At 33.7% G+C, this 251,337-nt stretch overlaps 22 protein-coding genes and 1 long non-coding RNA gene across 65 annotated transcripts; 11 read left to right on the top strand and 12 right to left on the bottom strand.

Moving 5' to 3' along the window:
* The first annotated feature begins 245 nt into the window (after positions 1–245).
* Positions 246–14,800, top strand: LOC111595877 (nuclear pore complex protein DDB_G0274915). Its single transcript, XM_030225851.1, has 5 exons — positions 246–296; positions 1,006–1,368; positions 6,418–6,471; positions 7,044–14,243; positions 14,305–14,800. Exons 2-5 carry the CDS (start codon positions 1,095–1,097, stop codon positions 14,340–14,342), a joined length of 7,566 nt encoding a protein of 2,521 aa, XP_030081711.1. The 5' UTR covers positions 246–296; positions 1,006–1,094; the 3' UTR covers positions 14,343–14,800.
* Positions 14,801–16,735: 1,935 nt separating this feature from the next.
* Positions 16,736–18,359, top strand: LOC111595886 (the record flags this gene model as incomplete). The annotated part of the gene is made up of 3 exons (XM_023309814.1): positions 16,736–17,013; positions 17,067–17,267; positions 17,859–18,359. Coding segments are annotated over exons 1-3 (936 nt in total), but the record flags the coding sequence as incomplete, so codon positions are not given.
* Positions 18,360–18,362: 3 nt separating this feature from the next.
* On the top strand, positions 18,363–22,055 carry LOC111595878 (putative uncharacterized protein DDB_G0277255). The gene is made up of 2 exons (XM_023309803.2): positions 18,363–21,938; positions 22,003–22,055. Exons 1-2 carry the CDS (start codon positions 18,414–18,416, stop codon positions 22,045–22,047), a joined length of 3,570 nt encoding a protein of 1,189 aa, XP_023165571.2. The 5' UTR covers positions 18,363–18,413; the 3' UTR covers positions 22,048–22,055.
* A 1,001-nt stretch (positions 22,056–23,056) lies between these two features.
* On the top strand, positions 23,057–26,043 carry LOC111595879. The gene is made up of 8 exons (XM_023309805.1): positions 23,057–23,322; positions 23,389–23,518; positions 23,986–24,536; positions 24,595–24,962; positions 25,022–25,072; positions 25,628–25,724; positions 25,806–25,883; positions 25,961–26,043. The coding sequence occupies exons 1-8, from the start codon at positions 23,065–23,067 to the stop codon at positions 25,994–25,996; spliced, it is 1,569 nt and encodes a 522-aa protein (XP_023165573.1). The 5' UTR covers positions 23,057–23,064; the 3' UTR covers positions 25,997–26,043.
* Positions 26,044–29,522: 3,479 nt separating this feature from the next.
* LOC111595880 (hepatocyte nuclear factor 3-beta) lies at positions 29,523–35,165 on the top strand. Its single transcript, XM_023309806.2, has 5 exons — positions 29,523–29,639; positions 31,207–31,633; positions 31,687–31,870; positions 34,193–34,777; positions 34,885–35,165. The coding sequence occupies exons 2-5, from the start codon at positions 31,221–31,223 to the stop codon at positions 35,158–35,160; spliced, it is 1,458 nt and encodes a 485-aa protein (XP_023165574.2). The 5' UTR covers positions 29,523–29,639; positions 31,207–31,220; the 3' UTR covers positions 35,161–35,165.
* A 4,721-nt stretch (positions 35,166–39,886) lies between these two features.
* LOC111595881 lies at positions 39,887–43,028 on the bottom strand. The gene is made up of 2 exons (XM_023309807.2): positions 41,618–43,028; positions 39,887–41,238 (listed from the first exon to the last, which is right to left on the bottom strand). The coding sequence occupies exons 1-2, from the start codon at positions 42,599–42,601 to the stop codon at positions 39,973–39,975; spliced, it is 2,250 nt and encodes a 749-aa protein (XP_023165575.2). The 5' UTR covers positions 42,602–43,028; the 3' UTR covers positions 39,887–39,972.
* Positions 43,029–47,019: 3,991 nt separating this feature from the next.
* LOC111595887 (plexin-B) lies at positions 47,020–55,594 on the bottom strand. Its single transcript, XM_023309815.2, has 5 exons — positions 54,675–55,594; positions 48,998–53,740; positions 47,728–48,317; positions 47,397–47,579; positions 47,020–47,336 (listed from the first exon to the last, which is right to left on the bottom strand). Exons 1-5 carry the CDS (start codon positions 55,309–55,311, stop codon positions 47,229–47,231), a joined length of 6,261 nt encoding a protein of 2,086 aa, XP_023165583.2. The 5' UTR covers positions 55,312–55,594; the 3' UTR covers positions 47,020–47,228.
* A 1,198-nt stretch (positions 55,595–56,792) lies between these two features.
* On the bottom strand, positions 56,793–66,897 carry LOC111595888 (transcriptional activator cubitus interruptus). The gene is made up of 7 exons (XM_023309817.2): positions 66,820–66,897; positions 66,123–66,276; positions 62,263–62,651; positions 61,510–62,189; positions 60,569–61,051; positions 60,071–60,235; positions 56,793–59,970 (listed from the first exon to the last, which is right to left on the bottom strand). The coding sequence occupies exons 2-7, from the start codon at positions 66,158–66,160 to the stop codon at positions 57,316–57,318; spliced, it is 4,410 nt and encodes a 1,469-aa protein (XP_023165585.2). The 5' UTR covers positions 66,161–66,276; positions 66,820–66,897; the 3' UTR covers positions 56,793–57,315.
* Positions 66,898–76,690: 9,793 nt separating this feature from the next.
* LOC111595885 lies at positions 76,691–77,824 on the bottom strand. Its single transcript, XM_023309813.2, has 3 exons — positions 77,509–77,824; positions 77,072–77,192; positions 76,691–77,003 (listed from the first exon to the last, which is right to left on the bottom strand). Exons 1-3 carry the CDS (start codon positions 77,666–77,668, stop codon positions 76,817–76,819), a joined length of 468 nt encoding a protein of 155 aa, XP_023165581.1. The 5' UTR covers positions 77,669–77,824; the 3' UTR covers positions 76,691–76,816.
* Positions 77,825–79,151: 1,327 nt separating this feature from the next.
* On the top strand, positions 79,152–80,319 carry LOC111595892 (ADP-ribosylation factor 2). The gene is made up of 4 exons (XM_023309826.1): positions 79,152–79,315; positions 79,626–79,888; positions 79,961–80,086; positions 80,154–80,319. Exons 1-4 carry the CDS (start codon positions 79,249–79,251, stop codon positions 80,238–80,240), a joined length of 543 nt encoding a protein of 180 aa, XP_023165594.1. The 5' UTR covers positions 79,152–79,248; the 3' UTR covers positions 80,241–80,319.
* Positions 80,320–80,882: 563 nt separating this feature from the next.
* Positions 80,883–95,182, bottom strand: LOC111595890 (microphthalmia-associated transcription factor). Of its 7 annotated transcripts, none has more exons than XM_023309821.2 (10): positions 92,868–93,354; positions 92,367–92,754; positions 91,688–91,807; positions 91,205–91,624; positions 85,472–85,492; positions 82,316–82,463; positions 82,009–82,250; positions 81,764–81,934; positions 81,479–81,677; positions 80,883–81,415 (listed from the first exon to the last, which is right to left on the bottom strand). In XM_023309821.2, the coding sequence occupies exons 1-10, from the start codon at positions 93,287–93,289 to the stop codon at positions 81,114–81,116; spliced, it is 2,433 nt and encodes an 810-aa protein (XP_023165589.2). In that variant the 5' UTR covers positions 93,290–93,354; the 3' UTR covers positions 80,883–81,113. The 7 variants fall into 7 exon arrangements, with proteins under 7 accessions (XP_023165589.2, XP_023165590.2, XP_023165587.2 ...); XM_023309822.2 differs by having other exon boundaries at positions 80,883–81,677; positions 91,205–91,335; positions 91,447–91,624; positions 92,868–93,349; XM_023309819.2 differs by having other exon boundaries at positions 80,883–81,677; positions 92,868–93,350.
* A 520-nt stretch (positions 95,183–95,702) lies between these two features.
* On the top strand, positions 95,703–98,753 carry LOC111595882 (phosphatidylinositol 5-phosphate 4-kinase type-2 beta). Of its 2 annotated transcripts, none has more exons than XM_023309808.1 (10): positions 95,703–95,879; positions 96,311–96,471; positions 96,553–96,650; positions 96,719–96,968; positions 97,039–97,169; positions 97,233–97,401; positions 98,080–98,231; positions 98,308–98,402; positions 98,474–98,538; positions 98,604–98,753. In XM_023309808.1, exons 2-10 carry the CDS (start codon positions 96,334–96,336, stop codon positions 98,718–98,720), a joined length of 1,215 nt encoding a protein of 404 aa, XP_023165576.1. In that variant the 5' UTR covers positions 95,703–95,879; positions 96,311–96,333; the 3' UTR covers positions 98,721–98,753. The 2 variants fall into 2 exon arrangements, with proteins under 2 accessions (XP_023165576.1, XP_023165577.1); XM_023309809.2 differs by lacking the exon at positions 95,703–95,879 and adding an exon at positions 95,993–96,161.
* Positions 98,754–98,989: 236 nt separating this feature from the next.
* On the bottom strand, positions 98,990–106,734 carry LOC111595883 (F-actin-monooxygenase MICAL3). 3 transcript variants are annotated; one of them, XM_023309811.2, is made up of 13 exons: positions 106,596–106,734; positions 105,971–105,994; positions 104,569–104,913; positions 102,894–102,986; positions 102,606–102,751; positions 102,075–102,131; positions 101,900–102,009; positions 100,603–101,247; positions 100,342–100,481; positions 99,786–100,286; positions 99,229–99,374; positions 99,089–99,170; positions 98,990–99,022 (listed from the first exon to the last, which is right to left on the bottom strand). In XM_023309811.2, exons 3-13 carry the CDS (start codon positions 104,911–104,913, stop codon positions 99,020–99,022), a joined length of 2,268 nt encoding a protein of 755 aa, XP_023165579.2. In that variant the 5' UTR covers positions 105,971–105,994; positions 106,596–106,734; the 3' UTR covers positions 98,990–99,019. The 3 variants fall into 3 exon arrangements, with proteins under 3 accessions (XP_023165579.2, XP_023165580.2, XP_023165578.2); XM_023309812.2 differs by lacking the exon at positions 105,971–105,994 and having other exon boundaries at positions 102,936–102,986; XM_023309810.2 differs by lacking the exon at positions 105,971–105,994.
* Positions 106,735–108,102: 1,368 nt separating this feature from the next.
* LOC111595874 (putative dual specificity tyrosine-phosphorylation-regulated kinase 3 homolog) lies at positions 108,103–114,202 on the bottom strand. 4 transcript variants are annotated; one of them, XM_023309798.2, is made up of 6 exons: positions 114,033–114,199; positions 112,062–113,975; positions 109,721–110,580; positions 109,023–109,665; positions 108,522–108,842; positions 108,103–108,451 (listed from the first exon to the last, which is right to left on the bottom strand). In XM_023309798.2, the coding sequence occupies exons 2-6, from the start codon at positions 113,911–113,913 to the stop codon at positions 108,210–108,212; spliced, it is 3,918 nt and encodes a 1,305-aa protein (XP_023165566.2). In that variant the 5' UTR covers positions 113,914–113,975; positions 114,033–114,199; the 3' UTR covers positions 108,103–108,209. The 4 variants fall into 4 exon arrangements, with proteins under 4 accessions (XP_023165566.2, XP_023165567.2, XP_023165565.2 ...); XM_023309799.2 differs by having other exon boundaries at positions 112,062–112,476; positions 112,552–114,199; XM_023309797.2 differs by having other exon boundaries at positions 112,062–114,199.
* Positions 114,203–114,616: 414 nt separating this feature from the next.
* Positions 114,617–147,077, top strand: LOC111595873 (calcium-dependent secretion activator). 10 transcript variants are annotated; one of them, XM_023309788.2, is made up of 25 exons: positions 114,617–115,082; positions 116,195–116,588; positions 117,752–117,875; positions 117,941–118,108; positions 118,384–118,559; positions 118,623–118,854; positions 120,887–121,137; positions 121,216–121,230; positions 121,296–121,526; positions 121,602–121,746; positions 122,356–122,462; positions 122,545–122,720; positions 123,385–123,591; positions 123,746–123,882; positions 123,947–124,134; positions 124,207–124,496; positions 124,563–124,675; positions 125,965–126,216; positions 128,852–129,008; positions 129,639–129,780; positions 130,554–130,739; positions 132,595–132,904; positions 132,974–133,354; positions 134,902–135,041; positions 135,114–135,607. In XM_023309788.2, exons 2-25 carry the CDS (start codon positions 116,242–116,244, stop codon positions 135,322–135,324), a joined length of 4,686 nt encoding a protein of 1,561 aa, XP_023165556.1. In that variant the 5' UTR covers positions 114,617–115,082; positions 116,195–116,241; the 3' UTR covers positions 135,325–135,607. The 10 variants fall into 10 exon arrangements, with proteins under 10 accessions (XP_023165556.1, XP_023165558.1, XP_023165559.1 ...); XM_023309790.2 differs by having other exon boundaries at positions 116,212–116,588; XM_023309791.2 differs by having other exon boundaries at positions 114,617–115,036; positions 116,209–116,588.
* Positions 142,495–196,934, bottom strand: LOC111597895 (protein pangolin, isoforms A/H/I/S). Of its 10 annotated transcripts, none has more exons than XM_030225864.1 (12): positions 196,599–196,924; positions 193,489–193,803; positions 193,296–193,344; positions 185,985–186,079; positions 171,427–171,538; positions 164,143–164,230; positions 163,272–163,352; positions 163,052–163,201; positions 156,608–156,800; positions 155,977–156,142; positions 151,609–151,678; positions 142,495–144,379 (listed from the first exon to the last, which is right to left on the bottom strand). In XM_030225864.1, exons 2-12 carry the CDS (start codon positions 193,651–193,653, stop codon positions 143,023–143,025), a joined length of 2,526 nt encoding a protein of 841 aa, XP_030081724.1. In that variant the 5' UTR covers positions 193,654–193,803; positions 196,599–196,924; the 3' UTR covers positions 142,495–143,022. The 10 variants fall into 10 exon arrangements, with proteins under 10 accessions (XP_030081724.1, XP_030081721.1, XP_030081723.1 ...); XM_030225861.1 differs by having other exon boundaries at positions 193,489–193,858; positions 196,591–196,924; XM_030225863.1 differs by having other exon boundaries at positions 193,489–193,858; positions 196,587–196,924.
* An 864-nt stretch (positions 196,935–197,798) lies between these two features.
* LOC115483720 lies at positions 197,799–200,432 on the bottom strand. Of its 2 annotated transcripts, none has more exons than XR_003944581.1 (11): positions 200,273–200,432; positions 200,028–200,086; positions 199,792–199,834; positions 199,534–199,589; positions 199,268–199,310; positions 199,010–199,065; positions 198,744–198,786; positions 198,486–198,541; positions 198,220–198,262; positions 198,095–198,107; positions 197,799–197,813 (listed from the first exon to the last, which is right to left on the bottom strand). It is a non-coding gene; the product is annotated as an uncharacterized LOC115483720 (long non-coding RNA). The 2 variants fall into 2 exon arrangements; XR_003944580.1 differs by lacking the exon at positions 197,799–197,813 and adding an exon at positions 197,858–197,872 and having other exon boundaries at positions 198,068–198,107.
* A 368-nt stretch (positions 200,433–200,800) lies between these two features.
* LOC111597707 (40S ribosomal protein S3a) lies at positions 200,801–201,855 on the bottom strand. The gene is made up of 2 exons (XM_023312548.1): positions 201,487–201,855; positions 200,801–201,392 (listed from the first exon to the last, which is right to left on the bottom strand). The coding sequence occupies exons 1-2, from the start codon at positions 201,825–201,827 to the stop codon at positions 200,927–200,929; spliced, it is 807 nt and encodes a 268-aa protein (XP_023168316.1). The 5' UTR covers positions 201,828–201,855; the 3' UTR covers positions 200,801–200,926.
* Positions 201,856–202,397: 542 nt separating this feature from the next.
* LOC111597757 (polycomb protein PHO) lies at positions 202,398–204,991 on the top strand. Of its 3 annotated transcripts, XM_023312623.2 has the most exons (7): positions 202,401–202,589; positions 202,785–202,999; positions 203,242–203,377; positions 203,455–204,116; positions 204,185–204,563; positions 204,627–204,746; positions 204,802–204,991. In XM_023312623.2, the coding sequence occupies exons 2-7, from the start codon at positions 202,897–202,899 to the stop codon at positions 204,950–204,952; spliced, it is 1,551 nt and encodes a 516-aa protein (XP_023168391.1). In that variant the 5' UTR covers positions 202,401–202,589; positions 202,785–202,896; the 3' UTR covers positions 204,953–204,991. The 3 variants fall into 3 exon arrangements, with proteins under 3 accessions (XP_030081714.1, XP_023168391.1, XP_023168383.1); XM_030225854.1 differs by lacking the exon at positions 204,802–204,991 and having other exon boundaries at positions 202,398–202,589; positions 204,627–204,750; XM_023312615.2 differs by lacking the exon at positions 202,401–202,589 and having other exon boundaries at positions 202,743–202,999.
* Positions 204,992–205,371: 380 nt separating this feature from the next.
* LOC111597743 (osmotic avoidance abnormal protein 3) lies at positions 205,372–210,549 on the bottom strand. 2 transcript variants are annotated; one of them, XM_023312603.2, is made up of 8 exons: positions 210,521–210,549; positions 210,240–210,448; positions 208,150–208,374; positions 207,170–207,793; positions 206,085–206,878; positions 205,822–206,032; positions 205,645–205,768; positions 205,372–205,587 (listed from the first exon to the last, which is right to left on the bottom strand). In XM_023312603.2, the coding sequence occupies exons 2-8, from the start codon at positions 210,309–210,311 to the stop codon at positions 205,445–205,447; spliced, it is 2,193 nt and encodes a 730-aa protein (XP_023168371.2). In that variant the 5' UTR covers positions 210,312–210,448; positions 210,521–210,549; the 3' UTR covers positions 205,372–205,444. The 2 variants fall into 2 exon arrangements, with proteins under 2 accessions (XP_023168371.2, XP_023168363.2); XM_023312595.2 differs by having other exon boundaries at positions 210,240–210,535.
* Positions 210,550–210,992: 443 nt separating this feature from the next.
* LOC111597716 (glutamate receptor ionotropic, kainate 2) lies at positions 210,993–222,452 on the top strand. Of its 5 annotated transcripts, XM_023312575.2 has the most exons (14): positions 210,993–211,318; positions 212,655–212,684; positions 212,759–213,068; positions 214,236–214,411; positions 214,949–215,002; positions 215,074–215,238; positions 216,859–217,011; positions 217,767–217,970; positions 218,035–218,238; positions 218,305–218,409; positions 219,615–220,058; positions 220,755–220,952; positions 221,212–221,602; positions 222,123–222,452. In XM_023312575.2, exons 2-14 carry the CDS (start codon positions 212,673–212,675, stop codon positions 222,401–222,403), a joined length of 2,697 nt encoding a protein of 898 aa, XP_023168343.1. In that variant the 5' UTR covers positions 210,993–211,318; positions 212,655–212,672; the 3' UTR covers positions 222,404–222,452. The 5 variants fall into 5 exon arrangements, with proteins under 5 accessions (XP_023168343.1, XP_023168335.1, XP_023168327.1 ...); XM_023312567.2 differs by lacking the exon at positions 219,615–220,058 and adding an exon at positions 219,157–219,414 and having other exon boundaries at positions 212,655–213,068; XM_023312559.2 differs by having other exon boundaries at positions 212,655–213,068.
* A 4,805-nt stretch (positions 222,453–227,257) lies between these two features.
* On the bottom strand, positions 227,258–228,675 carry LOC111597851 (ADP-ribosylation factor-like protein 4C). Its single transcript, XM_023312765.1, has 5 exons — positions 228,535–228,675; positions 228,356–228,475; positions 228,196–228,293; positions 227,934–228,036; positions 227,258–227,857 (listed from the first exon to the last, which is right to left on the bottom strand). Exons 1-5 carry the CDS (start codon positions 228,586–228,588, stop codon positions 227,351–227,353), a joined length of 882 nt encoding a protein of 293 aa, XP_023168533.1. The 5' UTR covers positions 228,589–228,675; the 3' UTR covers positions 227,258–227,350.
* A 1,341-nt stretch (positions 228,676–230,016) lies between these two features.
* On the top strand, positions 230,017–242,399 carry LOC111597814 (RNA polymerase II degradation factor 1). 5 transcript variants are annotated; one of them, XM_030225847.1, is made up of 12 exons: positions 230,017–230,029; positions 230,976–231,019; positions 231,619–232,290; positions 232,681–232,776; positions 233,414–233,752; positions 235,161–235,245; positions 235,932–236,120; positions 238,554–238,790; positions 239,516–239,952; positions 240,235–240,352; positions 240,515–241,057; positions 241,483–242,399. In XM_030225847.1, the coding sequence occupies exons 2-12, from the start codon at positions 231,002–231,004 to the stop codon at positions 242,103–242,105; spliced, it is 3,357 nt and encodes a 1,118-aa protein (XP_030081707.1). In that variant the 5' UTR covers positions 230,017–230,029; positions 230,976–231,001; the 3' UTR covers positions 242,106–242,399. The 5 variants fall into 5 exon arrangements, with proteins under 5 accessions (XP_030081707.1, XP_030081710.1, XP_030081708.1 ...); XM_030225850.1 differs by lacking the exon at positions 240,515–241,057; XM_030225848.1 differs by lacking the exon at positions 238,554–238,790 and having other exon boundaries at positions 239,609–239,952.
* The last annotated feature ends 8,938 nt before the right edge of the window (positions 242,400–251,337 follow it).

Consider the following 251,337-nt stretch of genomic DNA (forward strand, 5'->3'; position numbering starts at 1 on the left):
TGCTCCGCTTTCCCACAAAACCAATAACAATCGCCGTCAAACGAGCTGTTGGCTAGTATCTCGTTTTTCGGCCCACCTGAACCAGCCAAACAGCTTTTGCACATGCGCACTACGACAAAGGCAACAAAGCTCGGACACGACAAACGTCTTCATGGAGTTTCGGATTCGAGCTCGGGATTCGACTTGGCGGTTCGGGTTTGGCCCAACAACTTGTCGCCTTTGCGTAGACCAAGTCAGTTCTGTGGGTTTCGTCTGCATTGCATGATCGAGTGCGCATCACCAAAGAGTTCAAAGATGTACGTATATTATGAATGGTGTATGTATATAGTATATGCAAATATATAGATAAACATATATATAAGATCTCTTGTGTCCGTTTACCACATCAATAACCAGATGTATGTATGCTAAAAGTCTTTACAATCGTAAGAAATGCGCACAGAAAACAATACTTTATATGCCAGTTAAGTGAAAATAGTTAAGCCCCACTATATATATGGGCGTGTGTGCATGTGTATGCGTGTGTGTTTCTCTGTGTGTAAAAGCATTGTATATGTATGCAGATCATATACATATGTACATACCACAGTGCTGCGAAAATTTATGCAACATTTAAATTAGCATAACTATACGTAAAAAATAAATGCATATATTTATTTGAGCAGACTTCACAGTTTATAAAAAAAAGCTACGATACAGTCGAATACAACCAACGGTGTGATAAACTCTTTACATAAAGATCATAAAATACTCGTATTTGCACTTGAAATGGAATTGAGAATACGTGAGACGTGATTAACTGCGAAGGTATCCGAAATATAATGCACACTTCTGATTCCAATATACAAAAATTCCAGTTTTGAAACACCCATCGCTGTTGTACAATACAATGAATTATTAAATAACAAGAGTGGACTGAAAATGTTGATCACAGAGCAGCAAGCCAGTATTATAATATAAAAAATAAGAAAACTATGAACTTTATGTATATTTATTCAAATTCAGATCTTGGATGAAAATCGATCAATCATCATCACATACATATGGTCAATAAATAATATATGGATAGATATTTTTACATATTATATGCATGAATGCAGAAATATATAATGTGTATAGGTCCGATATCTAATCGATTGAAGGAGGTGCCAAATATGCCACAATCCCTTATGCTAACAGCGATACACAATTTCCACTCTCCATCCATTGAAAACGGAGACGTTTGCATTATCTGTTGTTCGAGAGGTCAACGGTTGAGTTCTATTTCATCCAAAATGTCTAATACGAGACTGTACCGAAAACTTTGTCAATTGCTATTAGTTATCGCACTAATGGGGGCACCACAACTTGGATCTGCACAATCATTTGGTAAGTAAATCTCATTGTTATTAGTAAGTATATCAAATATACCTTTATATTATATATATAACAACAGTAGCTCAGAGAGGACTTTAAACTTAGGACTCTGATCCGGATTCGGTTTCTTATTATTCGAATTACTTAATCTAACTAATAGTTATATATATATAATCAGTCTAACCTATATTTTTTTAATTCGCATCGGATATGACCAACAGCTAAAATGTATCTAAGAAACAGGGAGAGATTACCAAACGAAAATATTTTTTTGTGTGACGGGGATTAAATTGGCATATGTATGTATCAATTGATTATTGAATGAAAATTGTGAATATGGTTTTCTTATTACCTGACTCTATCTGCCGATTGCTCAATATTTTATCATAATCAATTTACAAAAGACTGAAGCGAAAGTTGTCAGCTTTATGTTGTTTATCTTCGACAACGTTTATTCGTACGCTATTGCATTTTGGACTGAAAAATGTAACAAATGCTCATATAATAAGATTAATGACAACTTAATTCCTTTCATAAAACAAGACGGATATAATATTGAAAGAAGAATTAACTCTTTTTGCAAAGCTTGAAAATTTGTTCTCCATCACCGACAATAGATTAAATATACTGATCACTCCCTTTTCTTCTCTGCGTATCACTTATTCCTTTCTTTCTGCAAGTTTTTCTCATTTCAGTTTCATATCCGGATTTAGCACGTAAAAACATAGATACCGCAAGTGCTTGAGTTAGTTTGAAACTTATAAATTCGATTTTACAATTAGTGTTGTCTAATCTGTTTCAGAATTATATAATTTGATCATGCATTATCCTTAGCGCATGGAAATACTTCGAAAGTAGTTTCAGTAGGATTTTAACTTTAGATAATAAGGAACCACACATTGTAATACGCTATTTTTTTATGTTGTATAATAATTTTTTATAATGTATATATGTAATGAAAGAGAGTTCTATTAAAATTATTGGCCGTGAGATACCCTAGAGACTACCGAGTTAGTGGCAGGGAAATGTCATTGGACTAACTAAGAGATAACTTTGTGTTGATTCCTCCAGCCAGCATTGTCGACGTCCTCTTTTACGTCCGCTTTACTGTTAAGGCGAATGTCTGATCAGTAAGCCGCTTGGCTGGGCCAGTTACCAGCTCACTACCACATATATACATAACAACATACATATTTAGTTTGATCGTAGCGGAGACACGAGGCGCAAGCTCCGCCAAAACAAGAATAAAAGCTGCTTTCACAATGCAACCGAAGAAAAACTCACAATTTGAACTCGAAGTAAACAGGCACAGCCATAGTTATATAGTCACATCATTATCGGCATTATCATGAAAGGCGGACTGAGACTGAACTGAAAGCAATACCAAAATGTGGGTTAACGATGAATAAACAAGAAGAGAAAGAAGAAAAAGAAGAAGGCCTTTAATATAATAATAACAAATGATCATATCGTACTAGATCATATTCTGTTAGACTCAACGTCATCAATATTTTATTTACCTACAGATGCTGAATGTATTTCTCAATTCAAAAATCAAATTCAACAAATTCATTGAATCAAACTACAATGAGATAAGCAAATTAAAATATGATACAAATTTATCAACAGTTAAAAAGTAACTAAACGTGGGATTTTATTAAGAAGTATATATATATTGTTTTAGGTTTTTTCACGCATAGCTAAATTGCTACATGAATCACCAGCCCAATTTCATGTTTCCATATTAAAGAATGCGGAATTTTTATAATTTGTGATAAATGTAAAAGGCAAATATGTCTTCAAAGGAACATATATATATATATATATATATATAATATATATATATATATATATATATATATATATATATATATATATATATATATATATATATATATATATATATATATATATATATGTATATATTATAATATATAATAAATATGTAAATTATAAAAGGTACATCAACATGAAACACACTTTAGCCAAAGATAGATAGGTGTGAACTTTGTGTAGTGTCCAACTTTGGTTTACGAATATTCGCGTAGTCAACTTTCTTCTTCTTGATGACGGTTTAACGATCATCATTGTTACCAGCATCAACAGCAGATGTTGGGTCCAAATAAAAACATTTATAGCTATGTAAGTAGCTTGGGGAAACTTAACAATTCCAGATTCGAAATTTTTAAGTGGCGTTCAACCCATTGCCAATATCTCTTGATGCTGCGTGGCAACAGGTGAAAGAGTACCTTTCCCTTTTCTTTTCATGTTAGATAATCTGATCATTTTCATTGTAAAATTAAGTATAGTACTTTTATATACATATGTATGTATATAATATGTACTCATATGCATAATATATGTTATATGTTATATTATGTACTCATATAAATTATATATGTTATATGTTATATGTTATATGTTATATGCTATATGTTATATGTTATATGTTATATGTTATATGTTATATGTTATATGTTATATGTTATATGTTATATGTTATATGTTATATGTTATATGTTATATGTTATATGTTATATGTTATATGTTATATGTTATATGTTATATGTTATATGTTATATGTTATATGTTATATGTTATATGTTATATGTTATATGTTATATGTTATATGTTATATGTTATATGTTATATGTTATATGTTATATATTATATGTTATATGTTATATGTTATATGTTATATGTTATATGTTATATGTTATATGTTATATGTTATATGTTATATGTTATATGTTATATGTTATATGTTATATGTTATATGTTATATGTTATATGTTATATGTTATATGTTATATGTTATATGTTATATGTTATATGTTATATGTTATATGTTATATGTTATATGTTATATGTTATATGTTATATGTTATATGTTATATGTTATATGTTATATGTTATATGTTATATGTTATATGTTATATGTTATATGTTATATGTTATATGTTATATGTTATATGTTATATGTTATATGTTATATGTTATATGTTATATGTTATATGTTATATGTTATATGTTATATGTTATATGTTATATGTTATATGTTATATGTTATATGTTATATGTTATATGTTATATGTTATATGTTATATGTTATATGTTATATGTTATATGTTATATGTTATATGTTATATGTTATATGTTATATGTTATATGTTATATGTTATATGTTATATGTTATATGTTATATGTTATATGTTATATGTTATATGTTATATGTTATATGTTATATGTTATATGTTATATGTTATATGTTATATGTTATATGTTATATGTTATATGTTATATGTTATATGTTATATGTTATATGTTATATGTTATATGTTATATGTTATATGTTATATGTTATATGTTATATGTTATATGTTATATGTTATATGTTATATGTTATATGTTATATGTTATATGTTATATGTTATATGTTATATGTTATATGTTATATGTTATATGTTATATGTTATATGTTATATGTTATATGTTATATGTTATATGTTATATGTTATATGTTATATGTTATATGTTATATGTTATATGTTATATGTTATATGTTATATGTTATATGTTATATGTTATATGTTATATGTTATATGTTATATGTTATATGTTATATGTTATATGTTATATGTTATATGTTATATGTTATATGTTATATGTTATATGTTATATGTTATATGTTATATGTTATATGTTATATGTTATATGTTATATGTTATATGTTATATGTTATATGTTATATGTTATATGTTATATGTTATATGTTATATGTTATATGTTATATGTTATATGTTATATGTTATATGTTATATGTTATATGTTATATGTTATATGTTATATGTTATATGTTATATGTTATATGTTATATGTTATATGTTATATGTTATATGTTATATGTTATATGTTATATGTTATATGTTATATGTTATATGTTATATGTTATATGTTATATGTTATATGTTATATGTTATATGTTATATGTTATATGTTATATGTTATATGTTATATGTTATATGTTATATGTTATATGTTATATGTTATATGTTATATGTTATATGTTATATGTTATATGTTATATGTTATATGTTATATGTTATATGTTATATGTTATATGTTATATGTTATATGTTATATGTTATATGTTATATGTTATATGTTATATGTTATATGTTATATGTTATATGTTATATGTTATATGTTATATGTTATATGTTATATGTTATATGTTATATGTTATATGTTATATGTTATATGTTATATGTTATATGTTATATGTTATATGTTATATGTTATATGTTATATGTTATATGTTATATGTTATATGTTATATGTTATATGTTATATGTTATATGTTATATGTTATATGTTATATGTTATATGTTATATGTTATATGTTATATGTTATATGTTATATGTTATATGTTATATGTTATATGTTATATGTTATATGTTATATGTTATATGTTATATGTTATATGTTATATGTTATATGTTATATGTTATATGTTATATGTTATATGTTATATGTTATATGTTATATGTTATATGTTATATGTTATATGTTATATGTTATATGTTATATGTTATATGTTATATGTTATATGTTATATGTTATATGTTATATGTTATATGTTATATGTTATATGTTATATGTTATATGTTATATGTTATATGTTATATGTTATATATGTTATATGTTATATGTTATATGTTATATGTTATATGTTATATGTTATATGTTATATGTTATATGTTATATGTTATATGTTATAGTTATATGTTATATGTTATATGTTATATGTTATATGTTATATGTTATATGTTATATGTTATATGTTATATGTTATATGTTATATGTTATATGTTATATGTTATATGTTATATGTTATGTCGCCTAATAAAATAATAAAGCGAACATGGGTAGTCGGAATAACTATATATCTATGAGCATTCTATCTAAATTAAGAAAATTTGCTGGTGGATGACATTCACCACCTAAAAGTTATTGACACTACTGTTTTTTGTTACTTATTTATATTTTCTCATTTTCAGATGTCCCGTACATTGTGAAACCAACACCAATTTTCCGTGGGGCGGCTGCTGAGGGTAAGCAGTATATATACTACATTTGATAAAGAGGATTCTATATATATATGTTTACATAACCATGTTGAAATTTCTATGTATGTGTATAGGTTAATATGTATGTATAATTCTTGTTAATCGCACTGTTATTACATTTATTTCAAATATACGAGACAAAGCAATGTACATAATATAAAGAAATGCATACATAAATCGAAAGAGATATACATACATATATATACATATATTTTAAAGTAAATAAAAACATGTTTAGTATTTTTATTCTATTATGTATGAACCTCTTTTGTCCATTCTTTTCTTTATTTCTTTTTATGTAAATGATTTCTCCATCTCTCTCTCTCTCTGCTGTACATTCCGGACATTCTGATATAATCTTTAATAACTTTTCTTTTATTTATATGTATATGTATTTATATGTGTATATGACTATGTAAATATTGGTACCACACATCTCTCATTTTCTATTATCCATCAACATTATGTATATTCTATATTCAAATCTTTATTCGAAACTCTCTCTCAATTAATGTTTCTCTGTGCGTGTGTGAATGTACAATTATTAATCATATTAGATTTAACTACTGTATTGTTGGTTAACAACGATGGAGTGGGACGTTTAGGCGATAGTCACGGACGATTTCTGTCCGTACGTCCAGAAGTTGGACTCTTAACCTCAACAGCTCGAACATTCATTCAAGAAGGTGTTACAACTGAATATGCCACCCAAGTTGTGGGTACTACCTTAAATAATGGAAGATTATATGCACAGTATCTGAAGAAAAGCTCGCGAGTACTATTTGAAAATGGCCCCAATATGTTACCATCGGTCGTCACCAGTTGGGTAGGCGATAGTGTTCAGCCCTCGCAAACGCGATCCTACCTGCAAAGCCACAACGATCTACTGAATGCTGAATCTCCAGATTGGCAGGACATAGATGATAGACTAGTTCTTGGGCGTGTTGCGGTCAATGGCCACGAGTTTGTTGGTAATACGGACTTTATCATGTTTAAACAGGCCAGTCAGTTTGCTCCAGTACCCGTTGTATCATCTTCAATTATTAAAAATATAAAAAATAATACGGCTATTAAGTTTGTGAGTCGTTCCAGACATACAGAGGACAATGCTCGTAAATTAGCTGCTCATAAAGTGTTGCCAATTGGTGATTTGCCGACGTTTACGGTCAAAAATAATTTTGAACCGAGTGGATACCACCTAAGTGAAAGTCAAGATACACAAATCACTGCTGATTTATTTGATCATACGAATGAAGAGGGACGCTCCGCTAAGATTTATCAACAGGACTTAGGGCAGAATAAACAAGAAGAGAAAACGTTTCATCATGAACCATTTAATGTACTGAAGAGACCCCTGTCAACTGTCACCTATTATGGATTCGCTGACTTTACAACACTTGTAGGCGATAGCTTAATCGTTTTCCTACCAAAAACATCGCAGCCTACCTCTACCATTAGCCATGTAACATCAATAAAAGGAATGGCTACGCTACGAACCAGTAATGTTTATTTAGATTTGACGACCAGAAAAACTTTAATTCAGTCTACAAAAATCTCGGAAGTGGTCGAAAGTGCTAGGACACCAATAAATGAGTGGGCTAGTTTTGTAGATGCTATAGAGCCATCAATAAGCGATATGGGAGAGATCCCAACTCTAATAACTTCAGAATTGATCATGTCCAAAGTTAGCATGCTTTCAAGTGCAACACCCACTCTTGATTCTATAGCAGTTACTAATGCTATGTCACAAGATATCAGCACAACTGAAAGTAAGTCCATGTTTTCATTACCTACTGATCAAGAAATTTTGAAAATCTATGAATCATTAGCCAAAGCACAATCCCATCCAGCCGCTTTATCAACCTCTTCTAGCGAAATTATTGAAGAGAATAGTATTTCTAGAGTCCAACTAGCTGAATCAAGTCAAGTACATGAAGGAGCCACAACCATATTCATTGATGATGATCCCTTTGCCAACTTTGTTGAGCCTACTTCTGTGAAAACTAATCAGCCTTTATTAGCAACAGCAACAGTAGCGATGGAAGTGGAAGAAAATACAACGGATGTCAATTCGAAGGAGTCTGAAGGGTCCACTATAAGCTTAGAGGATGAAGAAAAGGCCTCCACCCTTAGTTCCCAGATCAGCGAAGATACAACCGAACCTGCATCTGTAACAGAACTTTCGCCATCATCTCCTCCGAATTTTAAGGAAATAAGTAGCCCGCTCGACGGAAACTGTGCACATATAAGGTCACAAGTCTTTTTGACTCAAGTTTCCAAGTCAGACATGATTTTAAGCACACAAAATCACGAAAGCAACAAAAACGAACAAATTCCATTTGATATAAAAGAGACAACTAAATTCTATTGTATTGAGCCAACACAAGTAATTGAATCACCTCAATTAGAAAAGCCCACATCAGTTATTCAAGAGTCGCCTGATCAGTCGAGTACGTCATCTAATAGTGAAGCAATAAGCACAGAGGATATCTTGACAGAGAGGCAAGCAGAGGTTGTGGTCACAGTTTCTACAGTTGAGGAAGAAAGCTCCACAGAAATTGAGACGGAAGCTCCAGCAGGGGCTGTTAATAATGAAGGCGTTACCGAAACTGTAAATGAAAATGATAATAGTAATACAAATGATAACGAAAATGATGATTATGATGGTGATAACGGTTCGGAGGAAATAGATCTTATATACAAAACGCTATACACAACTTATACCTATTTAACTACATTCTTTCAAGGTCAGTCCACAACTGTATCTAGCCATACAGAGATTATTACAAACGTCGTTACCTCTACATTGAACGTCGGTAAAGACGCTGAAATGATCAATGATATTGAAATATCAGCTACACAAACTCAAACTATGGATGTGAAGATTACAGCTTCCCCCAACATAAAGACAATACTATCCCGTTATATGATACCTGATGAGCTTGAAAGCTTATTGCACGCTACTGCAAACAGCGTACCTTCCAATTCGAAGGAGGTTAACCAACAAAACACCTTCCTGGATGATACTAAACATACAAAAACATTCTATACAACTTATACATATTACACAACAATTTTCGCTGATACTGAAACGGAGATAATGTCAAGAACTGAAGTCTTCAGCAATTATGTTACTGAATTGGAAGGGCCGACTAAAACAATTGTTGATAACATCCTACCAACAACCACGTCTTCAGATTTTGATAGTGCTGTAACCCTATCCGTGTCTGAGTTTCAAACCCAGTCGAATACTCCAAATGTTGCAGTTAAGAAAGCAACTGAAAAGTCTCAAGAAGAAGAAAAGCATTTAACATTGGTAACCGATATCCGATCAAGCAGTTCGAATGGTGAACAACAAGTTATTGAAAAAATCCGCGACGATGATCAAGTTAGTTCAGAGAGCAATACCGAAGAGATAATACCATCAGCAACGTTGCTACTACAGACAAGCTTTACAACATTCACATTCTACACAACGATGTACGTTTCGGATAGCACGAATGTGGTTAGTCGGCTCGAAACTGTAACGAATATTGCCACAGAAACGTGGCAGCCAACCAAGATGCTAAGCCACGATGAGGCCACTCTTCCTATTACTTATTTCACCACATTTACATATTGGACTAAGTTAGCCAAAGACGGAGAGATCACAACAATTAGCAGAGAGGAAACCATATCGAATGTGATAGAGCCTACAAGTCGTTTAGTCTTGGACACTACGTTCAATTCGAAGGCAGCTTCTACTTCCGAGATTACATCGGTGTCAAACGAAAGCAGCCAACTAAATAACGGCAGCAATAATAATTTTGAATACATTCAACTTGAACCAAGTATTGATGTCACTAAATCAATTAATTTTAGCGCAAGTGAAGTCTCGGATCTAACAACCTTTTATACGACCTATACATATTATACAACTTCATACGATTCTAATAAAACTGTCACAGATTCCCGCTTCGAGACCGTTACAAATGTGGTAACACCCATAGGCGATATGAGTTCAACAGCTTTGACATTAAATATTGAACCTACAATATCAGTAACACAGCCACAACCAATATATATGTCAGAAAATAATGAGGCGGATAAAAATAAAGATATAATTTTCTACGACTATAAGCATATAATTGATGCAGATGGGATAAGTACCCTGTATTTTACAACTCAAATTCAATCAACAGTTAACAATGAAGGTATTTCCATTGAGATTACCAGCAGTACATCGAGCCTTTATATCGATGAAGTAAAGAAATCCAATTTGGCTACAACCGAACACTCAGCAGAATCAGGATCAGCCCGACAATACAAAACTGGCTTGGCTAGACTAATAGAGGGCACACGAATTGGGAATAGTACAACAACATTGTATCAGTCGAAAGTTATTGGCACCATTATAGATAATCGTTATGCGCAGATCATTGAGAGTACCTCAAGTTTTCTCTTCGAAAAAGCAATAGCAACAGACACAGTACAGCCAACTCTAACATTTGACGATATTACCACCACTCAGGTGGTAAATCTTCTATCTTCAGTGGGAGAAGTTGAAGGTAGCATTAATAGCGATCCGACCGAACAATCAATTTCTAGTGATAATAGTGACGATAATGATGATGAGAATTTTAATGGTAGCATATCGTTCCAAACGAAGAAACGAACATTTGCGCCTGTGATTAGACCGTTTGCTTCGCGCAATAGACCAACGTTTGCGCCAAAGCAAAAAACTTTAAATCCAAGTAGTGCAACTATTATCACCAGATCTGACATAACACCAACAATAACAGCAACTCCGGCACTCAAGTCCGTGGGCCGATTTAGTTCATCCCGTAGGGTGGCTATTTCAAATGCGCCAATAAATCCTCTGGACGGTGGTTCCGCATCAACATCTTCTAGGCGTCTGTTTGGACGCCCAATAAAGCCGTCGATCAGTGCTGTCAGTGCTGGTGGAAGTCAATTAGGCGCTAATAGTAGTTTAGCAAGTACAGGCTTTGCTCCATCTAGAAATCGTTTTGTGTCTTCTACGCGTACTGCATCCGTATCCAGTTCAAGACGTCTAAGCATAAATGCTTCATATCGACCATCCAGCAGCCTCAATTTTCGAGCTTCTGCACTAAATGTTGCCAGCTCTAGACAACGCATCAGGCCAACGTCAGTCATTTCGCAGGCTAACAGTGCGACTACATCCACGGTTAAGCAACTGAGTCCAGAAAATATCAATGCTGAAGAAGAGACTTCCACTGAGGATCAAATTGAAGCCAATGCCGAAGAAGAGAAAAACGATCAAAACTCTAGACGTAATCAGAACCCCTTATTGCGTTTCCGTCGACCGCTCGGTCGACCCAGTGGATTTACACCGGTTCCACGCCCAATTGCAAATCCAGCTAATATTTCGCCTAGAATAAATACATTAGCGGGACGTGCGAAAGCATCAACAACAACAACAACAACAACGACAACAGCTAGGCCACGAGCAAGAAGCTTTCAACGACCTACAATTTCCAGTCTTCAAGCTCGAGCTAGACCTCAAAACGCTCTCTTCCCACCACGCGGACTTTTCCAGCAGCAAAAGGATCAAACACAGGCAGATAATAAGGAAGGCAACCAGAATATTAATGATGCGGAGAATGATTCTGAGTATGATGATGATGAAAGCGAAGATGACGATGCTGATGGCGAAGTACAAAATGAGGCCAGGCGGCGTCGGCGTTCCAATAAAAAACTCAGCAGTGAAACCCAGCTTTCACGTAGACGTCGTGAGGCAGATACCTTAAATAGGAACAGATTTCGATTTCGCCGTCCAAAAACTGTCACAACAGAAGATCCAATTCTTTCAAGTGTTGATGAGCGGACAGAAACCACATCACACACCACAAATGCAGTATACCCAAAAATTAATTCGCGTTTCGGATCTAGATACCCAGTGACGCATAAGCCACAAACAAGTACAAGTGCATCAAGTACATCAAGCCAACGGTCGATACGTCCAACCAGGCCCACATCGCCGCGGACACAGTTTACATTGAGAGAGAAGGATGCTCCTATAAAGAGCAGACAGAGTGCCGCATCCACAAATTTCCGTCGCCAACAACCGAGTAGACGCAACCCGACGATTTCCAGTTCAACCAGCCCATCGCGTCGTCTGAAGAGTTACAGCAAGCATAATAACAATAAAAATAATGCGGACAATTCTGGTCATCGCTCCTTAAGCACAACACGATCGCGTAATGGAAATGCAAATGTATCAGCAAGAGGGCGCAGTACGATGCGTGGACGGATTCGCAATGAATATAACTCTGACTCCACATCCACAGAGTTAGGAAGCGTTACAATCACGGTTACGCATTTGATCCCAGCGGAAGTAACGGTACCCGTTATTAATGGTCAGGTGACTGAATACAAAAATATTGTGACTGGCAAGACAAGTCTCGAGGTACTAGGACCACATCAATATACTCAAGTTTTGGGAAACAATGGTCAACTATCGTTATTCCTAACTCGTGAGGAATCCAGCATTAATGCTGCTGGAGCCACAGAGCTAACACGTTATCTGTTGCACGACTCCTTAACATCGACCGTTACATTTACGCCGACAACGATTCGAGGCCGCAAAACATCGTTTTCACACGTTCTGCCCTCGACAGTGTATTCTGTAGAGAACGTGGTGTCCACGGTGCAGCCTCAAATAGCAGCTAATGCACCATTGGCCAATATTTTGCTATCTCAGCTCTTATTAGGTAACATTAACTTGCCAAGCAATCCACTCTTGGGGGCGCTGGGTCAGCCCCAGGTAACGAGCGCAATCGGAGTTGTCGAGCCGTCTGTGCCTGTCACGGAATATCGTACACATACCTCTACATATGTTACAACTATATACGATGGCAAATCGACAATTTTGCCAATTACTTTTCAGGGCAAAAAGATCTTAACAACCGTTTTTGATACAACTGCCCAGACAATAACAGCAACTGAATATAGTGTTGATACAATAGTTAACACGCCCAGTCCACAGAGTCAAGTGGTGCAAGCATCGAGTCAGGTGGCTCAAGTAAATAACCTGTTGTTGCAGCAGTTGCTTTTACAGCAGCAACAACAGCAACAGCAACAGCAACTGCAAGCTCAGGTTGCTCAGATAACGCAAACAGCATCGCCCCTAATTCTGCTAAGTGAGAATTTACAGGACTTGGAAGATGGGGCTCGATTTGACGGTGATTCTGTAAATGCACGCGATAATATCGATGATATCATAGCCATCGATGATCAACAGGCGCACACCAGTAAGAATCGTAAAAAATCAAGAAAATCGACAAAAAGTCATAAACGCAACAAACAGCAACAGATAAGATCTGAGGAAGAGAGCAGCGTAGTCACGCTATATGTCTCTGGACGTAGACCTGGAGAATTTAGCACTATTCTATCCACTGTTTACAGTAGCTATGATCACTTTGCGCCATCCAGCTTGCACAAAAGGCACGTCAATGAGCAGGAGGAGACAGTTTCTTTATATAGCCCCGAGGACATATATGCATTTGGAGAGAGTGAACGGGTGCTGTCATATTTGCAACCAGATCAACTACATGAAAACGTAGTAAACTTCGGTTCGAATGAGCATGAGTGCGAGCCGGTTAATGGCTGTGCGTGGAAAGACCGTACAGCTACCTTAGAGAGCATCATTGGGGATGTCGAGCTGTGGTATGCCAAGGTAACAAAGCAGAACGTTCAGCCAGTTTCTTCGAATACAAAGGAGCCCTCCAACAGCAGTAGTAATTCAAATTCAATAAATTTTTTAGCCTAAATGACCTCACTGAGTTGTTCCCACTACAGATGAAGGTCACCAACACACATTTGTACATTCATCATAGACAATGTCCTCCCAGCATTAACGGCATATCCAAGCGTGAAATAATGGGCTTTCAGAAGCCACTAGTGCGTAAGGTAATTGTGCGCCGTAAGCCTCTTAATTCAACACGCCCATCACTAGTCAAGAATATCAATAACACAAAGGAAACAAAAGGCAGTTTAGTAGTGCGATCAGAGACAATGCAGACAACGCAACCAAAGAAACAACGTGTTGTAATTTTCAAATATAGGTTAACAAATAGAAACCATACAGATAATACATTTAAATCACAATCAACAACTTCTTCAATAACTGAATCTAGAAACGATACTTACGAGCATTCGGAACGTTTGCTGATCTTACCAACACAAACATTTTCGTCAAAGTTAACGTCGTCATCATCAATATCAATGCGACCTAGGAGCCGTAAGCAAAAGAAACTTAGAATCAATGCACATGAATTAACAATGTTGTCTACGGCGGCTAACGAAGAGACATTGCATCTGACTACAACAACAACAGTGTTATATACACGCACCTATACCTATATCGTAGAGCGTGTGCACAACGATCAGACCGAGCAATTGCAATCCATTTCCACGTTTATTCGAGTGAATACTCGCCATCTGCCTGTCACACTGAGCATAACGCGTACTGACTTTAATAATTTGACAGTAAAACCCACTCAAAAAGATCCCAAATAATACGGTGGTAGGCAATATTGATTTTATAGCCAGGAGAACAAAATGTACATCTACAAACAAACATTAAATCATATATTTTCTATTACATAGATTTATTTTTTTTAGTGTGGGCACATAAGTCAATTTATGTTACCAGCCTGATGTTTTGCTATTATGCGATCCATAATAACAAGAAAAAAATATATATAAATATATACTAGTACTATATATATATATATATATTCGCACATGTTAACTGAAATTTAAGTTTTTCATCGTAAGTTACACATATTTCATATTTCATAACAATAGTCAAGTAATAAGGTTATCAACATTTTCTTAAGAATGTGTGTACGGTGGGCTTATTAATGTACCTTATAATTTCTATGTATAATAAATGTGAATATATATTGAATGTAAAAAATGTTACTTAATCTTAACATATAAATTAATCGCACATCATTTTTACGTTACTCTGTAATTTGTATATGTCTTTGTTAATAAACTGATTGACTTTAACAATATTATTTAATACATATATTCTACTTTCCATCGAACACCAACAAAATGAGGAAGTTACTACATCTGACCTGAACCAAGGTACTTTTATTTATTCTAAATAATTTGCCATGCTTGAATTTTAAATAATTTGTTATGCCGATAGGCATAGAGAATATCAATAATGAACTACCCAAGTTTAAGGACGAGCTACCCAAGTTTAAAAATGTGGAACGTACAGTTTTTGATAATATCCCACGTTCCCAATCGGCATAGCTATGTAAGCTATATGAAATGGCAGATGGTTTCGGTTTGAATATACTGTTTTGACACCACATGAATAAGTATACAATTAAATATAACATTTATCTCTTTGTAAACAGAGTTTAAAGCTTAAAGTCGGGAATCCCGACTTGGAGATACCTTGAACTTCGGTTGATCTTCGACTTACATAGACTTCGTCATTTACCTGGCTTAGCAATGAAATTTTAGTGCATTATTCTGACATTCTAACACGTATATGATATATCTAAAAAAAGACAGACCATTTTTTTCATGTTAAGTAAATTTACAATTGATCTTAGTTTTACGGAAATTATGATGTGAAATTTGCAGCTGTTTACCAACATATTAATATACATGAAATTCATGCAAATTTGGCAAGTGTAGCTGCAAAGATGTGAGAGATATCCTTGATTTCATGGATACAGGAAAATGTATAGTTTATTAGTATACTATTATTTTAAATTAATTTGATTCTTCGCATGGTTTTGGAAAATCTATGTCTGAAATTTCTGGCTCTTATAGATTGTGAGACACATCTATACATACGGACTGATAGACGGACAGATCTAGATCGACTCGGCTTTTACGCTGATTAACAACATGAATACTTTAACATCATTTGGAGAGATTTTCCTGTTCGAATTTCCTAAAATGTAATGGATTAAAACAAATTTTTCTATAAAATGAATTTAAAGTAACATTAGCTGTAAATTTGAATTATCATATAGTTATATATTTCATGTAAATACACATTTGAAAAATATTTAATAAATAAGAAGGAAAATGAAAAGGGCAGTTCTTTTGCATTTTGCGCCGGACACTAAAAACCTACATACAATTTTTGTAATTGATGCAGGATACAATAAAAGACACGTTAAACACGATACAACACATAGTAGTAAAAGTGAGCCAACAGCTGATACAATGTCCCGCCTTCAGAATACCCGAATGCTCACTGACACTAAACTTTTATTTGGGGTCATTTCCAATGATATGTCGAATAAGAGCTTGGATCAGGCTAGATTTAATTTAGCTACACATGTTATGTCAAATGGAGTAGAACTAATCATTGCAAGCGACAAAATCAAGCATATTGATAAACAAGCGCCATCAACTCGCAGCCCGTCGATTAGTCTGTCATCGAGGCATGCTCAACAGAAACCTGTCACTTTTGCACCCAGTACACTTAAGAATCATATGATCTTGGCACTGCCTACTATAAGACAGGTAAAAATTTATATATATTATGATCATTCATTACTACTCGTTGTTTTTCTTAGGAGAAATTCTCAATTCCAATTGAAGAGAATCAATTCATTACAAAGACCTGTCTAACCACCTATACATATCATACAACATACCTAAATAAGGGAAGCACCACAGTGGAGAGTAGAGAGAAGGTTGTATCAAATCGCCAAACGGAGGAACGAAAATTTTTACGTACAACCAGCCAATCGTCCCTAGGCGTAACTCTCTCAAATGTGAGTATGTGCGGTTACAAAAACCATTATGCGTAGACTACCGATGAAAAAACAAAACCCATAATATGTTGTATATCTAAATGTGAGTATGCAGAAGATACTACAGCTTCGAATTTTAGGTAATTCCGATTTCAGAAGGTAGCCAGAGTCCAGTTCACAGACACATAAATGCTCAACAAGGGCTATATGGATATTTTATGTTTAGTGTGAAGTTACTGTAAGCTTCCATAGCTTTGTTAATCAATCCTGAAAGAAAGGGTGCTGTTTAAGTCAGCTTATAATAATTACTAGTCTGTTCCGTAAGAAACAGAATTGACAGCGCTAGTAACATTGCCATTTCGAATTCAACCGCTAGTCATTTTATATTTCAAGCTTTTGTGCATTACAAGATCGGTTCGGATGAACAAGACTATATTGTCCAAGCTTGTCGCCTTGATAAAAAGTAAACTTGAAGCGGACTGTTACCCCGCTTTCTGCTTTCTGCGTGTTCTATACAATTTCACAAAACTATTATTTCCACAAAACATTGACCCTATGGGTTCAGGGTAAAATGAACTTGCTAATAGATTTCTAATCATTTATTCCATTTAGACGCCCGAACTAGTGGTGGGAATATTTCCAACCACATACCACTACTATAATTCGATTAAAAACAACGACTTTGTTATCAGATCGAGCTACACGATAATTAACACAATAACTGGGCCAGACGATTACATTTCGTTCTTGCAGCCCTCAGAAGATGCAACTCCTCTATTAGATACCAATACATACTACAGTCCACTGAATGTAATGAGAACGCAGCAAGAAGGATTGGAGTCCACGAAAGTTTTAACCGATGAAAATATTTTGACGCAAGTCGTCATCACGGAATCCATTCCACCACGAGGTGCATCAAAGGTCAAATATCAAGCACCTCTTAAAGCAGCTAGCCAAACCGATCAAGATGTTCAAATCTATGCAACAAAAACATATTTGACAACAGTCACATATCATCTGGCTACAGCTTTAGCCTTACATTCGGAAGCATTGTCATCAATATCCAAAAACGAAAAAGCAAATCAAATGAATCTACAAACAAAGGTGATTGTGAATATTAGGACGGATATTTTGCCTAATTCACTGCTGCGGCCGGAGCTTGTGTCCATGTTCCGAACTGAGCTATTACAAAAGAAGGGCAAAAATAATCGGAACATTCTTGTTACTCTAGCTACCCTGGTAAGCGGAGAAACTTTGCAAGTAACTGCAGTCAATATACAAAAAAAATCACTTACTGCAACACCCACAGCTGCGCAATATGATCAAGTGTCTGTCAGTAAAATACCATTAGCTCCGAGTCCCATTGATGTCCATTTTATAAACCCAACTACAGTTGAAAGTAATATTGATGGAATTGAGACCAAAAAAAGTCGTACCAAATTAAAAAAAGATACTGAATCCGATCAAAGCCTATCCGAATCGGAATACAATGATGTATACATTAAGCCGTTGAAGAAGTTACCTGCACAGTCTCTATTAATGCCAGCATCACCGACCGTAGATCAGCTAATTGGGTCTTTAAATTTAGAACGCTTTCGACCAGTATTTAACGTAATGGCTGAGTTGTTACAAAAAAATATTGTTAATCGACAAACAGAAACAAAACAGAATATGAATGACCTCTCTCTGGTCAGGAAAACTCCAAACACCAATTTCTCAACTCAAAATAAATTGGACGGCCAGCCAGTTTATATTCCACTACAAATACCTGACCCGCATACTAATATACAACACAATAATAATAAACTAAATTCAAATTCACTAAGCAACTTTAAGTTAGATCTAAATAATTCAAATATCAATCTCAATAGATTAACATCATACAGTCTTCACATCAATCCACCGGAATCGGAAGCACAACCTGATTTTCCAGATGGAGCAATTGACTATAGCTGGCAACGACAGCAAAATAGTAACAGCTCTCAACCTTACATCGAAGAAGCAAGACCCCATTTAGAATATGGAAACTCTTTGCTGAATAATGGAATACCAATACGACCGGGAGAGATAATAAATGCAAATGCTGATGTCATCTTTGGTCGGCCGAACGGAATAGGCGTTCAGTATTTGCGACAAAATGCAGTGTTTAACAGTCAGAGCGATAGTGATTTATCGATTGAGTATACAAATCAGTCATCCACAAATTACAACGTACCACCATTCAAAAAGAAAACCTGGATACCACCACAAATACCACTCTCTCTAACCCCACCACGTATCATACCAGTCGGTGTAGGATCTATGGACTATAATCGTGATCAACTGAAAGCAAGTCGTAATCAGCATCGAGTGCTAGTCAACGATTATGACAATATACTTCGGCCACCAACACGTCAAGCTCCTCAAATATATCCAGAATTCAGTACACCACCATCTTACCCAGGAGGCAAGTCTAGATTACCAGGCATCTACAACAGTCCGAACAATAATGGCAATGGCCATCTCTATGGGTCGCAGCAACTAATTGCTAATTTAAATTCGGAGTTGAACAATAATGAAATTTTGGAACTCAAACAAATTCCTCAAATATTTAGTACTCAATTACCAACGATGACAACATATCCAATATCTGACAGTAAGTACTACAAGCAAATATCACCAAAGATATCAGCCCATCATCATATAAACCTGAAGACTGATGTTCTCAATCATAATGTGAATATAAATGTCCCACCGTTAACCTTCAAGAGTGACAGCGATAACTTTCCATTTGCAACTGCACTTCGGGGTCACATTGCTGCACCACACATGCCCCTTATTAAAATACCATTGAATAAAGCTAATGTCGAGGTTCGACTGACTCCTCAAAATACGAAACTCGCTGTCAAAGTAGCTGAGACAGCTTATGAGCACATGCATGATTCGAATATCATTAAACAAACTGGTAATATATTTAAGCAACGCAATCAGAATTTTTTTAAAAATACTGAAAGTTCGACTATTAGTGGTCCAAATGCAAGCTTTAATAGCAAAACTATAAGTTCGAACATACCCACTACAAATTTGTTATTCTCATCCAACCCAGAAATATTAAGTCCAGCTCAAATCAAACCACAAAACGTCAATAATAAATGGAATTTTAGTGAAACGTTTACAAAGTGGAACGCACAATCGGATACTACTCAGGTTGCTTCAAATTCAATTATATCAGATAACAATAAACATGACAAGGGTACCCTTAATGATAGTGGAGAACCGAATTTACAAGATCAAAATGCGGAATATACTACCTACAACTCGAACTACAATTTGCCTAACGAAAATATTTCTTTAGGAGACAGCGTCTTCCTTTCTGAGCCTGAGAACTTAACTAAACAAAATATTCATTTACAATCCACAAACAATGCTAAATTGGCAAACGCGTCCTCAGTAAGTGCATGGCTATCATTTGCACCGTTCCAGACTATCAGCTTGGGTCAACCGTTTATCAAATCAAAACAGACCCAAAACCAGACAAAGAAAGTACCAAATGATTTGCCCAAAAAGGTGTTTGTGGCAGCTGGTGAACAATTCAATTTAAGGGCACAGTTGCAGCCCAAGCAGGAATATAGTTTGCCATTACTAACATCACCGAATCCTATGGAAGATACCGTAATGGAAACTAAAATATTTCCCACAATATTGTTGCCTCCACCTTTGGCAACACTTTTAAAAACAACAATTTCAACATTTATTTATGGAACGGGAGCTGAGCAAAGTGTAGTTGGATTGCAGCCACCCCCAATTCTGGCATCACAACCTACCCCATCAACATTAACAGCACAAGATATATTCGATAGATATACACCATCAAGAGTTAAGAGTCAAAAGAATATAGAAGTTTCATCAATATTCAATGAACCCATTACACATAAACCAACAACAACGAAACTAACGATAAGAGCCACAAAACTTTCATCTAGAGTTACGAGTCTAAAAGATATTGACGTATCATCAATACTTCAAGAACCAATTACAAATAAGCCAACAACAACGCAACTAACGACAAAAGCCACAAGGCTGTCATCAACAGCTACTAGTCCAAAAGATATAGAAGTATCATCAACATTTAAGGAGCCCAGTAGGTATATCACATTAGTAACGAAAGGGAAGGCTGTCCCAACTACTGTTACAAAATCCAATCAAACACCCGTATCATCAATATTTAATGAATCGAAAAATGTTGAAAATTTCAAGCCTTTTCCATCGGTCACAAAAAGAATTAATGTTGTACAACCCCAGATACCAAATACTTTCCATATAATTAACTTATATACAACGCAAGCGTTATCACATATGACGGAACCTCCAACCGTAACCGAATCGGTATTGACAACTTATTCGATATTAAAAAAAATAAAACAAACAATTACCAATTCTAGCCTAGATTCATTACTCAAGTCAACAAATACTTTTCATAATTATGATGATGCTAAATATAATTCAGACCTAATTACTTATAACAATAGTAAAAATTCTTTATTTTTATTGGAATCGTCGGAACCAGTTTTTTCTTCATCAACGAAAATTGCTATTGAGAACATGAATAGCAACACATTTTCGAATAAAATAACAGATATTCTCAACAATGAAATCGTAATGAAAACCACGAGCATCTTTTCGAAATTCTTTAAATCCACTTCATCGCGAGCCGTTAGTATCAAGGAAAGATTTACAGAATTACCAAATAGTTCTCTAAATATCCCAACTTTGACAGATACTAAAACGATTTTTACGGGTACAACTAAAAATGAAATATTAGATTATATGCGATCGAAATCTAATAATTATACAATAATACCTGCTTCAACAATGAATATCCGACCCGATATGTCCAACATTTTAATTGTGATGACAAAAGATACTGGCAATGACAATAGTAAAATTATTGACCCAGACGTACCTTTGGATTATGATACGAATATATATTTTGATATACCCACCCGAGATGAAGAAATCCTGCCACCTATCAACTCTAATAGTGTTCTGCTAAGTGGTATCCTGATAGCTACGCCTCCGAAAACTCTACTGGCCCCAATTACATCATCGCAGACTTGCAACCCAGCTTGTAAGTCGAACAAAAATGAGATATGTACCAGTATCTCTGAATATGTCAGTCACTGTGAATGCCGGCTGGGATTTGCTCGAATGTTTCCGGATCGACCATGTAAACGTAAGTAAAACTTAAAAAATCAATAATTTTTAATCAGAATCCAAAATACAATTTCAGTTTTCACATATTTTATTAATTCTTCATAAAAATGAATACAGAGTTCAGGAGAATATTCCGATTGCATAATACTCACTCAAGGTATATAAATAAAATATATATAATCAATATCCTTTTAGATTTGAGCTATATTCACAAATATGTATTCCAATTCACGAGAACTAAAAGTCTTCAAAATATAACAGAAAAGCGCCTAGTGTAGTGAGATATAATATATAAGTTTTGGGGATCGAGCTCTAAAACTGTAGATGACAGAGTTTTATTTGATTTGCCACGTCTCCAATGGGCATAGATATCTTTATCATATCGATATCTTTTTGATCTTGGATGTTCCGCGCAAGTGTACGTTCCAAATTTCAAATCTCTAGCACCTTAACTATAGCATCGCTGATCTCGTCCCTAATGAAGATATTCATTAGCAAGAATAACATATATTAGAATCAAAGAACGTAGTTGAAACTATTTTCGAATCATGTAATATTATATATATTATATCAGATTAGAAAAGATCGAAATTGTAGATGGAAATGTGTAATATTGAGTTTTTTTATGTTTTTACAATCCAAATCTACAGCGACATATACGTTCGAGCTGCGTATACCAATCGCCAGAATCGGAAGCTACTTACTTAACGATGAACTTTTAAGTAATTCGTCAAATCAAAATCAATATATAAGATCAATAATCCTTGATGCTATCGATCGTATGGTTATGCAATCCGATTTTCGTGATGTATACTATGGAGTCCAGTCAAGGGAATTCAACTCTCGAAAGGATGTAACTGTATTGGGAAACGTCTTGCTACAGGTTGAATATCTTAAACTGATTAATTCGTGCATATGTATATAAAAAAAAATTATTATATAATTTCAGTTGTCAGAAAATAGTGATGTGAAACGCTTAGAAACTGTTTTTAAGAAATATCTTCGACAGAGTAACTATAGTGTTGGAGGAACCGAATTATATACATCGAAGGAGGATATAAATTCGTTGACAGTGAAAGGTAAATTGAACTAACGACATAAATTTACTCAAAAATCAATATTTTCCAATTTACGTCGCCCCGATAGGCGAATATAATAAAATAACAGGTTATCTTTCCAGGCGGTGATCCACTTGCGAAATTTGGTAATTTCAGCTCAAATGCCACTAGTGGGCTTGCAAAACTTTGGAAGACAACTTCTTCCGCTTTACATCCGTGGGGCATATGTTAATATATACAACAATAGCACTTAATTATACAAAGATGTAGTATTTTCTGAACTGTCACTCTGCTAGTGGACATATCAAATATCACTTTACAATTTATTAAATGAGGATACCAAAGAGGATATATTACAAATTTTCTTATAGACTGACGAACTGACAATAAATGCCGTAGCCTAAGGCATAACATTTATTTATTTATGTTATATATATTTATAAATTAACTTATATATATATATATATACATTTTTTTTATATGTTTAGATTTTGATGAATGTGCCCACGATGACTTCAACGATTGTTTCATCCACGCCCACTGTTTCAATTTGGTAGGGAGTTATACCTGCAGCTGCCCAGATGGCTATGTGGACACATCCGATAATCCCATTTATCCTGGTCGCCATTGTTCAGATGGGGTAATTGGATGCATTAAGTGCCACTACCATGGCCATTGTGTGACATCGCATACAATCTTGAATGGAACCTCAGTATGTGAATGCTTTGCTTGGTATGCGGGAGCAACCTGTCAATTGAATTTGAAGATATTGTTGATTAGTCTGATTGCAATTAGCACAGTTTTTATCTTGTTGTTGGTCTGTATGCTACTAGTATATACGAAGCGCAAAACGCACAGAGCAAGGCCTATATTTATCAAGGCATCCAATTATCATCCAAGTATGTTAACTTTATCTAGCAACAAGTCGGGAGTGTCATCTGCAGCTCTTATACCCAAGTCCAGCACAGACAAGTGTAACATTTTAAATGATTCAAATAGTGAATCGAGTCACAATACTGAACAATATTCAACATTCAAGGTAACATTTAACTTATTTTGCTCTTAACTTACTGACCAATATTATTGTCTCCCGTTAGGAGTCAGCTAATGCATTCGAACCAGTACAATCGGATCGATCACTTACTGTAATGATTCCACGAGCCAAATACTACCATCCATCAGTCTTGCCACATACACAAAAATTAAAGCAACAAGAACTTACGTTAAACGAAATTGATGAAAAAGGTAAAATTAAAGCTGGTAAACACACACCTACAAAGCCCTCTAGTAAAGAATGTGGCTCATTAGTCTCTGCCGGCTTTGAGGTCTCTGCAATTGTCAGTGACCAACCAGTTCAATTAAATAGCAAAACAGTCGACTGGAAGGAAAATACTACTGATTGTGCATCATCTCACGGAGAACCAATAACTAGAGAAAACTTAAACGCCCTTTCAAATTCAAACGAGTAAGCTTATAACACATTATTCACTAAAATGTTGCCCTAATTTAATTTGTTAATTTCAGGGACTTTCATAGAATGAGCTCTTGGATGAAAAATATTCCTAACACTGAAATGTAAGTGATATCAAGACAAATGCATTTCACGTGTTTTTGCAAGTTGGCCAATTTCATTTAAATCCATTTTGTAATTTTGGCTTTTGCATTGAATTTTAATGAAACTTTCAGCATATGATCTACATATTCGATTGGCTCTAGCTCTTAAGCCGTACGAGTTAAAGGCCGTACGATATACAAGGACATACAAGTCACGATCATGAATATATATATATATATACGTCGTGTCATATAGATATATGTATAGTTATATATATAGTTATATATATAATATATAGTTATATATATAAATATGTATTTTATTTATATTTTCTTTATTTTAACAATGGCATCAGGGCATAAAAAATAAGAAAGTCCTGAATACTCGTGGGTGCAACCCACATCTAAAAAGATAATTATTATATATCTATGACTATTTGGGGAGAATATGTATATCAGCTACTAAGTAGATACTTCCTAGTCCTGCACTGTCAACTAGAGCCAACTTAATGGTTCACTTTGTGATTGCGTTTATGTAAAAAAGAATGTATGTAAACTTCTATTGCTTATTTGCAGATCGGCTGATATACGCTCATTCGATGAAACAACAGTTCAGGTTACTAAATCACGACATCTATGTTTTAAAAAGCAGATGCCTATTAATACAATCGAGGTAATGTGAGATCGGGTGGCATCTGGTCGACCGACACTATATTATAAATAACAAAAGTAATAACTAATCAAATTTGTACAGGAGGCAAATACAATGGCTGAGCGAGATCTGGGCTCCACATTTTTATTGCCACATACACATCTTTACAAGCCAGAGAAGGTTTGATATTTTCAATAAAAATTAAATATATATTACCAATGCATAAAACTAATAAAAATACGATTGATTCATTATAGCTCGAGAGTGACCTGTCCGGCTTTGATTCTTTATAAAATGCATATGATCAATCGAACGTTAATCTAATATTATTACTAAGCAACTTTGTTAGAATATTTTAATATTGACTATCAGCGCTATCACATCACATTTTATTTATTTATTTAATTTGTTGCATTTTTCTCAAACAGCTGAATTTAGGTAATCAATGGGTCAAAGATTTATAATCAATCTTCTTTAACATAATCGATAGTATCTCTATGAAATTGATCTTTTGGTCGTTATCGAACTTTTGATTTATGCACCGCCATTCAGCGCTAATTTCTTGAGTCAATTTTCTTATGTCGACTATTTTTGGGACTCTGTCCATGTTCTGCAAAGTTGTACGCAGATTAGCGCCTATTCCAATTATTAAAGTACAAAATATAAAATTCCTTTGTCTGATGATTACATAAATAAAACACATAATCTTAACCATGTTGAAGAAACACATTTTCAAGTTCATTTTAAAGTAGTTTGGATGGTTACGAGGTGTCTCTACATGTCGTGCACTTTTAACTAAAGCCACCCAACTTATTTTATTAATTTATAATGGAACTAGTTACTGAATATACATGCCCATATAAGCAAAATATATAATTTAAAAATTGCATTTACATATTTATTATATAAAATATAAATATCAAAGGTCAGTTGTACAATTTATTTGCATTTATTTATTATTAGTTTATTGTATAAAATATATTAATATGTAAGTTGAGTGCCAGTTAAATGTTAAAATTAAGTTTATAAATTAATGCAGTAGAATGTGAAAGAAATGAAATAAAATAGAATTTTAGCAAAGTTAAAAAGAGTTTTTCTTTCTTCTTCGAATTTGTGTCTACATTTTTACACCCTGATCCCATTGTAAATAACAAATTAGGATATAATGTTTTTATTTCATATATGTGACAGACCCCATATTCTTGATCAGCGAGCCGAGCCTATCAAGCAATGTCCGTCTGTTTGTTCGTCTGTCTGTAATAGCTAGGTTCGTGCACGCGCATATCAATTTTGTTTCACGTTTATTGTTATCGATTAAAAATAAGATTAAAATGTAGTTATTAAAATAGATCTCGTACGGATTAAGAGCTATTTCGCATTTAATTGTTATTCAATAAAAACGTGATTGAAATGCAGTTAAAAAATTATATCTCGGACGTCTTAAGATCTAGAGCCTTCAAATTTTGTATTTATGCATATTTTATGAAATTTTGATTTTTGTTGTATTTCGGTTACCGGCTCCAAATTTCCCCAAATTCTTTAAATTTAAGTTCGGTTGGAAAAAGGGCCATTATGTGAAGGCGTTTACATCTTTACCAAGCAAATAGAATATGTAGATCATATGCTGAAAATTTAATTAAAATCCAATAACTAAAACGGAAGTTATTAAACAAAACGTTTGCCCAATTTTCAAAAGCACATGTCAGCAGCGCCACGCGCACGTATTTTTCCTATGCGTGTGTACGCATACATTCAAATGCGTCTATTGTTTTCTTTTCGAACAATCGAAATTGCGATTGAATTGTTCTGAATTATTAGCTGCTACTTAACTTCAAATTTTCAACTTCTTACAAGAGCAGTGCAGTGGCTGCGTTGGTAGAGAAGGCATCCGTTAGCAGTTAGTCCCGGGGGCATCCGATAGCAGTTAGTCCCGGGGGTTATGAAGTAGCGGTGTTGGTAGAGTTGGTGCACGTTGCGCAAACATTTCGGGTTCGAATCTTGGTCTCGTAATGTCGTTTTTTTTTTTTTTTTTTTTGAATGCTTGATACAAACTATGTAAAATATTAATAAACGCAGATGGGACTGGGATCAGGGTATCTCCTAGTCGGGCACCCCGACTAGAGCTTTCTTACTTGTTTCCTATACGTGTGCACTCATGCATTCAAATGTGTGTATTCTTTTCTATTAGAAGAATCGAAATTGCGATGTATTCAATCGCTTGAATTATCAGTAGCTACTCAAATTAAAATTTGCAACTCTTCTTGCAAGTGGTGCTGTGGCTGCGTTGGTAGACGCGGCGCCTGGAATCAGTTAGTCCCTGGAGTCGAGCCCGGTGGAGAAATATTATTTTTTATTGTTTTATTTTATAATTATGAACTGGCGGTCGTTATTATTAATTATGTCGATTTTTATTTGTTTTTTAATACTCCATACAACCTACGGAAAATATTTAAAAACGCAGATAGGACTGGGATCTGAGTATCTCCTAATCGGGCACTAACTAGAGCTTTCTTACTTGTTATAATTTATTTTTTATATATTGTTGATACCGGCTTGTATTTTTACTAAGCTGACAATTACTCCAATCGAATATGTAGATCATACGCCGAAAATTTCATTATATTCCATAAGGTAAAACAGAAGTTATTAAACCAAACGTTTGGCCAATTTTATATATAATATTATTAGCCGAATCGGGCCTGTTTTCAACATATTTAAAACAATTAATCATCTACTTTTCTTTGTCTCATGGATATGGAGTAATAAAAAAAATCGTGTCCTAACTGTACTGTACCTGTATTCAATTTTATAGGTTATTTTACAGTTCCCACCCTTTAGAGTGTTAGAGAGCGCTCAAAACAGTATATATATTAGTGAGGGTGCAAGAAATATACAAAAACCAGAACGGGCTCTAAACATGCTACCAGGTGCCCTGTATCCACTTATAGAGATTAATTATGCTGAATAGGATTGATTTGCTTTTATTTATTTTGTATACTTGATGCCCTCAGAGATTAAAAAAGAGTAATAATATCTTACAGATATTTTATAGCCATTTTAAAACTCTAGCAATTACCTGCTAGGTTAGTGGAAATATGAAACTGATGAAGAATGTGGCAAATACGAAAAAAATACAAGGCTCCTAACAAACGACCCATTTAAAGCAGGGTATACGAATAGGGGTTGATATAGGGTTGTATCCGAAGCTTTTGTCCCTTCGCAAATGGACGGTGGTCGATGTCAGTTCGTTGTTTGTCGGCTCTGTCCACGAACAGGTATACAAGTATATATATATGTATATATTATATATATATACATAAAGTAGTATGTTAAGCGTTTCGGCTGACGCGTGTTAGTAAGTAGAGCAGTGGCGTCCTCAAAAGGGTATATTCATTAGTTGCCCGTTCGGAAAAAAATACGCTGGGTCACTGAACTTTTCTGACCACTTGCGTGTAACCAAGAGTGTACCTGTCCACCCGTTTACACAACACATTAAGCCCTCCTATATGACCAATTTTCCCAGCTAGGAATCTTACTCAATATATATATATATATATATATATATACATACATGTATATACATACATACAGATATATATATATATATATATATATATATATATATATATATATATATATATATATATATATATACAACTAGGGGTAGCAATAACCCGCTGACCAGAGAGGCAGAAGGGTATACAGGTGTATTCGAACTGGTCGAACTGCAGTGTAATTCAAACCGCTCGTCTGAAACAGTAAAGTCGAAGTTCTCTAATATAAATAATATCATTAACCTAAACTAGAGCAAGGAGTAAAATGTCAAATTGAGTGAATGTCAAAAAGTTTTATTAAGTAATATATACCTGCGTACATAGTGTAAAATTGTGTTTCTGTATATAAGACTACTAAAACATCTCAAACTATCTGTACAATGTATGTAATACATTTTAAGTAAAACCCTGTATTGAGTACAAAAAGTTAAAAGTTGTTACCTACGAATAAATAATTTAAGTCTGTTGTTTCTTAAATGAACTATCTTACTTAATTGTTAAACAATATAAATGACCATCTGAATGACTCATAACAGTTTGACTTGTGAAATACATAAATCTGAAACATATTAGAGCACAAAATGCTTACAACTCAACTCATTTGTAAAGTGATCAATAAGCAATAATCAAAAAATAATTGTACTGAGAAGGCTGTCCAAATTAATATCGCATACTCGAATAGTCGGTATAACATATTATTGAAAAAATTATAAGGCAATTTTTGTAATTGAATTACATATATAGCTTTTGGGCATAAAAATATAATTCGAAGTCAGAGTTTTTGCGACTCTAAGTATGAAAATAATTACTAAACAGATATTTACGTATATTTTCATGGCAATTTCCCATTTTTGTTTTAAATTTATGTTCGGCTCATACTACTCTCAATTGTCAAAGTAGATTAAATAGACGTTGTTACAACTATTTTATTCAACATTGTGATATTTAATTATTTTTTGTTTCGTTATTTACACATTGACAATTCTAAAACTATATTGTGGCCAAATATATAAGTTTTGTATAGTCCAATTTAGTTAATTTTTTTTAAGAAGCACAATGTTGCCTAATTTAACAACGTTGAATCCAAATACATAATATTATCGTTAACATAGGTGTGCATACATATGTATGGCAGAGTTCCCTGAAAGTTTAATAGTCATCTTTCAAAATGGCGTCCACATACTTTTTCGCATTCGGCGCCCAATCAGTCGCAATTACTATGCTACCCTTTGGCGGTATCGACGCATCGTTTGTCTCGCCAGCCAATCACGTCATCAGCTTTCGATGGTCTCTGGACTCCAAAAAAGAGCCAATGGGAGCATTAGTCAAGCGCCGACGAACAGATAACCAGTATCCAACGCGCACACACACATTCATACGTTTACAAAGTTGTTCACTGTGTGCCACTTCGGTTCATCCCTCAGGAGCATAGTCTGAAGAAAAGAGCAAAAACAGGAATTGTTCATTCCACTGTGTTACATGTAATAAAAACTGCTATGAACGTCGTCAGAATTCAAAGTAAAAGGTAGTGTTATAGTTTTTGGAGGCTTCGCGTGGATAAATAAGTTATAAATATTTAAAATTGATAATCAGAGATGTTCTCATAATTTTCGTTCAAATTAAACTTGAATTTTTGCTCATTTACCTTTTTATCAAATTTAGGAGTCTTGATTTCTCCAAAATGTAAAACAGCTTCAAAAATGAAGAAATAATAAATCTTTAATAAAATCGATTTGAAGGAAAAAACAGCGCAAGTCATTAAGCCATTTTCCACAATTTCAGCTAGAGTTTTTCTAAGTGGTATCATAAACGTTAATAAGTAACTCTAAAAAGATCAGTTATTTAGTGAATCAGTCAGGATATAGAGATTATGGAGTGCTTATTAGAATAAGAATAAATGAAGTGTACTCCAGCTATCGTCAACTTAGTTATTAAACATTATTTGACAGACACATAAGGAAACATGATTAGCTCAACAAATAAACTTAGAGGAAATGATGAGCAAATCTCTGGGTACTTGCGTATCGTTAAATCTCCCGAAATAGATGATTCTGACGAGGAGCGTGAGCTAACAAATTTAAATTGGTTACTACGTAATCAAAATCTGACGTGGTCAAAAACAATTGATGCCAACTCTGAGGATGATATCAATATCCAAACTGGACACCGGTACCTGGATACTGAGGTCGAACGTATCAATATCCAAAAAAAACTAAAGCCGTCAGAACAAGGCTCTTCGAAGAATACGGCAAATAAATCCCTTATCCGAAACGTTATGAGCTACCCCGACTCCGGAAAACTAAACTCAACATCAGCCCTGCTAAAACGTCCAACTCCAGCGGAAAGATACGATATTTTCATTAACAAAATTAAACGGTAAGAATCGAGTTATTTTAACACACTATTGTAACAGTCATTTACCATTACAGCGATTTGGTAGAGTATGAAAAGTCGGCCAACAAATATAAGACAGATGTAACACATAAGCCGCCGTTTAATTACTCTAATATAATTGGGATGGCTATGCTCGAAAATGGACGTGTTACACTTCAACAAATTTGTGCATGGATTGAGTCGAAATTCGCATTCTTTCGAGTTCGTAAAAAATGGAATGTGAGTCATAACCTAAACGTATTAACAATGGCAATTAATTTTTGGTATAATATTTTGTTTTCAATTATTATATAGCAGCCAAACGAGGTGTAGGTCGGATTATTTTATTGATCAGGACGATTAGCTGAGTCTATCTTCTTTTCTTCAATTTATAATATATATTCTTAAGTACCATACCATATTGTAGATAAATATTGACCATAAATGCTAGAGACTTTAATTTAATATGTATGCTCACAAGAGTGAAGCACATATAGATTATGAATATAAACAAGTAACAAAGCTCTAGTCGGGGTGCTCGACTAGCAGATACCCTCATCCCAGTCCTATTTGCGTTTTTTAATATTTTCCGTAGTTTCTATCAAGTATTCAAAATAAAAAAACCAGTAAGAAAGCTCAAGTCGGGGCTCCCGACTAGGAGATACCCTGATCCCAGTCCCACCTGCGTTTTTTATACCCTGATCCCATTGAAAATGGGAAATCAGTGTATAATGGTTATGTGCAAATATATGTAACAGGCAGAAGGAGGCGTGGCAGACCCCATAAAGTATATATATTCTTGATCAGGACGACAAGCCGAGTCGATTGAGCCCTGTCCGTCTGTCTGTCTGTCCGTCCGTCCGTCTGGCCATCTGCCCGTATGTGTGAACGCGTGGATCTCAGCATCTATAAGAGCTAGAGACTTGCAATTTTTTGTAGGTCCGTGTATAGCACGCGCATATCGAGTTTGTTTCAAATATTCGATAACTATTCGCAATTAATTGTTATCGAATAAAAGCATGATTGAAATGCAGTTCATAAATTATATCTCGGGCGTCTTAAGGGCTAGAGCCACCGCCACTTTATAACCCCCGGGACTAACTGCTAACGGATGCCTTCTCTACCAACGCAGCCACTGCACTGCTCTTGTAAGAAGTTGCAAATTTGAAGTTAAGTAGCAGCTAATAATTCAGAACAATTCAATCGCAATTTCGATTGTTCGAAAAGAAAACAATAGACGCATTTGAATGTATGCGTACACACGCATAGGAAAAATACGTGCGCGTGGCGCTGCTGACATGTGCTTTTGAAAATTGGGCAAACGTTTTGTTTAATAACTTCCGTTTTAGTTATTGGATTTTAATTAAATTTTCAGCATATGATCTACATATTCTATTTGCTTGGTAAAGATGTAAACGCCTTCACATAATGGCCCTTTTTCCAACCGAACTTAAATTTAAAGAATTTGGGGAAATTTGGAGCCGGTAACCGAAATACAACAAAAATCAAAATTTCATAAAATATACATAAAACTAAATATACACAGACGGACAGGGCTCAATCGACTCGGCTTGTCGTCTTGATCAAGAGTATATACTTTATGTTTGATTTCCCGTTTTCAATGGGGTATAAAAACAAAAAGATTTCTCTGCTCGCATAAAAATTGGCTAATCCCAACTAATGTAATAAATGATGATTCAATCGCAATTTCGACTTATCGAATAGAAAAGAATTGAATATATGTGTTCACATGTACAGGAAAAATGCGTATATTTGGCGCTGCTTATCACGTGCTTGTGCTAATTAGCCAAACGTTTCAGCAAATGATCTACATATTCTATTGGAGTACTTGTCGGCCTAGTAAAATAGCGAACTCCTTCACAAATTGGCCCTATTTCCACTTGAGCTTAATGCCGGCCACTTGAACCGGGCTCCAAAATATAATAAAAATTAAAGTTTTGTAATATATATGTTGCAGCGTCACTCATATTATTATTGTTCGGCATTGCTCTAGCGCAGCGAGTTTCGATTACACTTAGATATCAAATACAACTAAACTCTGTCAGTCTCTTATTCCTTGTGCCTTCCATCGAACCACACTCGGCGACAGCTTCTGTGGCTGTCGCCTCGCTAAAACGGGACTTAACCAAACTACAAAACACAGGCAACTAATCACATAATGTTGCAATTGTGTTTCTACGAAAATGCTCGAAGACGCACCAAGGCATATGTAGTGTGACCTTCAAACATATTACCAGCACGCACCAGCAAGGCGCCTGTACATTTCGACTACCTACTCTCCGACATATGTATACAAAAAACTAAATATAAAATTTGGAGACTAGAACTTAAGCCTTACAATATTAATTAATAATCGATAACAATAAAACGAGAATAGTTATCGATTGTGCTAAGATCGACGCGTTCACACAAACGAACAGACGGGTAGATGGACGGATGCCACTGTATCAGGCGGGGGTGCCCACGAGTATATATGTATATTATGTATATAATTGTGAGTTAGTTACTAACAATATTTTCTATAAATGTTTTTTACTTTAGAATTCCATTAGGCACAATCTGTCACTGCATCATTGCTTTCGAAATCGTAAACGTGAGGAAAAAGGCAAAGGAGGTTATTGGGAATTAGGAGTGGATCCTAAGAAATGTAATAGAAAACGCATACGTAATCGCAAATCAACCAATTCAAAGTCAAACCAATCTTCGCAAGAGGCTAAAGCCCATCAAAGTCTATTGGCAAAATATCAGAATGCCAATTCGATAAATGACGAGTGCTCTCGAGACAATTTTCCAAATTTGTCGTCATTATATATGCAGAATGAAAAGCCACACTTATCTAGTCCTGACAATAGCATTGCTGTGCATGACGTGCAATTGGATTCCTTGACCTTAACTGAAGTAGAAGTTGGCCTAGGTGATGGTCTGACTTTACCAAATGGTCCACACGATAGTGACCCAACATTTCTATACCCAGATACATCTTTCCAATCTTCTACAAACAACGAAGCCCTTCATCTGGAGCAGCAATATGAACTGGGCACCATTATAATTAGCACAACGGGCATCATCGATGACCCTTCTTGCCTAAATAGTATAATCAGCAATAAGTTCGGTTGCTCTAATATGGTAAGATGCCAATTTTGAATGGTGCAAGCTTAATATTATTAATAATAATCTCATTTTAATTGCTAATATGATACAATTATTATTTATATTATTAATGTTTGCTTTAGATCTATACTGAGGATGAGATTCCAACAGCTAGTGAGAATATTATCATATCGTCACATAAAATGGATTCCAATAAAGAAACTAATCTGGCATTGATAACACCGATCCCCTCCAATACTGAGATCCCGAGCAGCTTTACCATTAATTGCGACTACCCTAACTTTCGACCATACATGGACTGCATTGATGAGCCGTATAATTATCTACATAGCAATGAGTTAAATCGCAATGAAGATATTTTAGATAACCTTCTTGACGTCTGTGTTAGAGATTATTGAATATCGCCAAATAAAACTGTAAACTTCAATGTATAATGCAGCGCTCAATTGATTTCATTTCACTTATTAATTAGTTAGTTGCAATAGTTGGATGTGTGCAAGTTAACACATCCCACTAGCAACTAGCTTAACATATGAACCTTTTGGTATTTCAGATTCTAGATAGTCACAGCCGTCAGTGCTCTGACATATAAAATAAAAATATGAACTTATGTCTGATCCGAACAATAAAACGGAACAGAACTTAAAATTCGTTTGTCTTTATTCTGAAATACAAAACAAGTAAAGGCTATTATCCTGAACATATATAGGAAAAATGCGTAAGCTTGGCATTGCTTGCCACGTGCTATTTCAAAGTGGCCAAACGTTTTGTTTAATAACTTATGTTTTAGTTATTGGATTTTAATTAAATTTTCAGCATATGATCTACATATTCTATTTGCTTGGTAGAGATGTAAACGCCTTCACATAATCGCCCTATTTCCAACTGAACTTAAAATTAAAGAATTTGGAAATTTTGGAAATTTGGAACCGGAATCCAAAATATAAAAAAAATCCAAATTGTACAAAAGATACAAACTAAATACAAAATGAGGTGGTTCTAGCTCTTAAGCCGTACATATATTTATATACTCGTGCTATACACGAACCTAGCTATTATAGATGCTGAGATCGACGCGTTCACACATACAGACAGACGGACAGGGTTCAATCAACTCGGCTTGTCGTCCCGATGAAGAATATGCTATGATATTAAAATGCACAGATTAAGTAAATAAATCATATAAATGTCTAAGAAACATGTAGAAATTTTACTATAAACTATATAAAATGTACTCTGCGGGCATATGAAATTCTAATAATTTTTTCGCTTTAATTAATCAATTACAAAAAACACAGGCAAACGCACGTGCACATGCACGCGCCTACATCTTACAGCTTACAGCTACTCACCTTGGTCTGCAGCATGCGCTTCGCTATTGGATTTTGATTGTTAAATAATTTTAAGTCTCCATCTTTTGTGGTATTCAATCCACACTTAAAAACGAAATCAATCATTAATTATATTATCGATATTGAAATGGAATGAGTTATCGAAATTACAAGATCGTGCTGCGTATACATGAATATATTAGATATATTTTATATTTATATATATATTTATATGATATATTGAAGATTGCAAGTCTTTGGCTTTTTGGTTTACGTGATCCATATAGAAGTTACGTTTATATATGTCGTGTCATCGCCTGTTCAAGTATTTGGATCAGCAACGGTGGCGTTGCTGTGTTATAGTTTCTCTTTTGGTATCATTTTTGTAGCTAGACAAAGAACCGTTACGGCGCTGCGGCAAAGAAGTTGTCGCCGAGCGTAGTTCGGTTCGAGGTAGAGAAATGAAAAAGAGCGAGAGTCCGTCTTAATTTGAGTTGCCTATCAACGCATCGAAATTTACTGCGTTTCTGAAATGGAAAATGACCGTTTGTTAACATCAGAAATGGGATCGGCACCACATCCTGCATTCTCAGAGGATCAGTGGCTCATAATTTTACAAATGCAAAACCAAAATCTGCTGGAGCTTGTAAAAACTGTGCAAGCGCAAACACGTGAACAACAGCAGACTCGTGCCGTCACTTTGCCGAAATTTTTTTCTGATACTGCAGGTGTAGATGCCTCGAAGTGGTGTATAATAGCTGGCATTATATTAACGGAGCAGTCCCTAGAAGGAAGCAAGCTGATCATGGCGCTAAGTGAAGCTATAGAGGGCAGTGCTTCACATTGGCATACCCAAATTTCATATCCCGGCATTAAGTGGAATGAAAACTGGGAGATGCCATCGGAAATGTTTTTTAAATTTGCTAAACGGCGAGTGCCTTTCGGTTAATGATAGCCAACTTTAACTTCGAATTGGCAAAACAAAGACATTGAAGAAATTGCCCATTCAATTGTGCTCGCGCATTTAACTAATGTGGATAGCCGCTTACAACGAGTTGTTTTTGCGTCAAAAGTTCAAATCAGAAGTGATTTGCAATCCGAACTAGGTGCATTCACCTTTCAAAAACATAGAAATGACTACTGCGATGACGAATCTGAACCTGGACCTGACGCCAAGAAGAGTAAGTTAGCTGGTAAGCATCTTAATAGCATTGTCATGTTAAAAGGCATAGGCGATTCTGGCATATAAGCTATGTAATCTGTCCTGTCCAGGGGTCCTCGTTAGATGATACTGTTGGCCAGATCCTGAGTGGTTAGATGCTTAGGTTGATTAGGGGGAATACAATTAGGTATTTAGATTACTGGCCTTGTGACTCAGCAATGTAATAATTAAAACATCAAATGTCGTACAAAACTGAACTAATAAACTATGGCCTAAACTAAAGATCATTGTCATGAGCTGCAAAGCTACAGTCGGCAAGCCGCGACATAGTCAAGTACCGCGTTACGGCTGCCGATCGTTGCGGTCGGGGGACTAAATTTATCTGCCATCGAAATAGGTCGGTAGCAAATGGCAATGTTTGAAAGAAATGCTTATTCAATACCTTAAGACAATTTTTATGTGTTAACTTATATAGCACACCTTACAAATATTAAGCCAGGTTATTATAAACGAGAACGCACTTAAAATATTATTTCATGTAGTGCAATTTGAAAACCGACATTGTTATTGGTTGCGAAATTCTAAGATCCCTGAAGAAAAGGACATTGTTCGAGAAAAGTTAAGTGAGTCACTTAAACGTAATATCATTCGACCCAGCTGTTCAGCTTTTGCCAAAAATAATGGAAAAACACGCTGCTTGACAGTTGTGCCCCGAATTTTCAGATGGTTAGTTAATCAAGTACATGGGGCAATCATGCACCTTGATTGGAAAAAAGAAAACACTTGACAAGACTTACCAATTTTATTGGTTTGAGAAAATGAACAAATGTGTCCGTAAATTTGTTAACAATTGTATAATCTGTAGGACAGCAAAGTGACATTCTGGTTCTTTCTTATTCCGTGTATCAACGCACATTATAGCTGACCAGGGTAGATGTTTTGAAACTATATAAATATTGTCATGAGGACATAAGATAACTTCCAGAGGGAAATGTACCCTATGAGCTGGAAATTGATAATGAGGTTCCAGGCTCGTCAAATGGTCTGGTGGAAGCTGAATTTAAGCCGTCTAGGTGGGACGATGATGAGCCGTCCAGGTGGGACGATGATGAGCCGACCAGGTGGGACGATGATGAGCCGTCCAGGTGATCATGAGCCGTCCAAGTGAGACGATGATTGCTTTTCTGAGTGAAATGATGACTTGAGTTTTGAATTTTGGTCAAACGAAATGTAAAATCGGCATATCGGCATATTGGCATATTTGGTGAAAACGATTATGCTTTATTTTAGTAGCCAGCATAAGTGAATTACTTGAGTTGAGCTGTACTAAAGAAGATATGTTCTCATATGGTTTTGTTGAGAAACTTTAGCAGTTGTATGAAGGAGGAGTTGAATGGAATGAATAATCAAAGGTTGAGTACACGAGGACGTGTAAATGTCAGGATGGCCGTGTCGTATCATCGCTTGTTCAAGTATTTGGATCAGCTTTGCTGTGTTATAGTTTAGCTTTTGATAGCAATTTTGCAGCTAGACAAATAACCGTTAAAGCACGGCGACGAAGAAGTTGTGGTTTCGCAATAATCAGAAATATAGAATCATCTTTAATGATGATCCTTTGGTAGCGTTTTTGAAGCTAGACAATGAACCGTAACGGCGCGGCTGCAAAGAAGTTGTCGCAGAGTGTAGCTCGGTTCGAGGTAGAGAAATGAAAAAGAGCGAGAGTCAGTCTTAATTTGAGTTGCCTTCCTAACGCATAGAAATTCACTGCGCTTTCAAAAAGGCAAATGACCGTTCGTTAACATACATAAGATCTACTCATAAATATCAGATATACTTATACATTTCATATCTTATAAACCCAAAGACAAATAACAAAGTCATTTCAAAAATTACAAAAAATTTTATTATTCTTAATAAATTAAAGAACTAAAAATGTACTTGTATCTTTTATATGTTTTATAAATATTCAAACACTTGTGTGGTATTCCTAAATTTTGTAATTGAACTAAATGACTCAGATGCATCTTTGCATCAATATTTAATACTGCTAAAAATTCAGATTGATAAAAAAGGCAAAAGCAAATAACATTGGAATTAATCTTAGTTTTAGGGGTGAAATTTGAAAAATATCAGTATCAACATTAAAGTGTGCGAGGTAGGCTTTCTTATTAATTAACTTTAAAAAAAAAAACAAATATAATTATAAATATATACATATATCTATATTGAATATATAAGTAAATATATTTTGCGGTTCAAATAAGGAAAACATTTAAAAGGAAGATCGACGCGATCCCGCAGACTATGTATATTTCGAAACCCAGAGAAAAAATATTAGCACTGCAGTCTAGTGACAAGAACGTTTTCGTATAGTAGAAATGTTAATGTTAATGTATATATATGCCTACATACATACATACATACAAACACACACACACATATATATATATATATATATATATATATATATATATATATATATATATATATATATATATATATATATATATATATACATATATATATATATGAAAGTGTGTGTGTGTATGTATGTATGTAGGTATATATATTTTGGTATCTGCCAATTGTATTGCTAGTCATTTCTAAAAGGTTAACAATTGTTTTATGAGCATGCGAATTCGGAAACGTGCCTATTGCTCCATGTTGATATCTTAAGCTTATCACTGTGCTCCTCATCTAAAATGTTAACAATTGTTTTATGAGCATGCGCACTCGGAAACTTGCATATTGCTCCATGTTGATATCTTAAGTTTATCACTGTGCTCCTCATCCACGTGCAATATCTCCAGTTCCGTGAGCTTCGATGGGGCACAACAAGGTCGGGGTACACGATTATGATCCTGTTGCCATATGAGGCTTTGGAGTAATGCGTGGTGATGGGCGGGATTGTGTCTGGGAGGACAACGACCAAGGCAATAACCAGCATCGAAAATTTTTGGCTGTATAATAAACTCGAATCCTTTAATGTCCTTAAAGGCCACATTCAATTGATGACGGCAGCAACGTTGATGCGGTTTGTAGCAGCTATTGGGCCACATTTTAGACTTATTTGGATTACGATGATGATAATTGCTGTGATTAAACGATTGTATACCCTTTTCACGATGGGTACGACCTATGTGCCCAATAATATTCAAAACTGGTGACAGGTGAAATCGATCATCATCCTCATCATTTTTCTGATCTAATCGTGAGCTGGAAACACCGCTGAGTATGCGAGCGCCAATGCGGCGACATTTATCACATTGAATCTCTATGCCAAGGTTCTCGCGGCTTTTGTTTAACCATCCACGCACCGCATCGGTTACATCGAATTCCAGCCACTGGCTGCGGGTTTCATCATCACCCATTGAATTCTCAAACTCGATTTGACGTGCATCCAACTGCTTGCGTTTCTGCATTGGAAGCAACTGATAAACGCTCAGTTTTAATATGTGACTACGATTTTTGGGTCTACGAATTTGTTGGTGATTTGCGGGAATTGTGCTATCCGTACTGCAATTCCCTTTGTGATTCATCGAATTATTATATTTTTTTTTAACTCCTTGCTCTATTCGTGTTCTATGACGATGTGATTGTGCTGCCAATGCTGGATTGTACAACATCATTAGCCTCACATTTGCCTCATCTAGTTTCTTGTAGTGAAATTTATCAGCTTCGTTAATGGCTAATGGAAAATGTAAGAGAATATTTGTCTTATCGCTAAAAGATTTTTTGGATTCTCGGTTCCCTCTTTTCGTTCCTCTTGGTGTCCGACGTTCACGTTGACGGCCGAATCGATTTTCTGTTATATCGCTAAAACTATTTGTTACAATGGTTAAAATACGAAGTGTTGTTGAGGGTGGATCTCCGCCTGAAGAATAAGGGTTGCCGTCCTTGCCGCTTCCAACTCCCCGATTATTTCTTACACGCTCTAAATATTGTAAGTATTTGCTTGAATATTCTAATTGGCTAATGTTTGCCTGTAATTAAGATAATGTAAAAATATGATTAACCGGCAAATATTATATTTATTATATTTTAATTATCTATAGGGACAAGAATTTACTCAATGAATTTATTCAAAGGAAGTATCCAAGAAAATTGTTTATCTTGAAAAAATGAGAAAAGAGAAGAGAAAAAAGCGAATTTCGGGGAATAGAAGCGAAGACTTCGAAAATACGAAGATTATCATCTAAAGCTAAGGCAGCAAATTTCAGGGAATATTCTATATAAGTATATAATACATCTATTTTTTTTTTAAATGCTGTTTTTATTTGCAATCTGTCTTATACTAGACAATAAAAAAATTTGTTATATATAATATATAATAAAATTTTTTTCGTAATGTGATCATTTTACCTTTTTCATGTCTGGCAATTTCTTTAATCCAAGTCCGTTCATAATTAGTTCCGTTACCTTCTGTGTATTTATAATTCTATTATGTGTTTGATGATATTTTTTGTGCTTCTCAAACACATCTAATTTTTGACTGCCAGTTTCATGTTTGCGTTTAGTTTTAGGTGGTTGCGACTTATGTGGAGTTGAATCAATACTTCGTTTAGGGCGTATATTATTGGAACCGGAACCGGAGTCGGTACCGGAACTTGGCTTTGTCCCGTGTAATATGGTGTGCGCTTTTGAATGTAGGTTTGCTTTGTTTTTACTATACAATTGACTTAGAGTTATTATCAGACTATATTCATTTAAGCTGTGATTAGATGGATAAATGAGGCTGATGCCTTTTGTTATGCTATGGCTATGGCTATTCATGATATCATTTTGGTTATCATTTTTATTATAGTTATTATGGTTTGTGTAGTTGTTGAACATTAGTTTGAAATTCCATTTATTTTGGCAATTGCTTTTTGCTTTTGGCCCTTTCTGTCCATAGTGCATATAGGTGGAGCTGGCCCAAAATAACCTTGATTCTGATGAAATAGTTGGGATTGGCTTAACATCTTCGCCAGTAGCTTCCTGTATTAATGTATTACAGGTGAGTAACAATGGTAACAACAAAATAAACACAAAACAAAATTGCGTTAATTTTTGCAATATTGAATATAAGCGCCGACGTTGTACCGATCCTTTCGCTTCTTTTCGAATTCGCTTCGCATCATTGTGATAGCAATAACAAACATCGCAAAAAGGTAATACACTGTAGCTGTATTTGACATAAAAAATATTTTGCCTCCAACTACCGCGTAACTTCTTTCCGTTCTCGTTATATTCGAAAAAGTTATTTTTTTGTACGTTGGCTTTATTCGTTGCTATTTTAATATCATTCCAGTTGAAAATACTTTGGAATGTAGCTGCAAAGTATTCAGATTCGATACGTATTTTCATTTTTATACCACATGGCCTCTATAGATCGCAAGATGACACAGAAATAACTTGAACTAACTATCAGGGTGTGTTGTTCGATGTCTCGATCTTTAAGGGGATTTTCTCACACTCTTAACTTATTTGCATGCTCATTTTAAACCCAGCAAGCTATCCATCTTTAACACGCATACATATGTGTGTGCGTATGTTGAAATTCGAATAGTACTGATTTGTGTGATGAGATTAAATTAAATTAACACAAAATACTGTTTAGCTTTATGTTATAAACTTTAGTGTATAGTTAAAAATCACAGTTTCATTTCTGAGGCTGCTTATAAACAATATGCCGAATATTATATTTATATTTTTTATTTAACATCCGCGATCAACAGCCGTGCCGTATTCATTGATTTTAATATACAGCGAGTACAGACGAAAACCTGTTCGTTCAGCACTTCACATGCGACTAAAATACCAGAAAGAAAATGCTTACTCAACAGCCAACCACAATATAAGCAATCTCTTGCTTATACCCACATACGCACACACCCACCTAATTGATATGTTAACAGTGCGTGCCATATGATTAGAGACACTGTTATAAATACACACTTTATTTACTTAATAATGGCAAAGTTGTTTGTATTAATTTGTTTCACTTTAATTAAATATTATATAAAATATATATAGTTTTTTTCTGCATTTTTATTTATTTATTTATTTTTTTTTTTTGCAATATGCTGGCAGTAGTATAATGCTTTACTTCATTAGCATTAAAAAATACTGAAAAAATTAGCAATTATAAAAAATTATTTAAAAAATTATTTTAAATTATTATTATGTTCAAATATTACAAAAATCAGCCATATTCATTTTACTCTATAAAAATATTGAAGCATCTCCATATAAATGTGGTGAAAACTACCCCCACGCATCCACTGAATCAATAGATTTGATTTGAATAGTTTTTTTTTGATAAATGCCAGAACAAAGTACCGCTGAAGTAGGATAACAGTCTTTTGGACATTCGTTTGTACCACGGGCGGCAATCGTGATCTACAGATGCGCTTAGTACAGAGCGAGCAACCCCATAAAATATGAATAAATCCGTTATCTTAAAACAAACAAAAATGAGAAAAAACAGCTCATATAAATGTGTGTATGCGTGAGCTGGTGCATACTGCATATGTGTATAATTGTATGCATGTGCATTAGTAAGCATGTGCATTGGTGTGTATACCTTTTTATGTTACAACGTTTAGCGCTTTGTGATAAATGAAAGGCATCCAAGCAGCTGCAGTATTTTATTGATAACAAGAAACCTTTAGTCGAGGTGCCCGAATAGGAGATACCCTGACCAAAATCCAATCTGCGTTTAAAAAAAAAAATTGCTTGGCGCTGCTTGCCACGTGCTTTTGCAAATTGGCCATAATAATTGCTTAATAACTTCTGGAGCCGTTATCCAAAATGTGGCAAAACCCCAAATTGTACAAAATATACATTACACGAAATACTATAGCTCTTAAGCCGCTCGAAATATAATTAAAAATCTGCATTTCGATCATGTTTTTAAATGATTACAATGATACGGAAAAATTTATCGATTATTTGAAACTTCATATTAGTGTGCCATATCCCATACCAACTTACACACATACGAAATGGCGGACGGACAGACGGATATTGTTCAACCGACTCACCTTGTCCTGATCAAAAATATATACTTTATGGGATATGCCTGTTACATACATTTGCACAAAACCATTATACCCTGATTTCCCATTTTTAATGGGAACAAGGTATAAAAGCGACTCATCTGTGGAAGTGGATAGAAGAGCGTAAACATTCTTTGTGAGAGATAATTAGTTGCACACATATGTACGTGTATTCATGCATGTATGTATATATAATCTTACAAAAACCTGTGTGTGTAAATACACATACTTATTTACATGCAATGTATGTATGTCTGCTTATGAGATGATTCAGATCTTCATTTAACTATGGCATATGAGGATACAAGTAAACAAAAAGCAATTTTAACAAAAAATTATTTGGAAAAACAATATTATTATAGGTGGGACAACTCAACTAGAATATACTAATCGGTGTAGCTGTTTTAAACATAAGCTTAAACAAGTAAGAGTGCTCTAATCGACATATTCATAACATTCTTATCCTCTTATCCCCACATGCACACGGGCGCGTAAGCGGGCGCTCTGCTTACTACGGATTTTGGGTAGCGCTTGGACTGCAGTATTGCCCATACTATTGTTGAATTACTTTTTTACTAAATGGATTCCTAATCAGACTAATCATAATAATCACATTAATATATGTTTATTTGCTAAAGCGCAAGTCTTCATCTTTTACGGTATTGAAACTGCGATTTAAGAACCAAACCGAAATATCGGTTGTCATCGTTTATAAAACAAAATGCGATAACTTGAATACCACTCCAATTTGTATGATACGTTCCCAGAGACTTGCACTTCAACAAGTACACTCATCTAGATGTCATTATCAGGATCTACAATTTTATCGAGAAAGTCCATGTAGAGCAAAAGCTATTCAACAATTAAATGTTACTAAAAAACCCATACTGCAGCCCTGGCAAAGTCGCGAGCGGTTGTATTTGTGCATATGATTGCAATATCAGGATATCTCCTAGGCGGATACTCTCGACTGGAACACTCTTGCACTTTGTTTTTTAAACTTTTGAAGAAAGCATTAAAAAACATATTTCACGAGAACAGAAAATAATACCGAAGATTTTAAACTTATATAAGCGCGAGTTACGTTAAAAATTTAAAGTCTATGTCTAGAGATCAACTATTCCACAAATTGTGGGAAATTATTTCACATTTTCAATAGATTCAAAATTAAAATAATATTGAATTAAATAATGATTAATTTGTTTAATTAAGTATCAAAGGATTTAATTTCCAAAAACATTTTTGTATTGAGTATCACCACTGCAAATGGTTCATTTTGAATTTCTGTTGCACTGAAAGGATTTTAATCAAACTATTGCAGAAAGTAAATTATAATTAAATTTCAAGCTTATGTTACATTATATGGTTATCTTGAAGAACCTAATAAACTTTATTGAAAATAGAATAGCAATACATTCATTCATAATTACATTGACTTACAAATTAATGATCATTATGTACGCATGGTATCTACAAAATGTATGTACTATTTCGTGTATATATAACTTATCTTTTCTGTATTCATACGTTTCTTTATATAAACAGTAGCCAATAAAAGTAAAGGTAAAAAATACATATACAATTAAAAAATATAAAATTGAATTATATATTGTAGGTTAATTTTCTACTGTAAATTACGAATACTAAACTAAAACTATGTATTTCGCATGGCAGAATTAAACTTAGTTCAGAAAGTATGTAATCGAACACAACTTCAAAGATAAACTTCGGATATTATTCTATAGTAAAAATTATATAGTTTGAAGCTGTTTGCAATTTTACTACAAGTAGGTGGCTAGTCTTATAGATATTAAAAGTCATTCCATATGCATCTTCGCTTCTTAAACTGTACGCATAATTAATACAATATATATCACATTTTCTAAAGTACTAAGCTCTTTATTGAGCCGAATGAAGAGGGCATTATGTGAACTCATTTACAAAACATATTTTAAGTAAGGCCATGAAGGCAAGTTACATAAGAATAAAAAACCCATTAGCTTGCTGTCCAATTAATAATTTTTGGTACATTATTAAATCAATTTAAATGAAGCTCCCTTGAAGAATACGGTAACTGCAATTTCAAATACAATTAAGTTATACAATACTTGTTAATATTAAAAATGATCTGTTTATATACATATGGATCTTAACATTACTGTACTATAAAATATAATTCGAATAAAATAGATTTTTTTCGAAATAAATTTTTGTGCAATAACTAGCAGACTTTACATTTTTAAGATTCTTTTACAATTCAGTCATAGCATATGTCGATGTAATGCATACTATTGTACGTTATAACTAATATGAAATCATACAACACGAAGATGTCAGAGTATAATTAAATTTTTAGATGTACATGTTAGCTCGTCGTACATTTATTTTACTTAATAATAACTCCATGAGAATCCCGGAAATATCTTAAAGAGCTACATTTCATTTATATCTACACGCGTGCTGTTACTTATTTAACTTAGTATGAGACAAATGGTAGATTTTCAATCTGTGGAATTCAAAGCAACCCAATAGACCCATAAAACGGTATAAATAGGCATTTTTGAGAATAAAATGGTGGAATTTAAAAAACGATCAAACTTTTTTTAAGTATTGTAATTTAGTATACATTGTGTTATAAGATATTTGTTGTTTTTTCGCGCTTATTTTGGTTTTCATATATAGAAAAGTAACCAATTTTTTACTTAACTTTTATCAAATACAAATACAATATCCAGTGTATGTATATACATGAAAAATACGGTTAAATTATATAGTGTCATGGGTTGTTTCTGGAGTTGGCACTTGATAGAGTATATTTATATGGTACGTAAATTTTCTCTGCCACAATTTTATTAACTTAAAATTGGGTTGCTTGAAATGATAAAAATCAGGTCGGCAGCGTCATAAATCACATAATAAAACACACATTCTTGTCAGCAGTTTAATGTATCCTCGCCGTCGAGTGTGCAGGCAACACTTTCCAGTTTACTGGACAAATGCATTTTTTTACAATTGGGATCGGTGTCCAGCGCATCCATAATCTAAAAAAAGTTAAATTCTAGCAATATCTTTTTTGAAATTAAATCAATTCTTTTGCAAACCTGCTCTCTGTACTTAGTTATATAAATGTACAACTCTTTTAAAGCAGAAATTGTGTCAAATTCTGCATTCTGTTGAACTGACAATTGCTGCATAGCTGTGCTCATTTCTTGATCACTAATTTGAGGAAGCCTTGCCACGTCTCGATAAAAGTCCTTTACCATCCTTCTATAGTTCGGAATATCCTGTTCAAATAAAACGAATGATAAATAAAGAATACACCATTTTCCAGATAACAAATGTTTTGAGGATAAGTAATTAATTACATTCCCTTTCTACTTTTAAAAGCTTTTTTTTCAAAGACACAAATTATTATTAACTCAACATAATTACCTTGGCAAATAAAAGTTTATTAGATGGTGAATCTTTGCCCAATCTATGTTCCGTTGTTGAACATGCATCCATAAAAGTCTGTGCTATGACACTTAAGCAGAAGTCGACAGAATATGTTTTGTTTACGTCAAATATAAAGTCGGGATTCTTAATAAAATTAACCCAAAATCTAAGTGGCAAACTATTCGATTTCCATGCGTGTAAAATATCTGTATCGGCAATATTATGACGCCTAGCCGCCTCATCGAGCAGATCAAAGAGCCATTTAACTGCAGGCGGCAGCTCTTCATTTACGGTCAATATAATGGAAAAGAAGTCATCAACAAACTTCTGTATAGTACCCTTCGTAGCAAGCAAGCGGGTTAAATACACTTCTGGTATAGTTTTATTAGCTCGTTCGTTCCCAGTTCCAATGCAGTGCGCACTGCCCTGCGCTGGTGTCAATACTCCAGAAATCGCTGAGTTTTTGATATTCATATAGTGATCGGGTATTATTGGCTTAACTAGGTGATAAAGCCTCGGTTGCTGAAGACCCGATTCAATATCGTTGTTGATTATTATATGACTCTGCGAATTATTTATATAATAAACTGCAAAAAAAAAAGAAAACAAAAATATAATGAATTATGACAACTAATATATTGTATAAGCAAGTAAGAGTGATTTAGTCTGGTGTGCACGACTAGAAGGCAAACAACACATTCACATAAGCACATGTTCTGCTTACTGAGCAGCTTGCCCAACGCTAGGCGCGCTTATGGGCTAAAATATATATAAATCAATTATTGAATAAATTTTGTTCTGTTGATGCTCTAAAAAATATATACATTATATCTACGCGCGCTATAAGACGGGTACAATTTCAAGTTTCTATAGCTCCTAAAGGTGGCGGAAACAACACATTCATACGTATTAAAAAACCAGTAAAAAAGCTCTAGTCGGGGTGCCCGCTAAGAGATACCCTGATAACGTCCGATGTGCGTTTTTAATATTTTCCATATTTTGTATCGTTAAAAAAAGCAATTAAAAAGCGACATTACGACCCCAAGATTCGAAACAACACTGCATACGCAACGCAAAAAAACCCTAAATTTTCCTACGCCGAATCTCCCAACACCGATATGATCTACAGATTATAATGGCTTCTTAGAAATGCATATTGGCCGTATTTCCAACTAATATAAATTTAAAGAATTCGGATTTGATTTCCCATTTTCCCATTTCCCTTAAATTTTCATTTTAAATAAGTTCAGGGCATAAAAATACTTACAATTGTGATAGGGAGCCTGCTGTTTACTATAAGGCATATTATAACTCTCATTCTGTCTAGCTATAAGAGACATTACGGCGGACTCTTTGACACCGTAATGGAATAATGTATTCAAGCGCTTCCAGCCGTTAATCGTCTTTGTGGTGAGATCCTCATCTTGGAGGGTTAAATGACCACCGCGACCGTGACGCCACTCAAGGTCCACTTCGTGTACTGATGGCCGCATCGAGAATGGTGTATTTTTGAAAATGGCATCAAGAATCTTTAGTTTGACTTGAGATATGGTATCCCAGTCATTGACGCGACACTGAACCTTCTCGTCCAGGTCGTCCTGTAGTATATGCAAAATGACAACGGAATGTGTGACCTGTTCATGCAATAGACGTTCCTCGGATAGAGAATATCGTGCATCATGCGTTATAGCATCGACAAGACCTTTCTCTACTTGATGCTTAATAGCCTTGAACAACAGGAATAAACTTGATCCGGCATATTCTTTCAGATAGTCGTACATACAAATTGCTAAATAGTTTGTTAACATCTTCTCTACGACACTCTCGGTGCGGCGCAACATCAACTGCGGATGTTTGCTGGCCAATGATTTGTCGATGAGACGCAATAAAAGCGACTTTAAAATCTCCGTGGCATACTCCATTTTGTTCATAAGAACGATCATTAGAAGTGAGGCAACATTTACACGATCGCGTATTGAAAATGAAGATCGTTGCGTCTCCAAAGTTTCAATGAACGTTAAAAGGAAGTACTTATTGCTGACCAACTGCTCGAATTGCATCATAGCCGTATCGTAATTGGTGTGCTGGCCATTGCCTTGAATTTTTGGCGAATTTAATATTGGATGATCCGACACGCCCGGAAAAAAAACTTTCATAATATAATTGACATGATCAAGTGTTGGTATACCACTGCTCTCAAGATCCGCCGTCAGGTCGGTCATGTCAGTTTGGAGTTCCGCAAATGCCTGTTTGCATTCGGATCGCACATTACTCTCCAATGTGATCATTTGGATTTGTATACGTTTATATTCACGTTCCGCTTGGGTTGACTTTCGCCTAAATATTATCAGTACAATTACAAGGATAATAATCAATGCGGCCACAGTCAATATGATGCCTAGCATTGCATGTGAGATCGAATACGGCTTATTCAAATCATATTTTAGATAACCAATTACAAAGCGCAAATTGCGACCAACTTTAACGACAACCAGCGGTAGATCGGCTGACTGATCAATTCCATTTTCATCTGTCGAGGCCGGCTGCTGCTCGGGCGGTATGCATAACAGTTGTGTGAGAGCTAGGCTCGTTATGTTGCACTGCACAGTTCCGATGGTTACATTCACATCATACTCATCGGCCGCCAAATTAAGCAGTTCACCCTCAATGACCAAGCTGTCACCTTTATAAAGTTTGATGCCATCATTCGGGAATGGCAAATATTTTGGATCGTTCAAGTATACAATAGTGCTGCGAATTTCATGAAAATATTTGTTCAAGTCTCGCACTAACTGCACATTGTCCATGACAAAACTAAGCTGCAAATTTAATTGAGTCTCATGTATCTTCACAAAGGCTGTTACATCCATGCTATTGCTAGAAAAGTAGCTGGATACTGTTGAACCTGTTGCATAAATATTGAAACTATCATTGAATAGTACATTGCGCTTTCGCTTACGTTCGAATTTGTGAACCGATTTCATTTCAACAGCATTTTTCAACAATTGAAACTTTAGATTTACGGGCGGTGATGGGCACTCCATTTGGCTGGAATTAATGACAGTGCAAGAAGTTTTGTTTACACGCTCATTATCCAGAAAAACCTCAAGCTCAGGATTTTGTATTGAGTCTAAGTACATGCCATGTACGGTTAAAATACGTCCACCACTAGCAAAGCTGCGCAATGGCTTTATTTGCATTATGCGCGGATCCTGTGTATAGTTGAATATCGAACACGGCGGCGGGGGCATATTGTAATGATATGTTCCATAATAGCTTCTAGAAGTGCTTATCAGCTGCTGCTGCTGTCCCAATTCTGAATTTTTGCAAGTGAATGTGCGATTAGCTCCGTCGACAACCAACCGTAGGGAGCGAATTGGCTCTGGTTGCGTTGCCTCCGATGTTATGCAGGATAGGCGTGAGGATGAAGCTTGTGTTACATTTATGTGACATTCGTATTCATCGAGAAACGCCCGAATGCTTGAGCCAATATTCAGATACTTTCCCAATAGTGATAATTGTGTACCACCTGATTTGGGTCCAACAGTGGGATACAAACCGGTAAGTTGTACATCTTTAAAATGAAATTGAACACTTGATTCCGTAAATCCAGCATCATTGGCCACCTTAATTGGCGCCGACATCTCATGCAATGCTGCTCCCGTACGGCACTCAATCTTAACAGAGATTTGATAATTCACCAGTATACATGGCACTGTTCCAATTGATATTTTTCCTCTAACATCTTCCTCGCGAATACCCAAATTGCTGCCCTCGATTGTAACCAGAGTTCCCCCCTCCACAGGACCCGACAATGGTTTTATGATATCAATCCGGGGTCGTGGACATTCATTTTGCAGCAGAACATTATTTGAAACAGCGTCCACATCGAACCCATGACCATGAATTGTTATTGGTGATCGGCAAGTCTCATTGTAAACACAAGTACTGCCACACCAAGCACATTGGTATTTGGGGTCACGTGTGACACATAAACTGCAATCGGCGTGTTCTCGATGGGAGCCAAGCACATCGCACTTGTACAATATGACCATAGCGGTATCTATATAATGCTGGCGATTCCAAGTTATCTCAACCTTAGCTTCGTATTCGTGAGTATTCGTCTCATAAAAGTACGGCGTCTTTTCGCACACAACAATCTTGTTGGACTCAATGTGAGCTGGTAAAAGCATTTGAGCTGCTTCAATTTGTATCGTACACAAATATCCAGCATGCGCACTTTTTGGCTTTGGCAAATTCTCAATCTCTAAACGTATTTCTTTTGGCACACGCACTGGCAGCAAAATTGGTTGACGATTGCGCTTTAAGTGCGGACACTGACCCTCTCCACTGATCGCATTTTCCATGTTACGACACTGTTCCGATTTGTGTACGCACTTGTTATCAAAAATGCACCAATTGCAACCCCACGAGCTTCGCACACACGACTGACAATTGCCATGATGCGAGCAATCAAAAAATGCAAAGGACCGCGACACAAAATCCTTATTTGTCTCGGAGCTCCGCACGGACAGTGGTACGAGCACATGATCCATATTAGCAGCAATGATTGGTCTTTGATCAATTGGCGGCGTATCACAAGCCAAACCATGCTCAAGTATTTCGGCATCAATTGGCGTCGAATTCCCAAATACACAACGATACTTGGCATTAAATGGTTCCGGCAATGTACGTATAACAAGCTGCACTCGTGTTAATTCCGCAATGGGAATTTTGTCGGGTACAATTGATTCGAAATCAATGCATTGTTGACCACTACCCAGTGAGAGCCAGCGCGAAGCTGACGTATCCCGTTGACATGTCGAACGGACAGTGCAGCGCTTTTCCAAGGAACACCAGCCACAGAATGGGTCCCTTGATTCCAGACAGGCTGAGCAGTTTGAATATACGGAACAATGTTCAATACGCAACTTTGTTATTTTACGCAATGACAAGACGTAAAGAAAATCCTTTTTTGGTGACATCATTGTATTGGGAAGAATACGATTGCCGGCATCTACGACAATTTCCTCATATTCTCCAGGTTTCTGACCAGACAACAGGACTTTTTTTATGGTGCCGGCCTCTGTGCCAAGAAACGCAAGTGAATGCTGGTGATCAGTTGTTGTTGTTGCCGTCACCGAAGTAACCGAAACATTATCAAAATGGAATAACGCATGTGCCAATATTGGGGCAACGCCGCTAATTTTAAGACCCACACTGCAAAAATTATAAATGTTGCCCAAAGAGCCAGCATTTGGGCATTTACCATCATTGATCGTACCAGAGATATAGCCTAGATTGCGATCCTTATTAGTGCCATTGAAGCACATGTGTATATTCTCAATGAACACATCCTCAATATCCTTCAAGCTATAAATGCACATAGCTGACTTATTCTCTGGCTCATCGCTAATCTCTTTTGATGGCGAGAACACAGTCACCAGCACATGATCATCTCGCTTAATGCCCATTTGATGGGCTAACTTTTGGCTTGCGTGCGTTATCTTTGCATCTCGCAATATATTATAATCGATTTGCTCCTCCGTAGCGGTGCACTGAATGGTTATCTCTGTGTAGCTATCATAATTTGGATCTGTAATGCAGATACGTGCCAAACGCGTGACATAGCCTGCCTCTTCAGCCAGATGTGATTTCTTTTGGACAAGCACAAAGTATGCATACTCAGATGAATTGAATCCGTAAACGTAATCAACTAGAAAATGATCACGATATTTCACATCGATGTTAATAATTGACTGCTGTATGGAAAACTCAGCATAATTTAAGTCTTCCAAGCGTCGAGATGATATCGCTGGCACATCGTGCCGATAATCGCCGACGTTAGTAAATGTCGTCCCCACATAGAGTATATCCTCCTCTTTCCAAGAATAACGTGACGGACCCACAAATGCATAAGTGGAGGCATATTCATCATTAGCAGCTAATGGCACTGCCACAAATTGAGGTGCGGAAGGAAATCGCAAAAGATTGTAAATCTCACAGGCACCTGCGAAGAAAAAACCACAAAACACATTTAGAAAAAAAATATTCAAATAATCAAAGCTACAATTCTTATGCATATATTAACAACTATGAGTGCTCTAATCAGGAGTGGACTATGAGATACCTTGATCCACAAACTTGATATATCTATCTATACATATAGCGCCTTGACGACGTCTTACTATCAGAAATTAATTGCTGAATAACTTTTCTTCTAGTCGAACTAGAAATGTTCCAAGTATGCTAATCATCTCCAAATGTATGTATTTGCTAATGCTTATCAATCTTTTTAAACATCAAAATGAAGAAAGAATGTAATGCCACATGTATAAATAAATCTATTTATATTTGATTGTATATCATCACAAATTCATTGTTTTGGGCAGCCTACTTGTGTTACCGTTTGAAAATAACATGTTTTTCTATTTCACAATTGCATGATTAATTCATCTAATTTTAAGAACTGTAAACTAGCCTGAATAATTTAGGAAATGCCATTCTTAAAGTGTTTAAAACTACAACAGGCAACTGTAATTGTAAATAGGAAAAAATAAAAAGTATGTCCATGTTCAAAATAATTCCTTGACTTCTAAAGAAATATACAAAATTTATAATTATATTTTGCTAGATATTAAAATTCAAATTCAAATTCAAATTCAAATTTTAAATATCAAAACATCTAATGTAGTTTTCTATAATTGTATATAATGGCTTAAATATCTTAAACATCTGTTAAACCTATTTAAAATTAACTTAAAATCCAGCAATGTAAAGTATTCTTACAATATTTATATTGTCGCTATGAATAATATATTACAATTTGTATAATTATAAATTTTCGTTAAGATGAATATTTAAAACAAAAAGTTTTTGGTTTAAGAAATTTAGCTCGGTCATCAAATTAAGATTCAAAATAATTATAAAAAAATTTTTCGTACCTTGCCGTATACTACCACAAGAGATGAGGATGCCGTCGTTGTGAGCATAGCTAACTACCAATATCTTATTATAGTTGTTGACCAGCGACGTTTCCACATCCTCCGGACAGCCACCGGCATGGCACTGCGGTGCATCGGGCTTGGGCCCGGTGACAGCCTCCGAGAGAACTCGTAGATTTTCATTTAACTTTAGTATTTTGTTTGTGGCACCCGCATAGAGGACGTCGTGGATATAATCGAAGGTAAGATGAGTGAAATAGTTTTTTGATTGGGTATTTAAACTGCCAACATTTAAACCATTGGCAGCATTTGTACGATTGCCAAAGTTTGCTTCCGTCGATGTTGATGTGGAGATACCAATATCAATTTGTCCACTAGCCACGCCTCCATTGTTAATGGGTGGTAGAACAAACTGGGCGACAATGTCAGTTGAAGAGAATGGCTTCAACAGCGGAGATTCAACATTGCTTAAATCTAGATACGAACGTGATTGCGCGTGTCCATGCTCAACTTTGACGCAATGCACTGCACTACGCATTTGCAAAGTTAAAAAGATAAATGCATTCAACATACAAACGGCGTTATGCTGACGGAAGAATTGTCGCAACATTCTATCTATGGCAAATCCTTTGACCATTAATTTCTATGTATGTAAATTCAAAATGGTGCTTCTTTATAGGAGTGGAGGGGCGGAGCAAGAACGCTGTGCAATTTGAACGATGATACAGCCAGCTTAGCCAATGATTTTTTATCACATTATGAATTACACCATTTGTTGCACTTAGTTGAGAGTTACATTTCGGTTAAACGACTGCAATATTTGTCAAGCAACAAAAAATATCTACCGTATAGTCTTTCAAACACGAACACACATATACATATTGTGGAAAAAAGTGTATACTTTCATAATAAAGCTGTCAAACTATCGATGACAAACACGATGTGACGCGATACTTTAATATTTGTCAGGTTAACTATCGATATAAAAATAATTGTGTAGGTAAGTTAACGTAGAAAAGAACTTCCTAATGTATCGAATATATAAATAAACGAATGTAGTTTTATTGGAAAGGTTGTGAATATCATAGCTACAGAAATTGGTGCAAAGGCTTCCAACGCAAATGGAATTCAAATTCATGCAGGTGAAACGAAATAAATATTTGTTCACTTCTCTGATGTATTCATATATAGATTTATTCACTAAAATATACTGCGAAAAAAAAAATTTAATAAAATATAATATTACATTTTAGTATTTATAAAATGAACATTTATTATGTTTGATTTTTAACTTGATTGCAATCTTTAACATGATTTTAATGCACGATATATATCAGGATGTGTAATCAATAGGTAAAGCAAATATCACCACATCTTAAAATTTGGAGAACACTTACTGATTCTTTTAATAAATTACTCATTTGGCACTGTTAATATTTATTGGTCAAAACCTTACATATATATATAGGATAATACTTGCGCCCGCCAGCAGTAATGGAATCACTGTGCAAGACTATACTATATTTGACTAAAATAAAGACTTTTTTGAGGTTCTTTATATACGGGGACTAAACTCAACAATTCGTAAATATCTGGAAATATAGTTGTTAATGCCCACGCCGACAGAATGTTTATTTTATAGTCTTCTTTGAAAATTGGGCAAATTTGGTTTAAAGGCAGTAAACAAATGAAAAAGAAAGTTCACTTAATTTATAGCTATGATTAAATTTTTAAAATTTCTATGTAGTTATTGCTCATGTAATTCACGTAAGTAAATCTAACTTTCTTTTCCTAAAAGTATTTGTTTCCCATTGATAAGCACCATTGTATGATCCTGGCAAATTATAACTCTTTTTTACGAAGTCTAAGTCAAAAATTATTTTCCCTGCTGGATTGTGCTGTATACATTCATACACAGATATATATATATTAAATATACTTGGTAAACAATTGTTTATATCCATATGTGTATGAATGTATATATGTATGCGTAAAGCCTTATGCATGAATGCATCCAAATCATACACAAATGATGCGAAAATGAACACCAATCGAAATCGACGAGCAATTGACAATGTTGGATTGATCTTGAAAAAAGTAATATTATTTTGTTCACATGCATAGTATACATTATATAAATGTTTATTTTTGATGTTTTGAAGTTGATGAGATATTAAAAACTATTCATTTAAAATTGGGAAGACACATAATAGTTGTTTTGTTTGATTACAGCTACCTTACAAAAGAAATGCATCTCCTTGAATGGCTTAAGGATTATGAAGCTTTCCGCTTGTATTACAATTACAGGAGTACACGTCAAAGCGATATGTAGCTTTTTAAATAAAAATATAAATAATTCTTAATAAGACACAATACTCGAAAATATCAATTAACTGAGGCTAAATAAGTACATGTGTGTGTATATGTGTATTAAAAATGATAATATGTATGTATGTCGCAGATTTGGTTATGGAATCGATAAATTCAAATAATTTATGACAAATAGTAAACTTAGATCTTTTTAAAGGTAAACATGCAATCCTCACTTCTGCAGGTATCAATTCTACTTTAATATTATGTCCGTACAGCATGGCAGGCTTAATCGCTGGCACCTCCGAAATCGATTATGTTGTAATAAATGCTACTGCATCATTTGCAGATATCGATTCTCCTCCAGCAGAGAGCTCAAGGATGTCGTCATATCGTTGATAATCAAATTTGTACTTGGATGTGGGTGCGTCGAGCTACTAACGTCGGGCCAAATGGGTTGATGGTTGTTGTGCGTGGCTGGCGTATTTAGTGAAACATTACCCATCGAGGTACTACTATTCGACTCCATCCAGTTTTGACAGCTTTGTACATATTCTAGGGTACGCTGATAAGTATCGGAATGCATCGATGCCATATTGTTTGTCTGGTAGTCCGTCAGGATTTTATGTTGTGCTTGTCCGCTAATGGGCTTCGCTGCACCTGGGTTCTGATTCTGATTCTGATTCTGAATTCTGATGGGACAATTGACATTCGTATTTCCATTCCCTGTGATATTTGCTGTTGGCGACAGCTGCGATTGGCTGACGACCCCGCATTGTATTTCGCTGACATTATTAAGCTTTTGATCAACTGGAATAACAGTAACAACATTTGATAGTTCAGGCAGACTGGTCATCGATGAATCAATAATTTGATTTTGATGCGATGCAATTTGTTGCTGTTGCTCGCAACTAAGCGAGCCGAATGGTAGAAGTGAATGTGCCTGACTGGGGGCTGGAGCAGGAAGTGGAACTGCACCTGCAATCGGAGCTGGGCCTGGCGCATATGGATACTGTGAGGATGATTCAGTATTCAATCGTTGCTGTTGACGGTACGCACTATTGTTACCGCCCTCTAGCTCGTAGTTTCGCTGGGAGTATGGACTTCCAAGCGCTGACATCGTATGACCCGATTGAGGCGACATCAACTGTTGCATAAATGGCGATGGACAGTTGGGCACGTGTGTGGGCGAATTGCCAGCATTCGCTACCAAATCGAGATATTGCGAACTGTTCGTAAACGAAGCCTTGTCATTAACATCAGTTAATGGTTTCGCCTTGGGCTTCTCCGTTTCCTTCACCAAATTAAGATACTGCAGCATCTCGTCGGGTAAAATAAGCTCTTCAACTTCATCCAAATTAATTTTTTCATTAGGATGATGATCTCGTGAATTGGTTATAGCGGTTGTTTTTGTCTTTATTTCGCCAGGGCAATCCTTATGGCCAGTGTTAGTGGTGGAGGAAGAGGCACGATTTATGTTGTTATGGAAGACTTGAGGATTGAAAGTAGGTGAACTTCTCATTCGCTCTATGCTCAGCTGCGCCATAATCGGCTCTGACTGACGTCTGTGATGATGATGAACTCCAATTAGCTCGTCATAGAGATACTTTGAGTTAAGCGGCGGCGACTGCAAAACGTTTGGTGTAGAAAAGCGTCCTCCACTTTGACCAACTGTTAACTGACTTTGACTTGGATTCGCATTGTTATTATGGTAATGGCCATTCGTATCGTTCGATTGAAAGCGCTGCAAATGTGTGGCAATCAAATGAGAGGATGGCGGAGGTGGCAGGCTGGTGCTGTTGCGAGATCCATTTGCTGCGATATATTGCTGGCCTGCATTAGTCGATGTGGCGTGTGCCGATGATGAGTTATCGTTCATAATGCTGGCTGGGATTTGTGGAAGCTGCGCTGTAACCACATTCGAAATTTGGCTGGAACGACGAGAGCACCCTGGAGATATGGGATCGTACAGGGACGGCGTGCCTGATGCCGTATTATATACTGGACACGCCCTCATTGTTGACATCGATGAAAGCTGTGAGGATTGGCTGCTACGTCGACTCTGCATACTACAGTAATATGTGCTAGCATTCGAGTTTTGGCTATCTCGGCGCTGTTGCGCCTGAGTGTAACCCTGCTGAAGAAGATGGTTCGTGCCCTGTCCCTGTGCTCGATTATGACCTTGCATTGGCTGGTTGTGCAGCTCGGTTAGTTGTAGTCCGTTGCAGTTGCCCGTGGACAGCCGGCCCGATTGCATTGGCTGTGGAGTAACGGTCGATGTGCCCGGTTCCATTTTTAACTCGGTAATGCGCTGATTTAGCTCTATTATGCCAATGGCCCGATGATGATGATTACTCTCCGGTATGTTAGACAGCATTGAATTACTCGAGTTGATAACCTTAGTTTGTAGACGACTACGAAAACGTTGACGTGCTAGATTGGCACATGGTGCTCCATTTCCATTACCCATATTAACCATAGCACGCAGCACGATTGGAAGATCAACTGCATCCACATCATCGTCATAGGGCCAACACTCGTCGAGAGTCGGCACCGAAGGACTGTTTAGGTCGTCCTGTCTGTATATGTGCATTAAACAATCGGAAACTGACGCTGTGGAGGATCCCGCTTGCGCAGTCATTCGCCCAGGTGAATTCGGATCGGACTCCGACTTAATGGTCGGGCTGGACACACTGACTGGCTTGCCACCTTGCAGATCATCACTGCATGGACTGGAGTCAATATGCTGCTCTTGCAGTTGCTGATGTTGCTGATGTTCCTGCTGTTGCTGATGTTGCTGATTACCATCCCGACCGTCTCTGCGCCTCTCCCTATCCAATCCGGAATTCGCATCATGGAGAGGCAAACCCTTATGCTTCTTATTTGCATAGAACTCGGCACCATGCACGGTCTTCACATGCTTCCGCAGAGAGCTGGGGTCTGTGTAACGCTTTGTGCAGCCAGGTGCCTTACAGATATACGGTTTCTACAAATATATGTGCATATATATATTCATTCACAAGTTATATTTCATGGATATATGTATATCTACGATATAAAATGAATGCATTATTTAATATTATTACCTCATTACTGTGGGTTCGATTTTGATGCTTTGCACGATCGCTCGCATTGCTAAAAGCCTTGCTGCAGCCCGGATACTCGCATGTGTACGGCTTCTCACCTGTATGGGAGCGTAAGTGGGTTTTCAAATTCTCCAAACGAGAGTACGCCTTATAGCATCCTTCAAACTATAAAAGAAATTCGAAAATGTTACAACTGAACAACTCAAAATTCATAGACTGTATGTAAACCATGAAACTATTGAAACACATTTCTAAAAGTTGTCTAATTTCTTATTGATATATTAAGGGAGTGTTCCAAAAATGTACGTTTGCCAAAGCCTCTAAAAAATGCATATACATATACATGCATATTATAAATGAATATAGGAAAATATATATAAAGATATGATTATTGCTACACATGGAAACCATGTCGGATTATCTGCTATGAAAACTAGGCACTGACTTGAGCATACTTTAAAGCTATTGACTTTTTTATTGACTGTACTTTTCACTTACCGTGCATTTGTGAGGTTTTTCTCCCGTATGGCGACGCATGTGGACAACAAGCATGTATTGTGCCTTGAATGGCTTTTCTCCACGCGAGCAATCTACCCAGCGACATACGAATGCCTTCTTATTGCTTTGGATGTGATCATTGTTAATGTGCTTAACAAGTTCGTCCTGGGTGATGAACTCAACGCTGCAGTTGCGCCAATGGCAATTTGTCTCAATGAAGTCGCCCGGCTCATCCTTAATGTCCGTTGTATCCGCCGTAGCGCAGTCGTATTCGTTAAATGGATGCTCTGGATTTTCATCGTGGATGTGCGCCCGATGATCCATACATAATGTCTTATTACGATGTCGTCGCTCCAACAAATTTGCAGACGCGCTATCTGCCTCAACTTGAGCAACACTCTCCGATGTAGATGATGGTTGTTCAAGAAGCTTGTTGCTGCTATTGTTGTTTTTTTTCCGATCCATGCTGTCTTCGTCACAGTTCTTTAATTGCATTAAGAAATTTTTTCTTTACTAATTTAAGTAACATGATATAAAGTATATATATTCTTGATCCGACATCTGCCCATCCGCATGAACGCAGATAACTAGAAAACCACACGAGCTAGCCACGAGCTTAAAAGCTTACGCGCTTATTCCCGTATGCCATATACAGTAAGAAATTATCATTAGTTTTCGATAACTCGTCCCTTTTTCTTAGTTTCGGTAATAATTGTTAATTTATTGTAGTTTTTTTCGCGTAACTTGAAAACTACAAAAACTGCAACTACTGTTTTGTGTAGGTATAGTAATGCATATACAGACTGGCAAAAAAGTAAGTTTCTTGAATTTGTAATTTACAAGATCGCTACACTTTTACGGACGGACAGGAGAATAGCTCAGCTTGTCATCCTGATTAATGGTTTTTATGGGACATGCAAGCCCAAACTTTATCAGCTTACCTTAATCGAACTGATTGTCTTGATCGCGGATTCATCTGCTACCGCTGCACTTGTCGGAGTCGAGGTTGGCGTTGTGGGTTGGCTGGCCAGCTCCTTGGATTTAATGGAGACCTCGGTCAAGCCAAGCGCCGCAGCGCTAGCGGCATGAGTCATGGAATAGCTGGCAGCTGCTGCTGCCGCAGCCTGCTGGGGGGTCATGGGGTGCAGAAGACCGGCACTAGCGCGTAGTAGATGGGCCTGCAGCTGTTGTAGATGAGGCGTATGAGCTATGGGGCCGATGGCACTGGCAGATAGATGGCCATAGGAGCCACTGGCCGCGCTGCTCGCCCGCGAACCATTCATAACCATCGTGGCCAAAGAGTTAGGCGAGAAGCGTATCATTGAATTGATATCGAATGAATCCGAGTATGGCGATGAGGATAGCGCACGCTTACGGCTAACACTAGCGCGCATACTGCCACCGCCCGGTGGACGTGGACTGCTTAAACGCCCATTGCCATCCAGACTAAAATGAAAATCGGTACTGGCCAAAGAGCCCGCCGCTGCAGCAGCCGCTGCTGCTGCGACAGCCGCGTGATGCAGCTCGCTTAAGGAACCCATTCCTCGTGCACTTAAATACTCGCCGGAGCCCAAGCCCAATCCGGCTAAGTGAAATGCTGGCGGACAGTTGGCATATGGATCTATTTTTTTTTTTTTTGGACGAGTAGTAGTTGCATTAACTTGACTAACTTATCAACAAACCAAATAATTTACCATGATAGGAGGCGGTGGGGCTGCTTCTTTGCAACGAATAGAACTGTTCCATGTAGCTAGGGATTCTATACGCCGGATGAAAATCATGCTGCTGACCTACACTGTGACCCTGAACATGATGATGATGATGATGATGATGGTGACCGCTGGGGGCAGCGCCGCCGAGACTTTGACCGTTCGCAGTCGGTGCTAAAGTAGAGGCCAGGCTGGAGTCTGCCAGCGGCGCAGGCATTCCAGGAGACACAGCAACTGGCACCGAGCTGCTGCTTACATCAGTTGTGGGTACCTGGTTGCTGTGGTTGCTGACAGGTGAGCTACATGGTAGTACAGATGCTGCCGCAGCTGCAGCAGCTGCCCGCCTCGATGCTAAGAACTGTAGCTCCGTATATCTGTAATGTCAAATGGTAAATATATACAGAGGATTAATATTAATAATATTTGAAATTTTAAGTTTCAAAAAGTTGTAAAAATAAAACAAAACAAATAGAAATTGATGTAGGGTAAAAGATGGCCGGAGTTGCGCGGAAGCATGAAGCCGCTTAACTATTCAACACTTTTAATCCTATCTCCGAATTCGACTAATATTATTTTAAATAAATGTATGTAAAAAACATGGCAGACCTGAGCATATTAAGAATATATAGATTGCAATATCCAAATTGTAATCTGTTATATAATGTCTATACCCTGGACACATTGAAAATGGGATTTGATGGCTTAATGGTTTCGCGAAATGGTTTCGCAAGCAGAATCAGTCGTAAATAACTCTAATAAGTAATATATATTTACTACCAGGTAGTACAATAGTCCGTCTATCCGTCCGTATGAATGGCACGGTCTTGTAAACCACAAAAGGTATATTTCTCTATATAACGTACGATATTAACACTTTTTCGATAACTCAGCCAATCTCCTTTTTATAGTGAATAATCGATCATTTGATTTAGCTGAGAATGTAGTGTAGGTAGTACATAGATTTCGGATTTCAGATAATGTCCCCTCGCACAATTTTGAAAAACCTATTTCAAGCACTAAGGACGTGTGCTTTTTATAAAAGATGTGCTCCGATCTACAATTAAGCTTATGCAATAAATTGAATGCAGCACGAACGCAGCCGCTGCGTAATCTAGGCAATGTGCTGCATGTGTTGTGTTCTATACATGTATAAAAGAGGCGAATTGGAATACCATCTTTGCGAAGGGTTCGTTTATCTTGAATACCTCCTATTATACCTCCCATTAATAAAACTGAGCAAACAAAAGCATATTATATAGAACTCAAGTTGTGTCATATTTACATATATATGTACATACTCATACACGTTGAAGCTGAATCCCTGTTGATTTTAAGTTGCTTTTATTACAGAGAGTTATGAACACATATGTATATACACAGAGTGGATCTTGTCATCTCTGTAAATAGATCAAAAAGGACAACGCACTGTTTGCGTGTGTGTGTGAGAGAGAAAGAAAGATACACCGAGACTTAATCACGTTTAACGGAAGCAGCGTAAATTTCATCCCTAAAAACTTATTGTTACTAAAAACTTATTGTTTATTATATAAATAACTTATACACAGCTATTAAATTATCGATATATTGAACTCAAAATTGTGGGATTTATCAATTCTTACATACATACATATATTTATAAAATTTGCCCAATGGGGAAACATTTAACCTTCTAAATCTTAAACTGTGGAAGATACAGCATTAATCGATTTGTGACTACTATATATTTAGTACAAAGTTTTATATATAAGATATATATTTTAAATACCTAGTCTCTAGCTTCATATTTGTCACGATCTCAGAGGACGTATCGAAGAAACCTTTTTTATATATTGCAAGTGAACAGCTACAAAATGTTATAGATACTGATTTCCCGATTCACCTCTCAGATTCGCCTCGCTCTATTGGCAGTGTACATTAAACGTTTTTATACACTGGACCATTTTCCCTTTGAATATGGGAAAATATTCCTCTGTACGCGTCGATATTAGAACTTATAAAGACTAGAGACTTTAAACTTTATCCAAAGGTTATCAATTATATACTTTGGATACTAGTTCCAAATTTCACCTTAATAAAATTTTAATTTACTTACCCTTTCATTGAATTCATTGAAAATGGGGGTATTAAGTTTTTTGTGAAAATATCTGTAACAGGCATAAGGAGAGGTGGCATAGCCCATATATATTATATATAAAGTATGTATTTTATTGAGCAGGATGATTTTGCTGAGTAGATCTAACCATATTTGTCTGTCCATTCGATTTCGCAAACCATACGCATTGCGAAGTTATCCATAGCTCAACCCTATCTAAGTCTCAATACTATCATTATCATCGATACAGATCAATAATTCGTTTTCGTTCTTTAAATGTTTTTTCTTCACTTCACTTCACATTTGTCGTATAGGTTCGTGTAATGATACAAAGATTTCATACATCTGAGATTTTGGATATATTTTAGATATATACGCCCTTACTCTAAAATATGCAATAGTTAAAATACTTTAAATGGGTTGGGTGGTATCAAAAAAAAATTTTTTTTAAGTCTATTTTTTGAGCGATAAGAAATCGACGGAGGCAGGCACAGATAGACGGATACGGTTAGTTCAACTGGGCTCTTTGTCCTGATTAAGAATATATGCTTTATGGGGTATACCACGCCCTTTCTGAATCTCTAGTATTTATTTCAAATTGATTAGTCAGGCATTCAATTTGTGTATGCAAATACAAACGTGTATATATATATATATATATATATATATATATATATATATATATATATATATATATATATATATATATATATATATATATATGTATGTATGTATATATATATATATATTTATATATATATATGTATGTGTATGTATATAGTAAGCTATTAAATAGAAATAGAAGATTCGGCAATTACTGTGAGCATCAAATGAGTTTTTTAGTCAAGCATACAGAATATATATGGCATCATTTTCGCTTTAGCTATTAGCGATTCATACGTTAACTTGGTCGAGCAAAAAGTAAAAATTCGAAACAATTAAACGGGGAAATCGCTTACGAATTTAAATGAAACAGCTGTGTAAATTGTAAGTGAATAAGAAATAAGTAAAAGTCCGTAGGTGACTTTTATTCATTTTTGATATAGAAAAGAATCTGAAGAGCAAATCAACTGGGTACTTTGGTTAACAAATTGGAAATGCTTAAGACATAATATTTTGTGTCTCAAAATATCTATTTAATATAAAAATAGTTTTGTAAATATATTTCGTAGCTTGGGAATTCTGCAAATAATCAGTTAGCTATCTTAAAAAACTATATTAAAATCAATTAAAACCAAAAGATCTAGAAAACAAGATCAAGAAAGTGAAACGGATAATGCCGGAATTGACTCCTTTATTACTGCTTGGTAATTCAGACCATTATTACTTTTTGTATACAAAATATATATACATATATATGTACGACTAAAGGCCAGCAATACTGATCTACATAGTTGGGAATGTCCCACTAGGAGGTATTTGATCTCTAAATGATCAAAGTAATTTTCTATTTTTAAGAACACATTCAGACACACGTCTGTGTTTATTTATTAAATAATTTCTGCTTTAAATTTTGTTACTTTTGTTACAGGTTGACTGTTTATTTCGATGGCTTCCTAGTCTAGGTGATTAGGTTTTTGTGTATGACTTGATTACGTACATAATTGTATATAGCTATTACATATACATTACTCTATTTTTATTCAAAATTAAAATGTTTAAGCTATCTCTGACTTAATAATAACATATTAATAAAATAGCAAATAAAGAAATAAGCTTTAACAAATTAATAATAATGCATTTAAATACTTACGCTAGGGGAAAGTATGTTGGTAATGTATATGCATCCATTTTAAATATATTTAATAGACGATTAGACTTGAGATTATATCTGTGAACCACTTATAGGTCTTCTTCTTATTTACTGCATTTCTTCTTATAGATGTTGTTCACATTTGCCGTCGGCACTACACAAAAATTTTCAAAAATGAATTGATCAATTGCGAGCTATGTGCATATGTATGGATGTATAATATGGCATCGGTTTAATCACACACATATACACACACGCAACACATAGTTATACATTCATGCATATGTGTGCATGTATACACTATAAATTGATCTTAACACACGCATACACACAGAAGAAACTAGCGTAGAAAGTACAATTGACAACGAACTGGCAGCAACTTCATTAGAATTTAATTATTTTTAGCATTTTTATTTCTCTTGTCTAGGTTTTTGTTGCTTCAAACGAGGATGTGCCTCATATGGTGGCACCTGCGAGTCGATATGTACACACATATATATGTATGTGTACATATATTATATAGATGCATATATGAAGCTCACAATCTCTTAATGGGCATTTAGCATAACTATTTTTTATTTCAGTTTTTTTGGGTATAGAAACATATTAACATGCACAGGCACACATGCGCACACACACTAACTGACGCACTGTGTATTGCTCACGGGCATCATTAAACCACTTAATTTGTACTAACTTTAGAGGCAGAAAAAATAAATTAAGTGTGACAAAGTCAATAACGGGCGTGTACACGGCGCGTCTTACTGCCGTGTTTATTCCGAGCGGACTGAGCGGCAACAGCTCTTGCAATGCCTCGCTTGCTTTAGCTGGAGCAACGCACGCTGCTTACGCACACTCATATACTAGAAACAACCACATATATATATATATATATATATATATATATATATATATATATATATGTATGTAAATATATATATATATATATGTATACTGCTACAGATTGAGACACAGACACACCAACGCTTACAAACGCACAAACACACAGACAGAGAGAGAGAGAGAGAGAGAGAGAGAGACGACGCCATGAAGACACAAGTGTACACAGCCACAGGTCACGATCTGCTCTATGCCTTTGCCTTTGCCTTTGTTTGCTCAAAGCCCTAAATTGAGAGAAGGCGGGCAGATTGAAGATGGCCATGCCAAATTTGGTACTCTCTCTTGCGCTGGATGGACTCTCGTATGCCAGTGTTGGCATATGCTCAATAGAACCGGCCATTGAAAAGGAACTTAATTAGTGATCAGTGAACGAACAGCTTAGACGCTCATGAACGTTACTCTTTGCTCACAGTTATTCGTTCGGTCATGAACAAATCACTTTGTTTATTGTTTCTTTAACGATTCAAGTTAGGTTACTAACCGTTTATAATAGTATGGTAACTCTATATAACTAGTGAATTATTTAAAAAAATATAATAATCAGTCTTTAATTTTCCTTCTTTTAATTTTTCCCATTATGTTAAATATTATTATATATATATTATTATATATATATTATTATATATATATTATTTAATTAAATATTATTTAAAATTAAAAACTTTTTTCTATCTCTAAGCCCTGCTAGCACTGACAAAGATTAAGCTGTCTCCCTTTCTTGATTTTCAAACCATAGCAGGTACAATATCAACACACACATACATACGAGCACACATGCACACATATGTATATATATCTCGGCGTCGCCGAACTCGACTTTAACAACTTGCTACTTGTTATGCAGCAGACGTGCACAGACCATCTTTTAGGCGCACCCACATTGTATCTGCACTGCGCTCTCTTCAATGTTGGCTTCTCTTCCTATATCGCTATCTCTGTTTAGCTCTCTCAATGCTTGCATCTTTCTCTCACACGTATCTAAAAATCGATCCTCTCATTTACTCCTTCACTTTTGATCACACTAAAGTAGTAGTCGACGGTGTGTGTGCATGCATGAATGTAGGAGTGTGTGTATATGTGCTCAATTACTGCAACGAGATGCTCTTTTTATAAAGAAATTACCCGCCTGTATCCGGGTTTGAATGCTCAGTCGGCATCATTTGAGCAAATGACCAACGATGCTTGTTTAGGGCTGGATTTCAGAATATAGAAATATTAAAAAATATCTTCCTGCACAAATAACAGTATTTCGGTGTAGGTAGATTGAAATTAAAATACAGCCCCTTCTTCATATAACATTGCATAAATATCACAAAAATCTCCTTCTTCTTACAAATATTCATACAAATATTTCTATATATTTATAGGAATATTCCTTCTCTCTTTCCTAAGCAGTCCATATTTTACACAAATTAGCGAAGTATTAAAGAACATCCATGATTTTGTAAGTGAGCCTTTGTATATGATGTGTTTGTTCATAAAACAGATATTTGAAGTCAACATTTACACACTATTGCCACCGAATATGTTCATATAAGTGTGTGTATGTCTGGTCATAAATACATGTGGACAAATGCTCTTGGCAGTCAGAATGACTTCAAGTTTTTCACATAAACCTTCCGGCTTATTACTGTTATTATTATTTAATTATTATTTTGCAATTTTGTATTAATTTGTATATATTTATAAATCGAACTTTCTAATATAATACTTCACAGTGTGTGACATTGATGGGGTGCTTACCTAACATAGACTTAAGACTAAGAATTCGAGCATTACGACCATTATCATTTTATTTCAATTATGGTATTACCTTAATATTGAGATAAATAGTGTTACATTCTTATGGAATTAAAACACTGAGGTGATTGATTACCTTTCTTGGTGAGAGTATTATTGTCAGCATGAGCCAAGTAGTTTAATAACTTAATTTAACTGCACCGTTAACTTTAAATAGTAAAATATTAATTTAAATTGTACTTTTATTTTATTTCATTTAATTAATGTTTGTTTTTTCTCTTTTGTATCAAATTAAATGGATAGTAAGGTGTTCCTTTTTTATACATATTTTGTACGTGGAAATAGTCTGAAAGTTTTTATATCCTGATTCCATTAAATAATTTAATGGTTTTGTGCAAATGTAAAGTATGTAACAAGCAGAAGGTAAAGGTAAAGTATATATATTCTTGATCAGAACGACAAACCGATAGAGACCTGCCCTTCTGTCTGCACGTCTGTCTGTCCATGTGTCTGAACACGACTTGACATGTCTTGAAATGTTTTTGTAGGTTCGTGTATATTACGCACATATCAAAATATTTTTTTTATTCAATCATTTTTCCTGTTTTATTGTTAACAATTAAAAACATGATAAAAATGCAAAAATGGTATGGCCTTAAAGCTACAGCATCCAAATATTGTATTTAGTTTAATGTATGTATACTTTATATAATTTTGATAGTTGTATTTTTTACACTGGTCACAAATTTCCCCAAATTATTTAAATTTAAGTTCAGTTGGAAAGAGATAAGCTGGCAATTACTCCAATCGAATATGTAGATCATATGATGAAAATTTCATTGAATTCCATTAAGTAAGCCGGAAGTTATTAAAGATAACGTTTGGTCAATTTGCAAAAGCACGTGCAGATCAGCGCCAAGAGTACGCATTTTCCTATATACATATGTGCGAAGGATGGGTAGAGTTGATGCGCGTTGCGTAGGCAATCTTGGTTCGAATCTTCGCCGGTTTTTATTTGTGTTTTTTTTTAATATTCGACACAAACTATTAAAAATATTAAAATGCGCAGATAAGACTAGGGCTTTCTTACTTGTTTTACCTTGATCCTATTGAAAATGAGAAATCAGGGTATAATAGTTTTGTGCAAATATATGTAACAGGCAGAAGAAAGCGTGGGAGACCCCATAAAGTTTCAGGACGACAAGCCGAGTCGATTGAGCCCTGCCCGTCTGTCTGTCCGTCCGTCTGTCCGTATGTGTGAACGCTTCGCTCTCAGCATCCATAAGAGCTAGATACTTGAATTTTTTGTAGGTTCTTGTATAGCACGCGCATATCGAGTTTGTTTCAAATATTCAATAACTGTTTCCATTTAATTGTTATCAAATAAAAATATGGTCGAAATGCAGTTAATAAATTATATATCGTACGTCTTAAGAGCTAGAGCCTCCAAATTTTGTATTTAGTTTTATGTATATTTTATGTAATTTTGATTTTTATTGGATTTTGGCTACCGGCTCCTAATTTCCCCAAATTAAAATTTAAGTTCAGTGGGAAACAGGGCCATTTTGTGAAGGCGTTTGCATCTCAACCAAACTAAAAGAATATGTAGATCATATGCTGAAAATTTCATCAAAATTCATTAAGTAAAACACAAGTTATTAAACCAAACGTTTGGCCAATTTGCAAAGCACATGTCAGCAGCGCCAAGCACATTCATTTTTCCTCTGCGTGAGCACTCATGCATTTAAATGCGTGTATTCTTTTCTATTCGAAGAATCGAAATTGCGATTGAATACTGCTTGAATTATCAGCTGCTATTCAACTTCAAATTTGCAACTCCTCCTGCAAGTGGTGCAGTGGCTGGGTTAGTAGAGGCGGTGCTCGTAAGCAGTTAGTCCCTGGTTTCTAAATTCGTGGTGATAATAATAAATAAATAAACAAGAATATAATATAACATTTCAAGTCGTACATTGTATAATTGGCAAATCAAAGCAAGCAAATCAGACAACCAAATCATAGCTTAGCAAGCAAGAGTTCTCCATGTATTTTATAATTTGTGTATATAATATATATGTCTTACTTATTAAATTGGCTATCTGGATAGTTGGCTTTGATTTGGAAATTAAAAAATATACGACCAGCAATTTTAGGAAAAGGACAGTCCAGGTTTTCCTTAGTTAGGACATACGTAGTTGTGGTCAATGTACCTGAAGAGAACCGCGGACATTTGTCAAAGCATAGGTATAGGTAGCCAGAGAAGAAATGACAAACCTTCCAACCTTCAGGAACCTGCATTGTTGCACACTATTTTTTTTGTTTAAGTCGCAAACAACGAGAATCTTTGAAACTTCGGATACAAATTTCTACTGTGTAGAGAGGGAGGAAAGGCAGACAACACAGCGGGACTGGAACGAACCTTTAAAATGCGCTTGCTGTGCGCTCAACGTTCTCATTATATGTTTTCCTTTTGTAATTTAACGTCTTATTCAAGTCATTCCAAGATCTTTTTTCTCTATGAAGAACGCGAGAGATACGAGCTCAGTTCCGAGCTAAGTTGAGCCTGTCTGCCTGCCTGCCTGTCTGGCTGCCTGCCTGTGATTATAAATCAGTGCTGCACATTTAGCGGTTTTTCAATAACATATGCGATGGGGTTTTAAGTGTCCGAGATAAATATATTTTAAAAATAATATTTAACAATCGTATAATATGCAAAAGTCAGTTTTTTTAAAAGTTAATATTGATTGCAAATGCAAATAAATGTATTTATATATGAGTAAATAACTTAAGGTACGTATTACAAGACAAATAAATAATTGTGTTGTGGCGTTTTATGGTCTGTTTTCTTTTTCCGCTAGTTGCTTGGCAGTACTGTCAAGAACACAAAACATTCACAATCACGTTCGCACTCACACACTTGCACGTATTCGTCTTATTTAACGAGGAAACTTCGTCGGTTCTCGGAAACGACATAAAACCAGATATGCATGTCTTTATATATACAAATATACATATATATATATATATATATATACATATGGCTTAATGTAGGAGTGTACGTATGTTAGTTTTTAAGTTTTGCATCAGCATTTAAGTCTCCATACAGCATCTCTCATCTGCAGTCGCCGATTGCAAGATACAACATAAATGAAAACGTCGCGATCTTTAGAGCATCGACAACTCAAGCGGCTCCTGTGCCAACATATTTATACATACATGTATGCATGCGTATGTACATACAAATAGATTTATGTGGCTATACGTATGTATATATGTAAGTAAACATAAACATTAATATTTAATAATATGATTGCCTATGTACACACACAAGCACAATATATTCTGCGCACAATTCTAGTTGATCCGTATTGGACTTCTGACTAGTTGAAGAGAATAAATCGTTCACGAACTGCTAAGCAACTGAAAACCCAGATTGAACTGCATCGTTTGCTATTCATTGAAAGAAGTTAGCTTAATGAGTCTTTCAATCGACACAGCTCTAGTTGGTATACAGGGAAGAAAATACTTTTCTGTCTGCATAATAATCAGTATATGTCTATATATGTCTATACATACATGTGCTTATAATTGATGTAAATATGCTTGGCATCCAGTAACTCTTTCGAAGTTTTTTCTTATTATTAAGGCTGACAACTGCACGCGTCCGAATGACTTTATTTTCAATGTGACTGGAGTCGAGCCTGGGCCCGGTCTCGATTTTAAGGGCTTAATTAGCCAGCAAATCGAAATCCCAAACCAAGAGTCAACGGTGTGGGGATATTAACTCTCGCTCTCAAATCCAGTTTTGTTTTTCATTAAAGCGGCAATGTACACACAGCAACCCATATATACATACATACATATTTATATAGATACATACAAACGCACTGCACTTCCACGTGTTTCTACACATCCATACATATGAATATTTCTACAAATGTATACATATACACATACACACTGTGTATATGCACACATACATACATACATACATATTGTGTATCGAATTCAGCATCAGAACCGCCAGAAAAATGTTCATACTTTAGAGGAGAACAATTATGTTGTATGTTTGTAAGGTGAATGTCTGTCATACAAGCATACGTATATATACATATATTTTTTTCTTATATATATATATATATAGGAATGAGCACCTATGTGGATGCTTGCAAAGGCAAAAGAGTTTAAAAAAGTTGACAAGAACAGCTACAACAAAAATATCAAGTAAATTGTTGCTTTCGTCGAGTTTTTTCATGGGCTGCTCATTAAGTATCTCAAATAAACTCAATTTTTAGTTAAATAATAATAAACAAATTATATCAATACACATTAGTATTCAATTCGTTAATAATTTTTGTAGGGAAAACTTTACGCCTGGAGAATTAACAATTATTATTTTGTAGATTAATTAAATAAATAATAATTAATGATGGTCGCGAAACCCGGCTTCGTTCCTTTCGACTTCCAGTTTGAAAACTTCTTTCATGCAATGACAATAATTCTTGTAATAAACTCATTTTTATATAACAAAGCTAAGCAATTTTAAGTTATAAAATTTACTTTTTAGTGTTGAATTTTGATAAGACAAACTATTCGATTAACCCTTGCCGGTGAGCTTGGAGAGTAACGCCGTGAGCTCCAGTTAAGCTCCATCCGATGCAATCGCTTGTATCGCGACCTTTCTTTCTCTCTACTCCATCTCGCCCTATTCACAATTCAACATCCAACAGCCCCATCTCTCGCATCGTGCTGCTGTCGCTTGCTGATGAAGACATTATTATTTATAAGGCCAACCGCAGCGAATGTTGCGTGGCCGTCCCTCTGTCTATCGCTGTGTGTGTGTGTATTATTGAGTAATTGTGTTTGTGTTTGTTTCGGGGTCTGTGCGTGTGCCATTGAGCACAACACAGTTCTGTGATCGTATCATCATCTTCATGAATTCCCCATGTTATATTCACACACGCATATATAATATAATATATTCATATACCGATTCAAAAATATTTCACTTATTCATAGGGGGCTACAAATCGACATTAAAATCGATCTCGAAATCGCTCATTTCCAAAATTCTGATGGAACACTACTGTTCAGATTTCTAAAGTCGGATACCGAGTCGGGTTCAACACGAAAAGGTATAGTGGATTGAGAAGCAAATCCTGTTCGCCTATGCTATTATCATTAACCGTGTAAAATATTGTTTCAATCGCTTTATAGGTCCTGAAATTCCGGCAAGCTATTGATTATTTAAAAAAAAAGTAATACGAATCTTAATTCTTGTGGTCTCTCACATAATGAGTATTCGGATCAATTTCTTCTACCTAATAGCTTAACTGGAAATATTTCAGATCATATGTAAATCGGTACAACTCTTGATGTAAAACGTGGTGACGACACCGCAAGTGTGCGTACTTTTAGCATTTTTTTCGCAAAGCCAACCGCAAGGTCTTCAAGTTTAAAGAAATCGTTTAGTTGAGGTAAATACGAGAAATATGAGCTTCAATACCGTAGGACGAGTTGCGTCAATTTAATTTTGTCTTCATGAAATTCACATACTTAGAAAAACAATGTACATATACATGCACACAAACACACACATATATATATATGTGTATAAAGAGCTTTAATAGGGTATTAAATAATTATTTGAATCCAAACACCTGAATATTCGGTTAGGGTATTAAGAGACTAACCTCAGCCAAGCCAAACAAGCCAAGCAACATTATACCCGACTAATGAAGACATTCCATTCTGATGGCTTATGCTCGATGAAGTATTCAACTAAAGAAAAAACCCAAAAACCGGTCCTTTCAAACTTTATTTTAGACACGACGTGCCTGTATAAGTATATATATATATATATATATATATATATATATATACATATATATATATATATATATATATATAAGCATGCATGTGTGCATGCATCTAAAAGCATACATATGTATATGAATGTGTGTTTAGGCATCAGCTTTTGTGTATGTGTTTGTGTGTGTCTTCTTATGTGTGCGTGTAAAGCTGCATGACACGTGCTAAATGTTTCGAAAATAATGTTTGTTTCTTCAAATTAATGTAAATACATAATAATTAAATAAATTTATGTTTGAATATTATAAATTGTATAGGTAATATATAATACTAGCATATTAATTATAAACACACATATATATATATATATATATATATATATAAGCATGCATGTGTGCATGCTTCTAAAAGCATACATATGTATATGAATGTGTGTGTGTGTATGTTTATAATTAATACATATATATATATTAAATTTAATATATTAAACACACTTATACAAATGCATATAATGCATTGCAGTTCAGGGATATATTTAATCTTTTTAGGCTAATCTATAGATCTAAGTTGAAAATTAGTTACGATATAAACACTAGATTTCTATTTGATTTAAATGTATATATAATATCTAATAATAATATAATATATTTAATACCTGGTTGTATAAATGTATATCAGACAAGAAAAAAGAGTTATGGTTACTCTTACAAAGTCAAACCAACCCATCTCAAAAAGCCGCTAAGCTAAAAGAGATGAGCAGGCATGTGTGTGTGTGTGTGTGTGTGTCTGCGACGCTCTCTTCAGTTTTTGTATGTGTTTGTAGATACGTTCAATACATCTGTGAAGTCAATCTACTTATTTATAAAGCAGACAATAAGTGAAACAGGTTGCATAGGAGGAGTTTCATGGTACAAACAAAATGGTGAATCCGAAATATCGCATCACTCACACAACAGGTATTTTAGTTTATCAATACAGTTTGTAATCAAGAGTTTCAACTTAATAGCATATACATATAATAAAATATATACTTATATGTTTATAAATTATTTCAACAACTATTGCATTTAAGATTATTGTTCGGTTGGTAACCGGCTAATACAATCTTAACTGTAATAGTAGTTCAAATAATTTTTAAGATTTGGATAATAAACGAACCTTTGAAATTATTATAAGACAATTATAGAAGGAAAATATCGCATCACTCACACAAGTATTTTAGTTTATCAATGCAGCTTGTAATCAAGAATTTCAACTTAATAGCAAATACACATATATAAACTGTATGCATATATGTTTATAAATTATTTCAACAACTATTGCATTTAAGATTATTGTTCGGTCTCAACTGTAATAATTGAAACAATTTTTAAGATTTCGATAATAAGGAAGGAACCTTTGAAATTATTATAAGAAAATTATAGAAGGTAAAGAGTAAAGTATTCCGAAACTATTTCTTTACATATTTAACAAAATGCCTCTTGTTATTGAGATCTTTAATATTTATATAATATCGTATTCCTACAAAATACTTAGTCATATGAAATTGTTATTTTCTAGAGAGTATTTGGCATCTAAAACTTTCGGGTAACACTAAACTAGGAGTAAAATATAGTCTGCTCCGTTGACAAGTTAAGGAAAGTTGTTAAGAAAAGGATATGTCGAAATACTTGATAGAAATGTTACTCTCTTTTAATAAATTTTGAACGCTGAATCCTAAAATTACCGTTATACATATAACTTGGGTCTTAAGTATAAAATTCAAATAATATGCATATGTTTTATGTTAACCAAAACTAAGGACCCGCAGCTGCTGTTGAGGCTACTTGGCTATTGACTATTTACATTATGATCGATAGTTACGATTGCGATAACAAATCTTAATGCTGCTTGGCGTTTCGTTTTAGCAATGTGGCAGCACTGTCGTTAAGTTTTCAGTGCAACTCTGAATTAGTTCACAGCTCGTGCTGTTTATGTTGCCACACTGCATTAATTTACGCGCCAAACTCATAAACTTATAAAAATGCAAAAATTACTATGAAAATAATCAACATGATATCAAAGAGCCTTATAGACTTGTCGAAATTTCTCTAAAGTTTTACCAATTAACAGTATTAATACATTTGAATTCAAAATATTGTAAAGTTTATTCATTTTCTGCCAGGTTTATAAACTATGATTCATATAAATCAGAAATTACAGATATTCCAAAATAATATTAATAGAAAATAACCAAAATCTCTAGATTAGTTCTTCTTCTCCTCTTCCTTTTCAACATCAGGATACTCCAGCTTTACACCTGGCTCACATGTAAAGATGGGACAGCAATAAGGAAATGGTGCTGTCTTGTTGGTCTTCTCTGTGTCCAACTTGCACTTATTGTTTGCTAACGACAGAGGCAAAGGACCGCAATCTTCTACAAGCTCCAATAGCCTGTAAGTATTGTTGTTATTTGTTAAATACATATACATATATACGAATATCTCCCTTAGGATTCTTACTTTGCCGTGTTCTCTTCATTCTGCACACACGTAGAACGACCGCAGAATGGCGTTAATTCCCATGACTTTCCGGGTTCCACCGTGGCGCACCGAGTCGATGCAAAGCACATTCCAGGAAAATCTAACAAAATATTAATAAATCAATTATTTAATTTATTTGAACAAGGATTGCAATGCCTATTTTAATAATCTGAGCTGAGGTTATACACATACACATATATGTATATATATATATATTACCAACCATTGCAAGCCGTTACGCTTCGGCACTCAAGCCACTCAAGCAAATGGAAGGTAGATTCTAACTTTTGTACAATACTGCAGCAATTGTCTTGTTCAAACAAGTTTTTATAGCATATATATATATATAGATACATATATATACAAGCATATATATAAATAAATTTAGATTATATAGATAAAAATATATGACTCACCTCTAAGCACATCGGCCGGAATAAGACGTTTATAAATTTTGATTTCACCATCTTTTTGCCCATCATTCGATGCGACTTTTTCGGTATCCGCCAAGGCAATGGAAGGGACCAGTAGAAAGGCCATGGCGAAACCAGCTAAAACTGTTATTAATTTATTCATTTTTCGTTCTGTTTTTACCCCTTTTCGTTAACGACAAGTAAGAAAAGCAACAACAACAATGAATACGAAAATCAGTTCAGATCGACGATTCCGAACGCCGACCAATTCCGAAACCAGTCCGGTATAAGCGAAAGTAAACACCGAATTGAAACTAACCGACCAGTATCACAACTATTTATAGGCGAAATCGAGCTTGTGGATTTTCGAGTTTCTTTAGTTGTTGTTGTCGCTTTTGTGGTTGTTGATGTTGATGTGGATATGACTCGTGGGTAACTGACAAAGCGGAGCTTTGTCAACTAGGTGTTGAACATCGATATTAGCGTATGTATGCCATGCACATATCTACATACACACATATATATTATTATATATATATGTATATGAGGCTGTGTGTGGGTCTTGACATATATGTACATATATATACACGCCAGTTCACATATATTGACAGTATAAATGTATATATGAATGCGTGTGTGTATGGGTATGTATAACTGCAACTTATGGAAAGTATTTTTTTCTTAAAAGCTTGAACACATACTTATGGACCAATCTATATGAATATACACATGTGCATAGATACGGAAAGACCATTAGTTAAGCCGGTCCTGCAGTCAAGCGATCAAATTTGGTACCTCCACACATCTTGGTTAAATAAAGTTGGAGCTTTTATTTCATAGCAAACGCATCTCAGTTGAATTGAATTCAATATGAGTCCTTACACTCTTCGAATAAAACATTTCTTATATTTTAAAAATAATATACATATATGTAAGCTAATATATAGGATGTGAAATCAATCAGGCAAAAACACAATGTTAACAATAAACAAATTGTGGGCTTACTTTTATGAATTTTGGTAAATCAAATTTTGAAATTAAGCAAACTACTCACAACAATTTCCCTTTATAAGGAGTTTTCAATAATTAGGTAAGGATTTTTAAAATTTCGATTTTGAAAAAACTGAACCATACATTACATTTTAACTTTGGAGTTAAATCGATTTCTAATACTATTTAAAACTGCTGTAAGCAATGATTTTAGAAACAATTTTCCAGTTTTTTTTATCACATATTAAAACATACTTAAAATTTGTTATTCAGGGTTATCAAATAAGAAATAAATAAAGAGATATTTACACTCTTATCTTTTGATTAGTAAAATAATTGGTATTAAAGTAAATTCTAAAATATATTAATTATTTAATTTGTAAAAAAATGATTTCTAGCTTAGGGACTTAAGTGGGTTTATTAAATTTATTTTTAGTTTTTATTCGGTCAATTTTAGTGCCAAATAAAATAGTTCCAGCTAAAACTTTTGTAATTTGGTGAAATACTAAAGTTATTTTACGTTAATACTGTTATTAAAAAATATTACTTACACATCATTATTATTTTAAAAAAATAAAACGAAAAAACTTTATTTAAAAAACAACCGATAGTCAAATCAATAATACATTGTTGGGAGCTAAGACTAAAACTATCGATAACAATTTATCTCCAATCGTTACACGTCAATTTTTTGTCACAAAATTTGTGTGAAAATCTAGATTTTATTTATTTGAGCAGAAAGCGGACGAGGAAATGGGATTGACAATATCCAGTTTACTAACACGACTATTTGGCAAAAAACAAATGCGTATTTTAATGGGTAGGTTATGGATGAATCTGTGAATTGCAATGTCAGGCGTTGGTGGCAGCGCAAAGCGGCTAGCCACGCCAATACGTAATGATACTACACCTTAAATTGACGGTAAAGTTCTAGCCACGCAGTCAAAAAGCACCATTCTAAGCTAATTTCATACAAGAATTCATATACTTCCAAGCACATCAATATATATAAATATATTTCTACACAAACATACGTATACAAAGCAAATTTGAATGCATATGTATTTACAGACATATACATATGTAAATATACTCATACTTATATGTTAACCTCTTTGTGTTCTACTCAGTTGGCCTGGACGCTGCCGGAAAAACAACCATATTGTACAAATTGAAATTAGGTGAAATTGTAACAACCATTCCTACCATCGGTTTTAATGTGGAAACTGTAGAATACAAAAATATATGCTTTACTGTTTGGGACGTCGGCGGCCAGGACAAAATTCGTCCGCTTTGGCGTCATTATTTCCAAAACACACAAGGCTTAATTTTTGTTGTCGACTCGAACGATCGCGATCGGATTGCCGAGGCTGAAAAGGAACTACAAAATATGGTACACAGCATTAGATCTCTGCATTGTAAAAAATGCAAATGCTAATGTTTTTTTTTTTTATTAACAATTAAGCTTCAAGAGGATGAACTTAGGGACGCCGTTCTTTTGGTATTTGCAAACAAACAGGACCTGCCCAATGCGATGAGTGCTGCCGAACTGACTGACAAGTTGCATTTGAATCAATTGAGAAACCGTCATGTAAGTTATATTTAATTACCTCATTCTCTTTCTGTACTTGTTGACTTATTTAACTTATATATTCTAGTGGTTTATTCAATCCACTTGCGCTACCCAGGGGCACGGTTTATATGAGGGCCTAGATTGGCTGTCAGCAGAATTAGCCAAAAAATGATTATTGAATCAAACTGCAATATTTTCCAATCGAGCGCTAAGATTTTCTTTTCTCTTCAACTATAAAAACACAATTATTATTGAATAGATTCTTAATAAATAAATGTATGTGTATCATAAGTCAAATTTACCAGAACTTATTTAATAATCGAACTCCCAGGGGATGAAAACGGAAAGAGGCTATTTTTTTTATATATGTATTTAACATTTTTTAATCAACAATTTTAAATTACTCATACAAACAAAAACAATAAGACTCGCAGCCATCAACATTAAAAATGTATGTACAATGTGGGCATAGGTGTTTGTGATAAAGAACACAAATATACGTAAATATCAATCAAATTATTAATACTCGTTATCAGAAAATAAAAACTGTATAAGCGAGAACGAAGGTTACTAGTTGGGTGACGACACAAACAATTAAAAATATATTGCCTTAAATAAAATAATATATATATATAGATATATATATTGAATGTCTGCGAGAATAAGTACATGAAAAATGAAAATTTAAAATTGATTACAAATGAGTTAACTGGAAAATTGGAATGCATTTGTATGGATGTATATACATATACGCAACAGACACAAATACATGAATACAAATAAAGTTAAATACAAATCTCGAATCTAATTTGAATATTTAGACACATTGTACACACATATGTTTGATTGCGTTGTGACTTACGACATATATAACAATTGCTTTACTGTAATAAAATTTTCATTAATACTTCTTATTTCAATATATGGTCAAGCATTTTACAATGCAAGCAATAATACTAAGCTACTCCTTGAAATTTTTGAACTTTGCTGATGCGTTTGCTGTACTTGGTAATGATTGGTAATGATGCATAGCGATTGCATTCTCTCAAAGGTCAATATCTAGCGAATCGGGTGCCAAAAGCATGGGCTCACCATGGGATTCATCTACTAAAGAGGATAATGAATGGTCATTTATCATCACTGCAGAGAGGTCCACCGACTGATGGTCATCAACATCAACAAGGCCATGCGATTGCTGCGATGAAGAAAGTAGCGGATCATGCCCAGAGCCATCGCAATCGTTTAGCATGCCAAATGCCGTATTTTGTTCATTATGACCTCTGTGATGCTGATGTGAATGTGATTGCTGATGCCCTTGTCTTCTGTGAGAATGCGAATGCGAGTGATCTGATTGGGTACAGCAGTTACTGTTGTTATCACCACGGCTGCTGCGCTGCATATCTACAGTACCCATATGATGAACACCAGCTGTTGTGGCAATGTAAATGGCAGCCTCTCTATTGCACTGAAGTTGCGTTGCAACTGGTGAATGGCTGCTATGTGAGGACAACATCGGATCACCTCCCTGGACCGGATGCTTACAGTCTTCCATGAGCTCATCAATTTGATTGAGACTAATACCAGGAGCATCATTGTTGATCAACGGAAGCTGTAAAAAAAAGAAAAAAACAAATTTTGAATTTGTATTATAAATGGTTATCTGATACTATAATATATATATATATATATATATACCTTGGCCTCAATAACTTCCTCCATTAGGGATGTCGCTGTATGCCGATTATGGCCAACAGATGACGGGCTGGAGCACTTAAGATACGAGTTGGCAGGCGTGGGTGCTGATACTGATGTCAGATTGTAATCAGAGAGGGAAATACCATGCGATTTTGCCTGCAATTCCAATTCCTGTTATGAGAGAGTGGGTTTGAAATTTTTATAACAATATATATGTATATAGATGTGGATGAAAATTTGCTTACCCGTATGCGAGATATGAGCTTTCTGTTCTGTAGTTCCATTTGGCGTTGGCGGCTTTCGTTTTGTCTTAAGCGTGAGACTTCATGCTTTAAGCATTTGATATAATCCACAGATGACTTCAGAATTGTCCCCTTATTGGGGCGTATGTCGCGTACAACTTCATAGAACGCTTCACTGCCTTTTGGCAATAGAGTGCCAAGCTCCTTGATTCTATCATTTATGTTAAAACGGCGCCGACGCTCAACTGTTGAAGAGTGAGCAAAAACATATTGTTTATAATAAAATTGTTATTTTGAAAGAACATCTTACTCATATTATGATTATCCTTCTTCTGTCGATCCTTTATTTCCGCATCAGTCAAATTTTGTGGTTCCTGCTTAATAGAAAGCTCTGAACTAAAATTTTTATCGAAATTAAAGGAATCGTTTTGAAGTATGTCATCAAAGAGATCTTCTGCCTGCAAATACAGAAATATCGGAGTTATTGCACAAATATATCTGTAAAATTATTCGAAATAAGTTTTATACTCATTCTCGAAGTGAAAGGTATATTGGTTTATGATGTTCGAATAAACACAAGCTATTTCCCCACTATTGAAGCTAGAGACTTAAAATTTGGAATATAATCTCAGTGGTACCCCGTCTATAGATATTATATTAGTGAAAGTGCTAAAGGCTTGACAATTGAAGCATATACTCCTCGTGTTTATCTAACATTTATAGTGAAAAAATCGGGGTAAACTTTATCTTCTCGTTTTAGGGCTAGACAACTGAAATTTAAAGACTAAGTTACTCTTGACCTATCCTATCGATTCACCAAAAATTATTAGCATATGCCTCTTGAGCGCGTGGCAAATCGAAATGAAACATATATTTCAAAGTATTGGAGCTGGTAGCGTTTAGACCTTGACTTTTATTAATTTGGGTCCGACCGACTGCAACATTCTGACTTGTTTCACTTTACATTTTTTTATAATCTTGGAAACTACGAATTGTTGCTGTTGAAAAAACTTCATTGGTATTAACAGGTGAGACAGACTACTACTACTACTTGTGTGTACGAACCAAAAGTTAACTTTAACTTCGATTTTCTGTCCTTTCAGGAGTTACTTGAGGATATGATCAGGCATTTCCAGCGTGACAATGGCCCAATCCCCACTGCTATATCGTCAAATCGTGGATTCAGACCTAAAATGACGGCCTAAATATTATTGGCGAATTTTGGGAATGGCTGGAGGTATATGAGTCCAGAAAACAATATAATACAATAATAACGTTAACAGAAGCATCAAAAGAGCTATGATCCCCACTACTAATATCCTTTAAAATGTGTCATATGTTAAATAAGCATTAAACAATTTTATTTAAACCCAAATTTATTAAATTTTCTGTGATGACGATATCCCGATGACCAAATTTTCAGTATGATTTTGTTATACTTTATACAATAATAACGTTAACAGAAGCATCAAAAGATCCCCACTGCTAATATCCTTTAAAATGTGTCATATGTCGCATGTGCTTTTGCAAATTGGCCAAACGTTTTGCTTAATAACTTCTGTTTTACTTAATGGATTTTAATGAAGTTTTCAGCAAATGATTTACATATTCTATTATTTGCACATTTTTAATGGGATCAGTGTATAAACAGTTCAGTTATGATAATTAACAAATTCGGACATAAGCAAGCCTCATAAACGAAAGCCGAAACGAACAACTTTACGATCTTCCTTTAAAGCCCCAGACTTATAGCTCTTTCTTTCTCTCTCACTATGAATTCCTCAGTCTGTTAATCATACTCGGTTTAATGTTTGTTTGTTATTTTTTTGCTATTTTTATTTTGTTATTTAATGAATGTGTTTATATATAATATATATGTTTCAAGGTAGAACTTAATATGATTTTAGTTTAACCAAATTTTTAGGTAATAGTGATTATTAAGCAGTCGTGCTCTGCTGGTTAGGAACCTATACAGATATCCCACCCTCCAAACACGATCAACAAAAAAACCAGCTGGTTGCGTAAATAATTTAAAATAATTTAAAAAAATCTAAAAACAAGTAAGAAAGCTCTAGTCGGGGTGCCCGAATAGGAGATACCCTGATCCCAATCCTCTGAGTTTTTTAATATTTTCCGTAGTTTGTATCGAGTATTCAAAAAAAAAGAAAACATAAAAATCGACATTGCAAGACCAGGTTTCGAACCCCCACTTTTTACGTGCACCAACTCTACCAACACCGCCACTTCATAATTAAAAAAAAAAATAAATCAATAAAGAATGCCTCTTCGCCCGAGGATTGAACCCGAGACTAAACGCTAACGAGCGCCGCCTCTACCAACGCAGCCACTGCACTCCCTGCAGGAGGGGTTGCAAATTTGAAGTTGAATAGCAGCGGATAATTCAAGCAGCATTCAATCGCAATTTCGATTCGTGGAATAGAAAAGAATTCACGCATTTGAATGCATGAGTGCACACGCATAGGAAAAATGCGTGGGCGTGGCGCTGCTGACATGTGCTTTGCAAATTAGCCAAATGTTTTGTTTAATAACTTGTGTTTTACTTAATGGATTATATTGAAATTTTTGGCATATGATCTACATATTCTTTTGGCTTGGTAGAGGTGCAAACGCCTTCACATTATGGCCCTGTTTCCCACTGAACTTAAATTTTAATTTGGGGAAATTAGGAGCCGGTATCCAAACTCCAATAAAAATCAAAATTGCATAAAATATACATAAAACTAAATACAACATTTGGAGGCTGTAGCTCTTGGGAAGTTCGAGGTATAATTTATTTACTTCATTTTAATCATGTTTTTATTAGATAACAATTAAATGCGAATAGTTGTCGAATATTTTAAACAAACTTAATATGCGCGAGCTATACACGGACCTAAAAACAACATTTTTCTAGCTCTTATAGATGCTGAGATCGACGCGTTCACACTTACGGACAGACAGACGGACAGGGCTCAATCGACTCGGCTTGTCGTCCTGATCAAGAATATATATACTTTATGGGGTCTACCGCCTCCTTCTGCCTGTTACATACATTTGCACAAAAACATTATACCCAGATTTACCATTTTCAATGGAATTATCACAGTATAAAAAGCGGAGAATATTTGTGCCTCTTGAGGGAAAGGCAAATTAGAGTATGTACATCTCTTCTTTTTGAGCTGGGGCTCCAGGTTAGTTATTGAGCTGACTCCTGTACTAAAAACAGCTACAATGTTTCATATAATCACTATCTAAACTAAATCATATTCTAATTCACCCTGGGAAAAGAGTACATTGGTTTTTGCACAGTTCGACTTGCTGTCAGACAGAAACTGGCGACATCCTCATTTTATGAGCTTCCATTTTTGGATAAGAAGATTGGCAATTATTGAATTACCATACATTCATTCAAGTATTAAAAAATTTATGTATATTAAATTTAAAATAAATTTTAGAAATTACTTACATCGCTGTCAAATGAAGGGAGCTGAAAGCATATTAATAGTGATATTTTAGTGATTTTTATATACCCAGTGAAATTTAAAATGTAACATTATATTTAATTAGATTCGGTGCACCTTGGTATAAGAAAATCAATAATTGGCTCAGATCTGAACTATATGTTTATTGAAACCGATAAAAGATATCGATTATATTTAATCGATACTTTGAAAAAAATATTGTGAATTATAATTATATAAATTTACATAGAAGACTTTTTGTTAAATATAAATATATTCAATATATTATTAACCACTTTCATAACAATTCAAAATAAACAATTAATAAATCATACATCCATTGACAACATGAATATATGTAGTTAAACGATGAAATCTTTCAATCTTTCTATTATTTATATTAAAGACAATATAGATATACAAATTATATAATATATAATATGAATATCTCAAGTCATGAATGTGGATTCCCCTTAATATTAATATTATTAAAAAAAATATTAGCTTCTTGCTTACGAGATTCAATAAATAAGATATGTACGTAAGATATAATTTAATCTATTTCTATTTTTTGCAAAGTATTTTTAGGGAAGATAATAATTTTTAATTATTAGAGTTAGGGTATCGGCTAGTCAATCTAAATCAGCACAAGCTTGTTGGGATACGTGACATATTATTTAAGCCCATTGAAACAGCAACAATAAACATTTTTTTAATGTGGAACGCGTCGTTCAGTAACTTAAATTGATATATGTATAAATACATATGTACATATGTATCGATAAAAATACATATATGTATACATACGTTGCGAAACATTACGAACATAGGCTTAAAAATCAATTAATGTACTTCAACCATGAAAAATAATAAATAAATAACTCAAATGAGCGGGGTCGCTTACTCGCAATCATTCAGGGAATAGCTCCCTTCAATTAGAGGCAACATTAACCACTCAATAAAGTTGACATTATCATTAAAAATAATTCTTCAGCCGTGATTTATGCGTGCATTAGAATGATTGAGCTTATATATGTAGAACGGGACCGACACTCCCTTTTCATCAATTTTTTCATGTAACTCATTATAATTGAGGTGTTTGTTATTAAACAATCTATTGTTATAATTCATATATTGCATATGCTATATGAAAATACATCAGCGTTTTTGAATACTTTCAATAGTTTGCATCATGTATGAAAAGAAAAAAAAAACAAATAAAAACCGACATTACGACATATATTTAACGCCGCCATTTAATAATGAAAAAATAAAAAGATGAGAATCCAGCCGCCAAATGCAAAAAATGGATGCGTGGGGCGCTGCTGACATGTGCTTTTGCGAATTAGGCAAATGTTATGTTAGTAACTTCTGTTTTACTTAATGAATTTTAGTGAAATTTTCAGCATATGATCTACATATTCAATTGGGTTGATAGCGAGGCAAACACATAATGGCCCTATTTCCAACTGAACTTAAGCTTGAAGAGTTTAAGGAAATTGGAAACAAGTATCCAAAATCCAACAAAAATGAAAATTGCATAAAATATGCATAAAACAAAATACAAAAAAAGGGGGGGGGGGGGGGGCTAATCTAATGCAGAGCAGTGTTTATTCTTAAGCAGGACTGGATTAGTCCAACTTAATCTTTGTTTTTTAATAAGTCATTGATTTAATTTTTGAAGCCTAGCTTGAATTCCGAAAATGTTGGCGACTTGAGATTTACTGTTTAGGGTCCTGTAATGAATACATATATAATTTAGATATTGCATTTTGGATACTATCCCATTCACATCGAATTCACAAAAAAACGTACTTCAAATACGAGAGAAGACTTATTGGTGTACAAAGAGATTATTGGTACGCTGTAAACCCAATAGGTGATAGTCGATTTAATTATATAATGTAAGAAAACAAGCTTTCCATAAAAGGGAGTTACATTAATACTTAGCTCTAAATATTACCAACAATATATATATACACAGATATATATGTATTTCAGTATACACACATGCAATCACAATTAGATCAGTTAGTTTGCAATGACATAAATTCTACTCCTTCTCACAGTAATATCTATATGCATACAAACATGCTTGCGTAAGCACACACATACAACTGGACAAAGAGCGTGCTGTGCTGTGCTGTGTTGCGTTGTGTTGTGTTGTGTTGCGCTGTCATACATGGCGATGGCATTTGCGATAATAAAAAAGAGAACTTAAATTGTTTACGTTATCTAAGCAACAAAAATCTTATTGTCTACGCACAGACAAACAAAATAAATAACTTGTTAACACATACATACAGACATACGCACACACATCACATATGCATGAAAAGCCTACATATACATATACATATACGAAATTCTGAACTGAATTCAAAAGAGAGATAGAGCGCGAGCGAGAGAGAGTAATAATCCAGCAGTATTTCTTTCTACACACACAACTACTACAAATGAAGATCACATATTGCCTTTATATTTGTTTGTATTAATTATTAACATATTTTAATACTACTACCCTACTGATCGAAAATGTTTTAATAGGATATGATAGACGTCAATTCTAATTCAAAGTATGTATTATTTATAATATAATGTACATTATAATAATAAATATCAATAATTTATTAATTATTTCCCGTTTATCTTTACCCGTTTAATAGTAAGCGGTCGTTGTGACTATTGCATGCGTACATGCGTTTGCTCCTTACATGGTTAAAACAAGCTGTTGAAGCTCTTTCCTACGAATATTGCCTTGATTCACAACTTATCACATTTTTATTTAACTTATTTCTGATACACACACATATACATATATATATATATATATATATATATATATAAATATATATATATTTATATATATATATATATATATATATATATGTATACATTACATTAGCTGTTCTGTATTGTTTCTTCTTTTTAAGTTAATAATATTTAATATTTGACTGACATTTATTGTACACACATACATTCATATACATCGCAAATGTGCAAAACAAATAAAAGACTGTAAGCATATTATCAATTAGCATTGTACAAATATTTGTTAATTATAATTAATTGTAAATATTCGCAATCGCTTGCCTGCCAACCAAACGCACATTCGCTCACATGTAGGTATATCCATACATACATACTACCCATATATATATATATATATATATATATATATATATATATATATATATATATATATATATATATATATATATATATATATATATATATATATATATAAAATACAAATATAACAAAAAAACAATACGTAAAATTAAAACAAGTTTCACGATCGGCTACTATGTCACTGTATATACATATATATATACATAATATATATATATATATATACCAACAAATGTATTGAATATATATATATAATTAGTATGCCCAACGTATACTTTCACGTATGTAATTACATACATATGTACGTGCATTGCCATTTACACATGTGTAGACGCATATACATAACCAAAGTTAAACACTTTAATAGAATAAATGTTTTCTCAAATTAAACTTGAATTAATATTAGTGTCAAACGAGGCCAAAGATGTGTGTATATGTTTGTGTATACGTATTAGTGTATGTAAGAGATTTTTTCTCAGCCGCCAATTTGCAGTCAGCGTCTCCATCTCTGCGTCTCTTTTTCCTTTTCTCCTTTACCCTTTGCAATTTCTGTTTTTTACTAAGTACTCAAGTTACATTTAACTTAAAGTTTCATTTACTGTTACTCAGATTTGTTCAAAGTGATAAAAACAACCATACCTTGGTATGTCTGCGAGTTATAACGCTGAGTACCGGCATTTTGAATCGTCGCCTTGTTCTCTCAACCCCGTTTTCGCTCACTATTTCCCTTTTCGTCCTGAACATAGGCGATACCGGCCTACGGCCAATTCTATGAGAAACCGGTGTCGCCAAGTAACGTTTGCTGCGCCTCTCCGACAGACTGGCGGCCGATATCCAAGGTAGCACGTGCATTAGACCTCGCTCTTTCCAACTGGTTATTATGGTGTGTGGCCGTAACGCTTATGAAATTTCGGCTTCGCTACTATCATTAAGGTCTAAATGATTTGTTATCAATTTTGGCTCTTTTGGGATGCTTAGGTAATGCATTTATTGCCGTTAATCAGTTAGTCATGGCTTAATACATTTCACCTTCTAAAAATATCCTTAATTCATATCCGTACAAACGGATCCACAACATTTTGTTAATTTGCCAATTTAGTTTAAATAAATAGCGGCATGATTATTTTAGGTTGAGCGCGTTAATTTTGATTTACTAGACTTACGCGAACAATTTTTATAAATTTGCGATTAGTTGCTGTTACTAACAAACTACGATATCCAAAGAAATACGCGCACAAACGTTTTCCAATAAATTCAATGTAAGTCAACCTGTTGGATTGACAGATTCATGTCGTCAGGGCAATGCAAAAACTCCATTATATTTATTTACATTCGCCGATGATTGTGATTAAGTGTTCCCGTGCACAAAACCGCAAATAAATCCCATACAAAAATCACCATAAAAATACTAAATGAAAGCATAACGACAAAAGCTGATTTGCGTGGCAGGTACAACATACAGATACATTAATATGTCGAAAATCTATTGTCAACGTCATATTTTAGATTTGGTATAGTCATCTCACTGTTCACGAAGGTTATCCATTCGTCTGTGTACTGCTAATAGATTGCTTTCTGTGTGAACGCGGTTGAACCCAGAGATTTAACATTGGCCAAGGTATTCTCAATTTTTAAAGAGCTAAGAATTTTGTTGTCTACTTCTGAAGACACCTTAGTTTGCAAAACTTTCAAATTTGGAAATAAATTGCTTGTGATGGAAACATGTGGCTAGAGATGATAACGCTACATCGATTAAATGCAACTATCGATTGGAAAGAATGCAATGTTATACCATTTTGTATTTTGTCTGTAGTCTTGTCAAAGCAAAAATGCACGCCCCTAAAATAGCTAAAAATCCTGAGAACTGTTATTTTCTTTTACTTTTTTTGCTGCATTTCTCCAAACTCTATAACTTGAAAGAACCAAGCTATTTTTTGTGGGTGTGGCCAATGAGAGTTTCAATATTTTCTCTTAAATTATGAAAGTTAGCTATGCGCTCAAAGCACACTTTAGGTTCGTGGTTTTCCTGACAATCCTAGGGGTTTTAATACTAGGTTGATAGGAACATAGAATATGGCTAGAATTGTAAAATAGAGATAATATGTAGAATTTTATAAGAACAGAAGTTTTCACTATGTACATGGGAAAATTGATCAACAATACCCTCGAGTATTTCTCACAAAAACTCAACGTGTTCGAGTATTTTAAAAAGTTCACCTCAAAGTAAATGGACTTCTTATAAGAGATATGTCGAGTATGTCAAAAATTTCGGCCCAAAGTACAAGGTACAAGGTATATAAGAAACCTATAAGCGATATGCTCGGGTAAACTTCAGTTCAGGGAGAAATTTATCAACAATATCGGGTATTTCCTAAATTTAACTCAAGCTACAAGATACCAGGGAAGGTAAATTGAACATGGCATGCTCGAGTTTTTTTCTTCTAAAATTTCAGCTCAAATTCTCAGTAGTTTATGAAGCGTTTTAAAGTCCATCTTAATACTTTCATTTATACAGATGTGCTTTTCATTTTTCTGACGTGCACCGGCATATATAGTGTATACAACAATAATTACTATATATTAATAATAATAATAATAAAACTCACCTCTGATGCACTTGTTGCCACAGAGCTTAGACTGGGCGACATTGGAGCTGACGTTGATTGCAGAGGGCTCGCTGTACCTGCGCCCGAAAAATTGGAGCTACGCATAGTATTAATAATGGCAGACGTTCGTCCTGTCATAGACGAGTTAAGATTTAAGTTGGTTTTGTTAAATAACCCTTTTGACTGATCCCCAATATTCTGGCCATCCAAATCGTTTCCAAAAAAACTGGAGCTACAATTACCTCCAAACGGCGACAAAAGCGATGAGTCCTCGGAATGCATTAGGTGTTTTCCAATAATATTCGAAGCAGTATCACCACCTCCGAAACTGTTTGACCTTTCGTTCTGAACATTTCTGTTGTTCATCTCTGAAGCACATTGTAAATTGCCAGTTGAAGCTGAGTTAGTAGCAGTTTTATTCTGTTCATATAGAGATTATGAAGTATTAAATGTATTTTTATTCATATATTTCATAATACTCACTTTGAAATTGTTGCATTCCCATACAGATGGCTTGAGCGATTCACTGAGATACTGTCTTACTTGATTCTTTTGCTTCTGAATGACGTGATATCTGGTAGGATTTTCCAGAACGGTGCTTACCTGTTTATAAGAAAAAATTATTGAACATTATTATTATTAAAGTTCTACATCTCGTTCCTTCTTTTTCCATGAAAACAATTCAAATCTATACGATTTGTTAAGATTTTTGTATAATAGAAATGTCTTTACTTAGGATGCTCGAGTTTTTAAATTTTGAATACATATTCGTGGAGACTACCTAAGAAAATTATATAGCAGATAAATGTACGCATATTAGGACGTGGCAATTCGGGTAACTGTATTTTCCACAGTTTTAAAGCTAGCATTATTTGTAGATGTGAGTGACTATTATGATTCTCTGCAGATCTACGAAAGAAGTATACTCTACGCCCACCAGGAACGGGCGAGATCGAGACAGTCTGTATAGGTGGACCTAGAAACTTGATACTCCATGGGAGGCATTGCAAATTAAAACAAAAGTATATCTTCTTTATAGATAGAAAATATATATAGATTGCGTTTGGAGGGGTGTAAAAAATCTCCCTCTGGATATTATATCATGAACGAATATTATGGAGTCGTCTGTGCAAGTGAAGAAGCGAATAACATTTGCCTTTACCTGTAGCACTTGAGGTGGCACATCCACACCTATGCTCTGCAAAGGTACTTTAAGCGCAACAGGACTAGATGCTGGTAGCCTATCCTTTTGGCCAAGCTGAGTTATTGACTGCTGCTGCTGCTGCTGAGAATGCTGATGTTGATTCAGGCTGCAAGAGCTGCCACTACCACAGTCGCTGGTTCGATTACTGCTTTCAATTGTGTTATATTGAAAGCCAGCAGTTTGCATTCCGAATGCATTAAGCATTGTTTGATCCTGCGTATGTAGCAGCTGCTGTTGCTGTTGCTGCTGCATTAGTATTTGCTGCTGTTCCTGCTGTTGCTGCTCGCGCTGCAGTTGAAGCTTCAATTGTGTACGCGATGTTGGCATTGCAGTTTTAAATGTTGGGCTAAAGAAACGAAAGCGTTTTTTATGATAATAATACATACAAAAGATAGCTTAAATAAGAATGTAGTCAACCTTAGCAGTACACTATATATATATATATATACATATACCTACCCACCCGCTAGTGGAGGCAGACCAAAAACGCGCGTATCTGTAGTTTCTTTAAGGGTAATATCACCCAAATCAACGATGCTTGGATCCATTTCAAGTATCATTTCCAAATCTTTATCGATGCCAACAGTAACACGAATGTTCGTTGTCGACTTATTGTTGACCCTACTTTGAAGGCTAGTTGAAACAGCATTTAGCTCATCCAGTTCCATTAAAGTCGTTGGCTCCACACCAACCTCAATATCAGCCACTAATGGTGACATCTGTTCTTGTTGTTGCTGTTGTTGTGACTGGCTTGGAGACATTTGCAACGTTTGGACACGTTTTAAAAACTCTTGAAACTCCAACAAGCGTTCCTCCGATAAAGTTTCCTTCATATCATCATTAGGTATTGGCCTAGTCTCCAATATTTCATCATTTATCATTTGATCAACAACACCACTGGAACCATTATTATTTTTATTGTGTCTCTTATTTGACGTTTTTTTAGCCCAATAGGAAAACATTTTCGTATTTAAAATATTCTGTTCTTTTTTTAATTCGACATCTAAAAGGGCCTTGATCTTGTCGATTGTTTAAATATGAATGCGGAATAAGTGAGAGAATTCTTTAACGCGAGACTATATATATATATATAAATATATATATATATATATATATATATACTGAGAGAAATATATATATATTTCTCTCAGTGTTTGTATAAAAATACCCAGTATTATATAGTGCTTATGCGCAAATATATACATAAACAATATGTATTTTTATACACACGGTAAAAATGCGTCTCTGGTCTATTATATTGGCTATTATAAAGACTTGCGCCTTATTGAAAATGCTCTTTCAATTTCTCTTAGTTCATCTAAACACACGTAACCGGTTCGAAAGCAAAGATATGAGCGCCATTTTCGAATATTTCATATGGGAATATATTTTTCAAAAAGCTGGAGTTTTAGTTGTAAATTATACTTGTTATCTGTGGTTTATTATATGTGTTTTTATACCCTGAATCTATTGAAAATGAAATCGACTAAAAACGTAATTGAACTGTTGAATTGTTCTTAAATCATGGATCTTACGTCTTACGAGCTCGAATCTCAACATTTTTCATTTAGTTTATTGAATATTTTTGTTTTTTTTTTCTTGGTTGGATACTTACCAGTATTTGAAAATGTTTTTTTATAGGGATAGGGGTGATACGTGTGGTAAGGGGACATTTTATTCAGTAATGACAAGGGCAAAATGTCCTCTACATCAAACATATTTGATTGTGAGGATGCGCGCAAATACGCTTGGATACCTATAAATATATGTACTTTACATCATTTTTGAAGTTTAATGTTCTTTACCGTACTATTTATCATTTTCCTATTGTGTTCCATTCATGTATAATGTACGTATGATTGTCTAAATATGTATTTATGTTCCTTTGAACATATATCGAACTTGGAGTAAGGAACCATTGTGATTGACCAACTCTTCGTTTAAATTGGAAACGGTAAATATCACATATTCGTCATAAATAATAAATATATATAATCGGCATTCATTTGTATGTATGTGTATATATATTTAAATAACCTTTTAAATGATACGGCTTTTAAAAGGAAAAATACAACGTTCCATTACAGATACTTACACACACACAGGTATATGACTGCTACACGGACGGAAGTACGCATGTGAGCATACACATACGTACATATGTAGGTAGGTTTGTACAAATCCCGATAAGATAAAGAAAAGAGTGCTAATCATGTAGAAAAATACAAATTGTATACATGCATATATGTATATCTTGTATATGTGCACATATATATATATATATATATATATGTATAAATATGTGTTTTGAGTGCTTAAGCGTGCTTATTCATAATTTATACTTTTAACTTTAGATATGTTTGTCGTGCTAGCCATGCTTGCGTTGTTACTTACATTTCGTCTGTTCGCAGGGACCGCGTAGACTTCAATTCATAGAACTCGACATTATCCATATTTGGCAAAAAGTCCATATTTGAGTCGTTATCGTTAAGTAAATTAAGATTTAAGTCGTACTCCAAGTCAAAGCCCAAGTCAATCCCGGATTCCGCCATGTCTGGGCACAGAACGATAACAGCTTCAGGAGATCTGATTGGATCACAAAATACTGTTGATCGTTTAATTAAAATCATTTATCATGAGTCTAATTGGATACGTTTTCCCATTTTCGCACAAATTTACACGCGTCTTATAGAACCCAGACAGACGCAAGAGAGTAATCATTAATCGATCGACATATAACTCTCAATATAACCTGTTGTCCATTGTGTGCGTGAGGGAGGGAGAGAGAAAGAGACACTGAGAGTTGAATTTTTGTTTTATATAAAAAATCACTTTAAATATTTCAGGGTTGAATTTAAATTGGTCGAGGCAATACGAAGTTTAAGTTAACATCGATTAATAATGATCAAATGACTTAATGATAGTTTATTTCTATAGATTTTTACGAAAATTAAATTTCCAGTGGCTGAGCTTAACATTCATAATTAAATTAATAAATGAATGCATCTAAAGAATGTCAATTACAAAAAGTTGTGAAACATCGATATTCCTTGAAGTTGAATGTTTAATTACAATAGATAATCACTTAGTGATGTAAAAATTCTTCATCCGATAACAAGTACTTAAAATATCGTATTTTAAGTTGCCGCAGTATTTTTAGTTTCCACAGTTTTGTGGAAATGGCTCCACCAGGGACGAATAAAATGTAAGAATTAAAATAATATAAAATATCGATAGCTTACATGATACATAAATCGAATTTTGTGTGGGTATCGTGTGTATTCTCCCGATTGAATGCTTATCAAAACTCAACCGTGGCTGCCGATAAAAATTTTTGAGCAAGAACAAACTAATATATTTTTTCGTTTGAAGTGCAATTTACAATAAACATTAATGCCATTGTGATTTGGATATATCGTTAAGTCCATATCCAAACCAAAAAGGATTGCAGTAGCAACTTGAATTGTTTTTGTACGTGTTGCATACAGGCAAACGTGTATATACATGCATGCATGCATACAAACATAAGTACACACATGATTACTTAGTATATGCATATATCCATACATATAGGCTTGTGCGTATGTGTGCAGTTTTTATTTGTCGTTGCAACACAATCATACACAAATATTTTTTTTGCCTAAAATTTGTGTAAAATAAAATATTCGCAATTTAAATACATCCGTCTGTAGGGCAAAAGTTTCGAATTATATTAAATGTTATAGTGGCCCCGTTCTTAAACGATTTCGTTGTGTATGTACCGTAAATTGCATTTTATTCATGATTGTATTTGTGTATATGTATCAAAAGGTGTACTTGCGCATTCACGCATTTAGACTCGACTAAGTATTTATGCAGTAATTATTAATGAATTATATGATATACAATACATATAAATACAGCCATACTGACTCGAGTGGGAAAAATGGATAAAAAAATCTCGTTAACATCGCAGCCGCGTATTTTAAAGAAGAAGCATTTCAGAGTAAAGCATCAAAAAGTAAAGCTATTCCGTGCTAATGAGCCAATTCTTAGCGTATTTATGTGGGGCATTAACCATACAGTAAGTTTCGTTGCAAATATACTATATATATAAGCATATGTAGGTAGAATGATATTCTTTCATTTCATTACTAATTTCTAGATAAACGAGTTAAGTCATGTCAACATACCTGTCATGTTGCTGCCAGACGATTTTCGTGCATATTCGAAAATAAAAGTCGACAACCATTTATTCAACAAGTAAGAAACACAGTCGGAGAACAAATATGCCACCTCCAAAATTATTATTGCCTCTATTATTTTTTTAGAGAAAATATGCCGTCACATTTTAAGGTGAAGGAATACTGTCCCCTTGTATTTCGCAATTTACGTGAGCGATTTGGAGTGGATGATGTTGATTATCGCGAATCTTTAACTAGGTCGCAGCCATTGGGCATCGACTCATCGGGAAAGTCGGGTGCACAGTTTTATGAGAGCTACGATAAATTCTTTATAATTAAAAGTCTTACATCTGAGGAAATTGAACGCATGCATGCTTTCCTCAAACATTATCATCCAGTGAGTCAAAATACTTTTAAATTCAACTTAATTACATATAATTCACATTCTCCTCTAATCTTTTTCTTAGTATGTTGTAGAAAGACATGGAAAAACACTTTTGCCGCAATATTTGGGCATGTACCGGATTACTGTAGAGAGCGTCCAGTATTATTTTGTTGTAATGAGAAATGTTTTCAGTTCTCAGTTGACCATACATAAGTATGAATCGAAGTGTCGAAATAATTATTAATTCTCCTTTAATAATAATTTGTTATTCTGTAGAAAATTTGATTTGAAAGGCAGTACTGTAGATCGCGAGGCTTCAGAGAAAGAGCTTGAAAAGCTTTTACCTACGTATAAGGACAACGACTTTATAAAGCAGAAAGTCAAATTGGAGATTGGAGAGGAACCTAAGAAAAAATTGTTGGATACTTTAAACAATGACATTGATGTAAGAAACATTTACATACATTTTAAATATATTTGAATGGTGTATATCTATATATACCTAACTTGAAGCTCTATATTTAAAATGTATGAATTTGAAGTTGAATACCCTCAGTTAAATTTAATTTTAACTAACAGTTCTAGTTCGGAATACTGACTAAGCAGTAGAGGGATTAGATCTGATTTATCTTGAGTAGTCTGCCAAAGTTGGTACATTGCAGTTGCAGTTGATAAAGTGCACTTTAAAAATATACTTTCATAGAGATTCTCCCAGCTGGCATAACAATAGTCAATAGTTTCCAATGCAAACCAAATTATTGTCAGCTTTCCGTATCTTTTGGATAATTATCCAGGTGAAACACGTTTGGTAGCATAATATTAGATTAACATATCAATTTAAATCAATTTTTTATCGAGGAATACCACAATTTTCAAGCTTTCTGCATAGAGAGACTAACTGTAATTTTGATACTGATACTGATACTGATCACTGATAGATTTCTGATCTCCACAAAGCAATAACCCTCTACTGAATAAAACTTAGAATTGATCAACATTACTTACTTACTTACTTATTTATTCTAAGAATTAAAAAAAATAAATTTTCTGTCGTTTTTATTATTGAATATATAGTAACGGAATTTCAATATTATTGTATAAAATTTATATTTACTGTAAACAGCTGTTAACCAAGTTACATATAATGGACTACTCTTTGTTGGTTGGCATCCATGATTGTGTGCGGGCCGAAGAGGAGGCTCTGCAAGGAGATAGCGCACTAGCAACAGGACGCAGCGAAAACAGTGAGAGCGAAGAATGCGATAGTGGTGAACGGTAAATCATGAAGAACATAAATTAAAAAAAAAAAGTTAAGAAAATTTAAAAAAATGGCCATACAAACTATTTAAAGCTGGACGTATAATACACCACCCGATTCCCCGAGAGGAGCACAATATAAGGAAGTTGTTTATGAAGTTGACATTTACGCCATTCCAAGTATTGAAGGTAAGTTTATAAAAAAAAATTTGAAAATATTTGAAAAAAATATATAAAGGAACATATACATTTCATTTTAGAGAGACGAGAAATCTACTTTATAGCTATTATCGATGTTCTAACGCAATACGGAGTCAAAAAACAGGTATATATCTATATAGTTATATAAACTTATATAATAAAGTTAAATTAATTATTATGCTTATTTAGGCCGCGAAAGCGGCGAAAACAGTTAAATATGGTAGTAATGTTGATGGAATATCAACTTGTGATCCTGAACAATATGCCAAAAGATTCCTGGAATTTATGGATAAAGCTATAGAATAAGATATTTAATTGTATTTGTCATAATATATTAAAAATAAATCCATGTATACATATAAAATAGTTATTGAATATGTGCCCTTTGATTCTCTGCCATTCAATATTGAGCTTATGAATAAGTTTATATGTTCTGAAATAGTTTAGAATACGTTAAAGTATCTTTTATGAAAAAAAAACGGTGTTATGCTTTTTCCATAAAAGATATTTACTTCTATTATTGCTATAATTAAATGTATGAATATAATATAGGTTATTTTATTAAATTCCAAATATTTATGTGCTTCCAGTTGCCAAAAAAAACATTACTAAAATTTAAATGGAAATTGAAATGTTATCAATATGTAAAGCCAAATCTATTAGGTGATACTTACTACAAAACGATTAACTTGATGCCGGGGTCGAACAGTTGACTTGCATTCAACGTTTTTCATATTTTCAAAACGCTCGCGTATTCTGTAATTGTTTGAAGTGCCAATTTAAATGATTTTGATAAGTGATAATTGAATCTTACGCCTTTGCGCTTTCTATTGTTGAATCATCAGAGACTTGTTCTGAATAGATATCCACATAGCCCTGCATTATGTCACGCTTGATCTCGTTTGCCTGCCATTTTTCGAATTTGGCGCGCAGTTGCTTAGCCCGAGCTGCGTTCTGTGCCTTGATGAATATAATTAATTATTATTTGTGTATTTGAAAATTGAAGTTAGAAGTTTTTAAGAATACAATATATATTAGCATACGATCCTTGGATTAAAAATGTCATGTCCAAAAGAGCAAAGTTATATCTTCAACAATTTTAAAGCTGGTAATCTCCATTAATGTGTGTGACTATAAAAAAACTTCGAATACATATAAAAAAAAATTTGCTTTACATTTGTTTTGTTTACAGATCATCTATCATCTATCAAACGTTTTTTATATATACTTTTTTGATGTTTAGCGAATTAAAAGAAACTATCTCTAATATTTTTAGTGCAACGATCGTTAGGTTTAAATTAACTGCAGCCATTGTGCAATAATTGTAGTTGTTTTTCAACCGGTAACAAGTATTTTTAAAGATCTCCTTACCTCTCTGAGCGCTTCATCTCCATTATCTGAATTTAAGTTTACAATTTCTTTATCGATTTCGTCATCATAATCGGAATCATTCTCCTCATCGTCGTCATCGTCGTCCTCCTCCTCTTCGCTATTTGATTTATCATAAAAGTTCCGTCTATCTCCCGCTGGTGGAGGCGTGAAACATTTAAGAGGTCTGGGGCTGTTGCAGGTAGCATTCAACGATTTGTTCTGCTCCATTTCACGAAACTTATTCAACATTGTTGACGTGGTCTGCGTTTTCTGGAGCACATTATCGTGAAAGTTCTGTTTAACCAACTCAATATCAGATTCGGAATCGGGTGATGGCATTTTAACAACACCTTCACGAGGCGGCGTAATACGGAATTGACGCTTGTCTCCATCTTTTGGACGATACGTTTCGAAAAATTTAAACTTTTGACTTAGCTCGGCTGTGGCGACTTTGATATCCTCCGCTTTTGTGTCACATTTTATCACATCCATGGCGGAGCTCTATATATATGTAAATATACGTATATAATTAATAATTAAACGCATTCATACTTACATCGGAAAGCAGATGACTTTGACTCGAACATTTGTTCAGAGAGATAGACGGACTTCTTTGAAAATCACATTTGACATTCGTATTTGATGCCATGTTTGCATCTAACTCTATAAAGATGCTGCGCGACTTTTTACTTATAGCTTAAATGAAATATATAGATATATATTCTATGTGATATACATTTCCTATGTTATAATATTTAGTTGGTCCTATTTTATTTATCTTTTATTGTCTTTGTCAACATCTTCATTCTACTCTTACCAGATTCAAAGACATCCGCATCCTCCGACAGCCCTGTCCCATGGCCGTTATAGCCATTCAATGCTCTAGACTCATTGTCCTTGTCGTTGAACATTTGTCCTTTTTCGAAACGCTCCTTAATGGAACGAGCTGCTCCGCCAATTTCAACATCCGGCTGTTTGCCGATAGATGTGATAGCCTGCTCGGATTCTGCGACTGCCTGTTGATACATTTCCTTGATTTTGGCCTGCTTGCCCATGAAGAGTCTAGAGCGTATATTTTGGATTTCTTGTTTTCGTTCTTCGCGGCGTTCTTCTTTAGACTGCATGCTGCCCTTTTCGAATCTAGTCTTAATATCGATCATGGCATCGCCAAGACCTACAGGCCGCTCCTTTTGAGTGTTTTTTTTCGAGCGTATCAAGTCAGCATCCTCATCTTCTTCACCTGGCTCATCATCGTTCTCGTTCAATGCTCTATTTTCATAATCGACATCATTTGGTCGATACTTCGTTAGAACGGACTTGGTGCGCTTAATCACTGGACGTTGCTCCAATAGCAACTGTTCCTCTTTAAGCTTATTTTGTTCCACATTCTCAAATAGTTCAAATCTTGAACGAACGTTCAATTGATGAAGTTCATCAAGTCCTAGGTCTGGCTTATCCGATGCTTGCATGCATAAATAAATAAAAAATTAATAACATGGGAGTTCCACATTTTTTCTAATGACCGATTAATCCGATTGAATGGCTGAGCCTGCTGGCTGGCAAATACTTTTAATGTCATATCGATATTCTTTAAATTTAATTTTTTAAAAAACCTACTACTACTCTTATAGGGGTTTCGCTGAGATATTAATAGTTTATATTCAATGAAGTATATATATATCCTTGATCTATACGGAATGGTGAGGTGAGTCTATCTACTCATCGGCTCCACATGTGTTGACTACAAAAGCTACTGACTTGATATTTTAAATGTATACTTCTGTATAGACTGTGAATTTGCACTGAATTTGTAATTTTCTTCGATTCCTTATCCCATTTCTTTGTTATCGATCATGTTACTTTGGATCTTAGGATACCTAGATGATGAATACCTAGATTTCGACAATTTCGGTCTTTGTATACCTCCTCCGTTCCTACCAAAGTACAGCAAAAACGTAATTATTGTGCTTTGACCAATGCTTACATCTGAGTGTCATTATTTCATTTATAAAAAAGTTAAAATTAATTTCCCATAGTAAACAACAAATGATTTGCATTCCTTCACGAACAGAAGCTTTAACAAGTATAAAAATAGTTACATCTGCTTAACTTACCACGAACTACATCCGGAGGTAGCTCAACTGGTTGGCTCTCACGTATAATAAGCTCCGTTTTGCGTTGCTTCGGCTCTTCGGCCTGTTCAACGACCTTGGGAGCAAAGAGTCTGAAGAATATGAGTATGAGTTTTGCATATACATATAAATAAAAGAGCATCTGGTAAGTACTTACAACTTAAAATGTACATTGCAGTAGAGATCACCTTCGTGACTCTGGTAATTGTCGAACCTAAGGAGGTGAGTATGTAAATAAAAATTGCAATTGTTGAGGCAAATATATGTTTTTTGCTCCTACTGACACACAAAATGAATGTTGTACACCCTTATCGGATTGAAAATCTGAATTCAGAATATAAAGGTTTCGAGAAAATGTTTGTAACATTCAGAAAGAAGGTTAACCGATTCCTAAGTCCACTTGGCTATCTTCGTCTATCCGTCTGGCTGTGTGTCCGGCCGTTTTATCGATAATATTCGATCTTTGCCTTTATTTTTAAGCGTTGATTGATTGAATCGCTACAAATCTAGAGACTCTAAACTTAATGTTTTCATCGTCTTTGACCAGAGATTGCTAAGTGAATCTTCTATTTAATAGTGAATCTTAATGGACCTATAAACTATGTGTTCCAATGATTGTTTTGACGAATTTAGCTTATGAGTTACTTGTTTATATTAAGATAACACATAGCCGGTTTCAGGTACGTACTTTAATTGTTTGGAGCAGCCTTTGCATCGCAAGCAGGATTTATGGTAGATAGCTTTGTCAGATTTGAACTGAACAATGACTTCTTCCATTTTATAGACCGGTTTTGAGCAAAGTTTGCAATTGGTTTGCTGCTCATCTTGCAGGTTCTAAAGACAAAACATAATATTTAACATTAATAGGCAATATATTTATATATATATTTAATTCTGCCCGTTTAAGCGCGTGTGAATTGATTAAATTTTAATCATGGTTCAGTAAAATGTTTGGATTAATAAATGATTTGCTTACACTGAAGATTTGTTGAGCTTTACTTGAATCACTTGAACGTACATGGATAAGGTTTCGCTTTTGAAGGGCATCAAATTTGTTGAAACTGCTTTTCTATAAAATATTTAAAAAGTATAATTTGAATTGGGAATTATCAGTATAGATATTCTGTAAAAATACTTAAAAGTACTTAAACAAGTAAAAAATCTCTAGTCGGGGTGCCCGACTAGGAGACATCCTGATCCCAGTCCAATATTATTTTTAATATATTCCATAGTTTGTATCGAGTATTAAAAAAACCAACATTACGACACCAAGATTCGAACCCACTTTTTCTACGCAATGCTCATCAAGACTACCAACACTGCCGCTTCATAATTTAAAAATAAAAAAAATTTCCCTTTGCCGCCAGGCTCGAATCCATAGATTATTTCTTCTCCTCTACCATCAAAGCCACTGCTTGAGCAAAGAATTGCAAATCTCAACTTAGGTAGCAGCTGAAAATTCAAGCACGATGCAATCGCTATTTCGATTTGTATAATAAAACAGAATGCAGGCATTTGAATGTATATGAAAAATGCGTACGATTGGTGATGCTTGATATGTGCTTTGCAAATTGACCGAACGTTGTGTTTAATAACTTATGTTTTACTTGATATGCGCCTACTATACATGGACCTACAAAAATCAAGTCTTTAGTTCACACATATGAATAGACAAACAGGGCTCAATCGACTCGGCTTGTCATCCTGATCAAGAATACATATACTTTTGGGGTCTACCACGTGCTATTTTCCCTGTTACATACACTTGCACAAAAGCATTATACCCTGATTGCCCATGGGATCAGGATCAGGGTTCAAGGAAAAATATACGAAAAAATACATCGGGCCACTTCACACTTTATGTACGATATGTTGGCGAACTGACAAATTCAAAACGAAAGCGCCAGCAATTCAATCACAATTGCTATGCTATAAATAGAATTTGATAAAGAATGCACGCCTTTTCATGTGTGTGTGCACATGCTTATAGCAAATGCGTGCGCTTTTTCTAAGTGCCACCCGATTTTGCGAATTACCCTCTTTCTTCAATAGCTTTAATGTTACTTAACGGATTTACATGAATGTGTTAACATATGAACTACATAGTTTATTGAATATGCAGCTTTTTGAATAATTTCATTCATATACTCCAATTGAAGCCTGTATCCAGAATATAAGAAAACCTTAAATTGTACAAATAACACATATAGGTTTAAAAATCTTCAGCTCGATAATAATTTGATGCGATTTCATGGAAACGGCTAAGGCTATTTTTTATGTTAGCTTAATCCGTGTAGGCTTTAGGTGAAACTATAAAAGTTTTAAGTATATAAAGTGCAGCCAGATACGAGATATATATATATATATATATATATATATATATATATATGCAGCCAGATACGAGATATATATATATATATATATATATATATATATATATATATATATATATATATATATATATATATATATAATATAATAATAAATATATGACAAAAATTATAAATAAATATTTATGCGTATACAATTAAAAAAGAAATATATATATATATATATATATATATATATATATATATATATATATATATATATATATATATTAATATATTAATTGGGGTTTCACCGTTTTATTCCGATCAATTTGAACTTACCACAGATATATTTTGATTATCGTGTACGCATTTCTTCGATTTTTTCGACTTTGATTTTTTTTTTTCAACTGTAACATTTGAATCATTTGCATTATTAACTGATAATTTATCGCTATTTGGCGAATTTGGCGATTTTGGTTTGGCGGATGCGTCGCCTTCCGAAACGTTCTCTAAAATTAAATTTGTTGTCGATTCCAAATCCAAGACTTTCGTATCCACTAGTGTCTCCATTTTCGAATTAGTTTTCGTTTTCCTTGATGTTGCTGTTGCTGTTGCTGTTGCTGTTCTTGTTTTTACTGACTTTGAAACCAAATGCTCTTCCTCGGCGTTAATAACAGTCTTCATCTATATATAATATTCAAAATATCAGCGTAATTTAAAAACTCTGGAAACAAGGTTTCTATAAATCTATTTCAAGAACAACAAATTTAAAGACTTAAAGAGAGTAATTACGATTTGTCTATTGTACAACATTCGCGATATAAAGAAATTACGTTGTAAGAAATGTAGGACTTATATATATATATATATATATATATATATATATATATATATAAATATTTATACTTTGACTCAGTAAGTCGTCCCAAGATACCATGTGCACATATGTACATATTTACTTAATAGCCTGTATTATACATAGAAGTAACTATATTAAGAAATCTCCAATATCGGCAATATTCATCATATGTGCAATCATTAGAATATTATAACACATATTAATTATTTTGTTGTCTGTAGTAGTAGTTGTATGGCTTAAAACTAATGCAAAACTTAAAAGAATATATATTTCCATTTTATATAATATATTTTCCCATTTTTAATCGGTTCATACAATAAAGATGCATGTGTGAAATTTAATTTTAACTGTTCATTCATTGGTCGATTCGTCAACCCGATCATATATAATTATATATACATATAAATATATATATATATATATATATATATATATATACTTTATGGGGTCAGTCTGCCAATCCAATTGTGGCTCTCTATATTCAAACATTGGCCCCAAACCATTACATACTAAAATTATATTTTCTATAGGTTCGGGGTATAAGAAATAAGAATGTTGCAGTCGGGTTACGTCGACAGAATAATACTACTCGATACATCTTAAGGGGGAGCTTGCATTGACTTAACTGCCAAATTTGAAGAAATATATAAGCCACATATTTTGCGGGCATTGTACAAATGAGCTTATGTTCAAAATTCTAGTGTGTAGCCTCAATAGTGGCGGAAATAATTGGGTTCATTCGGACAGAGTGATATATGGACGGACATCAAAACGGACATTGTACAAAGACATTTCGTGAAAGAGTTAATTTACAATATGTGCATGTAAACAGAAAAGGATTATGTTGTGAACTAAATCAAATTTTACTATACATATAAATACCTATTCAGAACAGACGAGATATTTCTGAAAATAAACAAGCGAATATTATTTACATATTATATTTGTGTGAATATCTATGTTTACCTGAGACCTAAATGCACTTTTAAATATGTATATAAAAATCTGTCCGTGTGTGCTTGTGTGTATACACACTTGTGCCTATATAAAAATACGATTTCGTCCGGAATTTGGACACACAATATGTACATACACACGTGTGTGGCTACATTAATGGTATACACTTGTGTCCGAATACCGCAGATAATAATGCAGAAAGATAGAGAGAGAGGGCTAGACAAAGGTGTGATTGAGATTTAGTGTGCTAGTAGAACGACAGATGCATCCGCTCAAAAAAAAAAACACGATGCAATTTTAACATGGTTTATCACTTTTGCAGAATAAAAAGTTTATAACGGGTGGTTTTTTAGCTCCCAAAGCATTATAAAAATATAATTTGTTTACATAAGTTAAAGTCAATTTTTGGGCTGTATATCTTAAGTATTATAGAAAAATGTTATCTATACTTGTACACATTTAGTATGTTTATATTATTGGAATTGTTGTATAACTTAAAATGATCTATATTGCATTTATTCGAATATATGTATATGCACGATTGGCTAACCTTAGTTGAAGTTTCGAAATCTAAGGAACTCTTCCTTCTATAATAAAATTTAAGTTCTTTATATTTAACTTTTTTGCTGATCCAAACTTTCTTCTTGCAAATTCCACAAAAGACTGACGCATCAGATTTTCAAAATGATGAACGCAGAATTCAATGGTAGCACAGAGCGTATTTTTAAAGCTTTGCCACTGCTCTATATAAATACTTATATAGATATAGTATATATATATATATATATATATATATATATATATATGGGAGCTTTTAATATTGTTTCTATATATACCGGCAAAAAGTTCAGAAAAGAAAATTAAAAATATTTTGACTTTTTAGAACCGAAAATTGTATACCTTTATTGTATTAGGTTTTGTTATAGTAGAGTATATTAAAGCTAAATGTTGTAAATCTTTATTATTGATCCAAAACTAATATTTTCAAAACTCTTTAAATAATTTTTAAAACTCAACATAAACTGTAAATTTTGCATAGTTCGAACATATTCGTATGCGTTCCATATGTGAAAATTGGATTATATAGTACTTACCAGTTGCCACCTATATATACAGTTAGAAAAAACTGAATAAAAATTTTTTTTTGTTAATTTTAACACTTTATTTAAACGGTGAAATATTCCAGGTTTGTCTTTTATTTTCAATATTTTATATTTATGCGCGTATAAACATTTTCATAATGCAAACTTAGAAGTAAAAGAAGTTAACTGAAATATGCGACAAATAAAGGAAACTAGTAATCAAAAATTTTAGTTTTAAAATAAATAAATAAATAGATTCAAAAGTAATCAAAGTTTAAAATAAAATGCTACTCATAATTCGATTGTTAAATTATGTAATTCTAATTTTTTTTACCATCATAATTTCTATAATTCACTTTGAAATATTAATGACCATATTGTTATTGTAGTGTTCAAGAACTAATCATTAGATAGATTTTTAATTTACAAGGTTCTTACTCTCCTTTATAAAAAGTCATTGTCAGATGAGAAATAAAGATCTTAGCATATAGATAATTAAGCTGATTGGGAATTCCCAAATCGAGTATTATTTTATGCTTGAAATACTGATAAAAAAAAAAAAACAATAAGGTAACATGGAAGATATACATATACACAAACACACACGCATATATATATATATATATATATATATATATATATATATATATATATGATGAATTTATTTCATTAATATATATATATATATATATATATTAATGAAATAAATTCATCAAATGCCTGACTATATATAGTTGGTACGATTTTAAGTATGAATATAAGTTTATGGAAATAACGCTTACACACACAACTGCACAATGTCTCGTAAGTAATAATGATTAAAAGCAATTATAATGGTTTAGTAATTTCTGTAATGCCACTAGTTTTTATTTAATTTAGCCTGCTTGAGATCTTTGCCTCCTCCTGTGCATGTGTATGAGTGTTTATATATATATATATATATATATATATAACAAATAGGAGTTTATGATTAAAGTCTATCACTTGTAATGGCAGTGTGTTGTTAATTTTATATAGACTAACAACAAACAAACACCGCCCTAAGCCTTTCGATGCATGTCAATAAATTTTTCCATATTCTGTTAAATATCCTTGGATGGTGCTTTTATCATTTGTGCGTGTGGGAGCAAATTGGCATTTGATGGCCTATTATTGGTTGCCTTATCAATTGTATTAGCATTATATGCTTTATAGCAATCCATATCGAAGTTAATTGTAGTAAGTGTCGAATCAGCTGTTAAAGTGGGCGTTGAGATTGTAGTTGCTTCTGACAAGCGCGTCAAGGATTTGGTGGCCCCTATTAATGAATTGATTGTGGATAAACCTGTATTTAAATAAATACATTATTAAATAGTTAATTTAACGGAGTGATTAAAAACTTTATTTTACATTACATTCAGATCCGTTGACAGAAGTATGATTTAAGAACGAAGATGGATATCCACGGCTATCCAAGGAATCATCTAATGGTGACTTATCTAATGTAGAAGACTTTACGCTCGTTTTGCTTATGATGTCTGCCAATAGATCAACTGGCAGTGACGCATTACTAACTGGAGATGACGTTGCAACAGCTAGATGGTTGCTGCCATATTTTAAATCTGGAATGCCAAATCCAACATGATTAACGCGTCCACTGCAATTGCTATTCTCTCTTTCGGAGGCGGCCGATCCTCCTGTTGAGACAGTTTCATTACCGCAACTCGTTTTTATACCTAAAAGCAGAGTAAATTATTAACAATCAGAAATTTACATATACGGACAGGACGAGATTGACACGGCTATTAATCCTGATCAAAAGTACATATATATTATGAGGCAACGATTTTTTCAGCGTATTAATACAACTTAAGGTTTATGGAAAAAAAACAGTAAAAGTAGTTTTAAAAATGTACCCGTCACTGGTGATTGGTCACCACTAATACTTCCTCGCCCACCACCTCCTCCAGTATTTCCTCCTCCTGCGCTACTGGAACCATCCCCTGCCCCGCCGCTGGTGCTGCTTGGAGGTCTAGGCAAACGACGACGTAACCATGGATGCTTCAGGGCTTCAGAGGGCGTTAATCTTTTTTCTGTATCCCATTCCAAACAGCCACGAATAAAGTTTAGAAATAGTGGATCCTTGCAACCGTCTAGTGCCTTTGACAGGCTCTTCGAGCATGGCGGCCCACGTGGTTTTCCCCGCCGCGACTGCCCACCAACTAAAACGACCATTCCATCGGGCATGGTGCGGACAGTACAGTAACGTGGATACCCCTTTGGACTGAAGAATGTCTTCGCTCGCTTTGAGTTCACCAATAACGTTTTGCTTGGCATACCAAGCACTTCGATGATGCACGCCAACTGATCGCTCTCATTTTCTCCAGGGAATAGTGCGTGCCCAGATAGAAGCTCAGCAAGAATGCAACCGAGAGACCACATATCAATAGCTCTACCATATTTTGCGCCCAAAATAACTTCTGGTGCGCGATAAAATCTTGACTGTATATATGTGTAAACACGCTGGCTTTCAAAGCACGACGATCCAAAATCGATAACCTAAAAAAAACATATTTGTATGTATATATTACTCGAAAAACAGTTTACTTATTACCTTAATACCCGAACGACCTTGTTGCTTAAGTAATACGTTCTCTGGCTTCATATCGCAATGAATTATCTCATTCTTGTAAAGTGCATCCAGGCATTGAAGCAGAGAGTGAGCAAATTTACGCACCAATTGCAAACTGAAACCCTTAAAGCCATTTTTTTTAATCAGTTCATACAGATTAATGCTAAGCAACTCGAATGTGATGCATGTGTGATTTCGAAAGGCAAAATAATCATACATGTGTATAATATTCATTGTGTTGTACTTGTCGTGGCGCCGCAAATGATGTAATATACGTATTTCCTCTTGTGCCTGTCGATGAAAACGCTTCTCGTTGCGCACTATCTTTAATGCAACATGTTCGTGTGTCTTATGATCATATGCCTTAATTACTTGACCAAAGCTACCTTTGCCAATTATTTTCAGCATTTCATAGCGATAGGCAACATGATCATGTGGAATATGTATATAGGCGCCCTGTTCATTGTCATAATCTGAATTGTTTGGTCCATAAATACCCGGGCGTTTTTTTGCATTGGCGCCAATAAAATAAATCTGCGGATAGGCTAAGATTTCGGTTCGTTCATATGGGGTCAATTTGTGCATATACAGAATCATAACTTGCTGCGGCGATACAACCAATGCCTTTGGCTTATCCTGCAATGCACTCTTCTGCTGACCCGACATTATGATTTGCTCGTGAAATGTATAATGTTCGTTGGCCGATGGTATGACAGACTTCTGATGCTGCGATACCAAAGCGAGCGAATCAACAGCCGCTGCATTCAACGACAATTCTTTCCGCGGCAATATTGGCGATGCTTCCAATTTCGGCCTGACAATTGAATTCGGCAGAGAACTCGCTAAAAACAAAAAAAAAATTAAAACGATTATTTATTTAAAACGAATATTTATATTTATATTTATTTATATTGTTTGTAGGATTTGAAACTATAAATTACAATTTTCAGTATCAGGTAGGAAAGCCTTATTAGGGAGTGCCCGACTAGGAGATAAACTGAACCCTGGGGAGAGCTATTACACTCATTCTACTCATCTTTCATAATAAACAACACATGTACGTAAGAATGCGAATACTAACTGGTCCCTTTTTATACCCAGATCCCATTTTACAGGCAGAAGGAGGCGTGGCAGACCCCAAAAAGTATACTCTTGATCAGGACAAGCCGAGTCGACTGAGCCCTATCCGTCCGTCTGTCCGTATGTGTGAACGCATCGATCTCAGCATATATAAGAGCTAGCGGCTTGAAATATTCGATAGCTATTTCCATTTAATTGTTATCGAATAAAAACATGACCGAAATGCAGTTCATAAATTTTATCTCTTACGTCTTAAGAGCTACAGCCTTCAAATTTTGATACCGGCTCCAAATTTCCCCAAATTCTTTTAATTTAAGTTCAGTTGGAAATAGGGCCATTTTGTGAAGGCGTTTGCATCTCTACCAAGCCAATAAAATCAATTGGAGATCATATGGTGGAGAGCATTTGCTTTTCATCAAAATCCATTAATTAAAACAGAAGTAATTAAACAAAAGGTTTGGCCAATTTGCAAAGCACATGTCAGCAACGCCAAGCGCATTCATTTTTCCTATGCGTGAGCACACATGCATTCAAATGCGTGTATTCTTTTCTATTCGAAGAATCGAAATTGCAATTAAACTGTGCTTGAATTATCAAAATGGCAACTGCATTCGCAAGCAGAGCAGTGGCTGCGTTGGTAGAGGCAGTGCTCGTAAGCGGTTAATCTATGGGTTCGAGCCTATCGGCGGAGGAACATTTTTTATTGTTTGTTTTTTTTTTTTTATTATATTGTGGCGGTATTAGTAGATTTAATGCACGTTGCGTAGAAATGGTGGGTTCGAATCTTGCTATCGTAATATCGTTTTATATGTTTTATTTTGAATACTCGATACAAACTACGGAAAATATGAAAAAAAAAAAATGCAGATAGAACTGGGATCAGGGTATCACCTATTCGAGCACCCCGACTAGAGCTTTCTTACTTGTTTTTTTTTTTTAAGAAAATGTAATTGTTGAAAAACTTTTGTTCAAGTTGAGATTTCTTAATTAAACTAGCTTTTGTAGTATACGACATCACTGGACAAGCAAAAATTGCTATTGACTAAGCTCTTCGCCCTTATCAGATTATAACTATTTATAGCCAGTGCATTCGATATTCCTAATACAAAGAAAAAAATTTGGTTTATTATCCATTATTGATATTTCTGTTTATTTGCCTTTAAGTAAATCTTCGAAAAGCCGAAAACTATCATTATAAATAGCATGGAATTCATGTATTAAGTAAATAAGGTCAGACTCTTACCTTGAATAGATTTTGAGACTCCAGAAGCATCTTGAGTTGAGCTATCGCCAATATAAGTGCTTATTTCATGTGGAATTGGCAGTTGTTTCGCATGTTGTTGTTTACGCTCCTGAAGTATTACTGCCGATCCATAACTACTATTGAAATTGAATGGAACTACTGTACAGGAGTGAAGTGATAAGCTATTTGGATTCATTTGACCACTGCCACTTCCATCTATTCCACAGGCGGTTTGCTGATTTTGTGACATACTAATTTTTAGCATGGCGGGTGAAACGGATTTTTCGATTTGGATATCAATGGAAGCTGCCTCCAAGTTACTTGTAAAAGTGCTCGCATCTCGGATTGCGTTCGTTGCCGCCAATTGAGAATTATGTTTAGTCTGTTGCTGTGAGCCAACCATATTATTGTTTAGCTGTATATTATAATCGAAATGATTTAACGTCCTGTTATTATTATTACTCGTGTTATTATTATTTCGACAATTTACCCTTGTTACGCTTTGGTTATTGTTTGCAGTTCCAATAATTGCCGTTTCTTCAGTGACTATTTCACTATTACTTAAGAATTTTTGGCTTTTATTTTCATCAACATTGTTTAAACTGGAGCCGAGTTGCAGCGTGGAGTATGGGGCTTTTGTTGGTGGTGTAGGTAGTTGTGATAGGCGGCCGAGGTTCTGCTGCGAATTAGTAAAATTGTTCAACGGTTGCTGCGCTTGCTGCGATCTATATGATGACAATGACATTACTAAACGAACTGAGCTCGCTGGCAACAAATTTGAATTAGATTGGTATTCTTGACTTAAAATATTCTCAAAATCGTGAGCAGTTATGTCCTCCAATGTTTCAAATGCCGTACCATAACGTTCGCTATGTGGTGACGAATCATCAATGGATGATAGTTGGCTTTGTATTGAAGCTTGACGAGTTAGTTGCCTACGAGCTTTATTCGATACATTTGACTGTAAATGAGTGCAGCTTTCGCTATTGTGGTCTACATCCTCGTCAGATTCGAGATTTAGTTCAGATTCATATGAGTCAGGTTTTGTATCTGATGGAAATAAGTTTTGTATTTCAAAGTTTCGCTCCGAATCTCCATTTCTTTCGTCCAGTAGTCCCGCAGTATCGATTTCTAACGAAGATTTATGTCTGGCAACAGCATCAATTAGCACCGATGGTGTTGTTAGGCAAAATAAATTGTTTTCCAAAGGCGATGGCCAACATATGTTCCGTTCGTTTCGTGGCCAAATGCACTTCTTTATAGAACTAGCTTGTATATGATTTTGATTTTTCACCGATTTAGCGGTTCGCGTCACAGGTGGATTTCGTCGTCGCCTAGCATATTCTCGATCGTCACTAAATGAGGTCTTAGTCAATTTATGAGTTCTGTTCTCTAATTGTTCTTTCTCATTGTTAAAGTAAATGCTCAAATTTTTATAATTTTGATCAATCGTACATTCGGTTAGGGTCGGTGTTTCGCATCTTCGATGAACAGGTCCGAATTCAGACTGTGGATTGCGATAGTTCAGATAATTGGATGCATCTGCAACATTCGATCTACCCAAAATCTGGCTTTTTCGTGCGTATTTTAAATGCACATCCGTTGAAAACCTTTTAGTTGAGTTGGCAACGTCCTTATTATTCGACGACCCAGGGCGAATTTTCAGATAATTCTTTATTTCTTCGGATTCCGTGTCCCTATTGATTTGCCGCCCGCAAAGCCCGCTTAAAATATTAAAACTGAATACATTTTTAAGCGAACTTCGGTCTTTGCTTTGAAATGTGCTCTCTTCTAGGCTTTTACTTCTCTTTGTTGCACTTAAATTATTTTGGCAATTACTTTGTTCCCACATCCAACAATAATAAAACTCTGTGCGTGTTGTGTGATACTTTGTTGCTACTACAGTTGCTGGGCCTGTTACTCATTGTGGTTAGCACTATAAATTAATTGATATATTTGCATTATGCTCACATATTATTGACGATTCGAAAGAAGTCTATGATATACAATTATGCTTTTATGTAGTTCTGAATTAATTCCAAGCGGCATTTGACACAAAATACGTCTACACGTACTCATGCAACTTTTCGCTACAATAAAATACTACTAATTCACTTTTGAGTATTTGTGTATCGATATATCGACATATCAACATCGATAATACACATATATATGTGCATACAATTTTATAAAACGTAAAGTGCGAAAACTAGAATACATACATATGGCATGCACGTATACATGCCATAACAAATGTATTAAAGTGGAGCTTTTGCGCCGAATATTACGGTGTATCTGTCACATACAAACGATTTATTTTCTCAAATATATCTATACTTCTGTGAGCCTAACATTTATAATTTAATACAATATCAACTTAAAACTGACTGACCAAATTTCATTAATAGGATACGGTGTGGAAAGTACACATTTTTATATGGTCACACACGGTTCTATAGTAGCGTTGCCACTGCTCCAAAATTAGTGTTGTCGTCTGCACTTATCGATGAGTTAAATCGACAATTATTAATATTGTATTATATTTCCTAAATTAAATAAAGCAAAATCAGTATTGTCAAAATCGAATAGGTCTCATATTAAATATATCAAAATTGCGTATTTCGACGATTTTGGAACCCCATTTCCCAAAATTATTGTAAAATATATTTTATCAGAAACTTATTTATCGAAAAGTCGGTAGTGACAGTTAAGCTTAGAAAGTACACACCATGAATAATCGGAAATTGCAAAAAGTTTTTAAATAGTTCTTATACAAATTGTTCAATCCTTTGGCAAAATATTGTAAAGTCCGAAAGTAGCTGAGAAAAAAATGTATTTAAAATTTTAAGATAATAGAAATTAGGCAACCATGCTCCATTAACTTGTATATGACTGTTGTCGACATCGATAAAAACCACCCCAAACCATTTCCTTCGAATCTGGTTAAGCTGGGACTGCGAAATTTTAATATAATGATAAGTAAACTAGTTTTAAAATAATTAAGATAGTGATTCTAAAAATGTAAGTGTATGATGTATAGTTCTTAAAAATACTCGTTGAAATTAGTTCTAACATTATGTACTGACTTTAGAACTTACATTTAGAGAAAGTGGAACAAACACGTATACATATATACTATATATCATATATATATATATATATATATGTGTGTGTGTGCGATGGTTAATCTCCTACCACTAAGAGGGTTGTAAGTGTGTGAATTGATTGTTTTACTGTCAGTACAAGATATGTGTTGTGTTAATGTGAAGAAAAAACAGTTAATAGCATAAATTATTAACAAATTGTACGTAAATATACAAATTGTACGCACTGCTTCAGCAAAAGGGTTGACCAATTAGCAGTCTCCAAGCTCTCTACATGTTCCACCCTTATTAGTAACACATGGTTGGAACTGGTTCAAGGTGAGATGAGGTTGGGGTTTTTTGAACACTCTGGCATAGTCAACTTTTTTTGCGAGCCCACATAACAGACTTATATGACAGAATCCACGTTAGTATATCTGTATACATAGATTTATATACAAATATATGTCAGCTGTATATACATATATAAAGATTTTTATACCTTTAACATCGAAAATTGGTAATTTGGTCTATTATATTTTTATGATAATGTAACAAGCAAGAAGACTATAGAATATATATGCATATTCGTACTCAGAATCACATATGCCAAATCTTAAAAACTTTCAATTTTAAATATATATATTCTAACATTTATTATTATTTTACATTTTTGATTATGTGGAGGCTTTTATGAAGGAATATAATTATTTTCGTTTCAACTTTCTCCATAAATAACATAAAGAACAAAAGTTATTCGAACTAATCTTTTATAATAAATTCAAACGCAGTCACATAGACTGTACAGTAAGTGGAGTGCGTGTTTATACGTGCGTATTAATCAGTCGCAGACTCCCGACTAGAACATGCATTTTAGTTAATTCATGTCATAGAAAACCGGACATAATCAACAAACATCAAACTTTCAAGTGGTCGATGAATTTAAAATTTTATATTATTTTGATTAAAAAAGCGGCTGTACTAAATCGTCTACACACCATAAAATACGTTTCAAATATGCCTTTATAAACGCGACTAACTATTTTATAGCCTCCCAATCTCAAAAGGTTTAAGTGAGGATCGCTTTCTAACAGGCCATGATAGACCCAAGTTCTAGTGAAGAAGAAGGAGACGAAGAAACCGTTGTTAACTTACCTAATAAAGGCCGTATTGGAACTGCACATAAAACAGTCACACCAGCTGGCGGGGCTTCAGCATCGGGCCAATCGGCCATAGCTACAAATTCTGGACCAAATAATGTCCAAAATGGTGAATTTCAAGCGAGTCAAAGACCAGCAGCCTTTGTGGCTGGCAATACTCGATTTGACAGCACAAACGGAGGTGGCGGAGCTGGAGGAGTAGGGGCAGTTCTATCTAAAAATGATCAACCCCAACATGGCATAGATGGGGGTAGCCTTGAGGTACCCAACAATGGAATTCCAAGGTGTGTATATCACAAAATTCTAATTGATATTTCATATAATATTTAAATAGTAAAGAACCTTGCAGTCGGCCGCAACCGACAGAATAATATGTGTACACGGTCCAAAATAAAATGGAAAGTAAATATTTAAGAAAGGTCAACAAATTCCCCTGTCCATTAGGTATGACTATCTACCTTATCTGGGGTTGTGGCATTCAAGAGTATATATATTTTAAGCTGCAAGTATCTAGTTCTCGGCAAGTTGTAGACCTTTCACTTGCATCTCCCTTAGTGGACGGTCAGGCATAAAGACGGATACAGAGTCTTAACTAAATGTGGATCGATCTTCTAGATAAGTTATTTGGCTTGCCTTGTAGAAAATCGAGAAAACTGCTATTTCGGTTGTAGTCCGATAGTTATTTATATATTATATATATATATATTCCCGACAAGGCAGTTGAAAATCAGCTTTTGATAAACTCTAAAGATAAAAGATTAAAAGGATTAAGGTTATTATGAGCATATTATTATTTTTTTACATTAAACTTACCTTTTCTTATTGGGAAAACTAACATTTTTTAATATATATATATATATATATATATATATATATATATATATATATATACTTTTTTTGGCTCTGCTTTATCAATACAAATAAACCTATTTAAATTGGCACAAAATAAAAAAAAACCATTCCAAAAATGGATTGCAATTATCAATATATGTATATTTATTTATATATTTGATTTGAATTTGGGACTTAATTGGCTACTACTACATAACATATACAAATATAAATACATATATAATAATGTTGGGGCGCATAGAGCGAGACCAGGCCATAAGATTATTGTACAGCAACTAAGCCCGGCAGCTCATTATCATCATCAACAGCATCATAATAAATATCAAAATTAACTCTCATCATACCCGCATACAAATTTCCTTGGCCAAAAGTCTGTTGCTGTTGCTGGTGCAATCAATATATCAATAATTAAAGCTTCTGCGCACCTTCTAAGTACCAGCACGAACACCAACAACACCAACAATAACACCAACAGCAACAGCAACAGCAATAACAGCAGCAAAATCAGCAACAGTTGCTCAACAAATGAGCGACCATTTCAGACGGTAAATCCGCAAAAAAATAATAATAATCAAACGTTGCTATCGTCGTCTAGTGGCATTTCGCAAGAGACTCTCAATCAAAGTGTTGGTGGATCATCGCGCGCAAATTCTCTGCCACGCCCACTTTCGCCATCGCCATCAATTGCCAGCGATAAACATGACTGTGGCGAACTACATGTAAGTAACATTCTAACTATAATCATCAGATAAATTTATTTCGGTTATTCTTGGTCCATGTACAGGAAAAACACGAGCGCGAAGAAGAGGAACGGAAGCGACGTATTCAATTGTATGTGTTTATATCCAGATGCATATCATACCCGTTTAATGCTAAACAACCCACGGATATGACGAAAAGACAACCGAAAATAACAAAGCAGCAACTAGAGATAATCACACAACGATTTCAAGTAACATCAAACTATCTATTATTACAACTAAATTAACAATTATAATTGGAGTTATATAGAGATGTGCGATATTGCTTAGTTCGTTTTCTTACATTTTTAACTAATTTTGAGTTCAGAGGTTCATAATTTGCAAAAAAAAAATACTGTAAATAGTAGCTTATTTTTGCAATTCAATTTCAATATTTATTGCTTTGTAAAATTTGGAGAAAGTATCTTAAATATAAAATTAAATAAAACTGGATAAATTATTAACTTACGAAATTATCTTTTTTCAGGCGTTTCTAAAGGGCGAAACACAGATAATGGCTGATGAAGCTTTTCAAAATGCTGTGCAAAGCTATCACGATGTATTTCTAAAATCGGAACGGGTTTTGAAAATGGTTCAGTCCGGAGCATGCTCGCAACATGACTTCCGAGAAGTTTTTCGTAATAATATTGAAAAACGTGTCAGGTGAATGATTTAAAAAAACCGTTAATATTGTATTTTGAAATTTATTATTTATATATCATTTAGATCCCTACCAGAGATTGATGGATTGAGTAAGGAGACGGTGTTGACTTCTTGGATGGCAAAGTTCGACATTATTCTTAAGGGCAGTGGAGAAGAGGATACTAAACGTCCTTCGCGCATGCAACAATCATTGAATAGTGAACTGATTCTATCTAAAGAACAACTCTATGATATGTTTCAACAGATTTTATCTGTGAAAAAATTCGAGCATCAAATTCTTTTTAACGCCTTAATGGTAAGATACAAATATTATTATTTATTTAATTTTAATAATGTTATTTATGAGATATTATTCACACGTGCCTGACTAGAGTTTCATATAAAGTTGATTAGATGACATATATTGATTGTTAGCTATATTTAACTGCTTTTGGACTGGTAACGAGTAGCAGTAGTTCATGGCGTCAGAATGCAATAGTGCATCGAGCATACTCGATCTAACCAAGTCCGTCATTTAATTTTTAGTGAAAGCTGGAAAAAGCAGTCATTTTCTATTTATGAAACAATTTGGTGTTATATGCAAATAGTCCTACATCTATAATGAAAATCCAAAAACTTCCTCATACAATAGATTTGAATTTCTATATTCTATATTCTATTCTATTCTATTTGTTTAAACAACTAAAAACCAAAACTTTGGCAATTATATTATGCCTCTATTTACTTTTGTGGGTCGTGACAAAAAATATTATTTTCCACGGGCTTAGATCTAACAGTTAAGTAGTTAGCTTAACGCAGGCGGCCTCGAGCGTCTTTTTTTATACCCTGAGTTTGTTTCAAATATTCGATAACTATTCGCATTTAATTGTTATCGAATAAAAACATGATTGAAATGCAGTTAATAAATTATATCTCGGACGTCTTAAGAGCTAGAGCCTATATAGAGCTATTTTATGCAGTTTTGATTTTTGTTGGATTTTGGATACTGGCTCCAAATTTCCCCAAAATTTTAAAAATTTAAGTTTAGTTGGAACTGGGGCCATTATGTGAAAGCGTTTGCATTTCAACCAAGCCAATAGGATATGTAGATCATATGCTGAAAATTTCATTAAAATCCATTTAGTAAAACAGAAGTTATTAAACAAAACGTTTGCCCAATTTTCAAAAGCACATGTCAGCAATGTATTTTTCCTATGCGTGTGTACGCATACATTCAAATGCGTGTATTGTTTTCTTTTCGAACAATCGAAATTGCGATTGAATTGTTCTGAATTATTAGCTGCTACTTCTGTTCAAATTTGCAACCGCTCGCATAAGCAGTGCAGTGGCCGAGCTGGTAGAGGCGGGCTCGTATGCAGTACGGTCCGGGGTTCGAGACCAGTGGAGATGAGACGTTTTTTATTGTTTTATTTTTTTTTTTAATTATGAAGTTGCGGTGTTGGTAGAGTTGGTGCACGTTGCGCAAATAATCCGGGTTCGAAACCTGGTTATGCAATGTCGATTTTTATATGTTTTCTTTTTTTTTTTGAATACTCGATACAAACTACGGAAAATATTTAAAAACTCAGAGGATTGGGATCAGGGTATCTCCTAGTCGGGCACCCCGACTAGAGCTTTCTTACATGTTTTTAGAAAATTAAGTGTAGAGATGTTGGTTCGAGTCCTGCTTTATCTTCCTTTAGTTTTTCTTCCTTTTTCTGTGATAGAAAAAGCTATCGAAATAATATAGAACCGCGGATTGGACGGGTTCATTAATATATTTTATATTTCCCGAGGTGAGCTATTTGTAATTTTAAAGCAACAAAAGCTTTGACTTATTTATATTTTGTAATTCACAAGTCGTTCCCCGGAACGGGTTTTCGTTATGCTTCCTACATTTCGCTTTTCGTCCTGTTGGATTCTGCTGCTTATGTTTCGAAGGACGTCTACCTTACTATGTCCTTGAGACTTTAATAGGGTTCTATTTGGGGAATCTGCTGCACTTTTAGCATTTTTCCGGGATTTTGTACAAAGTCAATGACTATCCAGTAGTTCGTCCAGTTTCAACACCTTCAGCCATAGTTGTTCGTCATGTTTCTTCTACATTTTGGATACAGGTGCTACTGAGATTCTTTGAAACTTCGAGTTTTTGCTTGCTTTGCTTGCCCAGTTAACCGTGGATCAATATCATCTTGTGCGTTTGTTGGGTGTTTCACATCTTATTTTTCCCCGTTATTCGGAGCTTTATTTTGCTATTATTATTATTATGGTATTATCATTACGACATTTGTGTTATTATGATATTATTTATATAACAATATGTTATATTTCTGTTTCATTTTTATTAGCTCGATTCTGCTGATGAGCAGGCTGCAGCCATTCGTCGAGAATTGGATGGACGCATGCAGCGTGTTGGAGAAATGGAAAAGAATCGAAAGCTGATGCCAAAGTTTGTGCTTAAAGAAATGGAGTCTTTATACATTGAGGAATTGAAATCATCTATTAATCTACTGATGGCTAATCTGGAATCTCTTCCCGTATCAAAAGGAAATATGGACAGTAAATATGGGTTACAGAAATTGAAACGTTATAACCATAGGTAAAATCTCTTCATTTATAAACAATGTCTAACTTCCTATTTTATTAACTCTCTTTTCCTATCCACCGAAAACCGCAGCACACCATCATTTTTGTAAGTTATATTAAAAAAGTATTGATAATTTTATTTATAAATATTAATGTTATTTTCACAACTAGAAAAATGATTTTGCGCTCTCATGGATCCCTGTCCAAGCTAGAAGGTGATTCGGAAGATGGTACTACACAGCTGACCAAATTAGATGTTGTACTTACATTTCAATTGGAAGTAATTGTAATGGAAGTAAAAGGCCTCAAGTCGTTAGCTCCTAATAGGATTGTTTACTGTACAATGGAAGTTGAAAATGGGGAAAAATTGCAAACTGATCAAGCCGAGGCATCGAAACCAATGTAAGAGAGATCTCGCTCGTTTTTTAATGTTAATATCAACATAATAATAACAATTTGATTACAAATCTTTTGCAGGTGGGATACTCAGGGCGATTTTACTACAACTCATCCGTTGCCTGTCGTTAAAGTGAAGCTCTATACAGAAAATCCTGGAATGCTCGCACTGGAGGATAAAGAGTTGGGAAAAGTCACCATAAAGCCTACACCTCTTTCTTCCAAAGTTAGCAACTATTTCACATATTTGTATAGTTATTCACGAAGTGAAACAGTATGTTGGTTTTGCACAATGTCCATCTTGCTGTCTGTCTGTCTGTCTCGTAAGTAGCATCCTGATTAAGTGTTAAGATTTTCACGATACAGACACTTGGGGCGTGTAAATCGGAAAATACTCTTTCTGGTATGTCTCAAACTTAATTAGTTGAAGTGCTAGAAATTTGGCACATAACATCGCGTTGACAACCCAAGATAAAAATATAGCTTATATTTACGCACATTGGGGCGTGAAAAGTCGGGTAATACTGTATCATCCATAGCTTTAGAGAAATTCTTTTTATTTAATTATTGTTGACCTCCTCGTTCGATATGGCAAAAAATTGAATGCCCCTTAGGACATGACACTAAAAATACCCGGCAATTTCACCACCTTTGGAACGATTTGAAGACCCAGTCTAAGAATGATGCGTCCACGCCTAGTGGGGCATTTCAAATTTTGAAAAACTATATAACTTAGGCCGTAAATGAGTAATATGCAATCGGCCAGACTGCAACTTTTTTAATGATATTAATTCAAAATATTTTTTCTATTCAATTATTTTGTCTTCTAATTAAGTCTCCTGAATGGCATCGCATGATCGTACCCAAAAATTTACCCGACCAGGATGTACGGATCAAGATAGCATGCAGGCTCGACAAACCGTTGAATATGAAGCATTGTGGGTATGTAAACGATAATGTTATATATCAGATCTATATATTTAAAATAATATTATATTTGTTATATGCATATGCATATTCTTAGACATCTGTTTGCAATTGGAAAATCAGTATGGAAAAAATGGAAACGACGGTATTTTGTGTTAGTTCAAGTATCTCAATACACATTTGCAATGTGTAGCTATAAGGAGAAGAAATCGGAGCCGTCCGAGATGATGCAGCTTGATGGATATACAGTTGATTATATTGAAGCTGCCAGTGGTATGTTTATATATATATATATATATATCTATTTTTTTTTTATGACATGTTATACCTTTTTACAGTGGTATGCTCCTTGTTTTATATACCCTGATCCCACTAAAAATGGGAAACCAGGGTATAATGGTTTTGTGCAAATGTGTGTAACAGGCAGAAGGAGGCGTAGCAGACCGAAATTGTGGGTTCGAATCTTGGTGTCGTAATGTCGTTTTTTATTTGCTTTTTATTTTTGCAATACTTGATACAAGCTGTTGTAAATTTTTAAAAATCGTAGATAGGACTGGGATTAGGGTATCTTTCTTACTTGTTTTTATCTTCCATTGTTAGTAGAACAATCCTTGCAATTGTATGCATTCCATCGATGAAAATGCTATCAAGCTTCAGCTATTAAAATAAATCTCGTCTTTGGAGCTAGTGTTATATATAATTTGTGACGTCGGTGTGCTCATTGAGACAATCGAACGGAAAGGGTTAAATTGATTCAGTTCGTCGTCATAATCAAGAATATATATGGGGCCTGTCACCCTTCCTTCTGACTGTTGCATACATTTTCATAAAACCATTATACCCGACATTCCCATTTTTAATGTGTTGAGAGTAAAACAATAAATATAGTATACAGAATCCATTCTTGTTAAATATTGAATAAAATTTGTGTTTACAGCCAATCTTATGTTCGGAATCGATTTAAACGGTGGCAGATTTTTCTTTAATGCGGTTCGCGAAGGCGACAGCATAGCTTTTGCATGTGACGATGAAAACGAATGCAGTCTCTGGGTTATGGCTATGTATAGAGCAACTGGTCAGTCTCATAAGCCTACGCCACCAATAACTCAGGACAAAAATTCGGCCATGTCTAAAATTCAAGGAGGTAACTAAACTTAGTTAATAATCTAGCAAAACTGATCTGAATAACAAATATAAATTTATTACAAATAAGTTATCTATGACTTGCTTTATAAACCCTGTATTTCGATTAATTTCATTCAATTGAATTTAAAATATGTAATAAATAATTTATTTAGATGCGGATAAAGCACGAAAGCATGGCATGGAGGATTATATAAGTGCGGATCCATGCACATTTGATCATGCAAGCCTATTTAAGACATTACAAAATCTAACACTTGAGTACCGATTGAATGATCCATATGCCTCTTTGGTAAGTCATATCAAAATAGTCTATAAATCATTTGATGCGTATATTATATTTGCTTTCATAATAGGGGTGGTTTAGTCCAGGGCAAGTCTTTGTTTTGGACGAGTACTGCGCGCGATATGGTGTGCGTGGATGCTATCGACATTTGTGTTATCTTTCCGATCTTTTGGATCGTGCTGAAAAACAGCATATGATTGATCCCACATTGATCCATTATTCGTTTGCATTCTGCGCAAGTCATGTTCACGGCAATAGGTAACGTACCATCATATATACAAAGACAGAGTGATTATACGTAATTATTATGTATGACTATTATTTTTGTAGACCGGATGGAGTGGGTAGTATAACTCATGAGGAAAAGGAGAAGTTTTCGGAAATTAAAGAACGTTTGCGTCAGCTACTTGAGTATCAAATAACCAATTTTAGATATTGTTTTCCATTCGGTCGGCCCGAAGGGGCTTTGAAAGCAACACTATCCCTACTCGAAAGGGTTCTAATGAAAGATATCGTTACCCCAGTACCACCGGAAGAAGTGCGACAAATGATAAAAAAAAGCTTAGAGACTGCTGCGCTTGTAAACTACACAAGGCTATCAGCAGAAGCTAAAATCGAAGGTAAATCAGCACTGGGATCCACTTTAGTTATTAAAAAATGTAATTTTGTTGATCAACTCTCCACAGAGGACTTACGTGGTGAACTGATTGTACCACCACCCAAAAAACTCGAGGATTTAATACATTTGGCTGAGCTTTGTGTTGATCTACTGCAGCAAAATGAGGAACACTATGGCGAAGTAAGTTGTCGTTGTCAAGAAAATAGATAATAATAAGAGTGAAATGAATGTACCCAAACACAAACAGGTATGTATGTTAGATATATACATACATATGTGTGTTATGTATAAGTTTCACGACGATATACAGTCAAATGTCAAATGTAAGTATAATGCAAGAAGTTATTCTTATACTCTTATAAACTGTACTGCGTCCACACTTGTGCTTCGAATGAGCCAATTTCTTTTAGGTGTGTTGTTTAAATGTGTGTAGGCAATTAAATGTACCGACTATCTGTACTACGCTATGAGCAAAAGCGTGTGTGTTGCATATCTAATATATCTTTATGTATATTGGAAAGTACACCCAGTTGTTGCAGCAGCACTCTTTATGTATTATGTAAAACTCTAATCAGCTTTTGGTATATCAATTAATTTATATGTAATCTTCTACACAATATACTAAATTTATTAACTAAAGTTATTATTATAGTTTGACTCATTCTTTGAACCTTACCACCTGTGTGTATGTATACGAGTGTAACCCCATCTCTTTGTATGTATATGTATATGTTGTATGTTTACTCCACCTCCCAAAATTCCAGCACCCTCCGATTACAATATTCAAGCACCACGTTACTCTATTTTGCAACGCGATCGAATATAAGCAATATTGACCGAGAAGAACGTTTTAAACCATGGCTAGTCAACCATATAATAACATGCAATTTTATACAGATTGAATATTTATAAACTTCGAATAGATCTGAACACACTTTTGCAATCTTGGAAACACTTAGAGTTTGGGGAAAAACTTTTTTGTAATATTAAAAATACATACATGCATAAAGTAGAAAAGATAATACAGACCGTTGAAATGAGAACATTGAACATGTGTTACAGTTTTGCTCGTCAGTGTATATAGATTCAATATATAAAAATAGAATACAAATCGGTATGGAGAAAAATAAAAATAAAACCAGAGTAAGAAAAAATGACATTAATTAGATCAACTTATCGATCTTTAAATGATTATTATTTTTATAAGAGCTTAAGTATAGCTTAAACAATATATGCATAGTTTCCGTAGAACAAAAACTTAATTCTGTCGCTCAAACGCTTAAGCACTCGATAAACAAATTATGATTAGTGATCTCAAAATAAATTATCGTAGTATTTAAATAATATCGACACTGAATGCAATCAAGATGATCTTGATCGTGTTTAACACAAACTTAAGTACTCTGTACATATATAACTTGTTTTTGGTACGTACATCTGTATTTGTATACTCGGTTTACACAATTTAGCTGCGCAAACAAGACAACAAAAAGGATAAAATTAAGACAATAAAGGAAGGCAGCGGAGATGGGACTGGACTGCCCAGTGATGGTCGATTTGATGGTGGTTCCACTGTCGCCGGGGCTTCGTCTAGTCTGGGTAACACTAGCATGGATCAAGGCACTTTGGATGTTACTACAGCTGCCACTAACACTGACGGAGCGCCCCCATTTCGTTACTGTATGCCCACACATGCGGTATACACATCGCCAGTACCAACGGCATGTACTATTCTCTCTCTCTCTTTCGCTCTCTCTCTCTCTCTATCTATCTCTCTTTCTTTATACACATATACAAAACAAATTCTCATTTAGATAATAGACCAACATAACTATAAATGAGTATAGATAACACATATTTCTTTTAGCTATATAAACATATACACACATAGTATATTCATACTTATATGACATCACAATTCGTACACCCATTCTCTTAATTATATAAACATGTATATCTCTGGGCATCACTACAACATATTAACACATATTAGTTTTTGAATTTAAATTTCAAATTCAAGAGCTTATTTCAAATAATAAACATAAGAAATAACATATTGACTTCTTTACAAAATATATCGTATGCACATAAAGAATTAAAAACGATCTTTTCAATAGATACTTTATATATATATATATATATATATATATATATATATATATATATATATATATATATATATATATATATATATATCATATATATATATATATATATATATATATATATATATATATATGATGTGTATTATAAGTAAATTAAAATGAAAGTTTAATTCCTTGCAATCATTTTAATTCTCGCAATGTAGTTCATTTTAAATGAAAATAAATACATTAATTAAAATTAAAACTGAACTGTTTGACAGTCGATATGTATGTAAAAAATAAAAAAATAAAAAAATAAAATAAAAATAAGTATGTGCAAAAAGGAAAAGGTAACAGTAAATATTGATATGTAGATAGGAAGGTAGGGTAAATAGTGATTAAATAGGGAGAGAGAAACAGAAATTGTTAGGCGTGTCACTGACTTCGACTCGTAATTCGAAAACATGAAGTGAATATGATGTTTGATCCTGATTCTGATCACGACTTTCCTTACTTACATTAGACTGAAAGTAACTGGTGCATAAAGGATTCACCCATAAGGGATACCATAAAAATTTATTCTGGTTTCTCATTTGTCTATTATCTTTCTCTCTCATTCTATCCCTCTCTATCCCTCTCTATCTATCTATCTCTCTCTCTATCTATATCTCTCTCTCTCTCTCTGTATCTCTCTCACCCTTTCTCTGTCTAACGATCTAACTTAACCTGTCTAGCGTGTCCCTCTTTTCCAACATGAAGTTCCAACTTAAATAAAAATAAGTGGAGAAAAGTTTTTTTAGTAATAAAAGCATTTATCATTTATTATTTTACTATTTATTCCGAAAAAAATTAGATTTGTTTTCAATGAGTGATTTTGTAAATATTGATATTATATTATACTTTCCATCTTTACAGTTGCCTTTTTGTTCTCCATCCTCTATATTATACATTATGTTAACATATAATATCACTATATTTTTAGTTGATTCCCTTTTTTATGTTTTATTCTTAATAAATGTATCAAAATATAAAAAACCAAAATTTTTATTTATTTTTTAATATTTAATATTTATAATTTGTAATATTTATATAACAAGTTACAATATATATATATATATATATATATATATATATAAATGAGATATATCAGAACTTTTGTAAACGCTCGTCATCAATAGATAAAAATTGTAAAATTAAGGTGAAAGCTTAGTTTTAGGTTATATATATTTTTTCATCTTAATCCAAAGTCTGACTGTATATTAAATCTGTTTTAGTATTGAAAAAAAAAAAATTCATATACTTAATGTAAATATTGGAGTTAGTTAAACAAACAATGCATGTCTGTCGTACGTTGCTGATAATAATATGATCTACATACCCATTTAAATAATAAGTCATACATATGAAAGTTGAATACTATCAATAACTATTTTATAAAAAATATATTTCAATATATTTCTATACTATAAATCCATACATGTAAACTACTTATACACTTATATATGTGAGCTTAATGCACGACATTCATGCTATATTTGCACCTAAAGAATATCTAAATCTTAAAAAGGCTTACCATTTTCATCAACTGTAATTTATAGGTAACTTGCAGAAAATGGATTTGCTTATTGTTCTGATCCTCAACTAGCTTTGATTTTAGATTTGATGGTTTTTAAAAAAAAATTGTATATATTATTTATGCACTAAATCTGTAATATATAATAAATTAAACCTAGTTAAATGAAAATAAATGATAAATTTATATAGGATAGAAGATACCGTATAGAAAAGTAATCTCTCTATAAATATGTACACATGAGTACATGGTCTATTTAAAAATGAATTTCTATACATTTTCCGGTTATTTGTGTTTAATTAAAAGACTTAAAGATTAATTAAATAAATAAATAAATTAAATTAACAAACAGTTTCTGCAGGTGTGCATTTCGGCTGGCCGAATATATCTCATAGTATTCCTGAATACCTCATAGTATTGAAGATTTTCTGACTGAGAAAATTAATCGAACTATATTTTTTATTGCTTATAAATATAATTAATTTATATACTTATAAGAAAAACTAAATGCATAAATATATATAGATATCTTTTAAAATTATGATCGCTTGACTTTCGTTATCATCTAAACTTTCAATTTAGATAAAACATGTCTGTAGATTTCTTTTGTTTTTAACAATAAAAGTGTTTCTATATAAATGAATATATCATTCGTATAAATAGGTTATCTCATTTAATATTCGTATTATCGTTCTATAGGCGTTTGCTTGGTTCAGCGATCTACTGGTTGAGCATGCGGAAATATTCTGGTCTCTATTTGCAGTTGACATGGATCGAGTTTTGTCCGAGCAGGCACCAGATACATGGGACTCGTTTCCATTGTTTCAAATACTTAATGATTATTTAAGATCTGATGGTAAGTCCACAAACATTAATATATATGTACTATTCACTCTTGTCTAATAAAGTATTAAAACTTGTTCGATAATGAATTGGAACTGACTATAAATGCCATTATTTTTGAACCCTATTAAGGTTAAAAAGGTTTGAAGTAGACCACTGACTTTTCGTGATAAATTTGTAAAAAATATATTATTTTCAGAGTTTTTGAGCTTGGCAACAACCCAGCTTTAAGTTTTGAACCACTACAAATAGAACCATGAATCAAATTGTTCATGTTTTTGAACGAGACGCAGTATTTTACAGCCAGCTATACACTATTTACATTTTAAAAATTTGTTATAAGATGAATTCATTAAAAATAGGGATGGGAATAGGATAGAAATTACTCAGGTCGATCAATAGATTTTGGGTGAAATGGTTAGTGGTCACTCAGACAGACGGTCACACAAACAGGCGCGAGGACATCAAGACGGAAATTTTACAAAACCAATATTATCTTCTACTTTGTGAATAAACATAAGACAAATGGACGTAGATAAAAAATGCCTTATTGGTTTAAATTGAATGGTCATAATATATGTACAAATAAAGTCAGAACTTAAAGTATGTGTTAACATTATTTCATGGCTGTGAATATTTTCAGATAACTTACGAAACGGAAGATTCCATCAGCACTTGCGTGACACATTTGCCCCATTGGTGGTGAGATACGTGGATCTAATGGAATCCTCGATAGCTCAATCCATACACAAAGGCTTTGAAAAAGAACGTTGGGAGACCAAAGGGTAAGTGATACTTATATTCGATTCAACGAAATTTCATTTAAAATCCACATTATCGGGCTGGGCCATTTTATGAACATATACATATTTTTATATAAATATGTATATATATTAAAAAGTGCTTGTTCTGACTGACTAATGATTAATCATTTGAGTTTGAAAGCCATAGTATTACACTAGTTATAGAGCATAAAGAGGGTTGAGTTATTATTTTTAGGAATACCCTGGTATAAAAACTGTTGAAAAAATAGTCTAAAAATAACGAAAGGGTGCCTTTCTTTGTGAAATTTCATTGGAAGTTTTCTTAGAAAATCTATTTCCTATAGTAGGAATTTTGTCCGATCGAATGTAAGCTTGATTTTATCAATATTTTTTGAGTTGTAAGTATATATATATTTTTTTTCATATACTTACAACTCTAAAAATATATGTATATACATAATACATAACTAAATACAAAGGGGAATATTATAGAGAACTGATTTTTTAACATTAATAAAAATATATTTATGGAATAATAAGTCTTGACAGACAATGTTAAATAAGAGAGCGCAAATGATTCTGATAATATGACATCGCGAGTATTGCAATAGTCTCACCCAATCTGTAGTCACCCACTCTCTCTGTATATCTTTCTTTCTATTCATCTATCTCCGCTCATTTGTACCCCGTCCTATCTCTCTCTCATAAACTCTTGACTGTCCTATCATTATTAAGCAATTCAAATGTTTGCCGTTCATATTATCTATTTTCATATTTCTGTGCTGAAAATTTAGGATTAACGCCGCCTTGAATCCAGCTGCATTAAACAATGCCGCCCAGGCTTTAAACACGGCAGCTCTTAATCCGGCGGCCCTGCTGAGCGGCAAGAAAGATCAAGTCAATTTTTATGTGCCGAAGCTACCGAAACGCACAGCTGCTGCTGCTGCTGGTGCTGCAGCGGGTTGCGTTGACGAAATGAGGTTTTTAACACTAATGCCTCTATCTAAGATACTCTCTTTGCATTTTGTTCTGTTTTTGCTGCCTCGAGAATTGATTTAACTAGAACACGATTCAGATTTAGCTAATATTCATATATTAATACATTTTTCACTATTAACATTCGACAATACATGCAAATGTTGATTAATGTACATTTTATATATACATAATATGTATGCTAACTAAATTAGAAAATTTACAGTAAACAATATAATCCATAACTACTGCTACTACCTAACTTCACAACTCAGTCACCTGCAAGATATATATATAATAGATATATATACAATATATACATATGCGATGTATATCTGTGCATCCAAACACTTTTGTAGGTGTGCATATAGAAAACATACTTATGTATATATACGACTATATTTTATGTTTGTTTGTTGTTTAGTTTTTTCTGCTAAGCTACCAAATTACAAAACTTACGCTAGAACTAACTTGTAGGCAAAATACTAAATGTAGTTTCAGTGCTATTTTCGAACAGACAAAGACGAACAAATAACAAGTAAAAAAGGTACCTGAGTACAAAAGCCGCTACATTAATTACAAGATGATATTTCACGGCCCAATCTTCAATCGCTCCCTAAATGTGTCAAAACATATAGTTATTGCTCATTGCTTTTTAAAATTTTAAAAAATAATAATATTAAATAGCCCCAATAACTTCTCTCTTTGAGTCCATGACGGATCCTATATAAAAATACCTACATCATGTCCGTCAACATTGGAAGTTATAAATGTCAGTGTTAAAATTATAGTATATAGTATTGTATTCTATGTATATATCTATATATATATATATATAGTAATCTATATATTATATGTGATCAATTATATTATAATTCCATGTGATCTGATAGATATCTCTTATATCTCCATTTAGATTTTATAAGAAATCTACTCAATTGAATCCAAGAATTGAAGTTCCAAACAATCAAAATATAAAATAAAATAATTAAATTCAATATATACATACTTTAAGCTAGTATAGTATAGCTCTTCACATGTAACTCTCATTATGCGTGCGCTTCTTAACTATAATATATTTCGTTCAATCAATCAATTAACTACTATGTCAATACAACACCTTTACATTAGTATTACCAATTAAATGTAGATTAAGCATCCCTTTTAAAGTTTTTGTAGTTGCATTTGCTTGCTTGCAATTGAAGTTACTCGCCAATATTTGTAATTATATTATATATATATATTATTATTATAATCATATTATATATATATATATTATTATAATAATTATACATTCGGATAGTATGTGAGAATTTAAAAAATCCCAAATTTTGATATTTGTAAATTTCGAATTTGGAAAAATTGATATACAAGTATATATAAAACTAGGCTGCAGCTCTTCTAAATGGTTTTTGGTATTTTATTTTTCAGAACGAGATAGGAATATAAAATTGGTGATTAAAATTGAGTTTATAAAGTTTGGGAACTAGTGGGTCAGTTTATTATTTATTATTAGATAAAAAATAAAAATTTCAAGTGATAGATGATGTGATAGATGGTTATTTTAGTAAGCGATTCGATTGTATTGTGATGTGTATTATGTGTTCCAATTACCAAAAACAAAAATTTGTGGAACAATCACGATCGTAAATATTTGAAATTTAAGATTGTAGTGGAGTAAAGAACTGTAGAACGGATCATTGATTGAATTCCCAATATTATATATAATTAATGATTATTTAATATATGTATGCATAAAATATATAGCGAAATCTTTTGTCTACTCTATCTACACTTACAAAATATCTGATAGCATTGTATTAATATTCTTATCAATAATTTGCTTATTTGATTGCACAGAAATGGTTGTGCAACATCGGAAGACTTATTCTGGAAATTGGATGCATTGCAATCGTTTATTAGAGATCTGCATTGGCCAGATGCAGAGTTTCGACAGCATTTGGAGCAGCGATTAAAGATGATGGCCGTTGATATGATCGAACAGTGTATACAGCGAACGGATACGTCATTTCAGTCATGGTTAAAGAAAAATGTTGCCTTCATATCGACCGATTATATAATACCAACAGAGATGTGCGCTATGGTAAATGTGATATTAGATGCTAAAAATCAAAGCTTTAAATTAACTACCATTGATGGTATTGATCTGGTAAGTAAGACACTCACACTCGCGTCCACCCACACACTTTATCATTATGATTATTATTCTAATTTTTAGTACAAATTCCATGCAAGAATCGATGATCAAATCGACAAAGCGAATGTAGCCATGACACAAGGTTTGAGTGGAAAACTTATGTCAGTGCTAGAGTCGACTTTGTCGAAGCTAGGGCGTTACGATGAGGGCAGTCTCATCGGATCAATCCTTAGCTTTACCAATGTCTCGAGCTCTGGCAAGGATCTGGGACAAGGATATGTGAATTTCTTTCGCAATAATATGGATCAAATACGCGGTAAAATCGGCGATGATCTATGGACATTAAACTTCTTTGACCAGTGGTACTCTCAGCAAATAAATATGCTCTCCACTTGGCTATCAGAACGTTTGGATCACTCCCTACACTATGCTCAGGTCACGTCCATCTCTCACATTATTAAGGTAATGCGGAATCAAATACATATATAATAAGTATGAAAGCTCTAGTCGGGGTATTATTTAATAAAAAACAAATATAAACGGACGTTATGACACCGAGACTCGAATCAACATTGTTTACGAGCATCGACTCGACCTTCATAAATAAACAAAAAAAAAACGTCTCATCGCCGCCTGGTATCAAGAACCCAGAACTTGCCGGTGAGGAGCACCGCCACCGAGAAATTGCAAATCTCAACTTAAGTATCAGCTGATAAATCAAACACAATTCAATCTCATTTTCGATTCTTCGAATAGAAAAGAATACACCCATTTGAATAGGAAAAATGCTTTCGATGGGCACTATTCGCTACGTGCTTTTCAGATTAACCAAACGTTTAATAACTTCTGTTTTATTTAATGGATTATAATCAAATTCAGAATATGATCTATGCGATTGAAGTCATTGTCAGCTCAGTAAAAAGGCAAACTCCTTCAAGTATTCATTAGGTTTTTAATTCGAAAACGATAAAACAAAAATAGTTTGCGATTATTATAAACACACCTACAACAAATTTCAAGTCTCTAGCACTTATAGATGCTGAGATCGACGCGTTCACACTTACGGACAGACAGACGAACAAGGATCAATTAACACGTATTGTCGTCTTGATCAAGAATATATGTTCTTAATACGGTCTGACACGCCTTTTTTTGCCTTTTACATACAATTGCAAAAAACCATTATACCCTGACTTCCTATTATCAATGTATATAACAATTCTTAAAACAGGAAAACGTTTATTAGACTCAAAATCCGTCCCTTGTAAGAAGAAAAAATAAGAAATCTAGGGGCTCGGAATTTAGAATATGCAACTTAAATTCAAATTTGCAACTTCTTAGGTAAGCAGTGCAGTGGCTGCGTTGGTAGAGGCGGCGCTGGTAAGCAGATTGCCCCCTGGGCTCGATCCTCCTTTGCCTTGCTTTATTTTTTAAATTATGAAGTGGAGGTTCGAATCTTGGTGTCGTAATGCCGATTTTTACTTGTTTTTTTTTTTGAATACTCGATACAAACTACGGAAAATATTAAAATACGCAGATAGGACTGGGATCAGGGAATCTACTATTCGGGCAGCCCGACCAGAGCCTTCTTACATGTTATAGCTTGTCTCTGAACATTTGCACACTCATGCACACATACAATATATATAGATGTTTTAAAGAAAATTTTAAAACTAAAAGTATTGCAATTCGAGATTCGAGCTTACGTATCTATACTCATATACTATGTTATATAAGAAAGCAAGTGGACGTCTATCAGAACTGGAACCCTGATCTTAATAACCAGGTTTTTTAGGTACCACCGTAACAAATAATATTTTAGCAGTTGACAATTCAATTTTACAATGCAATAAGCACACATTTAAAATGGGAATTGAGAGAATAATAATTTCGTGAAAATGCAGAGCGAGGGGAAAGTAATCAGCTGATGTTTTGTTTCTCTATTTAGATATATATATATATACTTTACCACACTATATTATATGTACTATATTATATATATGAACCAGAAAATTTATTCGGACTTTGAGTTGCAAGGCGTGCTTGAGGACAAGTTAAATTCAAAAGCATATCAGACAGTTATACAACGAATGACTGCTGAAGAGGCCACCTGTGCGCTGACTATGCCGGATGTAGCCGACGGAGATCTGTAAGTATCCCCGTAGTCAAAGCCCAAACGAATCCTCTAAACTTAAGATTCTGTTGTGCTCAAAACTTACAGCAATTGTGACGATATGCGCAATGGTGACGAAGAGGATGGAGGAGAGGGTGGAGAATCTGGTGCCCATGCGTCACGCAGCATGCCGAAGCCAAAGATTGGGGCCGCTCAAGCAGCGGCTGTTACCAATGTGGTAGCTGGTCGTGTTGGCAATCTGCTCGGCAAAGGCATTGGTGGACTTAGCTCAAAGCTAGGAAGTGGCGGCTGGTTTTGAAGCGACGACAGAATCCAAAACCGAATGTCAATCCATCAACAACGGCTTTGCAAATTATATATATTTATATATTTCGAAATAGATACAGTGTAGCTTCTGCATATATAACTACATATATATATTTTTACGTCCAGCTTCTGATGGCAACTTCGTAGCTTTGCTGAGAACCAAGTCCACAGTTGCATGATTCAATTTACATTCTTTGAAACCAGAAAATAATGGATACAATAAATATAGCTCCGTTTATGTATATAATTCCACAATAACAAAGGATATATAATAAACCCACATACATATATATATATATATATATATATATATATACATCTGTATATGTATATTATATTATATAAATGTATAAAAATCAATCGTGGGTATTATCATTTAAAAAACAGTTCTTTCTGGTATCCAATAACTGTACAATAATTTGTGCTTAATTGAAAACAAAAACTTACGTAACAAACATAATTACCTCTTGGATAATATTATACACAATTATATATACATAATAAATACAATGATAAATCAAATATTATGGGATAGCAAGTATGTTAAGTAATACTCCACATGCATATTTCTTCATCAGCTATAGAAGTAAACTAACTTATAACAAATTATACTCAATATATATATATATATATATATATATATATGTGTTTGTGTTATATATATATATATAATATATAATGTTTCTCGCTTCCATTTAATAACAACCAATATTTAAACTATGTACAATGTAATATGTACTCCACTGATATAAGGCTCTATAGACAATTTAATTGAAGTGGAAATCCTTACACCAAAATATTTTATGTTAAACCATGGCATTTAAATATATACATATAATAATTGATTTATAAATGGTATGTCTGCGTATTCCGATTCCGATTTCAATTGATTATTATAAAACATTGCAATCGACCTATATTATCAAACTGCCATTCGAAATTTCAACTATAAACAAAATAAAAATCATCAAATTTAAGCAGTAATATTGTAAATATCTGCCGAGGTATAAAATCTTCGAAACTCCGACTATAAGTTAATACCATTCAGTTTAATTAAAAAAAAGGACACAAACTAATTTCTATGATAAATTTGCATCTAGTAAATTTTTCAAATATGCTAAAAAGAGCTAGTAAAAATTTAAAAAAAAATCTTATAGTTAAATCTACTAATTAAATACTTCAATGTACATATACATAAGAATATTCTACATTTGGCCTTTATTACAAAATATTATTGAAAAAGCAAAAAAAAAATTGCGCTACTAATTGGAAAGTTGATCATTTAATTAACAATTTAATAATTAATAATTTAACTACAATATATGTTTCACAATATACACAATAAATTCTAGGCTACATATCTATTACATATATTTATATAATTTTAATATTTTAATTCAATTTTTTCCAATTTAAATCTAATCCCTTATCAAATGTATATTATATAAGACCATATATATATACATATTGATTATTCAAAAGAGATATGTAAAATATAAATGAGTGTGTATTCAATACTTGATTTATGAGGGTTCAAGCTGAAAATAATTCCGAGGAACACTAGCATACACATTTTTAGTTAGACGAAATAAAATAGAAAACTTTCATTTGGAATTGTCAACAAATATCACAAACAATGCAATTGCTTTATTTAACTTGCTTTTGTTTTGTTATTTTTTCCTTATAGGGTGCGAAACAAACAGGTTGCATAAATTATAAATATTAGCTGACCTTAAAGATATGTATAAATGTATTTATTTACCATTTTTTGGATCCATAATCCAGCATTCTAATCATAATTTATTGTGCATAATCACTTTTAATCCGTCTGTTACTTACAGAGGAATCCCTTCTTACCACCTATGAGCCCTCATCTCATCTCATGTCCTCTCTTATAATCATCGTCTACCATGTTCTCTTCCCTTTTTTCCTTATCTGTTCTCTTTTAATCATCTATTTGTGTCTACGACTTAAGAGTTACATTATTTATTTTATACAATTGATAGTTCTATTTTGGATACTGGTTCCAAATTTCCCAAATTCTTTAAATTTAAGTTCAGCTGGAAATAGGACCCATATGTGAAGGAGTTTGCATTTTTACTGAGCTGACAATTACTTCAATCGAATATGTAGATCATATTCTGAAAATTTTATTATAATCCATTAAGTAAAACAGAAGTTATTAAACGTTTGGCCAATTTGAAAAGCATGTAGCGAGGAGCGCCAAGCGACCGCATTTTTCCTATGCAAATGGGTGTATTATTTTCTATTCGAAGAATCGAAATTGCGATTGAATTGAGGTTGAGATTTGCAATTTCTCGGACAAGCAGTGCAGTAACGGTGATGTTAGAGGCGGCGCTCGATGCCGAGAATACACGCATTTGAATGTATGCGTACACACGCATAGGAAAAATGCATGCGCGTGGCGCTGCTGACGTGCTTTTGCAAATTGGGCAAACGTTTTGTTTAATAACTTCTGTTTTACTTAATGGATTTTAATGAAATTTTGAGCATATGATTTACATATTCTATTGGCTCCTCCTTCACATAATGGCCATATTTTCAACTAAAATTAAATTTAAAAAATTTGGGGAAATTTGGAGCAGGTATCAAAAAAATCAAAATTGCAGAAAATATATATAAAACCAGCTCTAGTTCTTAAGACGTCCGAGATATAAATTATGAACTGCATTTCAATCATGTTTTTATTCGATAACCATTAAAAGCGAATAGGTATCGAATATTTGAAACAAACTTAAAATGCGCGTGCTATAGACCTACAAAAAAATTTTCTTTAGCTCTTGTAGAAGCTGAGATCAACGCGTTCTCACACATATGGACAGACGAACAGACAGACAGACAGACAGGGTTCATCATTATAATTTATGGAGTCTGCCACGCCTCCTTCTACCTGCATACATTTGCACAAAACCATTATATCTTGTTCCCATTTTCAATGGGATCAGGGTTTTCTTTTTAAATTGGGGCATTAATTTTGTGAAGACCATGATAGCCTAGTCAGTCCAAGACTTCTGTTCTTAATATGTATCCCACATAAGGCACACGATAACAACAGAAAGGTTACAAAACTATTGAAATAACAATTTGATCGACGTATAACGTTCCAGGTCCATCTACTAAGCTTCGGCTCGTTTGCTTGATGGGTGAGCAGCTACCTCGACTGGTTGATCTTCGAATGATGCCGTTCGCCAAATCCTATGGTTCTGGCTTACGTGGCAAATTCCTATAAGAAATTGCTTTTGAAAGTCATTGATGACAGCGACATCACAAGAGAATTCATCGGATTCAATTTCTGATTTTGCAATCCTCTTTGACTTGTCGGTCCAATAACAATGCAACAGTTTGGATCGCGTAAGCTTAACGTGTTCTAACTTAAAAATGTTGGCAGTAGTCTCAAAATGAGAAGTATCATATTTATATTTGTATCCAAAGGACACGAACTCAGCAATAGATAAGCTAGATTTAAGGGATGAAATACGCACGAGTTAGGGTATAAAAACCATTGATCAGACGAATAACGATCAATACAAAACTGAACAACATCACAATTAAGTGTATACAAATTTGAACTGACTAAAATAGACTCTTAGCCTTTAGGAGGCTGGGCGCAAAAATATGATCATTTAGATGTCTAACAGAATGCATTGATGGATTTCTGTCTGACAGACGCAATCGGGTAGCATTTCATGAATATAGGAAAACATTTCTGCCGATCTGTTAGCCCTTATGTCTATGCACTTAGTAACTTGGACGTACTGACGCCTACGTATTTTCCAAATGGTGGATTTCTATATCCAAGTTACGAAGCAAGAATCGGTTAGAACTCAGGTAGCGGATGAGCGAGCTATCTTTATACGGCTATCTGTTAGGCTATTTACAATTGTAAACAAGCAGTTGTGCTCCATATGTATATGTTAACAAAGAGTTTAATCTACTTTTATTCTATTTAAAGTTAAGACTAAGCTGGCTCTAAACGATATTGTGACGCCGATGGGGTTGCTGCAACCAAGTTTCAGAGTCGCCTGATTTTCACCTTGCTGTTTTGCAAAGTTAGATAATTGTCGGAATCTGCTGTTGACTTTATTTGCAAATTTATCCTACTCATTGTTATCTTATCAGTTACTAATTCTCTCTTAGTTTTAACTGTTTCCGAAGTCTATAAAATCTTATTTGGCGAAATCAACTAATAGCTGTTAAATTTAGAGTTGATGTCGTCAAAAATAGAGTAATTACCAATTCCGCTTAATTTTTGATATAATAGACTTTAGCAGACAAGGGTTCTAGCGAGTATACGGACAGCAAATGCAGTTTACTCTTTCTCTTCGTGAATGAATATAATTAAAATATTAATTTTGTTTCTCTTGTCAACATGTTTTTTATTTTTTATTTATTATTTTTTTTTATTTATCAGTATTTGTTTGTATAATTAATTCTTTTAATACATCAAATTATTTACTAATGTAATTCTTGCATTATATTCTTATGTGAATGCCTTATTTATTATAGATAATGTAACTACATATTTATAATAAATGGGGTGTATATAACATTTAATTTGTATTATATATATAACTATATCTAAATACTGCTTATATCTATGCATGTGTATTAGTATCAACCTCTTAACTATACATATTTATGTCTACTTACTTGGTAAAAGATCTATTAAATATAAACGGAACAATTAACCAATATTAATTGCAATTAGGTTATTTTTTTTTGTTTATTCATTGAATGCAAATTAATTATTAAATATTAATTTTAAATTCTGTGCCCACTTCCGTACAATTTTTAAATACATATGTACATATGCACAACAATGCTGTGCCTCTCAGTCCAATACACCAATATACATATATATATATATATATATATATATATATATATATATATATATATATATATATATATATATATATATATATATATATATATATATTAATACATGTACATGTAATACTCTGTCAAACCCTTTAATATATTTACGCAAAACTCCACTCTGAGTTAGCAAAGCTTGCATATGTATAAATACATTTATTTGAGCGAGAGAGAGAGCGAGAGAGAGAGTGTGTTAGAGAGTAGAGAGAGTAATGAGCTAGGTGTTAGCAGCTACATCTCGTTGAAAGTACAGACTGTCACATGTATGTGTTGTCTAGGGCTTTTCAAAATCTTGCATAGGACGCTGTACAGGGTATTTGTCTAGTTGATATAGATATGTGAATGGAGAAAAGAACGAGACATTTATGGCCAATTATATGAATAAAGGTATTGAGCTGCATTTACAATATATACCTCCACAGTACATACATACATATGTATATACGTACATATGTATGTTGTACGTACCTTGGATGCACAGTGAAATGTAAAGGCATTTATGGACTGAATGTGACCTTATATACATACATTTATATATAAAATACAAATTTGTTGACGTTATTGTTGGTATATATTAACTTAGAGGTTATGATCAATAAATAAAACTGTAAATATTGCAAAACTGTTTCTCATATGCACTATTTACTTAGTAAACATTAAAAAAAAAACACAGAAAATTGGAAGCATAGTTAACGTAAATATAAGTTTTTGTTTTTTTTTTGTTTTGCTTTTGCTTTTGCTTTTGATTAGAATATATTCTAAAGCTAGTGTTCTGTTTCTAAATATACGTCTATAGATATGTGTTTTTACATATAGAACTATATCTCGAACCATTCTGTCTTTAATAGTGTGGCTGCGCTTTCGATTTCGGTTTATTGTAATTTGGAAAAAATCCTGTAACATACTAATATAATGTATGTGTTATTAACCTGACATACTAATATAATGTATGTGTATATGTATGTGAGCTTGTTGTTGATAATGCGTATGTGTGTGTGTGTGTGTGACTGGCTGTGTGTGAGTCTGTGTGCGGGTGTCTGAGTGTGTATGTCCGCTATTACATGTTTATGCCAGTTCAATAATTTGCACATACTAATATACACATACATTAGCCCGTTATGTTGATGTTGGGGTATGTGTTTGTATGTAATTAATTCGTTATGTATATACTTATATTGACTTAAAACATCTGTGTATATCTGTTTAGGTGTGCACCTTAACTGATATAACACTTGTCTATATAAATATATGTCATTTTATTTAAATACGTATTTAACAGTCTTTTTTTATAATTGGCAATGGGTTTACACACATTGTTAATACATATATATATATATATATATATATATATATATATATATATATATATATATATATATATTATTTTTTTTTTCGCATTAATTTAATTAACATTCATATTCCTAACCTCTCCACTAAATGTTTGGCTTAATCTTCTCCATATTTCTATATGAAATCAACACCTATGTACAAATGTTGATATTAACTTAAGGACTTAAGGAGAACCTGATTTGATAAGTCATGTATCTCTTATGTATATACAAGCATACATATATTCATACATACATACATATATAACTGGCCAGTTAGATTTACACTGCATATATTGTCCAAAGTAAATTAATCAATATATATATATATATATAGATATACAATATACACATACATATGTACACGCAAAAACTGGGATACTTTTTTTCCAGTATGAGCTATCAGGTCCAATTTTTTTATAATAAATTCGTACGTTCTTTCTTGCATATGTGTATATGTCTATATATATATATATAGATATATATATATATATATATATATATATATATATATATATATATGTACATACACAGAGATATACAGTTATGCATACACAGACATATGTATATACATTCATGACTAACAGTACATTCATCGAAAATAATAAAAAAATAATACTGTTTATGTTTTACTACTTGAACACACCTCGCGTATGTGGGTGAAAGAGTGTTAGTGAATAGAGAAATACCTTGATATATGGTATATACGATCGATTAGAATAATCTACATTTTCAAATATAAATTGTTTGGCCACACATGAATATAAATTGTTTGGCCGCATTCAGTTTTTTGTTCTGTTTTATCCTTTGCAATATAGATTATGCAAATACTTTTATGTAATTACGTTAATAATTATAATATATATATATATATATATATATATATATATATATATATATATATATATACATATAAATATATACATATTGGAGTTATTATATGTTAGTGACTTGACTTTGATGTTGCTTTGACTTGGCATTCATAGAATCATATCGTGTGTTGGACTAGGGTACACACTTGGATTGCCGATTGGCTGATAATAATTCTTGTTGGCTGATAAAGTATGTATATAACATACTGTGTATTTTTTGATAATAAATTCGTGTATATATGTATGTGTACATGTGTGCTTATATATGCATGTTTATAGGAAGGTGAGTACTTTTGGCACTTATCCAATAATGGCCACATGTTACATTTGTTACAACTATGGCAATGGAGATGATGGGTGAAGCGGAGCGAGTCGTGGTACTGTATTGCACGTTAGCTAATTGGCTACTTGGCGTATGCTGATCCTGAAGTAAGAGCGATACGACCTGACAGACTGACCGACAATAGTCTGATATATGCCATAAACCACTAATCCGAAGCGCTTCCGTTTGAGTGAGTGTTGGTAAGGCAATATTGTCAGGTGACGAAGGCTGATTGATACAAGAGCTAAAGTCATGCCGCTGCCAGACTGCTACGAAACGCTTATTGCTCCAGTCTCAGTTGAACTGGGTGCCGAGTTACTACCAGTCGCTGCTGGCGAATCAGATGTATTCCGACGTTTTATACTGCTTAAAGTGGGCGTGTCAATGGCCTGGACGGCTGAACCGATGTGATTGTTGCTACTGCTGTTGCTGTTACTGTTGTTGATACTGCTGCCTGTGCCTGCTAGATGGTTGCTCAACTGTTGCTGGAAATGTTGACTGAAGCTGCTGCTAAAGAGCGAGTGATGCGAATGAGGATGCGGATGGGGATGCGGATGCGTATGCGAATGTAGATGCGTGTGCGGATGTGGCGAATTCAAGTGCGTGTAAGGATTATGGGCTAAAATCGCTGAGGTCGATTGAGTTTCCAACAGAGCAATATTGTTATGCTCTCGGCGCTTGGTCAATTGATTGATGCTGAGCGGATTGTTAATGTCACGCGGATTGGCGCCAATCGGATTGCGATGCAGGCTTATTGCAGGTATCGATGCAGATGCGGATGCCGATGTTGATGCCGATGCCGATGCCGATGCCGATACTGATGCCGATACCGATGCCAATACCGATGTCGATGTAGGTATGGGTGAAGCAATCGTCATAGACGTTGTCTTCATACTCGAATTGCTATAACTGTTGAAGCCATTTGTTGCCAAAGAGGTAACTGCGATAGTGCTGCTGCTGCTGATAGTTGCAGCTGCAGCGGGGAATAGCTGATCTGGATTAAGGCCCATGCCTAGATGGCTGAAGCGATTGCCGAGCATCATGGCACGCTCATTAGAAGAGTTTGGTGTTGCAGCAGTCACTGATGAAGCTGTGCTAGAGGTATTCGGTGTATTATTACTAATGTTACATGTTGAACTGATGCTGGAACCGGAACCAGATCCAGATATTAATAACTGACTACTCGTCAACGTCTGTTCGGTACTACTGGTGTTAATAACAGAAAGCGGAGCTACATTACTATTGTTATTGTTGGGGTTGGTGTTGGTGACAGGCGTCATTGGACTAGTTAACATATTTATATTAAGCGGACTGGCCACACTGGTGGTTGTCGATGGACTCTGTAGGCTGGAGAGGCCGCTCAGACAGCCTGGGCTTGACAGCGATTGACTCATTGACTCCGTGTCCTCATTGTCGGCAATTTTATCTCGATTCATATCGATCATCTCATCTCCGCTACCAGAGCTGCCAATGCCACCGCCGCCGCTCATTAACAGATCTTCATCATCATCATCATCATCATCGCTCAGCTGGCTCAGATTGCCAGTATCGTCCATGCCACTGCCTTCCTCATGGCCGTCGTTTCCATGCAATGCCTCCATATAGCGTATGCATTTCTTTTTACGTCTGCACAATCAAAAAGAGATAGAGAAGAAGAATCAGTATTAGAATCATTATTATTTGAAGTGTTGCTAATATATGTTTTTGCTCTTTGCAAATATGAAGGGCATTCCACAACAGAGATGCAGAAGACAAATAAAATAATAGATATAATATAATACATGCACACGGTTCGGCAGGGTTAAATATATACATATACATACCATACATATATATATATATATATATATATATATATATATATATATATATATATATATATATATATATATATATATATATATATATATTTATATATATATATATATATATATATATATGATCGTGCGTGAAAGAGAATGGCAAAAATAATACTTTTAGCGGAAAATTTTCATACAAATCAAAGAATTTCTAAGGGAACGGAAATTTCAATCAATTAAATTATTTCTTTTATTAATAATTATGTTATATTTGATTATTATTTTTAATGTTTAGTTTCTTTTAAATTTTAACTATTAATTTGCTTCTTAATAATTATGATAGTGAAATCATATTTTTTTTTTAAATATTTAGAGGAGGTTGACATTTTTTTTTATTATTGAAACAAATAATAAAAATATAAAAAAATTATACCTAAATATTTTTTTTATTTTCATTTACTGAATATTAGTTTTTAATATTTGCTTATTTGAGATCTGGCAATATATTGGAACTTAATTTTTTGGAAATTTCGTTTTGGATGAATAAATTAGAAAAAGCTCTAAAAAAGCAATTTTTTCTAATTATTCGCTGGATCTAATGCCGGTAGCAAATCTAAAAATAAAATATAGAAAAAGAGAGTTTAACAAGTTCTATTTTACATTTAATTATAGTAAAAGAGAATGGTAGACAAATATGCTATCTATAAGCTCCTATATACTATCTATATCTGTAAACTCATCGACAAAAGTGTTTTTTTAGCAAGTCGAAACATCCACAATTTGATATCACATTAAAATTAATACAGTCATATTATATGATATTACTGCATGCAGCCATTAAAAACTCATGAAAGCAAGTAAAAGATGTATAAAAATAAATGTAAAATGTCTCTCATATATATTTTTGTATGTATGTATATTATTTTTATTCCATATTCTCAATGTTTACAATATATATACACATTTTTCATATACGAGGATGGTCTTTAAAACACGATAACTAAAAGCTAGAAATCCGTTCATATCTTTTGTTAAATAAAATAAAATACAATATTGTTTGTGAATATATTCTTTATTTACGGAAACGTTTTCAGACCGCCCTCGTATGCCTAATTAGCCCGAAACATAATTTTTAAGCTGAACTATGGAGCTTTTGCAATCTGGCTCGATTTATTATATATGAAAGTCAATCGTTTGTAATAAATACAGAACAATTTTAATTTAAAATTAAAAAAAATTTGCAATGCAAAAAAACAAAACAAAACACAAAAACTTTGCAGTCAAGTAAAGTAACATTTAATAATTAGAAAAATCATATCGTGGAAAAACTGATTATGCTCACAATAAATGAAAACGTAACAAATGTTGCAACAGCAACAACAACGGCAAAAACAACAACAACAACAACAATAACAACAAACAGCTCTAGCAAAACAAAATACATAATAAATATACAAACATATATGTATTTCTGTACGTACATATACATTTATATATGTATATTCCCTACAAATTTTAATTAAAATTCGCCAAATCAATACAATAACACTTTTTAATTACAAAACATTTACACATAGCTTAAGCAAAATAAATATTTGGACACTTAAAGATACATATATCATATTTAAGATACATATATCATATTTTTATACGTGTAAATGTTTTCTTTTATATATGTACGAATATATTTTTTGCTTAGCCTATGGATATTGTTTTAGTACTTCATCAAAACTTGGCAACATCGCATATACTTTTCTTATTCATTTATCTATTAATAATTTGACTAAACACTATCACGGAAAAAATCCGTTTTGATTTTTATTTTAAGGAATCGGCCAATTTCAATAAATATATTTATTTTTTTATGTTGATCAATTTTGCCATTAGTGAAATTTATTTGTTTTTATTTATGGTTTCTTGTATTTAATAGAAAGGGAAAGTTAAGCGTTACTTTTATGTAGTTAAAAAATGTTCCTTATTTGTTTTTTAAAAAAGAAAAGCTAATGCTAATGCGACTCGATGCTAGTTTTGTATTTATATATATATATAAATATATATATATATATATATATATTTATATATATAAATCAAAAATAATTAAAAAATATTTTTTGATTGTTTTTATAATTTGTTAATACAAATTAGCATTCAGTTGATTGATATATGTACAAATAGATAGACGTTTTATTTACTGGCATTTTGCAGAGTCGTAGTCGTGCATCTGCCCCTGTTTTAATTGGGCTGCTGTGTAACTTTTTTGGTTGCTCTCCCGGTGGATATGATGCCTGGGCTTAATTAATTTACAAATTGACATAGGTCGGCGGTGCTTGAGGTGAAAGCTGTTGAGTACTTGAGGAAGTTCCACTCGCACCACCACCACCAGCACCACTAACACCTGCACCAGTAGCTGCCCCATTTATCGATCCCACTGATCCATTATTTCCATTATTATTGGACATCAATTGCAGATGTGTGTGCGTGTGGGAGGACGATGTCGATGAGGATGATGAACTCGATGACGAGTTGGGCAGCAAAACTGTTGTCGCACCTACCATGGCCGGCGTCAGCATGCCGACGCTTATGCTATTCACACCTGGCCCACTACTGACAAGGCCGACGCCCACGTTGCTGTTGATCCCCAAACTGACGTTGGGACTGAATTATATATGTATGCAAATAATCCAAGCAATTTGAATATTGGAAAAGAACGATAATTGTATTTCGTCAAACATTTTGTTTACAATAATGAAAATTCCAAATTCTATATGTTTGTGTGTGTGTGTGTTTGTTTGTTTTTTTTCTATCTGTGTAGATTTGAAATTTGTTTATTAATGCCACTATAAACAAACATTTAAAACATAAAGGTACTACGTTCCAATTGATAACTTGAAATGAGTCCAAAGAAGTTATTCTTTGAGCTTTCTTAATTTGAGAAAATTGTGACAAAGCCTCAGTTCCACTTGTGGAATAACCAATTAGGCTTTCATTCAATTTTCAAAAAATGTATGATCCTTATTTTAACATTCAACACAGAATCGATTCCCAAAGAATCAAGCTAAGATGTTTTAAAATAAATTAAAAAAAAAATTCAGAAACAAATTCTAAAGAATAAAAAAATATTAGTACAGTGTAAAATAAAAAAGAAAAATAATACAAGTTTTACATTTTTCCTAACAAATTATAAATGAACAATTTCTATTACTTCCAAGCTAAAAGAGGCAGTTCTACCATTCTGAACGATCACTGCGCCTTTTTGGTCTTCTGACATACAATTTAACAAAATCAATATACCTTGGATTTCTATGTTCAATGGGTGCAGAGTACACAAATTGAAGTTATCTGGACCATCATATATACATATATATGCATAAAAATATGAAAAATAAATACACGGAAAAACTAATAAATATATAGAATAGAATAGTATAAATGGGAATACTCTTAAAATATATTAATAATAATGATTTCCAACCCAACAATTAAATTAAACCTCTTCTAATATGAACATATTGATGTATTATGGAGTTAATGGCATAGCTGGGATGGACCTACAAAGTGCGTCTCAACAAGGTGTCCTTCACTTTGCTGCAAAATCCGTAAACAAAATATGAAAAATATGAGTATTGATCGGGCATATGATGGGACTTAACTCGTCATCTGAAACATCTTATATGGGATCGGAATTGCTTATATTTTTATTTAATCCTATTTTTAATAAGAGAAAAAGGTTTATAAGCCATAAAAATGTTTATAAAAATAAATATTGTCGAATGTTTCTCCAATGTTGAAAATATATTGTTAAAAATATTTGAAAAAAAATATTTTAACAGAAAATATATTTTTACATACCAAATAAGTCTTTTCTTAGGAATTTAAACTTAAAGGTATAGTTCGAATTTGAAAAAAGTATTAGCCAGTCATTTATCATCGGCCAGCTAGGTCGAGCTAGAGCATCCGATGCTTTCAAGCATCTCTCCACAATACATAGCATTAAAACGTTAGGAAGCAAAAAAACAAAACTCCAGAATACGTAATAAATAAATAATTTCCCAACTAATCCCGGTCCAATTGAAACATCAATAATTCCAATACAATGGCTACTGAGAATCATGAATAAAGACAGAGTTTCGGATGAAGAAGAGTTAATTGTGCCCTCAAAAGATAATAATAAATTAAAGTTAATTTAACTTGTATTTTAATCCATTATTTGTTAATGAAAGAAACAGCGCTAGAAAGAAAGATATATATACCTTTCTCTGCTTTTCCCTTTTTCTCTATCTCTCGCGGTTTCTTTTTCTGACTGAATTTTTCCTCTACTCTGTCTTTCACTTTTTCTTACTCTCTTGTATGTTTCTCTCTTCTCGCCTCCTTATAAGTAGTTGCCGATGGACTAATGGATATCCACTATTCAAGTAGGTCAACATCAAATTGGATAAATCAAAAGATTTTTGCTTCTGGGCCAGGTGCAGGCAAGGTCAAAGTAGAGGAAAGAGCATTATATAGCATGCAAATACATTTCATAGAATCTGGATCGCCCTTAGTTACTTTATAGTCAACATTAGTGTTAAGTATTATCTAGAATCAGGATACCAATACAATAATATGTGTGTGTGTGTTGAGGTGTTTATGCTCGTATGTGAATGTGGAATACTATGTCATAGCGTATGTAGTAGTAATTATGTAAGTGGATGTGGAAAGTTTCCAATGATGTGGCAAACATTTTTGTGGAGCCCTGAATTTCCTTACACTCAAGCATATGGACAGTTGTTATTTGAGTTGCTAACGATTTTTTTGTATATTTATACATAATACGGATTTATTTGCTGATCTACCACAAATTAGCTTATTTACATTTTTGGAAGAGCGCATTCACTCCATGAAATTAGATATAGTCTGATTATATTTGATCTAATTCTATTGCTCACTTGGAAACAGAGCGTGAGATAGAAAATGTTAATTAGTTTGTCATCAAATATATAACAGTTTGGCTAAAAAGTTCATTGGATACTATTACAAAAATTATATTAAAAATTTATGTAACAGGCTGAAGAAGGAGTGAAAGACCCCATAAAATATATTCAGCCCCGTATGTATGAAGTATGTATGTATGATCTATAGCTATTCCCGTTTTATTGATATCAATTAAAAACACTATCTACATCTCTTATAGGTTAAGAGCTACAGTCTCTAAATTTTGTATTTACTTTTATGTATGTATTTTATACAATTTTATTTTTTTTTATATATTTCATACCGGTTTTCAATTCTTCAAAATTTTTTAAAGATCAGTGTAAAATATAGTCAATATATTAACGGGTTTTCCTTTTTACTAAACTGACAAGTATTCCAATAGAAAACTTAGAATATCTGCTGAAAATGTCAGTTCATTCCTTTAAATAAGACAGCAGTAATTCAAAACAAGTAAGAAAGCTCTAGTCGGGGTGCCCGACTAGGAGATACCCTGATCCCAGTCCTATCTGCGTTTATTAATATTTTCCTTAGTTTATATCGAGTATTCAAAAAAAAAATAAACAAATAAAAAACGACTCTACGAGACCAGGATTCGAACCCGGATTGTTTGCGCACCGTGCACCAACTCTATAAACACCGCCACTTCATAATTTAAAAAAAATAAAACAATAAAAAATATTTCATCTCCACCGGTCTCTACCAACACAGCCACTCCATCTCCTGTAGGAGTTGCAAATTTGAAGTTGAGTAGCAGCTGCGAATTCGAGCAGTATTCAATCGCAATTTCGATTCTTGGAATAGAAAAGCATACACGCATTTGAATGTATGTGTGCACATGGATTAATGGATTTTAATGAAATTTTCAGCATATGATTTACACATCCTATTGGCTTGGTTGAGATGCAAACGCCTTCACATAATGGACCTAGTTACAACTAAACTTAAATTTGAAGAATTTGGGGAAATTTGGAGCTGGTATCAAAAATCCAACAAAAATCAAAATTGCATAAAATATACATAAAACTAAATACAACACAAAACCATTGTGAAGTGGAGGTGTTAGGAGAGAAGTTCTCTGTTCAGCGTCAGGCGTCGTCAGGCCTTTTTTTCTAACATCAAGTGGCGGTGTTATTAGGGGTGATGCACGTTGCATAGGAGATGTTGATTTGAGTCTTTGGACAGCTATTTTTCCTTTTTTTATACTAGATACAAGCTATGGAAAATATTTAATAAAGCAGATCGGACGTGGTTCAGGGTATCTCCTAGTCGGGCGCTCCGACTAGAGCTTTCTTACTTGTTATAGTTTCGGCAAATACCTTTCATGGGTGCTAAATTTCTTACCAGTGAGCCTTCTCTTGAGGTTAGAGAGCACGAAAACGTCGTTGAGGACCAGATTTGGATAGTACAGTAAATGTGGTTTCAATACGAAGACCAAGGCATGCAATTTTGCCAACGATTTTATTGTTACACTGTGTATTGTAATAAACTAATTAAAGTTGCTTCACTCAAAATTATATATCTCACAAACGTGTCTTTTCAAGCTAAGGATTAGCTCATATCATATGAATCATATGGATTTAAAACTAATAGCGCTATTTATGGGTAAGCCTATGATATGAACTTTTCAGTCGAATTGTTATATATATATATATATATCTGTTCCCATAGATCCCTCAAGAAAATCAGATTCCAGATGATTAAAAAGTACGTATTTTGATTGACTGATTTATTAAGCAATAGCAATATATACCCACAGCTCAAATATGCATGTACCTATGTATGAATGACTATGTAAGCCTAAAATTCTAATATCCACACTGCGTTTATACATACGTAGTTTACACATAGTTTACATTCGATATCCGAACAAGGTCTTTAAAAATAAAAGGATATGGAAGGATCTGACTGGAAAAAGCTAATTCTAGGCAGCACTGATTGATTCGTTCTAGTTTCTCTAGGAAACTACGTGAAATCTTGTGAATTAAATTTAATGAATCTCATGTATGTAAACGCAGTATAAAATACTTAATGTGGATAAAGCAAGCTATGAATTTACAAGATTTTTATTATTTATTTGCAACATACCTGCAGGGCTTGCACCACTGATTCTGCTGATCCAGTCCAAAGCGCGCTCGACACTTCTTCATATTGTTGCCTAGGAAAGGAATTGTTAAGTTTGTTTTTGCAGATTTGTTGGCATTCATATTATAAAGAAGGTACATTAAAGATAAATTTGGTTCAGTTGAGCATGAGATCAAGTTTGTTAGTTGGGCAGCAAGTAGAAGGTAGTTAAAGCATTCAATTACAGTTAGCTTACTAAAATTAAGTATTGTAAAAAGAGCATCACTACAACTAAGACGAAAATACGAAAACAAAGAATCAACCAAAACTTAAAGCATACTTAAGCCTTAAAGCTAAATTCATTTACAGGTTAAAGACAATTTTATTTAAAACTAGTTGATCAAAAAGTCACTATAGTATAATCAAATTTATTTTAAAAGTTTATACTATATTCCTAAGCTATATATTCATACATCAATGAGCACATCAACTTCGGAGCCTGCAGGAGTTAGAGACTTGATTAGATTCCCCAATGTTAAATGCAAATCAAGCATTTCCCTTTATCAATTAAAATCGATTAATACGTTGCCGACTTTCAAATATAAATGAAGTATATTTAAAGTTTTAAGTATCTATCCTTTGTAGCTAACGATATCGCAAGGCGTATATTTGTAGTACTTGTAGTCTAGAACAAAAGTATATGAAAATTGATCAATTTTATGGGTGGGTCTGGCACAAATCCATTATAAACCATTATACTCTGAATTGCCATCTTCAATGGATTCCGGATGTAATCAAAATTTTAGTTTGAACTTTTGTATCGTTAAGTACGGTCCTACAGATAGGGTATATTCGAAGGGTATCGCGAAATTCGTCTATTTTTAAATAGTATTTTTCCAATCCTCAAAGCACTTCGATGCGGCAATTTCGGGACCAAGAAAAAATCACAGTGGCCATATCTGTGGAACACGGTGGCTGTGGCATCATTGGTGTACAACGAGGTGTAAGCAGGTGTGTTATAAAATAAACAAACTAACTGATCATTTTAATAAATGCTTACATACAAGCAGTTGCACAGATACAATCACCTCGCATCTGTGATTGTATCTGTGTAAGCGTAGTATTAGGTTATTTAATTTAAAACGAGTTGACTATGATCGTGTATATATATTAACTTAACTAAATACCTGGTGGCAAACCTAAAAAAATACTTAGAGATAATAGGCTATATATAGAAAAGTAATTTTAATGTATTGTAAAATAATCTAAACATTAATTTGTGAAGTGAAAGCTGGCTATATAAATATTTCTATATATATATATATATATATATATATATATATATATATATATATATATATATATAATTTGTATATATTAGAAAATCATTTCGTGCGATCTCTAATAAGACTAGACAATTCACATTTATGGACAAACAGACAAACATACGTACATAGATATATATATTTATATATACATATTGTTACAATGGGTTAGATGAATGAATATAAGTCTGAATGATAAGTGTGTGTAATCTATGATCACAAATTATATTTTCCAAGTCCAAATCTTATTTACAAATTATTTCTTTGATCGAACTTATAGTAATTGATTTTTATTTAGAAAAATCATATTTTTTTTTGTTTCAAATGAACAATAGGTTATTCACCCGAGATCCAATTGCGATATAAATATATATATATATATATATATATATATATATATATATATATATATATATACATATTATTATATATATACATATTTTGCTTTTTAATTCTGATCGATTAACTTTTTGGCTATCTGTATTTTTATTTTGGTTTGATTTTTGATAATTTTGGTATATATGATTATAGTAGATATGGTTTAAGATAAAATTTTATGTATCTAACCTCCTGCGTCGCTGCTAGCATCTTGTTTTCGCTTCCTCTTCTTGCCACGCGATGCATTCGTTCGTGAGCTCCAATCAGGATACATTTGCATGTGCAGCTGACGTTCCCTTCTGGCTAGCTCGTAATATTTCGCCTGCTCCTCACGCCCCAAGGCATGCCACTAAATTAGGTGGGGCGTGGTATATATATATACATATATATTTATATATAATTATATTTTGTGGTGTACAAATTGTTGTTGTTGTGTGCATTTTTATCAGACATTTATATATATAAACATATATATATAAAATAGCGATAATTTGCATTTGGTATTTCGTTCAATCAATTTTTTTTTCAGATAATATTTGTTAAGTTAAGTTAGTTTTTCGTTTATATGTTATTTTCATATTTATTTAAGTGTTTATATTATTTATTTCAAGTTGTATATATTTTTAGCATACTCATCAAGTTTATATTTGTGATTGCATACATGCATTCATGTCAGATCAAATATTTCATATTATAGAAATTTTATATTTTTTGAAGATTTGATTGCGATATACGCAAATGGAAAATAATGAAAAATAAAGAGAGATAATATATGCAGAGATATACATTAATCAATTTTTGGATTTTTTTATTTATTATTATTATTTTTATTTTGCACCCGCCAATCAATCGGAGAGAATTGTAATTATACAGATATATATATATATATATATATATATATATATATATATATATATATATATAGATATATATATATATAGATATATATTTATATATTTATATATATATATATATATATATAAATATATATATATATATACGTTTAATCGGCGCAAATTATTTAAAAGCTTCTGACGGATCGATCTTCTACACGGTTTCGGGTGCATGCAATTCGCCAATTTAAGTTCACACACGTCAAGAGATTTATATATAAATATATCTATATATATGTAATATATATAATATATAATATGCGTCGTATGTGATTTTTATTTATTAAGAATCCTTGGAAATGAAAGCATTAAATAAAATGAAAGTTTTTCTTCTTCTCTAAGTTCCTGTTCTGTTCTGTTTTTTTTTTTCGATTTTGCTTGCCAATTGAATAATTCAGTAATTCACACATAAATATATTGTTGTGTTTGTGTTCAGTGTATTCTTTTGCCAATTGAAACACATAGCTAAGTCCTATTAGAAGTCCTGCCAACCCGAATATATATACAGCCAGCTGCTTTTTCTAAACTTCTCTACTCTCTCTATCCCTCGCTCTCAGTCTCACGCTTCCCGATTTATGTTCAACAGTTTCTCAAATAAAAGCAAATAGTTTTATATGATTGCTGGTTGCAATATATGTTAAGATATACTATTTTTTAAGTACCATATACACATAACCATTATCTTTCCATATCTGTTATCCATTATTTATTATCCATGTTCATTTAAGCATTGGTTCGTATATTTTATGCAGTATTTCTCAATTGATAATCAAATATGCCTTTCAAATGATTGATCTGTAGTATCTGGATTATATATATAATTGAAACTTGTCAAAAGATTGGGCCACGTCCTGTAATCCAAATACTGCAGATATATATATATATATATATATATATATATATATATATATATATATATATATATATATATATATATATATATATATATATATATATATATATATGTTGTATGTATGTATATATACATTCAACGTTTCTGCCTTGTCTCTTATCTTACGCAATAGTTCAACCTCATGTTCGATCAATTTACAAAATCAAAATGAATCAACAATTAAGAATTAGAGTTCAGTCAGTGGATCGGAGTTCTATATTTATTTATTTATAAATATATATATATAAATATATATATATATACATATATACATATATATATATATATACATATATATATATATATATATATATATATATATATATATATATATAGGAGAATTTAATAAATAAAAAAAAAAAAACAAAAATGTTTAGACAGGCACAAATATTTTTACTTTCTATTCCATTTTCCATTACTGCTTGGAACATAAATCTAAGCTCTAACTACGATTCTAACTATAACTTCTCGTCTTGTTTTCAAAAACTTAAGTTTTTTAATTCAATTCAATTTAAGTAAATTTCATTTGATTGTTCTTTTCAGTTTTTTTGTTTCGTTTTTGGTTTTTTTGATGCGTGGTATAAGTAATAGTTATTCTACGTATTTACACAAAATTACATAAATAGAGTTGAGGTACATGTGATTTTTAAATTTTAAATTTGCTTCGTTAGTTCTAGTTTTTGGTAAGTTTGGTTAGTAGCTGATATTAAATGTGTGTGCTTATGTTATTTTTTTAATATATTTTTGTTAAATTAATGTTTGTGTACGTATGCATGTGTGTATGTCAGTGTGTGTGTATTTAATGAAATTTTGCAAACACAAAAAAAGGAGAATTTGAATGCGGTTAGAGGAGAAAGAAAGAATATATAAAGAGTGTTAGAAATTTGACAATTTTGTGCAATACCTCCCGAATCCGCAGTCGATCTGTCTTTTTTACGCTTTTTCTTTTTTGAAACGTAACCGTAGTTATCTCTAGCGCTCCAACCCGGATACAATTCCATATGTAATTGGCGCTCTTGTCGCGCTTTTTCATAATATTTGCTTTGTTCTTCGCGGGAAAGTTCGTGCCACTACAAAAATGTATTCCATTAATGTTAAAATTTAAAATCATATTCTACTTCTCTCTATTTGTATTTTACGTTCTTAATGTGCGAATTTGTAGGTTCTAAAATTATTTGCCAGTCAATTAAATAAATAAATTTACATAGCCAGTCAATCAGTCAGTCAGTCACAGAGTGTGCTTATCATAAGTTGATTGATTGACTGATCAAAGCCGTGTGAAACTTTCGCAGCATTCGAAATATCCATATTTACAATACTCTCAAAGGACGAAAAGAAATATATATGCATATTCATATATATAAATGTTAAGTCATTACTTTTTCATCATTTCAGTATTGCATTGTAAATGAATCCCCCCACAAGACTGTATTATGTTATCAAGTTTTTGATTTTGAAGTTTGTATATTATTATTGTTAATATATAATATATATATATGTGTATGTATATATATCTATATATTTATATAGCTTACCCGTCTACCCAGTATTTGATTTATCGCCGCTGACTCTTTGAGTGTGCACTCGGCAACAACTTTGGCTCGCATCTCCTTCATATAGAGCATAAATGCATTCAATGGTTTCTTGATATGTGGTTTCTTTTTGTCATTTGAACTATCTTTACAGTCGTTAGCTTGCGAATTTGATGAGCTTTTCGTATCCAAATTTCTGCAATTAACAAATGAAACTATTATTATAAATCAATTAGATGGTGAAAATAAAGTTCGAATTATCAATCGACCACGTAAACCGTATAAATAAAAATAATATTGCCTTACAAGAGCATTTTAAAACTTGATCATTTAAATATGTATAAATAATATATATCCGTAAATAAAAATATTTCTAATTATTTGTGAATTAAATTTACATTTTTTTTAGTCTGTTTCCAATGCTTAAGTCGTAGGGCGCATCAGACAAAGGCATAGAGGCTAGCCCGTCGCAATTTTCATTAAGCACAACTTCAGATGCAGCTCCAATTGTGCCAGCTCCAGTCGTAGTTCCTGCTGTAATTCCTGCTGCAACAGTCAAAGCGTCAAACTGTGCCTTAAACATATCACTTATGGCTCTTTCCTGCATTGCGGCAACAGCTGCTGCAGGCGAATGTGTATCCTGAATGGCTGCTGCTGACGCTGCTGCTCCTGTTGCTGCTGCTGAGCCTGATGATGATGTGGAGGATGATGCAACAAATGAAGACATTGAGGGTAGACTGACTTTATATGTGTTACCATTTAGCTCTTTGCTTGATTGATAGTCCAATTGACTGGTGGGAGTTGCAATGCGACGTGCGTAACGTGACTTACGCCGATGATGGTATTTGCTACTGTTGCTACTACCATTAGCACTAGTCAGTGCCAGAGTGGAGCAGTTAAGTGGAGCTGCTCCTCCAGTCACTGTTGAACAGCTACTATTGCTACTCGTCGGTGGCGTGGCTGGCGTTGGTGGGAATTGTATATCGGCCAAGTAGACCGGATCACTGCTGCAAGTTGACATAGACTCCCGAATGAGCGTAGCGCGCTGACTGCTGGGCGTTAGATTTAAGGTGGAGGAATTTGAAACAGAAGCAGTTGCAGGTGCAGTACTAAGCATCGCATTCATTTTTGCTTGAACTGTTGATAAGGAGGTATATTCTAAAAGTATTTCGGCTGCATCAACTATATTAGCTTCAGCCGGGTGGACCTTATACTTCGAATGCCAGATACACGCTGGTGAGGAAGAGGAATCTTCTTCGACTTCGTCATCGACTTCGCTATTGCTGCTTTCGCTACTTTCATATCCGGAATTGGATTGCTTTGCTCTTTGGTTAGCAGTAGCGGTTGCTGCTGATGATGCTGATGATACTGCTGCAGCTGCTGCAGCTGCTGCTTGCTGTATAATAATATTTTCAATATCTTGCAAAGTACGCAGATTCTCCGAGGCATTTGTTTCAAGTTTACTATCGCAGTTCTCTTGCTTGTAGCTAGCTTTGAAATTGCTCTCTGCTTCGATCTTACTACTTGATGTTACTTGTTCACTTTCCGCTGATAGCGCAATGGCAGCTAGGGCCATCACATCGTGCGTGGGCGACTGGGTTCTGTTTATCGTTGTACTATCCGGATTCAGGCCCAAGCGCTGCAAACTGCGTAAATAGTAGAGCTCGGCACTGCTCCACTGATGATAGAGTTTGCGCACCTGGCCCAGCATGCCATCGATTTTCATTCGATTATTCTCCAATTCCCGTTGCACTGTTAGCTCAAGGGTTGCGGCGGATGCATTTGCGTTGTTGTTGTCCTCATTAGGTCTGTGCGCAATTAATGGTTGCTTTAGATTATGTTGAAATTGACTAGAAAGTAATGTCAATTGCTCCAATCCCTTCTTAATATCGAACAACACATTCTTTTGTTCACGAAAAAAATATTCCTTTGAATCATTTGCGCTATTTTGTGATGATTTTCGTTTTCTTGACTTCCATTTCTTGCCCTGTTGACCATCGATTCCATTCCCATTGTTGTTATTGTTGTCATGCGGCACTCCCGTTGACAATGACAAAGGTGTTGGTACTGGCAGGGCTTTTGGCTCCGATTTCTGTAAGCCCGAAAATTCTAAAATATGTAGCCTACGCTCGCGCTCATGCTCCTGATCAACGTCCAAAGACAAATGAGGCTGCTGCAAAAATTGTGCATATAGTAATTGTGTTGCCAGCAATTGTTGCTGTTGTTGCTGTTGGTGCTGCTGCTGCTGCTGCTGCTGCTGCTGCTGCTGCTTCTGCTGATGCTGTAGTTGCTGCTGCTGTTGCCGTTGTGTCGACTTATTTCTATAGTATATGCAATGGGCCAATATGGCATCACGATTATTGCAGCTGCTGTCCAAACGATCCCGCTCCTCCATTTTGGACCATTGCTGCAGCATATCATGATGCTGCTGTCTCAATAAAATTTCAGACATCAAAGTAGATGTTGCTGTCGTTGGCGATACAGTGACAACATTGTTTGTTGTTGGTGCATTGAAAATATGCTCCATTGCATCAGAGTTAGTTTTCGGCAATATCTCGCTAATGGGCTGAGTTGCTGATGATGTTGATGTTGATGATGTCGTTGACGATGATTGCGAGATCGAATCGTTTATCATATTGACAATCGGCATGGAAAAGTCCTTTGGCTCTTTGTTCTCATCGGTCACTTCCTTTCCACTCAATTGCACCTTCTGCCTATATTTAGTTGTCTCTCTAGATGGAGATAATGTATCTCTGATACTCCTCATCGTATCGCAAGCTGCAATGCTCCCAATGCTTCGAATTGTGCGCGGTTAAGAGTTACAAATTGTTAACACTTTCGTTCATCTTTACAGAACACAGAACAATTTCAATATTTAGCTTAGTCATTTGAAAACTTTTGTTCATTATTCGGTTGGCAATGCCGATATTTATTTTTAATTGTTCACTAATTGTTTTCGAATTACATTTTACTTTTTATTTTCCAGTTAACTTAAAGTTCACAAAACTTTAAATTATTGACACTTATAAGATATGTTCAAGTAATTGATTAAAACAAGTTAAAAAAAACTATTGACTTCTTTTGCAACAGACAGAAAGACTGTTAATCCGTTACCTGTTCCACGGAAAATAAATAAATAACTTTGGTCTTATTCGTAATGCACGTTTTAATAATATTATTAAAATATAGCGAAATGGAGTCCAAGCTCCTATCATCTTGAGAGCCTAATTTTGTAATTATTATTTTTACTATCTATGTTTTTTCTACATAATCATATAAATGCATATATATTTATCCACGATTGATTTATGCTATGATTTTATTTTTCGTTCTTGACCTACACCAGCTTCAAACGCCATTCAAAGTTGACTCATGTAACTTTTTCAGAGAGAATAAGCCAAAGAGAAGTTTCCAGAGCATTAATATATTACTCTCTTCTCCCATGGATGCTGTATTTACAAAAAGCTCTCTCCTGAGCACACAAACATTTCTGACTTTTAATACACTATTTACAAACTGAAAGCGAGTACATTTGTTTTGTATTCTGCAATAGAACTGTGTGCAGGCGTAGGCTTCGTCTAGTACAGTTATAGTTTGTAGTTTACTCCAAAATAAGCTAACGTATTTCCATAAAATTTAAATAAGAAGTGCAACAGAATCTAATTGAAAAGTACAGAGTACAGAGTATTGCCCAGTTATTAACAGGCAATCGCTAGTGCAGGGAGCAGAGGCAACTGACAGGCGCAATAAGCAACCATAACAATAACCCTGTTTCCTGCCTGTTGCGGATTTTGGTTAAGAGAGCGAAATTCGTATAAATATATTTCGTATATATATATATATTTATATATATATATATATATATATATATATATATATATATATATATATATATATATATATATATATATATATATATATATATATATATATATATATATATATATATATATATATACATATCTGTGCATTTCAAATATAAGATTAAGTTGTAATTGCAGTCTTATATGTTAAGATTACATCGGCTCTAACATTGTACTGTTTTGATTTTAATTCAATAAAACTTTTGCTATCCCTCTCTATCTTTCTAACTGCCTTGTAGATAAATATCTATATATAAACATATACATAGTCTGTGTGTATTGCTGAGTTGATTTATGGTCATCGCTTTAAATATATATATAAGATATGTAATTGAATGTAGATACATTTTCCCTAATTACAGACGCACTTCATTTTCACGTTGGATTTTTGCGATTTAATTAGAAGTTGAATTTCCACTAACAAAACAAAAAACTTTGGAGCCTAGTAATAATTTAATATTTTATTTCTCTCTTTTTGGCACACTTGATTTGATATGGCGACACATTTAAGCTGGATATTTTTTTTTGCTTTTAAGGTTTTTTTGTAGAACTTCCAAGTTGGGCAAAAACTCTATGGCTTATTTGTCGATTTACACAGATTTCATGCAGTCTTTGATTTTTGCAGATTTCTTTTTGATTTTAACTAAACTGTCTGGCCAACAATTTTTGACGAATTACTTCCGACTTTCGGGGGCTTTTAATCTAAAATTTACAATTGTATTGGACTATTCGCCTCTCTCTGATAGAGAGAGAAAGAGAGAGAGGGGGGGGGGGGGGGGGGGAGAGAGAGAGAGTGAGAGAGCGAGAGAGAGAGCTCGTAGTGTGACAATTCCCAAAATAAATGCGCGGTGAGAGAGAGAGAGAGAGAGAAGCAGAAGAAAATGGAAAGGTTATCTCATGCTCTCATGCTCTCATGCTCTCATGCTCTCATGCTCTCATGCTCTCATGCTCTCATGCTCTCATGCTCCCATGCTCTCATGCTCTCTAAATGTCTGCCTTTCCTCTCTCAAATAACATTTAAAATGTTTTAGCTCAAATATAATTTCCGTATCAGATGTTGCTTAACTTATGTTTTTTTTATTTTGATAATATCAAATTCTCTATTTTCTAATAATAATATTTAAATATTTGTTACTTAGCTAGTAATTAATAAAAACTTTATTGCTTAGATATCCAAATTTCAAATTATTTGACCTAATTATATATTAATCGATTTAGACGAAATATTATTTGATAGATCCTTTAAGCTTCTATTATTAATTGATCTGCTAATTTATGTATATAATGCAAATACTTATACTTAATTTGAAAAATAAAAATCAAAATAAATAAACAAATCAAATTAAGTTTGCTTTTAAATTGAATGGCTTAACATTTGTATATCTTTTTTTCAGCTTTTTTAACCGAGCATTAAAAGTAGCATTAACAGCATCTCAATCGGCATTCGCTCAGCTAAGCGATTATTCGGAGCTATATATTACTGTTTTAGGAATTGATTGCTGTTCGCTAATGTGAACAGTTGCGCAGCTGTTGACTTACAAAAAGAACAGTGGTGCCCTCTATTGGCTAAGAAAGCTCGTTGATTTGTTCGAAAGGGATAACCATTATTTGTCAATAGGCACTCAGGACATATACAAATTTCCCACTAATTTATCTTTTATTTATTTAAGTATTGTTTTTGAATAAAATCAAATGAATGACTAACTAAATACTTAATTAGAAGGTAGTTAAATATATAAGGTTATGATGATAAAGTTGGAGAGAAAGAGAGAGAGAGAGAGAGAAGAGAAAGGAAATGCGGGAAAGGGAGAGTGAATTGTTGGGGCAACATTTAAGTGCAATTGGCAGTAAAATAAAGTGTAGTAAGAATTTTAAATAAAATAGGATATAAGACAAACTTTTCAATCGCTCCGTTTCACTCTTCCCCTCCTTATACTCTTTTTATGTTTTTTTTTTTTGTAATATTGAAAGCGGCAGTGTAGTGCAAAGGCCCTTAGGGGTTGCTAAGTAATGCGCAGACGCGAGCATTGGAGTGGGCCAATAGCAAAGTTTACATTTCTGTAGTATGAATGTGTGTGTGAGTCTGCGTCTGTGTGTTCGTGCGTGTCTCTGTGTACTCGTTCAAGTGGGTTGTGTGTAAATTAAATATGGCGTCCATTAAACGCCCACCCAATAAGCCAACAATATTGAAGTTTTTAATGATCATGTGTGAATAGTTATTCAATAGAGACCTATATATATACATATATATATATATATATATATATATATATATATATATATAGATTAATAAATATATATATATAAATTGCATCAATATCAAATATCAAATTATGTAGAAGAAAGTTATATACAGATAACTCTTAATAATTTTATCCCTTTTCATATTTCTATACATTTTGATATGTCTATTTTAGCATTTATCTGTCGATAGTGAAAGATAATTAATTAGAGTGAAATATTCAAAGCTAATCAAGAATACAAGAAATTATAAAACAATTTCAAATTATTTTAAAGATAGCTTGCGTTGAATGTTCAATCTGATCTATATAACTGAACTATATATAGAAAAAACAGAACTTACCTTGAATATCGATTGTTCGTTGTGGAATCCTGTATGCCGCAATCCTGTTTTGATGTGGATGCCACAATCGCTGGATGGGAATTCAATACGTGATGTGAGGTGGCATGAACCGAAGGCAACAGACTCGGTGAGAACCGAAATGGGAAATCGCTGAAAATTTCAAATAATTTCAACAATTCGATCAAAACTCAAATAAATTCAAAATATATTCTATAATCACCTTGGCAGCGTTGTATTAATTGGTAACGAGGAGGGATAGGGTGTTCTAAAACTAGATGCTGAGTATACAGACGGTGTGTGCCTAAAAGGGAAAAATAATCAAATCGTATTTAACAATTTTCAAATACAATATTCAATATAAAAGTATTGGGTATATAAACAATTTCCCCCTAAGACTTGGAGCTTAAATCACGAAGCATCCACTGCAGTTTGACCTTTACACATATATGGTTCTATGCTTCTTCAATTGGGGCGTGGCACATTTAAAAACTCAAGTTTCTAGGTTCAATGCGATTTACTTTGCAATGCGATTTACTTTTAAATAGGTTTATGTGGTTTAGCGGCAAGAAGTGCAAAAAGTTAAATCATTGAAAAGTCGCTAGAAAGCAGTAGCAATTTATTTAGTACATATGTATGTATGCCCAGGTTCAGAGTTCACTGATTCTGCTAAAATGTGTGTAACCGGCAAAAGAATACGTCGCCGTAGATCACGTAGTTTTCCCCTTTGTCCGGCGTTATTGAATTTCAATGATTCAATCTATCTATATCTATGTACACATTTATAGCTAAAGCCACCAAACTTGGCAGTTTGTTTAATGAATAATTTTTATTTTATTTTATTTATGTATAATTTTCTGAAATGTCTCAAATTTAGTGCCGATATCGTCGCAATTGGGCAAATCGGGAAAAAGCTTCACAGCAGCGGCATAGTATAAGACGATGACAGAAATAGTCGTGCAAGTTCTGTTGGGGCGACTCATCTTAAATTCCTTTCATGGGACAGGCTCACCAACATATTCAATTCAATCGATTGTTTTTGAGTTCGATTGTAACTCGAAATGTTGCTGAAATATTCTAAATTTTCTGCTTACCATGATGCTACTTGAGACATGTCGGGACTTAGCATCGGGTAAGGATATTGCGTGGCAGCAAATGGATACAAAGCAGGACGCGTAAGACCTAAAAAAGAAACAAAATTGTGGTTAATTTTTATCAATTTTGTAATCTTCACATATTTATATATATAAAGATAATAATAGTTATATTTATAATTTATAAATAATCCAAAAAGTCAAAAGTAGCAAAGAACAAGTAGGAATATTGCAGCCAAGGAATGTTGCCCCACCGATTGAATAATACTTGGAGACATTTCACAAATAGGCCAATCTTTTTTAGTAAGAATCATCAGGGACTCTGGAGTAACTAAACTATCTAATATATGGACATCAGGCACTTAGTGGTCCAATTTAGAGTTTCCAGCTGTAAAGATGATATGTATTCCCGATTTTCCCCGCCCAAAGAGGTCTATCGTAACGTAACTGTTTTTTATTTGCCATGCCGCCACCGTAGTTGAATTCATAAATAATCAAAGAAGGGCAAAATTAAATCAATTAATAACTAGCGTAAGCAATTAGTTTTATATTTTTATTCAGGAACTGAACTCTCTAGCACCAAAAAATGTAAAAATATATTCCAAAATACTATATGCTCAGTCTCGAACTTTATACAGTAACCCATGTGTCCAATTTTGAGACTAAACTATATTGTAAATCTCAGATCTCAAGCAGTTTAAACAATAGTGTTTCTGTTACACCAAATATAACATATTATCTCCCGATTTGTCACTCCCCTACTGGTAATATCGAAACAATATTAACCATTTATAAGATGAGGTTACCAACCAGTCTTAAGTCTCGACAAATAGCTTTTGTATTTTTATAGTCGTTTCACTTCATTTTTTCTAAGTGATTCTAACTTTAAGGTTGTAAAGAATATCATTTTATTAATATAAATAAGTAATCTGTATTTAACATAAATGGCAATAGACCTTCAATTTTGTAAGCCTAGTCTTACAATTTATAATGGATTGGGAATATGTTCGGATAAACATTTTGTTCACACAAATACATATATAAATACAGGTCAGGGTGTCTACTAGTATAATAATAGTATAAAATTAATTAAGTAGATTTCTTCAGCGAAATTTGAGTTCTTCTTTGATCCGTTGAGAAGTGGAAGCTCGAGATGATTTTTGAACATACATATATAGAATATATAATTTTATTTACATCTACTTCAACTGACATTTCCAAACTATATAAGATAACCATTTGCTTACATATGTATGCTTCTCAATGATGTGTTTCATCTCAGTTACAGAGGGAGACCGAACGCTTAATTGATTTTCTACTACGATAATATACGCTGCATCACATGGGCGAATAACGAATCCTCCTTTGAAATTTTTTTTTTTGGACGCGTAAATATGGGATTATTTAGTGATTTGTATTTCCCAATTCTCCCAAGTCTCATGTATTCATTTTAATTGAAGATTTGTTGTCGCATCTATTTCATGGACCGCTGGCTTTTGTTGTAGTTCTTGTTTCCCTTAACAATGAACTTCTTAGCGTTGTTGTCATTTTCAAGTTGTATTGTATGTTATGGTATGATTGTATCAAAAACTGGGAAAAGGGTGTAAAGGGTCTGTCATTTGCCACAGCAATGACCCGCGGGCTATAGCGAGTGCGTGTGCTGTGACACAGGGGCAGGCAGAACTCGTGGAAAAAAAATGACACGAATCTAGCGACGAGAAAGGATGTCATTATTATGTGGTTGTGCAACATGTTTTTTTATTCATTAGGCGTTCTCTCTATTTGATACCCTATGCTAATTGAAAATGCGAAAGCAGGGTATAGCTCATGTAACTAAAGATGAGAAAATCAGGAGAATGTGCTTGTATTCCTAAGTATAAATGGTAGTAAAATTAATTTCAATTTCAAATCATTGACAACTCTTGAAAATCATTGTTGAACATAGTATAGCGTGTTCAGAAGTCGAAAATTGAACGTAGCTGCTCGTATACGAATATTAAATTATATTATATATACTATATTATATAATATATTTCAGGCCATCAATTCAATCAAATTAGAGTTGAACTGAAATTCTAGCCTGAACATGCCGTTGAGGGTATATCTTAGTCGGGCACTTCCGTTCTTAATTGTTTTTTATTTTTTATTTTACATTTCTAGTTGAATGAGTCTGGTCGCATTAGTGATACCGATATCTTTTTGTCGTCCGCTTTGCAACCCTTAAGTGCGTTACCCTACAAATTTTCGAGAGCTTCGATTATTTTATGTCATATTTATGACCATATATAATGAAAAATCTTCAAATATTCTAACCCTGATGACATTAATTTTAGGATGAGGTATATTTTGTAGCTGTTAGTTCCATTGACTCTATTGATTTATTTCTAAATCCTCCAAAATAGTTCTCTTTTCTGAATATTCCTAATACAAATGAGAATAATAAAGTAATAAATAATATATCTTTTATATTATTATATAGTCATTACAATTATTTCAGATGTGTTTTCGAATAGAAGAAGAAATAAATCCTTATTTATAAGCCAATATCCATTCAGTTTTTTTTGTAAATGTGTAGTTTTTTGATGATTTTTTCATTAATTAGAAATCAAAGGATGTTCTTCAGTCAACATAGTCCATGCAATTTAATTCATGAGGAGGATAAATTCATGAGTGTCAACCCCGTTTGTCATTGCAAACGTCGTATTAAAGCTTATTGCTTTAAAATGAGGAAAACCGTTACCCGTTCCCATTCCTGTTCCCTTTCTCATTCGCAATTTCCATTCCCCATGTTCAATGCAGCTATTTGTGCTGTGGGTAATACTTAAGCTGCGCATATCATTATCGGGCAATCTAAAGAGGCATGTGCCAAGGACGACGACGACAACGACAACGACAGCGATTGCGATTGTGATCCCAAGCCCAATTCCGATCCCGATGAACTAGCACGAGCTGTGGGGGTTGTTTGCATTGCCAACCCCCGCCGTCAAAGGCCATGCGCGCAGTCCTCTTCATGCCGACAGTGGGCTGGGGTGCTGTTGCGAGGCGGTCAACGCGGAAAAAAACGCCCTCCTATTCAGCACATACTCAATAGTCCAACAATTAGGCGTTTATATTGTAACACAAACAGATTATGTATTATGAAATATGTGAGTCCTTGTGGCTTGTTTCCCAATTATATTTCTATTGCACTTGTTGCTATAAAGATGTGTACACAAATAGTTCTTTTCTTTGGGTTTTCGATATATACATCATTTTGGTCAACCAATAGTGGAGGGTTTAAGGACTTTCGCTAAAAAAAAACCGTAGAACCTCTTGTTTTCTGCGATTTCCCATGCGTTCACTGATATTAGTTATCTATTTTTTATACCCTGATCCCATTGAAAATGGGAAATCAGGGTATCACGGTTTTGTGCAAATGTATGTTACAGGCATAGAAGGCGTGGCAGACCCCATAAAGTATATATATTCTTGATCAGGACGACAAGCCGAGTCGATTGAGCCCTGTCTGTCCGTCCGTCTATCCGTATGTGTGATCGCGTCGATCTCGGCATCTATAAGAGCTAGAGACTTGAAATTTTTTTGTAGGTCCGTGTATAGCACGCGCATGTCGAGTTTGTTTCAAATATTCGATAACTATTCGCATTTAATTGTTATCGAATAAAAACATTATTGAAATGCAGTAAATAAATTATATCTCGAACGTCTTAAGAGCTATAGCCTCCAAATTTTGTATTTAGTCTTATGTATATTTTATGCAATTTTGGTTTTTGTTGGATTTGGGATACTGGCTCAAAATGTCCCCAAATTCTTAAAATTTAAGTTTAGTTGGAACTAGGGCCACCAAGCCAGTAGAATATGTAGATCATATGCTGAAAATTTCATTAAAATCCATTAAGTAAAACAGAAGTTATTAAACAAAACGTTTGGCCAATTTGCAAACGCACATGTCAGCAGCGCCAAGCGCACGCATTTTTCCTATGCGTGTGCACACATACATTCAAAAGCGTGTATTCAATTCTATTCCAAGAATCGAAATTGCGATTGAATTCTGCTTGAATTATCAGTTGCTACTCAGTTTGAAATTTGCAACTCTTCTTGCAAGGGGTACAGTGGCTGCGTTGGTAGAGGCGTCGTTCATATGCAGCAGGGCCCAGGGTTCGAGACCGGCGGAGACGAAATATTTTTTATTGTTTTATTTTTTTTTTAATTATGAAGTGGCGGTGTTGTTAGAGTTGGTGCACGATGCGCAAAGAATCTGGGTTCGAATCCTGGTCTCGTAATGTCGTTTTTTATTTGTTTATTTTTTTTTTGAATACTCGATATAAACTAAGGAAAATATTAATAAACGCAGATAGGACTGGGATCAGGGTATCTCCTAGTCGGGCAACCCGACTATATCCCCGCAAAGCTTTGACGACACAACGTCCAAAACCACAAAATATTATATCTAATCAATAGATTCACGCAATCGAAGTATCTTTGTATTACATCTAGCAAACGATGTCATCGCGGGCAAAAATGATTGGAAAACTCTTTCGGGTTGTCTTACACCGAAAGATAAATTTAAATCATTGAATCATGTATGGAGAGTATGATAGAAATGAATTTGCGACCAAGCCCTCTAAATGCGAATGACAGATGATAGTATTTTAAAAAACAGGCTCAGATTATATTTTTTTACTAAACAGCTAAATGGATTTTACGGGAAATAATAACATTAGGTGTGAGAGAAAGTAAGTAATATCAGTAAACTATTAAAATCATAGTTGCCTTTATTTAGCATTTGTTGAATTTTTTATTTTATTTTATTTTATATTCATATCTATTATAAATATAATTATGATCTTGCTTTTTTCGGCCATTGGTGTGGGAATAAGGAATATTATATATCAAGTAAAAAATCTCTAACGTATACTATATACTCTAGCTATAGCAAGCCCGATTTCTCAACATATCTTCAAATAATATAATAATAATAATAATAATAAAAATATAAAATAACTAACATATGTTTCTAGTCATAATATAATACGTTTTTCTTGAACAGTTCGAATTAAATTGGTTTATTTAAATATCTATAATATTTTGTATAAATTATTTTTAAATACAAAATGAGAGTTCCATAACGTAATAAACATACAGAGATCAAAACTTATGAAAACAATAAATTACGCGCCTCTCAACAGCATATAATAATTCCATAGAGAACGATTTGCATTATGTTTGGTGGCTGGACTGGTATGAGCCTGGCATTGCTACCCCTCGCTAAAGTCGATCTGAAATCAGAGTCGCAGCTAGGTCGGATTTTTTATATTATGTTATTCAATTATTAGTATGGCACCCATTGTTAAGGATCATAATGCCATGTAATCCGCAAGCAGCTCTTAAGTGCATGGCCTTTTATTTACGCTGCTGGCTTCCATTGAGATCCAACCAGTCGAACGTGCCCCCCGACCATATATACCATTAGCAGAGCCCTTAAACGGCCAACCACCGCGAAATCCTTAACAAACCGTGTAGAGCGAGTGAAAGAGAGAGATGTATAGGGCAAATTTGACAGTATGAATGGATGCCCTAATCGAGCATACACAAAAAAAAGGAATCTCATCATGTGCAATTATTATATTTCATAATTTGTTTGAATTTCGCTTGAGATGAAGGGTGAGAAAGTCAATAGCTTGCGGTTGGGTTACTCCGACTACTTAACAACTATTTTTCACTAATTGTTATACATGCACCCTTCCCTGTGTGATCAAAATAATAAAAAGTCATAATAATGTATGTCTATACAAGTCTGTACGTTGAACACGGTCTCCATAAGAGCAAGAGGCTTGAATTTTCATAGCTCCCCCTTATAGCCTGCGGACATCAAATTTGAGTTAAATAATCTCTATATTCTAGTGTTCTAGTCTTGAAAGGAGCATGTTTTTCTTCTTATAGTATAGTATTATCTATTATATATTGCAATTATTTAATATCAAAAAGAATGAAAGATGCTATTTAAAAAAAATTACCCATTTGGAGCATTCTATTAGTTCAAGACAATGATTGCAATTTTCCAGACAATTGACAAATCATTATCATATTCATGAAGTTTGTGAGTTCGAATTGCATTAGCATTTTCGAATACATTTCCATTTAAATAGGCGAAAAGCCTTGAATTGGATTATTGGCAAACTCTTCAATGTGAAGAATGGGTTAATCTGACATCTCTATCTCTCTCTGTCTGCATCTCTGTATATTTTTTATTCCCATCCTGTTGCTAATATGAAAACCATTAATAATAGTAGAGTTAGTTGTACTTGTAGTATTAGTAGTAATTGGAAGCGTAGCATTAGTTGTAGCATAGTATTAGTAGAAGTATTGTTAGTAAAAGTAGAAGTAATAGTGATAGTCATAGTATTAGTAGTAGTAGTACTACATTTTCTATAATATTATTGTTATTATTATATAGTGCATTCATTTTAATATAGTTTTTATATATTTTACTAAATACTCAATATACTATTATATATGCTAATCTATTTAGTAGAAAATGTTGTATTTGAAAATAATATTCAGATGAAATGCATACTCGCTTCCAGTTTTACTCCAAAACAACTCTAATAACGGTATGCGTTGGATTCCTTGGAACAGCGTTTTCGTATACCGGATTATTGAATCGACATGGCCAGCAGTTACTTGTAGCATTGTGAACTCTTCTGGGCTACACAAACTGGTACGAAACCATATAGAGTGGCCGCGCCCAATCTTAGAACCAGACGTGTGAAATATCAGCTACAACATTCTGAAGCTGGAAATGCCTTGCGTTTCTGATTGCATATGCATCGCGGCCGAGGCTCAACAATAACTTGCGCTTCACGATCCGCACGCAGACGTAGATAGACGGTTCGTGGCTTGGAACTTGCTACCCAAAAAACGGAGTTACTTTTGTTCTCCGGAAAGCAGATTCCAACCGAAATAAAGATATGAATAATCGGAAAAATAATAAGGACTTAAGGGACAGTGACAGCTTCATCACGCCACTCGAAAAGCAGCAGTGGGGCTATTGAGTAGATTGATGACAAATATTGATTCACCCGCTACAGACTCTAAATAGAACCAACAAATGCAAAATTATTATATGGGAAAGATATATGGAAAGTAGAAGTAAGGCGGAAACCGCACAGCCCCGGTGATAACAGCAGTGACAAACGTCACGTAAGAGCATGAGAAGAGAACTGCTGCCAGCAGAACTGCTTAAAAAGGACCATAATATTACTTAAGGAAAATAAATACACTTACCTATTGCCTTAGGATCCAGCTGATAAGGAGGTATTCCACAATGTGCAGGCGGAGGTGTTGTTAATGGATCTCCGTTGTGACAAAAGAATGGAGGTAGACCAATTTTATTTGCCTAAAAATAGAAATTATACTTATTTATATGTTAATCTAAGAATTTAAGTTCAATACAAGCACTACACTGAAATAACCCAAATGTATGTAACAGGCAGAAGGTGGCGTGGCATATAAAGTATATATATTCTTGATCAGGACGACAGACCGAGTGGATTGAGCCCTGTCAGTCTGTCTGTCCGTATGTGTGAACGCGTCGATCTCAGCTTCTATAAAAGCATGTTTAATAACTTTTGTTTTACTTCAACAGGAACTAAATTATCAATTATTTTGATAATGGTTTTGTTTAAATGGCGTGGCAAACTACTTTATGGAGTATATTTGTGATCAGGATGACGAGCTGAGTCGATCTAGTCTTCTCTGTCTGTCCATCCGATCTCGTAAGTCACAAAAGGTACCACACGCTATACAAGCTTATAATTTTTTCATGTCTCATCGTATTACCTTGTTATCGATAAAAATCGATAATTTGGCTTTATTTTTACAGCGTTGCTTGAATACAGGGATTGTATCAATAACAGTCAATAGTAAATATACGGTGTATGTAGAGGGTCTTAACAACTGCTCACTTGCCAAATTCATAGCTCTAAAGGTATGAAATATAGAATATAATAATTTCCTTTCGTCAACGAATAATATACTTAACTCAAATTATACTTATATACTTAACTTAAATTATACATATATACCTAACTTAAATTAATTTTCGACTAAGAAAATGTATCGAAATCGTTGCTGCTTCATAGAGAATTAGTCGATTTTTCTAAATAAATTCGGAATATCATAACGTGTTGCAATAAACAATATCACATTTACCACAGTATTATACAATTGAGTAGCGTTAAATATTTAAATAGAAATGGCAGTAAAATAAGTGAAAACACAGAAAGTTCGTTGGACTGTTATTGACCTTAGCTCTAGGCCTTCCTTAACGCCCTTTCCATTGGCGGAGATGTACTGATGAAGACCACACAGGCACACAGCAGTGCTACTATGTTAAACATGCAGGCCAGTTGGCAGTTGTCCTTAAATTTAGCGTCTACCACTTTTTCGCCAAGTAAACAGCTCTAAAAACTAATTTCATTTAAACTTACAATTTTGTAAAAAATACAACAAAAGCTTCAGAAATACAAGTAAGAATGTTTCAATGGATCCAAAGGCACTTAAATCAGTTTTCGTACGTGTCACGAGGGACACTTGAAATATAAACGTAAATATATAAACAATTTATTTTAGGCTTTAAGCTGTATACACGACTGTATATCGTCCGGAATTCTCAAATAATAGTACCAGTTTAAAGTATTTCTCGACCTGCCACGCCAATAGGGTGCGTATCATCTCTGGCTTCAGTTGCAATGCTCTCTTATACTCTTTTCAGCTCATGATTTTGCTTTGTATTTTGTTTTACATTTGAAGATTTTAATTCGCGAAAAAAGAAAACCATATCAAGTGGGCATAAGAAAATAACTTTTTATAATGTATATCTGAAATATGTTTTCATTCCTTAATCAAAAGTGTGTGTGTGTGTGTGTGTGTGTACAAGTTATTTATTTTAAGATTTCGAAATTATGTTAAGCGCGTACGGAGTATCGGCGTTAACACTTATTCGAAAAATGAGAAGACTTTGTGAATTCCGTGGCGATGACCGACGTTCTTTATTTCCAAAAATCAACTAACTCTATTTGACAATCGTTCTTATAATAGAAGCTAGCCCTAAGCCCTGAAAACGCTGGCATTGCATACAGTACTAGGTCGCTGGTCAGCAACATTGTTGCGCGTGGACGCTTCCGCTGTTGTGCAATGTCCGCTTGAGACAGCTGGTGTCGTAAGCATTTATGCTGAGAATGCATGGTCAGCTTCAATATTTACGTTCTGCTGATCAATTGTGTTAACTCCTCCCCCACTTAGGTGAATGACGTCCTCGGAGTTCTTCAAACTGTTAATTACCGCTTGAAGATCAAGTTGACGTTTGCTCCTCTGATGTCTTTGATAAAGTTTCATTGAGGCGTAGCAGGAAAGTAGAATGATGACCACGGTTAGTCCAGATATTATTGGTCTTTTTACCAGTTGTTCTTCTATTTGAGCAATGTCCCGGATGTTTTTTATGCTTAGCTTCTGTAGGTACGGCAGGCTCGGTATTTCCTGATGATCCGTTATATTTAGAAGCGTGGATGCCGCTGGTCTCGGGGATTTCCTCACGTATTTTTTTGGATTTTTATATACGGTGCCGTTTACCTTTATCTCGTTGTCAAAGGTAAGGAGGAATGTCCCTTTCACCATTTGCTCGTCAACTATAGCCACTCTGTCGTTGATGATGATAACGCCATCGTCGATGATGGTTAGAGGTTCAAGATGGCTGGGTCGAGTTGAGCAATGTGCAGTGCCACCTGAGTGCAGTTGTTGCGCGCACGTTGTATAGGGTAATTTCTTACAGAACGTTGTTGTGAGGGCTGTGCTACAATTTCCTATTGATATTACATGGTTGTCGCAAACAGCTATATCGTAGTCTTCGGCGAAATTGATTACAATGCCATCGTGTTGGACAGGGTATATTGTTAATTTTTTACATACTATGTTAGGCTTAGGGTATCTTATAATAAAGTGTAAAAAGTTATTATTTAGCAAGACTTTAACTTGAGATACTTCCATTAAGTCAGTAATAGTGATATTTATAGGGTGTTCATTAACAATATTTTTTAAGTCAGAAGAATCTAATATGGAGGGGTTTACAATTCCAACCTTTGCAAGTGTTACTGATAGCATCAAGGTTTCTAGTTCTGAAATAATTATTCTGTTTCTTGAGAGCAGTGTCTCATACAAATGTTCTGTATCTATTTGCTTTGTTTTTGTTATGAGGTTTACTGTGTCGGTTAGCTTATTTATTTGTTCTTGCATTTTTGTGTTTATAGTTACTTGCCTGTTTTCTGATTCTACAAGTTCTTTCTGTGTAAATTTAAGATTTTCCAAGTCGTCGGAGTCTGGCGTGCCAGCTACGACTTTAAGAACGGTGCCTAGCATATTAATGCTCCTAGCATGTCTATGATGGATATTTACTGTGGCTATTAGTGCTTCTATATGTTGTATATCTGTGTCTAATAACTGTCTCATATGTGATCGTGGAAAATTTTGTCTTAATTTCTTCGTGTCCTCTACTATTGCTGAGTATAGAGTAAGATTAGTTGAATGTTTTAAATATTGGAAATCCGTCCAAATGGTTACATATCCGTCTGAGATCGGTATGTAATCTGTGTTCGTATAATCGGTAAGTTTCGCCGCTACCGTTGTGGCGAAGAGAATTATAGCCCAAATCCTAAAGATAAAAAGAAATAAAAAGGGTTTAATGTTTTGTTTACCTTAGGTTGTCTTTGTGGACCACCCTCCCTTTTATTAAGACCGTTGTCCCCAAGTCTGCGTCAATTTTGTTTTCATTGTACAGTGGTGTCAATTTGTTCCCTAAACGTCTGTTTGCCTTTACAAGAACTGTATCGCCTACTTGGAATTGTCTATCGTGTCTTGTTTCATTTACCCTGTTTATTTGGAGCTGCTGTGCTTTTTGAATTTTATTTCTTATTTCAATTTTAAGTTCTGGGGAGGATGAGTGGATTATGTCGATTGGACGTTTGTCTGTTACCGAGTGAACTGTGTTGTTGTATTCAATAGTTGCTTGGAGTATCGTTTCAACGGTATCTGTAATTTTTCTTTGAGCTGTTAGGCATCTTGCGATGTCGCTGAGGGTGCTATGAAATCTCTCGACTTGTCCATTTGAAGTACTATGGAGTGGTGGGGCGTTTACGATTTGAATGTCATACTGGCCGTTTAATAGTGATTTTATTGTTTCGGACTTTAAGGAGGGTTCATTATCGCAATAGATCGTCTTGATATGTCGATAAAAATTTACAAGTTGTAAAATTGCCGATTGTATGTCGATTATTGTCCTTGAAGCAATGGGTTGAACGGTTGCGAATTTTGAAAATTTGTCTATGCATGTAAGGAAGTATTTTTTATCAGTTGAGTATACGTCAATGTGTAGCATTTCACCCACATAGGAAGGTATAGGAGTTTCTCCAAGTATTTGTTTTTGTGGGTGACGGTTGTACTTAGCTGTTTTACAGATTTTGCAATTTGCAACCACTTCGTTAGCTAGTTTTGTCATTTTTGGAAAAAAGTAGTCTTGTAAAATCTGTTTTACATTTTCTTGAGCTGCTCTGTGGGCTCGATTGTGTTCTGTTACAGTTATTTCTTTTTGTTCGTTCTTGTCAAAAATGTCATTTACCATATGTTTTGTATATCGAAATATTGTTGTTGGGAAAGTTTCTATTAGTTTATGTTGTATGAATGCCAGTACTGGTAACTCGCAATGGATTGCATTAACGACGTCTTTTTTGACTACATCGTAAACTCTTTCGATTAACGAATTTCTGTCTGAGAAGTGAATTGTATGTCGGATTTTTTTACCGAATATAATGACTGTACGATCAGAGGCTACTCTATCTTCTTCAATTATAATTTGGTTTTGGAAACAGTTGATTGGTTTGTCTGTTGTTTCTATAGTGTACGTGAGTGATACTTCGCTATGCATTGTAGCTCTGTCTGACTGTGCGTCGTCTTCCAAGGCATGAATATTATGCCGCGATAGCGCATCAGCAACGTAGTTTTCCTTCCCTGGCTTGTAATAGATATTTGCATTATACTCGTCTATAAAAGCTTTCCAACGCCTGATTTTTGCGTTTGGATTACGGTCAGATACTGCAAACGTCAGGGGTTGGTGGTCCGTAAAGATATTTAAATTTTTTACTCCGTACAGATAGTTTCGGAGGCTTTTCAAGGCCCAGACTATAGCAAGTAATTCTCTTTCATTTGTTGCAAAGCTAAGTTCCCTATCTTTCAATGTCCTTGATATCATGGTGATTGGTTTTCCACCTTGGGATAAGACTGCCCCTAGACCAAAGGACGAAGCATCAGTTGTTAAATCAAACGCTTTCTTGTAGTCGGGGTAGAGTAACATTACATTTTCGGATGCGAGAACCTCTTTTAGTTTCTCAAATGCCGTGAGTTGACTCTCGTCGAATTTTACTGGTATTTTCTTTGATTGTCCTGCGCTAACTTTGCCGTTTTCGCCTTTTAAGATGTCGCTTATAGGTTTTGCCAAAGATGCGAAGTCCTTGATAAAACACCTATAGTAGCTTGCCAGGCCGAGGAATGATCTGACGTTAAACAGAGTTGTTGGTAATTCGTAGTTACGAATCGCTTCAACTTTACTTGGACATGTCTTTATACCTTTACTTGAGACCACGAAACCTAGATATTCAACGCTTTCTTTGAAAAAGTGTGATTTTTCTGGCGAAACTCTCATGTTGGCCTCGTATAGCTTATCTAAGACCCAGGCGATATGTTTGACGTGGTTTTCCATGTTTTCAGAAAAAATTATTACGTCGTCGACGTAAACATAACAAGATTTTCCGATTTGCTCTCTGAGCACATCGTCAATGGCTCTTTGAAAAATACTGGGTGCATTTTTCAAGCCAAAAGGGAGCCTGCAAAACTCATACTTTCCACTTCCTATAGAAAAGGCTGTCTTTTCTCTGTCCTTTTCAGCAAGTAAGATCTGGTGAAATCCGGATTTCAGATCTAGGGTTGTAAAATACCTTGCTGTTCCTAAGTTGGATAAGATAGAGGCAATATTGGGGATTGGATATTTGTCGTCTATTGTTTTTTGGATAAGTTTTCTGAAGTCTATGACTAAACGCTTCTTTTTCCTTCCCTGTTCATCAGTACCTTTTTTATCTACAACCCAAACGGGGTTATTGTACGGTGAACGAGATGGACGTATTATACCGTTTTTTAACAGGTCTTGAGTTTCTGCGTTTACGAATTCCGATACGCCCATTGGGTATGGGTATAGTTTGGAATATATGGGATCCTCATTTTCTGTTCTAATGGTGGCAATGATGTTGGTATTATACGGGAGTGCCTCATTTGGTTCCGCAAAGACTCCTGTTCGTTTCTTGAGCATTGTTTGAAAGTTTGTCGTTATGGCTTGAGGGGTTTCTATTTCTTTGACATCCGTAAAATTTACGGCTGGGCATTTTAGAAATTTAATAGTCTCGGAAGTGCAGTTTGTTATTAACTTCTTGTTTTTGAAATCTAATATAACGTTGTTTTGGTTTAGTAAATCAAGTCCAATTATACCGTCAAATTTCGTAAGGTTTGGTAATAAGAAAAATGTTGTATTTGTGTTAAAAAGATGCATTGTACACTTCCTGTCAATATCGTTATAGCCATGAATTGATTTTACTCGAAAGGGTTTTTCTACTGGCTTAATATGTTTTAATTCTTTTAATGGTTTAACATAGTTTTTAGAGGCCCCTGTATCTATAAGTAATCTTATTGTCCTTCCTGCCACTGATCTTTCTATGAACGGTAGCAGGGAGCCAGGTCTAAAAAATGGACCTGGTCATATTCGTCGGATTCGTCTTCAATGTCTTCTGCCTCATTTTCTGCGATGGTCCGATATTTATTACCGTCCTGTTCATATTCTGAATCTCTTGCTTCTAAATAGTTAACTCTTTGCTGCTTCGGTCCTGTGAGTCGTGCACTACTATTATTTGGTCTCTTGTTTGCTTGTCCCTGATTATTGTAACTTTCATATTTTGTGTTTTGTTGTTGAGTCGACCACTGAGTTTGCTTTGAGGGAGCCGTGTTTTGCTGGTATTGGGTCGTCTGTCCGAAGCGAGCGGATGTATCAACGTCCATTGGTTCAACTTGTTCTCGTCGTGGTGAGAATTCTTGTTTCTTATAATATGGGCTTTTCCCTGGCTGGTTGTATTTTGGGTCTTGAGTTAGGTTCCTATCTCTGCCTTGTTGTTTTTGTACTGTTCTCTGAGCCTTTTCTTCTAAACTACGTGCAAAATTCGTGGCAAACATATACCGGTCATGATTAGACTCGACTTCTTGGGCTAATGCCAGTGCAGACGGAAGGTCAGTTGGTCTAGCTGAGAATAGGACATCACTTAAAGTTTTCCTGGTACCTGAGATGAATACTCGTAGAGCGTCTGCCCTGTATTTCTCATTTAACGAAGAGGCAACGTTGGCGTCATAGGTCATGATTGTCTTATTTATGAGTAAAGTCAGTTTCTTCTCCACTTCGTCATAGTACTGTAGTAGTGTCAGATTTCCTTGACGGAGTGTTGACAGCTCTTGTTCAATTAGGTATATCGGTCTTTTGTCTGCGTACGTGAAATCTAACCGATTTATAATGGCCCTAAAATTCAGAGGAGTGTCAAACGAAGAGAGTACCATATCGGCGGCGTTTTTAATTTTGTTTCTTAATATTCCTAAAGCTTGATAATGTTTCGAGCTACCATCATATTTTTCATATACTTTGTATGCGGTATGCGCAGCTTTCCTCCATGATACATAAGTCTCATTTTTTCCTTCAAATTCTGGAAGGGATTTCATTATGTCAAGGGTTTCATTGCAAATGACGCTTGCCCTGATCTCGGCCTCTCTAAATGTTTCTACTTCAGGAGTGCTAACTTGTACAGAACCAATACGTTGTTCTATGTCGCGTAATTTCTGATCAAAGTTTTCTTTTTGGGTTCTTAATGCGCTTGTAACTGCGCCTTCTACAATCGCTCTTAACTGTTCGTTAGATAAAGACATTTTTATTTTTTCACCTGTATCTATACTTTGAAATTTTTTTACTAAATCTTGTATCTCACTATCACTCATAACATGCAAATAAGATATGTGTAGTGTTTTTTATACAATTAAAATTTAGTTGAACAGTTGGAATTGTATTTTTACAATTTTTATTTATTATTATTCTTTTTTTTTTTTTGAACACCCTACTTACATGTTCTTATATTATTTTCGTAGAGCTGATGGTTTGATGAATCCCTCGGTGAACTTTTTTTGTTGCGTATTAGTTGTAATTTATAATGTTTTTTTTCACAAATTATTTGTTGAATATTTGTTTTACTGAGTTCGGGTTTTTTTCAAATTATTTGTTGGAAATTTTCTTAATAGAGTTCGGGTTTTTTTTTTTTTCACAAATTATTTCTTGAATATTTGTTTAACTGAGTTCGGGTTTTTTTCACAAATTATTTTTTGAATATTTGTTTAATTGAGTTCGGGTTTTTTTTTTTTTCACAAATTATTTCTTGAATATTTGTTTAACTGAGTTCGGGTTTTTTTCACAAATTATTTTTTGAATATTTGTTTAATTGAGTTCGGGTTTTTTTCCGATTTCGTTGGGCGCCAGTTATTTATTTTAAGATTTCGAAATTATGTTAAGCGCGTACGGAGTATCGGCGTTAACACTTATTCGAAAAATGAGAAGACTTTGTGAATTCCGTGGCGATGACCGACGTTCTTTATTTCCAAAAATCAACTAACTCTATTTGACAATCGTTCTTATAATAGAAGCTAGCCCTAAGCCCTGAAAACGCTGGCATTGCATACAGTACTAGGTCGCTGGTCAGCAACATTGTTGCGCGTGGACGCTTCCGCTGTTGTGCAATGTCCGCTTGAGACAGCTGGTGTCGTAAGCATTTATGCTGAGAATGCATGGTCAGCTTCAATATTTACGTTCTGCTGATCAATTGTGTTAACTTACATATATGTATGCATATTTGTAAGTTTGTTCCGTATTATCAGCGATATTGTGTTTGTTGTTAAAGTCGTTGATGAATAAAACTACAATAACATGCAAACAATAGCAACAACAACAGCAGTCGGCACAGAAACAATAACAACTACAATAATAATAACAAGCATTGACCGGCTACAAAGCAAGCGAGTCAGCAAAACCGAAAATATGCCTTTGATGTTGCCGTCGCTAAACGAATATAAAAAGTGCCGCCAACGCCGCCATGGCTTTCCCACTGTTTTAAGCGGTGCCCCCAACCTCAGCCCCCAGCGCCTCCACCTGCTACCCGACTATAACCGACGGTACCCGACCCGCACCCCACCCACACCCCAAACGCTCAGCAGCCGACGGTCGTCGCCCATGGTGCTGCCAACGTATCTGGGTGTGTGTGTGGTTGTGTGTGTGTGTGTGGTTGTGTGTGTGTGTGTGGTTGTGTGTGTGTGTGTGGTTGTGTGTGTGTGTGTGGTTGTGTGTGTGTGTGGTTGAGTGTGCGTATATGTATGTGTATGTGGCGTAGTTTTTTCTTAATTTGCGTCATTGGCAATGTTTTATTTACTCTGTACTCGATGAAAATTGATAAAAGAAAATCAGAAAAAAAGAAAAAACGATAAAACAGGGTATATGATAGTTGTGAAGCCATTGGAATTCGATTAACAAGTATAACGCGACTTTTTAGCAGTACCAGGGGAGAATTGACGGAAGCTACTTAGCTCAACTATGTGTATTTACCGATGTTTGTAGAACTACTAATCTGAGATATATCAGAACTATTTTATAATTAGATTATTATTGATATAATTTAAATAAATAAATATATAAATATAATATATTATTTTATATATATTATGGTATATTTCATTTAATCCCTTCAACATGTTCTTAAAGTCATATTCTCCTTGAGGCAACACATATATTTTTTAAGCAACTAAAAATTTAGAATACAAATGGTAGCGAACATGGAAAATGAATTTCTTTAGATGCTGTAAGAATTGAAATTGGACGCCATTGTCTAAAAGCGAATTGCAGCGTAAGATTTGGGGGTTGTTTTTTGTTTTTTTTTTTTTTGTTTTTTTTTGTCTCTCATTAAAAGGCACATCCACAACCAAGCACTTAGCGCAGAGCATTTTGGGTGGTTGGTTTTCTGCTTGTTGCTGCTGTTTAGGATTTGTATTTGTGGTAGTCGGTGCGCTTTTTTAGATTGCTTCCGCACGCATACCAACTCAAAGGTTTGACTGCGTGTGTAGTGGATGTAATTCCGTTGATTATGTTTACATACGTTAGTCAGTAGGAGAGAGGGAGAGGGAGGCAAGAGAGAGAGAGAAAGAGCGTGTGTGAGAGTGCAAAAGAGAGAGAGAGAGAGAATAAGAGCGACAGAAAGAGAGAGCGAGAGAAGAGAGAGAGAGTAGAGCTCGTTGGATATGTACACAACGACGACGACGACGACAACGACGACGACGATGACGAAGCCTAGAAAATTCTACCACCAAAGCACAGCGAACCGATAGCAGCCAACATCAGGAGAGGGTGGAGCAAAACGCGTTCTCCGTACGTTTGGGGGTGTTGCACTGAGCGGTGTTGGTAGTAGCAGTAGTAGACGTTGATTAAAGAGACTTAAATTGAAAATTTTTATACTCTGAATTGAATGAAAAGTGGGTAAATAGGGTATATGTAATTCTATGTAATGGTCAGCAGAAGGCAGGGCTGGTTGTATACATAAATTCTTGATCAGCCGAATCAATGATCTTTATTCGTCGTTTTACTAAGCGTATCGATATCGGCCCATAAATAAGTTAATGACTCCAATTCGAACCGATTAATTTTGCTATAAATGATCGATTATCTGTTTTCAAGATATCGATTTAAATTGGTATACAATTTTTTTTATAACCTCCTCAAAAATATACAAGAATACTTTTAAAAGCTCTGTAAAAGTAAGGGGCGTAAAGTATCTCATAGTCGGTCACTTTCGACAAACTTCTACGTGTTTTTTTTAATATACTTTCAAAAAGAAGCAATAAAATAAAAAAGAATGAACTTTCATTTTCTTTTTCGGCTTTTATTATAATCTCTTTCATGTTATGACTATTTAAGACAAAATTATATGGATTATCTGTGGTATTAGCCACTCGGATAAACCCTGAACAAATTCTTTATTATCTAAATATATATTTTATTTTAATTCTGAAATCCCAAAATCACTTCAAACTTAATCTGAAGTTTCCATTTGTTTTGGTATTCATATCATTATCTTAAATATAAATACTTGGCATTACGAATATATTCTCGAAGGGAATGCTACTTCGAGAACTGGTGAAACGGTTAATCATCTTAAGCTTTAAAGTTCTTACCCAACCCATAAAATCCATAATACTTTGTCTTTCTTTCATTAAAAACTTGTTGTTCCTAGTTCATTTCTTTTCCTTTTCTTTAAGGACTGTTGGGAATAATAATTTCATTATCTAAACTAAAATAGCGATTTCATGAGAAATGAACTAAATTTACGACAATTGAGTACCGAGGACTATACAATCGGTGAAGTTGTTCAAAATCTATTAGTGAAATCATAAGTACGTTGAGGAGGGACTGAACATTCAAAGTTATACTCCAGAACTAAAATCTCCCAAAAAATGTTTCAGACCAGCGAAGAAGAACCAGAAAGAATCTTGGCAATCAGGTGCAAACGACTTCAGTAATATATATCATAACAAAATGTATATTCACGAATCACGATGGTTCATAGTTGTTAAAGTGTAAGATTTATCGAAAAGCTATTTAGTCATTTTCAGCTCTAAAGTTGTGAAAGATAGAGTTCATGTTTTTTATTATATATTATATTTCTCTATATAATTTTTTAATTTTACGGTACTGTAATTGTTTATTTACCTTACCCTAAATAAATTGAAATTGGCATTAAACCCCAATAAAGTGTATATATTCTCCAACTGGACTGTAAGCAGAATCCACCGAGTCATATTTCCATAGCGCATTCCATTTCCCAATTATCGATAAGAATCTATTATTTCATTTGTTTTGCCTACTCCCATGTTCCCCAACATTGCAAGAAACATGTTTCAAATAACATTCACATAATAATGTTTTTTTTTATTAAAAAATTTATTTTGAAAAGAGGTATTCAATTATTTTGGACTTAGCCATATCCATCTGTTCGCCCGTATTGCCGCATGGATCTCGAAAACTACTAAAAACTAAACGCAATATGAGTTTAACACCGCCCAATTTCCCTCACAGCCTTTGCACGCATGAGTGTGTGTGTATGCAACAAAAGTATATAATGTAATTATGGGATTATAATAGGATTATGCTATAAAGGACACCTCTGCGGATTTTTTAGGGTATTTCTTAGTCGGGCAGACTAGAACACCATTTGTTGTTTTATTATCAATAATTTTTATACCCTGATCATCTTAATCAGGAGGAGTATATTGATCATATTCCGAAAATTTCATTAAAATCCATTAAGTAAAATAGAAGTTATGAAACGTTTGGTTAATTTGAAAGGCACGTAGCACGCAGCGCCAAGCGAACACATTTTTCATATACATGTGCTGACATGCATTCAAATGCGTGTATTCTTTACTATCCGAAGAATCGAAATTACCATTGAACTGTGATTGAATTATAAGCAGCTATTTAAGTGAGGATTTGCAACTTCTTTCACAAGCAGTGCAACGGCGGTGTTGTGATAGGCGGCGCTCCTTACCGACAAGTACAGGGTGTTCGATAACAGACGGCGAAGGGACATTTTTTGTGACTACCTGTTACTCCTGCCTGCAAACAACGTATCGAGATGTCAAATGTTTTATGGTCTTAAGAAGTTTGCTAAAAGTATTGCAGTTAACCTTCCTTTGTTATTTGTTGTTAGGCTGTCTGAAAGTCTCACAAGACGAAAGAAAAAAGAAACCTGCGAGGTAAAATGTATTCAGGCGTGAGATAGCTCTGACTGCCTCTGTCAGAAGAAGCCTTTTCTCTTCAAGCAAGCTGACCAAACTGACCTTCCAACCCATAAAATTTTCCTTTACTTAGTCCTTTCCGCTTCAACTTGACGCGTGCGTTCGCCGAAACTACACTACTTAACAAAAAATTTATTACGTAGAACAAGCAATAAAACAGTTTTTATCCAAGAGTAAAGTTGTATATTATTCTAAACAAAAATGTTTTTTATATGATTCCGAATGAATAATTGTTAGAATACTGCTGTCGACATGAACACCACAAATCGGAGTTCAAATTTTACTGGGATTATTTACAAAATTGTTATTATTACAAAGCTTAATATGTGTTTGACTACAAATCGAATTCGCACTCTACAAAAGAAATGCATTTAAGAATCATTTCTTCTCTTTGCTTATTTGTACACTTACTTTGTCCGAAAGATATGCTTAACAGTGTAATACGTCCCGTGTAAATAGATAGCTAAAAATTACATAGACACCATCACCAATTGTCGTTGTGTTAACCTAATATATCCGTTTCTAATCCAAACGCTTCATCGCCCAGTGTCCATAAAAACTCTTACAAACATTTCCGTGCTCAATAAATTGAATTTGTCTTTTGCTATGCTGGACTTGAAATGTTTAACAAGTTCAAGAGGGAGGAAGCTTAATAATCAGGATCAAAAGCAGAGATAATCTACTACTATCTGTATTTTAATACGTCCATGAAGGAGACTATAGTGTTATCCGTTAAATAATCAAATATAAATACATTATATATATATAACATATATGCTTACAAAAAAATATGCTTCTTTGCTAACTAACTCTCAATGCGGGGTATTGGGACTATCAGATACATCTTCGCGGGTATATGACAAACCTCCCCTAATAACCTATTAGACGAACCTGACATGTAGATAATTATCGCTTTGCTGCAATGCATTTAAGATGGGGTTATAATTTTATTCTCTATAATATTGTCATCCCTCAAAAGTCTTTTTATCGTGCTGATAAGCCGTTCCGCCCTTAAAAACGGCCTTCCCCTTTTTTATAGTTACCAAACAAATTCTTTTCACTTTCTATAAAAGTCTACAATTATCGAGAGGCGTGCTCAAAACTGTTTTTTTTTTTTTAAATGTTAGCTATTAAGGAATTCTTCGACGATTTGGTGTGAATACATACATATAATTCATCTTTTTAAACAAAAATTGAGCTGCAGGATCAATTTTATTTACTTATGAATATATTTATACGTATATATATATTAAGGTTTGAGTGGGCACAATTTTCATTATAAATTTCATACAAAAGACGGATACAGAGGATGCTGTACCTTCCAGATTCTGGGTGTTAACTGAATTGATTTCCTTTATCAATCCAAGTGAATATCTCTTTTTAGTTGCAAAAGCCTACATATGTACACATAAGATATTTCCTAATCCTCTTATAGGTCTTATTTGCTTTTTAAGTATGCAAACGTTAAAAGCTGTCTGAAATTCAGCACTGGAACTTTTTTTTTGTAAATAGTTACTCTCGTCTGAAAAAGTAATACAATTTTCAGAATATGCCCACTAAAGCTGTGGGCAATCGGGAAACACTATACCTGGAAAGCAGGAACATATATTCGCATTGAGAGTTTACGAACTTAAATATATGGCGGATATACCTACGCCTAAAGAACGGATATACCTTACAAAGTTTTAGAGCACATTGTTACTAATTTCTAACTGATTCTCTATATACACGTTGTGTTTTGGCAGAAATGTTATATCAGTGAATAATCTATATTTCTCTTCTTTCCGTTGGAAAATATACGTATGTAAAATGCAAATAAAACTTACCATAGTTACGGGCAGGCCACTCGTTCCATTAGCATACGAATACGGAGACACCAAATATCCCATGTTAAAGGTCGGGGTATGAGGCTCAAGTTTATCTGTAGAAAAACAAAAAAAAATCAAGATGAACATTATATTTTAAAAGAGAAACTAAATCATGTTTTACGTCGAATAGCTAAGCTTTAAGCCAAGTATGGAAAACTATAATAAATCATTCGCTTAATAGATTCGGTTTCTTTTTATTGATTGAACTTTATTATATATGAATAGAAGAATAGGGAAAGCAATTAAATCATCAATTAGTCAAATTTAAATATAAGATTTAAAATGAATAAATATGAACAATAAAAATAATGATACGCACTACAAAACATGAAATTTTGATCACTCAGCCATTCAAAACTCGAATTTTGCAAGGTGCAATCCTATTCCAAAGGGTGGAGGAATAAAACTCATTACTTCGCCTCGATTTGCATAGAAAGTCAACCTAAAGTCCATGATTGACCTCTATTAAGTATGGAATTTAGTTGTTCTATTCAGACTAGAGCTGAAAATTTGAGCCCTGCGTCTAAAAAGTGGATTACAACTAAGCTCAAATTGACCGATATATTGAATATATATCAGAAATTCGATAACTTATTCCATATTATCGATCAAAATATATTTCAAAATATTTTCATTTGTATTCATGTAGGAGCTGGGCAATTCACGAGATTTGTAATGGTTAAACTTGAAATTTTAAATAAATACTCGTGTAGGCAACTCTAGACCTTGACTCCAGCTTAAATATAGTAGACTAAAATATATAATAAATATATTTACGCCTATTTCGACGTGGAAATGGAAGAAATGGGACGACTAAGTTACAGTTGACTTCATCTGTTGATTTGCAACCAAAAGTAGGAAGTCGAATATATATCCACTGTTTTGAACCTAGCACTCCTAAATTGGCAGACAGCGTTACCGCAGTCCCGTGTTGTAATTGGTAAATCGAGTTATTTTTCTACAATTGAAAAATGTTCTTAATTCTATACACATACAAAAGATATAGTTCGGTAATAATTTTTGAATATATTTAACTGCTTTTAGACCATAAACGAATATTACGCAGTCTGTCGCACCGAATGCCACGTTCTTATTGCTTTCTTTTCAGTATATCTTCAAAAACATACATTAAAACATAAAGTAATTAAGGTTCGGCTTATGCTCACTTATTAAAAACAACTGAAACTGTTAGGGGCGTCACAGATACCCTGTGTACAACGCACTTCTTACGAAATACTTAAATTATTTTTTATCTTGTATGTTTATTATTAATTTCTTCTTAAATTAAGTTGGGAAAATAGTCTCTAAAATAATCCTAAAACCCAGTTGCTCATACTCCCTTATGTCACTCTTAAAGTGTACAGGGTAAAAGTGTGAATGTCCATGAATGATCATTTAAGTGAGAAAACATGCACATGTACATGTAGATGTGTAAGATGTGTATATATGTATGTATATACATATATCAATTTGACGGTTGCCTGTGTTACGTCACTATTAATTAAGTCAGTCAGACGAGCCTAGTGTCGTTACTGGTAGAGTTAAAAGAGTATATTGGGTTCGTGTAATGTCCGACTAGATGTCAGGCCGTTCGTCTCTGACCATCCATATCGACACAGAGCATTTCGCCATTACTGACAAATCAGGAAATCATTTATAAATTTTACATGCTTAATATTTGGAATTAAAATTATTTACTCCTTTTTACAACCCAAAGTAAAAACAGGTAAGAAAGCTCTAGGAGATCCCAGTCGCATCTGCGTTTTTTAATTTGGGATTTCCGCTCTACCAACACCGCCACTTCACTTGGGAAATCAGTTGCAAATTTGAATTTAAGCATCAGCTCATAATTCAAGCATAATTCCATCATAATTTCGATTTTTTGAGAGCTTGGCGCTGCTTGACAAGTGCTTTTTCTAATTGGGAAAACGTTTTGTTTAATATCTTCTGTTTAACTTAATGGATTTTAACGAAATTCAAACGCCTTCACATAATGGCCCTATTTCCAACTGAACTTACATTTTAAGAATTTGGGGAAATTTGGAGCAGGTATCCAAAATCCAACAAAAAACAAAAATCAAAATTGCATAAAATATATGTACATAAAACTAAATTATTAACTGCATTTTAGAGGTGTCTTTCATCGTCTTTTAGTTTCGATATTTAAACTAATCATATATTCAAACCATTTTTTATGTGAAAAATAAAGATAGTTGATTAGTTAATAAAACTATATAAATATTTATATTATTTTCTATATACATTTATATAATTATACATATGTATGTAGATATTACGATATTCAAATTCGGTAGAGCTAACACAGTTTAAATAAACCTATAATATACAGCTTATCATCATACATAAATATGTCTGTATGTATGGAAGTTGATCTGGGTGTTTTACAAAAAATTTTTTACTAACAAGGGATACGTACATATGTCAACTATATCATTATAGTTTTACTAAATCTTTGTAAGCCTATGTGATCTATGTTTAACATATTTAAGCTTTGTAAAATAAAAATCAATGAGCACTGGTGCAGCGTCACATACATGAAATTTCATGTGTTTAGTGTATATGTATGTATGTGTTATGTGTATGTGTTATGTGAGTGCGTATGTAAGTGCTTGTGTATGGAGCAACAAGGCGATTTAAACAATGAAGAATATCTGAATCGTATCATTAAATAATTCACAGCTAGTTAGAAAAGCAAGCACAAAAAAGACGCGCGAAAGTAACTTAAAATGATGTATATGTATGTATGTATGTAGATATGCAAAAAAAAAACAAAGAAAATATATGCCTTCAATCAAAATTTTAAGGAGGAGAAGGAAGCCGTAAACACGGAATGGGAATTAGCCAACGTATGTAACATTAGCAGCAGCAGCAGCAGCAGTCTACAAGCAGCAGCCTATGAAGGTACGAAAAGTAATGGGTAACAAAATAATCCACGCGTTCTCGAGACAACAAGCGTCTGCCAACAATCAAGCAAGAACTTCAAAACGTCAACAGCACACTAACAATTTGGACTGCAGCAGCGACATTGGCAGTACGAACGAGACCGTCGTCGATTCTACGAAAACTCATTAATTTCCAAGGATACACAAATACAACGACATAACGTAGTAGTTGTATTGCCTACGAGTGCATATATATACACATGCATACAAACAAGCATTTATGAATGTGTATGCATGCAGCAGCAGCAAAAGGGGTACAGATTTTATTGTATATATTTGTACATATATATATATATATATATATATATGTGTGCGTGCATACCTACATATATACCAATGTACATATATATATATATATATATATATATATATATATATGTCTGTGTGTGTGTGTGCGTGTGTGATTGTGTTTGTGCATGCATACCTACATATATACCAATGTATGTATGGATGTGTGCATGCTTACACACTTTTGTATATTGTGTACTTAAGAAACTAAACTGATCGCCGCACAGTGGGATACAACCCACAAATTTACAAGAAATTGAATTGATTTTGACTTTAATTGCTGTAATTCTATTAAATTGTTTTATAATAATGTTGTCAACATATATGTAGACAGATGTTGAGATATAACTTTGTTTTGTTATGTGGTACATATATACATATGTATTACCAAAAAAAATAATAATATAGCAGAGTAACCAATTTATCACCTTTATAGAAAATCTTAGTCGTATAATTACAAAAAAATTTTCTTTGCCATAAAAAAATGTTTTTTAAATAATAATAAAATCAGCTTATTTATAGAAAATATAATAATAAAATTATTTTATTCTAAATCAACAAAAACAATAAATTTATACTTTTTCCCATTAGCTCTGGAACAGCATACATAAGTACGTACATACACACATTCATGCTTGCATTGTCAATGTTCGCCGTTCCGTTTCCCACTACAATTCCTGCCGAAGCTGTGATCACTGAAGCTCATGGCTGATTACGTCTCGTTATCTCTCCTTTTGTTTTTTTTTTAACGCTCGGCATGAGCCAACAGTGTTCTGCAGAATCTCCTTCAATGGTCAAGTCAAAGGAGTAAAGGTAAAAAGCTCATTAACTGTTTTGTTATGGGCTTTTAAAACGGCGACGTAAACTCAGACAGCGATGTTATTGTGAACAAGTTATGTTTAGCACAACGCTCATTGAATTTCGTATACATATTGTTACTAACACATATGTACATATATATGTACATACAATTACGTATATAGCATATAACATATAGGAGTATATATATATGGATAAATTCATATACAGCCAGTCAAAAATATTCACGCAACCCACATTTAAACAGTTCTGCTTAAATTTTCTACATTTTTTAAATTTGTTGTCATATTACACACCCGATTTACATAATACTTTCCAACTCTTAAAATTCATAACAAGTTCAGATCGGATTTTGAAATGATAATTCCTTTGTTTTCCCAATATCCATTTTCCATTTCCAAATTTAACTAATTTGGTGAATACTTTTGATTTTCAGCTATATATGATATATAGGGGAATTAAAGCTATGTACGTAAGTATTTTATTCATGAAACGGCGTATTTTATCATATGCGCATCTGAAACTCTATCAAACATCCCATAGCCATGTAAAAACAAGTAAGAAAACTCTAGTCGGGGTGCCCGACTAGGAGATATCCTGATCCCAGTCCTATCAGCGTTTTTTAATATTTTCCGTAGTTTGTATCGAGTATTAAAAAAAATAGAAATAAAAACTGACACTACCACACCAAGATTCAAACACAGAATTCCTACACAATGCGCATCAGCTCTACCAACACCGCCACTTCATAATTAAAAAAAAAAATTATAAGAAACGTCTCATCGCCGCAAGGATTGAACCCAGGGACTAATCGCTAACGAGCGCCGCTTCTACCAACGCAGCCCCACTGCACTGATTCTTCGAATGTATGTATGCACACGCATAGGAAAAATGCGTGCGCTTGGCGCTGCTGACATGTGCTTTGCAAATTGGCCAAACGTTTTGTTTAATAACTTCTGTTTTACTTAATGGATTTTGATGAAATTTTCAGCATGTGATCTAAATATTCTATTGGCTTGGTATAGATGCAACGCCTTCATATAATGGCCCTATTTCCAACTAAAATTAAATGTTAAAAATTTGGGGAAATTATTCGATAATAATTAAATGGGAATAGTTATAAAATATATGAAACAAACTTGATATGCGCGTGCTATACACGGACCTACAATTTCAATTCTCTAGCTCCTGTAGATGCTGAGATCGACGCGATTACACATACGGACAGACGGACACAGCTCAATCGACTTTATGGTCTGCCACGCCTCCTTCTGTCTGTTACATACATTAGCACAAAACCATTATACCCTGATTTCCCATTTTCAATAGGATCAGGGTATAAAAATATAACTAGAAATAAACTTGCGAACAAAAATTCTAAAAAACTAACGACGATGAGAGTGCTGATGCCAGAGTTGCAAAATCACGTAGGCTCGAATTCCATCAGTTCACTGTGGACAATGGAAGCGTGATATTTAGTGTGAAGCTGGGCTTTTGAATGATTTTACTTGAATTGCAATAAAACCAACAAAAACAGTTAAGCCATTTGTCAAGATTTTGTAAAAAAAAATCAGTCTTCTCTAGATTTTTAAATTATTGATTTGGATGGTAAACATGTTTTATATATGTATGTTTTTATATATATTAGAAATACAATTTATTTAAACATTACAATTCGAATAAAGTTTAATAACGCTAGAAAACAGAAAAAGAGATTAATAAACAAAAAAAGACAATTCTAAGCAATTAATGTACACATATGTATGTGGGTGTATGGGTAGGTGTGAACGAAGCACATGCATACATGTACATATGGGATTGTATTAAGCAGACTAGTTATGGCAATTACGTTATTGCTCAGCGAATTTAATTTTAATGTACGTATGCATGTACATACTTACCTATATTTATGTAGTATATACGACATATATATATTACTCTCAGTTGGGTAGATGCGCACACATGTATGCTAGCATATGTATGTACATACATACGTATGTGCATACTTGCGTGCTTTTCCTTGGCCGCACACATTCACACATACAAATGTTATGAAATATATACATTCATACTCTCGCAACCAAGCACATAAATACATACACATAAATATAGCCAAAAAAAATACCTACACAGTCTCTTTATTTTATTTACTGCACCGTTTTATTAGAATGTGTGTATGCATATATGCATGTGTATGTGTGTATATGCGCACGCCAACATACTACGTAAGCCACTGATGGCCAAAAGAAAGCAAAAATATATAGGCAACAGAGACACACAGAAACAGAGAAGAACAACAGAAACACAAAAGAAAAAACAAGAAATGAAGTAGCGTGTCGACGAGCCGATCTGCATCACCTTGTTAGCACCATGGAACGGATGCTAAAGTTACAGTCCCCGACGACGACAGCGACGTCGGCAGCAAGATCAGCAGCCGGTTATTCACCCCCCCCCCCCCCCCCCACGCACACACAACAACTTCGGCTTTGCCTTTAAATGTGAGCACATGTTTTTTTCCGTCTTATTTAGTTTGTTTATAAAAACAGTGCATGACGCATACATACACAGCACATACACATTTACATACATACATACGTTCTTAAAGACATCCATATGCACTCACGTCGTACATACATATATCTGAACATATGTATGTATTTGCGTTTGTATGAAAAAGTAAGAGTGCCTTAGTCGGCCGGCAAGATACCACGCAATCGGCATTTTACATTTTACAGTTTTCTTTTCAGCAAAAAACTATATAGCTACAGCTTATGTGTATCTGTTTATATCACTTCTAATTAGAAATTTGTGCGTATCAACCTGTTAGTAACAATATTCGGATGTAATTATACCCTATTAAGCGAAAAATAAATGATTGATTAACTAACTAACCAGATGTTAATGTTTTCAAGTAGTGGGGGACAGAGAGGCAAGAGAATTAGAAAAATTGGGAGCAGAAGAAAAACAAGGAAGAGAAAAAAGGGACGGAATAGGATAATACACAATGGAAGCAGGAGAGAAGTACGAGAAGAACTAGTAGTTGTAGTAAATGGAGCAAAGAGCACTACATAAGAAAATAAGGAGCAAGAGTATAATAGCAGAAAGAGTAGGATAAGTAGCTGAAGAATTAGCAATGCACAGAGGAGTATAATTTTATAAAATAATTCTACTATATACATTTATGCATGTAAATACTCACTAAACACGGGACTGTGATCCGGCCGAGTCACCGTCTTGCTGCTCTTTTCCTATGTGAAGAAGAAAATATTTAGTTATAGTTCAGTTATATATTTATTTATTAATATTTTATTAATTATTTATTTTGGGTTATATTATAATCTTCAGTGAACATTATTTAAAAAAAAATAAATAAATAACAAATAAAATCATACCTCACTCTCTGTTAAATCAATTAAACTTGATTTTTCTTCGACTAAAAGGTTCTCGGATGATATTTTCTCATCTTCGCGATCGCCTTCATCCTTAAATATCTTAACTTCATCCGTGCTGCCTAAATCATCACCGGATGATCCATGACGCGTATGTGTATGCGGCATGGTTTATATCTTCCGGATTTCTAAATTTTATTTTTAAATATCGCCACAAATTTGATGAATGGCATGATACAGCAGTCCATATGATCTTAATTGGATATAGGGATAACAAGATTTGTCCTCCATTTTCTGTTCTCCAAGTGCAATCTCACGCTTTATTGGAAAGCATTGCGTAAAAAGTGACGCCCATTTTTGTGTCAATTGTGATCTGGAAATTAAATATTTAAACATAAATTTAGATTTTTTGTATACAGTAATAGAAACACTCTATACATTTACAATTGATTTCAAGCGATTTTAACTGGAAAGAAAAAAATCAAGTAACAACATTGCAACTGGTCGCAACCGACTTCGTAATACTCGGCCCAAGCCTTCATTGATCATTGTCTTCTCACTATGTAGGTTGCCAACAGTGTGATCAACATTAATTCAATTCTAGTTTTTAAGTCTTAAACTGAGGAAGATCTGGTATCCAAAAGGAAACATAGTCAATCTTAAGAAGGACAGTAATTTAGTGTTCAAATGTATATATTTATAGTGTCAAAACATTTGAAAACTAAATTATTGTCGATGTTACTATATATCTAATATCGTTTTTCGAGTGGCAGTGACCACACAGTTTCAACATTTCATGTGGGAATTATATTTTGATTGGGCACACTAAAGAGAGAGAATAAAGATATAAAGCCTAATATATATACAAAATTGAGTCAATATACGTTAAGACTTAAAATTCAAAGATGAGATGATGAGAGAGAGAGGGAGATAGACTAGCTAAGCGAAGGGATGTCTTTCACTCGGCTATCCCATACAGAAACAAATATATAATTATTAATTATTAAATTCTTTATTTAACAAAATTACTAGAATATTTTAATTTTAATTTTAATTTTAGCTTAGAAAGAAATTCCCTAATAAGATATGAAACTTACTGAAATCTATTCTTATCGATCTTATGAAAAATTATTTAATGGAAAAGCGGTGTTTATTTTATGCTAGAGGAATACAGAATGACAAGTATATTTATGGAGTTCGGTTCGAATGCTTTATCTCAAATATATATCTTCTATTTTCTACGTCCCATCTACAATCTTCTATCATCTTCTTTTTATACAAACATACACGAAAAAATATATAGAATATATAAATTATTGGATTAAAAAATTAATTTTTATATTACGAAAAATTTAAAAACTTTTGCAATATATAATATCTGCTATTTTTTACGTCCCATCTACAATCTTCTATCTTCTTCTTTTTATACAAACATAAACGAAAAAATATATAGAATATATAAATTATTGGATTACAAAATTAATTTTTATATTACGAAAAATTTAAACTCATTATGTAGTCTAACTAAAATAAAGAAATAAAAGTTTGATTCTTTCTATAGCAGCGAAAACCAATTGCAAATTCCGGGCATATTAATGCATTAATGCATGTATAGATTTCGGAAATGATAATAGCCAGAGAAACTTTATAAGTAGCTCCCCATATATCACGCGTAGATTAAGTTTATTTAAAAGCATCAACAAGTTTCCAAGGTGTCGATTAAAAACGTTATTGAACTTCAGTTATTAAATCATATCTATTCGATTTTTTATGCTAGACTCTTCAATTTAATTCGTAGTATATTTGATACAATTTTATTGCTATTATATTTTGGATATACTTTGGCTCCAAAACTTACGAATTCCGTAGAAGTTTTTAAAGAAAACGTGTGATCATTGGCAAAACCACGTTTTTGATAAAAAATGAAGTTGCTTATCTACCAATTTAGGGTATCGAACAGTCAAGCACATTCCGAAATCCGAAAGATTGGAATTTGCGACAGGTAGGCGATCAATGGTCTTACACACATACCTTTGTATGTATGTATAGATACAACGAGATGTCCCACTGTCTCGTACCTCTCTTTAAAAGTAAAATTAACAAGGTCTTATGGACGACAAACCAACCTGGCGATCGACGACAGTCTCTTCCTAGAACAGTTAGATACGAAACCCACAGGCAAAATGCGAACCAATACTAACAAACATTTAACAGATATACATACAGCTGTAGATATTTAAACTTACACACATGCATATCGTAAGTTACCAGATCGAGAGAGAGAGAGAGAGAGAGAGAGGCGAGTAGGTGAATCTTCGTAGGGCCATGTGATGTTCGAACATCGCAACGCAGACCAATACATAGATATGTAAATACAGGCAACAGTTTGCGATTGTGCTCGTGTGTATGTATGTATATATATATGTGTGTGTGCACTCTCAGCAGGGAATAAGGCAAACTATTAGTTCAAGGTAACAAGCGAACCCAAAACCACGACAACAGCCACAACAACAACAACAACAGAGGCGGCATGAAATTAATGATACGAGTTTCTATTTAGAGACGTGATTGTAGGATTTCAACAGGTAGAAAAAACGAACGTAACAAAACAAAAAGAATACGAAAATGTTTCGTATTTTCAGCAAATAAACCAACACACACATAAACAAACAACGATCAATGTATGTGCATGTGTGTGCCGTTTGTTATTTGTACATTTGCGTGAATTCGAATTCGAAGAATTTACGTTATCCAAATCCAACTCCAAATATAATGTGTACATATTACTATGCGTGTATGTGTGTATACAAATACAATACAGTTGTACCTACTTTTCGTTAAATTGTTAATGCGGACTTTGAGTAGAAGAACGCACAAATTTTTTTAATTTGCCGTCGGTAAAACAGGTAAACGCACTTATTTTCCCATCAAGATTTGTCGATGTTCTTTTGCTTGTGCTTTTACTTTATTATTTCTATTGAGGTTTAATGCTCTAACACTGGCACAAGAATATTGTAATCGTTAACAATCCACACTAATCAATTTTGGCACTCATTTGATACTTGTGTTTTTGTATCTCTTTTTTAAATATGAGTACATACTTACATACATACGTGCGCACTCCGATATAATTATATATGTGTGTGTCGATTCGAATACAAGTGTGTATTTGTTGATTGTAATCATTTAAAGATAAATTGCCTACACCTTTGATCAATGCCAAATTTAATGCCATGAATTCTTTAATTCTTTTACTACTTCACTTTGTATATCTGCTTTTTGCACCAATTCAACTTTTATGCCGCTGCACAACGCACACATTTACACATACCTACACACGCGCACTCAAAATACACAATCAAATGCAGATGACGATCGCGATAGCAGACAGCCACACGTTACACATATGTGCACAGATACACATTCAGATACAATCATATGCATGTACATATATCAGTATCTTTTGATTTACATATATACATAGATACATTCACCTATATATACGCCATGAATCTTGACTTCGTTAAATTCAACGCCACGCAACGCGACGGCACGATCCATCAGTTATGGATTATTTTATGCGTATTTCCACATTAAATATGAATAAATAAGTAACTAAGACGACTCTTTTCGTTTCAATTGCAAGTCAAATGCGGTAAATTAATAATTAAAAACTCTTGAGAATATCACACAACCGCTCTACTCAACTTCGCGCAACATAAACTAAAAATTAACAGAGCTTCGATGCTTCCGTAACACAACTGAATGCTATGGTTAACAGTAAGCGCTGCAGAGCAATTTTAAAAGGGCAATGCTAACCATAACAGCGCAACTGTTATGTTTTACAGTCGCGCTTTCGGTAAAACAGCTGTTGCATAACATATTTTAAAAAGGGCAGTGTTAAACATAGCGTGGTAACTATTACGTTTCTTTACACGTTAAAGTAAAGAAATCAGCTGTTTCCATAAATTTAAGCTATCGATAAATGACAATTTACGAGCTAATCGATTTTTTTTGGCACTACAAAGTATAGTATTAATACCGACACCGTTTTTCAATTGACCTACCGACCGTTCAACCCGAAATTATCGGCTGATATTGATGGTATCGATATTTCGAAAATTGTGTAACCACAATTGATCGATGTTATTTAGATTTTTTGGAACTTATCACTAATTTTTCAATTTAATAAAATGCAAATTATCAAGACACCATTTATTTCAAACATAGTTTATTTTTTTTTTCAAAACTATATCTTAATTATTTATTTTAACGTATTATTTTAAATAGCATCTCAGACAAATCCAATCCGGACATAAAGTGGTCTTCTAATAATACAAATATATAGATAACAATTATTCCAGGTATATTATATATGACGGAATTTCTAGAAATATAAAAAATAAAAGTAACATATTTTATTTAAATTTATATATATACATATTCCATATATTGCATGGACTGATCAGTTCTACTATCTTAAAATAAACCGTTTACATGGAATATATTCAAATTTAAATAAATGTTCATCATAAGTTCGTCCGTACAATATATAATACATACATAAATTTTTCCAACTTACTTAATTTCCAACTTTTGGAGCTCTTACATTTGCCTTCACACTACAAAGAGAAAAAAAAGAGATTCTTCATGGCATATCGAAGCGAGCTGGGTAAGTTTGTCATCATAGTCGAATCATAATTCTTAAAATTAAACAATTTAATATATGCACACCTTGTGGAAATTCCTTTCTGGCCACTGATAAAGCATCTTTTACCTGCATTAAAGACAACATATTTAAGTATGATGATTTATATAATTAATATAATGTTATTATTTGGCATGTCTTCTATCATATATATCTTTCAGTAAATTACATTTTCATTTATAGTGCAAATGATGGGGAATCCGTAGATAAATCATCATATCTGATAATAATTAACATTATATCGTCTCTTTTGAGAACAGATCTTATCAAAGCTAGATTTTTCGTGACGCACCTGAAGCATGGGAGTGTCCGGAATCCTTCACTCTTCATAGATCACATTGAGATTCGCTGTAAAAACAAATAAAATTATTATATAAGGATTCATCTAAATGCTAGAACTTTAATAATAATAATAACTAAAATCAGTTTTTAATTATTTTGCGTTGGTTTTGGAACAGTTCTCTTCATGGCATATCGAAGCGAGCTGGGTAAGTTTGTCATCATAGTCGAATCATAATTCTTAAAATTAAACAATTTAATATATGCACACCTTGTGGAAATTCCTTTCTGGCCACTGATAAAGCATCTTTTACCTGCATTAAAGACAACATATTTAAGTATGATGATTTATATAATTAATATAATGTTATTATTTGGCATGTCTTCTATCATATATATCTTTCAGTAAATTACATTTTCATTTATAGTGCAAATGATGGGGAATCCGTAGATAAATCATCATATCTGATAATAATTAACATTATATCGTCTCTTTTGAGAACAGATCTTATCAAAGCTAGATTTTTCGTGACGCACCTGAAGCATGGGAGTGTCCGGAATCCTTCACTCTTCATAGATCACATTGAGATTCGCTGTAAAAACAAATAAAATTATTATATAAGGACTCATCTAAATGCTAGAACTTTAATAATAATAATAACTAAAATCAGTTTTTAATTATTTTGCGTTGGTTTTGGAACAGTTCTCTTCATGGCATATCGAAGCGAGCTGGGTAAGTTTGTCATCATAGTCGAATCATAATTCTTAAAATTAAACAATTTAATATATGCACACCTTGTGGAAATTCCTTTCTGGCCACTGATAAAGCATCTTTTACCTGCATTAAAGACAACATATTTAAGTATGATGATTTATATAATTAATATAATGTTATTATTTGGCATGTCTTCTATCATATATATCTTTCAGTAAATTACATTTTCATTTATAGTGCAAATGATGGGGAATCCGTAGATAAATCATCATATCTGATAATAATTAACATTATATCGTCTCTTTTGAGAACAGATCTTATCAAAGCTAGATTTTTCGTGACGCACCTGAAGCATGGGAGTGTCCGGAATCCTTCACTCTTCATAGATCACATTGAGATTCGCTGTAAAAACAAATAAAATTATTATATAAGGACTCATCTAAATGCTAGAACTTTAATAATAATAATAACTAAAATCAGTTTTTAATTATTTTGCGTTGGTTTTGGAACAGTTCTCTTCATGGCATATCGAAGCGAGCTGGGTAAGTTTGTCATCATAGTCGAATCATAATTCTTAAAATTAAACAATTTAATATATGCACACCTTGTGGAAATTCCTTTCTGGCCACTGATAAAGCATCTTTTACCTGCATTAAAGACGACATATGTAAGTATGATTAATATATAATTAATATAATATTATTTGGCATGTCTTCTATCATAAATATACTTTTCATTGAAATACTCTTGCATTAATAATGCAAATAATGGGGAACCCGAGACTTCATTGTCGTCATGGTGCAATTTATTTGTAACTATGTTATGGTAATTCTAACTAACCTTAATATTAAATATCTAATAGACGGACTCAGGGTGATCCACATTTTGGCATCGGGTGACTGGAAATGAATGGGAAACAAGAATTAATTTCAAAACTTTAGATTTTCTGTGCAACAGTTGAATATTCAACAATATTCAGTTACAAGGTGTAAATTTTCATCACAGCTCTTCAAGAGTAGCAAATAATAAAATAGTCATCACGACAGAAATCAAAATGTAATTTACAGCTAATTAATTTAACTTACCACGTACAACTTTGCATGATATCTGAAATAGAAGAATTAGGAGAAAGCTATAAAAACTTTTAAATAGTTGAGGATATTTTTAATCAAACTACAAACAATTCAGTTAAAAGGTGACAAAATTCATCAATTATAAATTTTCAAGAGTAGCAAATAATTAACTATTTCATCAATATGTAAAAATATACTTATCTAATTTTTTAGTACTAACTTACCGCATTCAAATTAAATTTCCACTCCCAATCTAATTTATTGATATAGCTGAAAATGCATAATAAATATAGTTAATACTTTATAGTAAATATTCAGAAGAAGTTTTGTTTTGTAATATCAGTTTGAAAATGTTCATCGAAAATATTTGTCAGAGACGAAAAATAAAATGCATCATTTGAGAAAATAAATACAAAATATATAATATATTACTCACCATTTATAGGCAGTAGTAGAAGTGGGCACAATTCCTGAAAAGATAAAAATAATAAGGCACCCCCAACCGAATGATCCCAAGCAAAGCAACAAGAGTAGAAGGCGAACTTTTACGTTTTAATATTTATTATTTTGTATTGTAAGACAGAGTGGTCTCTGGATGTCCATTATTGTTATTCGTTCACAGAATCCATCCACTATCCAATTGCCTACAACTCAAATTTATTATTTTTAAACAGCCTCCTGTACAGGTGGCTCATAGCCCTCGGGGCGATCAATGACGGCACCCTCAGCAGAAACAACAGCTTCGGTTGTTTTGCCACCACCATCGCCATGAAGCTCCAAAAGTTTGGAGATGTCGAAACGTGGCTTCTTGAGTACCTTCACCTTGCGAATGTAGACATCATGCAATGGGTAGATACGCTGGCAGCTTTTCTCAATATCCTTAGCAATGGAATCCAAAGCCAGTTTGTTCACAAGCTGCTTCAGATCAGCGCCGCTCACTTCATTCGTGATGATGTCGGTCATACGGGCACGAATCTTACGCACCTGCGATTGCTGGGCATAGCATGTCTTACGCTGTGATTGCTGATCCTTGAACGTGAATCCAATGCAGAAGACACGCAGCAAATATCCGTCAACGGTCTTTGCTTCCACAATGGCCTCGATGAGAGTTTGCCATTTTTTTACCATTGATCTAAATGGTTATTAATTAAAAAATGTAAATGATGCTCATACATACGCTCACGCATTTATATATTTGTATGCATATATATATTCATGTGTCATACCTGTACTTGTCCGTTGTCAAGTCCATGCCATGGAAATTGCAAAGCACATTGCGATCCTGTACATCTTCGGCGATCAGACGAAATTTACGGAATGAACGCTCTGGATCAATATCTTTTTGCAAGTCCGCAAGCGAAACTTCAAAAACACGACCTTTAAGGTAGTCAGAGGCAATGCGTTGGCCCTGCGTGCGATTCACGAGGGTTTTGCCAATCTGCCTGGTTTGAAACATGTTTGGTGCTTTGACATCGTACCAATCTTTGCGCGAAAACGGATCGACTACCTTCTTTTTGCCACCTTTTTTACCGCCTTTTGAGAGACCCTTATTTTTGCCGACCGCCATGGTAAACGTCTAAACCGGAAAAGGTCGAATCACGTTGAGTCAACTGTCAAAAGAAGGAAATAATGAATAGGGTTGTTAAATTGCGTAAAAATGCCAAAGGGTTGCCTTACACGGAACGATTTGCATGGGCTGAAGTGGAATTGAAAATAAATTTTTTTAATGCTTTATTTAATGAACATTTATTTTTGGCGTTCATAACATTTATTACTTAATATTTATATAAACAAAGTAACATTATTAATCGCTTGAGAAATCCAGAAATTCGAAACTTTGAACAAATATTACATGGATATAATTACAATATCATAGCTAACTTAAATTATGTCGAAAATAAAATTTAAATATTTAAAAATTAAAATATCTAAACGAATAATAATTTAATTTAATACAGTCATGTTAAATATTATTTTAATTATTAACTTTATTGAATGTCAACAACCGATATATTTTTCATTCCCATTCATTTCACTTGTCACTGCTTGATATACATACAGTGTATAGATGGTTTGTTTGTATTAAAATTTGGTATTTTATAATTTGTATAGCTGGGCACACGATCTCAGTTATTCATCGCATCCATTTTTGTTCTGCTTAGTTCCTTTTTAAATTAATTTTGCAATGAAAAGTTTCTAACTGTTTATTTCATAAACAATTTTATACAAATCTATGATTATATTTAGTGCTAGCTTGAAATATATATTTTTAATAGTAACCCGTAAACACATTAGTAGAAACGATAATTATGGATACGGCTTGGTGACAGTGGGTTTGATTCGTTGTTTCGTTCATATTGCTTTCGGATGGACCTAAGTGTGATTCCTGATCTCAAAATATACTTAGTTTATCATATATATATATGCATATATATATATATATATGTGTGAGAACAATTGAAATGTAAAACAAATTTATTGATTAACAAGAGGAATTCACATATATTGTTTGTTTGCAATCCAGCTCTCGCCTAATGAGCAACAGCAATTCCGCTGTTCCACAACATAACAACATACATATACAATCATTTTTCGCAAATCGCGCAATGTACAACAATTGAAAATAAAACATTAACATGGATCCAAATAACTTTGCCTACGAACATTATGGTATATTAGTTCAAAATGATGACGATGAATTACCTAAATCCACTTTAAATGTACAAAATCTCAGTAATGGTAAGTAAATTGGGCACTGCTTGTTTAAGTTTAAACAATCTATTGAGTTTACCACAAAGGTCCTCTATTATGATTTTTGCCTTACTTTTTTTCTAAATGCTAAATAATATTTGTTCCTGAAAATAAAAAAAAAATAAAAAAATTAAATACATAAATAAATATTTAAATACAAAATAATTCGTATTTTCCTGTTTGCAGATAGATGTATGGTAATTTATAATAAATGCTTATGTTTATTTTAGTTTTAGGTACAGAAGACATTGGACATAGCAGCGATTTGGTACTTGTTTCACAGCATGATTCCTTTGGGCCAACGGATTTGCAAAATAATAGCTTACATTTTGATGGGAAATCGTTATTGAAGACGCCAGCGAAAATGTAAGTGAAAATTTTCTAAAATCGTTGGCAATTTTCGAATTTTTAATATAATTTCGTTCATTAATCATTTTGCACAGGGAAGGAAAACCAAATATGGAGTCGGCAATAACAAAGGATTTTAAAGAAAGTGTTTCACAAGATTTGGTTAATTGTATGCAACAATTAAGGCAAGATCGAACAAATGCTGAACCAGAATTGATGATGGACAGAAAAAATATGGCACTGATGTCGGGAAGTGGCAAGTCGCGGCGATGGGAACAAAAATTAGTTCAAATTAAGACAATGGAGGGTGAATTCAGTGTAACTATGTGGGCATCTGGTACATCGGATGATGAGTATTCGTGTTCGGATCAAAATGCTGATGAGATTGACTATCTACATGGCAATGACAATGCGCTGAATTCCGAACAGACGAAAAAGAATGAATCAGTATTACAAAAACAGCAACAATTGTTTTTTCAACAGCAGCAAGAGCAATTTCTACAACTACAGCCTCAATTAATTGTGCCAATGAATGGGACAACAGCAGAAACACCAGCAGAAGCCGATAAATGTAATATTAATTCGAAAAGAAATCTAAATTGTGACACACAAATATCATCGTATGTAGCCATATCGCAGGGATGTCGCCTAATCAATGATGAAACGTTATTAGCCATAAAGAATCAATCATTAATGTCAAACGATGATTGTGAGATAAATAACGTTGTAACTAATACAGCACCATCAGTAACTTTTGGTATGACTCATTCAGTAAATGATCTTTTCACTTTTAAAAATGTTTCATTTCCTTTATTTATATGGCAGCATCAGGTGCAGTAGGAGCAGTAGGAGCAGTGGCAGCAGCAGCAGCAGTAGGAACAGAAACAGGAACAGCAGCCGCCGCGCTACCGTTAGCAACAGAATTAGCTGAGTTAGCGGATACCGCAGACTTTTCACAATTTGGCAATGATAAAAAGATTGCCTGTCCACATAAGGGCTGTCATAAATACTTTCGCGATTCGTCCGCAATGCGTAAGCATTTGCATACACACGGCCCACGCGTTCATGTGTGCGCTGAATGTGGCAAGGCATTTGTGGAAAGCTCCAAATTGAAGAGGCATCAATTAGTGCACACGGGCGAAAAACCATTTCAATGTACATTTGAAGGTTGCGGCAAACGTTTTTCATTAGATTTTAATTTAAGGTTGGTGTTACCTTAACATTTATATATACATATATTTAAAACTTATATTATTTATTATACCAGGACGCATGTGAGAATTCATACTGGAGATAGACCTTTTGTGTGCCCGTTCGATGCATGCAATAAAAAGTTTGCTCAGTCTACAAATTTAAAATCACATATTTTAACACATGCAAAAGCCAAGTAAGTAAGGAAAATCTCTTTAAGTGCAATATCTATATAATTAATATTATTTCAGGAGAAATACAGCCAATCCGCGTCAAAACATTTGCCCCAGCAACGAACCACTAAGCCCCAGTGGGGAAAGTTCTACAAATTTAATAAAAGTGGAATTGCGTGATACAACTATGTCAGAAACCCATACCCCATTTGTAATGTATGCCGACTAAAATATTAGTGTGTATATTTTAAACATAAAACTCAAAATCTTGTATATGCTTATATTCGTAAGGTCTATATATATATATATATATATATATATTATTTTTTTAAAGCATAACAAGAACATAGTATATAAATATGTAGCTACGTACCTAAGTTATTTAATAAGAAACATTTATTTTCACAAGAAGAGTGTCATTAAATGGAACGCATATTAAACTGTGTTTAAATTAAAAAAAAAAAAAACAGAAATGAATAAAGTATAGGTAAACACTTAAAAATTACTATTACATGAATCGAAAAATATGCTAACATTTAGCCAGAAGAAAGAATCAAATTTAGTTTGAAAACGTTAACTTATGTAAAGCTATCAAACTGTCCAGATAATATATATATAATATACACATTACACTTAACTTATACTTCCTATATTTTCTTAATTTTTTTAAAATATTTTGTGTGTGTAATCATCTAACTCGTATAAAGTGCAAATTTTTATTTCAGCTTGATTTATTTAGTTCTTCAGATATCTTTTTTGGATTGTCCCTTAGGCTAATATCTAGTCTTAATTGGCGATTTTTCTGAAGATATGACGACTGTAGATCATTGATTGGCAATGGAGTGTTTCGACGTAGTTTGAAGTCTAGAAGAAATTGATTATACTCATAATATTATAATATATTTTTTATTTTATATTCACCATGGACATGCGCCTGGGAGCTTTTGGTTCTTTGTAACCATTGGTCATTATTTTTACGATTGGGTCGAAAATAATTTTTTAGTATGTTCACCTTATACGTTTCGGGCGATTCTTCGCTAATAAGCTAGAATTATATATATTATTGCAAAGTATTGAGATGATTATATATGTACTTACTGCACTATCTTCAGATTCTGTATAATCTACTCTATTGTGGTCTTCTTCCAATTGGGAATTCGAGTCCTTGCTTTCAAAGAAGTTTCTCCTATGATATGCTGATCTAAGATTGGCTGGTGGTAATTTCAAATTGTTTTCAATCTCATTGGGCAACTTCCAGGTCTTAAGATCATCATTCCAAAGAGAGTTTTCCAATATATGTTCTGGATTCCTAAAGATAAGAACAGTGAAGCCCAGTAAATCTTAAAAGCCCTGTTTCTTACCAGTTTCGTCCATTTTTTCGTAGAACTGGTTGTGCTTTGTATAAAAGAAGCTGATAGAATTTCAAATTTCGACCTAGATGCCGAATTTCGTCTAAGTAATCCTCACGATCCAACTGAAATTCTGAATTTAGATCAGCAACTTCACGCTCGAGCATTTTGATCTTTTGCGTACACTTCTTGATACGCTCGTTTTTCATATTGATCTCCTGCTGAATGTTAGCATAGTGCCCTTGCAGCAGATCTCGATCCTCAGTCTCCACACGGCTCAAAGCATGGGCAATGGCACTCAAATGCCTTTTGGCCTCCAATTTACGCATTCGATGGCGTTCCCGCAACTGCAAATCGTCGACTCTTTCGCCGCCGATCAAAGTCTGTTTGATTAGATCAATTCGTTTGCGTGCATGCAATTGAAAGTCTTCGCTGATTGTATTATCCGATTGTTCAGTTTTTGAAACTGGTATTCCATCCTTCATCTCGTCGAGCATCTGCTGGCGCATCTTGACTTTAGCTTCTTCCAGCCACAGTTCTTTTTGCTTGTTATTGTCTTCAACAAATTTATGTAGTATAACACTTTCATGCTGATGGCTTTCGTCAAGCATTCGCTTCAAATTAAAGATTTCCTCTTGATATTTTCTCAATTGTGCATCCTTTGGATCCTCATTTATTCGAGGCGCATTCGATATGTTCTTGGCCCGACATGCATACCTTAGCGTGGACAACGTCTCATCGTAGTTGCTATCAGCTGGTGATATGCATGCAATCATAAGCGTTTTTGTATTGCCTCCCAAGGAGTTCTGAAACAAAATGGATTACAGTGTTCAACAAAATTCAACTTTTTACTACAGATCTTTAAAAAGCTTGAAGAATATAGCGGATGGTCACAAGTATTTTTGAACACATTTTTGCGAGCTCGGAATGTTTCGAATCGAAAGCAAAACTTAACTGTGTATAGCAAATGTAAAAAATTTAATAACAACGAAAAGAATTCGAAAACGAAAAAGTTGATGTACACAAGTTCTCTGCTCTCTGATTTTTTTCTAGTGGTACCGAATCCAAGTATTTGTCATAAAAACTGTTACACGCACCTGTAGTAGACGCGTCAGCTTGGAGTCTCTGTAGGGAACATGCTTTGTTTTACCATCGACTAAAGCTGATATGACATTTCCCAATGCTGATAGCGATAAATTGATCTTTGTTGCCTCCTTCAACCGTTCGCCAAATGCTCCAGTTTTACACTGTCTTTCGGATCCAGCCAAATCGACAAGATTCAATTTACCACGTCGTATTCCTCCAAGGACTGGTGTCGCTGGTGGATCGCCTGCTGGCGAAGATTCCTGAATTTGTTCCAGACTTATGGTGAATATTGTATGGGATCGTGAGCTCTTCTCGTTCATTAATGTGGCTGCCGTAATTCGATTTTTGTTGCCGATATTCAACCAATTATAACAATCAGTTGCATTCATAACAGCTTGACTGGTTAGCGTTGGAACCGTAACACCCACGCCTGGTACATCCTTTAGCGCATGATTCCTAATCCCAATTGATTCATTCGCACTCAACAGATCTCGTATATTCTCGTTATAAATTTCCAAATAGCTCACTAAAGCCAAATACCTAACGCTCGTTGCTATTGAGATTGTTTCAAATATATGGTCAAAGCATCTCTGTATGATGCCGTTGCTCTCAGCAGCTCCAGAATATCCTTCACCCTGATCAATTATAAAAGCAGAAAAGATCTCAAATAAGTGTTCTGTAGTAGGATTTACCCTCCCTTTCTTAGTAATGGGATGTGCTCTATTCGGGACTACCCTGCACTTTTCTATATAGAGATTGGGCATTGCAACCATTCTCATGGCGTTTCACAAGCATCATTGTGTTGAGATTGTGTTTCAATCCTTCCACTGGGGCTCTACATACAGTCGGGAGAGGGAGAGAGAAATATACTTATACAAAGATTTAACGATCCATGAAACTTGATATGCAAGCTTATATAGGAGTAATTACATTAAAAACATCCCAGACGATTTGAAGACATTCCATCATAAATATATGTATGTAAACTTACCTGCATTGTGTGTGTTTTACCACATCCAGTCTGACCATAGGCAAAGATGGTTCCATTGTAGCCCTCTAGAGTACTCTCTACCAACGAGTAGCACATATCATTGTAAATTGTGTCGTTATTTGAGAGACCTTCATAGACGCTGTCGAATCGAAATACTTTCTTTGGTGCACTGCGAACCAAGGGATTTATCACGGAGACAGTGTAGTCTCCAATCTCTAAAATTGTCTGCAGAAATACGTTTTTGTTATTTACGAATATACATACATATATACATATACATATATACACATCCATACAACATAATATGTTTATGTAAAGAGTATATTGGTTTGGGTAAAGGTTTCTGTTAGTTCGGTGTTTAGTACTTCAAACTTAGAACTCTTTCTTACTATCCCCTTAGAGCTATTAATCACTATTTGTTAATAATTTAGTTAATGCTGAGTAACATATACAACTTTCTATGAAAGGACCTTCTATAACAGAGCTTAAGTCTCACATTATCAAATGGTCCAGTTGTATTTCCAAATTCTTTATAGCTTGTAGATTGAGGATCTCACAGGTCGAATTTCAGCTGTGTTTGACTTTACGTTCACTTTGTCAGATGGACTGCATGACGAATATTGTTACTAGTCAATATACTTATTTCACAACTCTTTCCGGAAGTCCTTCTAACTTAGCTTAGTCATATTGACAATTTACCAACAAGGAATGCATAATGGATATATACACTGACGAGCAAAACTGTAATACATGTTCAGTGTTCTCACTATTATATTTTCTACTTTATGCATGATTATGATCATAGTCTTGTTTTGTTAGTGAAATATTTGGGTTTTTACTTATAAATTTGAAGACATTTGATTAGCGATAAGAGAAATACAATGGCAAAGAGTAAAAAAAGTCAAATGTTACAGTTTTGCACTCGCAGAGCAAAACCTATTTCCTTTTGTTTCAAGGCTTTGTTACCATTAAAGCTTATTTGTTTTCGTTTAAATCGCTAGGCCTTGATCATTTTAAGTCTATTTGCAAAATAATTATGATGGCTGATGAAAAGAAAAAGGAAATAATCGAATTAGTGATAGGGGCGATTGGTGTTAGCCACATGACTGTGCAGCGTTAAAAAAACAGTTCAGAAAACATTAAAATCAATAAAGGAGGCGACCGCGACTTTTAAGCGAACATGACACGCGCCACTTGGCTAACTTAGTTACAAGCAATCGCGGCTTTACGCCAATAAAAGCGGCTGTGTTAAATTTAAATGCCAGTGAGTGGACAGTCCGTCGTAGTCTCGGCAGATTGGGTTTAAGGCCAAGGAAGGAAAAAAAACCCTTTTCTAGCTAAAAGGCACATTAGTTTGCGTAGAAACTTTGCAATAATGCATGAAAATTGGGCTCTAGCTAATTGGGATGCCGTAAGTTACAAATAAAAGGCTTAAAAAATGCAAAAAAAATTATTTCAAGGTTATTTGGTCAGACGAAACTAAAATGAATCGTTTTGAGTCAGACGGACGATCGTGGTATTGGACTAGAAATCCCACAGTCCAATCGGCAAATACAGTGCGGAACGAAGGACGTTTGGTACTCGATTCCGCCTGAAATGGAATAAACATGAATAAACAGCCTCAAAAAATCAAAAGGGCTGTGGACCCGTTATTAAAAAATATTTAATAAAAATATTTGTTTAAAAATATTTCCAGTGCAAAACTGTAACATTTGACTTTGTTTACTCTTTGCTATTGTATTTCTCTTATCGCTAATCAAATGTCTTTAAATTTATAGATAAAAGAGCCAAATATTTCATTTACAAAACAAGACTATGATCATAATCATGCATAAAGTAGAAAAGATAATACAGACCGTTGAAGTGAGAACATTGAACATGTGTTACAGTTTTGCTAGTCAGTCTATATATGTATATAGATTATATATATATAGATAAATATACATATGTAGAATAGTAGTACTAATTGCTTGCAAACAAAAAATACAGCTTAGTGTACAGCTTTTGTGAAAGGTTAATAATATTAATAGTTTTTTTAAATTATTAATATGTGAATGAATGTAACATTTCCGAGGTTTTTAGTAACGTACTTCAGACTTGCTGCAAATTTCCTTTTGATTCATCGGCCGGCAGCGCACAATCACTTTTACGTTTTCGCCCATTCCCTTTTGTTGTTTTTCCCGTTTTAATTGTGCGACTCGACTTTTGTTTTGCCAGTGTGTAGTGACCGGTCGAAACTAACGGGCTATTGATTGCAATACTTTGAACTTGAACCAATAATTTGATACCCGTACACACACTGAGAAGAGAGCATATTCGTTAGTCCGTCGACCTCGTGTTTAACACTATTGCCTCATTCGATGGACCTTACCAATTCTCAAACACACACACATATATATATATATATATATAATGTATTTATATATTTATATGTATATAATTATATATATATCTAAATATTTCAAAATATTTTTTTTGCTGTTAATGAAATAGACGATATTCCATACCGATAATACCGATACCGATACCGATACCGATAAGAGTTATTTACTCAAACTTCTGCGGTGAACTAGTTAACAAAGAGCTTTAGCGCATGCTCCTTGGACTGCACACAAAGGTTTGAAGCCATGTAAAAGTTGGTTCCATGCAAAATAATTGTGACAGTTAGTGGGTGCACATATATAATCTTCGTTGTTTAAACCATATATATTATAAACCATATATATTATAATATATATATATATATATATATATATATATATATATATATATATATATATATATATATATATATATATATATATATATAAACACATTTTATTGATTTCGTTGACGAATTAAAGAATATTTAATTTATGTAATGCGAACGACTTCAAATTGTATATGAAGAGGCCATTTTGAGCAGGAACTTTTTGGCTTTTCTCACGTCCAAAATCGAAATCAGTGGGACAGAAAAAAATAATATGCAGCATGTATTATAGTATATGTTTATACAATTCTAACGACTGTTGTTCTGGTTGCAAACGATTGTGGACATTGAGACGTTGCTCCCCAATGACAAGGGAGCCAATGCGATTGAAGCCCTCTCTCGGACTATATGCCATTGTGCACTTGGCTTTGTTGTCCATGGTTTTGGTAGCAAATGCTTTGCCACCAGTAATACGCGTCGGTAAGTTTTTATAATAAGTTCATGTTTATTAGTTATTATTAGTATTAAGAAATTATTCTTAGTTTTTGATTGTTTTTTTCATGTTATGTTTTAATTTTTTTATTTTAATTTAAACGTGTATAAATGAAATATTTATATTTTGGTTTTTTACTGTAATTAAATAAATAATTGAAAATCATTTTCCACTTTCAAATATTTGCTTTATTTAATTTTTCGGTTCAATTTTACAATTAATTTTGTCTTAATAAATTATTATTTTAAATATTTAAAATTGAAATTATAATAATTTGTTTAAATTTATTGTATTTTCTATTTTTCATTTAATTGATTAATTTTATTTTAATTTGTTTTCTTTTATTTTACTTTGATTCTCTTAATATCATTTTTAGAAACTTTCGAAATTATCCATAACCAAATGGGTAAAAAGATGATTCTGTTTAGCCTCTGCTCTAGATCTAGATCTCCCAACCCCCTCCCTTGATGGCTACTTTGCCGGAGATCCCATAGCTACGACCGGTATCACTGCTGTTATCACCGTCACAGCAGCTCCAGACACTGTTCGTTACGGCGAAACAATCCGTAAGGTTGCCGATAGCATCGGCTTCCGCCTCACTTCTGTTATCAGTGGGTCCGTTTCTTCTTGCTCCCATATAGTAGGATTACATTTATCGCTCTTCGTTTATGCAGTCCGGAAAAGACCGCGTTGTTTTCCCTGTTATTTAAGTGGCATATTGAAACTGTCGTCAAAATGTGAGTGTACTGTCGTTCTCATATTTACGGCTGAAATTTGCTTGTTTAATCCTTTTAAATTTGTTTAATTTGATATTCAGAATAGTACAATGTTATTTATTCAGTTTTTAAATTATTTCTTTATTTATTATTTATACCCTAAGTCCATTGAAAATGGAAAATCAGGGTATAATGATTCTGTTCAAAGGTAACAGGCAGATAAAGGCAAACCCCATAAAGTATATATTCTTTATAAGGTTGATCTAGCCTAAAAATATCAATGGGAACATGGAAACTAATTGATCGATCAACTGACCTTTTGTCGTTTATTTGAGTGTTAAAACCTAATTACGATGAGTATTGCGGCGGTATTAAAGCTTTCTGTTAGCGTTAGAGTTAGAGGACCAAGCTAGAGGCCCAGTCGACAAATACTTTACGGTTAAACTTTTTTATGTTAAGGTACAATATTATATATTTGCATGTATGCGAAATGCCACTACTCCGGGTGTGTTTTGTGGATATACAGAAATAGATATAAGCTAGACTAGAATCTTCTGAGTATAATTTTAGTAATTCCATAAAATTCATAATTGTTGCATATTTGCAGGTGCAATTTTTACGGAAGATGAACGAGAAGGTAGCGTGGAATCGGCTTTTAAATATGCGATTTATCGCATAAATAAAGAAAAAATACTCCTGCCTAATACACAGCTGGTATACGATATTGAATATGTGCCGCGCGACGATTCTTTTCGAACTACGAAAAAGGTCTGCCGACAATTGGAAGCTGGCGTTCAGGCCATATTCGGCCCAACTGATCCACTGCTTGCGACCCATGTTCAATCTATTTGCGAAGCATTCGATATACCGCATATTGAAGTTCGCATCGATTTAGAAGTCAGCGTTAAGGAATTCTCGATCAACCTGTATCCTTCCCAAAATATCATGAATTTGGCCTATCGCGATCTTATGATGTATCTCAACTGGACAAAAGTAGCTATAATTTACGAAGAAGATTATGGTAAATACATAAATATATATATATATATATATATATATATATATATATATATATATATATATATATATATATATATATATATATATGTATATATATATATATATATATATATATATATTTCTATTTATATATAGTGAATACATTTGACTGTGGTGTCGTTCAGTGTAATGATCTTTATTCGTCTGAGCTAGAGTTCTTATACCCTGACTCAATCGTATCATCTTTTAAATCTAGCTTATAGAGTGCTGACTGTGTAAGGGTCAACGCTCGTATGTGTAATTTTAGAATTTAAGCTTATAGTTTAATCTATTATTATTGCACTCCCTTCAAGTGGTTGAGTGCGTCGACGGCATGATTAGAATTCTTGAATATGCTATGTTTTCATGCCTGAACATTCTGCGGGGGGCCAAATGTGACAGCTAGCAGTTGCTGCCTTTGGTTTCTTCTTTTTTAGCATCCCAATTTTTCGATGCTTCGCAGAGATCTATGGGACGTCCAGGCACATCCTTGTTGATTACCTTGTTGGTTGATAATCCAGCTATATTGCCGGAGACAATCCTTCCAAGTTTAGTGTTTTGTCCCAATGTTTTGTTGAATTTCTTCACTTTTCTCAACATTATTAGGGGAAGTAAATCAACGCCAATAACATCAATTTGACTGGGCTCGTTAATATGTGGGTCTCCTAGCTCGCAGCCATTTCAATCCTTATTGACATCCATGTCAATTGTCTTGGTCGGAAGAGCTCTCTGAAGTTTTGGCATAACAAGTGCCTGCGTTGTAGTGACGAATTTGTTTTTAAACCTGGGTTTGATTGTTAAGCAACACTATTTTTAAGAATTTCCACATTTTGCGAAATTCCTCGAACTTCCACTTTCCGTTTGGTTCGTATTTTCCAGACTTATTTTTAATTTGGATGAGCCAGTCGCCAGCTACGTATCTTTTCATTTAGACAGTTGCTGCTGACAGAAGATAAAGACAAAAGATAGAAAATATGAGATAGAAGATAGAAAGGATTAGAAGATAAAGTAGAGTAGATGAGAGTTGGAAGATAGAAGGCAGCAGAAGGAAGATGGAAGAATAATCTGATTAATTGAGGCTTTCAATAAAATCTGTTAATTAAATTTACATTGTTTTTTGTTAATATTGAAAACTTTTCCATTTTTTCAGGACTTTTCAAACAACAGGACCTTATTCATTCATCCGCAGAGATGAGAACCGAAATGTATATAAGGCAAGCAAATCCGGAGACTTATCGTCAAGTTTTACGAGCAATCCGTCAAAAGGAAATTTACAAAATAATAGTTGACACAAATCCAACTAATATAAAAAAATTTTTTCGATCAGTACGAAATTCATCTATCTATCATTTGCTTTTGTATATATATATATATAGTTAATATTAGTATTTATGTCTGTTCTTGTGTGTAGATGCTACTATGAATTATTAAGACAACTTGCCATAAATGGGTTTCCATTTATCATTCAAAGCTCAACCCTAGACAGCGTTATGAAAAATTTGTTTCATTGAAGACTACAAATCTGGTGTCCACAAACACGTCACGTCTTCATCTCCCCTATACAAAATTTGACAATTTTCCCAAGGACGTGAGGCATTAAATAGCACAGCGATAACGGAATAAATAATTGATTACTTGAAACAAACTGACTATAGCTCATTGTCATTATTCCTTATAAATCCCAAGAAGAACAGGTTCATGTAAATACTCCGTGGGGTCAGGTGTTCTGCCTTTTATATATATTTAAAAAAATGTTTAGAATATTGTTATATGTAACTCTAGATATCTATGCATGCGTATGTATTTGATTTAATTTCTATATAATTTGATTTACGATCTACCCTATTCGATATTAAATTACAGATTTTACAGCTGCAAATGAATGACCATCGATATCATTATATGTTTACCACCTTTGTAAGTACCTGAAACTCAATTTCACAGATGTTTTCGATCAAACGTATTGAATATTGTATCCCTGTCTATAGGACTTGGAGACATATGATCTCGAGGATTTCAGATACAACAGTGTTAACATAACCGCCTTTCGGTTAGTTGATGTCGGTAGTAAGCGTTATCAGGATGTAATTGATCAAATGCAAAAGCTCCAGCACAGCGGATTAGATATGATTAATGGGATGCCATACATTCAGGTAAACATTTAAGTTTGCTTTATTTTTACGTATAAAAATGTTTATTTAGTTATCATTTTTAAATATTATCGAAGAAAACGTATAACCACCAAAATAGTTACATTTATATAATATTCATGCCTTTATCAATTTTATAAATATATATATATATATATATATATATATATATATATATATATATATATACATATATTTATATATATATATATATATTTTTTTTAAATGATAAAGCAAATTAATTAAAAATTAATTTAATAATTTTAAAATAAATAAGAACAATTTATAAAAACAAATATATAGATTTCAAATCTAAAATGAACATCTGTAATTTTATAATTAATTGTATTAAATTCCAACTTTTCGAATCAAAATTTTAGTTCAATTTAAAAAAAATTAAGTAAGAAAGTTCTATTCGGGGTGCCCGACTAGCAGATACCCTGATCCCAATACTATCTTCGATTTATTATAATTTTCCATAGTTTGTATCGAGTATTAAGAAAAAAACAAATTCAACCCGATCTTCCAACATCAAGATTCAAAAACACAATGTCTACGCAACGCGCATCAGCTCTACCAACACCGCCATTTTATAATTAAAAAATAAAACTATAAAATATATTCAATCGCCACCAGGGATTAACCGCTTACGAGCGTCGCCTCTACCAACGCAGCCACTGCACCGCCTGCAAGAAGAGTTGCAAATTTCAAGTTGAGTAGCAGCTGATAATTCCAGCAGTATTCAATCGCAATTTCGATTCTTGGAATAGAATTGAATACACGCTTTTGAATGTATGTGTGCACACGCATAGGAAAAATGCGTGCGCTTGGCGCTGCTGACATGTGCGTTTGCAAATTGGCCAAACGTTTTGTTTAATAACTTCTGTTTTACCTAATTGATCTTAATAAAATTTTAAGCATATGATCTAATAGAATATGGCTTGGTTGAGATGCAAAAGGCTTCACAAAATGGCCCTATTTCCAACTAAACTTAAATTTTAAGAATTTGGGGAAATTTGGAGTCGGTATGCAAAATTGAATAAAATAAACATAAAACCAAATACAAAACTTGGAGGCTCCAGCTCTTAAGACGTCCAAGACATAATTTTTTAACTGCATTTCAATCATGTTTTTATTCTATAACAATTAAATGCGAATAGCTATCGAATATTTAAAACAAACTTGACCTGCGCTTGCTATACACGGACCTACAAAAATTTTCAAGTCTCTTGCTCTTATAGAACTGAGTTCACACATACGGACAGACAGACGGATCTGATCCAGAATGTATATACTTTATGGGATCTGCCACGCCTCCTTCTGCCTGTTACATACATTTGCACAAAACCATTAAGTCTTGATTACCCATTTTCAGTGGGGTCAAGGTATAAAGATCAGTATTCACTGCATAGTATATATATCTATATTTTCCGTTTTTTTATATGTAGTTAGTTTGGAAAGTTTTGCTCCAAAATAGGGGAATATATAGCGCTTTCTGATTGGCCAAAGGGAGCAAAATCCATAGGGAGATCAAAAATAGAATATATGAACATTTCTTTTTGGTTTTTGACCGTGATAGACTACTCGGCTGCAAGATACTTACTTGTGTAATCTATATTTTAGACAGAATCTGCCCTCATGTTTGATTCGGTTTATGCGTTTGCCTACGGACTCAAGCAATTGGATAGCAGTCACACATTAACATTCAAGAATCTTTCATGTAACTCGGACAGAGTTTGGAGTGACGGACTTTCACTGTATAATTATATAAATTCGGTAAGTGAATTATAATTGCAATGAAGCTTAACAATATTATTTTACACTTGCTTTTTTTCTTGCAAAAAAAATTATTTAACAACAATTTGATGTAGAAACAAGTAAGAAGTCGGGAGTGGACGACTAGGAGATAGCTTAAACTTTGCAGATCAATAATGGTTCGAGGTCGCGTCTTCATAATTAAATAGAATGTGTGATTCGATTAGAACCAGAAATATTTATTACATAAAACAACCATCTCCGTCTGGAGACAACTCCTCGATCACACGCACCACTACTTCTTTGTCAGTTGGTTAAATGTAAAATCTGAAGCTAAAATAGGAGCTGAGAATTCTTGATCGTTATTAAGCGTACGTTTTTTTCGCTTATGGCATATGTGTTTCGTGAATCCATAGTATATATATTTCTGATCATATTTCTGTCCGTCTGTCAGTCCGCATGAACGCAGCGATCTCATAAGCCACAAATGCTAGAGACTTTAAATTTGAAATGTAAGCTCATGTTTACCATAAGCAGTACAAGTTTTAATAATTTATCCCGTTTTCTAATTATCGATAAGCAATAATAATGTGGCTTCGTTTTTTAAGCGTAGCTTGAATACCGTAAATGTTGCAGACTTCAGTTTACTGTGTAGGTAAGCGTATACTGATAAGAATTTCTCCTCTTCTCTGGGTTCAGAGTATCTTCTAATCGAGTCGTCTCGACTAAAGCACTCTTACATCTTCTTATATTAACATTGTTTTTCCTGTTTATAGGCAGCAGTGGATGGATTGACTGGAAAAGTGAACTTTATTGAGGGAAGAAGAAACAAATTTAAAATTGATATACTCAAATTGAAACAGGAGATTATACAAAAGGTGGGCTTTTGGCAACCGGATGTAGGTGTTAATATTTCCGATCCAACTGCATTTTACGACTCCAATATTGCAAACATAACGCTGGTTGTCATGACGAGAGAGGTATGTCGAAATTATACATATAAATTAAAATCCTTATACATAGATATTATTTGTGACCTTTAAGGAACGTCCCTATGTCATGGTTAAGGAGGATGTAAATTTGACGGGAAATGCTAGATTTGAGGGCTTCTGCATTGATTTATTGAAGGCCATAGCACAACAAGTTGGCTTTCAATACAAAATCGAATTGGTGCCAGATAATATGTATGGAGTTTACATACCGGAAACGAACTCTTGGAATGGCATCGTGCAAGAGTTAATGGAAAGGGCAAGAATTTGTAATAATATATATAATATATATCTAAATAATATCGAACTTTTGCCATATTTTTAGCGTGCCGATTTGGCTGTCGCATCTATGACCATTAACTATGCTAGAGAAAGTGTTATTGACTTTACCAAGCCATTTATGAATCTTGGCATTGGCATTCTATTCAAGGTAATAATCGTTTGCTCTATTAATCAATTAATCAACGATTATACAAATTTTATTATATGTTGTGTATATATATATATAAGAAATCGTATAGTAATGTCACGCATGTACGCATGAGTTGTCAGTTTAGTTTCAGTTCTATGCTTTTATTATTATATTGTTATTATTATTACATTCGTTCATGAAGTGAAAGGAATAATATTTGTTTTAACCAATGTCTGTCTGTCACAAGTCACACGGCTGCTTACTTCGGAATGTATTTAAAGTCTCTGGATTACGAGATCGGATTGGCAGAAGGACATGCCTATTCAAATCAGTTTTTATAAGTATATATATTCTTGATCAGGACGACAAGCCAAGTCGATTGAGCCCTGTCCATCTGTCCGTATGTGTGAACGAGTATCTATAAGAGCTAGAGACTTGAAAATTTTTTGTAGGTCAAAAATATTCGATAATTATAAAAATAAAAAAATCATTGAAATGTAATTAATAAATTATATCTCGTTATATGTATATTTTCTGCAATTTGGATTTTTGTTGGATTTTGGATACCGGCTCGCAGATAGGACTGGGGTCAAACTTTGAACGAATATAATGCAGTCGGTTGCGCCCGACTGTAACTTTCTTGCTTGATTTTGGATAGTAGTCATATATCTATATGTAGACATATATTTTGAAATAGTTATATATATGTTAAGTATATATATATTGTAAATTTAGTTTTTCATTATATTGATTACAAATCCTTAGGTGCCGACCAGTCAACCAACAAGATTGTTTTCCTTTATGAACCCATTGGCAATCGAGATTTGGTTGTATGTGCTAGCTGCTTATATATTAGTATCATTCGCGCTATTTGTGATGGCTCGGTTTTCACCATATGAATGGAAAAATCCGCATCCCTGCTATAGGGAAACTGATATCGTTGAGAATCAGTTTTCGATATCAAACAGTTTTTGGTTTATAACAGGAACGTTCTTAAGACAAGGATCTGGATTGAATCCAAAGGTAAGTTTAAATATTAAGTATCCCTGTATATATGGATTGGATATTGTGTTCCTTTTGCTCCGGCTGACTTATTTTATAATAATCGTATAAATATGCATATATATATATATATATATATATATATATATATATATATATATATATATATATATATATGTATATAATATAATATATATATAAGATGTATTATTCATTTACAGATATCAGATCGTGCACAAACGAAGTTTTTCTCTTTTATGAATCCGCTTGCTATCGAAATCTGGTTTTATATAGCATTTGGCTACATTTTAGTATCCTTGTGTATCTGGATAGTAGCACGATTATCACCTATGGAATGGGTACGATCAAAGCCAGCCTGTTCCATGGCCTGCGATCATATGTTGCGCAAAATTCGTAAAGCAAATTATGCTTACGATCATTTGGAGCTGAAATCGATTACAAATCGTTCTGATGATGGACATCATAATGATGATAATAATGATTCTAATGATGTTAAAGAGGACATTGAAATCCATCTTGATGATAACTCAGACTCAGATGATACTTTGGAATTAGTCACCGTACAAAATAATTTTACACTGAAAAATAGCTTTTGGTTTGCAATTGGCGCTCTTATGCAGCAAGGGGCCGATCTCTATCCCAGGGTATGAATATCACTATCTTCCCTAGTGCCTAGTCCCTATCCCCCTAGTTTTCGGCTTATCCATATCAATTTACATTGTTAAGCACTAGGCACGATCGTTAGTGATATGGTTATAAATCAAATTTTTATCTATGTATTCGGAATCTAGAAACTATTCTTTTAAATCTCTTATCACAATTAAAGATGGGTAGAGTCAGGATACATTGAACCTAGGACCTTAAACCTTCAACATATGGTTCATAAGGTCATGTAGCATCAGTTAAAAGTAATCAAAGTAAACACAGAATTAAAAAAATAAATAGAAAACTGAGATTGGTAACGTCTACATTTTCATTTTATAAAAATATGCGACTTCAGATTCAGGTTTGGAATCTTCAGGAACAAATTCTTCGTATAACAATTTATTTATTTCTTTTTATATATTTGGAATCAGTTCACATATCACTTCACATCTTACAGAGTATTCTGTAATATAAATAAGTAGGGTTCGGAAACTACATACAACAAATATTTCACTCTTGTGGCAACAAATTTTGTTGCTCAAGCTGAATAGATATATAAATGATATTTTATATATATATATATTTTTATATATTAAATAAAGCGAGGGAAGCTTGGATGACACAAAATTTGAATTAGTAAACCAGGTTTACATGCATCAATATATTTTATGTCTTGAATTCCTCTTATTTTTCAGGCAACATCAACCCGCATTGTTGGTGGTTGCTGGTTTTTCTTTTGCTTGATAATAATCTCATCATACACAGCAAATTTGGCTGCATTTCTAACAGTTGAACGCATGATAACTCCGATTGAAAGTGCCGCGGATTTGGCCGATCAAACGGAAATTCAGTACGGCACTTTGGAAGGCGGATCAACTATGACATTTTTTAGGGTAATATAAAGTTTTTCCTTTGTTCGTAGAACTATAATATTGTATATTCTGTTCAGTCTTCATTGTCTATATTTTACAATATATTAATTTTGATTTTGAAATTCAATATCATGTAATTTAGATTTTTCTTTTATATTTTAAATACAAATTTTGGAAGCCAATTTTAAAAAGTTCTTGAAATTCAGTTGAAAGTTTACCAGCAAATATTTGAAGGAAATTGAATATGTAGATTTATCATTACTTTCTGTTTACCCATCAGGACTCAAAAATAGGGATATATCAGAAAATGTGGCGCTATATGGAAAACCGAAAGACATCTGTTTTTGTGAAAACGTACGAGGATGGCATCAAGCGGGTGATGGAAGGCAATTATGCTTTTCTAATGGAGTCAACAATGTTGGACTATGCAGTTCAGCGAGATTGTAACTTAACGCAAATAGGGGGACTGCTGGATTCGAAGGGCTATGGTATTGCAACACCAAAAGGATCACCATGGCGGGATAAAATTTCATTAGCTATATTGGAATTGCAAGAGAAAGGCATTATACAGATACTCTATGACAAATGGTGGAAAAATACAGGCGATGTCTGCAACAGAGATGACAAAAGCAAAGAATCGAAAGCCAATGCATTGGGTGTTGAAAACATTGGTGCGTATATCTCGTATAGCTCGAACATTATGATTTGCTTCGCTTAGTTAATATAGTTGTTCAGATATTAATTTTCTATATTATATATAAATGTATTCTCTATATATTTTATTAAATATAAAGAGAGACTTGAAATTTGAAATGTTTCTCATTGTATACCATACGCAATACAAACCTATCAGTCTGTTCGATTACTCATGCCATTTGCTTGGTATTTGGTAGCCACCAAAATTAGAGACTTAAATTTTCCATGTGGGTTGCAGTGATTGAATATGAATAAGAAACGTATTCCAATAAATAATAATAAAATTTATTTAACCTACAAGAGCAGCCCAATCGCAAGTGCTGCATAAATGGTGAAAAATGATTCAAATCTGATTCATTTCTGCGTAGTGATATTTTGAAAGGGTAACTCCTAATCAGGCACTCTATAGATTAGAGCTATCCTACTTGTCGTTTATCCATTTATTATTTGTATATATTTTTGTTGACATTTCACATATCTTTTTTCGCTTTATAGGAGGTGTGTTCGTTGTTTTACTTTGTGGCTTGGCGCTTGCTGTGGTTGTGGCGATATTTGAGTTCTGTTGGAATTCAAAGAAAAACTTACATACAGACAATCAATCATTGTGCTCCGAAATGGCCGAAGAGCTACGATTCGCCATGCACTGCCAGGGATCAAAGTCGAAGCAACGACCAGCGCTCAAACGTGATTGCCTAAAATGCGCTCCAGGGTCCACTTATGTGCCGACTAATGTAACAATGCCAAACTTGGGCGTTCATTATAACTATTTTAATTAAATCAAATTTTCAAAACAAAATTTAAAAGAGAAAAAACGAAAAATAAACTACAAAGATTGATTAAGGCTTTTAAAATTAAGTAAGTTTTGTGTACTTACAAACATAAGTGTTTTGTATTAATACTTTAAAAAATAAAATAAAATTTGTTGCCAAGCAAATAAGCCTCTAGCATATACTTATTATATTATTTAGTTATTTGATTGCCGTACTTTGAGCGGATCCGGAGTATTTGGATGTGTGTCTTTTATATAGTTTCAACTGAACCACAAACACACAGGACAACAACTTAGTGACAATCTGTTTACACTGTTCCGAAGCGACTTCCTGTGCTGCTATTATATGTTGTGTATATATATATATAAGAAATCGTATAGTAATGTCACGCATGTACGCATGAGTTGTCAGTTTAGTTTCAGTTCTATGCTTTTATTATTATATTGTTATTATTATTACATTCGTTCATGAAGTGAAAGGAATAATATTTGTTTTAACCAATGTCTGTCTGTCACAAGTCACACGGCTGCTTACTTCGGAATGTATTTAAAGTCTCTGGATTACGAGATCGGATTGGCAGAAGGACATGCCTATTCAAATCAGTTTTTATAAGTATATATATTCTTGATCAGGACGACAAGCCAAGTCGATTGAGCCCTGTCCATCTGTCCGTATGTGTGAACGAGTATCTATAAGAGCTAGAGACTTGAAAATTTTTTGTAGGTCAAAAATATTCGATAATTATAAAAATAAAAAAATCATTGAAATGTAATTAATAAATTATATCTCGTTATATGTATATTTTCTGCAATTTGGATTTTTGTTGGATTTTGGATACCGGCTCGCAGATAGGACTGGGGTCAAACTTTGAACGAATATAATGCAGTCGGTTGCGCCCGACTGTAACTTTCTTGCTTGATTTTGGATAGTAGTCATATATCTATATGTAGACATATATTTTGAAATAGTTATATATATGTTAAGTATATATATATTGTAAATTTAGTTTTTCATTATATTGATTACAAATCCTTAGGTGCCGACCAGTCAACCAACAAGATTGTTTTCCTTTATGAACCCATTGGCAATCGAGATTTGGTTGTATGTGCTAGCTGCTTATATATTAGTATCATTCGCGCTATTTGTGATGGCTCGGTTTTCACCATATGAATGGAAAAATCCGCATCCCTGCTATAGGGAAACTGATATCGTTGAGAATCAGTTTTCGATATCAAACAGTTTTTGGTTTATAACAGGAACGTTCTTAAGACAAGGATCTGGATTGAATCCAAAGGTAAGTTTAAATATTAAGTATCCCTGTATATATGGATTGGATATTGTGTTCCTTTTGCTCCGGCTGACTTATTTTATAATAATCGTATAAATATGCATATATATATATATATATATATATATATATATATATATATATATATATATATATATATGTATATAATATAATATATATATAAGATGTATTATTCATTTACAGATATCAGATCGTGCACAAACGAAGTTTTTCTCTTTTATGAATCCGCTTGCTATCGAAATCTGGTTTTATATAGCATTTGGCTACATTTTAGTATCCTTGTGTATCTGGATAGTAGCACGATTATCACCTATGGAATGGGTACGATCAAAGCCAGCCTGTTCCATGGCCTGCGATCATATGTTGCGCAAAATTCGTAAAGCAAATTATGCTTACGATCATTTGGAGCTGAAATCGATTACAAATCGTTCTGATGATGGACATCATAATGATGATAATAATGATTCTAATGATGTTAAAGAGGACATTGAAATCCATCTTGATGATAACTCAGACTCAGATGATACTTTGGAATTAGTCACCGTACAAAATAATTTTACACTGAAAAATAGCTTTTGGTTTGCAATTGGCGCTCTTATGCAGCAAGGGGCCGATCTCTATCCCAGGGTATGAATATCACTATCTTCCCTAGTGCCTAGTCCCTATCCCCCTAGTTTTCGGCTTATCCATATCAATTTACATTGTTAAGCACTAGGCACGATCGTTAGTGATATGGTTATAAATCAAATTTTTATCTATGTATTCGGAATCTAGAAACTATTCTTTTAAATCTCTTATCACAATTAAAGATGGGTAGAGTCAGGATACATTGAACCTAGGACCTTAAACCTTCAACATATGGTTCATAAGGTCATGTAGCATCAGTTAAAAGTAATCAAAGTAAACACAGAATTAAAAAAATAAATAGAAAACTGAGATTGGTAACGTCTACATTTTCATTTTATAAAAATATGCGACTTCAGATTCAGGTTTGGAATCTTCAGGAACAAATTCTTCGTATAACAATTTATTTATTTCTTTTTATATATTTGGAATCAGTTCACATATCACTTCACATCTTACAGAGTATTCTGTAATATAAATAAGTAGGGTTCGGAAACTACATACAACAAATATTTCACTCTTGTGGCAACAAATTTTGTTGCTCAAGCTGAATAGATATATAAATGATATTTTATATATATATATATTTTTATATATTAAATAAAGCGAGGGAAGCTTGGATGACACAAAATTTGAATTAGTAAACCAGGTTTACATGCATCAATATATTTTATGTCTTGAATTCCTCTTATTTTTCAGGCAACATCAACCCGCATTGTTGGTGGTTGCTGGTTTTTCTTTTGCTTGATAATAATCTCATCATACACAGCAAATTTGGCTGCATTTCTAACAGTTGAACGCATGATAACTCCGATTGAAAGTGCCGCGGATTTGGCCGATCAAACGGAAATTCAGTACGGCACTTTGGAAGGCGGATCAACTATGACATTTTTTAGGGTAATATAAAGTTTTTCCTTTGTTCGTAGAACTATAATATTGTATATTCTGTTCAGTCTTCATTGTCTATATTTTACAATATATTAATTTTGATTTTGAAATTCAATATCATGTAATTTAGATTTTTCTTTTATATTTTAAATACAAATTTTGGAAGCCAATTTTAAAAAGTTCTTGAAATTCAGTTGAAAGTTTACCAGCAAATATTTGAAGGAAATTGAATATGTAGATTTATCATTACTTTCTGTTTACCCATCAGGACTCAAAAATAGGGATATATCAGAAAATGTGGCGCTATATGGAAAACCGAAAGACATCTGTTTTTGTGAAAACGTACGAGGATGGCATCAAGCGGGTGATGGAAGGCAATTATGCTTTTCTAATGGAGTCAACAATGTTGGACTATGCAGTTCAGCGAGATTGTAACTTAACGCAAATAGGGGGACTGCTGGATTCGAAGGGCTATGGTATTGCAACACCAAAAGGATCACCATGGCGGGATAAAATTTCATTAGCTATATTGGAATTGCAAGAGAAAGGCATTATACAGATACTCTATGACAAATGGTGGAAAAATACAGGCGATGTCTGCAACAGAGATGACAAAAGCAAAGAATCGAAAGCCAATGCATTGGGTGTTGAAAACATTGGTGCGTATATCTCGTATAGCTCGAACATTATGATTTGCTTCGCTTAGTTAATATAGTTGTTCAGATATTAATTTTCTATATTATATATAAATGTATTCTCTATATATTTTATTAAATATAAAGAGAGACTTGAAATTTGAAATGTTTCTCATTGTATACCATACGCAATACAAACCTATCAGTCTGTTCGATTACTCATGCCATTTGCTTGGTATTTGGTAGCCACCAAAATTAGAGACTTAAATTTTCCATGTGGGTTGCAGTGATTGAATATGAATAAGAAACGTATTCCAATAAATAATAATAAAATTTATTTAACCTACAAGAGCAGCCCAATCGCAAGTGCTGCATAAATGGTGAAAAATGATTCAAATCTGATTCATTTCTGCGTAGTGATATTTTGAAAGGGTAACTCCTAATCAGGCACTCTATAGATTAGAGCTATCCTACTTGTCGTTTATCCATTTATTATTTGTATATATTTTTGTTGACATTTCACATATCTTTTTTCGCTTTATAGGAGGTGTGTTCGTTGTTTTACTTTGTGGCTTGGCGCTTGCTGTGGTTGTGGCGATATTTGAGTTCTGTTGGAATTCAAAGAAAAACTTACATACAGACAATCAATCATTGTGCTCCGAAATGGCCGAAGAGCTACGATTCGCCATGCACTGCCAGGGATCAAAGTCGAAGCAACGACCAGCGCTCAAACGTGATTGCCTAAAATGCGCTCCAGGGTCCACTTATGTGCCGACTAATGTAACAATGCCAAACTTGGGCGTTCATTATAACTATTTTAATTAAATCAAATTTTCAAAACAAAATTTAAAAGAGAAAAAACGAAAAATAAACTACAAAGATTGATTAAGGCTTTTAAAATTAAGTAAGTTTTGTGTACTTACAAACATAAGTGTTTTGTATTAATACTTTAAAAAATAAAATAAAATTTGTTGCCAAGCAAATAAGCCTCTAGCATATACTTATTATATTATTTAGTTATTTGATTGCCGTACTTTGAGCGGATCCGGAGTATTTGGATGTGTGTCTTTTATATAGTTTCAACTGAACCACAAACACACAGGACAACAACTTAGTGACAATCTGTTTACACTGTTCCGAAGCGACTTCCTGTGCTGAATCCCTGTTTGAAATCTAAAATGCCTTATCTCAACAGATTCGGCATATATGTATTTCTATTTCTAAAGGTTTTAAAAATATTTTTGCACTTTTAATTTATCTTGAAAACAGGTTTCCGATTCCCATTTAACACGTCGAGCTGTTTTTATTAAAATTAAATAAAATTTAAACGGAAAAAAATATATTGCCGTGTATTTTTTTGCTGTTAAAATTATGAAACATCCGTATTTACGTACATTTGTACATATGCGATATTTTTATTCTTGTTAAGTGCGTGTACATTTAATTAATTGTGCTAAGCAGACTTAACTTTTTACGATACTAAAATTAAAAACAATATTACCGTTTATTCTTTTTATGAGACTTACTAATTTTACGACGCTTTAAGATCATGTCATACAAAGCATCTAATCCTTCTTGCAGCCCCTCACCAGTTATAGCACACGTGGGCTGTATATACCAGCCTTTTACATTTAAATTATTGTGTTTAACTGAGAATTGCTGTTGCGGATTGCTCAATGCCGTAGGTAAGGTGGAGTCTTTAGATTTAGATTCCACATGGGCCGAGGTGCTCTTAGAATCCAGATGGAAATGATCTGTGATGCTTACATGACTACTATCACTGCCCTTATTCACATCAGTTAGTGAAGCTGTGCCATGATCCATATAACTTTGGTTTGATGTGGCAAAACCTGCAATGTTGCCAGTTGAAGTCGAGGTGGAAGTACTTGATAGATTCGATATTGGATAGTGCAGTTCATGCAACCCTAAAAGTTTCTCAAGTTGCTTGGGACAACATGCGCTTGGCAAATCTTGTTTGTTCGCCAAAATCAGCACAGGCACACCCTGAATTTAATCAAATATCAGCATTATTATATATTAAATATCTGCTCTGCTTTTATGCTTCGAAATATATACAGACCTGGTTATCAGGACATTTGGCTGTACGCATTAACTCCATTTTTGCTTCTTCCATACGTTCCGTATCGACAGAATCCACTACGAATAGAATACCGTCAGTGCAGCTAGAAAAGTATTAATATTTATTGCTTTTCATAATATATAGTAAATAAAATAAGAAGTTATTTTCTTTTGCGCCTATAAGAAAGGAAAGCTCTGTTTTATCAACCGAGTATATAAAAGTGAGTGTATACATGTTGATAGTATACATCTGTTTTACCTACCGAGTATAGCTTCGCCAGAGCGGCCGAAGTTTCTCTTGTCCGCCCACATCCCAAACGAGAAAGTGAACTCCCTTCGCTTTGCCTAAGGTACCCTGCACCTGCAACAGTACAAATCAATTAATTTCTTTCTTATTCAATTTCTTAAAATTGTAATGTGTACTTTTTCACAATTAAATCCAATAGTGGGTACTGTGTTTAAATACTGATCAAACTTAAGTCTATATAACGCTGTTGTTTTTCCAGCAGAATCCAATCCCAGCATAACAACGTGTAGTGTTCCCTGCAATTACACATATAGCTTAATCATTTATTAATATTTGAACGACAATGTGCGGGTACCTGTGTAGGCAAGGCATCCAATAAATTTCCATTTTTTACCATCGTTGCCCCCATTTTTTTTTCTTCTGTTTTTCTTACATTCTTGTTACCACTGTTTTGCTTAGGGATGCTGATTATTGTATCGATATATCGTATCGTAACAATTTAATTTTTTTACACTTTGAAGTACACCCACATCACAAGCAATTTTTTGCAGTAATCGATAAATCGATATTAGAAATTTGCAAGAGCAAATTTTCATTGATCATGAGAAATATGTTTTGATAATTCCATGTTGCTAATCGAAAAAGCTAAATCGAAATTGATCACCATCTAATATTTAAAGGATGTTTTTTATATTTATTTATACTATTGATTCTAATTAATTTTGTTAATCAATATTTATTTTGCAAATATTCAAATCGATCGTTATTTCCAACAACGAAATTGATGAAGATGAAGGCCCGGCTAATCGATTGAAAATCCTCAGCCACAGCTGTCATCGATTGATATATGTGACTGTTAGCCTACGACCATTTAGAGCTAGTTAGCAGCTGTTAAAGCTAAGTAAACACTGAGTACATGTAACGGATATTATTTAAAGTAGTTTCAAATAGATTCTGGTAATAAGTATTTTTAAAATATTATAATATTTTATATGGTATATGAAGTGAAGTGTATAAATAAGCTGTATTCTAGTATTCATATTGGGGCAACGAATCTTCCACATTTGATTAGTAGCTAAGTAATTATTTTTTACCGCAATCAACGAAAATATAAACTACATTATCTAAATGAAAAGTCAAGCTCCTCAAGCAATGTAGACAGATCTTATATGTTCTTTCTCTTGCCATTCAGACAGACTATGCTAGACTAAACAATTCTTCAAATATTTGATTTTATTTATATTCCAATAAACTAAACATTCGGGCCGTAGTGGGCACAACTGTTTGAAATAGGAGCATTTATGTATGTTCATATGCATGTGTGGGTAAGCATGTAAATCAAAATATATATGTATATGCATATATATATATATATATACACATACACAAGTGTATCTGCCAAATACATATATATGTACATGTATTTAATTGTGTGTACGTGTATTTTTATAATGATCTTTATTTAAATAAACATATGCAAACATACATACATTCATGCATGAATACGTATATAACGTATATAAACTATACATTGTTCAGTGCGGGAACGTGGCAATATAGAAAGTAAATAGAATGTGGACACTGTGTGGACATTGTGGACAGCGTGTGGACGCTATATTTAATGTGCACTCATATTCTTTAAACCGAACGGCACACTCAGGCACAACCACATGCCTACACATGAGTGTGTGTAGATGAATGTAGATTTTATTCATTCGAGGTTATTATTTTAGTCCGGACGGCATTTTAATTTTATTGTTATCTTATACAAGTGTAGACCGATAATTTAATTTTCGATTGTGCAGCGCGCTGTTCTTTTTTGTAATTTTCATTCAAAAGAATTGAAATTAGTAAGTGAAATAAAACAGATTTGCTTTTTGGATAATCAAATAAATTTGCTGTTTACAAATTGTGCATAAAATATGTATATAAAATATACATAAAAATAATCAATGGGTTATATAAGAGGACAATAGAATTTCTCATATTATGTATGTGTATAGATGATCTAATAATGTATATATGTATATTTATACATAAAACAAATCGGAAGCATACAAAATGAATGATGTTAACAGGTGCTAGGTACTAGGTACTAGGATGACTTCACAAATATTTATATATATCTATAGAAATATATATATGTATATTATTTCATATATATATATATATATATATATATATATATATATATATATATATATATATATATATATATGAAATAATATACATATATATATTTCTATATGTATATGTATATATATATATATATATATATATATATAAATATATATATATATATATATATATCTGTAGAAATTTAATTTAATTCTTTACTTAACAAGATAATTAATAAATATAATATATAAAATTAATTATTTATTGTTTTAATTTATTTACTGATTTTTAGTTTGTAAAAATATTTTAAAAAATTGTTAATGAAAATGCGTAAAAAGTGTAAATTGATGACCATCTGAGTCTATCTAACCGTCCGTCCTCTCGTTTGCCTGACTGTCGTCGTAATTCGTGAACCATGATACTTGAAATTTAAGACATATATTCAAATTCTTCGATAACTCGTTCCACTCAACTGTTATCGATAAAAGTAGTTCTACTTGGGTTTTGAGGTATGAAAGCTTGGCAACGTCAACTTTGCAATTTAGTTGACTGCAATAAATACATAAAATAAATACGTACTTTCCTTCTTGGAAGTTATTATTGTGTGTTTACTTGATACTCTTTATACTTGTTAATACCCACTTTGATTATTATTATTATTTTTATTGTTTTCCAAAGATCAACTTAATTGGATTTAACTGAAAATGGATTCCGAAGTAGTGGTAAGCACAAGAAAACAAAATTGTATAGAAATATAATACTATATGATTTATAATGCATGTACTTATAATTATATATATATATATATAGATATATATATATATATATATATATATATATATATATATATATATATATATATATATATATATATATATATATATATAATTAAATTAAAATAATAATGTAAATGATAAATAATAATAAAGATGATTGCCAAATGCATCAGCAACCCATTATGATAAAGCATTTTTGAATGCAGCACCGACTGACTAGGTCGTGTTCATAAATGATAACACTTTATCTATAGTCCTTAGCATCAATAGCTACGAAATGCTTTGCTTTCATTCGGACAGCGAACCAATATACTCGCTTAACGTGCAGCATCTTTCCCAGCTGTGCTGTCTATCAGCCTTCTGTCTTCTACGGAGTCAACTTCATCAAAGACTATGCGCAACCATTCACAGACGATGATAATAATGATAAGCTGTCTATGCTTGCTTTCTATGCAAATTGCTTGCTTTTTAAAATGATACTAATATATATATATATGTATATATATATAATTTTATTATTGTTTTCTGTTATTTTAAAAATGAAGACAAATGTAAATGAAACCAAAAGTACGCAACAACAAGTGGTTAAAGAAGAGCCTGAAACTGAACCGGAAGTTGTTAAAGAAAATGTGATTGATCGTCCTGTGACCAGTGACGAAGTAGGTGAAACAGTAGTGGACAAGGCAGCAGACAGTGCCGTTGAAAATGGCGTGACAACAACAACGACAACAACAGTCGTTGTAATCAAAAAGGAAAATGCCAAAGAAGAAGAAGAAGCAGATCTTAAAAGGGAAACCGAAACAACAACAAAAACAATTGTTGTAAACAAAAACGAGATCGAATCGAATGATACTCCTGATAATAAAAATGAATCATCAACAACTACAACCACTACAATTGTTGTTACCAAAAAGGAGCCGGAAGTTGCTGATATATCTGATAAGGAAAGCAAAACGTCAACAATGACAACAACAACAATTGTTGTTGCTTCACCCAAAAAAGAAGAAAATATGGAAACAGAAGAAGAAGACAATAAGGACTCCAGTCCAAGTGCAGATGGTCCAAGCACAGCGAAAGAAACATCGAATAAAACTGTTGTTTTAAACGACAAAGAAGAAGAGGAAATAGTAGTAGAAGGCGAAGGAGAAGAAGAGAGTGACGATAATGATGTAGATGATTATGACGAAGACATGGAGACAGTGACCAAGACAGAAGAAGTATTAACGATTTTATTTAAATTCTTAACCCTGCTCAACAAATTTTGAAATGATTTTGAAACAATTTTATATTTTTGTAGATTTTGAATGCATATCCGAATTTTTTGAAGTATATATATTTGCAGAGTATTCAATTGTCGCATTCATTTCAATTGTTTTAAGTTAATTTTTATTTCACACAATAGGAAAAAAACATTTTTGGTAAATAATATAATTTAATATAATTCGACAAAATCGGTATTTGTACAGTGCAATATTTGCACAAATACTAAAACCTTGCTTTTGTGTATAGAAATTATGTGTGATTACAAGATGGTCAGTGAGCAAATATTTACTAAAAGTATATAAAAATTCATTCATATCTTATTTATTATAAACTGTTTTCAATAGATTGAAGATGGGCAAGGTCAATGCAATATTCCGGAAAAATCGGAAGAGGCTGCTAAACCGAAAATAGATCAAGATGACAATGCCGTTAAAACAAATGTATGTATACCTATATATAAAGAGATATAATTTTGATAAGTACATAAAAATTAAAATAAGAAACAAGATACAATTTCCTAAAAATAAAAATATCAAATTTTAAAATCCGAACTAAAATATAAGAAATATATTTTTGTGCTATAAAATATAAATAAATTTAAAAATATTTTAAGTAATTAAAATATATAATATAATATTTCTATATTATAATATAAAAACCTATATTACAAAAGACAGTTACACAATTAAAAATATAAAGAAAAGATACTTATTATAAATACTAAAATTAATTCTTGTATTTTATAGTAAGAACATATTTTTTCATAAACAAAATAGATAATTAATAAATATATATATATATATATAAATAATAATAAAATATTTTAATACATATAAATACGAACATATTTACGTTCATAATAATAACATAAAACAAACTAATAATACATAATAAAATAACAATATTGTTATTTAGTATATTTAACAAAAATAATAATGATATATTATTATAATAATAAATATTTTATTAAGAATTTTTGTGTATTCATATTATTATACATTTTTCTATTTGTTTAAAAATATTTTTTCTCTAATCATCACATTTTTTTATTTATGCTTTCTTAATTAATGTTTTCAGAAGGATATTAATAATCAAATTGAACATATTATATCTGATATTGATATCAATATTAAAGCTCAAGAGAAAATAACTCAACTTAAGGAACAAGAATTGCTGCTAATACAAAAACAAAAGGAATTGGCTAATCAGATTCAGCAGCAACAATTGTTAGCTCAAAAGCTAATTGCGGAAAATCAATTGAAGGAACAGGACCTGCAACGCCAACAATACTTGCAGCAACAACAGTTGCAACAGCAGCAACAACAACAAAGTCAACATCAATATAATGAGGATTGCGCACTAAAAAGCAAACCAGATCATTATAATACCACGACGGTTCAACGGCAAGAGGTGCAGGTAGGTGCCACTATGACAATATAAATCAGTTAGAGCATTGCAGTCAGGAGTTACCGACTACGATATAATCGTTCACGGTCTAAAAATATTCAATGGCATGATCCAAAAACACAACATAGTTAGATCTATCTGGGAAGAGTGTAAAAATAAGTTCCTGTGTTTAAAAGATTACGTTGTTAATGTTTTCTTTCTAAATGTCAAGCAAAGGCGGAACTAGAAAGCATTGGTATTTATATTTAGTATATATATATATATATATATATATATACAAATATACAAAATGTAAATCTTTTTGACTTAACAGCGCTTTTAATCGATATAGGAATTCTCCCAGTCGAAGTATTGAAAAGTCTACATACATTGCATATCAAAATACGTATATTGGCACTTGATGAACAAGTTTATGACAATCATTCAAAAATTCATATTAATAGTAATTATTTTTTATTAATAATAACAATATTGTGATTGCTGCTACTAAAACAGGCGATAATAGTACAAGTAGGGCTTTAATAATAACTGATCAAGTATTTCCATTCGAAATATGCTACTTCGATATACCCTGTCCATAATCCGCATAGCAAATGGATATCACAGATTGTTCTCTTCTGGCCAGTTGCCCACTTGTCTCGCAAATTAAAAGAGCACGAAACACTCGAATCGTATACTGAACTAAATTATGTGTAGCATTTTATGTAGACGAGATTATTTTGTGCTTTGTTTATATATATATATATATATATATATATATATATATATATACATATTTATAAATACAGTATATGTACATGTATTTATATTTAAGTATATATGTATGTATGTATCGGAGATGTATTCTCGCAGTATTCAATCGCTATAATTAGCATTTAAGAGAGCTATTCACATGTATATATGTACAACTATGTGGTACATACAAAAACATATATGTATATATATATATATATATGTACTTGTCTGTGAGTGTAAATGGAATGATTCGTTTAGGAAAAAGAAATTTTATTTGTATCAAAGGCGCATAACAAGTTGAAATTGTTTCCTTTTTTTGTTGTTTTGTTGTGGAAAAGCAATGCAAAAAGATTTTTCAAAATGCAAAATATCAAGGGCCTAGGCCAAATATATAGATCAACCGATTTGGATAGATCGAAAAATTGTATAATCGAAAGGAAGCGTGGCTTTCGACCCAGCGATCGCTACGATGAAAGCAAGAAACAAATTTTGCTTGAACTAAGCCGAAAACTGTGGAAAAAGAAAAATGTACGTAGATCTATGTGGAAAGATAGAAGAGAGGGTACCACACTTTATATACTTGTTAGATAGATTCAGTGAAGATACATCTACATCAAATGTGTGAAATTGTTAATTTGGGAATAGAGAAAAATATGTATGTGTATGTGTTATCAAAATATAGGAATCGAACCACATATCGAGGACAGTTGATTTGCGAAAAATATTTACTCCAGCGACAGATGCACCTCAAATATTGCCCAAGAACCGTAAGTAATGCAACAAAATTTGTCAAAAAATTCAAAAAGGTGATACGTAAAATTGAGTACATATATATATATCCTAAGAGTATATATTTTCGATTGCCCAATTGAAAAGCCTATCACATTCCTATGCTATGCTCATTGCTGCAACAAATCAATACAATTTACTAACCAAGAATCCAGAATTATACTTCTCCGAACGAGCTTCAACAGCAAAGACTTTGACATAGATAACTCTTTTTCTTTTTTCAAAGATCGAAATATACCCGGTATATATATGGAATCATTTTCTTGGCAAGCTATCCCATATCGTCTCTCCCTCTATTTCTCTCCGTGTTCTTTTCACCTTTTGTTAATTATACCCCAATTTTGTCAAAGCTCTCTTACGTGTATCCGTGACGTCAGAGGGCTTTTCTGTTAGCTCTGTTATTAAATCCAGATTCGAGTTCGGTTTAATTCTTGGTTACTAAATTTCAAAAAATTTCATTCGCCTGTTATTATTAATAATATTTCAGTTATTATTATATTTATTTATCTGCAATTAATTAAAGCTCGCTTTATTCATTAGATATAGATTAGGAATTATTATAAATAGTGTGGATTACGTATCGCCTTTTAAAATAAACACCCTATGTATATGTTTGTATGTTGCGCCAATCTATTTGAATTTGACTTCAATTTGTTCAAAATAGGAAAGCTATATGCCTCATCAGCATTTTATTCACCAACACTGCATCCCACTGTGGAGGACCAAGTTGAGCTTGCTCGCCGAATCTCTCATTCGTTGAGCGACATAAGCAATCAAACTTCTAAGGGTCAAACAATGTATGTGAATCGAAAGAAACGCTCAGTTAAATGGGTTCACGAAGGTTGTGGTCAAGGTAAAAACCCAATATAGATATTTGTTGGATGCATGCATTTAAAAAAAAAAAACAGAAGATCCCCAAAAGGTATTTAGTAGGTATATTTTGATATACGTCTATACATACACACATACACGCTCATTCACACACACACACACACACACATATATATATATATATATATATATATATATATATATATATATATATATATATATATATATATATATATATATATATATATATATATATATATATATATATATATATATATATATATATATATATATATATATATATATATATATTTACCAGGTATGTATGCAACTTAAATATGAAATAGGATTTTTTCCAACAAACATTCAAAAGCGGAATAAGGCCATACTTTTCGTAAGCTTTCCAAAAAGGATCTGCAAAAATGCGGAGTGTTGCTACTTTTTTTCAAAAAAGCTTTTATGCGTATGAAAATAGTATATCTTTTAATAAGTCTATAATATACTATGAGAGAAGGTATCTAAATTACATATGTGTGTGTGTATATATTATTTCTATTTCTTTATGCTATTGAATGGTGTTGAATAAAAGTTTTAGAAAGTAAGCAGTTAATTTAAGACCCAGATGAAATTATGAAACATTTCCATTATAACATATTAAATATATTATTATATATAATATAGTTAATATGTTATTATATACATATTAAATATATTATTATTTATTTATATATATATATATTTATATATATATAAAAAAATAAATAATAATATATTTAATATGTTATTATTATTACACTCACTACGCTGTACGATTTATTAGAATTAGATTTATAGAATTATTAATATATTAGATTTTATTAAATGTTTAAGATTACAGATTAAAAGTATAGATTAAAGCAATATATGAATATTAACAAATATTTGAATATCAATATTGCATATATTTATATTAAAGTTTTTAAAGTTATTAAAAATACATAAATATATTAAAACAAATTGAACATATATAAAAAATTATATGTGAAGACTTTCAATACATACAAACTTAGGAATACTTTATTGTAACATAAATCTTTATAATAATTATATATATAAATGTTTGAAGACAAATATTATAAAAACTTAAGTAAATTAGGAAATACTTAAATATGAACATTATAGTATAATATTTAAGTATTTAACAAATATATATTAACCATTTTTATTTCTCGCAAGCTTTAAATATTTGTTTCATTTAATCTTAACTTATATCCAGCTTCAGATAAATAACAATAATAATTTATATTATAGTACAACATGCTCATCTTATCCTAAGTACATTTACACTGCTCGGCATTAGGTTTGCGCCCCCTTTTTACTTATTATTTGTTTTTTTTTTTCAATTTCTAGTTTCCTATTGCAGTAAGCTTCGATTTGTTTTGGCAAGCATTGAAAAACTATTATTTATTTTCTTGGACGCAAAGGCGTTCCACAGTGAAGCAAAGCTCACCTTAATATTGCAGAAGTACATATGACTAGCTATTCCCGGTTGAAGTATTTGTATTCTTGAGATGAATAAATTTTAAATCGGAAGTCCCGGATGGGATTAACTTTTACTTCTATGATCTTCATAAAGGGGAGTTCAGCTAGATTGGATGATTAGTTTGATGGGGTGGGAAGCCAGCTCTTATAATGCCACCTATAAATTCCAGTTATTAACTTTGCGTATAATTGCTAAGACCTGTAATAATATGTTACAAACAGCTTTTCTGTTTATCGAAAAGTTAGTTGAGAATATTAACTGGCATTTCCAGCACAACAATGCCCCAATCCCTACTGCTGGGCTTATTAAATCGTGGATTCAGACCCAAAATTTCGAGATCCTTCTATATCCTTCACTGCACCCACGTATATATATTCGGGAATAGCTTAAAAAGGCTGGCCAAGAAGGTGTACTAATCCGAAAAATATAGTAAATAAATATAGTAACACAAAAACAAATTTAATTAAAGGCATCAACCAATCATAGTTCACGACTTTATGAAATTATATTGCTTATTTTAACAATTCCCAATCAAAAATTTTCGAAGTAATTTCAAAATAAAGTGGGACTACCCACAACTAATTTGCTAATATCTCATGTATAATATAGGCGTAAAACAATTTCTTAAAAAAAAAACAAATTATCCAAATTTTTCGCTGATGGCGATATTTTTGATTATATTTTTCATACTTTTTTTTAATATTTTTTATAATTTATTTTATTTTAAGAAGTTTTATGAAAGTTTCTTTAGATAAACATTGCAGAACTTTCAATTGATCAATTTGAAATATATTTAGCACAAACGAAGCATAAAAAGGAGAGCTCTAACCTAATGCCGAGCAGTGTCTATCTTATCGAAAAATAATATATGATGCGTATATACATAAATATATATATATAATGTACGTGTATAACGTATTGTATTATAAATAGGAGAAGATGAAAATATTGTTGAGACGCGATCTTTAAGTAAAGAAAACGCTGAAGATAATTTGCTGCAGCCGGAACTAATCAAGCTGGATAAAATGCCATTAAAGCTGGTCATGAATCCACGTGGACAAATGCGCGACTATAATTCATTAAAAGAATCAATAAATATTGAATCGGGTCTTTTATCGCCTGACAATTGCGCTGAGCTAATAACTGCGCTGCAACTGCATAAAGGTCGAGGTAATTAACTATATTTATACTCGTATAAACACATAAGTGTACAGTTGTATTTATTCAAAAATCAGTATACAATATTTCGGTTTCGCCACGCCCCTTTACCGTATCATATGACTTATAGGTTTATCCGATTTTCAATTTCAATTTCAAAACAGAAAGATATATTTATTTCCGATTTCGTAATGCCAATTAAAATATATATTTTCAAATTGCAAACAGAGAAAAAAATATTTTATTTCCTATTTTTATTCGAGGGCTATCAATACGAAAAACCTCAAAATTTATCTGCAAAAGCTATATATAGATTTTCAATAGATATAGATATATCCAAATATATGTGGGTATCAATTGATTGCTCAATATATCTTTAAGTATGCCAATTAGGCCCAGGCAGTAATTTAGATTGATCGATAGTAGATATTTATTATTTTTGGAAATATAGAAAAAAAAGTATTGTGTTATTAGAAATACGAAAACATTTTTAACTTCAATGTTAAAACTTGTATATTAATTAAACTATGTACTCTCTTTTTGACTTAGTGATCGAATATACAAATAGCTCTATAATATAATACGAAAATAATATAATTTTTTATTGAAATAATTGACTTTCCTTTATTTATCATGCTTTTACAACCTGCCAAACGCCTCGGCCTGCTTGCTGCTCAAATGCAATAATTATATATTTAAACAAAAAATTAAATCATCGTGATTTGGCAATCATTAAGGAGCTGAGCTCTTTGCTAAACGTCGAAGAAAGGCTGACAATTGGGTAGTCGATGAGACAAATGCCGGCATTCACAGTCCATCTGGTATTCCAGATTATCAACAATACCAGGCTAATAGACCTGGTCCTACCTCGCCAAGCATCGTGCCAGCGTATTCGGATGCTGGCAAGCATCGCGTCCAATTGAATCTTCATCAGGATCAGCTAATTGAGAAATACTCAAAGCCTGGCGTACAGGTGGTAAAATCCCCGTGGGAAGCAGCTCTACAAACCGGTTCGGCGAGCACCGCATTTTTGGAGCAAGCACAATATAGAAGTCAAACACCGATTGTCGCACAGCCATCACCTGTTCATTTCACTCAAGATTTTACCGATTCACCCAGTTTGCCTGCGTCATATGCCAACTCATCGAATTATGTAAATGATTCATATAAAAGTGTAAGTACCTAAAACAATAAATAAATCTATTTCTATATTGTTGATCATAATATATTTAATTACATTTCTAAAAAAAAAATAATTATAATAATACAATACATTTTTAGGTTCTTAATATTAAAATAAAATAATGAATAACTCTTTCATTATTTTATAATTTGTTATTTATTATTTGTTTGTTTGCAATTCAATTTTTAATTTTTCTTTTCGATTTATATACTTAAATAAATATATAAAATAAATATATAATCCTTATAATCGAAGACGCTTTACATATTTCAGTCGTTCGATACTCGTGCCAAAAGTCAATCGATTCAGTCATCCAATCCACAAAGGGAATTGGCATATAAGCCAAGTGTGGCCCAAGGCTGGGGTGGTCGTAATGTTGAACTACCAAGAGGTAAAGAGGCCATAATAGTGTATTCTAAATATATATAATAAATTAAAATATAATAAATTAATATATATTTGTAGGCTAAAACCTTTAGGGTTGCAGTTGAAAAATGATATTTAATTCAGAAAAATAGTTTATTGTAGTTAATGTGAAATCTAAATATTTCAGAGTATTATTTCCAAATCCAGCAACAACCAGAATTTGAAAAACATAATTTCAATGATCCAAGGAATTCTTATTATAATGGTAATGAACAACTATTTGTGGACCCCAATGCCTATGGAATTAACATGCAATTCCCTCAAACTGATTTCAATTTGAATGATGACATCCACCAGCGGCTACAACAGTTAGAACAATTTCAACAATGCTTTATGCAACAGCAAATGAAACAACTAAAACTGAAATCAAATGGAAATTTGCCTATGGCTAAATGTATTGGAAGTATGAGCTCTACAAATACAAAACCAATCGAACGTTCAGAGGTTCAGCAAGTTGTAGCTGAGGAACGAAGTAAAGCAGAAGAAGCTGGTGAACCAGTCAATGTGCGTGAATTGATATTCACATTTGAGCAACAATCTCTAAGAGAACGTGAACTAACTCCCAACATCCAAAACGAGCTTTCAAGTGATAAAAAGCGATTACCAACTCTAAGTTTGAATACATCGAAAAGTTCAACAAATCAAATGAATGATCAAGACACAATCAAAGGCATGGACTCTAAATGTTCCCCACTTTCTGTCGTTTAGTATATATATATTTATATATATGTATTGATTTTTATTGATAGAAATATCAAAACACTTGAATGTGAAATTGTCTCTCTATGTAACAGCGTTATAATTGAAAATTGCATTATATAGTCATAGTCGGGAGTGCCCGACCAGGAGATACCCTGAACCCCGATCGTTCTAAAATTCTATTTGAAAAAAAAATTCACTTAGCCGGAAACTCAACCTAGGTCACTTCAGTTCATTGGTTCAGGCCATAAAAGTTGTGTTCTATTTATTAACCTACTCCAATTCTTCGTTTATACGAAATATGAGAAAGCTAACTTAGTTTTTGACTACACGTATTATATGTTCATTGAAAATATATATTATATATGACATTATTGTTTCATACCTTTCTTATAGGCCTATATGTACCTAAGGAAATATCGTTGGCTAGTTACGCACCTCCACCTGTACAGTCAACGCATAATTTCCAAAGCTCACCAAAGCCTATGGACTACTCCGCTAAGGAATATGAACTACCATCATATCCTGGTTTCCCCATATCGAATCTAAAGCCTGGTCTATATAATTCAGTGCCGCCCAAAGAGCAGCTATATAATTCAACGAGCTATCAGAAATTCCCATCCAGCTCGGTACAGGCGGGACCACAGGTCAGCTTTAGTCCATCCCCATTATCGTTCGATAAGCTATCGAAGTTCCAAGAATCACCGGATCAGAGAAATCAGCGATATTTTAATGGCAACAAACAGCCAGCCTATAGAGGTGTGCAGAATGTATCCCCAACGCCTTTCTTGTCTGGTGGTGCTGGCGGTCATAATGACCGATTACCGATTTCATCGCCTACATATGGATCAAATACATCGCATAATGTTGGATCTCAACAAGGTCGTGGTGCCAATCAAAGTTTCAATAACTCCGCTCGGGGTTGGAACAAAGGAACGAACAATATTCAACCAAATGTCTACCACCCAAAGACTGTATCAATTTCTGCGACAGAGAGTCTGCCATATTCTGACTTCTGAATTTATTAATTGATCAGCTTTAATTGAATAATAACTTATTATTTTTATTTCCGATTACGATTTACGATATGCTCAACTGATAGTCAACGTATACATGCATACATACGTACTATACATACATCTAACATAAACCAACTCCATTAAACATAAACAAATACATATTCATATATACCATATATAAGTTTATAAACACAATCACACACACATATACACACTCATACTCGCATATACATTCATACAGGTTCAGAAATAATATGCAGATATGTATGTATGTATATGTTTGATTTAATATATACGAGATAAATATTGCTGTTTATTATTGATTTATTGCGTTTGTTTATTTGCGTCTTTAGAACGGTAATTTATAATTATGAAAAATGTGAAACTTTTCAATTAAACATTAAAGAATTTCAATTCTTTTGTATCACCTGTACATTGGTTATTACAATTCGATTGCGTATGTTATAGAAAGGTGCAAGCGTAAAAACAAATTTCAATGTGACATGGGCAAGGACCATTTTACATACATACACATATATGTATATATAAATTGTATACTTATACGTTCACGTTAAGTCATTAAATTGGTAGTGTCTTTATTGCAACATTGCAACATAGTGGTACACATGTGTAATTTATTTCTAAACCTAAGGAAGAAGATGATTTTGGTATACACTGCACCTGAAGTGCAGTTCCTAATTTCAAGATGTAAAGATGTAGAAAATATAGATTTTCGTAGTACATACACTATATGTAGTAACATGAATCTATTAATGGATATATTTTTGTAGTTGAACAGTAACCACTATCCAAATTGCGTGATAATACCTCTACTTTATCGAATTTGTCGCACCTCTTATACATCTACTACATATATGTTTTCATTTTATTAAGTTTAGTTCTAGACCAGTTTCCCAGTCTATAGTTACAATACCGTCTTAAAACACTTGTAAGGTCTTTATGGTTCAAAAGATATATTAATTTCCAATTGGCCACGCACTTATTGAACGACATGCTTTATAATGTGAGGATAATAATGAGTACATGTGGCGGATATAGTTCAAAGCAAATACACCAATATACTCTTTACAATTTGTAATAATACTATGTATGGAGAATAGAGTATCCGCGTAGACGGTGCTTTTTAATCAGCAAAAAGCTGCATTAATGTGTTTCTCTGGCTATCATTACATGCATAAAAGAGAGCTCCTGTGATGTGTACGGCCCAGTTATTTATACTCGGAACATTGAAAACGGGAATTCAGGGTCTAGAACAGTCAGAAGGGGGCGTGACAGACCCATAAAGCTTATATATTCTTGATTAGGACGACGAGCAGATCCTATCTAGCCATGTCCGCCTCATCGTATGTCCGTCCGTATGAACGCTGCAATTTGAAATGTCAGTCCTATCTGGGTTATTTAATATTTTCCATAGTTTGTGTTGAGTGTTCAAAAAAAAAAATAATAACAAGTAAGAAAGCTCTAGTCGGGGTGCCCGACTAGGAGATACCCTGATCCCAGTCCTTTGAGTTTTGTAATATTTTCCGTAGTTTGTATCGAGTATTAAAAAAAAAAAGAAAACAAATAAAAATCGACATTGCGAAACCAGGTTTCGAACCCGGATTATTTGCGCAACGTGCACAAACTCTACCAACATCGCCACTTCAAAACTAAAAAAAATAAAAAAATAAAAAACGTTTCATATCCACTGGTCTCGAACCCGGACCAAGCTGCACACGAGCGGCGCCTCCGCCAACGCAGCCACTGCCCTTCTTACGCGAGTTGTTGCAAATTTGAACATAAGTAGCAGCTAATAATTCAGCACAATTCAATCGCAATTTCAATTCTTGGAATAGAAAAGAATAGGAAAAATGCGTGCGCGTGGCGCTGCTGACATGTGCTTTTGCAAATTGGCCAAACGTTTTGTTTAATAACTTCTGTTTTACTTAATAGATTTTAATGAAATTTTCAGCATATGATCTACATATCCTATTGGCTTGGTTGAGATGCAAACGCCTTTACATAATGGCCCTAGTTCCAACTAAACTTAAATTCTAAGAATTTGGGGGAATTTGGAGCCGGTAGCCTAAATCCAACAAAAATCAAAATTGCATAAAATATACATAAGACTAAATACAAAATTTGGAGGCTCTAGCTCTTAAGACGTTCGAGATATAATTTATTTACTGCATTTCAATAATGTTTTTATTCGATAACAATTAAATGCGAATAGTTATCGAATATTTGAAACAAACTTGACCTGCGCGTGCTATACACGGACCTACAAAAAAAATTTCAAGTCTCTAGCTCTTATAGATGCTGAGATCCACGCGTTCACACATACGGACAGACGGACAGACGGACAGACAGACAGACGGACAGGGCTCAATCGACTCGGCTTGTCGTCCTGTTCAAGAATATATATACTTTATGGGGTCTGCCACGCCTCCTTCTGCCTGTTACATACATTTGCACAAAACCATTATACCCTGATTTCCCATTTTTAATGGGATCAGGGTATAAAAAGCGCCATTACGACCGCAAGATTCAAACCCACATAGTCTACGCAACGCGCATTAACTCTATTATTTATTTATTTATTTAAAAAAAAAAAAAGAAAACAAATAAAAATCGACATTGCATAACCAGGTTTCGAACCCGGATTATTTGCGCAACGTGCACCAACTCTACCAACACCGCTACTTCATAATTTAAAAAAAAATAAAACAATAAAAAACGTCTCATCTCCACCGGTCTCCAAACCCGGACCGAGCTGCTTACGAGCGCCGCCTCTACCAACGCAGACACTGCACTGCTTGCGCGGGCAATTGCAAATTCAAACATAAGTAGCAGCTACTCATTCATCACAATTCAAGCGTAATTTCAATTCTTCGAAAAGAGAAGAAAACACGCTGCTGACATGTGCTTTTATGAATTGGCCAAACGTTTTGTTTAATAACTTGTGTTTTAGTTAATGGATTTTATTGAAATTTTTGGCTATGATCTACATATTCTATTGGTTTGGTAGAAATGCAGAATCTTTAACTTATTGGCACTATTTTCAAGTAAACTTAAATTTTAAGAATTTGGGGAAATTTGAAGCAGGTATCCTAAATCCAGCTCTTCTAGATGCTGAGATCAACGAGTTCACACATACGGACAGACGGACAGACAGACAGACAGGCTCAATCGACTTGGCTTGTCGAGCCTTATCGACTACAACACTTGTTTTACTATTTAAACATACAGCTAAACATTTCAGCTAGTACACAAACGCCTTTGTTCTTGTATAAATTAATTTATTTATGAATTATATATTTATTGTATTTATGTTTATTGTATTTAAATGAGCACATGGGCTGTTAGAGAGGCGAAGCCGTCGTCTTTATTTCCCAAATGATACTAACTCTAAGTGGCATAAATTCTTGTGAGCTTATGGTATTATTATGGTATTATTGTGTTGAACAGGGTATACGGTTAGTTTTTTACATACTATGTTAGGCTTAGGATATCTTATAATAAAATGTAGAAAATTGTTGTTTAGCAAAGCTTTAACTTGGGATACTTCCATTAAGTCAGTAATCGTATTATTTATAGGGTGTTTATTAATAATCAATAAAATCCAATATGTAGGGGTTCACAATTCCAACTTTTGCAAGTGTTACTGATGGTACAAATGTTCCATGTTTTGGTATCTTTTATTAAAAGGTTTACTGCGTTGGTTGTTATTTGCGCTATTTGTTGTAGCATTTTTGTATTTATAGTTATTATTGGCCTATTTTGTGATCTTACGAGCTCTTTCTGGGTAAATTTAAGTTTCACGAAGTCGTCGGAGTCTGGTGTGTCAGGTACGACTTTAAGAACGATGCCTAGCATATTAATATTCCTAGCATGTCTATGACGGATATTTACTGTGGCTACTAGTGTTTCTATATGTTGTATATCTGTGTCTAAAGACTGTCCCATGTGTGATCGTGGAAAATGGTTTCTTAATGGTATGTAATCTTGGTTAGTATAATCGGTAAGTTTCGCCATAATCATTGTGGCAACAACAATTTTAGCCTAAATCCTAAAAAGATAAAAAAGGAATTTAATGTTTTTGTTTATCGTAAATTGTCCTTATGGACCACCCTCCTTTTTATTAAGACCGTTGTCCCCAAGTCTGAGTCAATTTTATTTTCGTTATACTGGGGCGTCAATTTGTTCCCTAACGCCTACTAAAAATTGTCTATCATATCTTGCTTCATTTACTCGGTACATTTGAAGTTGTGACTTTTGAACTTTTTTTCTTATTTCCATTCCAAGTTCTGGGGAGGATGAGTGGATTATGTCGATTGTACATTTGTCTGTTACTGAGTGGACTGTGTTGTTGTATTCGACAGTTGCTTGAAGTATCGTTTCAACAGTATCAGTAATTTTCCTTTGAGCTGTTAGGCATCTTGCAATGTCACTGAGGGTGCTATGAAATCGCTCGACTTGTCTGTTCGATGTACTAAGAAGTGGTGGGGCATTCCCGATTTGGATGTTATACTGGTTGCTTTGTAGTGATTTTATTGTTTCAGACTTTATGGAGGGCTCATTATCGCTCATTATGGTCTTGATATGTCGGTAGAAATTTGTAAAATTGCTGATTGCATGACAATTATTGTCCTTGAATCAATGGGTTGAACGGTTGCGAATTTTGAAAATTTGTCTAAAATGTAGCATTTCACTCACTTAGGGAGGTATGGGAGTTTCTCCAAGTATTTGTTTTTGTGGGTGACGGTTGTACTTAGCTGTTTTACAAATTTTGCAATTTGAAACTACTTTGTTTGCAAGTTGACTGTACGATCAGCAGCTACTTTATTTTCTTCTATTATAATTTAGTTTCTGAAACAGTTGATTGGTTTGTCTGTTGTTTCTATAGTGTACGTGAACGATATTTCACTGTGCGCTGTGGCACTTTTGCGTTTGGATTACGGTCAGATACTGCAAACGTCAGAGGCTGATGGTCCGTAAAGATATTTACATATTTTACTCCGTACAGATAATTTCGGGGGCTTTTCAAGGCCCAAACTATAGCAAGTAATTCCCTTTGCTTTGTTGCGAAAATAAGTAATCTATCTTTCAATGTCATTGATATCTTGGTGATTGGTTTTCCACATTGTGATAGGACTGCCCCTAGACCAAAGGACGAAGCATCTGTTGTTAAATCAAACGCTTTCTTGTAGTCGGGGTAGAATAATATTAGTGCCGTCAGTTGACTTTCGTAGAATTTTACATGTATTTTTTTGATTGTACGGCGCATACTTTGCCGTTTTCGCCTTTTAAAATGTCGCTTATAGGTTTTGCTAAAGACGCAAAGTCTTTGATAAAACACCTATAGTAGCTTGCCAGTCCAAGGAGTGATCTGACGTTAAACAGGGTTGTTGGTAATTCGTGGTTACGAATGGCTTCAACTTTACACTTTCACTTTACACTTTCTTTGAAAAAGTGTGACTTTTCTGGCGAAACTCTCATGTTGGCCTCGTATAGCTTATCTAAGATTCAGTCGATATGCTTGACATGGTTTTCCATGTTTTCAGAAAAAGTTATTACTTCATCAACAAAAACGTAACAAGATTTTCCGATTTGCTCTCTGAGCACATCGTCAATAGCTCTCTGAAAATTACTGGGTACATTTTTCAGGCCTGCAAAACTCATAGTTTCCACTTCCTACGGAAAACCCTGTTTTTTCTCTATCCTTTTCAGCAAGTAAAATCTGGTGGAATCTGGATTTCGAATCAACGGTTGTAAAATACTTTGCTGTACCTAAGTTGGATAAAATGGACTCTATATTGGGGATAGGATATTTATCATCTCTTGTTTTTTTTGTTTTCTGAAGGCTATGACTAAACGTTTCTTTTTTCTTCCTGGTTCGTCGGTACCTTTTTTATCTACAACCCAAGCGGGGTTATTGTATGGTGAACGAGACGGACGTATTATATCGTTTTTTAACAGGTCCGAATTCCGATACGCCCATTGGGAATGGGTATAATTTGGAGCAAATGGGATCCTAATTTTCTGTTCTAATGGTGGTAATGATGTTGGTATTATACGGGAGCGCTTCATTAGGTTCCGCAAAGACTCCTGTTCGGTCCTTGAGCATTGTTTGAAATTCAGAGATGCTTCTATTTCTTTGACACTCATAAAATTTAGGGCTGGGCATTTTAGAAATTTAATCGTCTCTGAACTGCAGTTAGTTGTTAATGTCTAAAGTCCAATAAAACATTGTTTTGATTTAGTAAATCGAGTCTAATTTTAGCGTCAAATGTCGGGAGGTTTGGTAGTAAAAAATGTTGTATTGGTGTTAAAAAGGTGCATTGTACATTGCCTGTCTATGTCATTATAGCCATGAATTGATTTTATTCGAAATGGTTTTTCTACTGGCGAAATATGTTTTAGTTCTCTTAGTGGTTTTACATACATTTTTGAAGCTCCTGTGTCCTTCCTGCCATTGCTCTTTGTATGAACGAGAGCAGGGAGCCATACCTAAAAAATTGACCTGGTCATATTCATCGGATTCGTCTTCAATATCTTCTGCCTCAGTTTCTGCGATAGTCCGATATTCACTACTGTCCTGTTCGTATTCTGTATCTCCTGTTTCTAAGTGGTTATCTCTTTGCTGTTTCGGTCCTGTGATCCGTGCACTACTATTGTTTGTTCGCTTGTTTGCCGTGTTTTGTTGTTTTGTCGAGGGAGCCGTGTTTTATTGGTATTGGATAGTCTGTCTAAAGCGAGAGGATGTATCAACGTCCATTGGTTGGACTTTTTCTTGTCATGGTGAGAATTCTTGTTTCTTAAAATGTGGGCTTTTTCCTGGTTGATTGTATTTCGGGTCCTGAGTTAGATTCCTGTTCCTGCCTTCATGTTTTTGCTCTGTTCTCTGGGCCTTTTCTTCTGAGCTGCGGACAAAATTCGTGGCAAACATGTAACGGTCATGATTAGACTCGACTTCTTGAGCGAATGGCAGTGCAGAGGGAAGATCAGTTGGTATAGCTGAGAATAGGACATCACTTAAGGCTTTCTTGGTTCCTGAGATGACTACTCGTAGAGCGCCTGCTCTGTATTTCTCATTTAACGAAGAGGCAACGATGGTGTCATAGATCATGATTGTCTTATTTATGAGTAAAGTTAGTTTCTCCTTGATGGAGTGTTGACATCTCTTGTTCAGATAGGTATATCGGTCGTTTGTCTGCGAACGTGAAATCTAACCGACTAATAATGACACTAAAATTGAGAGGAATATCAAAAGAAGAGAGTCCCATATTAGCAGCGTTCTTAATTTTGTTTCTTAATATTCCAAAAGCTTGATAATGTTTCGAGCTAACATCGTATTTTTCATATGCTTTGTATGCGGTATGCGCAGCTTTTCTCCATGATACGTAAGTTTCGTTTATTCCCTCAAAGTACGGAAGGGATTTCATGATATCAAGAGTTTCATTGCAAATGATGCTTGCCCCAATTTCGGCCTCTTTGAATGTTTCTACTTCAGGAGTGCTAACTTGTACAACATTAATATGTTGTTCAATGACATGTAATTTTTTATCAAAGTTTTTCTTGGCCGCCAAAGCGCTTGCGACTGAGCCTTCTACTATGGCTTTTAATTGTTCGTTAGATAGAGGCATTTTTAAATTTTCACCTGTATCTATACTTTCTTGAAATGTTGTGCTGCATATTTTTTGAAATATTATTACCAAATCTTGTATCTCACTATCACTCATAACATGCAAATAAGGACAAGGAATTTTGTGTATTACGTATTTTATTAGTAATGAATATTCAAAAGTTGGAGTTGTGTTTTTATTGAATTTTAATAATTTGTCTTTTTTTCTTTTTTTTTAATGAACGCCACACTCACATGTTCTTACATTATATTAGGTGAGGCGTTGCACCGTGTTTTCATCTGATGTTTGCTTCGGTAGATAGAGCACTGTTTCGTTGGTGGCCTGCTTCGTTGTGTACTGCTTCGTTATGTACTGCTTTATTGTTAGACTGCTTCGTTAGTGAACTGCTTCGTTAGTGAACTGCTTCGTTATTGAACTGCTTCGCTGTGTACTTTGTTTTATTATTTTTGTTTTTTGCACCAGTTTAAGGTTGTTGTTACTTCACTTGTGGAAATATTTCATTCACCGAATATTTGCTTAATCGAAGTTAGATTCGGTTTTTTTTATACCCTGATCCCATTGTAAATGGGAAATCACTGTATAATGGTTTTGTGCAAATGTATGTAACAGGCAGACCCCATCAAGTATATATATTCTTGATCAGGACGACAAGCCGAGTCGATTGAGCCCTGTCCATTTGTCTCTCCGTCTGTCCGTATGTGTGAACGCGTCGATCTCAGCATCTATAAGAGCATTACAAATTTGTTTCAAATATTCAATAACTATTTGCATTTAATTGTTATCGAATAAAATGCAGTTAATAATTTATATCTCGGGCGTCTTAAGAGCTAGAGCCTTCAAATTTTGTATTTAGTTTTATATTATTTTATGCAATTTTGATTTTTGATGGATTTTGGATACCGGCTCTAAATTTCCCCAAATTCTTAAAATTTAAGTTTAATTGGAAATAGGGCCATTATGTGAAGGCAATCATATGCTGAAAATTTCATCGAAATCTATTAAATAAAACACAAGTTATTAAATAAAACGTTTGGCCGATTTGCAAATGAACATGTCAGCAGCGCCACGCGCACGCATTTTTCCTATGCATTCAAATGCGTGTATTCAATTCTATTCAAAGAATCGAAATTGCGAATGAATACTGCTTGAATTATCAGCTGCTACTTAACTTCAAATTTGTTGGTAGAGGCAACGCTCGTAAGCGATAATCTCTGGGTTAGAGCACAGCAGAGAGGAGACGTTTTTTATTGTTTTTTAATTATGAGGTGGCGGTGTAGGTGGAGTTGATGCAGGTTGCGTAATCAATTAGAGTCCGAATCTTGGTGTCGTAATGTCAGTATTTATTTGTTTTTATTTTTTAATACTCGATAAAAAGAACGAAAAATATTGAAAAACGTTGATAGTCGGGCACCCCGAATAGAGCTGATGTTACTTGTTTTTTAGAGTTCGATTCCATGGGCGCCAATTCATTTATTCATGAAATAATTTATTTATTGTATTTATGTTTATTGTATTTAAATGAGCAGACGGGTTTTGGAGAGGCGAAGCCGTCGTCTTTATTTCCCAAGTGATACTAACTCTAAGTG

Source organism: Drosophila hydei, unplaced genomic scaffold, assembly GCF_003285905.1.
Source record: "Drosophila hydei strain 15085-1641.00,03,60 unplaced genomic scaffold, DhydRS2 tig00008145-arrow-arrow-pilon, whole genome shotgun sequence".
Taxonomy (NCBI): Eukaryota; Metazoa; Arthropoda; class Insecta; order Diptera; family Drosophilidae; genus Drosophila; species Drosophila hydei.

What these genes read in the sequence shown, in the direction of transcription:
- LOC111597716 (XM_023312559.2), top strand. Translation starts at nt 211,120, where the DNA reads ATGTATTATAGTATATGTTTATACAATTCTAACGACTGTTGTTCTGGT. An exon ending in CAACTATGACATTTTTTAGG is followed by an intron (nt 220,953 to 221,211) that starts GTAATATAAAGT and finishes TTTACCCATCAG; the next exon opens with GACTCAAAAATAGGGATATA. An exon ending in ATTGGGTGTTGAAAACATTG is followed by an intron (nt 221,603 to 222,122) that starts GTGCGTATATCT and finishes TTCGCTTTATAG; the next exon opens with GAGGTGTGTTCGTTGTTTTA.
- LOC111595874 (XM_023309798.2), bottom strand. Translation starts at nt 113,913, where the DNA reads ATGTGGGAACAAAGTAATTGCCAAAATAATTTAAGTGCAACAAAGAGA. An exon ending in TGACCAATCACCAGTGACGG is followed by an intron (nt 108,843 to 109,022) that starts GTACATTTTTAA and finishes CTCTGCTTTTAG; the next exon opens with GTATAAAAACGAGTTGCGGT. An exon ending in TTCTGTCAACGGATCTGAAT is followed by an intron (nt 108,452 to 108,521) that starts GTAATGTAAAAT and finishes ATTTAAATACAG; the next exon opens with GTTTATCCACAATCAATTCA.
- LOC111597707 (XM_023312548.1), bottom strand. Translation starts at nt 201,827, where the DNA reads ATGGCGGTCGGCAAAAATAAGGGTCTCTCAAAAGGCGGTAAAAAAGGT. An exon ending in TTGACAACGGACAAGTACAG is followed by an intron (nt 201,393 to 201,486) that starts GTATGACACATG and finishes ATAACCATTTAG; the next exon opens with ATCAATGGTAAAAAAATGGC.
- LOC111595877 (XM_030225851.1), top strand. Translation starts at nt 1,095, where the DNA reads ATGCAGAAATATATAATGTGTATAGGTCCGATATCTAATCGATTGAAG. An exon ending in TGGATCTGCACAATCATTTG is followed by an intron (nt 1,369 to 6,417) that starts GTAAGTAAATCT and finishes TCTCATTTTCAG; the next exon opens with ATGTCCCGTACATTGTGAAA. An exon ending in GGAGCCCTCCAACAGCAGTA is followed by an intron (nt 14,244 to 14,304) that starts GTAATTCAAATT and finishes TTCCCACTACAG; the next exon opens with ATGAAGGTCACCAACACACA.
- LOC111597814 (XM_030225847.1), top strand. An exon ending in TCACGAAGGTTGTGGTCAAG is followed by an intron (nt 236,121 to 238,553) that starts GTAAAAACCCAA and finishes TATTATAAATAG; the next exon opens with GAGAAGATGAAAATATTGTT. An exon ending in GCAACTGCATAAAGGTCGAG is followed by an intron (nt 238,791 to 239,515) that starts GTAATTAACTAT and finishes GCAATCATTAAG; the next exon opens with GAGCTGAGCTCTTTGCTAAA.
- LOC111595880 (XM_023309806.2), top strand. Translation starts at nt 31,221, where the DNA reads ATGATTAGCTCAACAAATAAACTTAGAGGAAATGATGAGCAAATCTCT. An exon ending in TTCATTAACAAAATTAAACG is followed by an intron (nt 31,634 to 31,686) that starts GTAAGAATCGAG and finishes TTACCATTACAG; the next exon opens with CGATTTGGTAGAGTATGAAA. An exon ending in GAGTTCGTAAAAAATGGAAT is followed by an intron (nt 31,871 to 34,192) that starts GTGAGTCATAAC and finishes TTTTTACTTTAG; the next exon opens with AATTCCATTAGGCACAATCT.
- LOC111595890 (XM_023309819.2), bottom strand. Translation starts at nt 93,289, where the DNA reads ATGATAAATGATGAAATATTGGAGACTAGGCCAATACCTAATGATGAT. An exon ending in CTGCCTCCACTAGCGGGTGG is followed by an intron (nt 92,755 to 92,867) that starts GTAGGTATATGT and finishes TCGTTTCTTTAG; the next exon opens with CCCAACATTTAAAACTGCAA. An exon ending in AGCTCATATCTCGCATACGG is followed by an intron (nt 81,935 to 82,008) that starts GTAAGCAAATTT and finishes CTCTCATAACAG; the next exon opens with GAATTGGAATTGCAGGCAAA.
- LOC111595882 (XM_023309808.1), top strand. Translation starts at nt 96,334, where the DNA reads ATGGATAAAAAAATCTCGTTAACATCGCAGCCGCGTATTTTAAAGAAG. An exon ending in TGTGGGGCATTAACCATACA is followed by an intron (nt 96,472 to 96,552) that starts GTAAGTTTCGTT and finishes ACTAATTTCTAG; the next exon opens with ATAAACGAGTTAAGTCATGT. An exon ending in CGCCATTCCAAGTATTGAAG is followed by an intron (nt 98,403 to 98,473) that starts GTAAGTTTATAA and finishes ATTTCATTTTAG; the next exon opens with AGAGACGAGAAATCTACTTT.
- LOC111597851 (XM_023312765.1), bottom strand. Translation starts at nt 228,588, where the DNA reads ATGGGGGCAACGATGGTAAAAAATGGAAATTTATTGGATGCCTTGCCT. An exon ending in TGGATGCCTTGCCTACACAG is followed by an intron (nt 228,476 to 228,534) that starts GTACCCGCACAT and finishes GTGTAATTGCAG; the next exon opens with GGAACACTACACGTTGTTAT. An exon ending in TTGGATTTAATTGTGAAAAA is followed by an intron (nt 228,294 to 228,355) that starts GTACACATTACA and finishes GTACTGTTGCAG; the next exon opens with GTGCAGGGTACCTTAGGCAA.
- LOC111597757 (XM_023312623.2), top strand. Translation starts at nt 202,897, where the DNA reads ATGGATCCAAATAACTTTGCCTACGAACATTATGGTATATTAGTTCAA. An exon ending in TTGAAGACGCCAGCGAAAAT is followed by an intron (nt 203,378 to 203,454) that starts GTAAGTGAAAAT and finishes CATTTTGCACAG; the next exon opens with GGAAGGAAAACCAAATATGG. An exon ending in TCATTAGATTTTAATTTAAG is followed by an intron (nt 204,564 to 204,626) that starts GTTGGTGTTACC and finishes TTATTATACCAG; the next exon opens with GACGCATGTGAGAATTCATA.
- LOC111595873 (XM_023309788.2), top strand. Translation starts at nt 116,242, where the DNA reads ATGATAGACCCAAGTTCTAGTGAAGAAGAAGGAGACGAAGAAACCGTT. An exon ending in TAATCACACAACGATTTCAA is followed by an intron (nt 118,109 to 118,383) that starts GTAACATCAAAC and finishes ATCTTTTTTCAG; the next exon opens with GCGTTTCTAAAGGGCGAAAC. An exon ending in TTCTTTTTAACGCCTTAATG is followed by an intron (nt 118,855 to 120,886) that starts GTAAGATACAAA and finishes CATTTTTATTAG; the next exon opens with CTCGATTCTGCTGATGAGCA.
- LOC111595883 (XM_023309810.2), bottom strand. Translation starts at nt 104,913, where the DNA reads ATGAAGACTGTTATTAACGCCGAGGAAGAGCATTTGGTTTCAAAGTCA. An exon ending in TGCAATGTACATTTTAAGTT is followed by an intron (nt 102,010 to 102,074) that starts GTAAGTACTTAC and finishes CATATTCTTCAG; the next exon opens with ACTCTTTGCTCCCAAGGTCG. An exon ending in AAAGTCATCTGCTTTCCGAT is followed by an intron (nt 100,287 to 100,341) that starts GTAAGTATGAAT and finishes ACATATATATAG; the next exon opens with AGCTCCGCCATGGATGTGAT.
- LOC111595892 (XM_023309826.1), top strand. Translation starts at nt 79,249, where the DNA reads ATGGGATTGACAATATCCAGTTTACTAACACGACTATTTGGCAAAAAA. An exon ending in ACAAATGCGTATTTTAATGG is followed by an intron (nt 79,316 to 79,625) that starts GTAGGTTATGGA and finishes TGTTCTACTCAG; the next exon opens with TTGGCCTGGACGCTGCCGGA. An exon ending in ATCAATTGAGAAACCGTCAT is followed by an intron (nt 80,087 to 80,153) that starts GTAAGTTATATT and finishes TATATATTCTAG; the next exon opens with TGGTTTATTCAATCCACTTG.
- LOC111595888 (XM_023309817.2), bottom strand. Translation starts at nt 66,160, where the DNA reads ATGGATGCATATACATTACCAACATACTTTCCCCTAGC. An exon ending in CCAACATACTTTCCCCTAGC is followed by an intron (nt 62,652 to 66,122) that starts GTAAGTATTTAA and finishes TTGACATTACAG; the next exon opens with ATATACGGAGCTACAGTTCT. An exon ending in CCCCACCGCCTCCTATCATG is followed by an intron (nt 62,190 to 62,262) that starts GTAAATTATTTG and finishes AAAAAAAAATAG; the next exon opens with ATCCATATGCCAACTGTCCG.
- LOC111597895 (XM_030225864.1), bottom strand. Translation starts at nt 193,653, where the DNA reads ATGCCGCATACACATACGCGTCATGGATCATCCGGTGATGATTTAGGC. An exon ending in GGATCACAGTCCCGTGTTTA is followed by an intron (nt 186,080 to 193,295) that starts GTGAGTATTTAC and finishes GTTTTTCTACAG; the next exon opens with ATAAACTTGAGCCTCATACC. An exon ending in CAGTGGTGCAAGCCCTGCAG is followed by an intron (nt 144,380 to 151,608) that starts GTATGTTGCAAA and finishes TTGATTGTGCAG; the next exon opens with ACGTAAAAAGAAATGCATAC.
- LOC111595879 (XM_023309805.1), top strand. Translation starts at nt 23,065, where the DNA reads ATGTTTTTACAATCCAAATCTACAGCGACATATACGTTCGAGCTGCGT. An exon ending in AAATTCGTTGACAGTGAAAG is followed by an intron (nt 23,519 to 23,985) that starts GTAAATTGAACT and finishes TTATATGTTTAG; the next exon opens with ATTTTGATGAATGTGCCCAC. An exon ending in TGCCTATTAATACAATCGAG is followed by an intron (nt 25,725 to 25,805) that starts GTAATGTGAGAT and finishes AAATTTGTACAG; the next exon opens with GAGGCAAATACAATGGCTGA.
- LOC111595881 (XM_023309807.2), bottom strand. Translation starts at nt 42,601, where the DNA reads ATGAAAATACGTATCGAATCTGAATACTTTGCAGCTACATTCCAAAGT. An exon ending in AATTGCCAGACATGAAAAAG is followed by an intron (nt 41,239 to 41,617) that starts GTAAAATGATCA and finishes TCTTAATTACAG; the next exon opens with GCAAACATTAGCCAATTAGA.
- LOC111595887 (XM_023309815.2), bottom strand. Translation starts at nt 55,311, where the DNA reads ATGGTCAAAGGATTTGCCATAGATAGAATGTTGCGACAATTCTTCCGT. An exon ending in GCAGGCTCCCTATCACAATT is followed by an intron (nt 48,318 to 48,997) that starts GTAAGTATTTTT and finishes TTTTTTTTGCAG; the next exon opens with TTTATTATATAAATAATTCG. An exon ending in TAACTAAGTACAGAGAGCAG is followed by an intron (nt 47,337 to 47,396) that starts GTTTGCAAAAGA and finishes AACTTTTTTTAG; the next exon opens with ATTATGGATGCGCTGGACAC.
- LOC111595885 (XM_023309813.2), bottom strand. Translation starts at nt 77,668, where the DNA reads ATGAATAAATTAATAACAGTTTTAGCTGGTTTCGCCATGGCCTTTCTA. An exon ending in TCCGGCCGATGTGCTTAGAG is followed by an intron (nt 77,193 to 77,508) that starts GTGAGTCATATA and finishes ATATTTTGTTAG; the next exon opens with ATTTTCCTGGAATGTGCTTT. An exon ending in AATGAAGAGAACACGGCAAA is followed by an intron (nt 77,004 to 77,071) that starts GTAAGAATCCTA and finishes CAATACTTACAG; the next exon opens with GCTATTGGAGCTTGTAGAAG.
- LOC111595878 (XM_023309803.2), top strand. Translation starts at nt 18,414, where the DNA reads ATGTTCCGAACTGAGCTATTACAAAAGAAGGGCAAAAATAATCGGAAC. An exon ending in AATCCACTTCATCGCGAGCC is followed by an intron (nt 21,939 to 22,002) that starts GTTAGTATCAAG and finishes CAACTTTGACAG; the next exon opens with ATACTAAAACGATTTTTACG.
- LOC111597743 (XM_023312603.2), bottom strand. Translation starts at nt 210,311, where the DNA reads ATGGGCGAAAACGTAAAAGTGATTGTGCGCTGCCGGCCGATGAATCAA. An exon ending in AAATTTGCAGCAAGTCTGAA is followed by an intron (nt 208,375 to 210,239) that starts GTACGTTACTAA and finishes GTATTTCTGCAG; the next exon opens with ACAATTTTAGAGATTGGAGA. An exon ending in CTCCCAGGCGCATGTCCATG is followed by an intron (nt 205,588 to 205,644) that starts GTGAATATAAAA and finishes AATTTCTTCTAG; the next exon opens with ACTTCAAACTACGTCGAAAC.